Source organism: Heloderma suspectum, chromosome 15 (genome assembly GCF_057233095.1).
Source record: "Heloderma suspectum isolate Gila_16-S chromosome 15, 16-S_ref, whole genome shotgun sequence".
In the NCBI taxonomy this organism is placed as follows: Eukaryota; Metazoa; Chordata; class Lepidosauria; order Squamata; family Helodermatidae; genus Heloderma; species Heloderma suspectum.
In genome coordinates this window covers 9,420,953-9,668,930 of record NC_139472.1, presented here as the reverse complement: position 1 = coordinate 9,668,930, position 247,978 = coordinate 9,420,953, and the positions used below count along the sequence as shown (strand labels likewise).

At 47.6% G+C, this 247,978-nt stretch overlaps 13 protein-coding genes across 35 annotated transcripts; 6 read left to right on the top strand and 7 right to left on the bottom strand.

Moving 5' to 3' along the window:
• Nucleotides 1-26,222: 26,222 nt before the first annotated feature.
• On the top strand, nt 26,223-85,930 carry MTHFR (methylenetetrahydrofolate reductase). Of its 5 annotated transcripts, XM_084821877.1 has the most exons (13): nt 28,367-28,449; nt 35,983-36,252; nt 38,366-38,604; nt 40,894-41,004; nt 41,750-41,943; nt 44,164-44,414; nt 45,705-45,839; nt 47,141-47,321; nt 49,305-49,487; nt 53,783-53,884; nt 55,484-55,603; nt 56,724-57,519; nt 83,995-85,930. In XM_084821877.1, the coding sequence occupies exons 2-12, from the start codon at nt 35,993-35,995 to the stop codon at nt 56,919-56,921; spliced, it is 1,974 nt and encodes a 657-aa protein (XP_084678003.1). In that variant the 5' UTR covers nt 28,367-28,449; nt 35,983-35,992; the 3' UTR covers nt 56,922-57,519; nt 83,995-85,930. The 5 variants fall into 5 exon arrangements, with proteins under 5 accessions (XP_084678002.1, XP_084678001.1, XP_084677999.1 ...); XM_084821876.1 differs by lacking the exons at nt 28,367-28,449; nt 83,995-85,930 and adding an exon at nt 26,223-26,277 and having other exon boundaries at nt 56,724-58,548; XM_084821875.1 differs by lacking the exons at nt 28,367-28,449; nt 83,995-85,930 and adding an exon at nt 26,230-26,282 and having other exon boundaries at nt 56,724-58,548.
• C15H1orf167 (chromosome 15 C1orf167 homolog) lies at nt 59,631-92,531 on the bottom strand. 3 transcript variants are annotated; one of them, XM_084821870.1, is made up of 21 exons: nt 92,466-92,531; nt 91,492-91,583; nt 90,465-90,631; nt 83,952-85,735; nt 82,435-82,478; nt 81,267-81,486; nt 80,518-80,687; nt 79,809-79,906; nt 79,073-79,256; nt 75,135-75,316; nt 74,255-74,423; nt 73,058-73,271; nt 72,616-72,806; nt 71,852-71,960; nt 69,609-69,709; nt 64,979-65,231; nt 63,264-63,372; nt 61,992-62,214; nt 61,697-61,832; nt 61,439-61,549; nt 59,631-60,068 (listed from the first exon to the last, which is right to left on the bottom strand). In XM_084821870.1, the coding sequence occupies exons 3-21, from the start codon at nt 90,547-90,549 to the stop codon at nt 60,006-60,008; spliced, it is 4,446 nt and encodes a 1,481-aa protein (XP_084677996.1). In that variant the 5' UTR covers nt 90,550-90,631; nt 91,492-91,583; nt 92,466-92,531; the 3' UTR covers nt 59,631-60,005. The 3 variants fall into 3 exon arrangements, with proteins under 3 accessions (XP_084677996.1, XP_084677995.1, XP_084677997.1); XM_084821869.1 differs by lacking the exon at nt 91,492-91,583 and having other exon boundaries at nt 74,255-74,426; XM_084821871.1 differs by lacking the exon at nt 91,492-91,583.
• Nucleotides 92,532-93,391: 860 nt separating this feature from the next.
• AGTRAP (angiotensin II receptor associated protein) lies at nt 93,392-115,271 on the bottom strand. 2 transcript variants are annotated; one of them, XM_084821867.1, is made up of 5 exons: nt 115,182-115,271; nt 106,109-106,143; nt 104,962-105,073; nt 103,464-103,665; nt 93,392-97,888 (listed from the first exon to the last, which is right to left on the bottom strand). In XM_084821867.1, the coding sequence occupies exons 1-5, from the start codon at nt 115,206-115,208 to the stop codon at nt 97,776-97,778; spliced, it is 489 nt and encodes a 162-aa protein (XP_084677993.1). In that variant the 5' UTR covers nt 115,209-115,271; the 3' UTR covers nt 93,392-97,775. The 2 variants fall into 2 exon arrangements, with proteins under 2 accessions (XP_084677993.1, XP_084677994.1); XM_084821868.1 differs by lacking the exon at nt 106,109-106,143 and having other exon boundaries at nt 94,733-97,888.
• A 4,314-nt stretch (nt 115,272-119,585) lies between these two features.
• DRAXIN (dorsal inhibitory axon guidance protein) lies at nt 119,586-141,960 on the bottom strand. 4 transcript variants are annotated; one of them, XM_084821850.1, is made up of 6 exons: nt 141,658-141,960; nt 126,960-127,444; nt 124,158-124,454; nt 122,318-122,401; nt 121,814-121,903; nt 119,586-120,828 (listed from the first exon to the last, which is right to left on the bottom strand). In XM_084821850.1, exons 2-6 carry the CDS (start codon nt 127,420-127,422, stop codon nt 120,716-120,718), a joined length of 1,047 nt encoding a protein of 348 aa, XP_084677976.1. In that variant the 5' UTR covers nt 127,423-127,444; nt 141,658-141,960; the 3' UTR covers nt 119,586-120,715. The 4 variants fall into 4 exon arrangements, with proteins under 4 accessions (XP_084677976.1, XP_084677977.1, XP_084677975.1 ...); XM_084821851.1 differs by lacking the exon at nt 141,658-141,960 and adding an exon at nt 141,008-141,197; XM_084821849.1 differs by lacking the exon at nt 141,658-141,960 and adding an exon at nt 137,067-137,254.
• Nucleotides 141,323-151,519, top strand: MAD2L2 (mitotic arrest deficient 2 like 2). Of its 8 annotated transcripts, none has more exons than XM_084821857.1 (10): nt 141,323-141,425; nt 142,120-142,383; nt 144,447-144,565; nt 145,894-145,965; nt 146,198-146,298; nt 146,770-146,864; nt 148,960-149,033; nt 149,684-149,746; nt 149,907-149,999; nt 150,952-151,519. In XM_084821857.1, the coding sequence occupies exons 2-10, from the start codon at nt 142,344-142,346 to the stop codon at nt 150,991-150,993; spliced, it is 699 nt and encodes a 232-aa protein (XP_084677983.1). In that variant the 5' UTR covers nt 141,323-141,425; nt 142,120-142,343; the 3' UTR covers nt 150,994-151,519. The 8 variants fall into 8 exon arrangements, with proteins under 8 accessions (XP_084677983.1, XP_084677984.1, XP_084677989.1 ...); XM_084821858.1 differs by having other exon boundaries at nt 141,323-141,621; XM_084821860.1 differs by lacking the exon at nt 141,323-141,425 and adding an exon at nt 141,730-142,063 and having other exon boundaries at nt 142,282-142,383.
• Nucleotides 151,520-152,380: 861 nt separating this feature from the next.
• LOC146335307 (F-box only protein 6-like) lies at nt 152,381-161,271 on the bottom strand. Of its 2 annotated transcripts, XM_084821856.1 has the most exons (7): nt 161,131-161,271; nt 157,397-157,533; nt 156,904-157,176; nt 155,677-155,803; nt 154,284-154,379; nt 153,325-153,460; nt 152,381-152,869 (listed from the first exon to the last, which is right to left on the bottom strand). In XM_084821856.1, the coding sequence occupies exons 3-7, from the start codon at nt 157,160-157,162 to the stop codon at nt 152,723-152,725; spliced, it is 765 nt and encodes a 254-aa protein (XP_084677982.1). In that variant the 5' UTR covers nt 157,163-157,176; nt 157,397-157,533; nt 161,131-161,271; the 3' UTR covers nt 152,381-152,722. The 2 variants fall into 2 exon arrangements, with proteins under 2 accessions (XP_084677982.1, XP_084677981.1); XM_084821855.1 differs by lacking the exon at nt 157,397-157,533.
• A 2,688-nt stretch (nt 161,272-163,959) lies between these two features.
• Nucleotides 163,960-173,652, bottom strand: LOC146335306 (F-box only protein 6-like). Its single transcript, XM_084821854.1, has 6 exons — nt 173,489-173,652; nt 171,450-171,706; nt 170,687-170,876; nt 169,744-169,839; nt 168,823-168,946; nt 163,960-165,850 (listed from the first exon to the last, which is right to left on the bottom strand). The coding sequence occupies exons 2-6, from the start codon at nt 171,679-171,681 to the stop codon at nt 165,677-165,679; spliced, it is 816 nt and encodes a 271-aa protein (XP_084677980.1). The 5' UTR covers nt 171,682-171,706; nt 173,489-173,652; the 3' UTR covers nt 163,960-165,676.
• Nucleotides 173,653-179,977: 6,325 nt separating this feature from the next.
• Nucleotides 179,978-185,978, bottom strand: LOC146335305 (F-box only protein 44-like). Its single transcript, XM_084821848.1, has 7 exons — nt 185,808-185,978; nt 184,065-184,333; nt 183,097-183,274; nt 182,317-182,412; nt 181,510-181,639; nt 180,617-180,807; nt 179,978-180,487 (listed from the first exon to the last, which is right to left on the bottom strand). Exons 2-7 carry the CDS (start codon nt 184,306-184,308, stop codon nt 180,421-180,423), a joined length of 906 nt encoding a protein of 301 aa, XP_084677974.1. The 5' UTR covers nt 184,309-184,333; nt 185,808-185,978; the 3' UTR covers nt 179,978-180,420.
• Nucleotides 185,979-190,862: 4,884 nt separating this feature from the next.
• LOC146335304 (F-box only protein 44-like) lies at nt 190,863-201,310 on the bottom strand. Of its 2 annotated transcripts, none has more exons than XM_084822056.1 (7): nt 201,079-201,310; nt 197,258-197,706; nt 194,817-195,097; nt 193,409-193,559; nt 192,695-192,790; nt 192,051-192,165; nt 190,863-191,904 (listed from the first exon to the last, which is right to left on the bottom strand). In XM_084822056.1, exons 2-7 carry the CDS (start codon nt 197,305-197,307, stop codon nt 191,665-191,667), a joined length of 933 nt encoding a protein of 310 aa, XP_084678182.1. In that variant the 5' UTR covers nt 197,308-197,706; nt 201,079-201,310; the 3' UTR covers nt 190,863-191,664. The 2 variants fall into 2 exon arrangements, with proteins under 2 accessions (XP_084678182.1, XP_084678181.1); XM_084822055.1 differs by having other exon boundaries at nt 197,258-197,411.
• LOC146335303 (F-box only protein 44-like) lies at nt 200,707-209,427 on the top strand. 4 transcript variants are annotated; one of them, XM_084822061.1, is made up of 6 exons: nt 200,707-200,725; nt 202,916-203,171; nt 205,987-206,098; nt 206,957-207,052; nt 208,260-208,389; nt 208,554-209,417. In XM_084822061.1, the coding sequence occupies exons 2-6, from the start codon at nt 202,916-202,918 to the stop codon at nt 208,740-208,742; spliced, it is 783 nt and encodes a 260-aa protein (XP_084678187.1). In that variant the 5' UTR covers nt 200,707-200,725; the 3' UTR covers nt 208,743-209,417. The 4 variants fall into 4 exon arrangements, with proteins under 4 accessions (XP_084678187.1, XP_084678186.1, XP_084678184.1 ...); XM_084822060.1 differs by lacking the exon at nt 200,707-200,725 and adding an exon at nt 201,396-201,554 and having other exon boundaries at nt 208,554-209,427; XM_084822058.1 differs by lacking the exon at nt 200,707-200,725 and adding an exon at nt 201,396-201,554 and having other exon boundaries at nt 202,913-203,171; nt 208,554-209,423.
• Nucleotides 209,428-212,918: 3,491 nt separating this feature from the next.
• LOC146335302 (F-box only protein 6-like) lies at nt 212,919-221,334 on the top strand. The gene is made up of 6 exons (XM_084821923.1): nt 212,919-213,092; nt 216,035-216,324; nt 218,568-218,673; nt 218,954-219,049; nt 220,314-220,443; nt 220,582-221,334. The coding sequence occupies exons 2-6, from the start codon at nt 216,060-216,062 to the stop codon at nt 220,717-220,719; spliced, it is 735 nt and encodes a 244-aa protein (XP_084678049.1). The 5' UTR covers nt 212,919-213,092; nt 216,035-216,059; the 3' UTR covers nt 220,720-221,334.
• A 1,712-nt stretch (nt 221,335-223,046) lies between these two features.
• LOC146335301 (F-box only protein 6-like) lies at nt 223,047-231,044 on the top strand. Its single transcript, XM_084821922.1, has 6 exons — nt 223,047-223,179; nt 224,395-224,693; nt 225,718-225,844; nt 227,475-227,570; nt 227,752-227,881; nt 229,430-231,044. The coding sequence occupies exons 2-6, from the start codon at nt 224,435-224,437 to the stop codon at nt 229,559-229,561; spliced, it is 744 nt and encodes a 247-aa protein (XP_084678048.1). The 5' UTR covers nt 223,047-223,179; nt 224,395-224,434; the 3' UTR covers nt 229,562-231,044.
• FBXO2 (F-box protein 2) lies at nt 231,003-240,900 on the top strand. Its single transcript, XM_084821921.1, has 6 exons — nt 231,003-233,345; nt 235,987-236,268; nt 237,080-237,206; nt 238,695-238,790; nt 239,234-239,369; nt 240,551-240,900. The coding sequence occupies exons 2-6, from the start codon at nt 236,016-236,018 to the stop codon at nt 240,683-240,685; spliced, it is 747 nt and encodes a 248-aa protein (XP_084678047.1). The 5' UTR covers nt 231,003-233,345; nt 235,987-236,015; the 3' UTR covers nt 240,686-240,900.
• Nucleotides 240,901-247,978: the final 7,078 nt, after the last annotated feature.

The following is a 247,978-nucleotide window of genomic DNA, read 5'->3' as shown; positions in this document are numbered from 1 at the left end:
CCCATTAAACCCACCATCCTGCTTCCCGCAGTGACCAATCACATGCCTTGAGGAATCCCACCAGCAGGGCACAAAGCCCTCCCTCAGCACTGCCCCCACCCTCAACAAGCTGTATTCAGAGGTAGACTGCCTCTGAAGATGGAGTCTCCATTTGGCTTGTTGTTGAAGCTAATAGATGCTTTTAGGATTTGACACCCCCCCCAAAAAAAAGCACAGATTTCTGGGGTGCCACCATTGTCTTTGAATATTGCTTCTTAGGGCCAAGCTTGTGTGTGTGTGTTTAAACAACTGGTTTCTACCCCACTCCACCCCTTTTAATTGCTTTATTTTTGGAGAATACTGAAAAACTCTTACAAGAGTGTGCCAACTTCATGAACTGGCAGAGACCAAACATATAACCCAAGGTATGCCATTACGGGAGGAACTGGAGTCTATTCTTATAGAATAAAAAAAAGGTAAAGGTGTCCCCATCCAGTCGTGTCCGACTCTAGGGTGTGGTGCTCATCTCCATTTCTAAGCCAAAGAGCCAGCGCTGTCCGAAGACGCTTCTGTGGTGATGTGGCCAGCGTGACTGAACACCGAGGTGCACGGAACGCTGTTACCTTTCCCGCCGAGGCGGCACCTATTTATCTACTTGCAATTTCTTGCTTTCGAACTGCTAGGTTGGCAGGAGCTGGGACTGAAGACGGGAGCTCACTCCGTCAGGCGGTGCTCGGGTCTCGAACTGCTGTCCTGCCGACCTTCCGGTCTGCAGTTCAGCGTCTTAATAATATCTTCTAATTTATGTTGCCCTATATGGATATGTGGGTATTGGGCAAGAGGATTAATTGGTTGGACTTCCAGATAAGGCATTTAATCTGAATTGGGCCCAGACATGGACTGGCAGCCAGTGCAAATGGAAAACTACTAGCATAATATGATCATGCTGGCCACTTCCCATTAACAACCTCCCTGCCCTATTTTGGACCAGCTGAAGTTTACGGACCGTTTTCAAAGGCGGCTCTATGTATAAGTTTACCAGACATTTTTTCTGTGTAAAAACACACTCTGAGTGCCATACAAAGAAGGCAAGAGCTGCTGTCTGTGCCAAGAGTCCCACCAGAATGACAATGATGCTAAGAAGAAAAGACTGTTAGATCTGGCACAGGGTAGGGGAAACAGATGTTACTTCTCCAAATTTTGCCATAAAGTTCCCCAAACAAAAATGCAATAAAAATGTGTATATTACGGGAAAGTGCATGCAGAAAATTATGCTTTAAAGGAACTGTTATTCAAAAATCCATTATATCAAGGGAACCACTTTAAAAAATATGGAGTAGGCAAAATTGTGAACAAATATATGTGTATTAGGAGAAATACAGATTAAAATGCATATGAATTTTCATTCCATTTTTTTTTTTTTAATCTCAAAGTTTGGGATGAACTGAGTTTAAGACTGGAAAAATAAGGAACTGAGAGAAACCAAAGCTGACAGGGTCATCCATCCTACCTACAGCCCTTCCATTGTGTCTTGAAGACCTAGTGACTAAAACGTGTAAACTATAAAATGTTGGAGAACAGGATTAAAATAATAGGGGCAAACAGAAGCCTCATTTGTGCCACCCCAGCAGGAATTCCTGTTGTGCTTCTTTCTGAATCTTCCTCATTTCTGAAGTGTCTCCTCCCCATTCTAAAAATGGAACCTGTTCTCCTAGTTCATCTGTCCTCAGTTTGCAGGTTACAGACCCTCAGACAGAACACTTTGGGAGCAATCCTGTCCATGCTTAGACAGAAAAAGTCCCACAACTCCCAGCATTCCCACTCAGCTATGCTATGCACAAAGGCCCCCGCCTTGCTGATGTTAGCTCTGTATATATAGATTGCAGGGGTAGAGGGAGATGAGAGGGGAAAGCAGCCCCGCTAAGAAAGCCCCACTTGCTTTTCTTTTTTTAGCGCTCTGCCTAAAATGTCTTCCACATTTTTTCCGACCATTCCTATTCAGTTTGATAGAAAAGAAATTATGTTCAGAAAGAAATTCAAAGGAGAAGAACATTTCTGAGAAATTCTCATGGGTTGGATTTGGGGTTCTTGTGCTTACCTTACTTGAGATGTGGCTGAGGAGTGTGCAGGAGTGTCCTGTACAAGCATCCGTCTGGCAGCCTGTAGCCTGCCCAGCTTCCCACACTTCAATCAAGGCCCAGGGGAAGACATCATGAAGAATTTCCTCCTGCAGGGCTTTTTCCGCTCAGGAGTGCAGGCAGCCTGGGAGGCTGCAGAGCAATGGAGAGATGTGTAATAGCAAAGGGGTAAAACCGCACACAGCACCCTCAGTCACCTCATAGTGATTAGGTAAGCTGAAAAAAAAGAAAAGAAAGAAAGCTGCACTACAACCCCTGCCAATGGTGAACCCTACTGGTGAGAAATAGTGGGAGATTTTCTCTTCCCCCTGGAGAAATTCATTGAAATTGTCTCCCCAGTTTCTCTGCCCACAAATAGGATGGAGAATTTCAAGAGGCTATTTGGACATAGCACTAGTTTCAAGCAGTACTTGAACTGAATTTCATATTGCCGACAGCAGTACATGAATGAAAATGTGACTTTGCTTAGAAGGCACATTCCTGTTTTTAAATGTCCTTATGGCTTTCTGTGTCCTACCACCACCATTCAGTTATGACAGAATTTAAAAGCATTTGTTGTTGATATTTCTTATTTATTTATTTTTTACTTAAATCACTTTTCATCCTGCTCGTCATCCAAAAGGGCTCGCAGAGCAGCTTGTGTACAATCAGTAGAAACAAGACAGTCCCTGCCTGCAGGCTTACAATATAAAACACTGACACAAAAGGAATGAGGGATGGGGAGGGAAGAGGAAAAACACAAGCCGTCTTTCAGCAGGGCTGGTGGAATGGCCCTGTTCCTCCTCCCATCCCCAGTCTCCATCTGTTTCACCAATGAATGGCTGTTGGTGGTGAAAGACATTAAGGTTTCTCTGTGTCAGTTGTGAAAGTACATTTGATTTTACATACAAGAAGGTGGCTGAAGAATGGAAGCAGGGTAGATTCCCTTGTGTTCTTTGAATCCATGCATGAGTGGGAGGTGGGGATTTAAACTGGGCATTCAAAGGCAGGAGGAGTTTGTTCAGATTCACCTGAAATAAAGTGGGCATTTCCCCAAGTACCCTGAAGAATGGGCCAGACCATGGTGATAAATGCAAAATATTGAACATAAAGCAGAGAGAAGGTGTAGAAACCCATTTGCCCAAAACAGTTTGCTTGCCATTCAGGTCTCCGAGGCAGAAGGGAAGGTGTTCAATTGACTGTTGTAAGGTTAGTGCTTTTTTGATGGCACCGGTTAGATTACAATGGCTTCCATCTCACAGCTCCATTTAAATTCATCTGTGCACATTTCAGAGCGGATCTGGCAGACCTGAACCACCCCACAGCTATTTCCATCTGGGGAGAGGAAGGCTGGGAACCTACGGAGATAAAGAAAAGGGGCTGGTGAGCTGCTATGTTCATCAAAGGCCAGCAGTTGCTGCATGTTTTCGACCAGTAATGGGGAACTAAGGGTGCTCCAGTTGCTGTTGGACTGCAATTCCCATCTTCCACAACTATTGGCTATGCTGCCTAGGAATTACAGTCCAACATCTGGAGGGCCATGCACTCCCCACCTCTGGTTTGGACTCTGAATTGTGCTCTCTGTGCGTATTCTCCCAAGACAGAGAAATGAAGATAGCTCTGATTTTAAGAGTGGCGTACAGCAGCGGTCCCCAACCTTTTTGGCACCAGAGACCGGTTTCGTGGAAGACAATGTTTCCACGGGCTGGGGGGGATGGTTAAATGTAAGCGCATTACATTTATTATGTACTTTATTTCTATTATTATTACTACCTCCCTGCCACCCCTCGAAATCCCCCCAGGACGGAACCTACCTGGCGGTGGCTGGTCCAGGTCCGTCCACGGCTGTCTACCCACTGCACCCGGATTGTGGACGCAAATGGCATCCGGCATAGCTACTCAACACAGCAGGAGCGAAGGGCAAAGCCACACGGGCACAGATGCCCACCATGAAGGCAACACAAAGCCCAGCTCTACACACATGGGGGTCGACCCATTCTCTGAGCCCCAAATAGGGGAGCACATCCATAAGTCCACCCTGCTGTATTCTGTGTCGCTAATCCAGCAAATCTGCCCATAAACATGATTTAACCACACTTGCGAGGTACGACTGAACAACGAACCATCTACCCAGGCCCACTTCTTCGATGGGGATGTAAGCCTCAGTCCAATCCAGAAGCGACACTCTCCTCGGATGTTTCTCTGTATGAACTCCTGCCAGGAACATGAGGAAGCCATCAAAGCTGTACAGTTCTGTTGGGTGTGTTGGTGGTTTTCATAGAATCCTAGAATAGTGGGGTTGGAAGGGGCCTACAAGGCCATCCAGTCCACCCCCGCTCAATGCAGGAATCCAAGTCAGAGCATCCCCGACAGGTGGCTGTCCAGCTTCGTCTTGAATACCTCCAGCACGGGAGAGCCCACCGCCTCCCTAGGTCATTGGTTCCATTGTTGTATTGCTCTAACAGTCAGGAAGTTTTTCCTGATGTTCAGCCGGAATCTGGCTTCCTGTCACTTGAGCCCATGATTCCGTGTCCTGCACTCTGGGATGATGGAGAAGAGATCCTGGCCTTCCCCTCTGTGACAATCTTTCAAGGACTTGAAGAGCGCTATTATATCTCCCCTCAGTCTTCTCTTCTCAAGGCTAAACATGCCCAGTTCTTTCAGTCTCTCTTCATAGGGCTTTGTTTTGAAGGCAGGTGACCAGCAGGTGGGTGGGAGTGCAGGTGGGTGGCTTCAGCAGGTGATCAGGCAGACAGGCATGTGTGGGAGGGGCCCTTTGGGGGCAGACAGAGTGGGCAGGCAGAGGGCTTTGGTGGCAGAGGGTTTCGATGGCAAGGGGTGTTGCCGGGGCCAATTTGCAGCACTATGCCAACAGCCTGCTATAGTCTGGTGCCAGCCCTGCCCACAAACAGGACATGAGTATCAGCAGCCCACTCATGTTCCCCAGCAACTGGTGTACACAGACATACTGCCTCCAATACTGGAAGAAGCATATAGCCATGAGGACTAGCAGCTATTGATAACCTTCTCCTCCATGAATTGGTCCAATCCCCCTTTTAAAGCCTTCCAAATTGGTGGCCATTACTACATCTTGTGGATATGAATTCCACAGTTTAACCACATGCTGCGTGAAGGAGGCCTTCTTTTTATCTGTCCAGAATCTCCCACCAATCAGCTTCATGGGACGACCCCCTTGGGTTCTAGTACGATGGGAGAGGGAGAAAAATATCTCCCTATCAACTTTCTCCACACCATGCATACTTGTGTACACCTCTATCATGTCTCCCCCTCACCCACCTTTTCACTAAGCTAAACTGTCCCAGATGTTGTAACCTTCCCTTGTGGGGGAGTTGCTCCAGCCCCTTGATCCTTTTAGCTGCCCCTTTCTGCACTTTTTCCAACTCTACAATATCCTTTTTTTTTTAGGTGTGGTCACCAAAACTGTACCCAGTATTCCAAGTGTGGTCTCCCTATCTACTTTCTCCACACCATGCGTAATTTTGTACACCTCTATCATGTCCCCTCCACAAAGTGCCTTTTTTCCCTTAAGCTAAAAAGCCCTGAATGTTATCACCTTGGATGTCCAGGTCGGCGTTTTGCAATAAGCAAAAGCACCTGCTGCCCTCTCAGGCCGTACCGCATCTCTTACCTTCTCTTCTGAGTCCTTTATCACAAGCAAACGGCTCCCCAGACGGGAGCAGTGGTCCTGGGCCTGTGGCCACTTGTTTGTCTCTAGGGAGAGCCAGTAGCACTTCCCGCTTTGCGACACCCATTTGGCTGGGCAGAGTTTACACTTGGAGCTCTCTGCAAGGAGAAAGGGAAATGAGAGTTTCCTCTACCACCTAAATCTCAACATCTCAGTGGGTTTAGAAGGGGCAGGGATTTGTGTAAGTGAGAGAGCGTGCCTGTGTTTGTGTGTGTATGAATGTGACCCCTGGCCCTGCACCCGCCAACATCACACATGGCCCTTGGAGCCCAAAAGATTATGGGGTATTCCATTGGAGGTAGCAACCAGGATTACAAAGTCGCTGTCTTTCTGATGGAGCCCTCTCTTGTCTCTTCTCACTGTCCCTGCTCTGCATGAGTTCAGCCATGTCGGCTCCTTTAGTTCCATTCCCAAATGCCTCCCTCTGCTGTGCGTAGGGGTGTCAGAGAAATCCGCAAAGGAATCAAATGAGGTTCGATGTCTATGATCCAACCTGCGATTTCACAGCTTTTCCCGAGTCACATGGCTTCCGTAGACTCGCGGACCTTTTTTTTTTTTTTTTTTTTAACTTTCTGTAATTTTACAGAAATTCAGTCGTAGAAAATACATAACATAAAAAAACCAGTTGAAAATGTGCATTTCCCTCATGGGCCAAAGCATGAAAACATACATTTGGGGTGGCTGCACATTTTGGGGGGAAATTAATGCATTTTTGCAAGTAAATTTGTGCAAAGACTAATCTGTGCAAATTTGCAAAATGGGAGAAAATCCGATTCCATCAATGAGCTGACGATGGAATGAAAGGCACCTGACAATCCGGGGAAATGCAGAAAGAACGGGTTTTACAAAATCTATACATCTTTAGTTGTAGGGTCAGTGAAGCCTGGACTCAATCTGTCCCACCATCCTCAGTTCACTTCACTTTGCTCTTTCAGGTCTGAGTTGTAGCTGCAGTTGTGTGTTGTAGGTTTTGTTTCATGCTAGTGTTTGTTGCTGTTTTTAGAATTTCGCTGCTGTTGCTGTTTTTACTGTTTTTATTATGTGAGTTTTATTATTGTATGTCACCTTGGGAGGGCTCCTGCCCTGAAAGGCAGCCAATAAATAAATAAATGGGTTTTTTGAGTGGGTGGGGAGCACACCTTTAAACTATGCTTTCAGTTCAAGCTCTCCCTAAACTTTTCCCAAGCCACCTTTGCTTAATTCTCTCTCTCCTGCCATCTGAATAGCCAGTGAAACTCTTCCACAAATAAAAAAAAAAATCTGTGGTTTTGCTTCTCTTTCACCACAAGAAGGCAGGCTCCAAAAGACAGAGACGTTTAAAAAAAGTATGTAGAACGTTTTAAAGACCGCAAAAGAGTCCAAGGCTGCTTTTAATGGATATTTTATTGCCTCTTACTTTACTGCTGCTATTTTTTAAACTTCTCATTAGTAGCTGTCCTGGTTTCCCTTTTATAACATTTTGAACTGTTTATATCTCACTTTAACTGCAGTCTCTTTCATATCAGTAGATGTTTCATTTTATGGATTGGGGTTGTATAGATGGTAATGATGACTTCGTTTGCATTTTAAGGATGGCTTTATTTGGATCTTCATATGTTGTGAGTGAGCCACCTTGGGAGGGATGGCCCAAAGTAAATAATATCAAGAATAAATAAAGTACTGGCAATGAGTTCCCGGCATTGGTCATACTGTATGTGGTGTCGTAAGAACACAACAGCCATGCTGGATCAGACCAAGGGTCCATCTAGTCCAGCATTCTGTTCACACAGCAGCCAACCAGCTGCCCATAGAATCGTAGGGTTGGAAGGGGCCTACAAGGCCATCGAGTCCACCCCCGCTCAATGCAGGAATCCAAGTCAGAGCATCCCTGACAGGCGGCTGTCCAGCCTCGTCTTGAATGCCTGCAGTGTGGGAGAGCCCACCGCCTCCCTAGGGAATTGGTTCCATCAAATCAATTGATGGAACCAATTCCCACAAGAAGCCCAGAAGTAGGATGTGAGTGCAACAGCATCCTCCCACCCATGTTCCCCAGCAACTGTTGTACATAGGCTCACTGCCTCTGGTACTGGAGGTAGCATATAGCCAGCATGCAGTGGAGGCTGGTGCCTCCTATTTCAGTGGGGTGGTGATTCCATTCTGGATTTTAGTTAGAAGCAGCTAGAACTCTACAGAGCTATCCAAAGTGCTGAATCCATTTCGCTATTTGCGTTGCCCTTATTTTCGCCGTAGTCTACGTAAATGTTTACGTAGACTACACGTGCCAAAATAAGGAATGCAAATGGCGGCGCCCATGGGCGCCGCCATTTGCGTACGCGCTTTTTTTTTTTTTCAAAGTCAGCCGTGATAGGCTGCGTAAACATTTACGTAGCCTATCATGGCTGACTGCAGGGACGCAAACGGCGGCGGCTATGGCCACTGCCATTTGCGTCCCGGCAGACGACAAGGTTTCATGGCCGGAAGGACGGGGCGCCTCCCCCCGGCCAGAATTTCAGCAGGGAGGGACGGGGCACCTCCCCCCCCAGCCAGAATTTCGGCGGGGAGGGACGGGGTGCCTCCCCCCCACCGCGAAGCAAGCGTCGGGATCAGGTAAGGGACTTTCGTCCATCCCTACGTACAGCATCCAACATGCATCATTATGTAACATACATACTTAGTAGGTCCTGCTAGGGCTTAACTCTAGAACAGGGGTTCCTCAGGCCTGGGGGCCACAGCTGACCTTCATGGGGTCCCAATCCATCCCTCTGGGGTTCCTCAGATAGCCAAGCTCCCTTCTCCTTGCCCCATCCCTTTCCCCTGACCACCAATCACTCAATAGTTTTCCAGCTTTTGTGCAATTTTTACCCCGTTCTAAAAGGTTGAAATGCTTCTCCAAGGCTTAGTTACTGGCAGTAACAGCTTTACCCTAAAATATGCTGGTATTTTTTGTATTTTAGCGCTGCCCCTTTGCCTTCAGCTCCGCCCACCACTGGAATGCATCCCCTGATTGCTTCTCAAGACATCAACACCCCTGCTCTAGAACTTATGAAGTTAGAATAAAGGAAGAGTCCCCCTGAGCAGAATGCAACTGCCTTGCCATCGAGAGGCCCTGTGCATCACAAACTTGGAGAAGTGCTTTCGTATCAAAGGGTGATGTTTCACGGCATGCTTGATTCACAGGAAGCCTGGTAACCCACATTCTCAATGACAAAGGAAAGTAGCGATCAGGAGATAAAAATATTCGCCTATTCTTCTGCCAATGGTGAGATAATGGACCATGGGAGGCGTCTTTTTAAGTCCATGGTGGGGAAAAACGAAAATATATGGCATCTAAGTTACTAATAAAGCAGGAAGCCCACTTGGGGTTTCCACAAACACTAGTGTGTGGGGGGAGATTTTCCATTGTTGTTCTCAGATGAGAGTAGTTTTGTAGAACCCAGGGAATTCTGGAGGAATGCAAGCTAAGTAGGTAGGAAACTTCACCCCCTTTTTATGGATCAGAACTCATTGAGATGCATTTGCCCAAGTGAATGGCAAGAGGTCAAAAAATTGTGTATTGTCTCTCTCTTGAACAGCTGTGTTCTTTCTGGCCTACAAAAATGGCAATATACCAGCAGTGGGGAACATGTGGACCTCCAGATGTTGTTGGACTACAACTCCCATAATTCCTAATATTGGTCATGCTGGCTGGGGCTGCTGGGAGTTGGAGTCCGGCAACATCTGGAGGTTCTCCACCCCTGCAGTAGACCAACACTCTCCTACAGGTGTTTGGGAGTCATTGCAGAAACTAAATTTAAATCCCATTTTTAAAAATCTGTGTTTGGTTTAAGAAACATTATACAGCTACTTTAATATAGATTCTATATAACTACTGAGGCGGGGGGAGCTACTAGCTTACAGAAATTAAGTCGAAATATTTGTAATGGCATTCAGCACATGGCCTTCCCAATTCAGCCTTGTGTCAATTTCCTCCTCTATCAGAATTTATATTGTAAGCTCCTTGCAGGTGGGGGCCTGTCTTTTTTTTGCTTACCTTGCTCTGCAAAGCACCACAGAGATCATCAATGCCATATAAATAATCTATAATAATAAAGGAGGATATGTATTTGCCTGTCTGTCTGTGCTATAGCTCCAAGACCACAATACCTAGGTATCTGCTTCTTTCTTTTTTCCCTGAAGTTTTTTTTTGGGGGGGGGGATTTGTGCAGCCACTGCAAGTGGCAACAGCAACAGCCGTGTTGGCAACCTGGCTTCCATTCCGTATCCCCCAGAATGCCGGTGTGAGGGGGAAATGTTGTGTTCAGCTCCAGGGAAGAGATGGAGCTACTGCCGTGTCAAAATCTGTCCTCCAATTTCCTCAAAGTTGTATTCACCCATGAAAGAGGGTGTTTTATCATTTTTGTGGGTTTTTTGAGCATACAGCAGAGGATGAGATGGCTAGATAGCATCACCGATGCAATGAATATGAACTTGAGCACACTCCGGGAGAGAGCGCAGGACAGGAAGGCCTGGCGTGCTATGGTCCATGGGGTCACGAAGAGTCAGACACGACTGAATGACTGAACAACAAAAATCATTGCGAGGTAGTCAAGGGTGCTGTGTGTGTCTGTGTGTGTGTGTTTTCTTTCTATACATCTCTGCATTGCTCTGCAGCCTCTTAGGCTGCCAGCACTTCCTGAGCTGAAAAATCCCTGTGAGAGGAATTACCTTGTGATGTCTTTCCCTGGGCTCTAACTGAAATGCAGGAACCAGAGAAGGCTACAGGCTGACAGAGAGATGATTGTACAACAAAAGACAGGACCCTTGTACACACTCCTCAGCCGCCTCCTAAGTAAGGTAAGCACAAGAAACGCAAACCCAACCCATGAGAATTTCTCCCAAATTTTCTTCAACATTTAATTTCTTCTTGAAAGCAATTTCATTTCTACCAAATTGAATGAGAACAGTTGAAAAAAATGTGGGAGAAATTTTTGGCACAACACTAATTCCAACCCATGTGAAGCCAGGTGTGTTTGCTAGTAATAAAATAATAAAGGCACTTACGAAAGACACTCAGCACAATTGTGGCCAATCCCGTGATGGCAAAGCCAGCCCCTAAAATCCAGAGTGCGATTTTGTATTTGCTGGACCTTGTGGCAATATCTGGAAGAATGCAGAATTGGGCAAAATAGGTTGAGCCTTCCCACGACTGATGGGCTGGAAGGTCAGTGTAGGAACATTTAAAATAAATACACAATCCTTGGCATTTAGTAATTGCATTGTGTGGGCCAATTAAGAAAACAAAACCATTTTTAAAAACAGAGCTTATTCATTAAAATGTTGAGATTCTGCCTTTCATTCAGAGTGACCCCGGAGTGGTCAGTTTCATGAAATGAATGGAATGGAATGAAAGCAGTAACAATTTAAAAATCAAATTACATGAGTCATCCTTCTCCTTCTCCAACCTGGTGCACCCTCCAAAAGGACTGGACTACAATCTCCAGCAAAGCCAGCAAAGCTGGCTGGGGGCTGCTGGGAGTTGTAGTTCAAGACATCTGGAAGGTACACCATGCTGGAGAAGGCCAACACACATTATATTTTATTGAGCTAGAAAAGACACACAGCAATGAGCCAACACAGCAAAGATGCAAAACACACAACATGACAGTGGCCCCAAACAGTTAACTTCTGCTTATCCTGAAAGCCGCCTAGACTGGGCAGTTTTTAAATAATAGCCCAAAGTTCAAGAGCAATGGTGCCAGTTCCCCTCTCCTACTCTAAACTAAAAGCTGTCAAGGATAAAGATATCTTGCTTAGGGATATCAGCCTCAACAGTCATAGGTAGGGATTCTTAGGAGAGCCTCACCCAGTGATGGAGAACCTGTGGTCCTCTAGATGTTGCTGGACTACATCTCCCATCAGCCCCGAACAGTGGCCATGCTGGCTGGGGCTGATGGGAGTTGGAGTCAAGCAACATCTCGAAGGCCAGAGGTTCCCTGTTCCTGCCCTAGCCTATAAACCTTAAAAGAGCATGGACATCACATCATTTGCCCAATGCAAAGGCTGGCTGGTCAGTGGAGGCTGGTGGCTCCAATGTCAGTGGAGCACGGCATCCACTCTAGTGCGGGGCTAGGGTTCAGCACCTTGGAGAGCTCCTTTAGAGTTCTGGCTGGTTCTGACTGAAACCCAGAGCGGATTTACAGCCCCACCAACATTGGAGCCACCAGCCCCACTGACCAGCCTGCATTTTGATGAGCCATGGCAGCCGCAGGAAGAAAGCGCTCTCCCACACCCTGAAACAGTTTCCACACCTGAAATTGTGAAAACTAACATAAATAAGGCTGCAACCTAAGGCACCCTCACCTCACTTGGAAGCCAGATCTGTTCCACTCTGTAGGACTCACTTCCACGTGAACATACATGGGATAAGGCTACTTGCTGTTCAGATCACACACTATGGCTGTCCATGGGGGACACGTCACGGAACAGAAAAGGGAACAAGATAGACACTCTGGACCACAGATGATGCAAACAGAGAGTGATTTATGGGGAAAGTGATATACAGTTCTGACTGAGCACAATTCATAGAACAGCATAGTAGGGTTGGAAGGGGCCTATAAGACCATCGAGTCCAACCCCAATTCAGAGTGCTGGTTTCAACCATAAAGCCTTCTATGGCTTGAGACCCACATACATGCACCTGAATGTTATGATGATCTTTGGAGGCCCTTCCCTGGTGGGAGGTGATCAAAGAAAGGGCCTTTTCACTTGTGGCCCCCTGATTGTGGAACACTTTTATGGCACCAAATCTTATTATCTTTCTATCAGGATGAAGACCTTTCACAACATATGTCAATACCTTTTAGAGCTCTTCTAATGCTGTTGATTTCATTGCTTTCCTCCCACTGTGTTGCTTTTTTTTTTTTTAGTGGCACTGCACTTAGGTTTATAGTTCCTTATCGTTTTAATTGTAAGCTGCTCTGGAAACAGTGAAACTGAAAGGTGGGTTATCAAATGTTTTAAACACAGGGAAAATACCCTCCCCATTTCTCTCCATTCCTGAGCAATTACATTGTGTTTGAAGCTACCACCTCAATTTGCCACAGTCCCTGTGGATGTTACCTCCTCCAGCTGTGCTCGTAACCACCCTTTCTGAACAAACGCACCTGAATTAAGAACCAGCTGTCCTACATAAAATGGAATTAGGTGGTTCCCAGACTTTCAAATGCAAGGGAAAGTTAGTATAATCCTATACTCCCTTACCTCTGAGTAGACAGTATATGATTGCACTGCTATACTCACTTACCTGGAGTAAGTCCCACTGAATTAAATGGGACTTACCTCCAAGTCAAGATAGATAGATAGATAGATAGATAGATAGATAGAATAGGTAGGACTGTTGTTCCCTGTGCTTTGCAATTGAGGCACAATTGTCCTGATCCAACAGGAGGTCATGTTCAAAGCAACTGGCAACACTGCTTGTTCATCACCATCAAAATTTATCATCAGCTGACCACGGTACAAAAAAATAGAACAGAAAAAGCCATGCTCAGAGTTCAACTTAGTTTTTATTTAGTTTTTATTTATTTATTTATTTATTACATTTATATCCCGCCTTTTTTTCCTCCTCAAGGAGCCCAAGGCGGCTTACACAATCCTCCAGTTTATCCTCACAACAACAACCCTGTGAGGTGGGTTGGGCTGAGAGTCTGTGACTGGCCCAAAGTCACCCAGTGAGCTTCCATGTCTGAGTGGGGACTAGAACCCGGATCTCCCAACTCCTAGTCCAACACTCTAGCCACTACACCACACTAGTTTGCCACCATTAGAGATCTAGTTTTAATGGCAACGTTCAAAAACTTAGCTGCTGTTCACGATTTCCAGAGGGTGGCCATGCCTATTGCAGCAAGAACTACAAAGTGTCTTGTGGGACTTTACAGGCAAAGAAATTTATTCTGGCATAACCTTTCGTGGACTACAGTCCACTTCATCAGATGCACAGTGTATTATGGAGAATTTTTAGTTTTTGATTGAATTAATCCTGTTGACGAACTCTGACTTGGCAGTCTTTCACTCTAATCTTCCTTGGAAGTTCCTTTGCTCCAAAGTGGCTTCTTTTAAGATCTGCGATACAGTGTCCTGGGAGGCTAAGTATCCTCCCACTGGTTTCTGCATATTGCCATTTCTGATGTCAGAGTTGTGTCCATGTATTCTTTTCCATAGAGACAGGCCTGTTTGCTCTATGTAGAGTGCAGAAGAGCACTGCTGACAGAAGATGGCAAATATCCCATTGAAAGATGAGCAAGTGAACGAGCCCCTAATATTGTGGCTGACATTATTAGGTCCTCTAATACCTTCACATTAGAGCCATCAAAACAGAAAGCAAGCAGACATCCAGAGCATCAAGGCAATCGCATTAAAACAGAATACAGTTCCTTCATAGAAACTACAGTAAAAACAACCTGTGAGAAATTGCTTCAGCTTCACTGGAGTTGCAAGGCTATTTTCACTGATTGATTTGATTTGTACCCCACCTTCCTAGCAAAAAAATGACACTCAAGGCAGCTAGATTGCTTGTTGATCGCTGAAAGACGGCTATGAAAGAGATCCTTTCATTCAACTTCACTCTAAAACAGGCTTCCATCATGCTGGCTGGGGATGATGGGACTTGTACTCCATGGGCACCAGGTTGGGGAAGGTTGCTCTAAAAGAAAATACAGCACACACACTCAAGCAGTGAGTCTGGGGGCGGGGGGAGGTCTTACCTCGCCTCTCGCAGTTTCGTGAGGAGCACATGGCGTTTCCTGCTTTTGCCCTGCGTTCTAATGCCATATAACCATCTTCATCTAGCATAGCTGCAAACAGTTAATGTTTCAAGCAATAACACAGCCTGAAGAATACAGACCAGACCCAGACCAGTGCCTTGTGCTAAATAAACTAAGAGCAAGAGCGGAAACTGTGAAACCACAGCCTGAAGCCACCGAAGTGACCTGCTACATGTTAAAAGTTGGCATTATAGACCTGTTTTGGGAGCAAAACACCTGAATACACTTTTTGGCCATCTTTTTCAGGGGCAAGATTCAGCAGTGATAGATAGATAGATAGATAGATAGATAGGATAGGTAGGACTGTTGTTCCCTGTGCTTTGCAATTGAGGCACAATTGTCCTGATCCAACAGGAGGTCAGGTCAGGATTTGGGGGCAGGGACCCGCTCAGCAGAATGGGCAAGAACCTAGAAAGCAGCCTGATACTGAGTTAGATGACTGGTCCATGTACCTCAGGATTGTCTACACCAGGGATGGGCAGAAAGTAGATCTCCAGATGTTTTGGACTTCAACTCCCAGTATTCTTGACCATTGACCATGTTGGCAGGGGCTTCTGGGAGTTGAAGTGCAAAACTTCTGCAGATCTATCCTCTGCCCACCCCGATTTACACCAGCTTTCTCCACTCTGGTGGACTCCAGATGTTTTGGACCTCATACTATTATAGAATTGGAAGGACCTCAGAGATCATCTAGTCTAACCCCCTTCTCAATGCAGGCTGTGCACCGCACGGTGCAGCTCCAGCATTGCTGAGGGATGGCCATCCAGCCCTCTGCTTAAATACCTCCAGTGAAAGAAGACCCCCCTCCCTCTAAGGCAGTCTGTTCCACTGTCAAACAGCTCTTGCCATTAGGACATTTCTCCTAAGATAGCCTTTCCTAACCTTGGATTCCATCGTCCCCAGCTAGCCTGGGCAGTGGTCAGGTATGATAGGTGTCATCCAATTACATCTGGGACCCCACAGTTGAGACAGGATATTCAGCCGCAATCTGCTTCCTTGTAATTTCCACCCATGGGTTGAGTCCTTCCCCCTGGAGCAAGAGAGAATGCACCCTAGATATTTATAGCCTGCTATTGACCCTCTGAATAGCTGCAGCAATGCACACCACGGAATTAAGATTCCATTTCTCCAACGTTCTCCAAATATAACTATTGAAATCTGATTCCGGGTCAGACCTTCTGCCTTTTAATAAACTATTTTATCTTGTCACCTTGGATTTGCACTGAGAGCTTTGCCATCATCTCCCCACCCTGGCCCCGGTTTCCTCCCATTTCCACTAAAACAAGGACAATCTGCAGTCTGCTACCAAGGCAGGATGAGTGAAAGCTCTGAGTGTCAAAGGGAAACCACGACTGGCAATGCAGGCTGAAAGCAGCCTTCAGTGGACAAGAGAGAAGTGAGAAAATGGAGGCTGCATTTCCTCTCTCTCTCTCTCTCTCTCTCTCTCTCTCTCTCTCTCTCTCTGTATGTGTGAGAGAGCTGCATTCCAAGAATGCTTCTAATGCAGAGCTGAATTTGATGATCCGGAAAGAGTTCTAAATTGTTCAGGACCAAGCAGCATTTTGCATCACGCGTCCAGGAGAAGACAGGGAGCGAGCTGGCAGAGACACCGAGCACTGACATTACGCCATCTTTTATAGTCCATTTTCAGGATTACTTTTATTCCTTTGCATTTACATCAAATATGAAAGAAATCCACTTTGCATCTCCAACAGATAGAATAAGTGTGAGCTGCAACAAAATAATAATAATTATTATATTTATACATTTATATACTGCAAATGTTGCAGCATGGAATGCTCTTGTTCAGGGTTCCAGCCGTGCTGTCTTCCAGGGTATTCCAGCCGTGCTGTCTTCCAGGGTATTCCATTCAGTTCTCCCACTACTTCAGTTTTCCCTTTTTCTTCCCAATAGTCAGCATTTCCTGCCACTGAGTATACTCACCCTTCATCAGACCATTTTTGGGGTTCTCCCCCCTTGGGGCTCTCCCCAAGCCCCCAAATCAGGGTGTCTCCTTGGTTTTTTGTTGGATTTTTATAGAGGGAGAGGTATCCTTAGCAGTGTGTGGGACAACCTACCCCAAACTTACTGCCCTTCAGATGTTTTGGACTACAACTCCCAGAATTCCTAACTGGGGCTGATGGGAGTTGAAATCCAAAGCATCTAGAGCGCAGCAAGTTAGGGCAAGGATGTCCTACACGCTGATAACATATCTCATTTTTTTTTTTGGTTGGATTTTTATAGAGGAAACCTCAATAAAAATCCAACAAAAAAACAAGATACCTCAATTTTTAAAAATAACACACTACTGCTGAGTTAGGACTACCCTATTACTGCTTGACCCTGGCTTTACAAAGCCAGACCAAACAAAATCTTACAACACACTTGGAAACTGACAGTGGAAATAGGTGGCCTCATTTCTGTCCTACTACCACTGAGAGTAGTCACTGCTTATGCATATACCGTTAACATGTGAAGTGCTGTATGACCCAACCCCTGACACAGCAGCCTTGGAAGGTAGGTCACTGCGACTCCAGCCCTCCCTTTAAAGAGTCAGAGATGGCCAGCCAGCTGAAAGCCATCCTGGCAGAACTGATACATTTTCGGTGTGGAACTGGAACAAGGGCCTTCCAAAACCGAGATGGCAATTTCTAGGCCCCTATGCCTACGTGCGCAATGGGTTCATCCCCTTACGTGTACACATGTACAATCAGGATCTCGACAGCAGCTTTGTAAATAAGTCTAACAACGTTACTAGGTCACATATTTGTTTTAGCACGTACGATCATAGGTCCATCTAGCCCAGGGGTGTTGAACCTCTTTCAGCCCACCGGCCACATTCCATTTGGAGAAGCTCTCAGGGGCCACATTCCAGTGGTGGGCGGGGCCAAAGGCCAAAGGGAAGGGGCCAAAATGCCAGCATCTTTTAGCTTCAAGCTCTACTGCCAGTCACTTAGGCTTCAGAGATACATTTTGACCTTTATGAATGGAGGAGAAACAGCACAAGAGCTGGGAAACACCGCACAATAGGTGGTTGGGGGAAAGGGGCTGTTGCTTTCTGGGGAACTTCGGAAAGCTAGATTTGGCCCCAAGGTTTGAGGTTCTGCACTCCTGTTATAACTCAATGGCCAACCAGGCTCCTCCAGGAAGACCAAGAGAAGGGCATGTAGGAAATAGCCCTCTTCTTCTTTTTGTACCAGTGGCCAGTATTCATAGGTAGAATGAATCTGACCAGCGAGGTTCCATTTAACTATCATGGCTAGTTGACAAGACCTACCCCACCACTGGTTTTTTCTTTTGCCACTGCTGCCAAATTTTGGCAGCAAACTCAGCAGTGCGGTGGGAGTCCCAGAAAAGGCCCGGATGCGGCCTGCGGGTTGCCCACCCTTGCCCTAGTCACTTTCAAACTCAGCTTGAAGCCTCCCTTTCCAAAACAACCATAACCAAGGCAGCCACACTGTCTTGGCCGAACCCACAGTAACAAAAGCCAGGCCTCTGGCCTACTCAGCAGTTACAACCTCATTCAGAGGACACAAAACATAAACAAGCAGCCGACCAACCTGCCCGGTCACTGAGGTCATCAGAGGGCATGTCCCTGGTAGTTTCACACGGACCTATGGTCTGGCTGGAGTCCCAGGAAAAGAGACTTCAGCGTGGTGGCCCCCTTCCTGTGGAACTCCCTGCCTTTGGAGGTCAGGCCGGCATCAACGTTCTGTCGCTTTCGGCGCCTCCTGAAGACATTGTTATTTCGAGAGGCCTTCCTTGAGTGACCAGTCGCGGTTTATTAAATTCAGAATGTGTTTCTTTTAAAATGTTTTAATTGTTTTAATATCATGTTTTATTCTTTTATCTGTCATTCACCACTCTGAAATCTTTGATGTGGAGCGGTATATAAATATTGTAAATAAATAAAATAAATAAAAATAACATACAATGTTTCTTCACAGGCTCATTTCACAATATGTCAATTATATGCAGACTGGTTATAGCCCATATGATCCCTGCATGGGAAACAATAGGAAAATAGGCAAAAGGTCTGAGTGGGGTTTTTATTTGCCCCCCCACGGATGATGCAAGGACTGGAGTTTGGCTGCTCAGATCAATGAGCAGCATTGTTAATAAGTGATGTCTGTGTATTTAACCAGTTTGCAGTGACCTGCAGTTCAAAGACTGGCTGTATTTAACCAGAGACAGAGGCAGCCATTATTTTTAGCCCTCTTGGACAGTGTTGTCAGCCGTGGAGATGCAACTCTTTCTATTTTCCGCAGGCCAGTTGAGCTGTCATCTCTGAGGTTATCGGAAAACAGCTGCCAGCGTTGCTCTGGAACCGTAGCGTTTATTTTATTATTTTTATCTGATGGATTTATTTATTTGATTTTTCTACCCAAAAATGGCTCTCAGGGCTGCTGCTAACCGATTTAAAATAGATTAAAACAATCTCTGCCAGCAAGACGGAGAGTTTGCAGAGAAAATCCTTCACTCAGAACTGCTTGCTGCCACCCTCTGCTGTCTGTCCTTGCACGTTTCCTCCAGCAGAAAGACTGCGGAAGGCAAGGAATCCTTTCTGCAGTAATTGCAGAGCCAGATCCCTTTGGAACAGGCCCCCCATAGGGGTTGTAGGACACCCTGGAGCTTGTACACGGAGGCCCTTTTACCAATTGGGGGCAAAGGAAAGGAAAACATCAGAGTCTTGTGGCACTTAAAGACAAATGCATGTATTTATTCTGGCATAAACTTCTGTGGACACTGTCCACTTCATCGGGTGCATGCGTGTCACCCTCCAATTGGCCGATCTATATACACATGTGTGTGGGGGGGTGAAAATGTAAACAGTGATGCCCGAGAACACTGAAATGCAAAACAGTAGAAAGAGGAATAAATAATTAGCTTAACAGTTGTCATTCAAAAAAAGTGTTGGGCAATAACACAGAGACCATTGCAAGAGTGAGCTGATTAGCCTAAGGAGTGTGATTAAAACACATGCACAACCCTTTGCCCTTATTCAAACCACAGGAAATAGAGTTGAATGTCTTGATGAACTGTGCTTCCCAGAGGGGTGGGCTGCTTGGTATTATCTTGATCTGAACACCTTCTGCTACAACCACTTCCTGGCCACAAAAGGAGCAGCTCTCCAGCTGCAATCCTACACACGCTTACCTAGGATTAACCCCAACTGAACCCCCTGGGACTGACTTCTGAGTAGACATTAATAGGATTGCACTCTCACACTCTCCCTTGTGCCTCAGGACTTTCCTGTTTCAAAATTAAGAATTGCTCTGTGATCAGCTAGGCTAAAACAGCCTTCTCCCACTTTGGTGCCCTCTGGATATTTTGGACTACAATTCCCAGCATTCCTGACGGTTGGTTATGCTGGATGGGGCTGAGGACAGTTGACGTCCAAAACATCTGGAGGGCACCAGGTTGGGTAAGGCTGGGGTATAGGCATGCTGCAACACACACACGCACCAGCTGTGTCCCCATAGGCATACACCCCCACAATGTCCTTTCAGTCAGTGCTGGCTGAATGTCAAAGTACAAATCTGAATTGTCCGATATCCCTCCCAGACAACCCTCCACTCAAAAGAAAAGCAAACTGCAAGGGATTGTTGCCATGACCTCACCTCTTCTAAACCCGTCAAATAGAGGTCAGCGACAAGTTCTCTCTTGTTGTCCAGACCTTCCAGGACTTCCAAGCAGGCCAGGTTCGTACGGCAGCCAAAGTCCAACCTCTGAAAGATCAAGGCAAATCATGTAAGTACATGTGGCGAGAGATTCTGATGGGGGGAAGACAGAGGTGCTAAATTTACACCAATATGTTCAAACAGAAATAGCTTAACTTTGCCTCCTCACCCCAGCTCAGGAGGTAAGTGTTTCTCCTCTCCCAAGAGAAAAAAAAAGTTTGAGCTTGGGCAGGAAGAGCCCAGTAGCAGAGGCTATTCAGCAGGTTTGTAAACAGCTACTCGCCTGGGGCGAAGGGAAAAACTTCCTGTTTCCCGCCTCCCAGCTGAGCAGAGCAGAGCAGAGCAAGCTGCTCCAGCTGGTCCAGGGACTATAGAAGCAGGCAAGCTCCCAGAGAGCGAGCGAACAGGGGGAGCAAACAGGAGTTGGCCAGGGGAGTTGCAGTGGTTGAAGAGACAAAGGAGACAAAGGAGACAGAGGCTAAGAGGTAAGTGGGTTGCAGGAAGCCCAGGGGGCTGCCCTTTATCCTTCTGATTGGCTGTGAGCTCACCAGGTGCTTCTGAGAGCTCCAACTGAATTGGAGGGGTGTGGCCTGAGTACTCCCAGCAGCTGACTGGTCGACCCTCCGGGGAATAAGAGAACACGAAGAGTTCTTGGACAGAATGGGGGAACTACAGCAGCAAAGGGCAGACCAGAAGCTTGAAGAGCAACAGCAAGATGAGGCAGTGGGAAATGCTGAGGTGAAGAAAAATGGAGTAGAGGATACTCCTTGGAAAAGGGTGACAGTTAGGAGAAGAAGAACTAGACGCCACTCTGCACCAGTGGAAGCAGTGGAGCTGTGGAACCGATTCCAGGTACTTGCGGATGAGACTGGAGGACAGCCTGCAGAGGAAGAATCACAGGGGAACCTGCATGAGAGTGAGCAAGAGGCTGAAGGTCAGTCAAACAGAGGCGATGACTCCCAAGCCTACGACAAGAAGAAGAGAAGAGTGGTAGTAGTGGGAGACTCCTTGCTGCGTGGGATCGAGACCCAAGCATGTCGCGAAGACCCGTGGACACGCCAGGTATGTTGTCTCCCGGGAGGACGGATTAGAGACGTGACTGAAAGGTTGCCTGCACTCATAAAGCCCACTGACAGGTATCCCTTTCTTCTCACCCATGTGGGAACAAATGATACCGCCAAGCGGAGCTATGAAGAGATCACGTCAGACTTTGAAGCTTTGGGAAGGAAACTCAAGAACTTTGGGGCCCAGATAGTTTTCTCATCCATCCTTCCAGTAGTTAGAAGAGGGATAGAAAGGGAACGAAAAATACTCCGGGTGAATGACTGGCTACGAAGGTGGTGCCGACGAGAGAGATTTGGATTCTGGGACCACGGGCTATACTTCCTGGAAGATGGGCTGTTGGCTAGGGATGGGTTGCACCTCACAAAGGATGGGAAGACTGTGTTTGGCCACAGCATGAAGAACTTCATCAGGAGGGCTTTAAACTGAATCCTATGGGGAAGGGAGATGTAATGTTGGGGGTAACAATGGACATAGGCGCATGCACTGCAATGGAGAGAACAGCTCTGATAGCGCCCAATAAGTCTTCAGACACATGTAGGAAGAAAGCCAGACTATGAAGCACATGGTCTTCGATGTCTATATAGTAATGCCCAGAGTATGGGAAACAAACAGAACGAACTTGAACTCTTAATACAAGAGGGAAACTATGACCTGATAGGTATAACTGAGACTTGGTGGGATGACTCTCATGACTGGAATACAGCAATTGAAGGATATAACTTGTTCAAAAAGAACAGGAGGAACAGAAAGGGAGGTGGGGTTGCACTGTATGTGAAAAATACATATCTCTGCACAGAAAGACAGGAGGAGGAGCTTGGTAGCCCCATCGAGAGCATCTGGGTTGAAATAAATGGAGCAAAGAATAAAAGGAACCTGGTGGTCGGAGTCTACTACCGGCCACCCAATCAAGGAGAAGACAAGGATGAAACTTTTGAAAAGCAAATAGCCAATGTTTTAAGGAAGCATGATGTAGTAGTAATGGGGGACTTCAATTTCCCCGATATTTGTTGGGAGACAAATTCTGCAAAACATGGCCCCTCCAGGAAATTCCTGACTTGTGTGGCGGATAACTTCCTCCTACAGAAAGTAGAGGAAGGAACTAGAGGATCGGCTATCCTTGACTTGATCCTAACCAACAGAGATGACTTAGTGGATAAAGTAGCAGTTACAGGAACTCTGGGGGAAAGCGACCATGTTGCACTTGAGTTCTTGGTTCTAAGGGAAGCAAAAGCCGAGTGTAGTCAAACGCGTACCCTGGATTTTAGGAAAGCTGATTTTCATAAACTCAGAACAATGATCAGTAAGGTCCCATGGCAAGCAATGCTAGCGAGACAAGGAGTCCAAGATGGGTGGGAGCTTTTAAAAAAGGAAATTCTCAAGGCACAATCACAAGCAATTCCAACAAGAAGAAAAGGTGGAAGACAACAGAAGAAGCCAATGTGGCTTCACAGTAAGCTTAGGGATGACCTGAAAACAAAAAAGGACACATATAGGAAGTGGAAAGAAGGCCAAGTAACAAAGGAAGAGTACAGGCAGATAGCACAGAATTGCAGGGATGGCGTCAGGAAGGCTAAAGCTGAGAATGAGCTGAGGTTAGCGAGGGATGCTAAAAGCAACAAAAAGGCTTTCTTCAGCTACGTGCATAGTAAAAGGCAGAGGAAAGAAATGGTGGTTCAGTTATTAAATAAGGATGGCAAAACGATAACAGATGACAAAGAAAAGGCAGAGGTGCTCAATTCCTACTTTGGCTCAGTCTTCTCCCAAAAGAGGGTCTATGACCCCCCTGGCAAAGGCGAAGTACAGGCTGAAGGGGCAGGATTGCAGCTTGAGATCGACAGGCATATGGTCAAGGAATACCTCATTACTTTGAATGAGTTCAAATCTCCAGGGCCAGATGAACTGCATCCTAGAGTCATAAAGGAACTGGCAGAAGAACTCTCAGAACCGCCGTCTATTCTCTTTGAGAAATCATGGAGGACGGGGGAAGTGCCAGATGACTGGAGGAGGGCTAATGTTGTCCCTATCTTCAAAAAGGGTAAAAAGAAGGAACCTGGGAACTACAGACCAGTGTCTGACATCAATCCCTGGGAAAATTCTGGAGCAGATCATAAAGCAATCCATCTGGAAGCACCTTGACAACAATGCTGTGATTACTCGAAGCCAACATGGATTTGTCAAAAACAAGTCCTGCCAGACAAATCTGATCTCATTTTTTGATCAAGTCACCTCCCTTGTAGACCGTGGGAATGCTGTAGACATCATACACCTCGACTTCAGCAAAGCTTTCGACAAAGTGCCCCATGATATCCTGATGAGCAAACTAGCTCAAAGTGGGCTAGATGAAACAACGATCCGGTGGATCCACAGTTGGCTACAGAATCGGACTCAAAGAGTGCTTATCAATGGGACCTTCTCAAACTGGGGAGAGGTAACGAGTGGGGTGCCGCAGGGCTCAGTCCTGGGCCCAGTGCTCTTCAACATTTTTATTAATGACTTGGAGGAGGAGGTGCAGGGAATGCTGATCAAATTTGCAGATGACACAAAATTGGGAGGGATAGCTAATACTTTGGAAGACAGAAACAAAATTCAAAGTGATCTGGATAGACTGGAGCGCTGGGCAGAAAACAACAGAATGACATTTAATAGGGACAAATGCCAAGTTCTGCACCTAGGAAAAAGAAACCAAATGCACAGTTACAAGATGGGGGATACGTGGCTCAACCACACTACAAGCGAGACCGATCTTGGAATTGTTGTCGATCACAAGCTGAATATGAGCCAACAATGTGATGTGGCTGCAAAAAAGGCAAATGCTATTTTGGGCTGCATTCATAGAAGCATTGCTTCCAAATCCCGGGAAGTACTAGTTCCCCTCTACTCAGCACTGGTTAGGCCTCATCTGGAGTACGGTGTCCAGTTCTGGGCACCACACTTTAAGAAGGATGCAGACAAACTGGAGAGGGTTCAGAGGAGGGCAACAAAGATGATCAGGGGACTGGAAACAAAGCCCTATGAAGAGAGACTGAAAGAACTGGGCATGTTTAGCCTTGAGAAGAGAAGACTGAGGGGAGATATGATAGCACTCTTCAAGTACTTGAAAGGTTGTCACAGAGAGGAAGGCCAGGATCTCTTCTTGATCATGCCAGAGTGCAGGACACGGAATAATGGGCTCAAGTTACAGGAAGCCAGATTCCGGCTGAACGTCAGGAAAAACTTCCTGACTGTAAGAGCAATACGACAATGGAACCAATTACCTGGGGAGGCGGTGGGCTCTCCCACACTGGAGGCCTTCAAGACGAGGCTGGACAGCCACCTGTCAGGGATGCTCTGACTTGGATTCCTGCATTGAGCAGGGGGTTGGACTCGATGGCCTTGTAGGCCCCTTCCAACCCTACTATTCTACGATTCTATGATTCCACAGGTGACCAGGGAAGGAATGTTTTGAACCAGGGGTCGAAGTGGGGAGATGAAACAGTTAGGTTGTTTCATTCTTATTGTTCCTCTAGGTCGCCAGCATGACACAAATGACTAAACCTAGATATCCATGGGCAAATAAGTCAGGAACATAATTTCTTAGTGCTGAAGTTGAAAACATCTGGAGATCTACCTTCTGGCTTAGGGTGTACACCCCATTAAACTTACTATGCTTATGACTGTGCTCTTGCAGTGCAATCCTAAACATTTTTACTGAGAGGTAAGTCCCATTGTGCTCAATGGGGCTTGCTGCCTGGAAAGGGTGCTTAGGATTGGACTGTTTGGCTGCAATCCTATGCACAGTTACAAACATACATAGGATCATACTATTGGAGCGGTAAAAGTGTGCAAGGGAGAAGAACACAAATCAGGTCCCCATTCAGCCGACCTTCAGTTTTGGCTTTACTTATTTCTTTATTTACCCCCATGACAGGTCCTCTTCTCTCAGCTCTCACCAGCAGCAGCCATTCCAGCACACTGTACAGATGGAGATGACAGGGGGAACTGGGGCCATTCCACCAGCCCTGCTGAAAGACTACTTAATATTTTCTTCTTCCCTCCCTGTCCCTTTTTCCTTGTGTATCATGTCTTTTTAGATTGTCTTGTTTTACTGATTGCATGTAAGCCGCTCCAGGAAGCCTTTTGGGTGAGGAGCAGGATAAAACATTATTTAAATGAATGAATGAATGAATGAATGAAATATTTGCAAACCTCCCTTCTATGGTAAAGGCATATTCAAGGTGGCATATAGAATGAAGTATGAATTTAAAAATTGTTTTTAGCTATTCATATTGTGTGGTAAAAAAAAATTTAGACCGTTTTTATCATGTTGCATTTTTGTACTTTGATGTATTTTTTAAGAATTGTTGTAAACCGCCCAGAGAGCTCTGGCTATGGGGCAGTATAGAAATGAAATAAATTATGTGTGTGTGTGTGTGTGTGTGTGTGTATATATATATATGAAAGATAAACTAACATATTATTTATATATATATATTAGCAGAAACAAGCTCAGGATACAATCCTATGCATGTTTTTAAAAAGGACAAAGTCATGTGGGTGTTGTAGGACTTTTTTTTCTGTTTCAGCATGCATAGGGCTGCATCCTAAAAGACAATACTAAAAGAAAAAGAAAAACCAGAGCCTCAGGAAAAACACAGCAGTCATCAAACTGCGCAAAACACACCCCAGAAGGAGCAGATTAAAAAAGATTTGAAGTATGTTGTGGGTGCAGTTGAACTAGATTGACCTTTGGCAGTGGTGTGTTGCAGAATGTGTTATCTTTCCACCACAGCTTTTGTTTTGGCAGTGCAAAGATTTCAACACGAAATTAGCTCACTCTAAGTAAATCCGGCTACCCGATTTCATAATTCTTTTACCGCCCGTCTGCATTTCGATAAATGCGTGTACATACTGCGGAGTACTGCGGTGGCGGCGGCGGCCCGGATCTGCAGCCGTGTGTTTTGTCCGCGAAGGTAGTGTAAGTTACAGTTCTTTGTTTTTGTTTGTTCATATTCTTCTATAAACTGCTTCAGGATTTGTTTCAAATGAGAAGTATATAAATATTGCCAATAAAGAAATAACACCGGCTTCATGTTGCATCGCCTCAAATTTGGGATTTACTACTAGTCTTTAAAGTCACCTTAAAAACAACCGAAGTCCCAAATCTAAAGGACTTCCTAAAACAATTATTTCCGCAATTTAGGGATCCACAAACATACGAGTTGCTGGATTATTATTATTATTATTTGTATTAGTATTGTATTATATCATTATGGTATATTATTATTCACGCTCCGGGAGAGAGCGCAGGACAGGAAGTCCTGACGTGCTATGGTCCATGTGGTCACGAGGAGTCGGACACGACTGAACTACTAAACAACAATATTATTATTACAACATTATTGATACATTTATTATTATTGTTGTTGTTATTATTAAATGCCTGGCATATATTAACATTGCTGTTGTTTATGTGATTATGCAGCAGTGTGTGTGTGTGTGGAGAGTATTATATACATCACTGGTACACTTATTATTATTGAATGTCTGCCATATATTAACATTGCTGTTGTTTATGTGGTTATGCAGTAGTGTGTGTGTGTGTGGAGAGTATTATATACATCATTGGTACACTTATTATTATTGAATGTCTGCCATATATTAACATTGCTGTTGTTTATGTGGTTATGCAGCAGTGTGTGTGTATGTGGAGAGTATTATATACATCACTGGTACACTTATTATTATTGAATTTCTGCCATATATTAACATTGCTGTTGTTTATGTGGTTATGCAGCAGTGTGTGTGTATGTGGAGAGTATTATATACATCACTGGTACACTTATTATTATTGAATGTCTGCCATATATTAACATTGCTGTTGTTTATGTGGTTATGCAGCAGTGTGTGTGTATGTGGAGAGTATTATATACATCATTGGTACACTTATTATTATTGAATGTCTGCCATATATTAACATTGCTGTTGTTTATGTGGTTATGCAGCAGTGTGTGTGTATGTGGAGAGTATTATATACATCATTGGTACACTTATTATTATTGAATGTCTGCCATATATTAACATTGCTGTTGTTTATGTGGTTATGCAGCAGTGTGTGTGTGTGTGGAGAGTATTATATACATCATTGGTACACTTATTATTATTGAATGTCTGCCATATATTAACATTGCTGTTGTTTATGTGGTTATGCAGCAGTGTGTGTGTATGTGGAGAGTATTATATACATCATTGGTACACTTATTATTATTGAATGTCTGCCATATATTAACATTGCTGTTGTTTATGTGGTTATGCAGCAGTGTGTGTGTGTGTGGAGAGTATTATATACATCATTGGTACACTTATTATTATTGAATGTCTGCCATATATTAACATTGCTGTTGTTTATGTGGTTATGCAGCAGTGTGTGTGTATGTGGAGAGTATTATATACATCATTGGTACACTTATTATTATTGAATGTCTGCCATATATTAACATTGCTGTTGTTTATGTGGTTATGCAGCAGTGTGTGTGTGTGGAGAGTATTATATACATCATTGGTACACTTATTATTACTGAATGTCTGCCATATATTAACATTGCTGTTGTTTATGTGGTTATGCAGCAGTGTGTGTGTATGTGGAGAGTATTATATACATCATTGGTACACTTATTATTATTGAATGTCTGCCATATATTAACATTGCTGTTGTTTATGTGATCATGAGGAAGTGTGGGGGGGGGGAGTAAGAAAAAGCTACGTGTAATGATGGTATCCAGGCAACGACATAAACGGAACAGGAAGTGCGGGGACTTCCATATTTGGGAAGGGCAAATAAAACACCACATCCCGCCGCCGCCATCTTAGAAGCGGGCACAAAGACGAACCAGCGCCAGCGGGGCTTGTTTATGTCTATTTAAAAAGGGCGTGGCGAAGCGAGCGCGTCAGGTTTTTCTACCCTGGAGTTAAAAAAAAAAAAAAAAAGGGGGGGGTGCGGTGGGCGGAGGGATTGAATAGTGTGCGCGTGCGCGCGCGCGCAGGTGCGCACTCTCTTCCCCATTTTGTCCTTCCTCGCGGCTGGGTGGAGCTCGCGCCGCCGCGAAAAAAGGAATCCCCCCGGGTGGGGACGTGCCCGAGAGCAGGTGAGTGAAGGAGCGCGCGTGCGCGTGGAAGGGTCCAACTGTCATTGAGGCGGGGGGGGGAGAGACGAAGAAGCCCCGTTTTCCAAAGGAGGATTTTATTAAAGGGCGGAAGAGACCATTTGGGGGAAATGATAGGGGAGCGGGGGAAAGAAAGTAGGGAAAGAAAATTCTCATTTTTATTTTCTTCTCCTTTCTTTTATTATGGCTCAGGAAGAGGGCAGAACATACTTTTCTTCTACTGGACGGAGGAATAAATAATTTTAACAAGAAATAATGGCTCCTCAGTCATTGCCCTCCTCATGGGCGCCCAAAGAGCTTCAGCTATTAGGCAGTATAATAATGTGATTAATGAATTAAATAATTAAATAAATAAATAACTATGACGTTTAACGCAGCTACAAACAAAATAAAAGGGGGGGAAAAATAAGAGGAAAAAATAATAATAATTTCCTCATACACAATAAAAATAAATAAATAAAAATCTTCACCGCATGCGTTTCCCACCCTTCGTTCCGGAATTCTCCCCCAGCAAATGAAAACTATAGTAAAATCACCTTTTCCTCTCACACAAACAAAAGCTAATCTCTCCACATACACATCTCCTACCTTTTTTGGGTGGTATTTTCTCCTCAATAAAATAAAACAATAAAATTACTTTTTTCGCCACACAAAAGTTAAATCTCTCCACAAAATCACGCTTCCTACCCTTTGTTGTTGTTGTTGTTGTATTTCCCCCCTCAGTAAATAACACAATAATAAAAACACTTTTGGCCACAAAAGATCTCTCCCCACTCATGCACACATTTGCCAGCTTTGTTAAGTCTTGTTATTTCCCCGTAGTAAATATTTCCCTATTGTAAGTATTTCCCCGCATGATGCTCCCCCTTTGCCATATTTCTTTCCCCATGCCCCTGCTCATAATTTGCCCCCCCGGGGGTATTTTCCCCCTTAGTTCCCCCATCTCCCCATTTTTTTTTGTCTTTTCCCTCTTAGATACATCATTTTATACGGGCACCATCTCTCTTATCATATCTTAATTCAATTATTGCCAAGTCCACATGTTTATACCATTTGTCATTAAATAATTTGTTCATTTAGGATGCAATCCTATGCATGTTTAGACAGAAAAAAACCCTACAATCCCCTGCATGCCCCAGCCAACCATTCAGGAATGGACAGGGTCTTCTTAGTAGTGTCCCCTATCCTGTGAAAATCCCTCCCAAGGCATGTTTGTTTGGGACTCTTCAAACTTACTGTTCAAAAAGGGCTTAAAAGCACAATCCTATGCATTTTTAGACAGAAAAAAGTCCTACAACTCCTTTAATCCCCCAGCCATGGGTTTGTCCCCTAAATGTACTTTTATTTAGAAGAGAAGAAATATTTAATCAGCCATATCCTGAAAAAATGCTTGTAACAAATCCAAATAACCAGAGTCTGTAATACTCTCTCCGTAATATTATTGGCCTCATAGTTTTCCTCTCCATAAATATCTTAACATTTTCTCCCCCTACCCAAGAAATTTTCATTTGCTATTCTTTGCCTCCAATATTTCCTCCCTGTAATTCTCACCTTCTCTAAATGTTTTCTCTCGCCTACCACCTTTTGTAAGCCTTTCTCCCCCACCCTTCATGGATATTCCCTGCCCAATCCTGCAAAGTATATTTCGCGCCATAAATATTCTCCTCACATAACCCCATAAACATGTAGTCTTCTCCAGTCCGTACATATTTCATCCCTTATATGGGTCGGCTGAGATAAGTAGGTCAGAGAGACCGATTTGGGGGTGACCCTTCACCCCTTGGTGTTATGTTGCAACACCAGTCTCTTCCTTTTTGCTATACTTGGAATTAATGGGGTGCATGTGAAGGAGACCCCGAAATCCTAGTTTGAGGACTGGTGGGGTTATTCTCTCGGCATGATGCAAAGCACCGTTAGAGCTTGCTAAAGCAGTCTTCCCCAACCTACTGCCCTACAGAAGTTTTGGACTACAAAGCACTCCTGAGCATCGGCCATGCTGGAGTTGAAGTCCAAAACATCTGATTTGTACCAGCTTGGGGAAGGCTGCTCTATGGGAAGGAGGAGACTCTTGCTGCAGTTTTCCAGTTTGGTAGATGATCCATGTACAGAGCATAACAGAGAAACTATTTTTCGCTTTTTACAGCATGGGAACATCAGCTTTCCTAATGCAATTAAAGGAAATCCCCTCAATGCCTTTGTTGGTGTGTCTGTGTGAGTCACCCTCTCAGTGTGGTCCATCCAAAGAAAAATGCTGGTCACATGAATCATATGCCAGTTTAAAGAGGGAGCCCCTTCATTTTCCAATGGAGCATCTTTTTATGGGGTGGGCATTCTATATCCCTATTTTGTTCCCTTTTATATAGGAATGCGACAGCTAGGCTACTAACTGGTGCACAGTATTGCAGCCATATTACACCTGTCCCAAACGACCTGCACTGGTTGCCAGTTACTTTATGAGCACAATTCAAGGTGTTGGTTTAAACCTTTAAAGCCCTAAGGGTGCAATCCTATGCATGTTTAGACAGAAAAAAAAGGCCTATGACTCCCAGCGTTCCCCAACCAGCCAGGGGCATGCTGGGAGTCATAGGCTTTTTTTCTGTCTAAATATGCATAGGAATGCACCTTAAATGGCTTAGGATATGAGTATCTAAGGGACCACCTGTTTTGCTATGAACCTGCCCGGGTATTAAGATCTGCAGGAGAAACCCCTTTCAGGGCACAGAGGCCTGTCTGTTAAGCGTGTGTTAAAGGGCTTTCTCCTGTGTTGCCCCGCAAATATGGAATGAACTCCCTCAAGAACTATGATTGGCTTTAGAAAGGAGATGAAAACACATCTTTTTAATTTAGCCTTTTACAATATGCAGTTTTGATGCTTTGATTCCCCCCCTCCCAGTTTTTAATGTCCTTGCTTGATCTCACCATCCCCAAGTTACATTGATTAACTTTCACCCTAGTTCTGTCTCTGGTTGCCATATATGTCAGGTTCAATGCAAAGGAAGGCTCCAGAAGATGACTGAGCTCAGGCCAAGCTTGTAGGGAAAGAGCTTTTCAAATCCCGGGGCAGACAAAAAGGAAACAGCAGGATGCACAAGTCACTTGTGGGATTTGTTGCTGTAGGATGTGGTAACATCCACTAACTTAGGGCAGAAGCAGACATCTTTAATCAGCTCTCCCAACGTGGCTGTATGTCTGTCCAACTTTTTCCTCTAACAGAGCTGCATATTGCATTACAGTGTCAGAGTTGAGCTTCTGCTCCAGTTGTAATAATTCCTGCCTCCATTAGCAGGAAAGGTCTTAAGGCGCCCTGCTGTCCTTGGACCAGGAAGTACTAGTTTTCCCCAACTCCTGCCAGCTGGAAAGAGCCCCAGTCGAGGGGCCAAGATAAGCCTCTCTCCTTTGCAAACTTAATCCTCTCGCCCATAGTGAGGAGTGAAATCTGACTGCCAGGAGTTATATTCTCGGGTGGAAGCATGTGGTTCTTCCCCCTCCCCCTCGCTACTCTGTACAATATTCATGCAGCATGAGAATATCAGAAGAGCCCTGCTAGATCAGACCAAGGTCCATCTCGTCCAGCATTCTGTTCACATAGTGGCCAACCAGCTGCCTACGGGAAACTCACAAGCAGGACATGAGTGCAACAGCACCTTCCCGCCCATGTTCCCCAATAACTGGTGTACATTGGCATACTGCCTCTCATCCTGGAGGCAGCATATAGACATCAGGACTAGTAGCCACTAGTATATAGCCATCTTGCACCCCTAAATATTAATGTTTTGACTGTGCAAGAGTGTAATCTTTGCCCACTCACTGTTTTGTGCAAGCTACGGCCTCTCCTGGACAGGGGTAGCTTGGCCACGGTGTGACAGGCATTAGTAACCTCAAGACTGGATTACTGCAATGCGCTATATGTGAGGCTGCCCTTGGGGCTGCTCTGGAAGCTGGAGCTAATGCATAATGCAGCAGCTCGGCTGTTGTCAGGAGCTGCCCCTTTCCAGCATGTAACTCCTTTGCTGAGGGAACTGCACTGGCTGCCTATTCGCTACTGGGCCAGGTTTAAGGTATTAGTACTAGTGTACAAAGCCCTAGACAACTTGGGACCAGGATACCTGAGAGAGTGCCTTCTCCTTTACTAACCTGCCCCGTCACTGAGGTCATCAGAGGGCATGTCCCGGTGGTTCCACATGGACCCATGGCCTGGCTGGAGTCCACCAGGAAAAGAGCCTTCGGCATGGTGGCCCCCTTCCTGTGGAACTCCCTGCCTTTGGAGGTCTGGCAGGGGGCAACGTTGCGTAGCTTTCGGCGCCTCCTGAAGACATTGTTATTTCAAGAGGCCTTCCTTGAGTGACCAGCCGCGGTTTATTATGTTCAGGATGTATTTCTTTTTAAATGTTTTTATTGTTTTAAAATGGTGTTTTATTCTTTATCTTGTTTCCTGCTCCGAAATCTTTGATGTGGAGCAGTGTATAAATATTGTAAATAAATAAAATAAAAATAAGTAAATAAAGTCCCTGTTCTGAGCATGCCTCCTGGTTAGATGGAGGCAAGCCAGGAACAGGAGCCTGTGAGCAGCCTTTTCTGCAAGAAATCTCAAAAGCTTGCACATTATTTTGTGATCTTTGATTTGGCCATGTATTGCGCTACATGGATTTTGTGCTACATGGATTACATTACATGGATGTATATGGATTTTGGAGTTTTTCTCATGGCCAACATCATTGCCTTGGTGCGTGTTTTTCTGCAAGTGGATAATTCTGCCACATCTCTGCAAGCAGTTGCTGCTGTTTGGAAAGGGCGGCGGTGGAATATCAGTCACTCCCAATAGACAGGTCAGAATTACCCACTCTAATTCTAGGCTTGCCTCCTTCCAATCAGAACAGTGACTCATGCAGAAGCCCTGGGCATGAGCTCCTTCCAGGGCATGTAACTTACTTCTTTATGCATGCTGGCTTGGATCCAGAGTAAGTCATACTTAAAGCAGCCCAACTGAAATCAGTGGGACTTAGGTTAGTCATGGCTAACTTCAGTCCCATTTGTTTTAATGGGTGACTAAGTCGATTGAACTGACTGTATAGGTAAGCTTTTTGCTGTAAGAGTGCGGAGTGCCTCTAATCTTTTTATGGAAAAAACAACTGCTATCAGAAGTTGGAGGGCGGGGAGAGACCTACTGTAAAGAGAATACTGGGTGTTTCCTTTTCTCTGTGTGTCTTTTCTTTTTAACAGCATGCTTGTGGGGCAAGGGAGGAGATTTTCTGATTGCCTCGGCTGATTGATAATCTGGCCTGCCAAAATCACACAAAATCACACAATCTCTGCAAAGACAATGGGACATTCAGACAATCTCATCAAATGGAGCTTTTGTGGCTGGCTGCTAAGCAAACAGAATGGGGGCTGGATTTCAGGATGCGTGCTGCCCATTGGTGAAGCGGGCGGAGAGCCCTGCCTTGATTGGAGGAGATGCCAGGGCCAGCTTCCAGTTAGCAGACAGCTGCAGGTGAAGGCTGGGCTCTGATTGGAGGGGGTCACCTTAGTGCACACCTAGATGGGTAGGCTTTGTGTACAAGGTGATCCCACCTGGGAATCTGGGACAGTGCTATTTGCCTACTGTGGTGTGTGGAGATCTGCTGGCTAGGGTCCATTTTGGAGAGAGGCTGTGCAAAGGTCGGAGCCTGTTGGCTGGGTCTTGCTTGGTGTACACGTAGATAACAACTGGTGTAAATAAACTGGAGGGCACTAGAAAGTCCACCGTGTGGGAGAGGAATCCCAGATGCCAGTGGACAATTGAGAAAAAGGATCACAACACCAGGCAAGTGAGCGCATGATTGTGCACATGATTGGGCGCATGATTGTGCTGTTATCTCTTCTCCCCCTGCCACATCTCCTCTTTCGAAGTAACCTTTTGTTAATTACTTTTTCCCTCCCTTGTCTTCACTGGGGAGCATGAAAAGCATCCTTGGAAAAGGCGAGCGATCTCCCCGCTTTTGGGGAACCCCTGCTTTCACAATAAGCAGCCAGCGGCAGATTTTTATCAGGTGGAGGTGTAACTTGTGTCTAGCTGACTGCTGAACAGCATCCCTTGATGAAGACACCTGAATCGTGGCTGGACTTATTAAATAATGATTGCGTTTAATTGGCCTTACATCTTATTAAATACGGATTGCACTTAACCCACCTTGCATCTTTCCTTTCTCTCTTTTTTGCACATAGGACAGCTAAAGCAATTAATCCCGTTAATTACACACGTGTTCGCATAGCTTCAGTCTTGGAGGTGGATTCTCATCTCGGCTGAGCAACCAACTCTTGCTGGCTAGTTTGGGGGCAAAGCTCAGTTCCTCTGATCTGTAAAATGGGAACGTTAAATGCCAGGCTTCACAGGGTGTTGGTGAGGTTGAACAATATAGAGTAGCCATCCCCCAAACACTCTCCAGGTATATTGGACTTCAACTCCCTTTAGCCCTAGCCAGCATGGCTAAGGGTAGGGGAAGATGGGAGTTGTAGTCCAAAACGTTTGGAGGGCATACCAGGTTGGGAGAGGCTGATAGGGAGGTTAGCCTGGGTTAGAGGGCATAAATGCAGACCCACAGAAACTCCTAGGGTTTGCAATAATTTTTTGTTCCATTTCAGTTATTCATTATAAGAGTCGTGCTAGATCCAAAGTGCTCAGGGCATTGTATATAATAAAAAGCAAGAATGAAAGCAGTGATAAAGGCACATAATAAAACACATTTAAAAGTATTCTTTGTAAAAGTGGCCACAAAAATTCAGCATTTAAAAGAGATGAATAACCGAGCAGCTAAAGACATGGAAGAGATTATTTTAAAATGCAGCATGAAACATATTAAGAATAAAGCAAGCAGCACTTAAAATACTTTTGAATACTTTTACGTTTTTGTAGTGATTTGTCGAGACTCTTGCACAAGGGCAATCTTGTTAGCTGATGTGAGCATGCCGTTAGAAAGATGGAATAGAAACATGGAGAGCCAGTGTGGTGTATTGGTTAGAGTGTTGGGCTCAGATTTGGGAGACTGGGGTTCTAGTCCCCACGTGGCCATCAAGCTCATTGGGTGACTTTGGGCCAGTCACTGACTCTCACCCTAACCTACCTTATAGGGCTGTTGTGAGGATAACATGGAGAGGAGGAAGAGGACCATATAAGCCGCCTTGGATTCCTTGCAAGAGGGAAAAAGGCAGGATATAAATGTAGTAATAAATAATTTTTATTGTTATTTATTTTTAACTTTTGTATAAAAAAAGAGAAATTTATATTTCTCTTTATACGTTTTAATTGTATAAGTTTTAACGTTGTAAAGCTGCCTTGAGTCCCAGTATTGGGAAAAAGGAGGGATATAATAATAATAATAATAATAATAAAAATATATCAGACAAATTAATTAGGCCAACAGAAAGGCACTACACTAAGAAACGCTAAAGATAAAAGCGCAAAGCACAATAGTTATCACGTGGTTTGTGGCAAGCTGTGCCTGCTCGCTTAATTTCCCCCCTCTTTTTTCCCTCCAGGTCTCTCACCATGGTCAATGAGTCCTACGGCACCAGTAATGGGGTCACCACTGTTGGCAACGGGGCTGCCAGGGTCAACGGGGGTGGCAGCAGCAGCGGCAGTGAGAGCTCCAAGGACAGCTCACGCTGCTCCACTCCGGTCCTTGACGCCGAGCGGCATGACCGCCTGTGGGAGAAGATGCGCCGCCGGCAGGACTCCGGGGACAAATGGTTTTCCTTGGAGTTCTTCCCTCCGCGGACAGCCAACGGGGCCGTCAACCTCATCTCCAGGTGATGGAGCTGTTTGCAGGGGCAGGTGGCAAAAGAGGGCAATGAGAAGCTGAGTGTGGTATTTTGTTTTCATTTCATTTATCCCATTTATATACCACCCACCAGCCAAAGCTCTCTGGACACTTCACAGAGTGATAAAGCATAATATAAAACCTTTAACATTCAAGAGGGCAATGAAAGGCTGAGTGTGATATTTCATTTTCATTTTGTGAACCCTGATCTTGGGCATTTTCCAACCCAGGAAGCAGAGGCCCCATTACGCTTCTATACCACCCACCAGCCAAAACTCTTTGGGCAGTGCACAGCATGATAAAACATAGTATAAAACCGTTATCATTCAATAATACAAAACAAGTGGAAAACAATTGGCAATTAACCTACCAGAGCCTGATTTTATTTATTTATTTATTTATTTATTTATTTATTTCATTTCTATACCGCCCAATAGCCGAAGCTCTCTGGGCGGTTCACAAAAACTAAAACCAAACAACACACAATAAAATAATTTAAAATATATAGAACATTAAAACCACAATATAACAATACAACCACAATAAAACCTAGCAGCAGTACAGGAGTTTAAAATACAGATTTAAAACAGCAAAGATAAAAATTTAGAAAGCTAAAATGCCTGGGAAAATAAAAAGGTCTTCACCTGGCGCCGAAAGGAGTATAATGTAGGCGCCAGGCGAACCTCACTAGGGAGCTCATTCCAGAGGCGGGGTGCCACAACAGAAAAAGCCCTCCTCCTAGTAGCCACCCGCCTCACTTCCTTTGGCAGGGGCTCACGGAGAAGGGCCGCTGATGATGATCTTAAGGTCCGGGCAGGCACATATGGGAGGAGGCGATCCTTCAGGTAACCTGGCCCCAAGCCGTTAAGGGCTTTGAATGTTAACACCAGCACTTTGAATCGGGCCCGGAAATGGACCGGCAGCCAGTGCAGCTGGAAAAGTACTGGCGTAATATGAGCTCGCAGGCCAGTCCCTGTTAACAATCTTGCTGCCCTATTTTGGACCAGCTGAAGTTTCCGGACCGTTTTCAAAGGCAGCCCCACGTATAACGCATTGCAGTAATCCAGACGAGAAGTTATCAGAGCATGGATAACTGTAGCTAGGCTATCTCTGTCCAGATAAGGGCGTAGTTGGTATACCAGCCTAAGCTGATAAAAAGTGCTCCGTGCCACTGAGTTCACCTGTGCCTCAAGTGACAATTCTGGATCCAAGAGCACCCCCAAACTACGAACCTGATCCTTTAGGGGGAGTGCAACCCCCTCCAGAACAGGTTGAATATCACCTAGCCGGGCAGACGAACCACCCACTAACAGTACCTCCGTCTTGTCTGGATTGAGTTTCAGTTTATTGGCCCTCATCCAGTCCATTACCGTGCCCAGGCACTGGTTCAGAACAGCCACTGCCTCACCTGGTTTTGATGAGAAAGAGAGGTAGAGCTGGGTGTCATCCGCATATTGATGGCACCTCAGCCCACACCTCCGGATAACCTCCCCCAGCGGTTTCATGTAGATGTTAAACAGCATGGGGGATAGAATAGAGCCCTGTGGAACCCCATGGCACAATTGCCATGGCACAGAGCAATAATCCCCCAGCACCACCTTCTGGAATCGGCCATCCAAGTAGGAGCGGAACCACTGTAGTGCAGTGCCTCCAACTCCCAACCCAGACAACCTATCCAGAAGGATACCATGGTCGATGGTATCGAAAGCCGCTGAGAGGTCCAGGAGAATCAACAGGGTCGCACTCCCCCTGTCCCTCTCCCGGCAGAGGTCATCCCACAGGGCGACCAAGGCAGTTAAAAAACTGATAAAAAAACTAAAACGCCCCATCATATGCTGTTAAATGCCTGAGGCAGAAGAAGGTCTTAACCTGGTGTTGAAAAGCTGGCAGTGTTGGCACCAGGCAGACTTCACTGGGGAGAGTGTTCCATAATTCGGGGGGCCACCACTGAGAAGGCCCTCTTCCTTGTTGCCAGTCCCTTGTTTTTGGAGCTGTTGCGCACTGCCAGTCAAAGCAGGGGTGGGGAGGGTAGAATTTGGGACAGCAGCTCCCACCGTCCGGTAACTTCTTGTTTGTTCATTACATTTGGGTAAATGCTGCAGGTTTGACCGCATGGGTGTGGGCGGCCCGCTCTTCATCGATGTCACCTGGCACCCTGCCGGAGACCCGGGCTCCGACAAGGAAACATCCTCCATGATGATGGCCAGCACGGCGCTCAATTACTGCGGCCTGGACACCGTCCTCCACATGACCTGCTGCAACCAGACCCAGGAGACGATCACAGCGCATCTGCAAAAGGCCAAGCAGCTGGGACTGAAGAACATCATGGCATTACGGGGAGGTGAGTTGCTTCTTTGCCTGCCTGTAAGGAATCGAGGAAGATAGCAGCCAGATTGCGGCAGGGCCAGGCCAGGGCCTTTAGCGGCCGTGTTTGAACCCTGATCTCAGATGGGTGTTTTCCAACCCAGGAAGCTGAGGCCCTGATGCAGTAAGCAGAAGCTCCTGCTTTTATTAACTTTACAAGGGCAGAAGGCTTAATTCAGCCTTCCACAACCTGGTGCCCTTAAGATATTTTGGACTTCAACTCCCATCATCCCCAGCCAGCATGGCCAGTGGACAGGAATGCTGGGAGTTGTAAGTCTACAACATCTCGGATGCCAGAAGTGGCAGGCCAAAAACACCCGGGATGTGGGGGAGCCGTGGACATCTGGAATGCTGGGAGTAGCTGGCTAAAACATCTGGAATGCCGGGAGTCACTGGCCAAAACATCCAGGATGCTGGGGAGTCACAGGCCAAAAACATCTGGATGTCAGAGTTGCTGGGGCAAAACATCTGGAGTGTTGGGAAGTGCAGAGCAAAACGTCTGGAGGGGCACCAGGGTGGGGAAGGCTATTCTTTTTAATACCAGGATTTCAGCCTTCCATGACATGGTGTCTTCTCCAAGGAGTAAAGAACAAGGATGGAATGCATGAAGTAAAATCTACTGTCTCTCCCTGCCACCCCACCCTCTCTGGAAAGATCCTTGAACAAAGAACAGGTCAGGCCTGGCAAGGCTTCAGTAGGCATCAAAATTTGCATCTCTGTACATCCCAGTCCAACTCTCAACAACCCCCCATAATTCAGCTTATGGAAAAGCAGTACAGGAGAAACCCCCTGGAGGATCCATAATCAGGTCCGCCCAGGGTGTGGATTGGTCAATTTGAATTTCCCTCCTGGGAAGCTGCCCAGCCCCCCAGGAATATATGTGTTTTTGAAGAAAACTCCTTTGTATTTGTCCTGTGAAGAACAAATAAACAACAACAGCCTAGCTAGGCCAGGAAGTCTCAGGTGTTGAGTGTCAGGGTGGACACTGAGCCCATAGAATCCCAGAGTAGTTCTGATTCTGAGGAAGAGGAGCCGCTCCTGGGAGAGGAGCGCGCTCATCCTTCCCAGGGCCAACAGCTGACAGAGATTCCTCCCACCGGCATTCCTAGCATAGATAGCAGTCCCGGGAGTGAGAGAGCGCGGGAAGCAGACTTGCTGGACACGCGACACCGACGCAGGGAGCGGCGCCAAATGGAGGGCGCGGAAAGGAGGCATAGTGCCCGGTTGGCACGCAAACAACGGTTGCGCCCAGAGGATCCAAGGGAAAAGGGGAGGGACTCTCCCTAGCCCATAAGTTCAGGGTCTGCCAGTGATTCTCCTTCAAACGGGGACCAACTGTTCCAACTTAGGGCATAGGTACTCTGCTGCTCATAGCTAGTTGCTAACAGTAGAGTTGTTAAGTTGTAAAAGAGGAATAAAGCTTTGAAAAGAATCCCTTTGTCTGTGTCTGGACTTGGCTACTGGATTAGACTGAGAGAGGCCTCCAAGGAGCCCTTGACATTGGGTCTCATCCCTTTTTAAAAGCAACAGGCTATTTCTCAACTTCTCTCTGCTTGGTTCTTTAATAAATACGTTGGATTGGAGATGGGAGTTGATGTGATTCTCGCACCTAGCTTGGAAATTTATTTTGATTTATTGATCAAATCACTTCTATACTGCCCAATAGCCGAAGCTCTCTGGGCAGTTCACAACAATTAAAATCATAAAATACAGCATGGTAAAACATAATATGAAACTTTAAAAAAGTTAAAATGACAGTATAAAACCAAAGTGAAAACCAGCAGCAGTGTAAAGATTTAAAAATACAATAATGGATTTAAAAACAACAGAAACTGAAAGACTAAAATGCCTGGGAAAACAAGAAGGTCTTTATCTGGTGCTGAAAAGACCACAACGTAGGTGCCAGGCAAGCTTCTCTGGGGAGGACATTCTAAACCTGGCGGTGCCACCACAGACCTTAGCCGGGCGCTGGACGGCTTGGCGAACGCGCTGACCAAGTTGTTCAGAAGTTTAAACGAGGCTCTGAGACATGGGACGGTTGTTCTCCATATTTAAAAACCTAAAAGCCTGTCTTCTCCTGTGGGCTGCAGGATATTAAAAAGACACGGGAGTGGTACTGGCGCTACCTCTGAGGAATGTAGACAAAAGGGTGCTTTGCCGCCTGTCCTACCTTGCAGGGTAGAGGTGCGGACATACTGGTTTGTCACAGCTGTGCCATGCAGGAGTCAGTTTTACTAAAGGGGGCGCTCTCTCCCTCCTTATGCAGATCCTGCTGGTGAAGAGTGGCAAGAGGAAGTTGAGGGCTTCAACTATGCCGTCGACTTGGTGAAGCACATCCGTCACGAGTTCGAAGATTACTTTGACATCTGTGTGGCAGGTGAGAAATGCTGGGCTGTACACTTGCCTCAATTTTGCAGGACTTGCTTAAAAGAAAAAGAGCGCGGTTCTAACCTTTATGGCAGCCTTCCCCAACCCTGTGCCCTTTTAGATGGGTCGGACAACAATTCCCATCATTGCCTTGGTGCCTAGGGGTGATGGGAGTTGTAGTCAAACCCATTTTGAGGCCGCAAAGTCGAGGAAGGCTAGTTTAGAGCTTCAGAGAAAATATGCTCCATGTACTAGCTTAACACTGGTGTCAGTTTAAATGGGAATTATAAGTAGATCACAGTTAGATAGAAACCTTTTCTATGGCTGGGTTCACACAAGGCGACAAGCCAGAGTATGATTGAGTATGGGTTGAGTTTGGGTTGTCATTGAATTGTGGGCTGTCATGTTGTGTAAACTCAGACATGTTAACAAACCATGGGTTGCTAATCATGAACAACCCACGAAGAGAACCCATGTTGAGTTGCGAACTGTGTGTTGTTCGCGGTTAACAAACCAAGGTTTGTTAACGTGTCTGAGTTCACACAACACAACAGCCCATGATTCAACAACAGTCTTCCAAAAGAGAGTTCTTATTCATTCATTCATTTTAAATGTGGGTTTTAGGACCGTTGGCTGTCAACCTGGCTAAAATTAAATAAGCCCTGGCATTTTGTGCAAATGATAGGTGCGTCATAACCTTTGGTCAGAGGTGAGGAAATCCCCAAGTTCATTTCTGTCTCTTTTCGACCCTGAAGGCTACCCCAAGGGTCACCCGGAGGCAGAGAGCTATGCAGACGACCTGAAACACCTGAAGGACAAAGTGGAGGCCGGAGCTGACTTTGTCATTACACAGCTGTTCTTCAGGTCAGCGACCTTCCTCAAGTTCTTGAGAGACTGCCAAGCCATTGGCATCACCTGCCCCATCATTCCGGGGATATTCCCCATACAGGTGAGGCATTCCAGTGGAGGGTGGGACCAAAGGGAAAAGGAACAGGGTCAAAGGCAGAAGGGGGCAGGCCAAAAACACCAGATTTCAACTTAAACCTTTTTATTGCCAGTAACTAAGTCTTGGGAGAGGTATTTTTAAATGCTTAGAGATATTTTAAAATATGGACAGCGGTATATAAATCTATTAAATAAATAAAATAAATGATTTCAACCTTCTCATGTCCCAGCCCCATTGCTAAGGTCATTTTTGGAGACTATTCTCTGGGTGTCGTTGCCTACAACGGTGTGATGGGTGGCCACCAGAGAAAGAGCCTGTAGTGGCCCCCAGTCCGAGAAATGCCCTTCCCATGGAGATCTGCCTGGCATCTTCACATTTAGATGCCAAGTTAAGACCTTCCTCTTTAAGCAGGCATTTAACCTTGAATGTGTTCCTTTGAGTCTTAATTTTACTGCTGGCTCCTGTGTTTTTAACATTTTTTAAAATTTTAATGTCTAATAGTGTATTATTTTGATACTTTTGTTGCTTTGGGGTGATTTTGTTGGTGTGATTTGGTTTCATGATGGTAAACCACTCCGAGGTTAAATAAAGAAAACTTTTAGAATGGAGTGGGGAAAAAACTGCACAAAAGCTGGGAAACCTGCCAGTGATTGGTTGTCAGGGAAAATGGGTGGAGGTAGGAGTAGAGGATGTCACCTTCTGGGGATCCCCAGGAGGGCTGGATTTGGGCTCCAGGCCTGAGTTTCTGTACCCCTGCAATGGAGCATTCACAGAACCTCCTGGCCTTTCTGTTCCCAGTAGCCTGAAATGGGGCAGTCCATTCTAAGAACATAAGAAGAGCCTTGCTGGATTGGACCACGGGTCCGTCTAGTCCAGCATTCTCATAGAATAGAACCATAGAATAGTAGGGTTGGAAAGGGCCTACAAGGCCATCAAGTCCAACCCTATGTGTGTTCTGTTCACACAGTGGCCAACCAGCTGCCCACGGGAGACCCACAAACAGGAAGTGAGTGCAACAGCACTCCCCCGCCCATGGGTGCAACAGCACGCCCCCTCCCATGTTCCCCATCAACTGGTGTACATAGGCATTTGTTGTTATTGTTCAGTCGTTCAGTTGTGTCCGACTCTTCGTGACCCCATGGACCGTAGCACACCAGGCCTTCCTGTCCTGCGCTCGCTCCCGGAGAGTGCTCAAGTCCATATTCATTGCATCAGTGATGCTATCTAGCCATCTCATCCTCTGCCGTCCCCTTCTCCTTTTGCCTTCAGTCTTTCCCAGCATCAGGGGCTTTTCCAGAGAGTTTTCTCTTCGCATGAGGTGGCCAAAATATTTGAGCTTCACCTTCAGTATCTCTCCTTCCAATGAGCAGTCAGGGTTGATTTCCTTTAGGATGGACTGATTTGACCTCCTTGCAGTCCAGGGGACTCGTAAGAGTCTTCTCCAGCACCACAGTTCGAAAGCATCAATTCTTCGGCGCTCAGCCTTCCTTATAGTCCAGCTCTCACAGCCATACATTACTACTGGGAAAACCATAGCTTTGATTAGACGGACCTTTGTCGGCAAGGTGATGTCTCTGTTTCTTACTATGCTGTCTAGGTTTGCCATAGCTTTCCTCCCAAGGAGAAAGCGTCTTTTAATTTCATGGCTACAGTCACCGTCTGCGGTGATCTTGGAGCCCAAGAAAATAAAATCTGTCACTGCTTCCATTTCTTCCCCTTCCATATGCCAGGAAGTGATGGGGCCAGATGCCATGATCTTAATTTTTTTAATGTTGAGTTTCAAACCAGCTTTTGCACTCTCCTCTTTCACCCTCAACAAGCGGCTCTTTAGATCTTCTTCACTTTCTGCCATTAGTCCATAGGCATACTCCCTCTGATACTGGAGGTAGTATAGAGCTACCAGGACTAGTAGCCATTGATAGCCTCCTCATCCGGTAATTTGTATAACCCCTTTTTAAAGCCCTCTAAATTGGTGGCCATCACCACATCTTGCGGTAGTGAATTCTGTAGTTTATGTGCTGTGTGAAGAAGTCCTTTTATCTTTCCTGAATCTTCCCCCATTTAGCTTCACAGGATGACCCTGGTTTCTAGTATTATGAGAGACTCTACCATGACACGTAAGCTACATGTCGGGGTGCAGCCATTTTGATCATGATGCAAGCAGCCCCTTGGCTGAGAAAAAAAATAGCTAAACTTGGGATTTCACCCCTCCCTGCTTTTTAGGGCTATCATTCTCTGCGGCAGCTTGTGAAGCTCTCTAAGCTGGAGGTGCCTCAGGAAATCAAAGACATCATCGAGCCCATCAAGGACAACGATGCAGCCATCCGGAACTACGGCATTGAGCTGGCGGTCAGCATGTGCCGGGAGCTACTGGACAGCGGCCTGGTTCACGGTCTGCATTTCTACACCCTGAACCGGGAAGTGGCTACCATAGAGGTGCTCAAACGTTTGGGCATCTGGAAAGAGGACCCGAGGTGAGCACCGGGCAAACTTCCCCTTTCCTTCTGTGCCTCAGCTTTCTAGATTTGGTCCAGTTTCTATATTTCTTTAGTAGTGAGCGGACCCAGCTTTGCATGGGTTGGAATAGCCTGTAGTTCAGGCGTCCCCAACCTTTTTGGGGTCCATGGGTACATCTGGGATTCTGACTGTGTTGTGGGTGCTCTCACAAAATGGCTGCCATGGGGATGGGGCTTGCGCCTTCCTAAAATGGCTGCCATGGTGGGCATGTCTGGTCACAAAACATTCGTTTCCCAGGAGGCAAGTGGGTGAGGTTAAAAGAAAAGTAACTTGGCCAAGAACCTAGGTACAAGGCAGAGGTGTGGAAGACTGAGTGCCAGAACACAAAACCACTCTTTGGAACCCAACTAAAGATGGCGCTGGAAGGCAGCACTTCGCTTTTCAGCATGCCAGCCTCCCAGTTAAATGCTGCTACTAATAAATTTTTTAGAAAGTCGTAAGAAATAAAATAAAAGCCAGGAGGGACAGGGAGCCTGGTGGGTGCCAAAAGATGTGTCTGTGGGCACATTGGTGACCATGGACACCACGTTGGAGACCCCAGCCCTGGTTTGATACAGCAAAGCCTTCAAGCAAACTTACGTAGCTGTCCGAATTGGACACATGGTGCCTGTCCTGTCTGAGTGAAGCCACACTTGCTGTCACCCCTAGGCACGGCGCCTGCCGTGGTGCGCCCCATAGCCCCCTGAGGTGTGTGGGTGGGTGGTCTGCCCACTCTGTTTCCTTGAGGGGGTCTGTCCAATAGGGAGGGAGAAGCCATGTAACTGTTTCTCAGCCTGATAATCTGCTCCTGGGTTCAAACCGTTATCGAATGCAAAGCGCCGCACTGGTTAGGGAAGTCTGCTTCTAGTGACTGAAAATGTACTGCAGGCCTCAGCCACGTGGACGTATTAAAATTAATGTGTTGTAAAAACCAAATCACCCCAAGGTACAGCGCTACAGAGACCAGCATGATTTGGCTGTTTCAGGCTGTCTTCGTAGTTTGCTGCCGAAAATTGGCGGCAGAAGCAACCTTTCTGGTGCCACCACCAAACTCAACAGGGGCGTGGCAGGAATGCAGTTTGTAGGAGGGGTTCATGGGGGTTGAAAATGTGCCCTCCCATCCCACGAAGTTGCCCACCCCTGGTTTAGCGTGGTGTCTCAACACAGCCATTGGGAAACCTGTGAAACTCTGAAATAGATGTAGTAAACAGATAAATGTGCAAGTGTTTTAATCTTCTCTCCCTCCTCCTCCTCCTCCTCCCTGCAAGGCGTCTCTTGCCCTGGGCAGTCAGTGCTCACCCCAAGCGGCGAGTTGAAGACGTTCGGCCCATTTTCTGGGCCTCTCGGCCAAAGAGTTACATCTACCGAACTCAGGAATGGGACGAGTTTCCCAACGGCCGCTGGTGAGTGTGGGGCCTTGCGAGTTGGGTGTGTTGCTGTGTGTTGCTCTCGCTGTATCAGGGGTGTTGAACCTCTTTTAGCCCGCGGGCCGAATTCAGTTTTGGAGAAGCTTTCAGGGGGCACGTTCCAGTGGTGGGTGGTGCTGAAGGCAAAAGGGTCAGGACCTAAAAAATACCCCAAATCTAACATGTTGTAGCTTCAAGCTCTTCCTGCCAGAAACTAAGTTGTAGGAGAGACATTTCAACCTTTTAGAATGGGGAAAACTGCACAAAAGCCAGGAACCCACCCAAGTGGAGAGGGGCCAGCAAACCACCAAACAATTGGTGGTTGGGGAAAAGGGGCGTAGCCATCTGGTGAACCTCCCTTGAGCATCCCTGCTGTGGAAGAATCTGGTTGGACAGGGGAGTAGTGAGCCCATCTGAAAAATTAAAAAGATGGCACCACCTGATCGTATTTCTGTTTATTACGACATACTTTTTTTTAAAAAAACACCCCAGCGTTCCACTAATTATGGCCTTCAAGGCAGCTTACAAGGTCCATTAAAAGAAAAACATGCACAACATCAATTAACAGTTTTTCAAATACTGCTGTTAAAAGTAATTCAAAAGCAGTTCCGCGCTAATTAACCAAAGGGGTTGGACAGCCTAATGTAAGCCAGCCAAGTGAACAGCTGCAGAAACAGCAATAAATTCTGCTACTTTCAAACATAAGAAATTGCCTTAGTCATAGTCAGACCCTTGGTCCATCTAGCCCAGTATTGTTGACACTGACTGGCAGCAACGGCTCTCCAGGAGTTTCAGGCACACTTCTTTCTTAGCACTACCCGGAGATGCTGGGGATCGAACCTGGGACCTTGCGCATGCAAAGCAGGGGCTCTTCCTCTAAGAAAGGGCCGCTCCCTGACTGACCAGCCAAAGCTCTGGCAAAACGGACTTGCGCAACCACTTGAAAGACAACACATGGCACACCTAGCTTGGGAGTGACCACAGAAAAAGTCCTAGCTCTTGCTTGTCTTGTATAATCCAAACCACTTGTATATTCCAAACCACTGAACAATACGAGAAAAAAGCCCAGATCAAATCAATATTAAAGCAATGAAATAAATTTTTGTACTGAAATAGCGGTCCCCTGTTACTCTTGTTTGCTGCTACCAAGCGGCATCCGTGGAGAAGCAACGGTACATTGAGACAACCATGCCAAATATTCCTATTGTTTTCTTTCGTGATCGGCTTTCTCCGTCCTCTGTGTGGATTCCCTGCCACTGTCTCCGCTGATATGCTGTCTCTCTTCCCCAAACCTCCAGGGGTAACTCATCCTCTCCAGCCTTTGGGGAGCTTAAGGACTATTACCTATTCTACCTGAAGAGCAAATCTCCCCGAGACGAGCTCCTGAAGATGTGGGGGGAAGAGCTAACCAGCGAGGAAAGCGTCTTCGAGGTGTTCAGGTGTTACATCGCTGGGGAGCCCAACAAAAGCGGCCACAAGGTGAGAGCGTGGGAGACGGTGAATGTCATGAATAGATCAGGTTTATGTGTCAAGGGTGTGGAATGTGACACCGCAACCTGACAAGAATGAGCTGATGGAGCAGTCTGAACCAACAGAGGATAGTTTTGGTCTCTGAGCAGAGCAGCTGTTAGGAAGCCCGCAATGCCTGGTGGTGTTACTTCTGAAGGCTGGATAGAGCCATTGGGAAAGGGGGAAAATCTCAAGCTTGCTCTGAAGAGGTGGGCCGGTTTCCTCCCCCTCCTCCCAAGTCTTTTCTTCCCTGAATTTCTGACCTAGGTGCATCTGGCCGGGGCAGGGATACAGAACCGCTTTGAGCCCGAAGGCAGAATTCCATTTTGGAGAAGCTCTTGGGGCTGAATTCCAGTGGTGGATGGGGAGAAAGGCAAAAGGGATGAGGTGAAAAACACCAGCTTAGTTTAGCTGAAAGCTGTTTCTGCCAATAACTCAGTACTAGGGGAGGCATTTCAACCTTTTAGAATGGTGGAAAGAACTGCACAAAAGCAGGGAAACCACCAAATGATTGGTGGTTCGGGGAAAAGGGGCATGGCCAGGGGAAGGGGGCATGGCAGGATTGCGACCTTGCCTCCCGACCCAGCATCCCTCTGCACTTGCTGTTGTATGAACATAGGAAGCTGCTATATATTGCGTCAGACTGTTGCCGTCTATTCCCAACGGTGGGTTTCAAGCAGCAGTCTTTTTGCAATCCTTGCTCTCTGAGAGCCAGGAGACACCGGGCATTGAACTGGGACATTCTGTGTGCAATGCACTTGCTACGCTGCCTGTTCCCCTTGCCACCGCCATTTCATCTGCCTCCAGTGAGAAGGCTGTAGGGAAGAGCTGACAAAGAGGATTTCCAGCGGAGACCATAAATGTTAATTCTGGTAAAGTTTCTTATGCTCTACCACAGGAGCAATTACTCTGCAATGCAAGGAGGTATTCTGTCTGTCTGTCTGTCTATCTGCCAGCATGAACCTACCCATACACTCCACTCCACATCTAAGGCCCTCCTCCAGGTGTCTCCTCCGAGAGAGGCTTGGGAGATGGTAGCAAGAGAGAGGGGCCTTCATGGTGGCAGCTGCCCAGTTATAGAATGAACTTCCTGATGAGGCCCACCTGGTGCCAACACTGTTATATTTTCAGTGCCAGGTTTAGACCTTCCTCTTCTCTCAGGCATTTGGCAGCCTATGATGAGGCTTTAATCAGGTCCTGGATTTTTCTTACTGTTGATGGTTTCAAATTGTTTCAGACAGATGTTTGTCTTTGTGCGAGCTGTCTCTTTATATGTTTGTATGTAAACGGTTTTCATAATGTATTTTTAGTTTTAATGTTTGTAAACCACCCAGAGAACTTCAGCTGTTGGGCAGAATAGAAATGTAATGAATGAAATGAACGTATCTATCATCACCAGCAGCCATTCCTGCAGGTAGAACAGGGAGATGAGAGGATGAAACAAGGCCATTCCATCAGCTCTGCTGGAAGGCTACTGATGTTTCTCCTGTTGTTGAACCCACATGTGTAGAGCCCTGACTGTAAGCCTAGAGCATAGGGTCCAAATGTTTTTTGCCTCTTAGCTGTTTAGCACATAGAGCAAGATGTGTTTATTTTATTTTATTTTACTTACTATTCAAATGTGTATAGCACTTTCCACAAAGGTATCAAAGTGGAGAACATAAAATACAATGACATCAAAACAACGATAACAATAAAAACAACACAATACAAATGAATCAGCCACCAAACCACACACTCTGCTGTGTACTGCAAGCCATTGCTGACTGGTTCACGTTTCAGGCAAAGTGTGTGTACAAGAGGCTTTTGCATGAAACAGGGGGACAAACTCAGGGGATTTGGAACATGGGGGGAGGGGTGTGTCTGCATACAGTGTGCAGCCTGCCCACCCCTCCCCCCCCGACACATCACCTTTCCAGAATCTTGATCTGCTCCGTCTTCTTCTCCTTGCAGGTGACCTGCCTACCTTGGAACGATGACCCCCTGGCTGCAGAGACCAACCTCATGCAAGAACAGCTGGCCAAGGTGAACCAGAGAGGTATCCTGACCATCAACTCCCAGCCCAACATCAACGGCAAGCCGTCAACCGATTCCATTGTGGGCTGGGGGCCGGAAGGAGGTTATGTCTTCCAGAAGGTGATATCCGTGTGCATGAGTCTCTCTACCCTCCGCCCCGAAAGATTTTGCTTTCTCTATTTACCAAACATTTCTGTGTTTAAGCCTGATTTTCTTTGTAAAACGAAGAGCCACCTTTCTGCCTTTGGAGGTGCAGCCATACAAACATGGCATAAGTGTTATGCATTTTGCTCAGTGTGTATGGGCCCTTGCTTCAGGAGAGCATTTAGGCACATCATCAGGCAAAGAGTTAAATCTCTGGAGGGTCCTATGTTGCCTAGTCCTGGTGTAAACCCAAGGCTGTGTTTTATTTATGGCTGTTTTATCGATTCTTGTGCTGTTTATTCTTTTGCATTATATTGTATTTTATTCTTTTAAAAATTTGTATTCTATTTTATATTTTTAACTGTGTTTTAAAATAGCATTTTGAGTTTTTAATGGGTTCTAATCCGCCCAGAGAACATTAGTTATTAGGCAGATTAGAAACGTACTGAATAAATTAATACATTTTAGGTGTTTTTACCCTGCACTTAAAAAAAAATAAAAACACGCAATAAAAATTTAAAATAAATACAAAAACAGCAAGGCACAGAAATGACACAGCTAATTTGTCTTAGCACAATACTGCACATCTTGTTATAGCAACCAATTAGAATGTTTTAATATAAATCCTGATTTAAAACAATCCATACTGGTGCAGGAAATCCCATTTTTAATCAACATTGGCCTTGGGAGAGGGCAGGATGGGTTATTCCCATTTCACAGATGGTTGTGTAGAGGCATAAAAGCAGAATTCCAGCCGCCTGCCCTTGGCAATGAACCAGCATTGTGTGGTTTGTGCCCAGAGTAGCTTGCTTGCTTGCAACCTCAGAGGACATTTGTGAAAGGGGTGTGGCAGAGTCTCCCTTGCCAGCGGGCCCAACTGCAGTCAAGTGGCACAACGGGGCTGAATCAAAGCATTCTGTCTGCTCAACGCCAGCAGGTGTCAGGAACAGTTGAAGGAAATCGAGATTCCCACCTGGAAATGTGTGTCCGTTTGTGTGCGTGTTGGGGGGATGACACAAGCCTAATACAATGAGCAAGGAATAGGGTAGGGGGCTAACGGGACTGTGATCCTCGAGACCAGCCAGTTACAAAAGCAAGCAGAGGAGAGATTAAGCGCGATTAGTGGGTCTATTTGTGTCTGAGACAAAAGGAGCCAGGCTGTGAATTTCATAACCCCCATTATGAGCCCATCACCGCTGCTGGCTACCCCATTAAGCTGTGCCCCCCCCCATGGTGAAATCCCCCCTCAGAGAGAGTTCAGCCCAGCACAGAAGCCCCACATTAGCCCCATTTTTTCAAAGTAGCCTCTTAATCTTTCCCGCCTCCTTTTCTTAAATGGTTAAATACAAGCTGATTGCAACAAAAAATTGCAGCATATGGGGAGTTACATTACCGTAATTCTCTCCGCCGCCCTTCCCGTCCCGGATCTCATAAGCCGTCAGCGAGAACCCGTTTTGGATAACCTTCTTATCCCACTGGCTGTCTTCTCTTAACCGAATGAGATTAAGGTCAAGTGAGACTAGTGTGTAAATGGCCCAGGCGTTCTCATACCAGTCCAGTGAGCCTGTGTGTGAGACACAGTCTGTGTGCGAGAGTCTCTGTGTGCGTGTGTGAGAGTCTGTGTGTGTGTGTGTGTGAGAGTCTGTGTGTGTGTGTGAGGGGGAGAGGGGGGGCAGGGTTTAATATAATCTGCTAACCGAGGAGAAAAACCTTTTGCCATAGCAAAACTCATAGAACTATTGGAAGCACATTAAATGTTTGTGTATTCTACTGCAACAGACCAATACAGTTACCCATCTTCGATGCTGCATAAGTGTTGTGTCCCATCCCCCCCCCCCGCCCCCGCACCTCAAGGCCTGTCCTTGGTCCTTCTGACCCCAACTTACACTCAGTGCTGTTCTGTCCTGGGTTTTCCTCTTTCTCGTACCAACTGATCAGGCCCAACAGCAGTCGTATCAGGCCATTCTTTCCCCCTTACGATTCTTCAGTGATAAATTCGGGTCACATCCTGCTCTCACCTGTCTTTTCCTCACTCACTGAACCAGTGTTTCAACCCTCCAAAAGTTCTGGTGCCAGTTCTGAGCACAACCCCCCGCCCCCCGCGGACCCAGAAACCCGGCTGACCTGCTCGTGTTTTTCAGCCTCTGTAAGACCGAAACAGAAACCCACACAAAGCGACGGTAAAACTGCTGATTTTGGACACGATAAAGGAAAGGCCTGGGCTCTTTTGAATTCTAACTTAACATGCAACAGAAATCTGACCTGGGCTGGGAAGACTGTGTTTAAGGAGGCAAGGGGGGTGGACCTGTATTTCAGCATTCAGCTGACTCTGCAGACTAACCGGCTGCAATTAGCATTCTTATTTAACCATGAAATGTGTTGTTGTCGTTCAGCCGTTCAGCCGTGTCCGACTCTTCGTGACCCCGTGGACCACAGCACGCCAGGCCTTCCTGTCCTGAGCTCTCTCCCGGAGCGTGCTCAAGTCCATGTTCATTGCATCCGTGATGCTATCTAGCCATCTCATCCTCTGCTGTCCCCTCCTCCTTTTGCCTTCAGTCTTTCCCAGCATCAGGGTCTTTTCCAGGGAGTTTTCTCTTCGCGTTACGTGGCCAAAATATTGGAGCTTCAGCTTCAGTCTCTGCCCTTCCAGTGAGCACTCAGGGTTGATTTCATTTAGGATGGACTGATTTGACCTCCTCGCAGTCCAGGGGACTCGTAAGAGTCTTCTCCAGCACCACAGTTCGAAAGCATCGATTCTTCGGCGCTCAGCCTTCCTTATAGTCCAGCTCTCACAGCCATACGTTGCCACTGGGAAAACCATAGCTTTGATTATGCGGACCTTTGTCGGCAAGGTGATGTCTCTGCTTCTTACTATGCTGTCTAGGTTGGCCATAGCTTTCCTCCCAAGGAGCAAGCGTCTTTTAATCTCACGGCTGCAGTCACCATCTGTGGTGATCTTGGAGCCCAAGAAAGTAAAATCTGTCACTGCTTCCATTTCTTCCCCTTCTATATGCCTGAAAGTGATGGGGCCAGATGCCATGATCTTAGTTTTCTTAATGTTGAGTTTCAAACCAGCTTTTGCACTCTCCTCTTTCACCCTCAACAAGAGGCTCTTTAGGTCCTCTTCACTTTCTGCCATTAGGGTGGTATCGTCTGCGTATCTGAGGTTGTTGATAATTCTCCCAGCAATCTTAATTCTGACCTGTGATTCATCCAACCCGGCGTTTCTCATGATGTACTCTGCATATAAGTTAAATAAGCAGGGCGACAATATGCAGCCTTGTCGTACTCCTTTCCCAATTTTGAACCAATCGGTTGTTCCATGTCTGGTTCTTACTGTTGCTTCTTGGCCCTCGTACAGGTTTCTCAGGAGACAGGTAAGGTGGTCTGGTACTCCCATCTCTTTCAGAATTTGCCAGAGTTTGTTGTGATTCACACAATCAAAGGCTTTAGCATAGTCAATGTTGCAGAAATAGACGTTTTTCTGGAATTCTCTTGCTTTCTTCATGATCCAGCGAATGTTGGCGATTTGATCTCTAGTTCCTCTGCCTCTTTGGAACCCAGCTTGTACTTCCGGTAGTTCTCGGTTCACATGCTGCTGAAGCCTAGCTTGTAGGATTTTGAGCATAACCTTGCTGGCATGTGAAATGAGCGCAATTGTACGGTAGTTTGCACACTCTTTGGTGTTGCCCTTCTTTGGAATTGTAATGCATTGTTGTTGTTGTTCAGTCGTTCAGTCATGTCCGACTCTTCGTGACCCCATGGACCATAGCACGCCAGGCCTTCCTGTCCTGCGCTCTCTCCCGGGGTGTGCTCAAGTTCATATTCATTGCATTGGTGATGCTATCTAGCCATCTCATCCTCTGCCGTCCCCTTCTCCGTTTGCCTTCAGTCTTTCCCAGCATCAGGGTCTTTTCCAGAGAGTTTTCTCTTTGCATTAGGTGGCCAAAATATTTGAGCTTCAGCTTCAGTATCTGTCCTTCCAATGAGCACTCAGGGTTTATTTCCATGTGTTAAATCTGGATGCCAATAGGATAAATCCCCTGGTACTGTGGGGTGTTTTTTAACCATATTACAATTTCTAATTGGTTTTTAATTGTTGACTGTATTATTTCTTGTGGGTACTTTGAGTAGAAAGGCAGGATTTGTTTTTGTTTAAAAAAAAAACTTGTGCAAATACATTCCTGGGGAACGAACTCCAGAGCAAAGGGCCATCCTTGTAGTCTGCAAAGGAATCTTTGACTGAACATCTCCTCTTGAACTTCTCACAGGCTTACCTGGAGTTCTTCACCTCCAGTGAGAACGTCAAAGCCCTCCAGACGGTTCTGAAGAAATACGGTCAGCGAGTGAATTACCACATTGTCAACGTCAAGGTACAAACCTTCCCTGACTGGTTGCTGCAGAAGGTTTCTACACACCAGAAATGTTGAACCTCTTTCAACCTGAGGGCTGAATTCCATTTTGGAGAAGCTCGGGGGCCATATTCCTGGGGCCGAAGTACTAAAAATACCAGCATATTTGACTTTGAGTTTCTTACTGCCAGTCACTAAGCCGTAGGAGAAGCATTTGAGCCTTTTTAGGGTGCGATCCTACGCATATTTAGACAGAAAAAAATCCTACAACTCCCAGCATTCCCCAGCCAGCAGGGCTGGCTGGGGAATGCTGGGAGTTGTAGGACATTATCTGTCTAAACATTCGTAGGTTTGCACCTTTAGGGAAAACAAAACAAAACCCTGCACAAAAGCCAAGAGACCACCAAACATTTGGGGGAAAGGGGGTGGGGCCAGGGAAAGAGGCATGGCCATTTGGGGAACCCAGGAGGGCCAAATTTGGCCTGCAGGCCCTCAGCTACACACCCCTGCTATAGAAGCTTGACAAAAACAAGGTGTGCAGCGTCCCAAAAGCAGAAGGACGAGCAGGGAATGGTGTTGGAGAAGGTGTTGGTGGTGGTTTGTGGGCAGCTCAGAAGTGCTCAAGCGTGAGCCCTGAGAAGACTGGAACCATGCTTGGATGAGGTGTTGGGGGCAGGTCAGCCCAGCCCACATGGGAAGCCAACTATAAGCCAAGGTCTGAGCTGAGAAGTCCAGTGGATGGTTAGAATGAAGGTACCAGCAGGCAGACAAGTATCAGCTGTGCTGGTTACCACTGTTTCTGAGCCCAATTTACAGTGCTGCTTTTTACCTTTGAAGTCTTGAAACAGTTTGGGATCCTTCCAGTTTGAGCCGTTCCTGGTCTCTGACAGAGGAGGGCCTCTTCGCGCAATGCTTTTGCATAACCTAATGTGAGAATCTGCCCAGATACAATGGTCTGTTTTCCTTCCTACCCTTCTTCAGCTGAGCGCTGTTGTATTCCTGTCTGGTTCTGTCTTTGTTCAGTCTGCTGGATGAAGACATAGAATTGATGGGGCTCTGTAGTCCACGCAGACCAACTCTGTGCTTGGTTCCCTCATTTGCTTTAAGAAAAATCTTCCCATTTTGTTAAGTCCCTTCAAAGAAAATTGGGTTTATTTATTACTACGTTGATATCCTGCCTTTTTCCCTCTTAGAAGGGCCCTAGGTGGCTGACATAATCCTCCTCTCCATTTTATCCTCACACAGCCCTGTGAGGTAGGTGAGGCTGAGAGTCAGCGACTGGCCCCAAGTTGCCCAGTGAGCTGAGTGAGGACTTGAACCTGGCTCTCCCAAGTCCCAGCCCAACTTTCTAACCACTGCACCACGCTGGCAGCTCCTCCCACAGCCCAGCTCCAGTTGGAACTCCGGCTCCTGTTGGCCAAAGAAGGAGACCATCCTGCCTGCTGGACTTACCCCACCCAGCTAGAAGCAGCGGGAAAAAGGCGTAAAATCTTTAGGGATTCGTGGCATGGGGCTGTGGGAGCCAACGACAGATGAAACCGTAACCCGAGTGCGTCTCTTTCCTGATCGCGCCTCCCTCTTTTCTCTCCTTTCTAATGCCCTCCCTGTTCCCCACGGTAGGGTGAAAACATCACCAATGCCCATGAGATGCAGCCAAATGCCGTGACCTGGGGCATCTTCCCCGGCAGGGAGATCATTCAGCCGACGGTTGTGGATCCGGTTAGCTTCATGTACTGGAAGGTAAGAGGGTTTGGAAGGTGCTTGGTGCCAAACTGGTGCTCCAGCATTTTTCATGTTTGTGAACAGAGGTGAAAGGAGCCAAGCACCTTCCCCTTCGGCCTTTTAAGAACAAGCGTGTCGTTACCATTCCACCAGCCCTTCCGAAAGGCCTCATTTTTTCCTCTTCACTCTCCGTGCCCTTCTCCTTGCATGTCCTGCCTTTTTAAGACCATACGCCTGCGGGCAGGACCGGTCTTGTTTTACTGGTTGCATGTAAGCCTTTTCGGCAAAGAGCAGGATAAAAAAACACTGTAAGGACGCAATCCTATGCGTGTTTAGACAGAAAAATGTCCTGCAGCTCCCGGCATTCCACCGGCAACGGATCGCACCACAAAGTTGTTTTTAGATATACATTGTCTCTGTGTGTGTTTTTATGTAAATAGTTTTTAAACTTGGTATACTTTATTTGTAACGGTTTTTAATCTTCGTACACTACCCAGAGAGCTTCAGCTATGGGGTGGTATAGAAATGTGAACAATAATAATGTTATATAAAGTGCTGGTTCTTACCTTTAAGGCCTTACGTAGTCTCGGTCCAAGGTACCATAGGGAGCTCCTCCTTCCCTCCTTCCCAGTCTGCCAGCTAAGGTCCTCTGTGGGTTATCTGCTGTGGCTGCCTCATGTGAGTTTAGCAGCCATATGCAAGAGGACCTTTTCCTTTGCTGCCCCACAGCTGGGGAATGACCTGCCAGTTGAAATGCACCTGCTGACCTCTTTGAATGTTTTTAAGCAGGAACGGAAGACCGTTCCTCCGGCAGGCCTTGCCTTTTTAGAACCCTCGTTCCTCTTTGCTGATTGTTGTACACTGTTTTTATGCTGTATTATTTTTATTGTTGGGTTTCTTGTTAAATGGTTTTTAACTTTGCACGCTACCTAGAATTTTTTTGTATCTAGGCAGGTTATAAATTGAATAAATAAATAATAAATCATTAATCATCATCATCATCATAAATAATAATAATAAATTGTTTTTAACTCTACATGCTGCCTAGAGTATTTTGCATATAGGCAGGATATAAATTGAATAAATAATGAATAAATAATGCTAATTAATAATAAACGTGCTCTCTCCCCTTGGCCAGGACGAGGCCTTTGCCCTGTGGATTGAGCAATGGGCCAAGCTGTACGAAGAGGAGTCCCCGTCCCGCATGATCGTCCAGTACATCCACGACAACTACTACTTGGTCAACCTGGTGGACAACGATTTCCCCCTGGACAGCTGCCTCTGGCAGGTGTTGGAGGATATGTATGAGCTGCTGAACTGTGCGGTCGGGCCGTGAAGGCGGCACGCGCCCTCCCAGATTGCGGTTGGAGGCACATTCAGCCTTGGGATCTGAGGCGGAACGGCAGCATCCCAGACACTCCTCTGGAGGGCTCCTCTTTCTTCTCTTCTGGTTGGGTGGCCGTTTGCTTTTCGCAGGGGTGCTCTCCCTTCTGAGCCAGCAGACTCCGGAAACGATATCGAGCCCTTTTTCGATTGTTTCGAGCCCTACCCCTTTGCTTGGATCAGGGGCGTGGGCAGCCCGTAGCCCTCCAGATGCTTTGACCTACGGCTTCCGTCAGCCCTAGCAAGCATAGCCAGTGATAAGGGATTATGAAAATTGTAGGCCAAAACATCTGAAGGGCCACAAGTTGCCCAGTTCTAACTTAAATGGCAGCTAGAAATCCTAACGGCCTACCTCTGGATCCCTCCCTTTCCCTTCCCGGGTTGCACTTACCAGCTGCTGCTTCAGTGCAAAACCTTCTGATCGGTGATCACTGTGACGGATGGCTCTGTAGTTTCTCGCTAAGAACAGCTGTGGCACCAGGGCATTCCAAGTCAAAGACACCACCTCCCGGATCACCATGTTCGGCTGCAACAGAAATCTCCTCCTTGCGGTTTGCTATTTATTTTATATTCTTATTTTATTTTTAAGATGTGGGATCTGTGCCTCTCCTTTCCTCTTTGCGGGGGGGAAAAGAGTTCGGATATTTAAACACTGGCAAAGAACAGAAGAAATTAAATTAAAATACTTGTGCCTGTTCAAGTTTCCTTCTGGAATGGGAGGACAAGAAGGGAGAATCGCATCTTGGGGCTCCATGGGGCAGGGTACTCAGGCCCATGCGGAGGCTGTGAGTAATGGGACCCCAGCCATGGGAAGCTGCCTTCTGTGGTGCACTCCTTCACACAGCACATAGTTAAACTACGGAATTTGCTACCACAAGACGTGGTGATGGCCACCAACCTGGATGGCCTTAAAAGGGGGTTGGACAAATTCATGGAGGAGGTGGCTATCAACAGCTACTAGTCCCGATGGCTGTATGCTACCTCCAGCATCAGAGGCAGTATGCCTATGTGCACCAGTTGCTGGGGAACATGGGCAGGAGGGCGCTGTTGCACTCCTGCCCTGCTTGTGGGTTTCCCGTGGGCAGCTGTTTGGCCACTGTGTGAACAGAATGCTGGCCTGGATGGACCCTTGGTCTGATCCAGCACGGCTCTTCTTACATTCTTAAGGAGAGAAAACCTGGAGGTAAACTGGAATTGCCTGACAAAGGAGTACTTGGAGAGTAGTGTGTGTTGTGTTACAGTGCCCCCAAGGAAGATGGTATTGAGAGCACAGTGGGTCTTGCGAATATTCACACCTAAAGCAAACCTTCCCCAACCTGCTGCCCTCCAGATATTTTGGACTACACCTCCCAGCATTCCTGACGGTTGGCCATGCTGGCTAAGGCTGATGACAGCTCAGGTCCAAAACATTTGAAAGGCAATCCAGTTAGGGAAGGCTAACCATGAGATTTCTTCTCTTTGGTCCTGCGGCAGTGCCTTCTGTCCTTTTCTTCCTTGCCAAATTATGGAAGCACTGAAAAATTCCAATTAAAAACAAACCATTGCAACACAAAGAACCTCAGCTGAAGCCCTGTTCCTTGGCAACCTTTTTCAGCCACCTCTCTGGCTTGTAAGACTGCAGCCAGAGAGGTGGCTGAATTTTTTTTTCTGGTCAGTTCCCCCCGCCCCCCTGAATTAGTGTCTCAGTTGCTCCTGCACCATATTTTATCTGCTGTTTTTAGTTTCTAGTGCCGTAGCCTTCAGCTGTTTTTTCAGGTTGTTCACTGCCTTGCTTCAGCAAAGAGGTGAGATATACATCTTGGTATAATGAGGGCTAGAAACTCCCCCCCCCCCCGCTTTTAAATGAACGCAGAGCTTCTCATCAAGCCGATGTGCCCTGTAACACATTGATTGCTCCCCCCCCCCCCTCCACGTTTTGGCAGAATCCCCACATACACTGAACCTGTTACTCAAGGTGGGCTTTTTTATGCAGGGCTGATAATCTTGCCTGAATTCATCAGGCGCCTGCAACCTTTCCAGCCCTGGTTTACAGCAGGACAAGAGCGTTTGTTGTTTAGCTTTTGCTCCATTGTACCCTCTAAAGCACAGGAGGAAATGGCTGATGAGAGGTTAATCCCGGCTGATCGATTATAGCAGAGAGCTAATGAGAATGGGGGGACATGGATAAGACATCTCTGGGGAGGGAGGGGAACTCTTGTGTGGGGCAGGGGGTGGGGGGCTCAGCTGTTCCCAGCAGGCTACTTCATCATCGGCCTAATCAGCAGAAAAAAGAAACCTGGGGGGAAGAGAGAGGTTGCCTGCTTAGCTGAGCCTTGGACGAAGAGCTGATAGGCTTCATCAGCATGGGCAGGGGGTAGGCGGGTGAGAATTTCCAGCTGCGAGAGACCTCCATCTAAAAAATAACACCCTGGCGGTCGAGGAAGATGGAGATGGCCTCGACAGAGGAACAAAGGAGGGGCTGAATAAAGAAAAGCCGCAAGCTATCCTCCGTGTGTGTGTGTGTGTGTGTGTGCGCGCGCGCGCGCGCGTGTATTTTGGGGGGCCACAGGGAAAGTCTGCTTCAAGCAGAGTGATGTTCCTGGGTTCTCAGTTCCACTTTGCCAAGCACAGCTAGGCCCGTGAGGCCAAATGGCGTAGATGCTGCATGACAGATACAGACAATGAGGCTGCTAGTGTTTTAATGTGGACGAAAACTTTGACCCAGCCACGGTTCCACCGGAGGGAGGGAGCCAGCTCCCATTTGTGCCTGGGCACCCCCCTCAACTCCTGCTGTTTCCCCACCATTCCAAAATGCTGAGGGGGAGCACGTGTCCCGTACAGGCGCCTGAGGCTTCTTGGGCTGGTGACGTGTTAGCCTGTGGCTTTGGAGGGCCGTTGCAAAGGGCTTCCAAGAAGTTGGACAAACGTCAGTTTCTGGGGGTTACCAGTGAGAACTGACAGGGCAGCTGCTGTTGCTCTCATATGCAGGATCCCACCCGCTCCTGAAAAAAAGCATTAAAAGTGTTCCGGTGTTGTTGTTTTTAAGCGTCCCAGGCTGCTAGACGTCTGTTTCCCCACTGGCGTAAGACGCTGCTGCAAGCTGCCGCCACCTTGCAAAAGCCTGAGGAGAGAGGACGGAAATGGTCAGAGATCGTAGGTGGACCAGCACGTCTTTCCCATTCTAAAAGTTGAAATGCCTCTCCTAAGTCTTAGACACTGGCCGTAAAAGCAGTACACTAAAATATGCTGATATGCTTTGGAATTTTGACCCATCCCTTTGCCTTTTGCTCCGCCCCCTTTTGCTTTTGGTCTCACCCAACACTGGAATGAGACCTCCGAGGTCTTCTCTGAAACCAATTTTGGGCCTCGAGCTAAAAGAGGGTCAACACCCTAACTCCAGGGCAGGTGTGGCTGTTTTGGCCCCCAAACACTTTCCATCGGGACCCTCACCATAGTCCCCAACCACAAGCCCTACCCTCCACCTCTACATGCCTCAGACACTTTCTTCCGAGCTATGACGGAAGCAAAAAGCTCTCGGTTTTAACCCTGTCCAACAACTAAAGGAAGAAGTTGGGGAGCGGACGGATTATGCCAATTATTCTGTGCTCCTGTGGAAGCACAGGAGGCAGTGGACAGTGTCAAGGTGGTCACCCCTGCTGCCTTCTGAAATCCTCAGGTAGCCAGAATCAACACACAGACAATAGGGCTCATTTCCAAGGCTTTATTCCCATTCAACCTAATGATGCTTACAGATGCTAATTGCTTGATCCTATGAGTGAGACTTAAGAGAGCTGCCTACTCGGGGGTTCTAGCCTTAGGAATCAGTTGATCTCCGTTTGGAGGGGAAGGTGGGAAACCTCTGTGCTTATGGGCTGGGAGGAGAGAATCCACCCTTTTCCCATGGGGCATCGGGGCGCCACTGTTGCCGTCGTGCCAAGCGGGCTGAGCACCTCCTCTCAGCTCCCGCCATCTCCCGCTTGACGCTGCGCCAGCGCCTAGTGTCCAGAAACTGCTGTTGCGCCTCCCTCTCCCTGCCAGGGTCACTATCACTTTCAGGAATGTGTACCGGGAGGGGCTCTCCCCCTGGCTGCTCCTCTGAAACGCACAGGTTCCTCTCCTGTGGTTTCTCTCTCTTCCTCAGAATCAGAACTGCTTTGGGACTCTCTGGGCTCCAATCCAACCCTGACAGACACATTCTAGAAACGTTTTGGGCGATTACAACTGTCTTCAGTTTTCTCCATCCCCAGAGAAGGTTGGGAGTCCCGCGTTCTAGTCCCCACTTGGTCGTGAAGCTCACCATGTGACTTTGGGGCCAGTCACCAGCTCTTGACCTAAGCTACCTCGTAGGGTTGTTGTGAGGATAAAATGGAGAGGAGGATCACGTACATCACCGTGGGCTCCTTGGAGCAATGGCGGGATATAAATATCACAAAGAAAAAAGTAAATAGACACCCTGGTACACCCAGATCGCGCCGCTTTGCGAACGCTTACCCCCTTGAGCAGGTGCTTTTCTTCCGCCTCACGGAAATGCTCCCCCACCCAGCTCTGCAGCCGCCGCCGCCGCCATGTCTTCCAGCTCCACTCAACCAGCCTCTGCCTCACCTATCGGGGGGAAACCGGGTTTAAGCTTCTCGCCACAGCCCACGTGGACTAGAAGCCGTGAGGCCGGTTTCGAAAGCAAGGCTCCGAATCTCTGCGGCTCACTTCCGAGGAACGGGCTGGCCTTCCCCGAGTCTTGTGGCCACTCACCAAAGCTCGCACTGCCACCTCTGTCCTGCACGCGTCCTTCCAGGACAGCCACGCCCTCGCCAGGTTCCGCATGTCTCCGGCGTGCTGGAAACGTCGCGCTAGGATGTTGTGTCTCCACACGCTCAAATATTTCCTCCTGGAACCGGGACAGAGGGGCGTTACAGCGTTACGCTTGAAGCTTGCACCTTCTTGCAGCAGAATTTCTCCATGAATGCATAGGAGGGGAGCCTCTGGCCACATACAGCTTTCCTGGCCCTGTCTCCTGATGTCATCCAGCCCACAGACCTGACCTTACCCAAGCCACTGCCTGCAGCTCATGGCTGGAGCCACGTCGGCATTATTTTTCTTGGTCCAGCCACTTTCAGCTCTCCATCCTGCTACATCCGTACCCTCAGGAGGCCTCGGAGCCCTGCTCTGGCATCTGTAGGTTGTCACCCAGATGTGAAAATTGCTGCAAGTCAGCCTGGAATGTGTTCCCAAGCCCAAGTCGAACCTCTTCTCTCCGTTCTGTCTCTGCCCTTGAAGAAGAGACCCCCCGGTTAATGCACAACAGCTGAGCTGGATCCAGCTTTTTGCTCGGCACCCTTCCTACAGAGTGGCTGTTCTTTGATTCTGGTGGTCCAGAATGGCGGTCCCTGCTGACGACCGCACAGGAGCATGCTAATTTGTGCAAAGTATCTATCTTTAAAAAAAAAAAAAAGGCCTGTGCTATTTTTACACATTATCAAAGTTCATTTTTCTTGATTCCACCAGGTGGTTCTCACTTTTCCCCTGGACTGCTGTGCATTAGGTGGTTTCCTGGCTTTTTGTGCATGGTTTTTTCCCTCTTCTAAAAGGTTGAAATGCCTCTCCTAAGGCTTACTCGCTGGCAGGAAGAGCTTTAAGCAAAAATATGCTGGTATTTTTGTCCCCACCCCTTTGCCTGTGGCCATGCCCACCACTGGAATGCAGCCCTCCAGAGCTTCTCCAAACTGAATTCAGCCCTCGGGCTAAAAGAGGTTTGACATCCCTAGGGTAAAGTTTGGAGTCTTTCTGCAATGAGCCTCAATTTGTTGCGATAGGAATGAGCATAGCTGCTCCCCACCTTCCTGGCTCAGTATTCCCCCGCGTCCTCCACCGAGGCCATGAGAAGGTGTTCAGAAGCATCTGCTTCCGTTTGTGATTAACCACAGCTTGTTGTGTCGTCTGAACCCTACAAACTGTGGTTTGTCTGAAATAAGCCAACATCCTTAACTGTGGTTTGTCTGAAATAAGCCAACATCCTTAACTGTGGTTTGTCTGAAATAAGCCAACATCCTTAACTGTGGTTTGTCTGAAATAAGCCAATATCAAACCATGGTTTATGAAGCTGGCTTGTTTCAAACAAGCACAGTTGAGAATAACCACAGCTTTGGGTTCGGGCGCAACACTAAACTGTGCTTAACAGAAAGCGGAAGGGAAGCGGGAGTGTGCGAGCCGTATTCCGGTTGTGAGAAACCAGTCTCAATCATATTGTCAAATGCATCGCCTTAACCACAGGCCATAACGAATCCCCCAGAGAAAGCGACATGACAGCTGGGTTTCTTACCACTCGGCCAAGAGAGGGGCATTTTCGTGAGCTTCCGGGCTCCAATGAGGCTGCTCCGCTGCTGGACGCACCGGCGAAAGGTGGCTGCTTTCGTCCAATAGTTGCAGGCCTGAAAATTAGGGAGGGGTCAATTCGTACTATAACTCTGAGCGACTAGTCCACTGTACTGAGCTCTGTTGCAAACAGGGAGGGATGCTGTGGCTCTAAAGCAGGGGTGGGCTCACACCCTTGGCTATTCTGACTAGGGCTGATGGATGTTATAGGCCAAAACATCTGGAGGGCCACAAGTTGCCCATCCCTGCTCCAAAGGGTCCTCATTTCTACCCTGGTTACCAACGTTCCTGACCTTCTATCCTCCATTCTATTCCTATGCTGGATTTTTCCTTTCTTTCTTTTAAAATAAGTTTTTAATTTATTTAATTTGTATATTGTTTTTCCAGCAAAACAATGGTGCTCAAGGTAGCTAACCGTAAAATCCAGATTAAAAACAAAATCTTAGTTCAAACGTAACATAAAAACCCAATTTAAAACACAACAATAAAAGAAAGCAAGAGCACTAACCAATTAAAAAGCTCTTCAGCAACAGACCAGCTTACAAGCCAAAGGCCTGCATGAATAAAAATGTATTTGCCTGCCAGGGGAAGGACAACAGAGAGGAAGCTAATCTAGCTCCCCTCGGCAGGGAGTTCCAGAGTTGGGAGTAGCCACCCAAAAGGCCCTCTCTTTCGTCCCGACCAAACGTGGTTCTGATGGTGGCGGGACTGAGATAAGGGCCTCCTCTGAAGATCTTAAAACCCAGGCAGGCCTGCATGGGAGAAGGCGGTCTTATTAAGATCTAAAAAACCTTCAAAAAACAGAGCAGATGCATGTAAACAAAACCATTAGAAACAGAAAACCAATTGCATTATGATTTATTGTGCTATTGAAGAACAACCAGAAACCCCCACCCCAAATGGAACAACATTCAAAAAAACAACAGCAGCAAAATCGTAACGTTTCGAAAGATTGGGAACCGGTAAAAACTGGATAGCTTTATCTGCTGGGACTGAGCTGGGACCATCAGCGGCTGTACCTAAATCCAGACTTGGGGTTGTGTGTTTAAAGATCTGTACGTCCAGCCAAATCATGGGACCTGGCATTGCATTCTGTTACTGCCTTTTATGTCTGAATTGGGTGCACACACAGGCTACACCTGGGACTTAATCTGGGATGATGTTCCAGCTCAAGCTCTGGAATCCAGATACCAGAGTATTTAAAGGAACGTCTCCTTGCATTTGGACTTGCTCGGATGCATGAGTAATCTTCAGTGGCCCTCCTCTGGGTGTCCCCGCTAAAGGAAGCTAGGAGAGGCAGCCTTTTCAGTGGTGGCACCGCACTTACAGAATAAACTCCCCAAAGAGGTTTGCTTGACGCCTACAGTGTCATCTTTCCGGCACTTGACAAAGAACTTTCTTTTCTCCCAGGCATTTTGGATATCTAGATCTACAGTGGATTTTTAGGGCTGTTTTACCGATTCCTGTGCTGTTTTCTTGTTTTGTGTTGTCTTCTTTCAAATATTTGGATGGTGTTTTACATTTTTAATGGTTTGTCTTGCAATTTTTGCAGTTTGTAATCCGCCAAGAGAATGTTGGTTATTGAGCGGATCAAAGTACATAAGTATACAAATAAATCCAACATCACCAGCCGCCAGCATGAATGACCCCACCTTCACTCACCTGGTGAACAGAGTTCAAGCACAGGGCTTGATAGCCCCTGGTTGCTTTCCTCCAGCGCTGTATGCCTCTGAACCCCGTGGGCCTCTGTTGACAGCTCTCCTCTTTTCGTTGCTGGTTGGCTTTCAGGAGCTCCGTTTTCCATCTCCTGAAGCAGGACGCCAGGAGATCCTGCAGCCCAGCACGCTCGTGCTCAGCCAGGGCCTCACGCCGTGCAGAATTACAGGCTGCTGCCCCAGACCAGGAAACAAAAGTCCTGGAATATGGAATAATGAAAAAAGGGGGACTTGTCATGAAATTCCCAGGTGGAGAAATTTCCATTCCAGCTATTTTGATGCTTTTGAATCAGTTTGGCTAGCAGCCCATGGTAGCGATGTAGGGATTTTATTAAATCTGGTCTGTCTATGTTTTGCAGATTATCTGGTATCTTTCGTTCTGGCGTCTGCCCATTGATAGAATTTGATTTTTTTTAGGGATGTACAGGAATTTCATTCCGCTTGCGTAAGTGCTAGTGTGCACTTGTGCTAATGCCCATTAGTACAAGTGCACAATAGCGTCAATGCGCATTAGTGCAGTGTGCACTAGTGTTAATGCGCTAGTGCTAGTCTGCACTTGCACTAATGCATTGATGGAATCTATTTCTTCACGGATCACTGCCTTGTTGTGGTGAAAGGGCTTGCGTAACTCAGTGAAGCCATAAGCTATGCCGTGCAGGGCCACCCAAGACGGACAGGTCATGGCAGAGAGTTCTGACAAAATGTGGTCCACTGGAGAAGGAAATGGCAACCCACTCCACTATTCCTGCCAAGAAAACCCCATGGAACGTATCGCAAGGCTAAAAGAGATGACACTGGAAGATAAGCCCCTCAGGTCGGAAGGTGTCCAATATACTACTAAGGAAGAGCAGAGGGAATTTCCAAGTAGCGCCAGAAAGAATGAGGTGGCTGGGCCAAAGCCGAAAGGACACTCAGCTGTGGATGTGTCTGGTGGTGAAAAGAAAGTCCGATGCTGTAAAGAACAATATTGTTTAGGAACCTGGAATGTAAGGTCAATGAATCAAGGTAAGCTGGAGGTGGTCGAACATGAGATGGCAAGATTGAACATCGACATATTGGGAATCAGCGAACTAAAATGGACAGGCATGGGCGAATTTAATTCAGGTGACCATCATATCTACTACTGTGGGCAAGAATCCCTTAGAAGAAATGGAGTAGCACTCATAGTCAACAAAAGGGTGGGAAAAGCAGTACAATCTCAAAAACTACAGAATGATCTCAGTACGAATCCAAGGCAAACCATTCAACATCACAGTAATTCAAGTCTATGCCCCAACCACTGAGGCCGAAGAAGCTGAGGTTGATCGGTTCTATGAAGACCTACAACACCTTCTAGAACTAACACCCAAAAAAGATGTCCTCTTCATCATAGGGGATTGGAATGCTAAAGTAGGAAGTCAAGAAATCACCGGGAAAACAGGCAAGCATGGCCTTGGTGTACAGAATGAAGCAGGACAAAGGCTAATAGAGTTTTGCCAAGAGAACACGCTGATCATTGCAAACACTCTTTTCCAACAGCACAAGAGGCGACTCTACACATGGACATCACCAGATGGTCAATATCGAAATCAGATTGATTATGTCCTTTGCAGCCAAAGATGGAGAAGCTCTATGCAGTCAGTAAAAACAAGACCTGGAGCTGACTGTGGCTCAGATCATGAGCTGCTTCTTGCAAAATTTCGGCTTAAATTGAAGAACGTAGGGAAAACCACTAAACCGTTCAGGTATGACCTAAATCATATCCCTTATGAATATACAGTGGAGGTGAGGAATAGATTGAAGGGATTAGACCTGATAGACAGAATGCCTGAGGAACTATGGACGGAGGTCCATAACATTGTTCAGGAGGCAGCAACTCAATCCATCCCAAAGAAAAAGACACGCAAGAAAGCCAAGTGGCTGTCTGATGAGGCTTTACAAGTAGCTGAGGAAAGAAGGGAAGCGAAAAGGAAGGGAGAAAGGGGAAGATATATCCAATTGAATGCAGAGTTCCAGAGAACAGCAAGGAGAGGCAAGAAGGCCTTCTTAAATGAACAATAGAAAGAAATTGAGGAAAACAATAGAACGGGAAAGACTAGAGATCTCTTCAAGAAAATCGGAGATCTCAAGGGAACGTTTTGTGCAGAGACGGGCATGATAAAGGACAAAGAAGGCAGGGACCGAACAGAAGCAGATGAGATTAAGAAGAGGTGGAAAGAATACACAGAAGAACTATACAGGAAAGATCTGAATGTCCCTGATAGCCATGATAGTGCAGTCACTGAACTTGAGCCGGACATCCTCGAGAGTGAAGTCAAGTGGGCCTTAGGAAGCATTACTAACAACAAAGCTAGCGGAGATGACAGTATTCCGTTGTGCATTAAAAACGTGGTTGTTCAGGCAGGCATTTGGGGTGGGTTAGGGTATTTTTTTTAAAAATATATTATGGTAAAATTTTATTGTTTTAAATTGTTTATGGTGGGTTGTACATCGCCCAGAGTGGCTGGGTGACCAGTCAGATGGGCGATTAATAAATTAAATAAATAAATAAATAAATAAGTATTCCAGCTGAGCTATTTAAAATCCTAAAAGATGATGCTGTTAAAGTGCTGCACTCAATAGGCCAACAAATTTGGAACACTCAACAGTGGCCACAAGACCGGAAAAGGTCAGTTTACATTCCAACTCCAAAGAACGGCAATGCCAAAGAGTGTTCAAACTACCGTACAATTGTACTCATTTCACATGCCAGCAAGGTTATGCTCAAAATCCTACAAGCTAGGCTTCAGCAGTATGTGAACTGAGAACTACCGGAAGTACAAGCGGGATTTCGAAGAGGCAGAGGATCAAATCAGCAACATTTGCTGGATCATGGAGAAAGCAAGAGAATTCCAGAAAAACGTCTATTTCTGCTTCATTGACTACGCTAAAGCCTTTGATTGTGTAGATCACAACAAACTGCGGCAAATTCTTAAAGAGATGGGAGTACCAGACCACCTTACCTGTCTCCTGAGAAACCTGTATGAGGGTCAAGAAGCAACAGTAAGAACCGGACATGGAACAACCGATTGGTTCAAAATTGGGAAAGGGTGCATTTTGTCGCCCTGCTTATTTAATTTATATGCAGAGTACATAATGAGAAATACTGGGATGGATGAATCACAGGTCGGAATTAAGATTGCTGGGAGAATTATCAACAACCTCAGATACGCAGACGATACCACCCTAATGGCAGAAAGTGAAGAGGATCTAAAGAGCCTCTTGTTGAGGGTGAAAGTGGAGAGTGCAAAAGCTGGTTTGAAACTCAGCATTAAAAAAACTAAGATCATGGCATCTGGCCCCATCACTTCCTGGCATATAGAAGGGGAAGAAATGGAAGCAGTGACAGATTTTACTTTCTTGGGCTCCAAGATCACCGCAAACGGTGACTGTAGCCATGAAATTAAAAGACGCTTGCTCCTTGGGAGGAAAGCTATGGCACACCTAGACAGCATAGTAAGAAGCAGAGACATCACCTTGCTGACAAAGGTCCGTCTAATCAAAGCTATGGTTTTCCCAGTAGTAATGTATGGCTGTGAGAGCTGGACTATAAGGAAGGCTGTGCACTGAAGAATTGACGCTTTCGAACTGTGGTGCTGGAGAAGACTCTTACAAGTCCCCTGGACTGCAAGGAGGTCAAATCAGTCAATCCTAAAGGAAATCAACTCTGACTGCTCATTGGAAAGACAGATACTGAAGCTGAAGCTCAAATATTTTGGCCACCTAATGCGAAGAGAAAATTCCCTGGAAAAGACCCTGATGCTGGGAAAGATTGAAGGCAAAAGGAGAAGGGGACAGCAGAGGACGAGATGGCTAGATAGCATCACCGATGCAATGAATATGAACTTGAGCACACTCCGGGAGAGAGCGCAGGACAGGAGGGCCTGGCATGCTATCGTCCATGGGGTCACAAAGAGTCGGACATGATTGAACAACAACAACAACAGGAATTTAATTTCTCTTATGCAAATGTGCACTAGCGTTAATACCCATTAGCGCAAGAGCCCTCTATCATTAATACCCATTAGTGCAAGCAACCACTAGCGTTAATGCCCACTCGTGTTAATGCACATTAGTGCAAGTGTGAATTTCTGCAAATCCCCCCCACCCAAAGTTAAAAATATGTTCCGCATATCCGCGGAACTCAGAAAAAGCTAGTATGCTGCAGAATCCGCAGGTCGGATTTGTAGTAAACTGAACTCAGTTTACTGTACTACATGCATTATAATGGGTGGGGACTTTCCACTGGGACAGCCTGTATATTATAAGAAACCCTCAGCTCTGCATATCGTGAACAAATCTAGGCAATCCCCCCTTTTCCCAACTGTTTGCGGGGAAGGGCGAATGGACTCTAAGGATGGTGTGTGGCATAATAGTGCAGGTAGAAAATCATCATCATCACCCTCATCATCATCTCCCTGCAAGTAGTAAAGTAGCTTATTTGGCAGGCCGCATCAAGACCAGAGATTCGGTGATCCAGATCCAGAGAACATGCCACTACAAAACAGCATGCCAGGACAGCACGCAGAAGCAGAGAAATTGGTTTTTGGTACCCTTACCAGGACAGTAGAGAATGCCTGTGATGCTGTTTAGCCTGCAGAGTTTGACGAGTCCAAGTGGACCACAGGGCAAAACATCTCTCAAGAAGCTGCCTCTGATTCTGAAGCCAAAAAAGAGAGAGACGAGCAAGTTTGAAACAACACATTGTTCAATTACTGTACATTAGACAACCGAGGCTGGATTTTGCCATGCAGCAGCAGGAGGCCGCAGAGTCCCAAGAGGGCAGATTGGATTGGATCACTTAAGCCAGTAGGTGGGGCAGACCAAACAAACACCCATCCCCACAAGGAGAAAAGTAGCAGTTCACAGAGAATGGCTTTAACCTAGTTCTCAGCCTGCTCTGCTGATTTTCTACCCGCACGTAAAAAAGCAAAACGAAACTCACCTCCCTGGAAGCAGACAACCAGCACAGCAAGAAGAGAGATGGGCTAGAATGTTTCTCCCTGACATGCTATTTTTCTACTCATAAGGGGGATTAAAAAAAACCACAAATTACACATAGGAAAGGATTCCAGCGTATGATATTCCATCCCCTCCCCTTCCTGCAATCTAAAGTGATACTGCATATGCTAACCCCTCACTCTGTTACATTGGTAGATTCAGCCTGAAGGTGAGAACTGAATCCAACAACAAATATTAAGTATGAGGCAACAGAACCTGTTGGTGTTGAATGGGGTACAGCTACCCTTGAAAGACCAGGTCCGCAGCCTGGGGGTCATTTTGGACTCCCAGCTCTCCATGGAGGCTCAGGTGTCAGCTGTGAGCCGGACAGCGCTGTATCAACTCCATCTGATACGGCGGCTGCGCCCCTACCTTCCCGACCATCTGCTCCCATCGGTAGTACATGCCCTGGTCTCCTCTCGTTTAGACTACTGTAATGCGCTCTACGTGGGGTTACCCTTGAAGACGGTTCGGAAACTGCAGCTGGTACAGAACGCGGCGGCTCGCCTGATTAAAGGCAGCTGCCGGAGAGATCACATCACTCCAGTGCTGAAGGAGTTGCACTGGTTACCAGTTGTTTTCCGGGCCAAATTCAAGGTGTTGGGTTTGACCTTTAAAACCCTATATGGTTCCGGCCCAGCCTATCTTAAGGAGCGCCTCCAGCAACACCAGACAGGCCGCTTAACAAGATCAGCCTCGGATGGCCTTCTCTCTGTCCCATCAGCCAGGACAGCTAGACTGGTGGGGACGAGGGAGAGGGCCTTCTCTGTGGTGGCCCCCACTCTGTGGAACTCCCTCCCTAGGGAACTCCGTCATGCCCCCTCTTTAATGAGCTTCCGTCGTGCATTAAAAACGTGGTTGTTCAGGCAGGCATTTGGGGTGGGTTAGGGTATTTTTTTTAAAAAAAATTTATGGTAAAGTTTTATTGTTTAAAATTGTTTATGGTGGGTTGTACATCGCCCAGAGTGGCTGGGTGACCAGTCAGATGGGCGATTAATAAATAAATAAATAAATAAATAAGAAAGAACGAACCCTACACAAGTCAAGTGACAAAGATGGACTTGTGAAACAGTGCAGGGACATTGCGAACTGGGATGGACAAATTGGTCAATTTCTGTTTCTGTCTGCTTTTCATTTCTCCAGTCTTTAGTTCAGTTTCTCCTGAACTCTGTGAGAATTTCTCCATTCTTAAGTTCAGTTTGAGCTGAACCTTGAGAATGGTTTTTTTTAAGTGGGCATAAAAATTTAGACACATTTTGTGTGCATTTCTCCAAATATGTCAGCAGCAGCAATTTCTTTGTATGCTGCTTTTCCATGGTAAAACCATACTCAAAGCAGCTTATAATATCACGTAAATTTACACAATAGAAGATAACATTTCCAAATAATTAACAATTACAAATCATAACAAGGCTTAAATAATCATACACATCAAAACATCTCATATTAATAAATAATGTTTTGCATGCAATTTTCCTAACATAATGCATGCCTGAATCTTATTTTCAGTAATATAAACATTTCTGAGTGTATTTTCTCCTAATATATTTATATACACTTCAGATTGGATCCAGGATCTGCCTTCTGCAAGATGGCTCGATCCAGCGTAAATCTGGATTGAACTCTTCATTTTTACTGGAGAACTCCATTGCAAAAATTCAGAGAAGTGTGCATTTCGAAAGATAACTGAGTTTCGGTTTGCATATTGGTTCGAAAGTGCGAAATTAGGTTTTCTCCCCCGTCTCTTGTTGCAGGCTCAATTAAAGGCAAACCTGCAGTGCTTTTTCCATCTCTAGTTTACCTCTGTTGTGTCTGCTCTGGAATTTGTGCCTTCCAACGATGAAGAAGCAATGACCGATTGGCCCTCATTGTCTGAGCTAAGGAATCCCAGCACTTGGAAATGATCCTCACTGAGGGACAGAAATTTGGCCTGTTAACATTGTTTTTGTACTGGGATAGTCAGTCACTGTACTGGTTTGGGGGCAGGGCTTTTGAAATTTGAAACAGGACTGTGCACATTGCCATAATTCCACAGAAGCCCAGAGATGTGGTCATCGGACCCAGGTCATAATCATCTCTGCTTTCAGTTGTAAAACACTCACTCTAGCCCTTAAGGCAGGGGTGAGGAGCATCTTTCAACTCAAGGGCTGAATTCTGTTTCAGAGAAGATCTCAGGGGCTACATTCCAGTGGTGGGTGGGGCCAAAGCAAAAGGGGTGGAAGTAAAAACACCACCATATTGTAGCTTAAAGCTTCTACTTCCAGTAGCAAAGCCTTCGGAGAGGCATTTTGACCTCAGACTGGGGTGGGGGGGGGCTGCATAAAATCCAAGAAAGCACCCAACGATTTCTGGTTGGCGAAAAGGGGGTGGGGCCAAGGGAAGAGGGTGTGGCCCTCTGGGGATCCCCTGGGGGAAGCTGGATTGAGAGCTTCTCTGAAATGCAATTTGGCCCTCGGGGTAAAAGAGGTCCTGGACCCCTTTTCTAAACCAAAACCAGCAACCCCTTTGCTATGAGACCAAAAAACCCCAAAGGGATCCAACAGACCGAAACAAGACTCAACTTACCCCACGGGGCAATGACGCAGAGGAGAGGATGTTTGAACGCGGAACCCTATGGCTACATCAGCAAGAGCTTCTGAGCCGGAAGAGTGTCTTGGAGACGGAGAGTCATGATGGCGAAGGAGCCGGGAATCTTCAGTTGCCACCAAGGAGGAGATGCTGGCATGGCTGTTATTTTCCAGGCTGCTCTCCTGGCACTGAGCAATGAAAGGGCGCACATTTCTATCTATTACTTTATTTATTTAAGACAACTGGTTTTTCCAAAGCGTTCAAAGCAGCTCATGATGATCGTGTTGACAATAAAGCTACAAATCAGTGCTAGTTAGCATCCTCTACACTCCCCAAGATCCCTCCTGAAGCCGAGCCCGTGCCATGTCAAAGGCTAGAAAGGCAGTCCTCTGTGTGGGTCCTTGGGCCGCAGAGGGGCCTATTGATGAGATTTCCTCACCTTTTCCAATGAGACCCTGGAGATGGGCGGGGCAGGCACATCACTGTGGAAGCCGGAAGACAGGGAAGAGTCTTCATAATCGAGCGAGGCAAGGAGACGGCCCTCAGTGAGGTCCCTGGAGCTGAGCCCGAGAGGATTAAGACAGCGGGCCTTCCAGCGCCACTGCCCTAGGGCCTCTCTCAGCTGCCGTTGTTCCAAGGCTTGCTGAAAAGCACTGAAAAGAGTTTATGAGCATCCAGATTCTGTAGTCAGAAAAAACACACAGCCCTGAAATCTATTGAAACCCCAAGTTCCCAGCACAGAGTTCGTGCTGAAACACACCATCAGGAGAATCACGTGATCTTGCTGGGCGGTACCATTTCACATGGCTGGAATGGGGAGCGCAAGCTGAAATATTCCCCATTATGGAAAAAAAAAACTCCCTGCATGTAGAAAACTAGTATGGAAGGGAGGAGGGGCTTCAGTCAGGCCATGCTTACCCCAAAAAGGTAAAATAGAACAAAAAAATCTGCACCCAGGCAATCAAAATCCTGCATCCTGTATAAACTGAGCAAATGTGCATCATTTCCAGTGGGTTTTTTTTTTCTTCCTAATTTCATTCTGCAACTTCTCCTGCTTTGCATCACTTACTCTGCATCGCCTGTCGTCTTGTACTCTGTAAAGCACTGTGGCCGTTGGAGGGAGGACCGCAGCTCAGCGGTAGGGCACCTGCTTTGTATGCAGAAGGTCCCAGATTTGATCCCCTGAAAAAACTCCTGCCTGAAACCCTGGAGAGCCGCTGCTGCCAGCCAGTGTTGACAATACTGGGCGAGATGGACCCAGGGTCTGACTCGGTATTAAGTTTTTGTTGCGAACCACCCAGACAGCTTCGGCTATTGGACAGTATAGAAATGTAATAAAGAAATAAAAGTGTTATTGTTGTTATCATTACTATGGTGTCGCTAGTCATGTGTGAGGCAACAGAGCTGAAAATGCCCCCCCCCCCTCATATTCACTGTTCTCTCTGGCTTGTGCAATTTCATACTCTCAAGGTTATCTTTCCATCCATAAGGACAAGAAGCTTGCTTTAAAAAAAACAAAACATCATACACTGAAGTTTATCTTTCCATCATCTTTTAAATGAAAACTTGGATTTGGAGGCTAAAACCCCGGCTCACTACCACGCTCGTCGCCTTGTGTCAGTGGTCAAGCACTTACTTAGCCAGCTGGGATTCCTGCCATCTCGCTTTCCAGGCCCGGAATGCCTCTTGCAAGGTCAAGGCACGGAAGAGGCCTTCCAAGCTGTCGACTCCATTCTTTTGGGACCACCTCGCTATTTTCAAGCACGGTCGTGCCAGGGGAACATCTGGAGCGAAGCCTAACCTTGCTACTTTTATAGGGTCATCAATGATAAAGAGAAAGGGAGAGAAAGAGAGAGAGAGAGAGAGACTTTTTGGCTGAGGAGCAAGATAAAAATACTCTAAATCAATAAATTTAAATCAATAAACTACATATGCTAATTGGCTCACAGTCACAGAGCTCCACCAAATCTTTCCGTTGCACAAGCGATTGCACATTACACTTGTACAACTGGTTGCACAACATGGTTGCACAACAGGAATGCACAACCAGTTGCATAATGAATTGCACAAGCATAATGCACAACCAATCGCAGAACTGAACCTGCGCAAATGTAATTTTAGTTGAATTCTTCTCTTGCGTCTAGTTCGGATCCTAGTTTCCACTAGTGCAACGTCATTTGTGTTAGTGGAATGACACAGTTGGATACTGCCCAATGTTTTGTGAATGGCAACTGTTAAAGTAATTATCACTGTCTGTACTTTCTGAATTTAAGTTCCCTCAGACAACAGAGTTTGCAACTCTTCACACACACCCCAGCATGCATATAAAGACCTGCCAATTGGAGATCAACATTTTATGCATCTGATTAAGTGAACAGCATCCATGGAAGCTCATGCTAAAATAAATTCATTAGCCTTTCAGGTGCCACAAGACTCTTGTTTTTGCTGCAATAGGCTAACGAGGCTCCCACTCTGGAGACAATTACAGTCTTCCAGGGGAATTGTCCCCTCCTTACCGTCAGACTTCCTCCGCTTCAAGGTCAACAGCTCCAGTAGCGTCTGCCTGGCCTTCTCCCGGACCCGGACCATCAGGGCCCACTGCCGGAAGCACAGCCTCAGAGATCTGGCCCGCTGGCGTTCCAGGCTACGCTGGCTCAGCACCTCCCGTTCGGCAACCCTCTTCCACGCGTCAAAGCACCTGGGAAGGAGGGGGGTGGCAAAGGAGAGGAGGACATCATAGAATCATCAACCCTGGACAGAAAGGACTGGGGGTGGACGGGTGTTGGGTCAAGTCATCTGTTATTCCGGAAGCCCCTTTTCCTGAAGGCAAGAATGTTAAGTGCACCCGATGACAGCGTGGTGTGTTTTTGTACAGCTCACACACTCTCTCGGCACCCACCGGTATGTACAATTCTTCCACCTCTCCCCAAGCTGCAACGTGAAGTTATAGTGGGCATAGCCAGGGCTGGCGCCAAGGGCCCACACCCCAGCAGGGCCCACTGACGAGAGCCCCCTGGAGTCGCTCCTCCTCTTCTCCATTGCACCCTGCTTGTTCCTCTGCCTCTCGCTCTGGCACAGACAGCAATGCTGGTGAGAAAGAGGAGCAGGAGACGACACGGCCTGCGTGCTCCCTGGCTCGCTGCCTGTCCAGCAAGTAAGTGGAAGCAATGATGAGAGATCGGGGAGGAGGAGCAAAAGCGACTGGTGACAATGGCGGTGAGAAGGCAGACTCACGGAGGGAGGGGGCCCATGGAGGGCATCTTGCCAGGGGGCCTTCCAAAACCTGGAGCCTGCACTGGTCATACCTCAGCAAGCAGAGCATCTGTTTTGCACACAGCTGGTCCCGGATTCAAATCCCAGTATCACTGGCTTCAAACAGCCTCAAGGTAGATTATTTATTTATTTATTTATTAAATTCATTAATCGCCCATCTGGCTGGTCACCCAGCCACTCTGGGCGATGTACAAAGTGTATAATAAAACAGTTTAAAACAATAACATTCTACAGTAAAAACCTTTTCTAAAACTACACTAACCCACTCCAAATGCCTGCATGAACAACCACGTTTTTAATGCGCGGCGGAAGCTCATTAAAGAGGGGGCATGGCAGAGTTCCCTAGGGAGGGAGCTCCACAGAGTGGGGGTCACCACAGAAAAGGCCCTCTCCCTCGTCCCCACCAGTCTAGCTGTCCTGGCTGATGGGACAGAGAGAAGGCCATCCGAGGCTGATCTTGTTAAGCGGCCTGTCTGGTGCTGCTGGAGGCGCTCCTTAAGATAGGCTGGGCTGGAACCATATAGGGTTTTAAAGGTCAAACCCAACACCTTGAATTTGGCCCGGAAAACAACTGGTAACCAGTGCAACTCCTTCAGCACTGGAGTGATGTGATCTCGCCGGCGGCTGCCTTTAATCAGGCAAGCCGCTGCGTTCTGTACCAGCTGCAGCTTCCGAACCGTCTTCAAGGGTAACCCCACGTAGAGCGCATTACAGTAGTCTAAACAAGAGGAGACCAGGGCATGTACTACCGATGGGAGCAGATGGTCGGGAAGGAAGGGGCGCAGCCGCCATATCAGATGGAGTTGGTACAGCGCTGTCCGGCTCACAGCTGACACCTGAGCCGCCATGGACAGCTGGGAGTCCAAAATGACCCTCAGGCTGCGGACCTGGTCTTTCAAGGGTAGCCGTACCCCATTCAACACCAGGTCAACATCCCCCAGCCTCCTCTTGTCTCCCACCAAGTACCTCGGTCTCGTCAAGGTTCAGCTTCAGCTTATTCCTCCCCACCAGCCACTCACCGTCTCCAGACATTTAGACAGGGATTCCACGGCCAACCCTGGTGAAGATTTGAATGAGAGGTAGAGCTGCGTGTCATCCGTGTATTGATGACACCGCACCCCAAACCTCCTGATGATAGCCCCCAGCGGCTTCACATAGATGTTAAATAACATCGGGGAGAGGATGGAACCCTGTGGCACCCAACAAGTGAGCGGCCACGGGTCCGAAACCTCCTCTCCCAGTGCTACCCTCTGGTACCTGCTGGAGAGGGAGGACTGGGACCACCGCAATACAGTGTCTCCAATGCCCAGCCCCTCCAGGTGGTCCAGGAGGATACCGTGGTCAACGGTATCAAAAGCCGCTGAGAGTTCGAGGAGAACAAAGAAGGAGCATTCACCCCTGTCCAGGGCCCTCCTCATATCATCAACCAAGACGACCAAGGCCGTTTCTGTCCCATGCCCAGGCATGAAGCCCGACTGAAATGGGTCTAGATAATCAGCTTCAGATTAACTGAGGCAGCTGGGCTGGGGGGGCGGGGGAGGAAACCAGTCTGGAAGTGTGCCACCGCTTGTCAGAGTAGCACACTGTAGCAGGCTAGAAGGAGCAATAATCCAAGAGCAGCAGCCTATGACACGTATGCTGACCCGCCTTACATGGTTTTTGTGAAAACTGCTGTCAGGAGTGCCTTGGCGGCCTCTCTCAGTAGATTCCAATAGCCAACTCAAGACACAGACGAAAGGATTTCTTTTCAAAGCTTTAATCCTTTTACAACTTAATGACTCTTTCAGCTGCTAATCACCAGTGACTAAAGCAAGGAACAGCAGAGTGGCCTAAGCTTCAAGTAGGCAGTTGATCCCCGTTTGAAAGAGAGTCACTTGAAGACCCAGAACTTATGGGCTAGGGAGAGATCCTCCCTCTTTCCCTTGGGTCCATGGGAGGCGGCCGTTGCTTGCGCGCCAAATGGGTGCTACGCCTCCTTTCCGCGCCCTCCATCGCTCGTCGCTCTTTGCGTCTGTGTCGAGCATCTAAGAAGCCCCCCTCCCGCACATCTTCACTGCCAGGGTCACTATCTATCTTAGGAATGCCGGCAGGAGGAATCTCTGCCAGGTGCTGAGCCTGGGAGGGATGAGCTGGTTCCTCTCCCACGCATTGCTGTTCCTCCTCAGAATCCGAACTGCTCTGAGGCTCTCTGGGCTCAGTTTCCACCCTGACAAATGCAGAGTGAGAGCATGTGAAGTTATTGTGAATGATCAAGAAGCACTACATCAAGAAGCACCGTCAAGAAGCACCATCATCATTATCATCATTATTATTAATCACCTGCCCATTAATCTTTTTATTTACACCACCATTGGGCTATTGACTTGTTGGTTTCTTTCTTCTTCTTCTTTTTGAATCTATATTTGTTTTATTTTTATAAGTGAAATAAACAATACCAACAACATAGTCAAAATCGCTTCAATGAAAGCAAACCAAACATCCAAATATAAGTCCAGTTGCAAATTATACCTATACAGCATATACACACTCTTCCGGACATTGCAGGTATTATTAATTCTTCAATCCACTGCTCCATAAACGATGAGCCTTGTCTTTCAATGTTATAACTTCGGTCTTATAGCAAATAAATGGGAGCAAACAATCCATTTCCATTAACCATATATTACCATTCCATTGACACATCTTAGTAAACATTCAAAGTTTAACCAACAGGAAATAATAATAATCATAGTCCCATAATAATGATAGTAATAATAATATTAATGATAATTTAAAAAGAAAAGAAGAAGAAGAAAAAGAAAAAGAAATTTAAGGGAAGGATACAAAGTAAAAAGTAAAAACAAACATTTATTTATTTTAAGTAATTTGTTGTTTCTATGCTTGTTGGTTTCTATGCTTAGAACATAAGAACATCAGCAGAGCCCTGCTGGATCAGACCAAGGGAAACCCACAAGCAGGACATGAGTGCAACAGCGCCCTCCCACCCATGTTCCCCAGCAACTGGCGTACAGGTTCTCCGATAGATTATTATTGTTTTAACAATTATTATTGTTTTGCTGCCATAGGATTCCATCGGTATTTGTATTATCAATCCTTGCAAGCTGCCCCGAGTGCCCTGTTTTGGAGGAAGGGCAGGGCATGAGCCCTGCAAATAAATAAACTGTTATTATGCCTTGCTCACCGGCTGATCAGCCCTCTCTGGATCCGAGCCGCCAAGGGCAAAATCCTCCTGCTGGCCCAGTAGCGGGAACGCCACATCCTGAAAGCAGCCGCCAGATTCTTTTTCTCCAGGATGGTGCAAGCGTCCTGGGCACAGGCCTCCTCTCGGTCCAGGTGCTCTGTCTGAAGGCGCCACAATCTGAAAGCTGCTGTGCAGCAGGGGGAAGGAAGTTGGAGCCACAAGGCTGTAAAGGGATGTTTTTTCCTAAGCTTGTCGGACACACAAATGCTCTTGTCGGGTTATGCTGTCTCCTTATATCCTGTATCAGCTTTCACTAAGCAGGTGCCCTCCAGACATGCCGAACTACAACTCCCATCAACCCCAAGCAGCACAGCTGGCTGGGGCTGATGGGAGTTGTCATCCAACACGTTTGGTGGGTGCCCACTGAGCGGGAGCACGGCGTATATACTAAAAGTGAAATTCTCTGAGTATGGAGCCTTACGGAGCCAAAACAGCATCCCCATGCCTGGGAGGGGAGGGATCAACAGGTTTGGGGGCATTCAGAGCCTTGCTGAACTTGACAGTCGGGAGGCCAACACCCCAAAATGACCAATGGGAGCCCTGCACGCTGCAACGCTTTGTCACAGCAGCAAATGAGCAACAGCAAACAAATGGCTTCCTTGCAAGAGGAAAAAAGGTGGGATATAAATGCAATAAATAAATAAATAAACAAACAAACAGCTGCTCCAAGACCTACCAGCCAGCCGCCTCATGTCTCGGACAGCCTCCGCCTTTCTGCATAGCTCCTCCGCTCCCTGCATGCGACGAAGCTGCAACCACAGGATTCCTTCTGCCCTAAACAAAAGCCAGGAAGACGAGCTTCATTTGCTGATTAACCATATACCTTTATTTGGTGACAGCCTTAACACAGACGCACACATATATATCCTGAAACCTGCATACGTTTTGCAAATTTGGGCCAGTCACTATCTCTTAGCTTAACCTACCTTGCAGGGTTGTTGCAAGGTAAGTTAAACTTTGCAGTTGTGGGCCAGTCACAATCTCTTGGCTAAACTACCTTGCAGGGTTGTTGCAAGGATAACATTCTGGGGAGACAGACCGTGTATTCTATCTTGAGCTCCTTGGAGGAAAGGCGAGGTATAAATGTAGTAATTTACTTATTATATTCTACTGCTGCTAGTCATGGGCGAGGCAAGGACTACTCAAGACACAAAGCCCTGGCCAGCCTCCTAAGGTGCTCCCTAAACTTTGCCCACATACTTCAAGCATATCTTTGCCTCCATAAGGGACAGAAACTTGCTTTCTTCCCCCTTAATGATACATTCTGAAATAGCTCAATTCCGCACAAGGCTTACGAAGAGCTACGAAATCCAATTGCCGAAGCCGGCAGAGAAATTATTCCACCTGTAGATGAAGAATGGAACCCCTGCCTCATCTTTGCACACCTGCTGTACCGGGTGACATCTTCCAGCTGCTCTGTAGAAAGCTGGCCCACGACAGGGGTTTTTGTTATTCTCTCTCTTTCTGGGGGTGCCGGCAAACCTTTTGCGCTACTCGCTGTCTCCTGCTGCTGCGAAGCTCGGGCCTCCTGCTGCTTTACCACGGCGTCCTGCCACTGACAAAGAACCAGACGTCACCCTACATTTCACATCCACCTCTCAAAACCTTTCATTGCCAAATGATAACCCTTTTATAAGGTATCGTGAAAATGGTTTTTCCTCTTCCCTCCCCATCCCCTTTTCCTTGTGTGTCGTGGTTTTTGAGACTGGAAACCTGCAGGCAGGGACCGTCTCGTTTTTACTGACTGCATGTAAGCCGCTCCGAGAGACCTTTTTTTAATCTGCTGAGAAGTGGGATAAAAATCCTTTAAATGAATAAATAATAAATAAACCCTTCATCAAGGTAGAAGTCAAGGACAGTTCTTTTTAGATCATGTCCTTTGGCTCCTTCCATAAGAACCTGCCCTATATTGGCCGGACCCGTGCCATTGGCCCAGTATTGCTTGTTCTGATTAGCAGAAGCTCTCTAAGATTTGTTGGTGGGGGGGAGTTCAAACTGGAGATGTCAGGAATCAAACCCAGGACCTTCTGCATTCAAAGCATGGGCTATATCCCTGGGCAGTGGCTAAACCCATAGGCTGACACCATCCTGACCCTGCCCACCTTTCCTACCCAATCTCCCCAGGCTCTCTTACCCTGCGGAAGCTGACGGACAGAACTGTCAAGGCGTGGCTTCTTTGGGCAACGCCCACCTGGACGTTCCTCAGCTGCACTGCCCACTGCAGGGCGGAGAGCCCCTTGCACAAGAGTTGGCGCTCATACAGGGCCTGGGCTGCGGCCCGCTTCCCAGAGACGTGGTTGCGCCAGGCCACAAAACATTTTGCCAGCAACGGGTCACACCTCTGGGGCAAAGGCCTGCAAATAAATCAACAAATCAAGGGCCAGGACTCGGTTTGAGAACGCCTAAATCGACTCGTCACCACCTCCGTCGGCCAGAGAGGCTGCACCCTCTGCCTCCTGGGACGAACGTCACAGCGCAGGGAGACCAACCCGGCCCCCTATGCCAGCCAGAGCAGGAACAGCTGCAGGGAGCTTGTTTCATCCTTCCCTTCCAAAAGAGCGCCTTTAAGAACTTTGAAACGATGAAGGTTGTCACAGAGAGGATCTCTTCTCGATCATCCCAGAGTGCAGGACATGGAATAATGGGCTCAAGCTACAGGAAGCCAGATTCTGGCTGAACATCCGGAGAAACTTCCTGACTGTTGGAGCAAGAGGACAATGGAACCAATGACCCAGGGAGGTGGTGGGCTCTCCCACGCTGGAGGCATTCGAGACGAGGCTGGACAGCCAGCTGTCGGGGATGCTCTGACTTGGACTCTTGCACTGAGCAGGGGGTTGGACTCGATGGCCTTGTAGGCCTCTTCCAACCCTACTACTCTCTGATTCTATGAACTGGTGCCTGAGTTTTGCCTCTCTCTTTTTTTCCTCCTCCCTCCCAATCCCTTTTCCTTTTGTGTCACGTTTTTCCAGTTGTGAGCCTGAGGGCAGGGACTGTGCTTAGTCTTTGTACACCGTTCTGAGAGACTTGGGGGGGGGGGGGGCTGAAGAGAGAGAAGAAAATGCTGTCAATAAATAAATCATGCAAGCATTAATTAATGCAATCCAATCTGTGTATGAGAACAAAAATGTGTCCTGAAAGGAAAGGCTCGCTTCATAGATGATGGGCATGGCCGTCACAGCAAGGGACATCTCAAGAAGAGGCATGCCCATTTCTCCATCCCATGGGACAGAATGCCTCTTCTGGGGTGGCCATTTCCTCTAAGGCAGTCCCATTTCACGGTTCTCCTCAAATCATCCGATTACCTGTCTCTCTCCCTCTCCATCGATGCGTCATCTCTTTCCAGGTTCTACAAGTAAAGAGAAAGCCAAGACAGTTCTGGCCACTTCTTAGACAATCCCACTGTTCCTATTTGGAATGTCTGGCACCAACCCAGGGCTTTGAACATTCTGCATTAAGGGGTTCCAAATTCCGCACCACAGTAACCTGAACTGGCTATATAGCTTGCAGAAAAGCCTGATTCTGCAACCAGAATAAATGGCGCAGAATTTCTTTTTAAGGTATATTACTAGATTTATATCCTGCATTTTTTCCTTTTGCAAGGAACACGAAGTGGCTTACATGGTCCCCCATGGGGTCCCCCCCGCAAAGTTTAATGATGCTGCTTTGCCCAGAGCAAAATTTGTCCTTCTAGCCTTCCACTGTCGGTTCTGGTAGATCCCCCTCTGCCTACAAGGCAGTACTACCCGCATTGGCTTTACATTAGAAGTGTAAAGATCTAAAAACACAATCATGTATTTATTTATTACATTTATATCCCTCCTTTTTTCATCTTGCAAGGTACCCAGAGCAGCTTACATTACCCTCCTCCTCTCCATTTTATCTGCACAACAGCCGTGTGAGGTAGGCTAGGCTGAGAGTCAGTAACTGGCCCAAAGTCACCCAGTGAGCTTCATGGCCGAGTGGGGACCAGAACCCAGATCTCCTGCATTCCAGTCCAACTTTCTAACCACTACAACACACAGTCAGCTTATTTCACACAATTTGCTTTGTTTCTAATTAACTGACGGAACTCACTGCCACAACATGAGATTTGAACTACAAACCGCAGCTCAATGAGGTGGTAGAAAGCCGAAGTGGCCGAGCGGATGATTGCATTAGTTTGAACTGCGGGTTCATGTTTTAATGCTTGCTCATGTAAAAATGTCCTGCAAACACACTCCAAGTAGCACATCAGAGAGAGAGAGAGAGAGAGGGGGAGGGAGGGAGGGAGAGAGAGAGAGAGAGACTAACCCAGCCTTTCCCCTGCTGTGTTAGTTTTCTACTTGGAGTGAAGTTTTATTTATACAGGGTAGCATTAAGAAATGTGAGTCGAGTTGGAAGGGACCTTAGAGATCATTGAGTCCAACCCTCTCTGCTCAGTGCAGGCTCCACACTGCAGGGTGCAGCTACAGCATCCCTGACAGGTGTCCATCCAACCTCTGCTTAAACACCTCCAGGAAAGGAGAACCCACCACCTCCCAAGGCTGCCTTTTCCACTACCGAACAGCTCTCACCATTAGGAAGTTTCTCCTAATGTTTAGCCAAAACCTGATGCTATAGATTGTAAGATCCTTCGGGTAGAGATCTATCCTCAAGCATCGTGGACATAGATGGCGCTGTAATAGCTTTGGCTAATGGGCAGTATAGCAATGTAATAAATAAATGACAACCAAAAAAAGTAGGGTATCTTCAGCCCCGTGGTCTCCAGAATTTACCATTCCTTCTGCGGGGCACGCTCCCAAATTCAGACTTTGGTAACAAGCAAACAGACTCGGCTTACCTCCTTTCGCACGTTATCTATCTCACCATCTTTCTCTTCACAGCATGGCAGTTCTCTGTGACCTCTTTCCACACCAGGCCAGCAGTCATCGCAGATGGGATTTAGGGAGCCATCGGCACACTCCCCAGCGAGGGTTGTTGGGATGGAGATATTTGTGCCGCCAGCAGGCTGTGAATGTTCACCAAGACCTGCTCTGGCTGCTGCTGCCCCAAAGGGGTCGAACTTCTGATGGGGCGAAAATGGGCTGAATTCATCCACGCAGTTTGTGATGAATGGGGCCCCGCCAGCTTCTCCTGGTTCGCAGCCTTCGGCGCCGTTACCAAACTGGCGGGCCAGAAAGACCTCTGGGCCTCCCGGAGGAGGAATGGTCAGGTCCACTTCTCGTTGGGGGTCGTACTCGGACACCCCCATATTCATCAGAGTCTTGGCACTCAATGTCTCCGGGGAGACCTGCAAACCATCAATGGAGAGAAGACCCAGTGGAAGGTCCCTGTGATCCAACTCAGAGCAATGGAATACTCTGGAAGAAGGTTCTTCTGGATGGTGGCAGTAGGTTTTTAGACAGCCACAGATACCCTTTCCTTCCAGAGCTTGCTGAACACCCGAGCAACATTTGAGGTAGCAAAAGGAAGTGCTGGAATAACTTCCTTCTCCTTGAAGCGCCAACGTGGTGGAACCAACGCCACCGTAGAACCCCATTGGCCAACCTCGGTCCAAGACCTCTGTTGGGGGTGCATGCCGTCCAGCGCTTTTGTACCTGTAGGCAATGGGGAGGGGTTCCCCATCTCCCAGAGTGCCCACTATGGAACCAGGACCCCAATCCCTAGCCAAGGGGGTTCGCCATTTCACGCTGGCTTGCTTGGCGTAGCCCTCTTCTGCAACGAGCTGCTCCATCATGCTTAGTGCAGCCGAGGTCGAGACCCGGGAACTGGAACGCGAGTGGTAAGGCAGAGAAGAAGACTTCGATTCCCAGGGGAAGGAACCCAAGGCTCCCATCACAGCGGCTTCTTCCTTGAGCCTTTGGATGGAACTGTACAGGTCACCAGAGGTTTGGGAAGACTGTAAGAGGGTTTGGAGTGTAGCGGAGGAAGGATGTCTATCTGCCAAAGGGGAAGAGTTCAGATGATCCAAGGTGAGGGCTGGCCCTGGAGGCAAGGAGTAGGCACTTCTGTTGGGACTCGTAGCAGGACGACGACAGTTGTGGTGAAGGCGACCCGGAGTCAGTACCTCCAACACTTTGGTTGGAGAGAAGGACTCTCCATTGGCCTCAAGATTCCCACTGCTTCTTTCCGACACAGAGAAACGACCTCTCGGCTGTTTTAATGCCTGCTGGGCTTTGTTCCCCATTCTGTCCTTGGAAGTAGCATTGTAGGGCTGGGGAACATCACAGCTTCCGCCTGAGAGGTTGTTTTGGGGGTTCCTCTTCGAACCAACTGGGCACGAGCAGCGTACAGCAGGAAGAGGGCAAGAGTCACCGATGGCTACCGCCTTTTCCAATCTGCACCTCTTAGATCCGAGGTTGCTTTGCTGCTGAGATGAAGGGTCAACGGCCATGTCCCGGAGTGGCCAATACGGACAAGACAGATTGGTTTGAACCAGACCGTGTTGCAGTGGTTCAGCGGCTTTGTTTCTTATAGATGCAGCTCGTAGCCTCCCCTGGGCAGTCGCTCCAGTATGGTGTGACCCAGGGACGGCAGAGCCAGCTTGGTGATGGGACACCGTAACGTGGCTTCTGGAGGACAAGTACAGATTAATGTTGACATTTTTCTGGACGTCTCTTTGCTCTGCAGAGAAGGGGGGAGGGAATGCAAAGCTGTTAAATTTTGGAGCATATGTCTCAAATAGATTTCCATTTCCTCCAGCAACTAATATTTCACAGTGGTCTTACGGCAGAACCGTCTCTTTCGCCAGTTGGGAGGTCTATGAATATTCCATGACATCACAGCAGCAGAGTCAATGGGAAAATAAACTATATAGATATACAGCGATGTCTCAATTAGCTAATTATACACGAGTAGCAGAGGGGAGACAGCCATGTACAATGATCAAGAATTCATCTGCATTCTTGAATACCAGGAAAGTAAAGCACACTCATACTCTGATTTAACACATATGTTTTAATTAACTGTAAATAGGGATGTCAGCGAAACCTGCAATGGATCCAAATGAGTTCAGGTTTCTGTGAATCCAACCTGCAGATTCTGCAGCAGACAGCTTTTCCCGAGTCACACGGATTCTGTGGACCAGTTTTTCACTTTTCAGGGAGGGGGGTGGGGTTGTGCTAATGCATATTAACTAATGTGAATTAGCAAAGGTAGAAAAAAAATATTGTAAAAAACCCTTGATAGGAGTTGTAGGCCCAAACATCTGGCACTGGGCTGGAGAAGTCTGAGATAGATCTGTACACACATACACACACACAATCTCCTCCCATAGGTTCTTTCCACATCTCGAGGCAGTGGCATGCTCACAGATTGTTCCACGTGGGACTGGCATGTCCTGAATGGCCCCCACTCCCAATCCACCGCCTACGCAGATGCCTGGTTTAGAATCTCGACGATCGGACTATTATGGGCTGCAATTCAAGAGCAGGATCCTGCATTTAAACTACTGGCTGTTTGGGGGGGGGGTACCCCCCCAGCAAAAATCATGCGTTTTTTTTTGCTGCCACCACAGCAAATTCAGTGGTAGCGGGGTATAAGCCAGGGTTCTGGGGGTGGGGGAAATCCTAACCCCCAGAATTTGCCTACCCCTGATTTAAACAAAGAAAACATCACATAAAGCAAACGCCTGGATGCGCTATGCAAAGCAAAACTGTATACTTCCATTCCCTTTGCATGCCTGTCCTTTCATCTGATAGCCTGTGTGAAAGAAGTAACCGAAACCCAAACCTTATCTGTTCAGCCCATCTCTTGGGCTTTTGAGATTTCACCAAGCACCTATGGTCAAAACCTATTTGGTTAAAACTATACTGATGTCAGACACCTTCATATTTTCATAGCTACAATCATAAGGGCTAGAGACTTGGCCCTATGTTTTCAAAATACTCAAGGCATTGCCTGGGATATTTCCCAGGATTTAAGACTAGTGGGGGATATACAACCAATCCTTAAAGGATCTGCGACACCCACCCTTTGTTACAAGCCCTCAAGCTCTTTACAAGTTGCTAAAGTTAAAAATGTTCAAGTACCATCTATCACTTCCTTCTAATAGCAAACTCGGGTGGTGAGTGCCAACAGAAATGGAGCCAGAGCAGGGCCACTGAGAAAGAAGAGGTAAGTATGAGCATGACTGGGGGCTCCCCAAAGTTTGCAGAAGTTCAATTAAAAAAAACACACCTAGAGAGGGAACCCCAAAAATCGCCCAATGAGAACTGAGCATACACAATAGCTACAGAATACTGAATGGCAGTTGAAAAACAAAAGTGGAAAACTCTGTGTGTGTGTATGGGAGGGGGGCAGTGAGCATAAAACGCTGTTTGTTAGCTCCTTAAAGCTTGTTGGATCCTGGGGGAGGACAGGGCTGTCTGGTGGGAACCTTGAACTCCTGCTAGGAGGCGAGAAGGCTACGCGGCAACATTCTGTTGCAGGTCTCAATGGTCTCGCCTTGTTTGCAAGAAAACAAAGCAACTCTAGGGTGCCCATCTCCCAAGCCAAAGGAGCTACGTCTAGCTGAGACAGTGCCTGTGCTAAGTTCTGATCCGCCAAAGCCGCATTTCTAGCACGCTGCAAATGCGTGTTCGGGGACGCACCTCCCGCTTCAACCGCCTTCTCTTCCAAAAGAGGCCTTACTCACTCTGATCGCCACTGTGGGACATCCTGCCTGCTCCGTCCAGGAACCTCGGGGGCAAGAACAGACACCTCTTTGTGTTCGCTCCTCTGACCTTGATGGATAAAAAAAAAAAAGCCCTGCTGCTTGGTGCTCCCCACCCCACCCCTCGGCAGCCAACCACATGCCTAATGCGCAAAATCCGAAGTGGCAGAGTGCGCAAGCCAGCTGAGGCACTCTAAGCAGCTTAAAGGCCACGATGAAAGATGCCAGCTAGTCATTACGTCTCCAGATGTCCGGGGTTCAGGGAGGGAGAGAGGAGAGAAGGCTTTGATCGCCCTCTAATTACAGCGCCATCCTCGAGATGGGCTGGATAAATTAGCTCAGAAACAAACCAGTCCATCACCCTGACTAGCAAACACACAGCACCCCCACACACACAGCCCGAGGTGATGTTTTACCGACATTTTAACCCCCTTCCATACAGCTAGGAAGGAAAAAAAACTAATTCATTTCATGTTTTCATTTATCATATTTTTATACCGCCCCATCGCCGAGGCGCTCTCCGGGTGGGTTGCAAAATGTAACCCCCCCATAAAATTCAATGGCGGAATAAAACATATGTTTTAAAAGTTAAAAAGTGTAAAACAAGAGAATCAAACCAAAATTTTTTTTTAAAAAAGCAAAAGCCTGCAGCGTCAAGATCTAAAGATGCAATCATTTCTTTTTCCTTTTTTAACTGCAGGATTAAAATGCCTGGGAGAATAAAAAGACCACAATGTAGGCACTGGGAAAACAGTGGTGTAACGCAGCTGGGGCTCGCAAGGACGCAGCCCCGGGACTTTTTTAATTAGCAGGGACACCGATTTCATCACTTCATCTGCCGCCCTCCTCAGACATCCCTGTTCCCTCTGAGCTTCACTGCAATCCTCACAGTAGCTGAGGGGAAACGGATTTTCCTGGTGCCGTGCCGAAAATTTCTCCCACATTTTTTCAACCGTTCTCATTCAATTTGATAAGAGAAGAAATTGCTTTTGAAAAGAAATTCAAAGGCAGAGAAACTCAGGAGAAATTCTCATGGGTTGGGTTTCCTGTGCTTGCTTTACGTATGAGGTGGCTGAGAAATGTGCGTGAGTGTCCGATCTGTCATGGTGCAATGATCTCTGTGGCAGCCTGCAGCCTCCTCGGCTTCCCACACTTCAGTTAAAGCCATCAGGAGGAAGACGTCATGAGGCCATTCCTCCCGTGGGGCTTTTTCAGTTCAGGCAGTGCAGCTGGCCTGGGACTGGGAGGCTGCAGAGCAGTGGAAAGATGTGAATAGAGAGAGAAAGCACACACAGCACCCTCGGCCACCTCGCAGTGATCAGGTAAGCTGAAAAATACCAGGGAAAGAAATTCAAAATCCTGCCTCAGAAGAGTGGAAGCTCATCAACACAGTTGATGCTGTTGCCACTTACAGAAGCAATAAACCCAAAACCCTGTGGAAAAAAGGAAGAAGCTGTGCTACAAACCCTGCCAGTAGTGAGCCCTGTGAGAAATGGTGGGAGAATTTCTCCTCCCCTGGGAGAAATTCGGTGAAATTGCCCCCCCCCCTTCTCTGCCCACAAATAGGCTGGAGAATTTTGAAAGGCCGTTTGTGCACAGCTCTAGCATATTCAAAGGCAGTATGGAAGCTGCCCTGGCTGACCACTCAGTCTGTCTGCCCAAGCTGGGCTCTATCGCGGGCCCTGTTCCTGCACAGGCACACAGGTCTTCCTAACCCTAACCCGAGGCTTAACCCGAACCCGCACATGAAAGCGCAACAGCTCCCCCTCCACACGGCAAACTCAGAGACAGCATGGAAGCTGTCTGAGTTGCCCACGCAGTTTGTCTGCCCAAGCTGGGCTCTATTGTGGCCCCGGTTCCTGCACAGGGACCCAAGTTTTCCCGGCCCCAACCCTAACCTGAGGCTTAACCCGAACCCGCACATGACAATGAAACAGCTCCCCATCCACATCGGATACTCGAAGACAGTACGTAAACTGCCCTGGTTGACCACTCGGTCTGTCTGCCAAAGCTTGGCCCTGTTCTGGCCCCTGTTCCTGAGGACCCAGGGCCCACATTTACCAATCTTTTGCAGACCCCAGATCGTCACCTATAATCACGCCTCCATCACGCCTGGATACAGCTCCATTTGAGAGCCCCCCTGCTACCAACTGATGCTGCTGAGACGTCAGAGGGAGAGGAAGCAGCAGCCTTTCTGCTGCACCCATCACTTCCTGAACTTTGCAACTCAGAACCTAGTGCCTGAATTTGGCTTTTTTCCCTCCTCCCTCCCAATCCCCTTTCCTTTTGTGTCATGTATTCTATATTGTAAGCCTGTGGGGAAGGGACTGTCTGATTTCTTATTTTTCTAAACCACCTTTTTGGCTAATGGGCAGGATTAAAAAAGGCAATAAATAGACAGATAAATAAATAAATAAAATCTCTTAGCAGCAGCAAATATGGAAGCTCACATTCTTGAACTATTGGCCCCTCAATAAAGATTTAAAAAAATACTGGGTCCAAAGGAATGCCAGTATCACGTTTCTTATGTCATTACAGCTCAACTGAGCCTCCAGCTTCAGAAGCAGCCTACCTGACTTCCAGATGCATGCTCTGCTTATGTGTTTCTTGGAAGCATCTGCTCGGGAAACATACACTGCACAAGGAAGGACAGGGGCAGGGTATACTAGACTCCAAAGAAACCTTGAACAAACAGCTTACCTGATATCACATAGGTACCTAAAGGAGGTGGTATATTTTCTTTCTTCCTGCCTCTCGGGGGCATTTTCAGGTTCTCCATGTCCATGTAACGGCAATGTTACCCCTTCCAAATAGAATCAGAGAAATGGCAATCCTATGATGGCAAACCTGGGACACAGAACGACTACCTGGAAGGTCAAAGAGATGGGAGATAAACAAAAAATAAAATAGGGGTGAAGGTATGCAACAAAGGGTTTGAAAGCCAGTACAGGCAGCTCTTGTTGGGGGAAACTGAAAGATGCACCCGTTTTACAGGTAGCAAAACTGAGGCTGAGATGCCTGCCGCTGCCGCCTGCTTTTCCAGGCCACTGAATCCACATTCAACGGCCTGACAAAGTAGGAACACAATAGGCAGCGGCAGGCATCTGGACTCAGTTTTACTACCTATAAAACGGGTACAACGGTGACCTGTGTCACAGAGCTATCAAAGGCATTAAAATGCTGCAATTCAGGGCACAGATCACACACACATACATCCCGGTCCCACCGCGTGGTCATGGGAATTCATATATACCCCTCACTCGCTCACCACTTTCCGAAGCACTGGAAATTTCCCTGGCCATTGCTCACATACATTCAAGCCTGAACGGGCAGCCATAAGGACTAGAATCCTTAGCACTTTGGGTTTGTTTTGTTTTTTTATATACGAAGGCTGAGATTTGTCATCAGCAGCTGTTGAGGCCTTGCTAGTCCCAACTTTGACTGGGACATATTTATTTATTTATTTATTTATTTATATCCCGCCATTTTTCCTCTTTAAGAAACCTAAGGCGGCGTACATTATCCTCCTCCCCTCCATTTTATCCTCACAACAACAACCCTGTGAGGTAGGTTGGGCTGAGAGTCTGTGACTGGTCCAAAGTCACCCAGTGATATGACAAGGAGAGCCGGTACTCTCATTCATTTATATTTCATTTTCTAATTTAAAATTCTTTTTAGGCTTTTAAGGGTAAAAACTCTCTCAAGGCTGCATACTGGGATACATTACTGGTGTTTGTTGTTTTCACGAAGCTTTCTTTCACCCCTGGATGGGTTTTCCTGTATGGGACATTATTGCTGTTGAAGAAGCCCCCTGCCAGCCTAGAAATATTTTAAACAGATAAAAATAAATACATATACTTTTCTTTTAAAAGAAAAAAGAAAGAAAAAGGGGCGAAGTCAGCAAAAGATGGCTCCGCCTTTGAAATTTCCCCCATGTCCAGGATCTCTTTCCTCCTTCAGTTTTTGCAGGACCAGAGGAGATAAGTAAAATCCAAGGTAAGTCCTACTTAGACATGAGTGGGAGTTAAGTTAGCCATGTGTCTACTCTAAGTAGGGCTTACGTTGGATTTTGCCCGATGCACATTCCTGTCATGTGTCTACTCTTAGTAGGGCTTATGTTGGATTTTGCCTGATGCACATTCATGCCATTGTGTCTACTCTAAGTAGGGCTTACGTTGGATTTTGCCCGATGCACATTCCTGTCATGTGTCTACTCTTAGTAGGGTTTATGTTGGATTTTGCCTGATGCACATTCATGCCATTGTGTCTACTCTAAGTAGGGCTTACGTTGGATTTTGCCCGATGCACATTCCTGTCGTGTCTACTCTAAGTAGGGCTTACGTTGGATTTTGCCCGACGTACATTCATGCCATTGTGTCTACTCTAAGTAGGGCTTACGTTGGATTTTGCCCGATGCACATTCATGCCATGTGTCTACTCTAAGTAGGGCTGGCGTTGGATTTTGCCCGATGCACATTCATGTTATGTGTCTACTCTAAGTAGGGCTGGCGTTGGATTTGCCCGATGTACCGTACTGCGGGTCGGGGGAGAGACAGAATCTTGCAAGCAGGGGGTCTTACTTCTGCTTGTCTGCCTCTGCTGAAAAGCTACTGGGGGAAATCAGCCGCATTTGTCCCAGAGGAGGAGGAGATTGCCCTAAGGGGGGGGGGGGTGCTGTGGGAGGGGGGGGGCACTGGGTACCTGCTGTGCAGAGCCGCTCTGTTTTCCGTTGCAATCTCCGCTCTTGGCTGCCCCGCGCCTTCCTTCAAACCGACGGAAATGCAACGGGGGGAAACCAAGGGGGATTCGCACGGCCGCCGCTGGAGTCTCTCAGGGGCCCCGCCAGGGAACCCGTGAAGAACGAACAGCGAACAGACGCACCAGTGGAACCAGTGAAGGCTGGAGTCTCCGATTTCAGCGGGGCTTTAAATCCGCTCCAGGTTTCAGCCAGAACCAGTCAGGACTCTAAAGGAGCTATCGAAGGTGCTGGACCCATTTTGGGGATGGGGTTCAGCCCCTTGGATAGCTCCTGTAGAGCTCTGACTGAAACCCAGAGTGGATTTAAAGCCCCACAGAAATGGGAGACACCAGCCTCCATTGATAAGAACATCGGAAGAGCCCTGCTGGATCAGGCCAAGGGTCCATCTCGTCCAGCATTCTGTTCACACAGTGGCCAACCAGATGCCCACGGGAAAACCCACAAGCAGGACACGAGTGCAACAGCACCCTCATGCCCATGTTCCCCAGCAACTGGCAAACACAGGCAGACTGCCTCTGACACTGGAGGGAGCGAATAGCCATCAGGACTAGTAGCCATTGATAGCCTTCTCCTCCAGGAATTTGTCCAACCCCCTTTTAAAACCACCCAATTGGGTGGCCATCACTACGTCTTGTGGAAGTGAATTCCATAGTTTAACTCCGCACTGTATGAAAAGGTCCTTCCTTTGTGGCAAGACATCCTTTCGGGAAAAAAAATAATAATCCACAGTTGAGCGATATCTTCCTTAGGACCAACCGCAAATGCCACCCAAATGTGCACGTTTTTGCGTCCTCAAGAACTCTTCATCAGCCGAGGGGGTGGTACAAAAAGCAGGGGATAGGGGAAGAAACAGAAAAGCCCCCCAAATGTTGGCCAGGAGTTATTTATTTTCATTCATTTCATTTCACATGTTACATTTCTGTGCCTCCCAACAGCAAAAGCTCTCTGGGTGGTTTCCAGAGATTAAAAACCTTAAAAATACAGTATTATGGCTATGAGGTCTGCCGTTTAGATAGTCTCAAAAGGGAGATGTGCAGCCTGAAGGAATCAGTGGTATGTGTTGCAAAGTATCAGGTTGCACCGAGCAATGCATTTTTGGGATTTTATTTTATGTTTTTGGACCACCTAGTCTGCTAAAGAGTTCAAGACAACTCAAAAGCTTGCACATTCGTTTGTGGAATTCTGGCCAGTCCTAATAATTGTTGTTGTTGTTCAGTCGTTCAGTCGTGTCCGACTCTTCGTGACCCCATGGACCATAGCATGCCAGGCCTTCCCGTCCTGCGCTCTCTCCCGGAGTGTGCTCAAGTCCATATTCATTGCATCAGTGATGCTATCTAGCCATACATTCCAGGTTCCTAAACAATATTGTTCTTTACAGCATCGGATTTTCTTTTCACCACCAGACACATCCACAGCTGAGTGTCCTTTCGGGTTTGGCCCAGCCGCTTCACTCTTTCTGGCGCTACTTGGAAATACCCTCTGCTCTTCCCCAGTAGCATATTGGACACCTTCCGACCTGAGGGGCTCATCTTCTGGCGTCATATCTTTTAGCCTTGTGATACGTTCCATGGGGTTTTCTTGGCAAGAATACTGGAGTGGGTTGCCATTTCCTTCTCCAGTGGACCACATTTTTTCAGAACTCTCCGCCATGGCCTGTCTGTCTTAGGTGGCCCTGCACGGCATAGCTTATGGCTTCACCGAGTTACGCAAGCCCCTTCGTCACAACAAGGCAGTGATCCATGAAGGGGTCCTAATAATGCTATTGCCCAGCTGTCGATTTGGGTTTTTTTTTTCCTCATGGACCAGCACACCTATCCTGGTTTTTCTTTAAAAAGCAAAAAATAACATTTTGTTTTACCGATGTTAACCGATAATACAGAAAAAAAAACACTCAACTCCCTGGCTACAAATAATAAAAAGATTGATAAGGAGTGATGACCTTTTCCTTCCCTGGTTACTCCCTGTTATTCTACGTTTGGGCTGCAATCCTGTAGTATATACACACTGAGGAACATAGGAAGCTGCCAGTGGAGGCTGTTGGCTCCGATTTCGGTGGGGCTGTGCATCCATTCTGGGTTTCAGCCAGAACCAGCCTGACCTCTAAAGCAGCTATTCAAGGTGCTGAACCTATTTTGGGGATAGGGTTCATGTTTTGCCAAAAGGCAAAGGTTCACGTTAGGTTTCAGAAGCAATAAGCACACAGGTGGATAGAAGTTTAAGGATTTTATAAAACAGCAGGCAAAATGATGCAGAATAATATACCAGTACTGAGCAAGGTAGCTTACTTCCTCTTTCAGTTGTCGGGAGCGCCAGGTGAACGACGACAACAACGGAGAGACCCCAGTCAAACGGCTGGCATGCAGCACCTCCATGGTCCAGGTCTGCGTCGAAGCTCCGGCTGAGTGATGCTCGGGAGGGACTTAGATACCCGAATTCTCCTGTGGCTACGTGCTGCGTTTCACACCGATCACACCAGTTGCGATGGTCTCATGATGTTTAGGCATTTTTTCATCTCACCAAAAGATAAGCTAAACTAGCAGGTAGACCACAGCCAAAGAGACTCTCCCTGACTTCCAAGGCCGTCCTACCTTGTTTGAAGAACAAGGAGTCAGGCCAAGAAGCTAGATGGTTCTAAAAGAGGCCTAAGAGACCTGGTTTTTACGGTCTCACGGGAGGTTCAGGCATAAGAGAAGCAGTCGAAGCATGTCACACTATCTCCTCAATATACAAAGGTCTTCCGGGGCAGTTGAGTTCCTCCGGAGTTCAGCACCATGGAAAGCTCCTTTGGCGTTCAGGCTGGTTCTGACTAAAATTGGAGTCACCAGCCTCCACTGGAAGCTGCCTTGTATTGAGTCAGACCCTGGGTCCATCTAGGCCAGTATTGTCGACACTGACCAGCAGCAGAGGCTCTCCGGGGTTTCAGGCCGGATTCTTTCCTCGCCCTACCTGGAGAAGCTGGGGATCGAACCCGGGGCCTTCTGCATGCAAAGCAAGGGCTCCACCACTGAGTCTAGGGAGAAGACTTCCTGAATGAAGTGGGATTTATTTCCGAGTAGGATTGGGCTTTAGGACCAGGCCAGAGGTCCAAGTGGTTCAGCGTCTTGCTGTCCACCCACAGTGGCCAACCGGAGCAGGGCACAAAGGCAGCTGCCTCCTTCGCTGTTGTTCTCCAGTAAATGGAATCCAGAAAGAGGCTGCCTCCGACTTTGAGGCTAACAGCCACCGATGGATCTGTCTTCCACTGCGGATTTGACACCTTCCCTTTGAAAGCTGTCTCAGCTCATGTCTGCTCCTCTTCCGCCCTCAACCCCGGACAGGGCGACAGGTGCTAACTTTGCATGTGGGGAGGCCCTTGACCTATATGCTCTCAACAGACCCCTCCTTATCTTCGCTGCCAGTGCTGCTGCTTGATATGTGCCACTTTCCGGAGAGAGAGGAAGTGGCCGCATGCTACCAGCTGCTACTCTTTCCCCTTGCTGCTCGCTCGGGAAAGATGGTCGAGCTGGCAGTAAGAGGAGAAGCAGGGTTAGGGAAATTTCGGCAAATGCTGGGCCAAGGACCTTGGCAAACCGCAACTGACCATGCTGACCATCACTGGCCAAGTGATAAGCGTAGAACAGGATGCATGCAAATCCAGGGCCAAGGAAGAGGAGCAAAGAAAGCGCCAGCACAAAAGCCGGATGCACAACTTGAAACTTGCCTAGAGAGCTCAGCCAAGGAAACTTTACAAAGCTGGTCTGTTCTCTCTCTTTTATTTTGAAGACCATAAATCAGCAGACAGAACCTACGGGTGTTTACCTGGCAGGATGTCCTGCTGAGTTCAGTGGAACTTACTCTCCTGGAAGTGTGCAGGCCACCGCAGCAAAAACAAATAAATTGTGGACTTATTTGCTATGCCGGGCAAGGGAGTCAGTGCCTCTTTTGGACTCCAACCTCCAGCAACCCCACCACTGGCCAATGGGAGTTGGGATTCCAGAAAACACCTAACGTGCTACGGACCCCCTACTCCCGATTTATCTTTTTTCCCTCCTCCCTCTCGTTTCAAAGTGGCCTGCTTCCACAAACCGGTTCACAACCAAATGAACGCAGGAGCAGCGGTGTAGTGGTCAATTTTGAAGTGCAAGCACTCATCATGACAGTCACGGCCCCCAAGGAGAGTCCCCAAATGCAGGCAGCTGTGTGCCTCTATATCAACAAACAGGTTCTAGCTGTTTTCATCTCCACTAGGGGCAGGTCTTTTGTAAAGCCAAGGGGTCTGAATTGCCCATTCAGGACCAAGCCACCCCAAAATACTTCGCATTACAACGGGGAACAAGACATTGTGAAAATTCATTTCCCCCCAGCTGACATCAGCCTTGTCCCTGCTAATAAAAAGTGCCAGAGTCTAGTCAAAGCCTGAATGATTCTAAGCTCTGCATGAAACATTTCATTAAATATGTTCTTTAATTTCCTTTAAAGAAAAAAAAGTGTGCAAAAACAAAACAAACTGGAGGAAAGGAAGGCTGTGTATTTTAAGGCACAAAGTACGGCTAACAGATAAATCCATCAGCACCCTTACAGCCATCGGAAGGTGCCTAATGGCAATTCACCAGCAGAAAACAGCACAGATTTCAGCGATTTGGGGGGATGGGTGGGAGATGTGTTGGCCCTTCAACTCTGAAAAGTTAGTCAACTCCAGTAGCGGACAGTCCTTCATCAAACAACTCTTGCCAAAGCATGCTGGTGCAATGCTGACGCGCAAAGGCACTCCGTTAAAAAGACACTTTCACAGTCTACGTTTGAATAACCCCAAGAATAACCCCTTTCTGAGGGCAGTCTTTGAAGCCGATGCATTTACAGGCTTGATCAACCAACAACAGGCTCAGCGTGGTTGAAATGACCAGAGAAAAGAACCGGGCCGGGCCGGGAAATACAGAAATGATAAGGGGAGAGCTCGGAGCTGCACATCTGACGTTCTGGAAGGAAGAGTTTAAAAGCGACGCCATTCTCCCAAAAGGCGCATGACAGTTCCGGATTCGTGGAGGGGGTAGGGGAAAGTTCTGAGCCCCTGAGTCGTTCACGAGGAGAGGGGCGGCCAGTGCGTGTCTCCATTTCCGCCCAGATCTTTCTCAAGACGTTTTTAAAAGCCGTTCTTCCTCAACTGGACGGAGAGTACAGGGAGGAGGTGGAAAGTTTTTTTTTCCTCCCCAGCCCTGAACGCAGGAAGGAAAGGGGCTGACGTTCTTTGGCTATTTCACCAGCAGGAGCACCTCTCAGTAAGGGCGAGGTTGCCCAGCCTTGTTAGCCACATCTGGGTATGGCCGCGGTGGCTCGGGCGTGTCGATGGGCTGGTAGGAACTACGATCCTGACCGACGTGGAGAACGCCTGCAAAGGAAAAGGGATAAAGCAAAAGCTTTTAGCATCGGAGAGGTGGCAAAATAGGTTCAAGCCATTCCCAGAACAGAAGTGACAGCCCTCATATCCGTCCAATGGCTTTCTAGGTTGGGGTGGGCAGAAGGGAAGTCTCCAAATGTTTTGGACTTCAGGTCCCACCATTGGCCATGCTAGCTGGGGTTTATGGGAGTTGAAGTCCAAAACGTAAGAACAGAGGAAAAGCCATTTACTTCAACATTCTCTTCACACAGCGGCCAACCAGCTGTGGGATCTACCTTCTGCCCGCCCCTGTTCTAGGTAACTCAAGGCACTTTCTAGGTAACTCAAGGCATCCTGCTCAATGTCCATTGCCTGTGACAGTTTAATTCCTCAAACAAAAAAAGGGCTGACAGGAAGTGGTGCCCTACGACAGGAAGCCTTGCCTCCAAACTGAGGGTGGTCAAGTCGCGGCCCTCCCGATGTTTTGGCCTACAAGTCCCATCACTGGCTCTACTGGCTAGGGCTGTGAGTCATAAGCCAAAAAATACAGAGTGCTGCAAGTTGCCCACCCCTAATGAGGGAGGTGTATTTGGCCACAAGGAGTGGCGAGGGGCAACGCACGAAGCCTGTGTAAGCAGGGCCAGTCCAAGATACTGTGCTGCCTGAGGCAAAGAACAAGATGGCACCCCCTCCCATTCCACGTACAAAAGCCAACCGCACTGGCAGATGAATCTGTCTTCGATGCTCACGCTGGTACAGCATCCTGCCCTGCACCTGGAGACCTCAAGCTAATGAACTTGGGAGACGCAGAGTAAACCTCATGTCACACAGGTCATTCTTATAACACACCCTGCGGCACCTCCCAGCATCTGCCGCCTGAGGCGACTGCTTCACTCTGCCTAACGGTAGGGCCAGCCCTGCATGTAAGCTTAGGCCATAACGTATGTGATCATCTTTCAGGTGTCGTAAGATTCTCTGTTTTTGCTGCAGCAGGCTAACACAGTTGCTATCCCTCTGGAAATTCTTTATCTGTGCATTCTGAGGTCAACTGGCCCAATCTTAGATGGTCAACAGTTCGACAAACGTACAGAGCACAGGTCTATCGACAACTGTATAGCCACAACAGCGAAATGGGACTCCAGAACCAGAGCCAGTCTTCCTCAGAACTTAAGAGGAGCCATACTGGATCAGACCAAAGGCCCCTCTAGGCCAGTGTTCTGTTTACACAGTGGCCAGCCAGATGTCCCAGTGGGAAGCCCAGAAGCAGGACATGAATGCAACAGCACCCCCCTGCTTGTGTTCCCCAGCAACTGGTTTTGAGAGGCGCGCTGCCCTTAAACCTGATGGCAATATATAGCCTTCTTGACCAGTAGTCACTGACAGTCTTACTCTCTGAATGCCAAATGCCAGAGGCAAATAGAGCCCACTGTTGGCATACGCCTTGTTTATGGGCTCCCTAGGAGCATATAGCGAGTCACTGTTGGTAACACAATGCTAGACTAGAGCAGGGGTTGGCAACATGTAGGCCAAAACATCTGGAAGCCTGTAACTCCCATAATTCCTCACCATTTGCTATGCTGCAAAAGGGCTGCTGGGAGTTGTAGAGCAAAACATGTGGAGGGCTACAAGTTGCCCACCCCTGGGCTAGAGGAGCCCTTAATGCAACGGTGGGGAAACTTGGACTCCAACTCCCGTCAGGCATTGCCAAAAGTCTGGGACAATGGGCGCTGTAGTCCAAGAACATCTGGAGGACCACAATTCCTCACCCCTGCCTAAAAGGGCGTGAGGCTGTTTTTGTCTGTGATTTTATTTAAACTTTGTAAACTGCCAGGATGCATTTTATGAACAGCGGTATATTAACCATTGCAAAGAAAATAAAGTTCTTCAGTTAGATGGTTCATGTTCAGAGGCAGTATAGCTCTGTATATCAGATGCTGGGGGCAGAATAAAAGCTTGCTTGCAGTTCTTGCCGAAATGTATGGCCGGCCAATTCAGAAACAGGATGCAATGCTTAACTGATCCTTTATCTGATCCATCGGGGCTCCTCTTAGGTTGAATTAAACCCTGCCAATCATCCTTTCAGTAGTACACTTTGGTAATTAAAAAAAAACCCTCAAACAGCAGCTTGCGAGACACCGAAAAGAGCAAACTCAATGTCTTAGACATTTCCCTTGCACCTAAAGTTTTGCAGTAGCTGCTCCCTGGTTCAAAAGATTCCTTCTTAAGCTTCTCAAGAATCGATGCCCTACGTGTTTTTTCTTCTGTGTTTCATTACAAGCTCTTTTGGAAAGTATACTTTAATGCAGTGTGTGTATATGTATGTATTTCACTCACACTCACATTCCTGCTCATAATTTCTCTGTTATATTTTTAATAGATTTCCAAAAAGTAATGTATATTGTAGTAATACTGTGTATATACAGTAGGGAAGAACAGCTACTAAATCAAGGGTGCCCCCACCTCCAGCTTTAAGTACAGCCCCCACCACATCCAAATTTGGCTTTGTGGCAGCAGCAGGGGCAAAAAAACCTGGCATTTTGTCTCTGAATTTCAGCAGCGAACCACAACGGTGGCTTTAAAAGGCCCAATGTAGTGTTAAAGCTTGGGTTTAAAATGAATTTTGGCCTTTTTAGGCCGCTCCTGACCACCAGAATCTGGTGACATACCAGACTGTTTTGCTGCGGCTGCAGTTGAAATTTGGTGGCGGGGTGCAGTCTCCGGGAGGCTCAGTTTGGCCCCAGGGCTCCTTTGTAAACCGCACAGAGAGTCTTGGATATTGGGCAGTACAGAAATGTAATAAATGAATGCATGAAAATGAAAGCCGCACACCCCTAAAGTAAATGCGCCCCCTTCCACAACGGGAGCTGCCTTTTACTCTCTCCATTTTGTGAAACTGCTCAGGAGGTGGAGAGGAGAAAGGGCACAAATATCGCTCAGACAGGACAGAGAGACTGAGAATGCAAAGAGGCCCTGCCTTGAAGAGACAGCTTGAATGCAAAGGGACTCTGCTGTGAAGAGACAGTCTGATACACATGGAAGCCGATACAAAGAGCAGGAAGCACGTTTGGTCAAGATCTGCAAGGAGATAAGGGCGTTTGGCTCAGTTTTCCAATCATGCTTCCTCTTGCACAACTAACTAGCTCACTGCCATCGCCACCCCTACTCACTTTCACGACCCCACCCCCTTTCCCCCAACTTTGGTGATTTCCCAACTTTGTGCTGAAAGGGGTCCTACACCCCTGTTTTGCGAGGGAGCATCACAACCACTGCAGCATCAAGCCCATGTTTGCTCAGATAACCATCGTAGTCGGGGCAGCGCGTAGAGTGCCTTTTCTGCCACGCCGTCTTAAAATCATAGTCTTGTTGGTCGTAGAACCGTGTTTTTAAAAACGGACAGGACGACTCCAAAAAAGGATGCCAGGGGCTGAAGCAGAGCCAAGAAACGTTCAGGGAACACTTTGGACCAGAACGAAAAATGGGAGGAAGAGAAAGTAGAGGGCGAGAGAGAAATAACGAGGGAAAGCAAGGGTCAGGTGCAGCAGAATGGCTACATCATGAAAGCAGGGCATGAAAAATTAACTTGCGCAAAACCCAGTTTCTTCCAAAGGGAAGCGTTCTTGACTGAAGACAACAACAGATCCTTTCAGGGGAAGTCGCATCTGAGGCGCAGTGCTCTGCAATGCTAGAAAGAAGGTGGGTAGTAGATATGACATAGCAGTTAGCACTGGAATGGGGTTGGAGCATTGAACACGGAGAAGTCTTGGCATATGGTACACAGCACCGTTCGGCTTGGGCGTGCAAGTCATACTGGCTACTTATTAGCACCACAACCAGGGCTGGCTCCAGGTTTTGGAGGGCCCCTGGGCGAGATGCCTTCAACAGGCCCCCTCCCTCAATGGGTCTGCCTTCTCACCACCATGGTCGCCAGCTGCTCTTGCTCCTCGTCCTCCTCCTCACGGCTCCCGCTTGGTGGCTTGGCTCCTGCGCCTCACCACCGTCGTCTGGGCCAGAGCGAGAGACAGGCTGCGAGGGTGAAGCGGAGGAGCGACTCCAGGGGACTCATTCCAGTGGGTCCCTGCTGGGGCGTGGGCCCTTGGCAGGTGCATGACTATGCCCACCCTTGACTATGCCAGCCCTAACTATAACTGAAGCTGAATTCTGGAAATTGTTACAGAACAGCCGGGAAACCTCACCATAAGGTGAAACAATCGTCATCATTCTCCAACTCTTATGAATGAGTGCGCCTGCTGGAAAGAGAGATCACAGCCACAGAATGACGATGTCATGAGTTTGTGTTACTATTTTACAGCACTGGGGCGGGGGGGGGGGCATATTAATAAGCTTGCAAAGGTGGCAGGGTTTGATTGCCCTCTCTCCTTTACATACAAATGTGATCATCAAAGCTTGACTTAATTCTCACATCATCGCCCTGAGGTAGGCTTCTGTCCAACTGAAAAAGCAGACAGCCATCTAAGTAAGGAAAGCCCAAAGCCTTAACTTTAGAGCAGGGGCTGGCAACTTGTGGCCTTCCAGTCGTTTTGACCTACAACTCCCATGATCCTTCACCATTGTCTATGCCAGCTAGGGCTGATGGGACCTGTAGATCAACACATCTGGACGGCCAAAAGCTGCTCACCACCGTGTAGGCCGTGTTTACATTTCAAGCTTAAACCAACTTTTAAAAGAGATACTAGTTTCCCTCTTGGAACGAGCATTAAGTTTGTATAATAACGAATGTTTATTTCCTTCATAAAAATCTACAGTTCTCAAGAGGCCTTAGGCCCTTGGAGATGCCACGAGGGTGAAGGTGCCTGCAGCTGTCGCCAAGGCATTGTCACCCCTCACATCCATATGGCCCGCATTGCCTTAAGGGCAGCCACCTTGTCCTTGGATACATGCTCTCCTCTAGCTCGCTGCACATCTAAAAAGGGAGGAAGGTGGAGGGCGACAAATGCTTCCAAAATCGCCCAACGCACAAGCAGGAAAAGAAGTGTGAGTGGGATAGGAAGTTGGCTCAATGGCGGCGAGCGAGGGGCACAGCAATGGAGTGAATACTGTCACAGGTAAAACGGCTCTCTGGTGAAGACTCCAGGTCTAGAAGGGAAGAGAAAAATCAAAAATAGGGAGAATGTGAACGCAAGAAATGGGAAATGGAGGGAGAAAGGACAAAAGGAAGGAAGGAGAAAGGACAGCGAGGGAAAGGACATTGTTGTGAATCACCCACAGAGTTTTGGCTGTTGGGCGATATAGAAATGTAATAAAAAAAAATAATGACGGAAAGAAGGAGAAAGGAAGAGGGGAAAGGAAGGAAGGGCAGAAGAGGAAAGGACGAAAGGAGGGAAGGGGAAAGGATGAGGGTAGGGGAAACAATGAAAGGAGAAAGGATGGAAGGAGGTGAAAAGAGGAGAAAGGAGGAGGAAAGATGGAGAAAATGAGAGTAAGCGTAGCTAAGAAAAGCCAGACGAAAGACTGCCCCAGGCTGCGTGAAGAAACATGGAGGGAATCCATTTCAGACAAGGAGGCCCAACACCAGACATGATGTCCATGGAGGGATGAACCTGGGCCCCGTCGGGCAACGGCAGCCTACCTATGTTGAAGGCGTACTCTCCTCCCCTCTCCCGGTACATCTGGTAGGCGAAGAAGCAGGACAAGGGTTTCAGGAGGAGGTTGAAAATGGCCATGCCGGTGCTGAAGCGAACAGCGTCGGTCAGTTCCGAGGCCACGACGGGGTATCTCAGGCTGAAATTAATGATATCTGTGAGGATTGTCAGCTGCAGGCCGGTAAGGAACTGGAAAGGAGAAACACAGGCAAGGAGAGCACAAGGGGTTGGTCCTTGGGATTTTCCGATTTTGTCATTTTCTGCAATCTACTGTTCCCTCTTATTATTATGTGCCATCTCTCATTGAGAGGTTTGCTGATTTATTTAAAGTATCTTTATCCTACTCCTCAGCCAAAGGCTTCTGGTGCAGTTAACAATCAATCCGTGAAATAAGACAGTCCCTGTGCCACAGGCTTGCAATGTAAAAAAAGAAAAGAAAAACAGACATGACACACAAGGAAAAAGGGATGCGGAGGGAAGAGGAAAAAAAAAAGTGGAGTGCTGGTAGTGCCAGTGGAATGGCCCTGCTTCTCCTCTCATCTCCAGGAGCGGGTGGCAGTCCAACTGGAGCAGGCCCTGATGTTCGCTTTGCCTGCTCCTGTCACCCGCGCTCCGTCTTTCCCACAGGCCAGTTGATGTTGGCCATTGTTATTATTAAATTTATATATCGCCCAATTGGCAGACACCTTCGGGGCAGTTTATAAAAATAAAAAAACCCAAACCAACTATAAAACATTCACCAAAATAATAAATACAATAAATATTTATATAATAAATATAATAAATAATAAATAGTTTCATTGTATAAAGTGAAACTATTGAAATATTAACACATTTAAAAATATTAAATAACCAGCAGTAAAGTTAATAATCAAAGCAGCAGACTAAAGATTAGAGGGCTAATGTAATCTTTAACTTTTATTAATTGGGGCCTCAATCCTGAATCGATTCATCTATTAAAAGCATTCTAAATCGGGGGTCCAGATGTTTTGGCCTGCCAGATGTTTTGGCCTGCCAGATGTTGTTGGACTGCAATGCCAGTTAGCCCTCACCATTGCCTAGGGCTGCTAGGAGCTGCCTGCCTCTGCAATAATTGATTAGGGATAAATTTGGAATTGACACACCAAAATGCATATAAGATTGACACACGGCCTTTTGGTGTTGCATTTCTTTCAGTTTGGTTGCTCCCTCCTAAACTGCATGCGTGCAACAGAATGTTCACAAACACTGCAGCTTCTGTGAGAGAAGAAAGGTCAGCTTCGGCTTGGAGGAAAAACCTCACATAGGGGCTTGGGATGGGATATATACTATTGGCAGAGAAGGACCTTTTGAAGATGGAGAAACAGACTGAAGAAAGATGGTGGAGAATTCTTACAGTGATATGAGCCAGCAAGCCAATACTTGGCGGTTGCATTTTGCATTGCATATGTGTTTCACTTCCAACATTAACCCACACACGCAGCAGAAAAAACTTTAGAAACCAACCATGAGAATAGCATCGATGGAATCCCTTTGGGCAACTGCCCAGACACCCAGAGCGAGAGTGGTAAAATTGCCCCATGCGTAGGAACTGGGTAACCAATCCACCATACAGCCCCTGTCGGGGAGAGGAAGGAAGAGAAAAAAAAATTGGAACAGAAGCAATTCAGTACACACCTGGCATAAGCCAATTTGAAAACACCTGCGGGAAAAATTACATAAAAATGGCTTTTCCCAGATCAAATTCGATTAATTCTGGAGTTGCCAACATGGCACGAGTTGCCACCAAAGTGCCCACCAACACATCTCTCGGTGTCCAAATTGCTCCCTGCCCCTCCTGACTTTTATTTCTTAAGATTATTTTAATTATTTTTAGAACTGGGGTGCTGGCATGCTACAAATGGAAGTGCTGCTCTCCGGCGCCATCTTTACTGGGGTTCCAGAGAGTGGTTTTGGAACTCAGCCCCCCCATTTCTGCCTTGGACTTAGGTTCTTGGACAAGTGACTTTTCTTGAAGTCTCAGCAGTTTGCCTTCCGGGAAATGCGTATTTTGTGACTGGTCGTGCCCACCACGGTAGTCCTTTTATGAACGGGCAAACCTCTCACTATGGCAGCCATTTTGTGGGACTGCCCATCACACTCTCCCAAAATTCCAAAACATGCTCACCAAACCAAAAACGCTGGGTACCGCTGGATCTATTAAAAACCCTTTAAAAATCAATCAAAGCAATGCTTCCACCCACAAGACGACGACAAAAAAATGGGATACTGGAAGGGCTTCCGTAACAATCACTGTTGTCAGCAAGATGGGGAGGTGAGGGCTTTGGCCCACTTCCCGACTCCGCCTCGGCCTTGTTGCCGACCAGGCACTGACCTTACTGCACTGTGGCATCCTGTGCTGTTCCCATGTGGAAACCCATTTTATCAGTCATCTGGAGATGAGTCCGTTTAATGTCAATTCTCTTGTAGCTTCTCATTCCCCCTCACTCCGCTCCCATAGATGCCCCCACATCAATGAGGAAGAGAGTAATCACATCACGTTTTATTGAAAACAACAAAGCAGACTGCATTCTGTGCTATCCTGGCATGATTCACGAGCGACAGACCCAGAAAACACAAGAGTAAAAAAAAAAAAGCATGCAAGTTAACTCACCATAATGTAAGCAGCCAATGTACCATAATGATGGCCTGTAAGCAAAAGTGAAAAAACAATGCATGGGGTACTTTTCAGCACAACAGGAGAGACAGGTACCTGCCTCAAGTACCTTACAGTGTAAATTTGCAAAGCCTTCCACCAGTGCAAGAAATACTTGCGCCCGAGAGGTTTCATCTGTGCTACATTCCTATGTGTTTTCACCACATCAGCACAAACTCCGTGACTCGCGGAATTGCTTCTAAGGAACCCCCCACCCCGCAAATGTGCTTTTATGCTAGATTTTTATGGCCTGCTGTAATTTGTTAAGCACGGCTTCTAAAATTATATTCTGTGCTTGATCTCTAAGGAGCCATAGCCACAGAGCAGCGAAGAAATATTTGAATGATCAAGGGCCTGGAGCATCTCTCCCCTATGAGGGAAGGTTACAACAGCTGGGATTATTTAGCTTGGAGAAAAGGTGAGTCAGGGGAGACATGGCAGAGGTGTACAAAATTATGCATGGTGTGGAGGAAGTGGACAGGAAGACATTTTCCTCCCTCTCTTAGTATAGAACCCAATAGAGTCATCCCAGGAAGCTGATGGGTGAGAGATTCAGGACAGATCAAAGGAAGGACTTCTTCACACAGCGCAGAGTTAAACTATGGAACTCCCTACCACAGGATGTAGTGATGGCTACCAATTTGGATGGCTTTAAAATGAGGTTAGACCAATTCCTGGAGGAGACGGCTATCCATGGTTACTAGTCCTGATGGCTATTCGCTCCCTCCAGTGTCAGAGGCAGTCTGCCTGTGTTCGCCAGTTGCTGGGGAACATGGGCGGGAGGGTGCTGTTGCACTCGTGTCCTCCTTGTGAGTTCCTGGTCGACAGCTGGTTGGCCACTGTGAGAACAGAATGCTGGACTAGATGGACCCTTGGTCTGATCCAGCAGGGCTCTTCTTATGTTCTTATGACACACACACACACACATACATTTCGGGCCAACATCCACATTCCACACAAAACAGCAATTTTGCAATGTTTAGAGCAGCCCCAAAATGCAGTCGTAATCCGATCGTCCCTCTTCCTCATATGGTGCAACCTTAAAAATTAAAAAGTGACTAAATGCATTGAAAAGCAGGAAGTACACAAAAACCAGGATGTTTGCATTTTAAGGGCAATGTGTTATTTTTGACTTGCAATGACCTAGAGAGACAGAATCCAGATCTGGTAATTTCAGCTGGCTCTACAGAAGCGAAGTGAGAAGGGAATCAGGGCTATCCCATCAGCCCTGCTGAAAGACAACTTAATTCTTCCTCTGCCCTCCCCGTTCCTTCTTCCTTGCATGTTATGTCTTTTTAGATTGTAAGTCTGAGGTTCAACATCCTTGCCCCAAGCTTTCTTCATGTCAGCAGTCTAACTGAGCTGGGGGGGAAAGGAATTTTGTTGCAGCTATTATTAACCGGGAGTCAGAAACCCTCGAAGGTGTACTGCAAATCACCTTGAGAATTACAATAGATCCCAACCTACCTTCTGCACACCCCCGGACTAGATCCCGAAAAAAAATGATCGTATTCTTAAAAGTACCTCTCAGCATATGGAGAGTGCGCTTCCCACCCCCCACTACCAAGACGTTTCACCCGCACGCTTAAGGTATTGTTTCAGCGCATCCAAATACCGCAGATGAACATAACTAAAATTTTGGAAGAGTATTGTCCAGCACAGTTGAACTATAAGCTGCTTTGAAGAGCCAATTTTTGGCTAAAATGTTGGGTATAAATATAAGATACACCCTAGAATGGCAGATCTCCAGAGGCATCTGGCTCGCCTGTTTTCTATGCCAGTCACATGGAAGGCCATCTTATTAATCCTTTTTTACAAGCCCCAAGTATAAAAGGAAAATATTTTAATATATTTATCATTCTGACAGCTTAGAAAAACAAAAGCCTGGTTATATTAACCAGCAAAGGTTTTTTGGGGGGGAGGGGAGCTAATAAGCAACATTCATTATAATAAAACCCTCAACTAATTAAAAATCAGGAGGTGGGGCACAGTGCTGCGTGCATCTCTGGAGGTGAGCGCAATTAACACTGAGACCTCCGTGCAAACACAGCCCGCATTTCACAAATTTAATTGCCCCCTTGTGGCTTCCAGAATTAAAATCGGAAGAGGGGGCAGCCCACGCATGTGGGGAACACAATGTTTCATAACCGTATGTGTATTTTTTTCAAGTGCCCAGGAAAATCCACAATTCATTTTTCTTTTTTTAAAAGGTGAAAGGACATATGAGTAGCTGGGAGTTTTAGCATTCCTCAAGGCCTTCTTAAATTTCCCCTGTCTCGGAGAAGAGCGCAAAATGCTTCTTTGTCAGGTTGCGACTATGTTCCATCAGCAAACATATTGGTGGTTGTTGTTGTTCAGTCGTGTCTGACTCTTCGTGACCCCATGGACCATAGCACGCCAGGCCTTCCCATCCTCCGCTCTCTCCCAGAGTGTGCTCAGGTTCATATTCATTGCAGCGGTGATGCTATCCAGCCATCTCGTCCTCTGCCGTCCCCTTCTCCTTTTGCCTTCAGTCTTTCCCAGCATCAGGGTCTTTTCCAGGGAGTTTTCTCTTCGCATTAGGTGGCCAAAATATTTGAGCTTCAGTATCTGTCCTTCCAATGAGCAGTCAGGGTTGATTTCCTTTAGGATGGACTGATTTGACCTCCTTGCCATCCAGGGGACTCGTAAGAGTCTTCTCCAGCACCACAGTTCGAAAGCATCGATTCTTCAGCTGGCTCCAAAAAGCTGTCACTGGGGTCCCAAGGCAAACATACGCCAAATCTTTGAAGGGGGCCCTTCTCCAAATACCATCTGTGGGACATACACACTATGCATTTACAAAGGACATGGCCTTCTCTGTGGTGGCGCCCTGACTTCGGAACGCCCTCTCAAAAGAGATACAATGGGCGCCAACTTCTGATCTCGTTTCGGCGCCAAGTTAACACGTTCCTTTTTGCCCAGGCATATTAACATTTTAATGTTAATATTTTAGGCCACAATCCTATACATGTTTAGACAGAATAAAGTCCCACAATTCCCAGCGTGCCCTAGCCAGCCATGCTGGCTGAGGAATTCTGGGAGCTGTAGGGCTTTCCCCCCTTCTAAACATGCATAGGATTGCACCCTTAACATTTTAAATTTAAGTTATTTTTTTTAAACTGAACTGATTGTGTTTTTGTTTGGCTTCTTGGGTAAAGACTCATTGAATTTGCTTTTTAATGTGTAAATGTATGGGGTGTGTATTTTTAATACTGGATTTGTTGTTTGTAATATTGTGTACACCACCCTGGAATCCTGTGGACGAAGAGTGGTTTATAAACGTCAACAACAAGTAAATGTGTTTTGGGTGGAAGGTAAGACAGAAAATAAATAAATAATAAACAAACAAACATGGACACTCACAGAGGAGATACAACCTTGAATGAAAACACACAACCTTTGTTCTCTCTTTCATCTTATCTAGGCTTGGAACTGCCCTCAATTGAAAAAAAAACAACATATGCCAGATTGACATATATAAGCCCCCAGAGCAAGACCCTTGAGATCTCCCCACCGGCCACTTGCCGCACACCTGGCTTGCCCCTCTCTGACATCACAGCAGTTGAGCCAATGGCAGGACACCTGCCTCCCACCTCCCACCTGGCTGATCAGAACAAGCTGGTCACTTGCCGCTGGAACTGACACAGCCCACCAACAGTGAAGATGCTAATCTACTAGTATGTAAAGCCAGCCAAGGCCTGTGCAAGCTTTCTAAGTGTCACTGAACTCTGCAGCCCAGGGAACCCAGTGCAACCTCAGACCTCTCCCGTTACTGCACCAATCCTAAAGTTGCTCCAACAAAAGTGACCATTTGGCTCCATCTCTGATATCCCTTTGGGCCGGAAGTGATGGAGAGAATGCAGAAGAAATCTGGCTTTAACTAAGAAATAAAAGACACCAAAAAAGAAAAGAAAAGCTCCCAAAGTTTCTAGGTCTCATGCTTAGTTGTGGAGGCAATGCCAGTCAGAACTAAACTCGCATATGCACTACTATAGCCTAGAACAGTTCTCAAATCTGGAGGGGTTGCGGTCTGCATGAGAATTCTAGAATGGTTATAATGTTTGCCCTTAGGACAGGAGTGTTGAACCTCTCTCAGCCTGAGTGCCAAATTCAATTAGGAGAAGCTCTTGGAAGCCACACCCCAGTGGTACGCAGGCCCAAAGGCAAACAGGGTGGGCCAAAACAGCCAAAATACTGGTGTATTTTAGCTTAAAGCTCTTACTGCCTGAAACTTAGGTGAGGCATTTCAACCTTTTAGAACGGGGAAAACCTGCACAAAAGCCAGGAAACCGCCAAACTATCACTATTGGTGATTGAGGAAAAGGGGCATAGCCAGGGGAAGGGCGGGGGGGAGTCCATTTGGGGAAACCAGTGGGCCTGATGTTCAAGCCTGCTTCCTTAGGCCCCAGGAAAGCAAGGAAAACCCCCCAAAAGGTAGCAAAGCCAACAGAAGAAAAGGACTTAAGGCACAATCCTATGCATGTTTAGGCAGAAAACAGTCCTACAACTCCCAGCATTCCCCAGCCAGCCATACATAGCATTGCACTCTAAGTAAAGCCACTTTTGACCCTGCACGGAAGGAATAGAAAATTCAGCATTTGGGGGGCAGGAAGTGACACGTAACTTTCCATCAGCCGATTCTGCACCGTTTAATAGAGTTCTGAGAAGGCTGGTTTTCAAAACAATTTGTATTAAGCAAAAATAATAATCACGGTTGGTAAAAATAATAATCAAGGGTGACAAACCATGAACACAGAGAGATCCCTGGAATGTAAAGACATTTCCTAGAAGACAGATGAGTGAATCACTTGTTTCTTTTCCCTGGAAATCGTGATGTTGCCCAGTCAGGTAAAAGGAATTCAGCCAAGGATGGATTTTTTTTCCCACCCTACCTTTCGGTTTATGCAAACTACTGCAGTTTCCTTGTTCTCTGGTGAAATGCTTTAGCTTAGTTATATTTGCAAAATTCAATTGAACACACACCCCCAAAACTCTGTGGGGACTGTGACATGCCAAAGAAACATTTCGTACCTATATCCTCCCTACATTCTTGATGATTTAATGCCAGGTATTTTGCGTGCCCGCACATACAAACACACAAAATTACGCGCCCCCCCCCCCCCGCAAAAAGGAGACAGAACTCATGTTTGTCTAGCCTTGAAAAATCCAGTGACTCCATTCCCCGTAGCACGTAAAGAGTTCATCGGCGGCAGTGCTGGGAGAATGCGCGGGGGGTGGGGGGAAGAGGCTGCATTTATATATATGTTAAGAACACAAGAATGTCCTTGACAGACCAAGATAAGAAGCCATAAACTCTGGCTGCCAGTTTCTAACAGAGATCAGCTAGAGTGCCCAAGCAGGAACAGAGCAGAGGTAGCATTTCCTTGGCATTTGCCCAAAGCACCTGCTAATTCACAGGTATACTGCCTCTGAAAGGGGGGCTCTATTAATTCACCTTTGTTTCATGGGGAGAGACCCGTCGGTGCCTTGCCTTGACTATAAATCCCAACAATGAGTCAAGGGCATACATTTTAATCTGCAAAGCTTAAGGCTGCCATCGTATACCTCAGGGATGCGGAAGCTCAACCCCAGGTTCTAAATCTGGTCTCTTTGGGTTCTTTCAGGGGAGGAAGAAGACATGGACAGAGCTGGATGAAGTCATCAGAGGATGTGGCCACATCCACTGATGTCACCAAGGGCCTGGTGAGGGGCAATTTTGTCCTATACCTAGATTGAGTTCTCCCCCCCCCCCGGGTGATACCCATTTACCTGGGATTAAGCCCTATTGAATTCAAGGGGCTTTACATCTGAGCAGATGTCACATCTCTGCTCCAGCTTCTGGAATTGCAGCAGCCATCGCCCACCCGTTAGAAACATGTCTTTTTCATTTGTGAGCTTTCATAGAGAAACAAAGGCCCTTCCCTGCATCTAGAAAGCTAGCGCGTCAGGCAGGAAGAGACCAGCTCAAATAAAACAAAAAAGCCTGATGTGCTAGATTTCTACAAACAGGGAGCTCTAGGGGGAAAAAACATTTTAAAAAGGACACCTCCCACTTGAAATGCTCAATTACATAGTTTTGCTAAATATGCAGTTCAGCTCAGCATGCTCACTAGTAGGACTAAGGATCCCTCTCCACAGTGGTGCTATTTTTTAAAAAATGTATTTGCCCTCAACATAACCCTGCAAGGTAGGCTACTAGCATCCACATTTGACAGAAGGGAGAAACCAGGCTCAGAAAGAGCTTTCTCAGTGCCATATGAGTCCATGGCAACGTGCTCCTCATATTCCACACTGTCCTCTGCACCACTGGTCGATTCAGACATCACACCAAACCACTTTTAAGGAATGATGATATTGCACAGGGGTGTTGAACTTCTTTCAGATGGGGGGCCGCATTCCATTTCAGAGAAGCTCTCGGGGGCCGCATTCCAGCGGGTGGAAAAGGGGCAGGGCCAAAAATACCAGCATATTTGTGCTTCAAGGTCTTCCTGCCGGCAGGCATGTCGACCTTTTACAACGGGGAAAAGACAGCACCCTGGATACAGTGACATGTCAGAATCAACTGACCGTGCCTTGCGATGGGTCCACAAAAGAGAATTGGGAACCGCAGTTTGAAGCGGCCTTGCGAACCATGATTCGGGCTAGCTACGGTTCACTGCAACGCCCAATTTGACAGGCCATTTTTGCATCTGTATCTCTGCCTCCGGAAAGCATGGAGACAGCAGTGCTGAGCAGATGAAAAATGAAAGGAGACAAGCAGCTAGAAACTGTGGCTTGCCTCTTCATTTGGAAGGCCAAACCTTGGTTTGGGCTCTCCTACTAGCATTCTAAAGTGTGGTTGGAGCAAACCATGGTTTGGTTTGGTGTGATGCGATGGATGAATGGAACCGTTAATGAGAATGTTACCATTCTTTAATTCAATTAGCTTTGAACACACAGCCTTTCTTTAAAAAAAAAAAAAATGTCCAGCACTAACAATCCAGATAAGATGCAAGTAGGGAACAGCCATAATGTAGCAGCGACTGGGGAGTGGAGAGCTTAATTTGTGGGCCATTTTTGATAGTGGATTTCACAGTCTTGGGAGTAGGGATTCTGCAAGATCAGGGGGAGGGAATATTCTCATGCTAGCCCCCCACCCCCATCTCATTAAACACGTCAGCCAGGAAGTGGGGATGGAAAACTGAAAAAGGGGAACATGGCCGCAGGATTAGGAAACATAGACGCTGGGACACAGCTGCATTTAGCCAATGGAGTGGAAAAGGGGGCAAAGTCGTTATACTGGCAATTTGGTGAGCACACCCGGCGTGGCAGGAACTTCCTGCACAAAGGTCGCAGTGGGCGTCTGAGAGCTGGTGCACGAGGGGCATCGATCTCAAAAATCCAGACACAACAAGCAGCCACTTGTTTTAGAAGCGCATGGGAGAAACTAGAAGTGAAACTGGACAGAGATGCCCAGGCCCCTTGTCCTTCCACAAGTGTGTGGCGTAGTGGTGAGAGTATTGGACTGGGACTCGGGAGATGTGGGTTCAAGTCCCCACTCAGCAACGAAGCTCACTGGGGGACTTTGGGCCAGTCACAGACTCTCAGCCTATCCTACCTCACAGGGTTGTTGCAAGGATAAAGTGGAGAGAAGCAGGACCAAGTAAAAAAAAGGCAGGATATTACTGCTACTTATTATTATTACATTAATAACAATACTAGACACAGATTTCTCCACAAACTTTGTCTCCCTCACTCTCGGGCACTTACTTCCGGCACACCTTTCAGCACACGCCTGCTCTCCTCCAAGATCCGGTGCAGAATGTGTGCTGAGAAACCCACAGCTCGGATCTTACCTGCCTCAGGTAGGCAACCTGACGCCCTCCAGGTGTTTTGGACTCCCACAACCCCTAACCACTGGGCATGCTGGCTGAGGCTGATGGGAGTTGTAGTCCAAACCATCCGGAGGGCATCTGGTTGCCCAGCCCAGCACTCAAAGGGCAGTGGCAAGTTCACCCCTTTCAAACTCACGCCGTTTGCACAAACACAACGAAGGGTGGGACTTGCGCTAGCCTGCTTTATGGAGCTGTAAGGATGGACTGAAATACCTCTTCAAACCCCACCCCCTCACCCAAATTCACAGGGCACGCCTTCCTTCATCCTTGCCCACTGACTCATTCATGGGCAAGGGCACAGGTCCCATCCTAGGAACGTTTAGGCGGAACAAAAAGCATGTTTTTCATCCCGTTCCTCAGCCACCCCCCAAACCCTGGAGCTGCTTACACTCAGTCAGCGAAACAAGGCAGTCCCCAACCCACTGGCTTACAATCTAAAAGACGACACAGCACACAAGGAAAAGGGGATGGGGAGGGAAGAGGGAAAAAACGCCCGCCCCAAGCACCCACACTGTTGCACACCCGGCCGCCTTGCAGGCCAGGCCAGCCTTTCACCTCCCGCTTCTTCGCACAAGCCTTTTTCACACACCACCCGCCTACCACCCCAGCGGCTGCCCCCGATCTCTTCCCCTCAGGCACCCCCTTGCACCACAGACTTGCACCCAGTTACACAACCCTCCCCACAAACACACACACACACCTGCTCTCCTCTTGGCTGCCCCCTCCACACCCACATCTATGTGGGTTAAAAACACAAACACCTTCACTCACTCACTCTCACACTCACAACGTTCGGGCCCCCCCAACAACATCCCCCCCACCCCCAGTACTCTCGCCTTCCGCGGCGCGCCCTTGCTTCACCCTACGGCAGACCCCCACCTCACCCCGCCCCCCAGCCACCGTTTGGGACTCCAGCTCCCCTAATCCCCAGCCACTGCCTGGGGCTAACGCGCAGCGAAGTCCGACACATCTGGAAGGCAACAAGCCGGAGGACGGCTCCCCTACAACAGACACACGCCCCGGGGAAGGCAGGATCCCTTCCCCGAGCCTTGCACACCCTTTGCACGCGCCGTGCACCGCCAGCGTCCCGCGCTGCTCTCCATCGCCTCCCCGCCCCGCCGTGCACGCGCGCGCACCTTCAGGTTGACCGCGGGCACCTCCATCCTCGCGGGCAGGAGCGGGCGCCCGAGCTGAGCGTTCACACGCGTGCCCACCCGCGCCTCTCTGGAGGCGACCCCGCTCCGTCCCTCCTTCTTCTGCCTCTTTTCCGGCCGGCCCCGCCCCGCCCGAGCCCTGCCCTGCCCGGACCGGACCCGTGACTCCCTCCCCGGGGGGAGAAGGCAGGCCCCTCCTCCGGGAAAGGGTCAGCAGCGAAGCCCGGGCGGCTCCAGCAGGAAGCGGCGCCGCTCCGGAGCGTCGCCGCGTGGGGGAAACCCGGCGCCGAGGCGAGCGGATCCGGCTGGGCGGGGCCTCTGAGCATGTGCAGAGGGCGGCCCCGCAGCAGCTGGAGTTCGGAATGCAGGGCACAAACGCTCTGAAGAGGGCGGAGGAACCTTCTCTTTTTCTTGACTTTTTTTTTTTTTTTTTACATTTTATTCGTCTTGTCTTGTCTTTTTTTTTTTACTTTTTAAACATGACTTTATCTATTTTGTTTATCCTCACATTTACGCCCCACCCTTTTTCCTCTTGCAAGGAGGCCAAGGCGGCTTCCGTGGCCCTCCTCCTTTCCATGTTTATCCTCACAACAACCCTGCGAGGTTGGGTAGGCTGAGCGTCAGCGAGTCACCCAGCGAGCTTCATGGCGTAGTTAAGGCTGCCGTCCTGAACACGCTGACACCAGACTAAGCCCCCCTGAACTCTGCTCCCTCCCTAGGGAGCTCCGCCATGCCCCCTCTTTAATGAGCTTCTGCCACGCATTAAAAAACATGGTTGTTCAGGCAGGCACTTGGGGCGGGTTAGGGTATTTTTTAGAAATATGATGTTTTTTGTAGAATTTTATTGATTTAAAATGTAGAATTTTATTGTTTTAAACTGTTCTTTTGTTTATTCTTTTGTTGTACATCGCCCAGAGTGGCTGGGTGACCAGCCAGGTGGGCGGTTAATAAATTTAATAAATACATAAATAAATAAATAAATAAATAAAGTGGGGCTTACTTGTGAGCAGGCGTGTGAGAGATTGCACCGTCAGTTATTTTAATTCAATTATTTTAAATTACTTATTTTTGATCAATTAAATTCTGCATCAGTGCAGGCGAAGTGCACGGCTAGAGTCATTTATCCAAGGAGGCAACGTTTTCACCTTCTGCTGCCCTCCCCCCCCCCTGAAAATGCTGGTGCTGTGTTTCTCTGAGCATGTGCAGAATGCCTCTTCTCCCCATATTGAATAAAAGGATTTAAGGTCAGCATTTCTCCGAGCATATGCAGAGGGGCCTCCCCTCCCATCATTGGAAGCCAGTGGCGTTTTAAAGGTTCTGAGCCATGGAAGTCTGAGCATGTACAGAGTGTTCCCCCCCTTTTTTTTTCTTTTTAAGGAGCTAGGGGGAATCTTATGTGTCAGTTTGCTTTCACCTTTGCTCTTCCTTGGCTCGCTTTAACTGATGTGCAGGGCAACCCCAGGTACGTTTACCCAAAAGTAACTCCCGCTGTGTTTAGTGCGGTTTAAAACAATTCAAGGAGAAATCCTATGCATGTTTAGACAGAAGACGGTCCCACAACTCCCAGCATTCTTTGGGAGCTGTAGGACTTTTGTCTGTCTAAACATGCATAGGATTGGACCCTTAATTGTTTTAAGCCAATTCAGAAGCGTTACAGAAATATTTTAACTAAAGAAATGTGTGTGTGATTTTTAATTAGCAATGTCAAACTGCCTCTCAGCATGTGCAAAGCACCTTTCCCTTGTGACAGGAAGCAGCTTTTTAAAAACAGACACACACCTACCCACAAGGTACTGTTGAGCAACGCTGAATGTCTAGGACTCAAGAACTAGCATGATGGTTACAACAGAGTTCCCCATCGTGGTGGCTTCCAGATGTTTTGGACTTCAAGTCCCAGCAGCCCCAGCCATCATGGCCAATGCGGAGGGATAATGGGAGTTGTAGTCCAAAACCTTTGAAGGACAACAGGTTGGGGAAGACCTGGTTAGAACATCGAGCGAGGAGTGGGGAAACCCACGTTCAGATCCTCTCTCCAGCTCAGCCACAAAGTTTGCCGAGTGCCACTGTCAGGTTGGCCTACCTCGCAGGAGTGTTGTGAAGGTTTTAAAAAAAATCCGTGCATGCTGCCCTGAGCACCTTGGGGGAAAAGTGGAGTACAAATGCAGTGAACTAAAAATATATCTACGAAAGCTGGGTAGCGGGCCATTTTCGGAAGGCAGGCCAGGAGCAAAGAGGTTGCATCTTGACATCCCCTTTGCCCTCAACATGCCACTTTCCCAGGGTAGCGAACCAGCACGCCACCGTCTGCCAGCCCCAGCTCAATTTGCTACATAATCTGCTTGTGTTCTGTACATCGCCTCCCTGCCCACGGTTGCAGGCGGCCTTGTGGCATCTTCCCACGCAGTTTATTCCAATAAGGCAGGACACAGGGAGCCCTGCGGAGGAGATAACCGGCCCAAATTATGAACAGGGCAGGAGCGTTCGTTTTGCATGGAGATAAGGAGCCTTTTGGAATGGGAGGAGACAGAGGTCAACAGCCACAAAGCGGCTTTGCATGCGGAAATTCCCAGGTTTAATTCCTCGTGTCTCCGGGCAGCCCTGGGAAAGACTTTAGACTGAAACCCTTGGAGGGCAGGGCCAATGCGAGCCAGCGTAAACAAAACTGAACCACAGCGTCTGATGGTGCAGGGCAGGAGTGGGGAACCTCTCTCATCCCCAGGGCCACATTCTGCATGGGAGAAGTACTTGGGGGCTGCATTCCAGTAGTGGGCGGGGCCAGAGGCAAAAGAAGCGTGGACGAAAGACCCCAAACATCCACCTAGTTTAGCTTCACACTCTTACTGTCAATAACTGTGCCTCAGGAGAGGCATTTCACACTTTTAGAATGGGGAGAAAACACACCAAAGCTGAAAACCACCCAATGGTTAGCAGTCAGGTGAAAAGGGGCACGGCCAGGAAAAGGGCGTGGCCATCTGGGGAAACCTGGAGAGATCGATTCGGATGCCAGGTGGGCCGGATTTGGCCCTCCACCCTCTTATAATACAGGGTCCTAACTCCAATGCTGCTGCCATATAACTCAGCCGCTGCACAATCTTGAGCCCAGGGACGTGGAATAGGAAAGACGTCCCGCGCTTAGGAGCATAGGAAGTTGCCATATAACGGGTCCATCTTTGATCCATCTAGCTCAGTATCATCTGCGGTGTTCAAGGTGTCAGGCAGCAGTTTTACCTGCCCTGCTTGGAGATGTCGGGGATCAAACCCGAGACATCCTGCATGCAGTGGCTATACCGCTGAGCTACGGCCTCCTCCTCCAGAGACTGACACTCAGATTTAGTTCCAGCGTAATCTTATTTACAAACCGCACCCATTCGAACCGCCAACATTTCGTTTGTTCGTTTGCTTACAAGTTCCGGAACTCGGGAACGCCATCTTTGAAAAACGTTGCTTTCATCCGAATTATTACTGGCATCCAAATTGCTGCCACGAGAATTCTGCCCAAGCTCATGCTGCTGACCCCCCCGCCCCGCCCCGGACTGTGGGAGCTCTCTAGCGCGATTTGCATTGGATATTTTGTTGCTGGCTCTGTAGCTTCACTGTTTTTAAAGAATTTGGAGGCTGTTTTTAAAGAATGAGTCGCAATAAAGACACAAGTAATAAGTATTTACGAAATCAGCCGCATCTTGTGGGGCCTTAAGGACAAACAAATTTATTCTGGCACAAGCTCTCATGGACACGATCCACGTAAGTTTAGGCCACAAGGAATGTGTTCATCTTTCCAGAACCACCAGCCTGTGTTTTTGCTGTAACAGAAACTAACTCTGGAAAGTATTTACAAGTGTGCTCACATACACAAAAAGGTTAAAAACTGGGGATAGTCACTCGCCTGTGGACTGCCTCCATTCATACAGTGATCATGGAATGATCACAGTCTATTGGCCAAGAGGGGGACAGACTCGGTCACGGGATGTTGAAAGGCAACACAGGATGTTGTGCAAGAAATGCAAGGTCAGTTTTGGCTGGTGGAGGTGGGGTGAAGTTGGGCAATATTGGCTTGGAGTGCAGAGCGGCTGAGATGAACAAGGAAGCAGATGGGGCAAAGCTCAGGTGAGCTTTTAAAATAATAATTAAAAAACCCAAGTTTGCTTAATGGCTCTCAGGAAAAGAAGTTGAGAGGCAGATGTGCGAAGGATAACTATCTCTTTATTTACATCTCATCAAAATAGAAACATGCAAGCACATCACGGCATTGTCACTAAGGAGTCACAGGAGCTGTCCCATTCCCTCATTACCAGGAATATTTTTCCCCTCTTCATTAGGAAAATAACCCTCCTCCCCATTCCCCCCACCTAAAATAATGATAAATAACTGAGAATCAAAGAAGCTAACCAAAGGGATGAGCTGCTGCAAACTGGCGGCAAACAATTCCTTGATCCCAACGCAGATGATTCCCTGAAGGAGAAGAAGCAGATGCTGACAAGCAAACCTGTATGCATTTGGCTCCTGTGCTGGGACTCAAATTTCTAGACCTCATGGAGATATCCTTGACAATGAGAAAGCAGGCAGTGCCTGATGAAGGGATTGGGCAGGGTATGCAGAGTGCTCTGCAAAGCTCTTTGTCCCTTCCTGTGGGAAGCACAAGCAAATTAATATATGCAAATGACTGCATAATATGGAAAGAAAGCAAAAAATAAGGGAGAACTAGCTTAATATTTGCCCACCGCACCCCTGGATGATTCACTGCTCAGGCCTTATCTCCTTGCAAATCAGGCTTCTCCAAGAGCAGACGCCTGCCCCGTTTCTGGGTGCCTTTGAGCATTCAATCACACACAACACAAACCCTCCTCAAGAAGGCTGCCGTAAGTATAACAGCATGCCGAAACAGTGATTCACAAAGAGAGGCAGAAGGCACCCTCCTTGGGCTGTGGATAAATCTTAATTCTTTTACACCAGGGGGTTGAAACTCTTTCAGCCCAAGGGCCAAATTCAATTTTGGAGAAGCTCTTGGGGGCCACATTCCAGGGGTGGGCAGGTTCAATAGCCAAATGGGCGGGGCCAAAGGTGAAAGGGGTGTGGCCAAAATACCAGCCTATTTCGGCGTAAAGCTCTTCCTGCCAGTAGCTAAGCCTCAGGAGAGGCATTTCAACCTTTTAGAATGGGGGGAAAATGGCACAAAAGCCAGGAAACCAACAAACAATTGGTGGTTGGGGGGAAAGGGGTGGAGCCAAGGGAAGGAGGCGTGGCCCTTTGGGGAACACCAGAGAGCCAGATCTGGCCCACGGGCCTGAGGTTGAACACCCTAGTTTGACAAACTATAAAAATAAACCCTTTTAAAGCATAAGGCTGAATTTATGCCTCCAGTTTTAAATTCAAAACATTTGCTCCAGATTCACGTCAACTCAATCCCAGCTCAACCTACATCATCCGAGTCATGTGGTCGCTCTTCCCACACCACTAGTCATAAATTAACGCCTTGCGCTTCTGGAGCCAGGAAAAAAGCATCCCCGGCAAGCACCCTGCTAGACATTAATAAACGAGCCTTGATCTCCGTCGGCGGACTCGGGTTCGACACAGCGGCCTTTCCGTCGGATCACTCTCCGGTTGCGGTGGAATTTGGCGTAGCAGCGTAAGCCTAAAGCGGGAGAGCAAAATCTTGAGTGATGACAGAGGCCCCAAGAGAAAAGCAAATTTCAACGAAAAGAGCATGTGCCGTAGATATTTCAGGCAAATTGTATTTCCACCCCCCACATTTTTTTTTAAAAAAGGTCAGATATTTATATTGGATACTGAATCTCCAAAATGTCCAACTCAGCTTTCCGCAACATGGCACCCTTCAGATGTGTGGGACTACAACTCCCACCATCCCCTGTGGTGTGATGGGAGTTGTAGTCCCAATATATGGGGGGTCTCTCCTTTTCCAAATCAATAAACACACAAAGAGAAACTGAAATAAAAGCCAAAAATGTCAAAGTGATTCCCCCCACCCCAGAGGAGACAAACACAAAAATATGTATATAAACGTGGCCAATTCTTTATTTCCTATTTATTCATTGTGGTGGCGTTCTATCCTTTCCCCAGGATGCTCAGAGTTGGCACATGGCTCTCCCCCTCCTCATTTGATCGTCACAACAACTCTTTGAGGTAGGTTAGTCTGAGAGCAACTGGTGCAGAACCTCAAATCTGGCCCTTTGGGGTTCCCCAGAAGGCCATGCCCCCTTTTCCCCAACTACTGATGGTTTGGTGGTCTCCCGGCTGTTGTGCAGTTCTTTCTCCCATTTGAAAAGGTTGAACTGCCTCTCCGAAGGCTTATATATTGGCAGGATGAGCATTAACTTAAAATCTGCTGGTAGTTTTGGCCCAGGCCCCTTTTGCCTTCAGCCCCACCCACCACTGGAATGTGGCCCTGAAAGTGTCTCCGAACTGGAATGTGGCCCTCAGGTTGAAAGAGGTTCTGTTCCCCTGCCCTAAACAGTTGCCTACTTTGCCCCCATGGTTGGGCTGGCCCTGGCTTACTCTGGCTTGGCTGCTTTGAACAGCAAGCAGAGACTCCCTCCTTGTGCCGCTCAGAAGTCCGCAGCCTCGACTTCCCCTCCCACCAGAGAGGCATCAGCTCTCACCTTCTGCGCACATGCAGTCGTCATAACATTTGTTGTTGAGGCCGCGGTTGTGGGGTTTGCAGAGGTGCTCGCGCAAGTCACAGCAACATCCTGCCAACGCAAGAAAGGAGCTGTTAATGAATACCCAGGAATGCTGTTGATGAACAGCCTCCTTGTCTCCCACCTCAAAGGCTGGTTGGGTGGGGGAAGATTCCCGCAGGCTGTACGGAGGGGAAGCGGGGCGATTCCACCAGCCCTGAAAGACTACTTGATTTTTTCCTTTTCCCTCCCCATCTGTTTCTCCTCGTGTGTCGTGTCTTTTCCGATTGTAAGGAACAGGGAATGGTCTTGTTTCACCGACTGGATGTAAGCCGTTCTGGCAGCCTTTTTGGCTGAGGAGGAGCAGGGTATAGATCCTTGAAATAAATAAAATATAGATCTGCTCTCTGTCCAAGGCAGCTCCCGCAAATGTGCTCTCATCCACCTCCACCTCTGATGCTAGTCCTCATGAAAACCAGGGCCCACCTGGGAAGCAATCGAGGTGATGGTCGCACGGCTCTCCTTCATCGGGCGTGGTTTCGTTGCCGCTGCTCTTACTGCGCCGTTTCTCTGGGGAGAAGGAGGAAGAGAAAGAGAGAAGGGGAGAAAGTGAGTGGGAGGAAGAGAGAATGAAACCCCCAGTGCTAAATGAACGAGGGAGGGGGGAAGTCTCCATATCCACGTTCTCTGCAATGTGTACAAGCTCATCTGTGCCTTCTGTAAGAACATTGGAAGCTACCTTATACCAGGACTACAATGCCCACCACCCCCAGCCAGCAATGGCTGTGCATGATGGGCATTGTCATCCAACATGTTTGGACAGCACAGGTTGGGGGAGGCGGATCTATTTATTATTTATTATGACCATTTATAGACCATTTCATTTGCTAAAAAGCCATCTAGGCGGAGCCCAGTGTTGTCTTCTCCAGGGGCGTCAAATATCAGGCCCAACGGCCACCCCCAGCCTGCTTGGAGTGCCAATGTGTCCCCTTCCCATGGCCTTGCCCCCTTTCCCCCAACCAATGATGGCCGTTTCCCGGCTTTTGTGTCATTTCCCCCTCTATTCTAGGAGGGTGAAATGCCTCTCCAAAGGCTGAGTCACTGGGCAGTAAGAGCTTTAAGCCAAAATATGCTGGTGTTTTTAGCTCCGCCCCTTTGGCCTTTCGCCCCGCCCATCCCTGGGATGTGGTCCCTGAGACCTCTGAAATGGAATTTGGCCCTTGGGCTGAAAGAGGTTCCACACCCCTGGACTTCTCTGACTGACAATAGCTCTCTGGGGTCTTAAGTAAAGGCTTCTCCACCATCTGCTACTTGATCCTTTTAATGGGAGATGCCAAGAATTGAACCTGGGACATTTGGTGTCCGAGAGGAAAAGGAGATTATTTATTTACTTATTACATTTATATCCCACCTTGTTTCCTCCTTAAGGAACCCAAGGCGGCGTACATAACCTTCCTCCTCTCCATTTTAGCCTCACAACATCAACCCTGTGAGGTAGGTTGGGCTGAGAGTCTGCGACTGGCCCAAAGTCACCCAGTGAGCTTCCATGGCTAAGTGGGGACTAGAACCCGGATCTCCCAACTCCCAGTCCAACACTCTCGCCACTACACCACGCTGGCTCTCCATTATGGGGGAAGTGGGGCCATCCCACCAGCCCTAGCGAAAGTCCTCTCTCAGCTTAGTGGTTAAGACGCTGAACTGCAGACCGGAAGGTCGGCAGGACAGCAGTTCGAGACCCGAGCGCCGCGTGACGGAGTGAGCTCCCGTCTTCAGTCCCAGCTCCTGCCAACCTAGCAGTTCGAAAGCAAGAAATTGCAAGTAGATAAATAGGTGCCACTTCGGCGGGAAAGGTAACAGCGTTCCGTGCACCTTGGTGTTCAGTCATGCCGGCCGCATGGCCACGGAAGCGTCTTCGGACAGCGCTGGCTCTTCGGCTTAGAAACGGGGATGAGCACCGCACCCTAGAGTCGGACACGACTGGTTGGGGACACCTTTACCTCTTCCCTCAACTGTGATCACCAGCAGCCATTCCAGCAAGTTGAGATGAGAGAGATAAGAAGGGGAAGCGGGCCCATTCCACTAGCCCTGCTATAAGGCTACTTCATCTTCTTCCCCTTCCCTCCCCACCCCTTGTGTGTCGTGTCTCTTTATTTTATTTGTTATATATATATATATATATATATATATATGTATGTATGTATGTATGTATGCATGCATGCATGCCGCTTTGGGAACATTTTGGCCGAGGAGTGGGCTACAGATATTTAAATCTATAGTAAATAAAGAAATAAAAATTGTGGAGATCACCCGAGGAAACAACAGATACCTTTTTTCCTGGATGATGGCCACATGTCAGGACGGAGGTCTTCGTAATCTGTCCAGTCGAAGAGGGTCATATCGAGAGTGGGCATCACATCGCCTTCTTGCCGGAGGCGGAGCCGAGGGAGAGGAGACGTCACCTGGAGAGCTGGGGGCTCTTCGCTCAACATCTTGGGCATGGAGTCAAGGAGGGAGGGAGGATCTGAGCCAGCAGAAGAACCTTCGGCACGGAGAGGCTGGAGCTGCTCCTCAAAGTTGCTGGGCTTCTTGTACAGTGCGCTCGGCCCCAGGTCGGAACCTTTTCCTACAAGGGGAAAAGACATGAGTCCCATTGGATCAGACCAGAGGCGTTGCTAGGCACAAAGAATATTCGGGTCCCAGATCCATCGGACCAAATCCGCATAAAATGTCTGTATGTTGTCTTATATCTACATATGCAAGTGAAGAAAAATTACTAGGATTTCTTTGAATTTCACAGGAAGCAAAGGCGGCTAATTAATTTCTCATCCAAACCATCTCAAAGAACATAAATTCTTCAATTAATTTGCACCGTGTCTTAGATTATCCCAAACCAATGGAAAACATTATTTCTAGGCTGAATTGCCATGCATACAAATGAGATTTGTGAGTGTGTTAGGTTCTCTCCCCAGCTACAACCCCCCTTGAAAATTGCCCCCTGCACAGCAATTAAGATAAGCAAAGAAACTTCCATTGGCACCAATGGACACTCAGGGATCTGGGGAATAAATCCAGGGCCCTAGGAAATAGGTTCGGGGCCATGGGAAATAGATTCAGGGCCCTAGGAAATTGATTCGGGGACAGTGCCCCATGGGACTGAGGCCTAGCGACAGCCGTGGATTGAACCAAAGGCTGATTTAGTTCAGCATCCTGTTCCCACAGTGGCCAACCAGATGCCATTTGGGAAGCCAAGAAACAGGACATGAGCACAACAGCACCCTGATCATCACGTTCCCCAGCAAATGGTGTACACAGGCATGCTGCCCCTGATTTTGGAGACAGCATATCGCTGTCATTCTTTCAGCCATCAATAGCCTTAACCTCCCTGAATTTTCCTGGTCCAGGGGCGCGGAAGCCCAGCCTGTCAGCCAAATCCGGTCCACGGAAGTTCTATATCTGGCCCATGGAGCCTCCTTGGGTTCCGCCGGGGGCGGGGGGGGGGGATTTGGAGACCAAGCTCTGCTCCCTGGAGGACTTCCCTGCTCAGATTGGAGATAACAGAGGAGATTCCCTTGTGTGCAAACACACAGTCATTGAAACATACATTGAAGCAACAACATCGAAACCAACACATTGAAACAAACAACACATAAATACACATTGAAACACACACTGAAACACAAACACACTTTAAAGGAGCAACGTTATGCATATTTAGACAGAAAAAAAGTCCTACAATTCCCAAAATGGCTGGGGAATGCTGGGAGTTGTAGGACACCTTTCTGTCTCAACATGCAAACGATTGTGCCCTACACACACAGCCATTTAAACATCCTTTAAACCATTTAAACACACAACTATTTAAACATAGACACAGGCAGGCAGGCACACCCATACACCCAGTGATATATAAACAGGCACACACCCACGTTTAGCCAAAATCTGCTTCCTTTCCATTTCCACCCATGGCCGTTTGTTCTGGTTGTGCCCTCTGGAGCAATAGAGAATGAGTCCATCTTCTGCATGGCAGCCTTCCAGATGTTTGAAGACTGCTGTGCTGTCATTCCCCCCACCCTCCTTCTTCTCTCAAGCCCAGTGGTGTAGTGGAACCAGGGCTTGCAGGGGTGACGCACCTGTACTTTTTTATGAGCGAAGACTCTGAGGCCATCTGCCACCCCTTCTGACCTCCCTGCTCCCTCTGAGCTGAGCTGCAATCCTCACCGCAGCTGGGCAAGAAATGGATTTTCCTAGCTACGAAGTACATTTCTCTGTTGTTATGCAAAGTATTACTAGTTCCCCTCTACTCAGCACTGGTTAGGCCTCATCTGGAGTACTGTGTCCAGTTCTGGGCACCACACTTTAAGAAGGATGCAGACAAGCTGGAGAGGGTTCAGAGGAGGGCAACAAAGATGATCAGGGGACTGGAAACAAAGCCCTATGAAGAGAGACTGAAAGAACTGGGCTTGTTTACCCCTGAGAAGAGGAGACTGAGGGGAGATACAGTAGCGCTCTTCAAGTACTTGAAAGGCTGTCGCAGAGAGGAAGGCCAGGATCTCTTCTCAATCACGCCAGAGTGCAGGACACGGAATAATGGGCTCAAGTGACAGGAAGCCAGATTCCGGCTGAACATCAGGAGAAACGTCCTTACTGTTAGAGCAATACGACGATGGAACCAGTTACCTAGGGAGGCGGTGGGCTCTCCCACACTGGAGGCATTCAAGACGAGGCTGGACAGCCACCTGTCGGGGATGCTCTGACTTGGATTCCTGCACTGAGCAGGGGGTTGGACTCGATGGCCTTGTAGGCCCCTTCCAACCCTACTATTCTAGGATTCTATTTTGAGGGCGGCTTGGTCTTGAGTGGGCAAGTAAGACCCATTAGCATTATCAACCTGCCCCACCCCCGCTGCTCCTGGTGGAGATAAAGCCGTTAGAGCAAGTTTGCTGAAATACATCAACAGAGCTGCCTGCATCTGGGGGCTCTCCTTGGGGGCGTGGCCACAGGGACAGTCACGAGGAGCGCCTGCACATCCAAGTTCACTGCTACATCCCTGCTCAAGGCGACACACGTCCAAATAGCCTAGCGAACGCTGGCCCTGTGACCGTGGGCACCAACCCCCCGCGGCAGATACCTCGGTGCTGTTTCAGCCTCTCCCTGCGACTCTGCCGCCGAAGCTCCCGGTCCGCCTTCTTTCCTCTCTCCGATCCAGGGGCGTGGTTCTCCGGTTCGGGATACGGGAACTCGAACCCCAGGAAGACATCTTTCTGCCGGAGGCTGGCGGGCCGCTCCATTGACCCAGGCTCTTCCCCCAAGGCAGACCACCTCAGGCGCCGTGGAGCACCCCTTTCCCCAGAGCCTCGGGCCCTGGATGGCATCCCGTGGAGGGCCCGCTCATGCTCGTTGAGGCCATGCCTGCGGTGGTGGGTCGTGGCCCGGGGCTGATGCGCCCAGAGATCCCCGCTCGGAAAGCTGTTGCCGACCTCGGGGAGGCTGGAGGCCTTGATGGGACCCGGGTCGAGGGAGTCCATAGGGCTGGCAGTCAGGAGGCAGAAGAGAAAGATGGTGGAGAAAGAGACCGGGATGCAGCAGGCCATGTTCCCAGCTGACCTGCCTCACCTGTGATGGAAGAACCATGAACATCCAGGGTCAGAAAGTAGTTTTCTTAGAGAGACCCTTTGGGCAGCAAATGGAGGTTGGCGGATATACCAAGCCTTATTCAGAGTCAGACCATCGCTTGATCCAGCCCAAGGATTATTCTAACAGAAGGAGGTCCTTCCCAGTAGAGATAAACAAACCCGTTAATTTTGGTTTCTCTCGGTTTCTCATTCTTCCAATCTTAAATTTGGTTTGTCGTGAACTTTGAGAATTTCCCCAATCTCAAGTTTGGTTCATGCCAAACCTTGATGGTGATGGTGATGATGACAACAATAACATGATAATAAAATAAAAATAATAAAATAATAAAGTAAGTAATAGAAGCAAACACATAGACACACACAGACAAACACTTTCTATGCTCAGTGTGGTTTCCCACATCCAAGAAATATGTGCAAAGCTTGTCACAGAGGAGGGTTTCATATGCAAACGAAGGTCATTAATCAATGGCAGCATCTTCCTGTGATAGGTGGCCAGCCCTGCCCGAGTTCCCCTGTAACACATTGCCGCACACCAGCTGTTGCGCAAAGCGGTTTTATGCCAGGCCTGGCTGGTATTTTGGGCCTGTCTGCGCCTCACAGCTGGTTTGCCTTGGATGAAAAACTTCAGGAAGCAGGAAGAGCTGGGGACAGATGGCCAGCTTTCAAAACCGGCAGGTGTCTGTTGAATCTACTCCCCCTTCTCACTCTCAAGCAAAACCTCTTGGGAGAACCTCGTGCCTCCCTGGAAGTCAGACGCCTGGACTGGACTGCTTCAGACTTAAAGGAGGGGCTCCCATGATGGAATGCTCCCTCAAGCAACACATGCAAAAATCCTTGCAGCTAGAAAGTAGCATTTCTCCTGAAATGCTAGATTTCCAGGTGTAGGGCCTTGACTGAAATTATAATTTTAATAGCATTCCATCATGTGAGCCTCACCCTGCAGTCTGAAGAGGTACAACCCAGACACACTAGATCATACTCTCTTCTCTAGAAGCCCTAGTAATTACCTCCTTCACACAAACCATGATTTAGCTCTAGAATTGCAAATGGGATCTGGAGCTAATCCCTGTCACAAACAGAGATCTGCCTCTCCTCCATTTTTGGGAGAATCCTTTTTTAGGAGGGAAAGCTCACTACAATTTCCACTTAATTTTGCTGCAATAAAGTGGTTTTGGGAAGAAATACTCCCCATACCTGGCACGTGTCATTACATCTTGAAGGGGTCGTGATTGCTCAGACCATCTTGCAAATTGACCCACCAAAGCTACTAGACCACAAAAGTTTTTTTTTCCCCCCTAGAGCACCTTTCTCGCTATAACTATGCTATTCCTTTGAGAGATGTTGACAGCTTGAGAGAAAGAGAGAATAATCACATTCTTCCAATACAGAAGTGAAACACTCCTGCCTGGTCACCTACCAGCGATTCTAACCCTCCATAGGTGACCAGCCAAATTGCAATTTACAAGCTTAGGCTAGGCCTCTATTTTTTCAAGTGAAACTTCAAGGGAGAAAGCTGCCTGGTGAAAATGGAAGCATTCCCCACCCTAAAAGCTGTTCTAGAAAAGAACCTAGAATCTCCTTGCCCGATGGGGAGTTGAAGCCAGCCAAATAAATGTTCCCTAATTGCTTCTCCACTCGAAGCAACATGCAAAAATCAAAAGCAATGCTGCCCAGCAGAAATCAGATTGGTGGCTGTTCCTTCTCCAAGGCCAAGAAAACAGAAGGATGTCGTCAAGGCAAGAAACAATTTGTCTCTATCAAGAACGGAGCTTTTCCCTTGCAATGCCACAAAGCTCCTATTCTGCAAAGATATATCAGAATGAAGAAGACATTCTGTTGTGACCAGCTCAGGGCTGGCACCAACAGAGGGTGAGGTGGGGCATTTGCCAGGGCCCAGAGCATATTGTGAGGGGGGCATCAGTGATTCACACACCCCCTCTTGTGTCCTAGCAGTGGGGCACTTTGATACAAATATACAATTGCCAGTTGTCAGGGCCGGACCTGTAGTTTTAAGGCAGAGGTGGGGAACCTCAGTGCCGGGGGTAAAATCCAGCTTACCTAGGCTCCTGAGATGGCTGCGCCGCCTTTCCTCCAACTGCCAATCATTTGGTGGTTTCCCAGCTTTTGCAGTTTTTCCCCCATTCTAAAAGGCTGAAACGCCTTTCCGAAGGCTTGATTACTGACAGCAGGAGCATCCAGCTACAATAGGCTAGTATTTTTTGCACTGTTTTGATTGATTGATTGATTGCATTTATACCCCGTCTTTTTTCCTCTCGCAAGGAACCCAAGGCAGCTTACATTATCCTCCTCCTCTCCATTTTATCCTCACAACAACAACCCTGTGAGGTGGGTTGGGCTGAGAGTCTGTGACTGGCCCAAAGTCGCCCAGTGAGCTTTCACGGCCGAGTGGGGACTTTTTTGCCCCCACCGCTGGACGGCAGCACCTGAGAACTTCTCTGAAATGGAATTCGGTGCTCAGGCTAAAAGTTTCCCCACCCATTTTACGGTTTCTGCTTCCTTCTCTTATGGGGAAAGGAGTAGCATTCAGGAGGGGGGGGCAGAATTAAGAGCACAGGCTAGTTTCTGTTTGGCTCCAGAGCTTTGGCTACTTGCTCCGCCCCATCCCCCTCAGGCTCCGCCCCAAGGTACCGCCTCTGCTCTCACTAGGAACCACCAAGCACACCCCATTCTACTAGGCACTTTCCCAACCTCCCACGAACTGCCCCTTCGCGTCACCCGCAGGAGATCTGACAACACTCTGCAGTCTCCAGACGTCGATTTCACAAGTGTGCCTCATGTAGAACGACATCATCCTGAAACAGCTCTGCATGTGTACACACACACACACACAATTTGCACCAGAGTTCGTTGCATGAACGATCAGTGAATGCACTTGAATGCACATTATATACAGGATGGTGATAATGAGTGTGATCCAGAGACACACACTGCACATCAGAATCAGGTTCTGCAGAAGCCCATGAGCATGTGCAAAGTACTTCTTCATGCACATGAGAAGATAGCAGATTTTTCAGCAGCGGCCGAAAATTCTACCCTGGTTGTAGAATGCCCTCCCCAGAGAGGCTCACCTGGAGCCTTCATTATGGTCTTTTCAGTGTCAGGTGAAGGCCTTTTTATTTTCCTAGGATTTTTAAGCCACCTGTTTTAAAAATCGCATGAGTGAATTTTTAGATCTTTGCACTGCTGCTTGCTTTTATCCTGATCACTATTTCATTTTATTCGGTTTTAAACTTGTGGCTAATCGGAGATGCGTTATGGGAAAGCAGAACCCTTTGTACATACTCAAGGGTATTGTCCTCGTCCACCCCCCCCACCCCCACCCCACAGATCTGAAGCAAAAGATCTGGGACTAGACAAGTGTATGTATTTATTTAATTTATAATCCAAACCTTCAACATGGAATGCATGTTCCAGGATGTGGGGGGCGGGGAGCTAATGAAGCAGTTAGCAAGCATTTTTGAAAATCAGGCAAATAGTAAAAATAACACCATTATGAACGCAACAAACTAAGACAGCAGACTGAAAGAGCAAACTGAAAGTAAATTCAGACAGACAGGAAAATCAAAACTGCTGTAAGCGAAATAAAATGCCAACATTAGCAGTTACTGAAAGTCTGGGAAAAGAGAAACATTTTTGCTTGGCACTGCCTAACTGATGGTCACTAGTAACCTCTTAGCCCATCTGTCCTTTCCTCAGTTCGGATCAAAAAGTAAGAACCACCTTGGTAGACGGGATCTGTTACAGTATCTGGGCAACATCTAACTGTGTCGTTTGGCAATGACGTTGTGTCATCGGAAACTGGGGTCTGAAATTTGGGCATGTGGAGAATCCAGCTAAAGTTACGTTTGCGCAGCTGCGCGTTATCCTCGCACAACTGGCGTGTGCAACCAGTTGCGCATCACGCTTGGGCATCACAGTTTAGCATCACGCTTGTGCAAGCGTAACACACAACAGCTTGAGCAACGGAAAGATCTGCCAGAACTCCGCCAGCGCCACTGGATTTTGTGGGATGACCCCGCTAGAGACCGCCCCGTTCCCTGAAACAAAGCCGTTCCCATTTGAGAGAATGTTTGTGTGATGCGTCTATATTCTAGCAAAGCTGCTCCCTTGCGGGCAATCCATCAAGCAACCGGCATTTGTGCCAGCCGAGGAAACAGGTGTGTGCCCCTTCTGCCGTTGCACGCTTCTCCTTGTTCATTGCCACGACACCCGTGCACAGGAGCAACATCCCCCAGGTGGTGGAACGGGGGGGCGGATTGTGCTGAAGAGTTTTTTTTTAAAAAATCCTCCACACATTTTTTTTAAACATTTCTCAGACTGAAAAGAGGCCCTCATTGTTATCGTGTGCGAGCCGCCCCCTGCCCCACGCAGCCTGCGTGTCAGAGGTGATGTGCGACGAAGCAGTGGCCCGTCTGGGCCAAAGAGACCCCTGAATGGGACTTGGCAGGGGTGCCCGGATGATGTATGAGGCTCTCGGAAGCACACAGCACCGGCCGCGCCACGCACGCCAGCCGCCATGCGGCGAGCGGGCCTCGGAAGCAGGAAGGCGGCATTGTGCCGATCAATGACGTTCCTCCGTCCTGCGACCTGGCCTCCATCTGCTTTCTCCGGTCCTGAAGGGCAAACGCTTGCGCCAGGGCCTGGGAGAGAGAAACGGACATGCTTCGAAGCCTGTCTGTAACCCATGGCGCAGGGTTTCCCCACTGTATTCCCCCCACACCCCAGCTGTGGGCCGCATACATGCACAAACTTCACAAGGAGAGAGCCCCCCCCACCTCCAATCCCACCCCCTAGGTCCTCATTTTGAAGCCTCTCTTTTTTCTATCAGACCCCTCTATTATCCCCAGTCTGCTTCCTGCACATTCAGCTGGTTTTGTATAACAGGTTTCTTCTTTGCCCGGCCCGCTTTCGGTGCCAACTCCGTCCTCGTTCTTTAGAAGTGGCCCGCCGAGAACTCACAATCCCGGCTCCTTTCTGGCGTGGCCCCTTCCCCACCGAAACGTGCCCTCTTTTCTCTCTCGACCTATGAGTTATTGTCCTGCCGATTTCCCAGCTCCACCCGCCCTGTGGCTTTGTCAGTGGACCCCGTCTCTCTTTTATGGCAGCCGCTTAAGATTTATGGACGGTGTGTCATGTAGACCTTAACCAGAAGTCAGCTCAGTCCCCGAACCCACGCCGATGTCACGCTCAGCCCTGAGTCGTACAAAGGAATGGCAAAGAAAGGAATGCCTCTGAGCATGTGCAAAGTTCCCAGATCCATTCCCTTTTTGGTTAGGACTTTACACGACCCCACAGTTGAGCTGTGGTATCAAAACAGGTTGGTGGTCATGGAGATAATCCCCGATGAGAGGCCACGCTACAATTAGAAATTGTCCAGAAATTTCAGCTAGTCCAAAATAGGGCAGCGTGATTGTTAACAGGGACTGGCCAACGAGATCACATTACGCCAGTACTTTTCCAGCTGCGCTGGCTGCCAGTCCATTTCCAGCCCGATTCAAAGTGCCGGTATTAACATTCAAAGCCCTAAACAGCCTGGGGCCAGGTTATCTGAAGGATTGCCTCCTCCCATATATGCCTGCCCAGACCCTAAGAAGGGGCCCTACTCCATGAGCCCCTGCCAAAGAAAGTAAAGCAGGTGGCTACCAGGAAGAGGATCTTTTCTGCTCTGTCCCCTTGCCCCCCCCCCCCGGCTGTGGAATGAGCCCCCTAGAGAGGTTCGCCTGGTGCCTACATTATACTCCTTCTGGCGCCAGGTGAAGACCTTTTTATTCTCCCAGCATCTTAGCCTTTTAGCTTCCCAGTCTTTCAGCTCTGGTGTTTTAAATCTGTATTTTAAATCTCCGCATCGCTGCTAGGTTTTATTCTGGTTGTACTGTTACTTTGTTGTTTTAAGCTTTCATCTTCTATATTGTTTTATGCTGCACTGTGTGGCTTTAATTTTTGTGAACCACCCAGAGAGCTCCGGCTATTGGACAGTACAGAAATGAATTAAATAAAAATTAAATTAAATTAAATTAAGGTCTAGATGAGGAGTGGAGAAACTCAAGCCCAGGAGCCAAAACCAGCCCTCCTTGACACCTAATCCGGCCTCTTCCGCAACCACCGTTCGTTTGGTGGTTTCCTGGCTTTTTCGCAGTCCCCCCTGCCCCCTTCTAAAAGGCTGAAAGGCCTCTCCGAAGGCTTCATTACGGGCAGGAATTGCTTTAAGCTACAATATGCTCGCATTTGTATTGTTGGCTCCACCTCTTTTGCCTTCAGCCTTGCCCACTTTGCCTTTGGCCCCTCCCACCACTGGAATGCGGCCCCTGAGATCCTCTCCTAAATGCAGCCCTCGGGCGGAAAGAGGTTCAACACCCCTGTTCTATATAATACACTGGGATGGGCTTGCAGGATCTACTTTCTTTTTTTAAAGGAACCCCGGAGATCCACCTGCCGGAGCCAAGTGCAAAACAGAGACTCAGGCAGGTGGGCATACTCTAAGAATTAAGGAACAGGGCACCTCTGAGCACATGTTCAGCACAGGAATGTGGGATCTGAACCAGGCCTTTCACTCCTGGTTTTCCTCCGAGCGTTCTTTTTCAGCAACGTAATTTAGGGGAGAAAGCTTTCGAGCTGTTGCTCTTGTTGGACAACTGGTTAGACCAGTGGCCAGGCTTACTGGGGGTTGATGGGAGATGTAGTCCAACACATCTGGACAGCATCAGGTTGGGGAAGGCTGTTCTCTTAAAGTCCTTCCAGGACAACTTTGCCATGATGGCGGTGAGGTTTTAATGGGCTCCCCTTGTGATGAAAACTAGCCTTTGCTGGTCCCAGAATAAACTCTGGTCTCCCATAGTTCCCTCCTACATTGTAAATACCAGCCATCGCCACTTGAGGGTGACCTTTAAACGACATAGTCACTGCTCGGAACTGGCTTGGCCAAATGATTACCTTGTGGTGGGTTTGCCATGTCAAAACATAAAGATGAGAGCTGGATCAAAATGAAGAAAGCTAGAGACAAGTTCCTCCTCCCCTCCTCTGCCATGGGAGAAGGCAAGCACCTAAGAGTACAAAGACCCAGCTACTGGGGCTCCCCAATCAGAGAGGCTCAGCTGCCCACTACTTCCTCTTTGCCAAGGGGAGGAGACAGGATGGGCGAAGGAGGAAGTTTGAATGGTGCCAAGCATAATCTAGCACAGAGGTGTGAAATCTCTTTCAGCCCAAGGGCTGAATTCAATTTCAGAGAAGCTGGGGGGGGGGGCATTCCAGGGGTGGGCGGAACTGAAAGCAGAAGGGGCGGGGCCAAAAACATAAGGGCAGGCCCAAAGGACCAAAATACCAGCACAGTGTAGATGAAAGCTATTACTGTCAGTCACTAAGGTTTAGGAGAGGCGACCTTTGAAATGGGGGAAAAGTGTGAAAAACCTGGGAAACCATTAAGGAATCACTGGTTGGGGGAAAAGGTGTGGGCCTGGGAGAAAGGGCATGGCTGTCTAAAGGGGCCCCCAGGTATGTCAGATTTGACTCCTGGACCCAAGTTTCCTTACTCTTGCACTACATGGTCCAGCGCGCTACCTAGCCACACCTGCTGGTTGCGGGCCTAAGTGGCCCGTGGCCCGATCCAGCAAGCCACTGTTATGTTGTTAAGCAAGAGTGAGGCCTCAGGATCCTTGGCACCAGGTCATTAGTCCCTCACCATTAAGAGATTCAGAGCCTATGTGCGCTCTTGCTTTCCCAATCTAATCCACGTTGGAAGGCCAGGGGAATTCTAGCCAAAAAACCCGTGAAATCAATGCCACCACCTAAGAATGACATCTGCTCGCCCCTACTCTAAAGCAACCCTGTTGACGCCCCCAACTGTCTGAATTTCACACGTCTCTTGGGAAAACGGTGCAAAAACCAGGGACATTTTAATTGTGAAGTGTTTCAGCCGTCGAAATGTGCAAAAAAATCCACGCTTGGGCTTAAAGCACAGGTTTTGTTGGCGCATGTTGTGAGGGAAAGTGGGAGTTTTTAAGACACTGCACCCCCTACACACAAATATTTTCTTTTTCACATTAAACAATCCAAATTGTACAGGGTTCGAGAGCTTCTTGCTCTTAGCAGTTTTGAATTGGGGGGGGGGAGATGTCCTGCAGGATTTTGAAACGGATGTGACTTTCAATGGAAATTTACTCCCCAATGGAAAGCTTCCTCCCTTCTCTCCACCCCTGCCCCAAGCCCCCAACAAGCCTTTTTAAGCAGGACAGTCTGATCACAAAGGCACGATAAAATTGCTACTCCGGCTGTCTCAGCAGGGAGAGAGATGCTGTGATTTGTGGAATCTTGTGCGTGCAAGAGGCGAGGACAACATGAACACATTCTGTGCAACAGAGAATATAAAAGGGGAACACTTCTGGATAGATGGGTCTCCTGTAGTTCCCTCCTGCATGTGGGACTTTGTCCACAACTGACCTATTGACACTTTCCCAGGTTCCAGTGTGTAACATGAAACATTTTACACACGCACACACACACTCTGAACTGCCTTCCATCACAGCCAGTCTGGGAGAGCTTTTGAACAAGGTGCAGAAATCTGAACATCCTATCCAAATTTAACCCTGGTCAGGTGAGGAGGAAAAGAGCTCTACCCCTCCTCCCTGCCCCAAAGCTCTGAACTGTGGCTTTGTCTCAATTCTCTGGAGGGGGGGAGGTCCCTGATGGAAAGGCTGGGACAGATGTTTCCCAAGATAAAGAGGTGACCATGGTTATTTTAGTTTTATTTATTTTTTAGTTTGAAATGGTCAGTTAGGGATTTGTAGATTCCTGTGTTTTGCCCCAATCCAGGGGGAAGTCCTCCCAGGGGCTCATAGAGGAGAACTTCCAGCTGGCATTAGGGCCTTTTAACTTCACCTTTTATGATTTTTTTCATAGATTGATTGTGACTACGAACAAGATCAGCAGCATACAAATGTCAAATTCTCATTACTAATATACTGTGGTTTCTGATTCCCACCCCCTGGAATGTCTCCTGCTCTTTGGACTTCTAAGCTTTAATTTATTTTAGTTGTGTGTGTGTGTGTTTATTTACACAATCTTTTATTATATTTCTACATTTTATTGTCTTTATGGACCACCCAGAGGGCTTCAGCTGTCAGGCGGTCCAGAAAGGGAGCTAATAAACAAACAACATAGAAACCTCAGCAAGTTGGAATATCCTTCAAACCAGACTCCAGCGCTCAAACCTTGCTAGACATCCTAACATAGATGGACAGATGATGGTATGAAACAGAACAGAGATGGATAAAGGAAAGCTAGGTATTTCTATCCATCCACTCACCCACACTTTAAGGCAGTTTCTGGGCTCTCTTAACCCCCTGCCCCAGCCATTCTAACCTGTCTAGTTTATTTGACACGGGGAGTTCATTTGAACAGTCTTTTCAGTGTTATTTTGGAATATTCACCCTCAGTCCAAGGGATAAGGCAGGTTAGAACTGTAGTCCTATCAATACATCCACACACCCACTCAGCAACTCTTCCTCCCCCCGACCCTGCAAGTTGAGTTCAGCCAGTTCATACTTAGGCGCCCGGATGCGAGGTTAGAGGGGCACATTTGGGCTTACCTGCGTCCTGCTAAGTCACTGGGATGCAGCCTGGCTGGTCCACCACGCACCAGAGGAGGGGGCGTCTCTGCCTCCTCCACCAAAAGCCTAGGAGAAAAAGGGGGGTGGGCTCTGAATCCCCCCCAAGGCAGCCGAAGTAGTGGAGGCAGGCAAGATGGGGTGGTCAGAGAAGCTACGCTTCCAGGCTCAGAGGGAAACAGTGCAAGAGCATGCTTGTCTTGGTGGAGGGGTGTGGTTTTGTCATTTTTTTTTTTTTTAGGGTGGGGGGAGCAATAGATTATGAATTGTAAAGAGCGAAGGCGCGCCCCTGTCGCCAGGCACGCCCCCGAGCGGGCTGATGCTTCATAAACAAAGGAGACAAAGGCAGCTGGTACCCTGAACTTCAGAGTATGTAAAAAGGCATATCTATCTATCCATCCACCCATCCATCCATCTACCCTTGTATACATACATACATATATGTGTGGTTGTGTATCTGTCTGTCTGTCTGTCTGTCTATCTATCCTTGTATACATATATACATGTGTGCGTAGTGTATCTATCTATCCATCCATCCATCCTTGAATACATATATACATATATACATATATGTGTGCGTAGTGTATCTATCTATCTATCTATCTATCTATCTATCTATCTATCTGTCTGTGTACAGTCTATCTATCTATCTATCTATCTATCTATCTACCTATCTACCTATCTATCTATCATCTATCTATCTATCATCAAAAAAAGATAGATAGACTAATACGGAGTTTGTTAGTCTGTCTATGCTTCTTACACATTTTTACTTAAAAATGTACCCATAGCCTTTATATTGAGAGTGTTGGGAGAGAGACAGAGAGGGAGGTGCAAATGGTAAAAGCAACACCTCTCTTTCTCTGTATGTATGGATGTATACATTATTAAAATGTATACATATACATATATTAAAAGCTTACAGTTAGAAATTCTATATCTATTTTCTTCCTGGCCAGGGAGATGAGTGATTGTGGGGAGAACTGGTCTGGAGCAGGGTGGGTAGCTCCTATCCATCCCCTCCTACCTCAGGGTGGGGGTCAGCTTCTTCCTCCCCTGCCTCCATCCTCTTCCTCCTCCTCACCTCTTCTTCCTGGTGGATTGTGGGAAACTCCCAAAGGTACTGCTGATGGTGAGAAGCGGGGTGTGAAAATGGAAGGTTATAATACGATCAAGGGACCTACAGAGCGGGTCCAAGCGACCCCCTCCTCTTCCCCACCCCCACCCCCCGGAGAATAAGTCGCGGAGGAGGGGAACTCCCATCTGGGTCCTTAGACTCTATTATTAATGGTTAAAACCTGTGATGATTTCGTTTGCTGCTAGTTCTTGTCAGTTCTTGTTTTTTTCAAATCCTCTTCAACTGGCTGTTTTGTACTTTTAAAATGCTGTTGCTAGATTTGTCCACTTCTTGTGTGTTTTATTGTATAAGCCGCCCTGAGGCTATTTATAATCTATAATTTATTTATATTAAAATTATATAAATATATCATATTTCATAGGTATTTATATTATATAACTTTTAATTATATATTATTAAATGTATTTACTTATTTGATTTATAACCCGCATTTCTACCACAAAATGGCACTTGAGACGGCTTATAAAAACAATTTAAAATAGATCAAAATCAAACACATTACGGGAGCAATCCTACTGGGGTAGGCGGCCGCCTCCGAACTTGAAGGAGACCGCCTATCCAATGCAGGGCAGGAGAAGCGCAGAGTGGACCGTTCCCTCCACGCTTCGGCCACCCTGCATTTGCGGCTAGACAGCCAATTTCGGCTGTCTAGCCACGGGAAGGCGGAGCAGGGGAAGTGGCTGCCGGACGACACGTTGGATGTGTCGTACCGGCATTTCCGCCTTCCCCGCCCTGGAACACCCCCAGGAACACCCTGTTTTCGCCACTCTGCCCTCCTATTCGGAGTGCGGGGCTGTTCCACGCTGCCTACAAGGTAGTGTGGGAGGGGGGGATGGTCGGTTCCCGGAAACCGATGTATCCTATGTCCGTCTAGATGCTGACTAGCGGCCATAGGATTGCTCCGTCCAAGACAATAAAAACATAACAGTTACAGAATAAAAACAGTACCCACTTACAGGCTGAAGGACTTTTTGAATAAAGTGGTCTTTAAATATTTTTAAAAGATATACAATGGCAGTATAGATTTTTAAATGAACAAACATACATATATACATATAATCAAGGCCAAAATCCACATTATTGTAATATCTTTATTAGCTGAACTGAAAGATCACAAAAATCCTGCAAGCTTTTGAGATCTCCAGATGTCTTCATTAGGCAAGGCGTTACAGAACTGGGGGTGGGGGTGGCACAGCAGCAAAGACAGAGGGAAAAAGTTGGCTTTAAAAAATGAAGACATAACATTTAGGAGATGAAGGGTCCCCCCCCCCCCCGCTTCTTGCTACCATAAGAAAGAGTGATGGCCACAGTTTGGATGGCTTTAAAAGGGGATTGAACAAATTCATGGAGGAGAAGGCTATCAATGGCTCCTAGTCCTGACGGCTCTATGCTACCCGCAGTATCAGAAGGAGTATGCCTGTGTACACCAGTTGCTGGGGAACATGGGCAGGAGGGTGCTGATGCACTCACGTCCTGCTTGTGGGTTTCCCATGGGCAGCTGGTTGGCCACTGTGTGAACCAAATGTTGGACTAGATGGACCCTTGGTCTGATCCAGCAGGGCTCTTTTTATATTTTTAAAGATGATCTAGAAATATTTTATATAAATTAATAACAATCACAACGATAATCGCAATAACGACATCAATATTCAGTAACAACGAATAATCACAACAATAATCGCAATAACCACGTTCGGCAACAACGAACAATCACAACAAGAATCGCAATAACCACGTTCGGCTACAACGAACAATCCCAACAACAATCGCAACAACCCCGTTCGGCAACAACGGACAATCCCAACAACAATCGCAACAACCCCGTTCGGCAACAACGAACAATCCCAACAACAATCGCAACAACCCCGTTCGGCAACAACGAACAATCGCGACAACAACCGCAACAACCCCGTTCGGCAACAACGAACAATCGCGACAACAACCGCAACAACCCCGTTCGGCAACAACGAACAATCGCGACAACAACCGCAACAACCACGTTCGGCAACAACGAACAATCGCGACAACAACCGCAACAACCACGTTCGGCAACAACGAACAATCGCGACAACAACCGCAACAACCACGTTCGGCAACAACGAGCAATCGCGACGACAACCGCAACAACCACGTTCGGCAACAACGAACAATCCCGACGACAACCGCAACAACCACGTTCGGCAACAACGAACAATCGCGACGACAACCGCAACAACCACGTTAGGCAACAACGAACAATCGCGACGACAACCGCAACAACCACGTTCGGCAACAACGAACAATCCCGACGACAACCGCAACAACCACGTTCGGCAACAACGAACAATCCCGACGACAACCGCAACAACCACGTTCGGCATCAACGAACAATCCCGACGACAACCGCAACAACCACGTTCGGCATCAACGAACAATCCCGACGACAACCGCAACAACCACGTTCGGCATCAACGAACAATCGCGACGACAATCGCAACGACCACGTTCAGCAACAACGAACAATCGCGACGACAATCGCAACGACCACGTTCGGCTACAACGAACAATCGCAACGACAATCGCAACAAACACGTTCGGCAACAACTAATAACAATAATCACAATAACAGTATTCAATAACAATAAATACTAATAACACCAATAAATAAAAACAGTAAGGGAGCCAGTGCGGTGTAGGGGTCAGAGTGTTGGACTGGGAGCCTGGAGATCCGGGTTCGAGTCCTCACTCGGCCCTGAAGCTCGCCGGGTGACCTTGGGGCCAGTCACCGACTCTCGGCCTGACCTACCTCGCAGGGTTGTCGCGAGGATAAAACAGAGAGGAGGCGGGCTTTGGAAGCTGCCTTGGGCTCCTGGCAGGCAAGAGGGGCAAAGGCGGGATGTGAGTTTAACAGGTAATAATGAGGGTGACAGTAATCAAGCACATGAAATTAACCCAGCCCCACGTAGCGCTGGGGAGGGGCGCAATGCCCGCGCCGCGGAGGGGCGCGGCGGAGCGCTCCGGGCGCGGCGCCACGGCGATGGGGGCGCGCCGGACGGCGCGGGCGCTAAGACCCGGGGCGAGGCGGGCACGTCAGAGCGCCGCTCCGCCTCCGCCATCAGCCGGCCCGGCCCGGCCCGGCCCGGCGAGACGGGGCTGCCGGGACTGCCGCCTCCCGCCGCGGCGCGCGCTGGACGGGCCAGGACGCAGCGGCGCGCCCCGGAGAGGTAACCGCAGCCGGCGGAGAGGCGGCCCCCTGGAGGCGGCCCCGATCCCACGCCTGTTTACTCGGGAGCCGGCGCCACCCCTTCCCAAGGGAAGGCAGGCAGCGCGCTGCGCTCTAGGGATAATGACCGGCGGCGAGCCGGTGTCGGCTGTCGGCTGCGCCAGCATCCAAGCGTCGCCCGCCCAGGCGCCTTTCAGGCAGGTTTACGCGCAAGCAAGCCCCGGCGAGTTTACCGGGCTTCGCCCCGCCGCGAGGAGGTGCGCGCAGCGGCGCAGCGGCGTCTGCGGGTGCTTGCTCGGAAGGAAGAATTCAGCGGCGGCTTGCTGGCGAGCAAGGGCGCGCAGGGGAGCGCCGCGCGCCCGTGCGCAGGGCTACGTGGACGACAGCCCCGCTGAGGCCGGGGGGGCGTCCTCCCGCCTCGCCCCGCTCGCAGGGTGGCAGCATGGCGGCTCCTGCGTCCGCTTACTCGGAAGAAAGGCCCGCTGACTTCAGCGGCGCTTGCTCCCACGTAACTCCATGCACGGGGTTGCAGCATCGGGGACACGCAGCCGGGTCCTGCGTACGTTCGCTCAGAAGAATGTCCCGTGAAGTCAATGGGACCTAATCCCAACTGACCGGTTCCGCGCCGTTTCCTTTAAGGTTGTGTGTTTGTGTTTTTATCTTACGTTTTGTTTTCACTTTATGTTTTAATTTAGATTTCGTCATTCGCCACCTCGAGCGCCATTTTTTTGGCGGAAGGGCTGCATAGGGTCTAAATAATAAAGAAACATACCTAGGATCACGGACTAAAAATCGGAAGGACCATTTCTGCTGGAGGCCCCTGTTCCTGGCAGTGATACCTGTGTTCGACGTTTCAGGTGCCGAGACTTTTTGTAAAGGAGAATTAATTTTGGTGCCTTTCAAGGCTGCAGCTGCAAGGATGACCACCTTAACCCGGCAGGATCTCAACTTTGGACAAGGTACCTGTGCAGCATTCTTTACATTTCGTCAGATCTGGGGCTGGGCTCCAAAATAAAAATAAGCAAGAGCTCTTAATTTTGGAGTGTTTCCTTTCCAAACACAGGGCTGGTGATTTTATTAAGAGCAACTTAGCACGCAGATTCTGCACCATTAAAATTCCCTCTTCTACATAACGTTTATTTATTTATTTGTAATACTTCTATACCGCTTAATATAATAAAATCCCGAAGCGGTTTAGGGATTATACAGCCAAAGGAGCTTCATCGTGTTTCGCGTCTAACTTCCCCTGCACACTTCTCTTTATCCAAAACGAAAAAGGTGTCTTTTTAATTTATTTAAGAGCACACGCGTATGCACATTTAGAGAGAAAAAAAGTTCTACAACTCCCAGCATCCCCCAGCTTATATGGCTGGCTGGGGGCATGCTGGGAGTTGTGGGAGTTTTTTTTCCTGGCTAAACACCCATAGGACTGAACCCTAAAGGATGTTTTTGATCTGCCTCTCAAGGCACACTGCCCTCACAAGGCAGCTTACCATATTACAAAAACATGCCTACGCAATTCTGTATGGTTATTTATTTTAAAGTCTGTACCAGCCTTATATATCCTTTGATAAATATAAATTTTAGATGGGGGGAGGCGGAGGGGAGGTAGGTAGGTAAATGTAAAGCGGCACAGCAGCAAAGCAACAAGGATGCTTTGGATCCGCTATGGATGCCGTTCGTCTTAAGTTAAACTATATAAGAAAGATAGAAAGACTAGCAACGGCGTATTTGAAAATATGTATGGCGAGCTAAACACCAGTAGCTGTGCTGTTAAACACAGCAAAATATATATATTTAAAATACTCTGTCAGTCTTCCTGTCTTTCTTATATATATATCAAAGATGAGCTAGCAACAGAGTAATTTCAAAACAGACATGGCGCTAAACGTTTCAACGTCCGCTCTCATCACTAGCTGTGATGTAAACTAGGTATCAAGAGTGGCAGTTTGGAACACTGGGAGATGAAAATTCCTAAGGAAGACATATATATATATATAAATACAAATTACACAAATGCAAAGCAGTCGCAGGAGCGGCAGCTGATGACTTTTAAGCATCAAATGCAGACCGGAATAAACGAGTATTTGGGGTTTTGTTTTTTTAAGCCAGGAGTACTATGACCCAAGACGCCTAGCTCCCACACACATTCTGCGTTGCTGTGTTGTGCGCGAGTTGCAGCTTCCGAACTGTTTTCAAGGGCAGCCCCACGTACAGTACAGTGCAGTAGTCTAACCTGGATGTAACCAAGGCATGTGTCACTGTGGCTAGCCCAGGTTTCTCTAGACGGGGGCCGCCACTGCCAAGCCTCCCTAAGCTGGTAAGAAGTACTCCTGGCAGGTGCCGCCACCCTGCTGAATCGAAAGCACTTCTGAACTGCATACCTGTTACTTCATGGGGAGTGTGACCCCATCTAGAAAGTAAACGGTCCCAGGATAGATGGGCCAGTCTTCTAACCCGTTGTAAGGCACTTTCCTGCATTCATAAGTACGCCTTCAAGTCTCTGTTTAGCAGATTAAGATGTGCCTTTCCTGATTAAAATTGCCTCCATCTATTAATCAACTCAGCTTCAGCTGATTAATCTACCAAACCAGAGCTGTTGTGCATTTGCTTGGAAGTCAGTTCCATTGGGTTTACTCCCAAATAAGTGGGCGTGGTATTGAAGCTTAAAGTTGACAGCTGATGTTCCAGCCTTCGCCTGCATTTTAGGTGTTGTTTTCTTATTACATCTGTACACCCTTTCTTTGATTTTCCCCCTCTGCCCTTATCTGCTTTGCACCCTTTGCACCCCCCTTTGCACCCTTTGCACCCTTTGCACCCCCTCTGCCCTTATCTGCTTTGCACCCTTTCTTTGATTTTCCCCCTCTGCCCTTATCTGCTTTGCACCCTTTGCACCCCCCTTTGCACCCTTTGCACCCCCTCTGCCCTTATCTGCTTTGCACCCTTTCTTTGATTTTCCCCCTCTGCCCTTATCTGCTTTGCTCCTTCCCTCAATTCATCACCCCCCCTCCAACTTTTCTAGTTGTTGCCGATGTGCTTTCTGAATTTTTGGAAGTGGCCGTTCACCTCATCCTCTATGTCCGAGAAGTTTACCCCACCGGGATCTTTCAGAAGAGGAAGAAATACAATGTACCTGTCCAGGTGAGAATCTTCACTGTCTTTAGGCTGGCTGACATATCCATGTTCACCTCTCTCACTGCTGCAGCATCAAAGAAAGTATCCCTGCGTGCAAATAAGTGAACATAGAACTTCCATTTGGCCTGGCTGTCGCTGCATTTGCAGTTCTATTCAATGTCTGTTTGCACATTCAGGTGTGGTCCACACATCTGGCAGGATGAGGTGGTAGGTCTTGATATGATAGACTGTACCGCTTCCAACTGCAGGTGCTGAATGCCTTTTCTGAATATTCCTGCACTTAAAAGGGAAAAAAGCCCCTGCAAGTAAAAATCTAATGCACCAGGAAAAAGGCTGTAGATCAACCCTCTTCTTGCTATGCTAGTTTTCTGCTTGAAGTATTTTTTTTTTAAATGCCTTATTTAAAACAATAGTTTACCAATTAACATTATTCATCTTGCATTATTTTGTGAACCACCCAGAGAGCTTCGGCTATAGCGCAGTATAGAAATGTAATAAATAAGTAAATGTGTGGGTGTTTTTTGGTTTGTTTTTTGCTGTTATGGAAAGGAGCATTCAGAAGCAGTGTGGTATAGTTTATTCTGCTAAGTCAAGACTTTACCACTTCATTCTTGCCTCACGTAGGCCACCAGTTAGGAAAGGTTGAGTAAATCAAATAATCTACTTGCATGTGTGAACAGACTCCTAGGATTATGATTTTGTGGAGCGGGAGGGCGGAAAAATCTTGTCCATACTGAACATTCAGTGATGTTTGAATGAGCTTTAAAATTAGGATTTTAAGAAAGCTAAATGCTTTGTGAATCAAGATAGACTGTGTCCACAGCACTCCCCTAGTCTACTAAGGCTGTGACCCTTTAAAAAAACAGAGAGAGAGAGAAGATTAGTCTGGCAGGATTTATTATTATTATTATTGCATTTATATCCCGCCTTTATTACTCTTGCAAGGAACCCAAGGCGGCTTACATTATCCTCCTCCTCTGCATTTTATCCTCACAACAACAACCCTGTGAGGTAGGTTGGGCTGAGAGTGTGTGACTGGCCCAAAGTCACCCAGTGAGCTTCCATGGCCAAGTGGGGACTAGAAGCCGGATCTCCCAGCTCTTGAACTAAATCCATGCATTTATGTATTATTATCATTTATATACCATCTTATCTGTTAATAAGCCATTAAGGCAGTGTACAACAATTTAAAACAATAAAACTTTGCAACAATAAAAACAAGAACATTAAAACAGTTAAAAAATTAAAAACTACACCTTTCAAAAGGCTAAATTGAAAAGATGCATCTTTATACCCTTTCTAAAGGTAATAAAACAAGATTTTTGTTTGAACAGATGTCTTGCCATCCGGAGTTGAACCAGTACATCCAAGACACCCTCCACTGCATCAAACCTCTGCTAGAGAAGGTGAGTTTGAGAAGGCCAGAAACAGATCGGGGTAATTGCAGGATGCTTAATGCTACGTTTTATCCATCCTGAGAAGCCTTTGTGACGGTAGGCATAACAAGTTAGTGTTGGACTAACTTAATTTGGCATAAAGGGATGCAAGCTTTTGGGCTTCACAGAGCTCTTCTTCAAACTGAGCTTTTACAAAAAGGAGGAGAAGAAAAGAGCTCTTGTATGTTCTGCTGCTTTTCAGAATGACGTGGAAAAGGTCGTGGTGGTCATCCTGGACAAAGATCATCACCCAGTGGAGAGGTTTGTTTTTGAAATCACGCAGCCGCCTCTGCTATCTATCAGGTAAGGTGTTCTCTTCCGAGAGGCCATCCCAAACTTTGCAAACTCTGCATGGGCCGACATTCATAAGGTTGCCGACAGCAGTGATTGGAGCGGCTTGCTCCGAGTCGTGGAATGTTACGTCCAGCGATTGGCTCTGCTCTTGTCAGCATTGGCTAATGGCTTTGCACATTGCTGCAGGGGTGTGCATTACTTCTAGGCTGCTCAGTTCATGAAGACTGGACTGAGACTGGATTCAGTCCCCAGGCCTGACATTTCTCCCCCCCCCTCTGTGCTGGGAAGTAAGGTCTGTTTTGGCCCTATGTCACCAAAAGTTGGACTTTTCAGTGTGCGTGTAAACTATTGATAGCTAGAGGAGAAAGAGAGGGACCCCTCTCAGGACTTCACTAACTCTCTAAGAGAATTGCCATTTTGTTAACCAATAAATGTTTCTGGTTCTGATCCCAATCCACCTCTTCCTTTTCCCCACCCCAGCTCAGATTCTCTTCTCAGCCATGTGGAACAGCTCCTGCGGGCCTTTATTTTGAAGATCAGTGTGTGTGACGCCGTTTTAGACAACAACCCTCCAGGTAGGCCAGCAAACTGTGCTTGTGTTTGAGCTGGCTCGTCTTAGATTTTTAGCCTATTGTCTCTGTCTCCCCCCCAAAATAAGACCCCCACCAAAAGATGGCAGTGTAACTGTGATTTATTTACAGCATTTATATATTGTTCCACATCTAAACAGATTCCAGAGCTGTGATTTAAATCCAATCTGATATAAAAGAAAGCTTAACAGCAGGTTCCCCCCCCCCCTTTTGTCACCTTCCTACATACAGCCCCGTAACCATTGGCTGGGCTGCTGTGATGTCATGACCAAGCAGGCTTGGGAAGGCAGTGTCTGAAAAAGATTGCATATGGATTTGAACTGATCACCCACATTTTTGGCTGCAAATTCGAGAGAGAGAGAGAGAGAGAGAGAGAGAGAGAGGCATGCATACAACCTTCACGAACCTTTTTCTTTTTTAAGGAGAAATCACCTCCTTGCCCCAGTATCCATACTTGTATCAACCCCAAAACAACCCCAAATAAAGAGATGTGTGCTTTTAAAAAATTGAAACTATAACCTTTTGCACCAGGAATATTGGAATTTAAATAGCAAGTAAACACATCATCTTCCCTTCCATACCTAGTATATTCCTTAAGGACTAGAGAGCCGGTGTGGTGTAGTGGCTAGAGTGCTGGACTGGGAGTCGGGAGATCCGGGTTCTAGTCCCCACTCGGCCATGGAAGCTCACTGGGTGACTTTGGGCCAGTCACAGACTCTCAGCCCAACCAACCTCACAGGGTTGTTGTTGTGAGGATAAAATGGAGGAAGGAGGAGGATCATGTATGCTGCCTTGAGTTCCTTGGAGGAAAAAAGGCGGGATATAAATGCAATCAATAAAAAAAATTAAATAAATAAATAAAAGCTTTATATTTTTCCTCCAGTGTGTGCTGTAATGGACAACATAGTGAACACTGCATCCACTATTGAGTTCTGTGATTTATTTCATTTTATTTTTAATGCTGGTCATAGATAGATGGATATATACTTTCTGTACTACTCCCTCTTTTCTTGGGGGTTATATCCTCTCCCTCTTTTACATCTTACACCACGATGCCCCCATGCCCTCCAGTACACAAATTGCTTAGGACTGGAACTTCTAGGAGGGGTGGAGAAGAGAGAGGGTATTTCTAGGCTTCCTAACAACCACACACCCCTTTTCCCAGATGGATTGCTCTGTCATGACAGGGCTGTTTCCCTTGTGCTGCCCTTCTTTTCCCCCATCTTTTCTTGCTTCCTCTATCAAACTGGCAAAGTACCTATTTAGCAGTGGCCTAGCGGTGAGGCAGCTGCGTTGATCCAGTCCAGATCAACAAACCGGGTGTAGCGGTTTCCACCAGGAGCAGGTCTTTTGTGGAGTGAATGGGTCTGAATTGCCCATTCAGGACCAAGCCGCCCCCAAAAGACTTTGCATCACAACAAGGAACAAGGTTTTCCACCCAACTACTGTGTGAATTGCAGCTAAGCTCAGAAGGAAAAGGGAATTCCAAGGGGGGTGTTTGATGACGAGAGCGTCCCTGCGATTAAAAAAGCGCCGGGGCTGCATTCCTGCGAGCCCCGGGTACACTACGCCACTGCTTGGCGCGGACAGAAGTACCCTGACCAACTGCTTCACCCGGTGCTCGAAGCTTTCTAGAAATCCATCCGCATCTATGAAGCCCTATGAAGAGAGACTGAAAGAACTGGGCATGTTTAGCCTTGAGAAGAGAAGACTGAGGGGAGATAGGATAGCACTCTTCAAGTCCTTGAAAGGTTGTCACAGAGAGGAAGGCCAGGATCTCTTCTCGATCATGCCAGAGTGCAGGACACGGAATAACGGGCTCAAGTTACAGGAAGCCAGATTCCAGCTGAACATCAGGAAAAACTTCCTGACTGTAAGAGCAATACGACAATGGAGCCAATTACCTGGGGAGGTGGTGGGCTCTCCCACACTGGAGGCCTTCAAGACGAGGCTGGGCAGCCATTTGTCAGGGATGCTCTGACTTGGATTCCTGCATTGAGCAGGGGGTTGGACTCGATGGCCTTGTAGGCCCCTTCCAACCCTACTATTCTATGATTCTATGATCTCCCTTTTCTTGCAGGCTGTACGTTTACCGTGCTGGTCCACACCCGGGAAGCCGCCACCCGCAACATGGAGAAGATCCAAGTGATCAAGGTGAGGGGATGCTAGAATCACAAAAATCTTCAGAGGAGCTACTATGACTCATGCACTTTTATATCTTTAAAACTTGAGTTGACGGGAGCAGCTTCTTGAAATCCTGAACTGCTCAGGGCCCCCAGCCTTTCTGGGTCATCAGGCACAGTTGGAATTTGGAGAGAGTGTTGTGGGCATTCTCACAAAATGGCTGCCATGGGGGGAGCTTGCCCATTCATAAAATGGCTGCCATGGTGGGCGTGGCTGGTCACAGTACATGCATTTCCCAGAAGGCAAATGGGTGAGGCTCAAAGAAAAGTAGCTTGCCCAAGAACCGAAGTACAGGGCAGAGGTGGGGGCTGAGCTCCAAAACACAAACCCCTCTTGTGAACCCAAATAAAGATGGTGCCATAGGGCAGAATTTGCCTGTATAGCATGTTGGCCTCCCAATTAAAAAAAAAAATTGGTGCCAGGTTTATTTTATTGTTATTTTTTCGCCCAAGCATTTTCACATTTTAGAATTTTACAGATTAAAACTTCATGTATTTTTAGGCTGAACTGTGTTTTGTCTGACTTGGTGGATGAAGATCTGTTGTTTTAGTTTGTCCTTTACTGTGTCATCATATGGTTTTTATAGTGGATTTGTTTTCTTTGTTTTTAATGTTTTAAAGAGGAAGAGGATTACGTACACCACCTTGGGTTCCTTAAAAGACAGAAAATGGCAGGATAAAAATGTAATGAATGAATGAATGAATAAATGAAAGAAAGTTGTGTACCCCACCCTGGGATCCCTTGTGGATGAAGGACAGTTTATAAATTCCAGAAATACATAAATAAAACTATTATGTAAACTGGCATCAGCTGAAGAAGTCTGTTTTGCGTCTTACCCTGAAGGATTTCCCCTGGATCCTCGCCGACGAACAGGATGTCCACATGCATGACCCGCGGCTTATCCCGCTAAAGACCATGACGTCGGATCTTTTAAAGGTAACCGGGTCGCTCTTTCATACGATGACATTGTCTTGAAGAACATCCTCTCGGGGTTGCCCAGACTGAAGAGGGTTGGCGGATTTTGCAGCTTTTATAGCAGCCAGAAGCTTAGGATTGGCTCTCTGCTCTCAGCTGTTCTTAAGACCAGGAGGATTCTGGGTAGCAGGTGATTTAATATCCTGCCCGCAGTTCTCTTTTGACCAGTAGGGGCTTCTGGTTCAAGTCCTGCAGCGCCCATCACTGTGACTCCCGTCTGCGGGCTGGGCTTGGAGAGGTGTCCCCGCCCATTTTGCTGTATTTGATTGTACTACAGAATGGGCGGGGCTTTGGACAGGGCTTGCCAGGAAACATCCCCCACCTTGATTCTTACAGGGACTGGAAGGAACCAAAAGATATTGGATATTTTTTCAGGCTAGGGGTGTTGAACCTCTTTCAGCCTTAGGGCTGAATTCCATTTTGGAGAACCTCTCCGTGGGGGTGCATTCCAGTGGTGGGTGGGGCTGAATGCAAAACGGGACAGGGCCAACCCCCCTCCCCTCAAATACCAGCATAGTTCGGCTTAAAGCTCTTGACTGCCAGTCAGTAAGCCTTAGGAGTGGCATTTCAACCCTGCTTGCACAGTTACATCTAAAATGAAATGACACAAAAGGAAAAAGGGGTGGGAAGAGGACAGCTGCAAGTGGTCTTTCAAGTTAAATAAATGGATCTCATCTCTGAGCAGCCACACAGTTCTCCCTATGAATTTTCCTATTATTATTATTATTATTATTATTAATAATAATAATAATTAAAAGCTTGTTTTGATTTTTCTTCTTTAAATTCCCCCTTTTTCTTCTATAGATTATCTTAAACTGTATCAGGCTGCTGTTGCATAGGACCAGTTATTTCGATGGGTAATAAAGGAAGCAGTTACAGTTCTGAAGTTTTGTCCCTCTTCCTCCTCCTGCAGATGCAGCTGTATGTAGAAGAGCGAGCTCAGAAAGGCACATGATTCTGACCCCTTCCTGATGTGTCTTGGAACCTCGAACGCTCTCTAAGGGCGAGGTGTCGCCAGGCTGTGCTCTCCCTGCTGTGGTGCTCAAAGAATTGCCATTCTCGGTGGCTTGACACACCCTGCCAATCACTTTCCTGGCGACAGTGTGCATTACATGTTCTTCAAAAGTGCTCTTACCCCTGTATATAGAAGAGAATCCTGTAGGAGCAAACTCAAGCTTTCTTCAGCGAGTTCGTGTCTTGCATATTTAACAAGCTTCTAGACCTGAGTGAGGATCAATTTTAAATTTGTGCATAGAAAGAGGTGCTATTGTTCTTTATTAGGTTTTGAGCCTTAAGAGGACTTTTATGTGTCACTTTTTTTTTTTAGTTCAAGAGCTCATCTGTGTGATTTAAGGGATCTTGAGTGTGTTGTCTGTCCCGTGACTTACCAAGGTGGTCAGGATAGGACCTCGTATGGCCCTTGTGTACTGATTGTGATACTTTTGGCTATCAATAAATAGGAAATAATCCATTGTAGAAAAGCTTCATGTGTATCATTACAACCAGCCTATGCTGGGTCTGGAAGAGAGAAGGAACAGGTTTTGTGCTGTTTTTTGCACCAAATGCACGAGACGCCTGACCCTATGCATGTTTTACATGGAGGTAAGATCCATATTGTTCAGTGGGGCTTACGATTTGCAGCTCGAGATGCAATCCGAAGGCCGCCAACTTGGGGGAGTAAGTCCCTCCTGGAAGTCAATGGGACCTACTTCCGGGTGAACACGAGTACAACCTGCCCAGAAGACAGATGTGCATGATGAAATTGGGTCAGCGAGCCGCCTCGCCTCTGATCCTGCCACCGTATTGCTAGCTTCTCCCCCCTCCACCCCCAAGCTGCAAGGGAAGACCTTTCTTCAGTAGCAAGGCTGAGAAATTATGGGAATTGTCGTCAACATATCTGGAGGGCACGAGATTGGGGAAGGCTCCTGTGCTTTGTTTCCTCTCCTGGCTCCTCTGTGCCCCCACATTTACCTCTGCTCCTTCTATTGATTGATTGATTGCATTTCTATCCCGCCTTTTTTCCTCCAAGGACCCAAGGTGGCGTACATAATCCTCCTCCTCTCCATTTTATCCTCACAAAAACAAGCCTGTGAGGTAGGTTGGGCTGAGAGTCTGTGACTGGCCCAAAGTTACCCAGTGAGCTTCCATGGCCGAGTGGGGAGTAGAACCCGGATCTCCCAGCTCCCAGTTTAACACCTGAACTACTACACCATGCTGGCTTCGGGCATCTATCTCTATTCTCTCCCTCACCTTTATCACCTCCTGCCCTACCTCCCCAAACACTTTAACCTGCCCTCTGCTTCTGTCGCCACCAGTTTACTCGCACTGCTTTTCTTTTTTTTGCCTTCACGTACACTTACTTGTATCCCTCTGGTTAATCCCCCCCCCTTGCAAACGCACACACCATTCCCACCTTCCCTGCTTTCTCTGCATCTCCTTCCTCCTGGGTCCCTCTGGTCTCACATTTCCTTTCGGTCATACATGCCGCCTGAGCAGGAGGTTTCTGAATTCATGCAAACAGGTGTTTGAATACTTTTATTTATCTTTGCGGAATCTCCGCGGAGTGGAGCTGGCTGGACAGAATTTCGGGGGGAGGGACAGAGCGCCTCCCCCCCACCGCGAATGTCACTCTTCGAAAAGGTGAGTGACTCGTACATCCCTAGCCGCTGGTGCCATCTTCCCTGTCAGTCCGCCACCTCGGGGCCAAGGGTGATGCTGCTGTTGGTTACTCGGATGCCATACCAGCCTGCCCAGAACTGCGTGTCTTGGCCTCCGTGACGAAACAAGATGTGTCGGACGCCGGGACAGTAGTTGTGAAACGTGTATGAAGCCTGAAGCCGAGAGAGAGTGGAAATAGTTTGGATTCTGCAAGCTGCTTTCTGGTCCCTATCGTGTCCTGCATGAAATCAGGTGTCAATTTAGTCCACCTTTCCCCAACACCCTCTAAATGTGCTGGACTACAGCTCCCATCAGCTCCCCCACTGGCCGAGGATCATGGGAACTCTAGAGAACACCAGGCTGGGGAAAGCTGCGTTCGGCACATGTGAGCTATGACGGTCTTGCAGCACGAAGATTTTAAATTTTTCAACTTGGCCAAAGACGCCCAGTGTTTAATGGTTGTGAATTGCCCAGGGAACCTCGGCTATTGGCCACTATAGAAATTTATTTAATTACTTGGTACGTAAGCAAGCAAGCGGCTGTTTCTGGAGCTGCGCTGAGGGCGTGGAAATTTGAGCCGAATCCGTGCACACACCCCCCCCCCGGCACACGCACACAGGTACTTTACCTCATGCCACTCCGCGTCGTTCCATTGCTCAATGATCACGTCTTCAGGGGCAAATTCACGGAGGACGATGTAGTCAGCTGACAGAAGCTTCACGCAGAGTTGGTAACGGCAGCCGCAGTCATAACGGGCTGCGTACCTGGGGTTATTTTGAGAGGATGATACGAGGACATCAAGCATTAGATCAGGGGTAGGGAACATGCAAGCCAAAATAGCTAGAGGGCCACAAGTTCCATCAGCCCCAGCCAGCACAGCAGGGTGTCTCTCAATCCCAGGCACTGGGGAACACGAGGAGAAGGATGCTCTTGCTTTCATGTCCTGATTGTGGGCTTCCCATTGGGGAATCTGGCTGGCTGCCAGGGGGAGTTGATAGGCACTTAAAAGATTCGGGGGCTCAGGCCCATAGGACGCAAAACTCCCGGAAACACACATATGCTAATATATGTCGACGTATGCAAATCTAGAAATAATTACTAGGATTTGTTTACATTCACAGTAGGCAACACCAGCCAATTAATTTATCATCCAAATCACTGCATGTACAATTTTTTTTTCCAATTAATTTGCACCTTGGCCCACATCATCCCAAACCAATGGAGAAAGTCAAGCTTTTTCTAAACTTAATTGCCACGCAGGGGAAGATTTTTTTTTTTGGGGGGGGGTGTTAATCCCAGCTGCAAATCCCCCTTGAAAAATCATGCCCCGCAGGGCAATTAAGCTGAGAGAAAAAACCTTCCATTGCCAACAACTGACGCTCGGGGCCCTGGGAAACAGATTTGGGGTCCTGGGAAATAGAACTGGGGCCCTGGCCCCATGAGCCCAGGCCTAGCAATCTCCCTGTTGGACGCTGTGGGAACAGAACCTTGGATGAGAGACAGACCAGCCTTTGGTCTGACTCTTCATTTTCCATGCTCTCCTTCACTGATTTTCTCTCCCACCCCTCTCCCCAAATCTACACTTACCAGTCCTTCACCACAATATCAGGCCTGACTTCGTCCATCAGCTGGTCCCAGTAGCCATGATCCTTTAAGGTGATGATCTGGTTTTTGATGCAGGCCCTGAGGAGGACACAACCAAGCCGTTAAGTGCGCTGCCTGGTGCATTACAATTTCCGGCCTGCTTCCCCGACATATGCTCACAACTTCTCGTTCTTACCTCTATTCCATATCTTCATGAGCTGAGCTAGAGCTCTCAAAGAGCTGTGCCCTGGAAAGACTATGTCTCAGATTAAGAAAGGGTGTAAGGACTAGGAATGGGCCAACATGCCATGTGTGAACTTTTGAGAGTCTACAAAGCTAGCCAGCCAGCCAGCCGCTCCACTAGGAAACTCTATTCCATACTGTTCCTAGGTTTCCCAATTCCTCCCAATGCCAAAAAGCTGGTGTTCTGCACCCACTAAGCATATTCTAAGCACCTGATTCCTCCCACCTTGTGCATGGAAGGTGCTGTTTTGTCCAGACAAGGACCAGCACGTAGAGAAGGGCAATTGTTGGATTGACTCTGGGTTGTTTGAACCCCAAACAACCCAGAGTTCTTGGTTTGGATGTCACGCAACAACCCCAGAATGGGGCATTCCTGGGTTGTTAACTGAAAGCAGAAGCAGGCGACAACCACCATGGTTACTCACATGCAGGTGCTCACAGATAACCTGTAGTTTGTTAACCATGGTTTGTTAACTGTGGGTAGTTTCATCATCTGAACTGGGTCGCGGCCTCCCACAGGCCAGATACCAAGTGCGTATTTTAATTCTATGCAAGTCTCTGGAATGTTGACTCCATTGACTGACTTTTGGGGTGGGCGGGGGAAGCTCCAAAAATGACTGGTGGGAGGGGGACAGCCCCCTTCATAGGACCCTTAGGGCACCAGGGTCCTTGGTAGGGAATGGGAATTTTTCCCACCCCTGAGCCATTTTTCTGGGGAGGGGAGTTGCTGGTTTCCCTCCCGCTCTGCAAGTCAGTGGCAATATCACTCCATTTTGTGATTAGCCACTCCCCCATGGCAGCCATTTTGTGGTCATGCCCACATGGATATTGCTCCATTGACCTGCATGAAACAACAGGCTGGATTAGCTCTGTCTGCGTGTGTTTTCTGTGCGTGTGTTTTCGGTGCATGCACTCCCCCTCCCTCCCTCTCTCTGTGAGGAAAAATATAGATAGAAAACACACAGACACGTGCAAAGAGAGTGTGACTGTGGCGCTAACATTTTGTGACTAGCCACTCCCTCACAGCAGCCATTTTGTGGTCCCGCCTACGACACTTAAAAACAAACAAGCAAAAACAACTCCAAGTGTGCCTGCGGGGCCCAAGCAGCTGGGAACTGCTGAATTTTAGCTCGGGCACAGACACAATCCTCACCCGAAAGATGTGACAAAGTATTTCTGAACGTCTGGATGAGGAAAATCCCGCCCGAGATCTCCAGGAAGTGCCTCGATCTTCCACTCATCCCCTCCATTGAATTCTTTTTCCCAGAAGTCAAAGCCCGCTGTGGGAAAAGGCAACCAAAAAAATAAAAATAAAAAAGACAATTAAACGGGAGCGTTGAACCTTTTTCAGCCCAAGGGCCGAATTCCATTATGGAGAAGCTCTCGGGGGCCGCATTCTGGTGGTGGGCAGGGCCAAAGGAAAAGGGGGCAGGGCCAAAATACCAGCATATTGCAGCTTCAAGCTCTTACGGCCAGCAACTAAGCCTTAGGAGAGGCATTTCGACCTTTCAAAATAGGGAAAAACCTGCACAAAAGCTGGGAAACCACCAAAGGATTGGTGGTTGGGGGAAAGGGATTGGGGTCCCTATGAAAGCCAGATTTGGCTCCCATGCCTGAGGTCCTGCACCTTGCCATAAAAGGAGAGGCGATGAGGGGGAAGTGGCAGCAGAAACTTCAGTCTCTTGTGGTGGAAGGAGAAGACATCCTGGAGCGATGCAGGCCTTAGAACAGAGGTAAGGAGATTCCAGTTCCCATCAGCCCCAGCCACCAGGGTCGATGGTCAGGCTTGATGGGAGTTGGAGTCCAAAACACTATTCCCCCTTGCTGACAGTAGAAATACAAGAACAACAAAATTTAATGACCAGCAATTTGCTGCCCTTTCACAACACCCTGGATCAGCTGCCTCAACGCTACCTAATGGTAGGACCGGCCCTGTAATAGGCAGCTTTGGATTCTGCAAAGTGTCATGTCCTATATACACACACACACGTATATACATACATACTTATTTGATTTATTACCTTTCTATACTGCCTAATAGCCGAAGCTCTCTCCATTTGCTCTACACACAAACTTACTTTGGTATTCTCTCTGTGTGTAAAGCAGGACTAATCAATCTGGTACCCTCCAAATGGTTTGGACTACATCTCCCATAATGCAACCACTGGCCATGCTGGCTGGGAATTATAGGAGCTGTAGTCCAAAAGACGCAGAGGGATTTCTATGTAGAACACACAGTGTTTAACAGTCATTCTCTCAGCCGGAGAGGAACAGTAGATCTGTGAGTGGGGATCGGAGATTACTAACAAAGAATTAGACCTTTAGCTAAACTACAATTCCCAGGATACTTTGGGGGGTACTACAGGGGCCCGGAACATACCTTCTGCACAAGGATTCTTGATTAAGTTCTTCTTCAGGGTGCAGAGAAAGTAGAAGTTCCTCCAGTCTGGGACGCTCCTGTCCAGTGTCTTGGGATAGTATCCTTCTTCTTGGCACTTGCGTTTCCACAGGCTGGGAAGGTCCACCAAGTCCCGCCACAGGAAGCAAACCAGACGGCAGCTGCGAACCAGGTCCCTGGCAGGGACTAGAATCAACACATCCATCAGGACGTCTTCGGGCAAGTCTCTGATATTCACCATTCTTATTTGGCCGACTGCAAAAGAAGAACCGAGGGAGAGAAAGAAACCGAGAAAGAGTCAGACCGAGCAGCATAAACAGGAAGGTACCCTACGCATGTACAGAAACACCCCTTTTCTCAACAACTGCCGCACGCATCTACACATTGGCCACATCGATGGGGTGGGGAGATGTCTATCGGGGACATATTAGTGCTTGACAGTTGGGTAAAACCTCCACGGTTAGGAGCAATATACCTGATAGTGGAAACAATCACCAGAGGGCAGGCCATTGTCTCCATGCCTTGCTCACGAACTTCCCGGAGGCATCTGGGTTGGCCCTTTGTGGGTAGGGGCATACTGGAGTCGATCAGCCTTTCCCAGCCGGTTGCTGTCTAGAATCATAGAATCATAGAATAGTAGGGTTGGAAGGGGCCTACAAGGCCATCAAGTCCAACCCCCCGCTCAGTGCAGGAATCCAAATCAGAGCATCCCTGACAGGTGGCTGTCCAGCCTCGTCTTGAACGCCTCCAGTGTGGGAGAGCCCACCACCTCCCTGGGTAATTGCTTCCATTGTCGTATTGCTCTAACAGTCAGGAAGTTTTTCCTGATGTTCAGCCGGAATCTGGCTTCCTGTAACTTGAGCCCATTATTTATTTATTTTATTTTACTTTACTGCATTTATATCCCACCTTTTTTCCTCTCGCAAGGAACCCAAGGCGGCTTACATTACCCTCCTCCTCTCCATTTTATCCTCACAACAACAACCCTGTGAGGTGGGCTGGGCTGAGAGTCTGTGACTGGCCCAAAGTCACCCAGTGAGCTTCCATGGCTGAGTGGGGACTAGAACCTGGATCTCCCAGCTCCCAGTCCAGCCCTCTAGCCACTACACCACGCTGGCTCTATTCCGTGATTATTATTCCATGTCCTGCACTCTGGGATGATCAAGAAGAGATCTAGACGGCTTGGACTACAACTCCCAGCATGCTGGCTGGGGCAAGGGTAGACTAGATGGTGCTTTGGGCTTATCCAGCAAAGCCAGTTCGTTCGTTCGTTCGTTCTTTCTTTCTTTCTAACATCTATATCCCATCTTTTTCCCTCTTGCAAGGAACCCAAGGTGGCTCCTCCTCCTCTCCATTGTATCCTCACACCAACCCTGTGAGGTAGCTTAGGCTCAGAGCCCATGACTGGCCCAAAGTCGCCCAGTGAGCTTCATGGCCAAGCGGGGACTAGAACCTGGGTCTCCCAACTCCCCGTCCAACACTACACCATACTCGCTCTCAAGGCAGTTATAACTAATGTGGTTCTCCCCAATCAGGACCAGACGCTGGGGACAAACAACAGAGGAGGAGACATGCATTTTTTATTGAAGAGCTTTTTAACCCATCTTTTAATACACTCCCTTCACAAGGTGGCTTACACTATTACAAAAACATGAACGTACAACTACATGAACAGACCCGTACACTGTGATCTGCATTTAAGGCCCTCCTCTGGGAAGCCTCCTCTGAGGGAAGCTTGGAGGGTGGCATCAAGGGAGAGGGCCTTTTTGGTGGTGGCTCCCCATTTGTGGAATAGTCTCCCTCAAGGGGCTGCCTGGCGCTAACATGGTCATCTTTTCGGCACCAGGCTAAAACTGCCCTCTTCTCTCAGGCAATTGGCAGCATAGAATGAGTCTCTTGATTGTCTCTGGCTGATTTTTTTAAATTGTTTCAGATATATGTTGTTGTTATTTGTTTTACGTCAGTATGTGAAGAGTTTTTCTATTTTACATAAATGTATTTTAACGGTTTTTCATTTTTGTGAACCGCCCAGAGAGCTTCGGCTATGGGGCAGTATAGAAATATAATACATTAAATTAAACACATACACGTTGGTCTACAGTCTTCCTTTTTTTGAAGTCAGCTGTGATGAGGCCGTACCTGTCTCTTTGGGGACAGAGATCCAAAAGTGTGGGGCCACCACTGAAAAAGCGCCATCCCTGGAGACCACCAGCCTGATGGCTCTTACTGGTGGGCCAGGGAGTAGGTCCTCTGATGCCGACTGTAAGACTAGGGAAGGCTCATAGAAACATAGACCACACCGATGTCTTGCTTATTTTATTACATTTCGGTATTTCTAATGGAAATTGTTTTTAGCCATTTTAAATTTTGCATGTTTTACTAATGCAGTTGTAAGTCTGCTTGGGTCTTTTTAAAGAGAATGGCAACTTATTATTATTATTGTCCTTCAGATCATGTAGTCCCAAACCATTTAGGGCCTTAAAAGCCAAAACCACTTGAATTGAATTTTTTGCCCTGCTGGTGGCTTCCTGCTTGCTGTCGGATGGACCTCTGGAACCTCCCTGAGCAGGGGCAGTACACCCAGGATTGCCAACATCTCGGGACGATCGGGAGAAGTGCACACTTATTGCCCCATTTCTGGGCTGTCTGGCAGATACTGGAACTCCATTGACAAGAGTGTGGAACCTGTGCCCTCTGGATGTGGTTGGACAACAACTCTCATCATCTTTTCCCACTGGCTGGAGCTGATTGGAACTGGAGTCCAACAACATGTGGCAGACCACAAGTTTGCCACCCCTGCTGTAAATGGAACTTCCTACTTATTTCTGGCACCATCCCACCCACCCCTTTTGCGGGATAAAGCTAACAGCTGTTTATGGAGAAATCCAGAACTTAGCAATTATTTCTCTCGTCCTTCCTTCCTCCCTTCCTTCCTTTCCTTTCCCTTTTCTTTTCATTGTAGCACAACTGTGACTGGGTTCAACATCTTTCTGCCACCCTTCTCCCCGAAATCCTAGGAGCAAAGATGAGAGAGTCCAACCTCTTGCTCTGCCTAATGCTAACATGTCTTTCTCTGTGGGAAAACGTGATTTTTTTTTAAAGGGTTTTCTTTTCAAAATGCTCTGCCAAAGCAAAAACATTTCAGCATACTTATCACCATATGGCAGGTGTGTGTGTGTGGCAGAGAGGGGTGTGTGTGTCTGTTTGTGATTTTACAACAGCGCTACAATACGGTCCAGTGTTATGATCCAACACCTCAGAGGCTTTCCGTGTGTGTGTGTAAGTAAGAAAGGAGGGGCTGAAACTACTGAAGACGGCTGACGCACTACAGGCTTGCAGTGTACTCCAGAGTTATTATCTCCATATCACGGGATTTTGTCAGCTGTGTGTGTGTCTGCGTGCATGAGAGAAAGACTGCTCACACCAACCCTGCAGTGTTGTCCACTCTTAATACTGCAGGCTGGCGCTGAAGCTGAGAAACAGCGCGACTCACGTAGGCCTTGCACTATTGTCTGGCATCGTTATGTACTCGGGGCCCGAACAATATATATTTAGTGCAACCATCAGAGCTGTTCCAAAGCTCTTCAAAACGCTGCGGCCCCCCACTCGAACCGCTGTCCCGCCTTTCACTGGGCCGCTTTTTCCGGCTGTCTGGCCCCTTGGGCTTCTAGCAGGGGCGTATGCCCAAAGGGCCTCCCGCCAACGACACTCCTCAGACAGCAGCCAAGACCCGAGCAGACGGCTGGGTTGCAAGCAGGAGCTCCCTGCTAATTTCACTTTCCCTTCCTGGAAAAGACGAGCGTGGGGCACCCTCGTGGCCAGCCCAGCCCAGCCCAGCCTCCCAGTCCCCCTCCCCATAAAAGAAATCCCAGCGCCCTCCACCCGTGTCGACTGCAACCCCCATGCCGTCAGGGGATGATGGGGATTGTAGTCCAAGGCGTCCGGAGGGAGAGCCTGATGTAGCCTTTTCCCTATCTCTCTGTTTTCTTTCTTTCTTTCTTTCTTTCTCTCTCTTTCTCTCTCTCTCTGGGCTCTGCCCCTGCCAGACTTTCGGCATTCTCACGTGCACAGCTGTCACGCTGCGCCAGCTCAGCCCTGGTGCAAAGCAGTCCCGCTGCCCGCGTTGCTGCTTGGCTGCCCCCCTTGCCCCATGCAAGCCCTCCTAGGGGTGCGTGTGTGCGGCGGCGGCGGCGGCGGCGGCGGCGTTACCTGCGCTAGGAGCGGGAGGGGAGCGCCAGGCGCGTGAGCCTCCGCCCCGAGGAGCCTCCAGCAGCAAACATGAAGGAGGAAACGCCGCGGATCCGGCAGCGCGCAATACGACACGGCGACGGAAGTTCCGCCTGGCGCCTCGTCCGGGCAGGCTCTCGACCAACCAAGCGGCCGATCCCCTCCCTTCCTTGCACGACTCAGAAGAGGACTGCCAAGACCGCAGAGATAAGAAACAAGTAGAGGTGGGGATCTGGTTCATTGGCTACGGGGTCTCTGAGGACCCCGTATTAATACGGTATAAAGGTATTAGGACACCTTTAAAAAACAACAACTCTAAAATCGTTTGAAAACCCCAAGGAGCAGAAAGATGGGGTGGGAACGGGGAAACGCAGCATTTTAATGTAGCTAGGTGGTTGCTGTTGTTGTTCAGTCGTTCACTCGTGTCCGACTCTTCGTGACCCCATGGACCATGGCACGCCAGGCCCTCCTGCCCTCCGCTCTCTCCCGGAGCGTGCTCAAGTCCATGTTCATTGCATCGGTGATGCTATCCAGCCATCTCGTCCTCTGCCGTCCCCTTCTCCTTTTGCCTTCAGTCTTTCCCAGCATCAGGGTCTTTTCCAGGGAGTTTTCTCTTCGCATTAGGTGGCCAAAATATTGGAGCTTCAGTATCTGTATTCAATATTCAGTATCCCCTGCGTGTTGTTCAGTCATTCACTCGTGTCCGACCCTTCGTGACCCCATGGACCATGGCACGCCAGGCCTTCCTGTCCTCCGCTCTCTCCCGGAGTGTGCTCAAGTTCATATTCATTGCATCGCTGATGCTATTGGCTCAACAATAGTACAAGCAAGAAGTATTGGAATTGTCATAGATCATAAGCTGAATATAAGCCAACAATGTGATGTTCCTGCAAAAAAGGCAAACACTATTTTGGGGTATTTTTGCAAACATTAATAGAAGCATAGCTTCCAAATCCTAGGAAGTACTAGTTCCCCTCTACTCAGCACTGGTTAGGCCTCATCTGGAGTACTGTGTCCAGTTCTGGGCACCGCACTTTAAGAAGGATGCAGACAAGCTGGAGAGGGTTCAGAGGAGGGCAACGAAGATGATCAGGGGACTGGAAACAAAGCCCTGTGAAGAGACACTGAAAGAACTGGGCATGTTTAGCCTTGAGAAGACTGAGGGGAGATAGGATAGCGCTCTTCAAGTCCTTGAAAGGTTGTCACAGAGAGGAAGGCCAGGATCTCTTCTCCGTCATCCCAGAGTGCAGAACATGGAATAATGGGCTCAAACGACAGGAAGCCAGATTCCGGCTGAACATAAGGAAAAACTTCCTGACTGTAAGAGCAATACAACAATGGAACCAATTACCTGGGGAGCTGGTGGGCTCTCCCACTCTGGAGGCATTCAAGACGAGGCTGGACAGCCACCTGTCAGGGATGCTCTGACCTGGATTCCTGCATTGAGCAGGGGGCTGGACTCGATGGCCTTGTAGGCCCCTTCCAACCCTACTATTCTATGATTCTATTATTATCTATCTGAACATCCTATGCATGTTTAGATAGAAAAAAGTCCTACAACTCCCAGCATTCCCCATGCTGGGAGCTGTAGGGTTTTTCTTCCCCATGCTGGCTGGGGCATGACGGGAGTTGTAGAACTTTTTTCTGTCTACACATGCATGATTGTGCCCTTAATATGGAGTTGTCACACAGGTTGAGCACAGAAAGAAAATGGGAGTTCTTGACAACTGGGAAGCACCAAATGCTTTAGTTTGGGGGTGCAAAACCTCAGGTGACATCCAGCCCTCTGGGGTTCCCAGATGGCCATGCCCCCTTCCTAGCCTCACCCCTATCCCTGACCAATTGTTTGCATCCTCCCCTCCCATAATTCTAAAAGGTTGAATGCCTCGCCAAAGGCTTAGTTACTGGCAGTAGGAGGTTTATGCTAATATATATATATATATATATATATATATATATGTATATGTGTATGTATGCATGTGTGTGTGTGTATATATATATATATATATATATATATATATATAAATAGGCCTTTGGCACCACTGGAATGTGCCCCAAGCTGAGAGCATCTGCAAAACAATTTGGCCCTTGGGCCGAAAGAGGTTCCCCACCCCTGCTTTAAAGGGGTGCCAGGCCTGCCTGCTTTCAGAGCCTGAAGTTTTATTTTGTTGTGTTTGACAGCCAGCGACGCTCATGGGACAAATAGCAAGGGGGCAGATCTATAAAGAAAGTATTTCGGGGGAGCGGAAAACATCTGAATTTGTCTGCATTTGAATTTGAGAGGGTGTGCAACCAGTGCGCGAATTCAGAGGGCAAGAAGAACATCCTGCCTGGAATTGTGAGGCAGGTTAGCGGCTGAGGGACTAGCCTAAAGCGAACCTCAGTGAGGATTTGAACCCAAGTCTGCCCGATCCTAGTTGGACACATTAATCACTAGGCCACAATGGCTCTCAATCTTGGAACACAGCCCGTTTTTTTTTGGCTGCAACGACATCTCGATCCCACCACGTCAAAAGCTGCCCCCTCCCATTATGTCCCATTCCTAACTACCCAATCTGGTTTCCCTTGGTCCCTGTTTCCTCTATGCCTCCCTTGTAGATGCTTGACTTCTACAATGCCTTGTCCTGTGTCCCCTGCTGCCAATCCCCTTTCTTACCTCTTGTGATCACCCACTTTCTTAGACACCCCCTGACTAGTCTTACCCCTTCCTTCCATCGTGCCCTTTTGGCTCCTTGTCCCTCGCATCCTATATGTTTCTGGAAATAGAGCGAGGGTGTTTTGGAATCATGCAAATAGACACTGGAGTCTGTTGGTACCTTAAAGACATTTATTCTGGCAGAAGCTTTTCATGCACCATCAGCAGCCTACTTTGTCACATGTATGAAGCAGTCACTGAAGTAGGTAGGGATACCTCTTGAACACAGAGAGAAGTAAGGAAAGTGTGTGTGGGGGTTGTTTTGTTATTTTTTGCCAAGGTGAAATCCAAAGGCTAAACAAGGTGAGAGGCAGCTGTTGGCATCATATTACTCTTCTGAGCACAAAGGAATGATTATTTTATTTACTCAGAAGTAGAGAAAACCCCTTTGCTAGTCTTCTGCTGGCTGAAAATATCTCGGGTTAATACAGTGGTACAGCTAGGTAACTTCAGACCCTAGACGTAAAGGTCTGACGCTCCTCTCCTCCTTTAGATGGCCATATGTAGAAATGTACGGATTTTGTTTAATCCATTGCATCTGTGTTTCACAGATTGTCAGGCATCTTAAATTTTGTCAGCCTCTCATTGACAGAAACGGGCTTTTGTAGGGATGTACAAGAATTTAATTCCGCTTGCGCAAAGTTACTGCAAGTGCACGTTAGCGCAAGTACAAATTTGTGTAAATCCCCTGCAAAAATAAACAAGCCTGCAAGCCTGCAGAAACCACATGTCTTGGGAAAAGCCTGTCTGCTGCAGAGTGTGCAGGTCGGATTCATAGAAATCTGAACTTGTTTGAATCCATTGTGGATTTCTCTGATTTCCCAGGCCACGTGTATTACTTCCGTAGTGAAGCACACAACTCATATTTCTCTCCCCACACTCCCACTGCCATTCCATGCTTTTAAACTGCTTCTACATTTCTGATATGTCAGAAGAAGAACAAAACTGTTCACCAACCCTGATTTAAAAAAACAGACAAACCTCTGAGCATGTGCAGGTTTGCCTCTTAAATCCACAAAAATCAAAGCACCATCATGATTACAGGAATCAAATGGAGTTTGCTCCTGTTGTTCTCTGAGTGGCCATTTGGGGGGGGGGGCAGACCCCTGGACTTGGGCCCAGGGGTCCAGCCCTAACTGCACCATGGGGTCAAGGAACAACTTCCATCTCCCTCCAAATTGGCCCTTCTATAAAGATCCCTGAAGTCCTGCTGGCTTAGTAGGCAGAAATGTTGTGGGCTCATCTACAGAGAACAGCTGGAAACATACAACTTGAGAGAAGCAGACGAACATCTGAAATTGGGACTGAAACTGGAGTGCAAATTTAGAGGAGCGGGGGAGCTCTTTCCTGGATTTGCAGAAGAGAATGAAAATACTACAAGGGCCCTTTTTATTTTGGGAGGGAGCAATCCTATGGCCGCTAGACAGCCATAGGATATGTTGTTTTCCAGGAACCGACCTCGTCCCACTTCTGCACTGCCTCAGAGGCAGCACGGAACAGCCCCGTCCTCCGCGCTCGCAAGAGGAGTGCAGAGTGGCCAAAAAGGGGCATGTCTGGGGGTGTTCCAGGGCAGGGAGGGTGGAAATGCCTGTACAACACATCCAACGTGTCATACAGCAGCCTCCTCCCCTGCTTGGTCCCCCCATGGCTAGACAGCAAAAATCGGCTACCTAGCAGAAAATGCAGGGTGGCTGAAGCATGGAGGGAACGATCCCCTCCCATGCTTCTCCTGCCTTGCATTGGATAGGTGGTCACCTCCGAGTTTGTATAGGCGGTCGCCTATCTGAATAGGATTGTGCCCTAAATCAATTTTCATGATCGTCAATGAAGTTACTAATCACGACAACATGAGGGTACTGGATATGAAGGAAAATAAAATGGGCTAAGGGTGATACTAGTGTTAGTTATTCTCATCTTGCTGGACGGCTGCCCGCTCGAATTTTGGCCTTGGTGTTGGAACAGGATGTGGCGGATTCCAGGGGGGCAGGCATAAAAAATTTTCGTAACCTGAAGACGAGAGAGAGAGGGAGGGAGGGAGGGAGGAGGGATAGTTGGGTTTGGGAGGGTTTAATTAATTAATTAATTTTAATGCATTAATTAATTAATTTTAATGCATTTGTATCTCATCATTTCCCTCTTACAAGGGACCCAAGGTGGTTTACATGGTTGCCTTCCTCCATGTTTTCACCCCATGAAATGTTATTTTATTTTGACATAAAGTTAACAAAATAAAGGCCACAAAAAGAAGAACATACATAATAATAAATCAAGATCACTAAAGAAACAAAGGCATTCACTAATTATACAATCAGGGCCAGAAATATTGGAACAAGAATAACTGTTTTGACAGTTGGCCTCTGTACACCACCACATTGAAGTTGAAAGGAAACACACCCAGTGGGAGCGAAGTCAGGACTTTCAGATGTAATTCAAGGGGTGTGACAAAAGTGGGGCACTAACCATTCAGGAAGGACAGCCAGTGGCATACACACACACCCATCATTGGTGGCTCATAAGTAATGGAACAAACCAACATCATTTCAAACTGAAGGATCGCCTTTAATACCTGGATGAAAATCCTTTGCAGCCAATGACTGCCTGAAGTCTGGAACCCATGGACATGACCAAATGCTGAGTTTCCTCCCTCGAGATTCTTTGCCAGGCCTTTCCTGCAGCTGCCTTCAGCTGCTGCTTGTTTGTGGGTCTTTCTGCCTTCAGTCTTGTCTTCAGTAAGTGAGAAGCATGCTCTATTGGGCTGAGATCAGGTGACTGACTTGGCCATTGAAGAACATCCTACTTCTTTGCCTTGAGAAACTCTTGGGTAGCTTTTGCTGTATGTTTTGGGTCATTATCCGTCTGCAGTATGAAGCAGTGTCCTATCAGTTTGGCAGCATTCGGCTGAATCTGAGCAGAAAGTATAGTCCTATGCACTTCAGAATTCATCCTGCCGCTTTTATCAGCAGTCAGGTCATCAATAGACACCAGTGACCCGGTTCCATTGGCAGTCATACATGCCCATGCCATAACATTGCCTCCGCCATGTTTGACAGATGATGTGGCATGCTTTGGATCATGAGCTGTTCCTTTCCTTCTCCATACTTTTCTCTTCCCATCATTCTGGCACAAGGTAATCTTGGCTTCATCGGTCCAAAGAATCTTATTCCAGGACTGGGCAGGCTTTTTTAGGTGTTTGCTGGCAAAGGCTAATCTGGCCTTTCGGTTCTTGAACATTACCAGTGGTTTGCAGCTTGTTGTGAAGCTTCTCTATTTACATTCATAAAGCCGTCTCTTGACTGTAGATGTTGACAATGACATGCCTACCTCCTCAAGAGCATTCTTGACCTGGCTAGATGTTGTGAAAGGGTTCCTCTTCACCATGAGCAGAATTCTGTGGTCATCCCCTTTAGTTGTCTTCCGTGGTCTGCCGCCAGGCCTTTTGCTGTTGCTGAGCTTGCCAGTTAAGTCCTTCTTTTTCAGGATGTTCCAAACTGTTGTGTTGGCCACTCCCAATGTTTTTGCTCTCTCTCTGATGGGTTTATTTTGTTTCCTCAGCCTAATGATGGCCTCCTTCACTCGCATGGATGCCTCTTTGGACCTCATGTTGGGAGTTCCAGTGAACAGCTACCAAATGCACTCAGAACCACCTCCAGGCCTTTTATCTGCTTGATTGGTCATGGGGTACCCAGGGAACAGGCCACACCTGGCCATGCAGCTGCTTGTCAGCCATTCGTTCCATTACTTCTGAGCCACCAACGATGGGTGTGTGTGTGTATGCCACTGGCTGTCCTTCCTGAATGGTTAGTGCCCCACTTTTGTCAAACCCCTTGAATTACAGCTGAAAGTCCTGACTTCGCTCCCATCTGGGTGTGTTTCCTTTCAACTTCAATGTGATGGTGTACAGAGGCCAACTGCCAAAACAGTTATCCTTGTTCCAATATTTCTGGCCCTGACTGTCATTCTAAGTCTATAACCGACATGCTTATGGAACATCGACAGTAAAAAGGCCTATGTAGGAGCTCGGTACCTAATGAAAGAGCAAAAAGACAATTACACAGCATACAAAAGAGTGCGTGCGAGTGTGTATGATTTTGAGTGCATGTACGTATTAGTCAGAAAAAGTAGCACCAACTGTGCCTGGCTGGAATTTGATCAAAAGGTTGAAGAGGTTCAACACAGGAAATAAATGGAAACCATGGTGCCGTAATATCTTTCTTAAAGTTAGGAGTTTGAGCTGGTATAAAGCGACTTCCTATGTACCATGTGGTCAACTGCACAACAATTATGGCGAAGGGCGGAGGGGGAATTGGGTTTAAAGATAAGCATCAAAGCAGTAGCTCATCAAATCCCACCTCCAATAACTGTTTTAGGGATGAACAGAGGGCTCAGCAAGCATATACTGTAGCTACAAGCAGATCTAGCTCTGAGGAACTTCCTTGGAGGAAGGCCACAGGTAACAGGGTCCCTTGAGATGAATACCCAGGCAGACATTGGGAGGAACAAGGTTAGGATCCCTTGCTTGCTGCACTTGCAGAGTAGGTTTATACATCGTCATAGTCTCCCAAATTTTATCACCCCACTGCCCTTTGGTTGGTTGCTTTGGAGATTTCCAGTAACACGCTGTACATGACTTTGCTTATCCATGCTTAATTGCTTAAGGCAGTCTCTATGCAGGAATCTAGGATCACTAGGTTCAAAAAGATGAAGAAGCTTAGCTTCAGGCATCCTCCAATATTTTATCCATGCAACAACCCTGTGAGGTAGGCTAGGCTGAGAGTCAGTGACTGAATCAAAGTCACCCAATGAGCTTCATGGCTAAGTGGGGACTAGAACCCAGATCTTTTGAGTCTCAGTCCAACACTTTAACCACTACACCACACTGTTGCAGCCTTTGGTGATGGAAGGGATGGACCCAACACCCTCAAGAACCATTTGCTCCAGCCCAATGCACACTTTCCACCAGGGGAGGGGTTTTATTTTACCTTAACCCATTCTTCTTGTTCCCAATCTCGTTTGTGTTCCCAGTCGCTTTCTCTGATGACTTTGAAGTCTGCCGACAACAGCTTCACACACACTTGGTGGCTACAGCCGTGGTCACCGTGAAAACTATTTGGGAGGCAGGATGGGGGACAAGGGACAATCAGAGAAGCATGCATTTGGCACATGAAGCATCCCCGTTTTTAGTGCTTTTAGCTGGCAGTAGAAAGAGAAGAATTTCATGGTGGCATGGTTGCTTCTCAGCATTTCCTGGCAGGGCAATGGGTTTTTTTTTATTTATGTATTTATTTATAGTATTTTTAGCTGCTCCTCAGCCAAAAAAGTCTCCCTGAGCAGCTTACCATCAATCAGTAAAACAAGATGCTCCCTGTCCACAGGCTGACCATCTAAAACAGACACAACACACAAGGAAAAAGGGAGGAGGAGGGAGGAGGAAAATATTAAGCAGACTTTTGGCAGGGCTGGTGGAATGGGTTTTGTGCAGTTTTTTCCCCATCTTAAAAGGCTGAAATGCCTCTCCTAAGGCTCAGCTACTGTCAGCGAGAGTTTTAAGCTAAAATAGGCTCTCTTTTTTGTAGTTTGACCCCACCCCTTTTATCTTCAGCTCCGCGCACACCGGAATGAGGCCTCTGAGAGCTTCTTCGAATTGGTATTTGGCCCCCTGGCTGAAAGAGGTTCAACACCCCTGACTTAAGGTCCCGGGATGGGTTGGTTCACTGTAGAAGCAACTCAACAGCTTTGGCGCTCTCCAAGGACCTGCAGCCCAGGGCCAGTTAGACGGAATCCTCCATCTAACCAGCTGATTGCTTCTGCCCATTGGATTTCAAGGGTCCCTTGGGAATTTTGTCTCAGCAAAAAGGGCCCTCACCCATGTGTAGCCAAAACAGGATTCTGTCTTCACTCACAAATCATTCACCACAATCGTGGGCCTGGCCTCATCCATCAGCTGATCCCAGTAGCCGTAATCCTTCAAGGTGATGCGCTGAGACTTGATGCAGATCCTGAGGCAAAACCAAAAGCCCTTAAGAACCCCCCTTGCTAACCCAGCATTTGGGACTGTGTGTTTAAGGGGGTCAGCAACTGGCGACCCTGGGCCAAATCTGTCCGTTCCTGGTTTTTCCCATTCTAAAAAATTGAAATGGCTCTCTTAAGGCTGTGTTCCTGGCAGCCAGAGATTTAAGCTACAATATGCTGGTATTTTGTATGTCCCCCGCCACTGGAATGTGGCCCCCAAGGGTTTCTTGGAAATGGAATTTGGCCCCGAGGCTGAAAGAGATTCCACACCCCTCTTGTAAGCTGAAGTAACATAGAGTACAACCAAATGCATGAAGATCTGATCAAGCGGTGGTTACAATGTCTCAAGCAATCTGTTTGTCTCTTTGTAATATTTAATTATTTGTTTCTATAATTGTGTATTTAATAAAGCATTTAAAAAATAAAAAGCTAGAATAATGTATTGGTCAAACTTTACAAATGTTATCCAGAACAGCAAAGCCTGCTCTTAAATTATTATACTTCTGTTTTTCTCAGGTACTAATTTAAGCCAATCTAAACATTATTTCCTCTCCTCTGGAGAATTCTGGGAAGTGGAGTTCCACAAGACAGGCTCAGGATCACTATGTCATGACACTCAGAACTTCTCCAAAATTAAATTCAGTGCTCAGGCTGAATGAGGTACCACATCCCTGATATCTACCCTTTTATGATTGCTGCATTTTTTTAATTTCGGGTGGGTGGGGGAGAGACAGGCACAGAATGTCACTTCTGCCATAAGGCTTCCCATGGGAGAGAAATGGGGAACCCCCTCCCCTGAATGAATTTCACGTCAATTGCGGGTATGATCCTCACCCCTCATGTACTGCAAAGCATTTTCCAATCAGCTGATGGCATCTATCTTTCACTTTGTATTCGGTGTCCCCTTTAGCATCCCTCTGAAGGAAGTCATACGTTTGGATTTTCAACGACTGATCTTCGGGCATTTCCTTGATTTCCCACCGGCCTCCTGCAGCTGTCTTGATTTCCCAGAAGTCAAAGCCTTCTGTGTGGGGTTGCAGGGTGGGGAGTGGGGGAGGGAGGAACAGTGAAGGGAGAGGTGTTGAGAGGGTGGCTGTAGCAGATGGGATAGTCCCTCCCAGGAGGAGAAAGACCTCAGATACTGGAGCAATGCAGGCTGTTTGATCAGATTTTTTGCAAAGTCTGCTTTGGTAAGCAGGATGGACAGGTTAGTGTAGTGGTTAGAGCCAGTCATGTAGCAGTCAGTTTGGAGGCGCAGGCGGTCATCATGACAGTTTCCATAGCCACCTCCCCAACCCCCCTAAGGTGCTGGCAGCTGTGTTGATCCAGATCAACAAACCAGTTGGAGCAGTTTACATCTCCGGCAGGGTCTTTAGTAAAGCTAATGGTTCTGAATTGCCCATTAAGCCACCCCAAAATACTTTACATTACAATAAAGAATATATTGTTGCTGGGGAAACTCATTTTAATTAATTAATTAATTCTGAAGTGGGACAGCCCCAATCCCAGCAGGACTATACCAGACCATTTCATAAAATCTCTTGTGAATCAGCTTTCTGTCCCGGAATTTCCCCCCTCTCAACAAACAGGGACACACCTTCGCCACAAGGGTTCTTGATCAAGTTCTTCTCTAGGTGGAAGAAAATATAGATGTCCATGTCTGGGTCATAGCGCTTCTCTTCGCACTTGCGCTTCCACAGAAGTGGCAAGTCCACCAGGTCTCGCCACTGCAAGCAAACCAACCTGCAGTTGCAAACCAGGTCCCTCGAGGGGATCAGAGACAGCACATCCAACAGGATGCCTTCAGGCAAATCTCCAATGCTGGCCATCTTCCTTCAAAGAGGTCTCAACCATCTGCAAAGATGAACCAGGAGAGAAAGAGAGACAGACAGACAGAGACAGAGACAAACACAGGAAAGGGAGATTGCCACACTAAGGCGATGAGCGGGAAATAGACAATGATTAGATGTGGTATCCTTGACATGAAAACTGTCTCCAGATGGCAGGGAACCCCAAAAAGAGAGTGACGAACCCGTTCAGATCTTGTCTCTGCCACGTAGATAGTCTTAGGTAAACCGCTCCCTCCAAGCCTCATTTCTGAAATTGCGGGAGTGGGGGGTGGAGGGAAGGAAAGGAACACAAGAACTCAAGAAGAGCCCTGGTGGGTCAAATCACAAAGCGCTGTTTAGTATGGGATTGTTCTTACATGTTTTGCTTGGACTTACTAGCCACTGTAACAGGGGCGAGAAACTGGTGGCCCTCCAGATGTTTTGGCCTAGAACTCCCACAATCCCTCACCTCTGGCTATGTGGCTAGTGCTGACATCAACCACCCTGTGGGAAAGAAGGAATGAGGGGGACAGGTGGAAGCAGAGGGAACATCAGGGCTTTCTCCGCTTGGACTCCCCCCCACCACATCCTACCCCCATGACATGAGAAGCAAAGCAGAGCCATTCCGCCAGTCCCACTGACCATCTACTTGATGTTTTCCTTCTCCCTCCACATCACCTTTTCCTTGTGTGCCATGTCTTTTTAGGCCTTAAGCCTGCAGACAGGGACTTTCATATCGTACTGATTGATTGTAAGCTGAAACTCTTTTTGGCTAAGGAGTGACATAAATATTCTTGACATAAACAGATAAACGTCTGGTTATAGGTCTAACTGGGAGGCCCTGGATAGGATAAGATTTTTTTTAAGTCCCGAGGATCTCAGCAGTCCCAAACAAGTAGGCAACCTAGTGTCCCCACACCCCTCAATGTGTTGGACTACGAGTCCCATAAACCTCAGCCAGCATGGCTAATGGCCAGAGATGATAGCAGCTATAGTCCCAAACATCTGGAGGATGCTAAGTTGTCTGTCCCCTAAACCAGCTTTCTCCTCACCTGGTGCCCTCCAGAAGTTTTGGCCTTCAATTCCCAGCATTCCAGACCATTGGCCATGCTGGCTGGGGCTGATGGAAGTTGAAGTCCAAAACATTGGGAAGGCTCCTGGGTGTGGGAGATGACCTTAGACCAGGGGTGGGCAGAAAATAGATCTCCAGATGTTTTGGCCTTCAGCTCCCAGCATTTCTGCCCATTGGGCCATGCTGGCAGGGGCTGATGGGAGCTGAAGTCCAAAAATCTAGAGATCTGCCTTCTGCCCACTGCTGCCTTAGACAATGCTCCATGCCCATGGCAAAACTTCTAAGGGTGCGATCCTATGCATGTTTAGACAAACAAAAGTCCTACAACTCCCAGCATCCCCCAGCCATCCATGCTGGTTTTGGGATGCTGGGAGTTGTAGGACATTTGTCTATTTAAACATGCATAGGGTTGCGCCCTAAGTCCATTTTTAAGCTGTTGGTGCCCCCGAGAACTTGGAGAACTCTCCAAGTCCGCCGATTCCCCTTCCCACAGACTCCATAAGGATGCGGACAGTTGGCAGTTAAGTGGGGGGGAACAAGAAAGGGGCACTCTGTACACGTTCAGAAGCACCATCTTTCTCTGTCACTGCCCTTGCAACGCCTTTTGGATGTACGGGTCTGCGAGGCTGCCAGCTGGCCAATCCTAACCAAAGACCGCCCCTCGCCCCGAGGCCCCCCCCCCCCAACACGGCTGCCTTGGGAGCACCTCCTCCCCAGATCTCTTTGGGGCTTTACCTGGGCGAGGGCAGGGCAGGACACTGAGGCCTGTGGTACGTCCGAAAGGGCAAGAGGTCCAGTCTCTGCACGGCTCAGGAGCCGGAAGAAGACACCCGAAGTGGTCCGATTCGAGATGAGGCAGCAAGATGCTGAGAACCGGAGATGCTCCGCCTGTTCGCTGCATCTCGCCTCCTCGGGGCTGGATTGGCCAGGATGCATTGCAAGGGCGGGGAAGCGGAGAAGGGAATCCCGGGAAAGACTCCTTTGTACGTGATGGCGCAGGTCTCTAGTCCTCATGATGGACCCTTTCAAGGGGTTCCTGCACAGCCAGATGATGTGAATTTGCTCCGAAGTAAGTGTGCTCCGAAGTAAGTGGTCTCCTAGGGGGGATTACTCTTAGGTAAGACCCCAGCTTCTGAAATGATGCATCTGGCCGGAGATTTATTCGTACCTAACCAAGTTTAAATCGTAAGGAAATTCATTCATTCATTCATTCATTCATTCATTTTAAAATCCGTATTGTATTTTTTATTGGTATTTTACCATCGGCTAAGGCAAGATATACAGCGGAGGCTTCAATTTCGGTGGGGCTTTGAATCCATTCTGGATTTCAGTCAGAACCAGCCAGAACTTTAAAGGAGCTATCCAAGGTGCTGAACCCACTTTGGGGATAGGGTTCAGTGCGTTGGACAGCTCCTTTAGAGTTCTGGCTGGTTCTGATTGAAACCCAGAATGGATTTATAGCCCCAGCCGAAATCGGAGCCCCAGCCTCCACTGACACCTCTTATGTTCCGAATCATACCGAGTGGTGTAGTTCAGTATGTTCAGACTCTGGGTTCTTTAGATGGCCACTTTCAAAGCAAAAGTAGCAGTCATTTATTTATGTACTTATTTATTTCATTTCTATACTGCCCAATAGCTGACACTCTCTGGGTGGTTCACAAAAATTAAAACCAAAAAGCGCAGGATAAAACAATATAAAATATATTAAAACCACAATATAAAATGCATTAAAACCACAATATAACCATACAACCAGAATAAAACTAGAATAAAACCTAGCAACAATGCAGAAATTTAAAATACAGATTTAAAACACCAAAGCTAAAAGACCAGAAAGCTAAAATGCTAAAATGCCTGGGAGAATAAAAAGGTCTTCACCTGGCACCAGAAGGAATACAACGTAGGTGCCAGGCGAACCTCACTAGGGAGCTCATTCCACAGCCGGGGTGCCACAGCAGAAAAGGCCCTCTTCCTAGTAGCCACCCGCCTCACCTCAGAAGGTAGGTATTGTGTTGATTCCTATTGTTTGGGTATATATATATATAATCCCAAATAATAGGAATCAACACAATGCACTCCTTTGCATTTCTTACATAAGAGCAGCCATACATAAGCTGGATTTTTGTACTGTGCTGCTTCTCACTGTTACTTCTGAGGAGATATGGAGGGGGAGTGGCTGTGGGGATGCTGATGTAAAGAGGTGGATTTTGGTTGCTCAGAATTTACTGCCTGTGCTTACTCCTGAGTAATCCGGGCCTTCTTACTTGTGAGCATAAATGTGAGGATAGATTTCTGTACTGTACTGCTTCTCACTTCTTAGTAGGTATGGAGAGAAAGGGGTATTTGTGGGGATGCACATGGAAAAAGGAGGATTTTGGATGCTTTTCTGTGTGGCTCTGGGGATTATATTATTATTATTATTACTCTTATTGCTATTATTACACTGACTGCTTTTCTTTGTTGTTGCACTGAGGATATTATTCTTATTCTTATTCTTATTCTTATTCTTATTCTTATTCTTATTCTTATTCTTATTCTTATTCTTTGCAAAGAGGTGGATTTGGGATGCTCTCAAAACTGGCTGCTGGGTTCCAAAGACTGCTTTTTGTGTGGCTCTGAGGATACAGTCATCATTATCATCACCTATTATTTTGTGTTACTGTGTGGATGTCCCTCCTTCCCATTTCAAACCCATGATCTTAAAGAAGTGCTTTTGTGCGGCTGTGTGACACCCCTCCCACTTCTGCCACATCCCCCTGACTTTGCATATGTGAACTTGAAGTCACTTGATTCAGTTTCCTGCTCTGTGCAATGCGGGTTGTTGCATCAGAGTTCTTTTATTGTATTAAACATCCCCCTTTTTTCTACCTCTATGCTCTTGGCTTTTCTGGCATTCCTGCTATATTGCCCTGAGTTTCGCACAGACATTGTTAAAAGTACATCCACCCTCCCAGGCCAAACCCAGTTGGCTCCACAATGAATTTCACTCACTTTCCCCTTGTACCAGAATTGTGTGGTTTGGTCTCCAAGGAAAAGGAAAGGAAAGGATCCTCCTGTGCAAGCACCGAGTCATTGCTGACTCTTAGAGGGATGCCGCTTTCACTGGCGTTTTCATGGCAGACTGTAGCAGGGTGGTTTGCCATTGCCTTCCCCAGTCATGACCACCTTTTCCCCAGCAAGCTGGGTCCTCATTTTACTGACCTCGGAAGGATGGAAGGCTGAGTCGACCTGAGCCGGCTACCTGAGACCCGGCTTCTGCTGGGATCGAACTCAGGTCGTGGGGAGAGTTTCAGCTGCAATACTGCCGCCTACCACTCTGCGCCACACGAGGCTCTTTTTGGTCTCCAAGGGAGCCTAGAATTTGGGAGAGCCTGTTTTGCAGAATGGGCAAGAAGAGGGGTTGGTCTGGATGGCCTTTGGGGTTCCCTTACAATTTTGTAGTTCCAGGCAATGCCTGAGGTTGTATTCACAGGATTCGTATGCAATCTGTTAAAGGCTGAGAGTTGCTTTTGCGTGCATGCTCCTTCTTAGAACATAAGAATATCAGAAGAGCCCTGCTGGATCAGACCAAGGGCCCATCTAGTCCAGCATTCTGTTCTCACAGTGGCCAAGCAGCTGCCCACAGGAAACCCACAAGCAGGACACAAGTGCAACAGCATCCTACTGCCCATGTTCTCCAGAAACTGGTGTACATAGGCATCCTGCCTCTGATAACGGAGGTAGCACTTAGTCATCAGGACTAATAGCCATTTATAGCCTTCTCCTCCAGGAATTTGTCCAATCCCCTTTTTAAGCTGTCCAAATGGGTGGCCATCACTACATCTTGAAGAAGTGAATTCCAGTTTAACTATGTGTTGTGTGAAGAAATGCTTCCTTTTCTCTGTCCTGAAACTCTTCTCTTCCCTCTCTCTTTCCCAACATTTAAGTTACTTGCCTGCTCGACCCTTCTGCTCACCCTAGATGACTGTACTTGCTTCTGGCCCTTCTGCTCTTCAGCTGCGACTTTTACAACAGGACTGCCTGTTATCTGCTTCAGCCCCTTCTGCCTTTTACCTGCAGCATTTGGACTGGACCTCAAGAATGTGCTAAGGGTCATCCCAATCTCTACTGGCCCCATTGGAAGGACGTCCAGCTCTGCCCAGAGCTCAAAACCTGATCCCTGAAAGCAAGAAACCCAGCCTTCAGAGGGGCAACTGAATGAGTCTTTTGCAGCAAACTCAATCACGAGTATGTTGGTAACCTTAAATATCAACCCACTTTATTTCAGCAGAAGCTTTCATGGGCCAAGATCCACTTCTGCATTAACAGAAACAGAGTGTCCAAATCATGTGAAGTAATAGTTCTGCTCTGTGCTGTGTTATTCAGGTCACATTTGGAGTCCTGTGCCTAGTTCTGGGTGCCCCGTTTTAAGAAGGACACTGACAAGTGGGAGTTTGCCCAGTGAAGAGCAACCAGGATGGCGAAGTCTCTGGAAACCAAGTCCTATGAGGAATGGTTGAAGGATCCAGGTATGTTTAGACTGGAGAAGAGAAATTCTAGGGGAGACATAATAGAGGTCTTCAAGTATTTGAGAGGCTGCTATGCAGAAGATGGAGCAGACTCATCCTCTGTTGCTCCCGAGGGCAGGACTAGAAGCACTGGGTGGAAATGGCAGGGAAGCAGATTTTGGCTAAACATTAGGAGAAACTTCCGAACAGAGAGAGTTGTTCAGCAGTGGAACAGAAGGCGGCAGATTCTTCTTTGCTGGAGGAATTTAAACCAAGGCTGGACAGGCACCTCTCAAGGATGCTGGAGCAACACCCTGCAATGCAGAGCCTGCACTGAACAGGGGGTTGAATTAGATGATCTTTGAGGTCCCTTCCAACTATGATTCTATGAAGTGTTCACCAAAGTAGGTAGGGATAACTAATGCAACCTGAGTACGGAGAGCCTTATGTGATCGTGGATTGTGAGCAATTGCTCACCCCCCTTTTCCCGCCCTCTGTGCTCCACCCACTTTCGGCGGCCTGCCAGCTGTGCAACAGTTGTTTACATCTGCCAGGGGGACTGAAGCTCTCTTCCTGCCTGGCTGATTTCTCGACGCACGATGTCTGGAGAGGATCAGACGTTGCTGCCAGCCCTCAGTTCCCAGGGAGCCTGCTGTGCTCGGGATCCCGGCAGACCCAAACACAGCCAGCCCTAACTGAATTGGTGCACGGTGCCGGTGGCAAATGAAGATGGTTCTGGTCAGGGATGTTGCTAGGCACTGAAAAGATTTGGGGCCCAGACCCACATGGCACAAATCTGCATAAAATCTGCACATGTCATTTGTGCAAATTTAGAAATAATTACTAGGATTTAAATTTCACAGGAGGCAAAGCCGGCCAACTCATGTCTCGCCCCCATCACCTTCAATTCTTCAATTGATTTGTCCCCTGACCCACATCATCCTAAACCAATTATTTTTTTCTCCCTCAGCTGCATTGCCATGCAGGGGAATATGGAGGGGTTTTGCAGCATGTAGGAAGGAGTGAATTAACCCTTCCCTTCGCTCTGGAAACATGTCCCCCTGCATGGCAATTAAGCGGAGGAAGAAACCTATTCGCACCAGTGGACAATCAGGGCTGTGTGGAATAGGTCCGGGGCTCTGGAAAATAGATTTGGGGGTTGGGCCTCATGGGCCCAGCAGCACCCTTAGTTCTTGGGTTCAGGTTCTGTCTAAAAGACCACAAGGTTGAATTATGTTCATCTCTGGTAACTCCAGGAGGTTAGGAACAGATGGCAGGACGTTGAGAGATTTTATTCTCAATGTCAGTTTTTAATGAACTTGCTTTAACATTTGCGTGGTTATTCTGTTTAACTGTGGCACGATCTTAGCATTTTAAAAACTTTCTTATTTTCCATTTTTATTTTTTGTATAGCCCCCTGGATTTTGCTTTTAGGTCTTCATTATTTGATGCTTTCACTTTGGGCTTATGTTATATATAACTGTATTGTATCTTATATTTGTAAAGGCCTTTGTGCTATGGACAAGTAATAAACATTGCGAGATAGTCAGAGAAGGAGCACCCTGCACATGCTCAGAGGCACCATCTTTCACCACTTCTACTGTTGCAAACAGGTGCTGGGGTTGAGCCCTATTGGCTCCTGTTCCATGGATTGTGCCCACAAAACCCTCAGGAGACCTGACTGGGCTTTACCTGGGCTAGGAAGGGGGCAGGAACTCCCTGGAGCCTCCAGCCGGGAAAGCGATCAGTTTCTGCCCACAAGCAAAGCAGAGGAGGAGGAGAAGAGAATCAAAAGCGCCCCAGTTCCAGATGAAGTTGTTAGAGGCAGAGAAGGGGATCCCGGGTAATCCTGCATTGTGGTGGATGCAATGTGGAAGCCAGGCTGCCAATGCAGTTGCTGCTGTTGCCACTTGCAGTGACTGCAACCCCCCACCCCCAAAAAACCTTTAGGAAAAAAGAAAGGAGCTGTGTTACAACTCCTGCTGCCAATGGTGAGCCCTACCTGTGAGGAACAGTTGAGAATTTCTCTGCCTACTGGGGAAATTTGGTGAAATTGTCCCCCAATTTCTGTTTCCACAAACAGAGTGCAGAATTTTGAGAGGCCAAATGCGCACCGCTCTAGTTAAAGCCACATCAGCCTTGCTGGAAATTCTTTTAAATTTGAAAATTGTTTTAAGGGGAGACAGGAGCCGGAATAGGTACCACAATGCATTTCACTTGGTCTTTACTCCTGCCAGGATCTCTGTGTGCCTTGCTCTCCAAGAGGATCTGGAAGGTGGACGTGTCAGCTCTCGCAGAACGGGGTGTGAAGGGTGCGTGTTCCCTGCTGCTGTTTTACAATGTTACCCACTTCTGCTCTTTGATTGCAGCATTTGGCTGGACCTCAAGAACCTGCCCGGGTCTGTATCTCCCTCCAATGACCACACTGGACTTATAGCTGGCTCCCCTTGGACCCTGAAACGTGACCCCAACGGACCCCAACATCAAGAGACCCAAACTCAAAATGGGCAACTGCAAAAGTCATTGGCAGGAAACACAACCAAGAATCTGTTAGTTCCTTAAACGTCTTAACAGCTTAATTTTGGCAGGCTGTTTCAGGGGCCAGAGTCCACTCATCACAAATATTTAAATAGGCAGGTATCAATACAGACTGAGTGCAGAGAGCACTATGGGATTGTTTTGCCCCAAAGTGAAGCCCAAAGGCTAAGCAATGCAAGAATCACAGCCAGAGTCACATTACTAGGCTGAATTATTATTTTATTCACTCAGGAGGAGAAAAACCCCTATACAGAAGAGAATGCTAGGTTATGTGTTTCTCCAGGCCAGGCTGAGAAAACCGAGCAGCCTTTGCTATCCAAAATGGTCTCAATTCAAGCTTCCATCATCATCCAAATGCCCCCCCTATAAAGATCCAGTTTTGCTTTATCCTGTTTAAATTTCCAGAAATGTTCACAGCTCATATATAGTCAGCAGCTGCAGACGGATGTCATGAGAGAAGCAGGGAACATCGGAAACAGGGACTGTGGGAAGGAGCTCCAAGAGGGTTTTTATTTTTTTTACCAGACATAGTAATTTTTGTCATGGCAAGTACATTCACCAAAGCCTCAGCAGGCTGGATTTCCAAAATAGAAGGAAAAGGATTTGTCCAAAGATAACGGGCCAATGGTGATGCCGCCATTCTCACTCTGCCTCTAGTTGGCATTCTGTTATAATTTTGGGCCCCGTGTTGGAAGAGGATGTTTGAAACCTGAAGATGAGGGAGACAAAATTGAGAGAGAGAGAGAGAGAGAGAGAGAGAGAGAGAGAGATGGTTTGAGGTGAGGTTGGAGTATGTGGGTGTGTTCAGAGGAATGAGCCCCTCTCAGGAATAATTTACCGTAGGCTGGAGACGTTAGACCTCCGGGTGTCAAGGCGTAAGAACTGATAGCAAGAAAATAGGCCAAGGGTGATGCTACTTTTGGTCATTCTCATTCTTCCCCCAGATAGCTTTCGGTTAATGTGTTGGCCCTGGTGTTGGAAGAGAATGTGGCGGACGCCGGGAGGGCAGCTGTTAAAAGTGTATGAAACCTGCACACAAAAGAGACAGAGAGAAAGATGGGTTTGGGCTGAAGTTGCAGCATGAGAAGCGGGAAAAGCAGCCCCTCTCAGGAACAGAAGAGAATAAGAACATCAGAACAGCCTTGATGGATCAGACCAAGGGTCTATCTAGTCCAGCATTCTGTTCGCACAGTGGCCAGTCAGATGCCCCAATGAGAAACCTATAACTAGGACATGAGTGCAATAGCACCTTCCCGCCCATGTTCCCCAGCAACTGGTGTACACAGGCATGCTACCTTTGATATGGGAGGTAGCATATAGCCATCAGGACTAGTAGCCATTGATAGCATTATCCTCCATGAATTTGTCCAATCCCCTTTTGAAGCCGTCCAAGTTGGTGGCCATCAATAGTTCTTGTGGTAGCAAATTCCATATTTTAATTCGGCGCTGCGTGAAGAAGTCCTTCCTTTGATCTGTCCTGATTCTCCCACCATTCAACTTCATGAGATGACCCCCACTGGGTTCTAGTGTTAGGAGAGAGGGAGAAAAATGTCTCCCTGTCCACTTTCTCCACACCAGGCATCATTTCGTACACCTCTTTCAGGTCTGCCCTCACCCACCTTTTCTCTAGGTGAAGGAGTCCGAGATGTTGTAACCTTTCTTCGTAAAGGAGAACAATTTATCCCAGGGGCTGCCAGCCTAAGGCAAACTTTCAGCCAGGGTTTACTTTACCTCACGCCACTCATTATCTTTCAGATTGCATTTGTAGTCATCTCCAGAACAATATTCTTGGAGGACTTCGAGGTCTGCCGACAATAGCTTCACGCACAGACGGTAACGGCAACAACGGGTGTAGTAATACCTATTTAGCAGATGCGGGAGACAGAAGGAGAAGACATGGACCACGATTCAAGCCCATCGAGACTCGATGTTGGCTCCTAGTTTGGGGTGTAAAGAGAAGACCTCGGTGCTGGCATGCGCTGTTACTCTGGGCAGTTTTTGGCAGGGAAGCAGCTCATGAATATTAAAAAAAATAATAATAAAGAGATCCGGGTGCCATCCTGACTAGCAGTGCTGGTATCAAATTTGAACTGGTTGACACTCTAAACTGACAAGGCAAGTTGTTTACCATAGAGATGCAGAGAGAGAGCGACACATCCTCTCTGCCTCCATGAAGAGCTCTGACCAATGGCAGCTTGCACGCATCTCCTTGCAGCCAATAAGGAGACCCAGAAATGTTGTGCGAATTCAGCCTTTAAGGAGGCACTTTTTGTCCTGAGAAGGCAGGGCCTGGCTGAGAGCTCAAGGCCAAAGTAAGTACATGGTGGATTTGTCTGGGTTGGACAGCTTTGGAGCAACATGGTGACCTGGGAGCTGTCCAAGGTCCTGCAGCCCAGGTCCAACAGATCTTCTCCTCTGTCCTACTGACTGACTGCCAACCATCTTTTGGATCTCATGTAGCTCTGTTTATCTCTCAGACTTTAGCTTGGCCCATGGACACCCGCCCTCTGTGGCCAAGACAGGATGCTCTCCACTCACCAGTCCTTCACCACAATACTGGGGTTGATCTCATCTATCAGCTCATCCCAGTAACCATGATCCTTCAAGGTGATGCGCTGACTCTTGATGCAGAGCCTAAGGCACAAATTAAAATAATTAGGAACCACCACCATTATTTTGGCATTTGGACTACACTGTCCAACTCTGCTCATGGGCTTCCTGGACTTATCTGGTTGGCCATTCTGGGAAGGAGGACAGTGGATTTGATGAAGCTTTGGCATAATCCAGCAAAGCTCTTCGTACATCCTTAAGCTTTAAACTCTTATTTGGGAAGCTATATTTCCAGCAGCTGAAAAAAGAGGTTGAAGACACCAACACCTGGAGAAGGTGACCAACAGAAGCAGCTGAGAAAGATGGGAGCAGAGAAGGCATTTTTATTGGGAAGAGTTTTTATTGTAGACATCAGCTCCCTCCAATAAAACATCCTTCCAATAATGGTTGAATTTGGGGCTGGATGAATTTGGGGCTGTTGGATCTGAAAACTATCGATTTAGATCTTGGTTAGGGATGGGACTCTTGTACTGTAGCCAAGTTCTTTTCTTTCATTTTCTTTGGCTTGAAATGTCTGTTTCTACATGGATTTATATTAAGAACACCTGATTAGAGGGACTTAATTCAATCTTCCCCTTTTCTGATTATTGCCTTCATGGGGAGATTTATTAATATTCAGGTCTGCATGAGAATTCCCACAGGAAAACATGGAAAACGGCTTCTGCATCTCCAAATCTATTTCAGCACAAACGTGGCCACGATCCTCACCCATTCCATGCAGCAAAGCATTTCTTAATGTGCTGATAGGGTATATCTTCATCTTTCATGTAAATATTTCTCAGAAGGACATTAGTTGTTTCGAGTTCTAATGAATCTTCTCCCGAAACTTCCTCAATTTTCCACTGGCCTTCTGGAGGTGACTTGATTTCCCAGAAGCTCAAGCCCTCTAGGGAAAAAAAGAAGGAAAGACAGAGAGCAATGGGAGAGTGGGGGTGAGCGAAACAGCATGAATCTTTTAAATAACAACAACTAAACTTATTTGTACAAATGAATCTAGACGTTGCTACCATAGACTTCTCTGCCCAAACAACAATTCCTAGATTTCCTTGTTATTAGCAATTGCCGTTAAATCGGTTTAAGCTGCAAAACATTTGAAGTATGGGTTCAGTCCCTCACTTAGGGCACAATCCTACACGTTTAGACAGAAAAAAGTCCCGCAGCTCCCAGGAATGCTGGGAGTTGTAAGACTTTTTTTTCTGTCTAAACATGCATAGGATTGCGCCCCTAATCACATTCATTCTCTTGTAACTTTGGGAAATCCCTTTAAGTTTCCACTGAAATATAATGTTCATTTTTGCTGTCATTAAAAATAGATCGAGCAGCTCTCCTTGGACTGCACCATTTTGGAGCATAGGTGAAGGAACTGTGTATTTGAAAGCTGTTCCACGTACGCAAAAATAATCCCTGCACTCCAGATACCCACGCGTCAGGGAAAACATGCCTTGCCGAGTCTTTCATAGGAGGTTCCTTTCTACAAACAGGGATGTGTTTTGTGTGTGTTTTTAATGTGAGGGAGAATTCGAACATGCAGGTTGGAGGAGAATTGCCACCAACCTGCATTCTGAATCGGGTTAGTCCCCGCAAGGCTATACCAGGCACTTTCAGAAAAGCACGTGTGAATCAGCATTTCATCAGATTGAGGTTTCCTGCCCTCCCAGATAAATAGAGTCACACACCTTCACCACAAGGGTTCCTGATTAAGTTCTTTTCCAGGTGGCAGAAAATGTAGAAGGGTATGGACTCTTTCCAGTCAGAGTGGCTGCCCTTCCGTTGGAACTTGCGCCTCCACAGAAGCGGCAAGTCTACCAAGTCCCGCCACTGCGAGCAAACCAGCCGGCAGTTGCAAATCAGGTCCTTCGAGGGGACCAGAGACAACACGTCCAGCAGGATGTGTTCAGGTAAATCTCCAATGTTTGCCATCTTCCTTCCGAGAGTCCTCAGCTGCCTGCAAAGAAGAACCAGAAGAAACACACATTGTTACCACCAGTGGGCAACAGACAATGACCTGACAGGGCATCCTTGACAAAGAAGCTGCATCCAGAAGCCCAGAAAGCCAACTGTTATGTTGTTTTCTGCATTGGTTTTTACAGTGTATTATATGTTTGTTTTTACGTAAATTGCGAAGATATTGTGAAAGTAGGCCTGACTAGGGCTTGTAAGTAGTTTGGTTCAGGCGAGGTGCCTGATGGGATTGTGTGTGTGTGCGTCCGTGTGTGACCATGAGAAGGTAGTTATAATTTGCTCATAAGCAAGAAATTCCTTTCCACCTAAGTAACTCATCCCTAAAGATAAGAAGGCCGCTGTGCTGGTAAGACTGTGCTGAGTACTAATTGGTTTCTGAGCACGCATAGTGTGTTTTTCTTTGTTCTCCAACTTTCAGTCTGTATAAATGCATCCTGTTTTCTTTTGCGGGGAGAGACAGTTTTCATCTGTCTCTCCCACGCTGTGATGTGCTTTAATAAATTTCTGACTGTTCAACCTAAGCTGCCTTGGATATTTCCTTAACAATATCTTAGGATATCAAGCTGTAAAGAAGTCATTAAAAAAACCCCAATGTAGGCAGACTCTGAGATTCGGAGGTTGGAGACAGCCATCTTGCACTGGGCTACCTTGCAGGGCTGTTGTAAGGCAAATGAGCAAAGGGCTGGATGCGCCTGATCTCGTCTGATCTTGGAAGCTAAGCAGGGTCAGCCCTGGTTAGTGCTTGGATGGAAGACTGCCTGGGGATCAGGCTTCCTGCATGGAGCAGGGGGTTGGACTCGATGGCCTTGCAGGCCCCTTCCAACCCTATGATTCTATGAAGGCTTTCACCAAGTGCTGTGCTCCAATATGCCTGATGTAAGCATTGCTAGATTTCAGTTCATGTTGTCTTGTGCTGACTTATTAGCCCCTCTAAAGAACCTACTGCCCCCTTTCCTGGCTATGGGAGTAACTGGGCACCGCTGGACAGGACAAGAAAGGTAATCCTGAGTCAGAGACTTTTAGGTCCTTCGTTGTCATGCCCCCTGGGGAGGACTCCTGTTTGGGTTCAAGTCTCCAAATCTGGTTGATTCTCCTCTCCCCTAATTCCAGAAGGACATGAACAGATGGCAGTGAGTGTGGAGAAAGAGAGGGGGCACTCTGCACATGGTGAGACTGAGGCACCATATTTTTACACCATATTTTACATTACGTTTTTACACTGGTTTTTACGTTATACGTATTTTTTTTTTTTTACATAAGCTGTTTAGAAATCTTAGGATATCAGCATGTATACAAGGGGGGCACTCCGCACATGCTCAGAGGCACCATCTTTCACCACTTCTGCTGTTGCAAACCGGACCCAGGGATGACCCCCGATTAGATCCCGTTCCCTGGATCCTGACCACAAAACCGCACTGAGCCTCTCAGAAGACAGTCCTCGCCGGCATGGGTCTTACCTGGGCTAGGAAGGGGTCAGGAGCCCACCGGCGCTTCCAGCCGGGTGAGCGATCAGTTCTCTGCCCCGCAGGCAAACCGGAGGTAGGAGGAAGGGAATCGAAAGCGGTCCCATTCGAGATGATATCGCAAGAGGCGGAGATCCGCGAAATGGTTCCTAGCCTTCCCTCCGGGGGACTGGATCGGCCCCGCGGCTCCTCCCTGCTGGGCGGGGCGGAGAAGAGGGGTCTCGGGCAAGGCTCATTTGCATACAGTGACGCGTGGCTCCTGCCCCCCCCCCGGCCCCTGCCAAGGGTATCCCAGGGCTGCGTAAGTTGGCCCTGACTTCTGCGGAGGGATTACTGCTATTGGTGCTGTTACTGCTGTTATCATTATTGCTGCTCTTATCGCTGGCTTTTATTGTTGTTTTTATCACTTTTAATAGTTTGTTTTTATGTATTTTAGTGCTGTAAGCCGCCTTGGGAGGGCTTCTGCCCCGAGAGGCGGCCAAGAAATATTTCAAATAAATAAAAACACGACATAAAATCAGTCTCCGGTCAGGGCGCAGGAGATCGCAGGCTTGTACATTACGGAGAACAGTGGCATCTGGGGGGGCTGTGAATCCACTCTGGGTTGCGGCCAGAACCAGCCAGAGTTCTAAAGGAGCTATCCGAAGTGCTGAACCCTATCCTCAAAATCGGTTCAGCACCTTCGATCGCTCCTGTAGAGTTCTGACTGGTTCTGATGGACACCCAGAGCGGACACTCCGCCCCACTGAAATGGGAGTCACCAGCCTCCACTGATGGAGAGGCAGAGCGCAGTCAAACCCTTCGTACTCGCGAAGTTTGCGTCGTAGGAATAGCTGCACTTACGCCTTCCACTCCAATGTGAAGCTTCATACGTTCAGTTTAGAACCTGTGCTTTTAGAATCTACGCTTCCGAGCCGGATCCTCCTCCTTCTGTTTGGTTTATTCAGAAGCACGTTTCACGGCCTTCAATGGTTTTATTTCCTAGAAAGGGTGGAGTGGATTGCAGCCCCGTGCAAAGATAGGGAGCATTAGTATTCATTATCATCATCATCAATCATCATCATTAATTATTACCATTTGTTATCATTTAAAAGGGCTCTATCCAATTTTATTCCTACTTCGAGGAGACTCGTTGAAATGAATGGGGCTTCAGTTATTGCTATTATTATAATTCCTACATTTTCATCCTGCCCTTTTCCTCTTGCAAGGAACCCAAGGCGGTTTATTCTCCAATATTATTCCTACTTAGAGGAGACTCGTTGAAATGAATGGGGCTTCAGTTATTGCTATTATTATAATTCCTACATTTTCATCCTGCCCTTTTCCTCTTGCAAGGAACCCAAGGCGGTTTATTCTCCAATATTATTCCTACTTAGAGGAGACTCGTTGAAATGAATGGGGCCTCAGTTATTGCTATTATTATAATTCCTACATTTTCATCCTGCCCTTTTCCTCTTGCAAGGAACCCAAGGCGGTTTATTCTCCAATATTATTCCTACTTAGAGGAGACTCGTTGAAATGAATGGGGCTTCAGTTATTGCTATTATTATAATTCCTACATTTTCATCCTGCCCTTTTCCTCTTGCAAGGAACCCAAGGTGGTTTATTCTCCAATATTATTCCTACTCAGAGGAGACTCGTTGAAATGAATGGGGCTTCAGTTATTGCTATTATTATAATTCCTACATTTTCATCCTGCCCTTTTCCTCTTGCAAGGAACCCAAGGCGGTTTATTCTCCAATATTATTCCTACTTAGAGGAGACTCGTTGAAATGAATGGGGCTTCAGTTATTGCTATTATTATAATTCCTACATTTTCATCCTGCCCTTTTCCTCTTGCAAGGAACCCAAGGTGGTTTATTCTCCAATATTATTCCTACTTAGAAGAGACTCGTTGAAATGAATGGGGCTTCAGTTATTGCTATTATTATAATTCCTACATTTTCATCCTGCCCTTTTTCCTCTTGCAAGGAACCCAAGGCGGTTTACATGTTGGCCCTCCTCCTCCTCTTCCTCATTTTATTCTCACAACAATCCTGTGAAGTAGGTTAGGCTCAGAGTTAGTGACTGGCCCAAAGTCACCCAGTGAGTTTCATGGTCGAGTGGGGATTTGAACCCAGGTTTCCCCAGTCATGGGCCAACACCCTAACCACTATGCCATGCTGGTTCTTCTTAATGCTCTTGTTTTTATTGTTTTGCAGGTTTTGTTTTAAATTATTGTGCGCCACTGGGATAGCTTTTTAGCAGATAAAGTGGTTGTTGTTGTTCAGTCACTCAGTCGTGTCCGACTCTTCGTGACCCCATGGACCATAGCACGCCAGGCCTTCCTGTCCTTCACCCTCTCCCGGAGCGTGCTCAGGTTCATGTTCATTGCAAAGTTCATGTTCATTGCATCAGTGATGCTATCTAGCCATCTCATCCTCTGCCGTCCCCTTCTCCTGTTGCCTTCAGTCTTTCCCAGCATCAGGGTCTTTTCCAGAGAGTTTTCTCTTCGCATTAGGTAGCCAAAATATTTGAGCTTCAGCTTCAGTCTCTGTCCTTCCAATGAGCACTCAGGGTTGATTTCCTTTAGGATGGACTGATTTGACCTCCTTGCAGTCCAGGGGACTCATAAGAGTCTTCTCCAGCACCACAGTTCGAAAGATAAAGTGGTATTTAAATGCTAATTTTAATATTGTCTCTCATTTATTATTATTATTATTATTTTAGTACATTTGTATCCCATTTTTTTTCCTCTTGCAAGGAACCAAAGGTGGCTTACATGCTTCTCCTTGTCTCCGTTTTATCCTCACAACAACCCTGTGAGGTAGGTGAGGCTGAGAGTCCGTGACTGGCCCAAAGTCACCCAGTGAGCTACATGACTGAGTGGGGAATAGAACCCGGAGTCCCAGTCCAACACCCTAATCACTGCAGCATACTGGCTTCCAGCATTTGTATACCACTCACTGGATACAACCCAATATCCATTATTAATAATTTGTAGATTTTCCATTTCATGTCCAACATTTAACAAATCAGTTTCTTGACATTCATTACAGCAGGACAAGAGTGGGAAAAATATGAATGGGGAGGATTCTTGAAGGTAACATTTGACACAGGAATTGCAATACTCCCCATCTCTCTCAGAACCTTCCCATTTCGGGATTTGGGTGCCAAAAATGGAGGGGTGGGGGGTTAAAAAGAAAGGGGGAGCATAGGAGAAAGAAGTCCCCCCCAATGACTGCGTATTTCTTCAGACTTGAATTTGAGGCTTGCTCAGCAGGTCCAAGCCCCCAAACCTGTTTTCAGTACAGGACAACTGTACAGTGCAGGACATCTTGAAACCTGCAAAGTTACAATGATGAAGAAAGTTCCTCTGAGAACATGCAGAGTGCAGGGCTGCTACCTAATTTGGCTTTTACTGATCTTTTTTAAAACCTAGGGTGCTTCCAAATGAGGATTTTATTATGCAATCGTCCTGCCACATACATAAAATTTTACGTGATGGTGAGGTGTTTCTGTGTCCCGTCACATCTGAGACAAGTCACACAAATGATACTCAGTGCAACACACCGGTAATCTCTAGATGCCTGCAGGCTGCCTAACTCCATATCTTTTCTTTGTCTTTATTGTGCTATTAAAAATTACCACTTTTGAATCGAAGTCCCGTGTTATGGTATTTTTTTTTTCAGCTTCCTGTGTTGAGAAGGAGTGTTAGTTCACTCATCTTCTCACCATGATGCCGAACTTAAACAGGTGCCTAACTGACCTAGTTCCCTACCTTTGTTGACTTAGTAGTTAGCACAAATCCCCAAATAGGTGCCTACATTTCTAGATTCACTGTATATCCTAGCACAAACCTGGTGCCTAACTCGCTTTCCTTTGTTGGCTTAGTACAAAGCCCCAAATAAGTGCCTACATTTCTAGATTCACTGTATATTCTAGCACTTAAATCTGGTGCCTAACTCACTTTCCTTTGTTGGCTTAGTACAAAGCCCCAAATAAGTGCCTACATTTCTAGATTCACTGTATATTCTAGCACTTAAATCTGGTGCCTAACTCACTTTCCTTTGTTGGCTTAGTACAAAGCCCCAAATAGGTGCCTACATTTCTAGATTCACTGTATATTCTAGCACTTAAATCTGGTGCCTAACTCACTTTCCTTTGTTGGCTTAGTACAAAGCCCCAAATAGGTGCCTACATTTCTAGATTCACTGTATATTCTAGCACTTAAATCTGGTGCCTAACTCACTTTCCTTTGTTGGCTTAGTACAAAGCCCCAAATAGGTGCCTACATTTCTAGATTCACTGTATATTCTAGCACTTAAATCTGGTGACTAACTCGCTTTCCTTTGTTGGCTTAGTACAAAGCCCCAAATAGGTGCCTACATTTCTAGATTCACTGTATATTCTAGCACTTAAATCTGGTGACTAACTCGCTTTCCTTTGTTGGCTTAGTACAAAGCCCCAAATAGGTGCCTACATTTCTAGATTCACTGTATATTCTAGCACTTAAATCTGGTGCCTAACTCACTTTCCTTTGTTGGCTTAGTACAAAGCCCCAAATAGGTGCCTACATTTCTAGATTCACTGTATATCCTAGCACAAACCTGGTGACTAACTCGCTTTCCTTTGTTGGCTTAGTACAAAGCCCCAAATAGGTGCCTACATTTCTAGATTCACTGTATATTCTAGCACTTAAATCTGGTGCCTAACTCACTTTCCTTTGTTGGCTTAGTACAAAGCCCCAAATAGGTGCCTACTTTTCTAGATTCACTGCATGTCCTAACTCCTAGTCAGTTTGCTTCTGGCATGAAGCACCAGGTAAAAACAAAGAGACTAATATAAAAATGTGTGTTTTTAAAAGGCTTGGTAATAATTAGAAAAACAGCCAAGATAACAAGCAGCATGCAAAGTCTCACAGAACTGAGAGGTGAATTTGAAATTGCATCAGGAACCATAGACTTGAATCAACGACCATAGTTTTTCCCCTGATTTCTTTATTAATATATTTTATTAATATATTTATAATGTTAATTTCTGTTTCATTTCTTTTTTTAATTTTTATTTGTAAATATAACAGAAACAAAAAGGAAAAGGGGAACAATGAAAGACGGAAAGGAAAGAAAGGATGTGGCATAAAAGTAATTCTTCACAACTCCATTAATAATAATAAAAAGGACTGTATCGTATTGTATTCTTTTAAATATTTCTTTGCATTTTATATTTTCAACTTTTCTGTGGCATTTTAGACTTTTAACTGTTTGCAATTTGCCCAGAAGACATTAGTTATTGGATGGATTAAAAATGTAATAATAAAAATAATATTTATTTCTGAAACGCAACATCAACATTCTGCTTTTCCCATAATGGCAAACAGTTGACAAGACAAATAGCAATTCTGAATTAATAATAATAATAATGGAACAAGTCGAACCAGCCTTTATAGGTCAACCACAATGCAGAATTGCATGGGGAATCCACTCTGGGGTGTTCGTTAACAGAGAACATCTTTTAATAATTAGGCAGCTGTATTCCAAATATGTAACACACAAATCAAAACACTGGATACCCCCTCCCCCAATCTCCTAAGTTGTTTCTTATCTAAGTCCTGTGTTGTGAGGTTTGTTTCTCAGCTTACAGGTGTGAGGAGAAGGGGGATGATTTCTCAGGCTTTCTCCCCCTGTCACTGAACTTTTACAGGTGCTTAACTCACCTGCCTCAAAGAGTTACCTTCATTGTCCTACCTGCTCCCCTGCCTGCATCAAGATCCCAAAAGTCCTCTCTTGGACTTGTTTAATAATAACCAGTGATGCTCACAGCTCGTATAGAAAGAGGAAATGAAAACATACAGCTACAGAGAAAATCAACTTCATCTGAGCACAAGTGGCAGGCAAATGATTGAAGACTCCACCCCAGAATAGCGCAGATCTTTCTTTTTGTTTTTAAGTTGCCCAAGCGTACTAGGGATAGGGTGTTCTCTTTGTCCCACATCCTCTGGGTCAATGGTAACGCTGCTGCTGGTTATTTTCACTTCGTATCGGCAGCTGGCTTCTTGTTCCAAATCAATGTAACGGACTCCGGGAGGATAGTCATCAAAAGTGAATGAAAACTGAAGATGAGAGAGAGAAGGTGGGGATTGGGTCCAGGGGAGATGGTAGCAGTGGAGAAGGGAGCTATCTAGCTCAGAAAACAATTATCCCCAGCTAGGCTAGTAGGCTGAAACCAGGTCTACACCTTGCACCCAGGTGAACTGACCTCATGCCATCCGCTGCAGTTGGGCTCGCTGCTTAGACAACATTCTTGGAGGACTTTGAAGTCTGCAGACAAAAGCTTCACACACAATTTATGGCTGCCGAACTCAGCAAAATACCTATTTTAGGGTCGGGAGGGATGGGGAGAAAAAACAGGAAGACATTAAGCCAAAGTTCAGTGGTCGGGCAGGCAGAAGGTCTCAGGTTTATTCCCCTGCATCTCCAAGCAGGCCAAGAAAGACCCCTGCCTGAAGCCCTGGAGAGCCGCTGCTGCCAGTCAGCGTCGACAATACTGGGCTAGATGGACCCAGGGTATGACTCGGTATAAGGCAGCTTCCTATCTTCCTAAGCACATTGAGCGTGATCCTCGGCAGGGCATGCAGGGATGCAATGCCGGCACTCCCCCACTAGCAACTGTGAAGACATTAAGCTAAGCTCCGAGGACACAGGGAAGTCTGAGCGGGGTGGCAGATGATGTCGGCATCCCTGCCAATGAAAAAGTGTCGGGGCTGCGTCTGTGAGAGCCCTGACTCCACTGCACCACCGGTCCTGCTTTCAATAAAACATTCTGTGTTCCTTAACAACCTGATAGAGGGGACACTTTTCTGAATGCCCTGCCACCCCGGTTGAACTGTCTCTGGCACTCACCAATCCTTTACCACAATATTGGGTCTGGTCTTATCCATCAGCTCATCCCAGTAGCCTTCGTCCCTTAAAGTGATGCGCTGTCTCTTGATGCCAAACCTGAGGCACAGGTAAAAAGGTGTCAAGGACCACCATCAACCCCCCCCCCCACTGCCCCGCCAACAGTTCCCCTCTCCAAATACGCCGCAAGCTGCCAATGCAGAAATAATGTGAGATTGTTGAGAACTTGGAATTCTCTAGCAACACACTTGCTACATGGATCTGTTGCCTTCCTGATAATGCGCGTGGTTTAGCTAATTTAAAAATAATGGCACAATCTAACGCAGGGGTGCAGAAACTCAGGTCCGGGGGCCAAATCCAACCACCGCTGTTTGTTGGGTGGTTTTCCAGCATTTGTGCAGTCTTTTTCTCCCTGTTTTTAAAAGGTTCAGATGGCTTGTTAAGGACTTTAAGCTAAAATGTGCTGGTATTTTGGCCCCACCCTTTTACCCTTTGGCCATGCCCACCACCGGAATGCGGCCCCTGAGAGCTTCTATGAAATGGAATGCAGCCTGTGGGATGAAACAGGTTCAACACCCCTAATTCCAGCTAAAGCACACATGGTAGAGTCCTCACCCAAACCCTGGCTCTTAATTCCAGCTCAAGCACACATGGTAGAGTCCTTGCCCAAACCCTGGCTCTCAATTCCAGCTCAAGCACATATGGTAGAGTCCTCACCCAAACCCTGGGAGAGTAAAACATTTCCGGACATCCTGAGGGGGACGAGGCAAGTTTTTAAAATACTCATAGAATCGGATACTGGAAGGTCTCAGGACTTCCTCAGTGGTGCTCCATAGAGTTCTCCGAACTTCCCAGAAATCCAAGCCCTCTGTGGAAAAGCCAAAAAGAAGGACATGGGATAGATTCTGAAGAGAAACAATAATGTCTAATGCCACAATCAAAACCAATGAGGCTGCAATCCCAGGGCTCCCAGGGCCGAAGCACCAGAACTTCTTAGACATAATTTTTATTGTATTTTATTTATTTATTTCTATGGCACCCAATAGCTGAAGCTCTCTGGGCAGTTCACAGAAATTAAAACCACACAGCGCAGCATAAAACGATATAAAATATGAAAGCTTAAAACTACAATATAACAGTACAACCAGAATAAAAACTAGATTTAAAACACCAGAGCTAAAAGACGAGGAAGCTAAAGTGCTACACTACTGGGAGAATAAACAAGGTCTTCACCTGGTGCCGGAAGAACGTAAGTGCCCGGCGGACCTCTCTAGGGAGCTCATTCCACATTCCATCAGCTGCTACTCTCATCAGAATTCCCATTTCCCTCACAGTACCTGGGGTGGGGTGGGGGATGTTTCCCCCCCCCACCAACAATATATTGTTGTGAACTATCCTGAATTTAAAGTAGTTTGGGGTGGCTTACATAAGAACATCAGAAGAGTCGTACTGGATCAGACCAAGGGTCCATCTAGTCCAGCATTCTGGTCACACAGTGGCCAACCAGCTGCCCACAGGAGACCCACAAGCAGGACATGAGTGCAACAGCACCCTCCCGCCCATGCTCCCCAGCAACTGGTGTGCGTAGGCATCCTGCCTCTGATCCTGGCGGCAGCACACAGCCATCAGGACTAGTAGCCATCGATACCCTTCTCTTCCAGGAATTGGTCGAACCCCCTTTTGAAGCCATTCAAATTGATGGCCATCACCACACCTTGTTGCAGCGAATTCCATAGTTTGACTCTGCTGCGTGAAGTCCTTCCTTCCAGCTGTCCCCATTGGGTTCTAGTCTTAGGGGAGAGGGAGAAAAATGTCTCCCTGCCCACTGTCAGCACACCAGGCATCATTTCGTACTGCTCTACCAAGTCTCCCTTCACTCAGCTTGTCTCCAAGCTGAACTATCCTTAGCTTGGTCGTGAATAGGCCATTCAGACCCATCCGCTTCACTAAGGCCCTGCTACGGCTGGAGATGAAAACCACTAGAACTATTTTTGTTGATCTGGATCAGCCCCGCCGCCTGCGGTTTTTGGACTCTCCTTGGGAGCTGTGGCCGTGGCAGCCGTCCCAATGAGCCCCCGCCCTTGCGAATTCACTCCCCCGCCACTGCACGCAAACAGGGACAAACCTTCTCCGCAAGGGTTCTTGACCAAGTTCCTTGTGCTGCAGCGGAAGTAGCCAGCCCGCCAGTCTCGAGTGCCGCTCGCCTGCGTCTCAGGGTGGTAGCCGTACCGGCGGCATTTGCGCTTCCATAGAACAGGCAGGTCCACCAGGTCTCGCCACTGTGAGCAAACCAGCCGGCAGTTGAACACGAGGTCTCTCCGGGGGACCAGCGACAGTACATCCAGCAGGATGTCTTCAGGCAAGTCTCCGATGGTCACCTTCTTCCTCCGACGAAATTTTAGCAAGCTGAGAGTGAGACCCAGCAGCAGCAGCAGCAAGAAGCAGACACAACAGAGAGAAACGTGAGAACGGGAGAGACTGGGTCAAGTCCTTCAACAGGAAGCGGACGAAGATCTGATGGGTTTGGGCTCCACTTCCTTTCACCCTCCAGCCAACATCGCCAATGGCCGTGCTGGCAGAGGATAATGGAAGCAGATCTGGAGGGTGCGAGGGTGGGTTTGTGGCTAGGAGAGGAGCTCATAAGTCACTCCACAACCACGAAACCTTACTATATATCAAACAACAGCCAAGCTTTACATCGGGATAATATTTCCGATTGTTCCAAAGCACTTCACGTAACCCTCACAACACCCCTGCAAGGCTGGGCTGTCATCAAGAGAGTGAGGATATTGCTGATACAAGTCATACTGCAGAAGATTAAAGTTAATTTGTTCAATAACTGTAATACATTTTAAATATTTATTATTATTATTAATAATAATAATAATAATAATAATAAATACCAGCCTAATTGTGTACACTGCTAGGCACAGCTACGTCTTCACAGGATCAGGTTGGGGAAGTCTGGGGTAGACAGTACTGAACTAGGCGGATCAGTTGTCTAGTCCAGGGGTCTCTGATGTTTTTGGGTCATCAAACTGTGGGCCCATTTGGAATGTTGAGGGAGTGTCCTAGGCACTCTCCAAAATGGCTGGAGGCTTGCCCTTTCATATGGTGGGCATGGCTGGCCACAGAAGACTCATTTCCCAGAAGCCAAACTGCTGAGACTAAAAGAAAAGACATTTGCCCAAGAATCAAAGGACAAGGCAGAAGTGAGGACTGAGCTCCAAAATACCAAAACTCTCTTTTGAACCCAAATAAAGATGGCACTGGAGGGCAGCACTTTGCTTTGAAGTATGCCAGCCTCCCAGTCATTTCTTTTTTTTTAATTACAAAAAGATCTTGAGAAATACAATTAGAATCAGGAGCAGCAGAAAGCCTGGCGGGTGCCGAGAGAGGTGTCCATGGACACATTGGCGCCCAACTCACCACGTTGGAGACCCCAGGTCCAGTCTGACTCTAGATTTGTGGGTATTGCGGAGGCCTCTGGCTGATCCAGTACTGCCCTTAGCAGTGGAGGCCAGTGGCTCCGATTCTGGTGGGAATGTGAAACCATTTTGGGTTTCAGTCAGAACCAACCCAGTGTGCGGCCACTTTAAAAAAGGCAAACTCCATGTTGGACATAATTACAAAAGGAATTGAGAATAAAACTGCCAATATCATACTGCCTCTATACAGATCTATGGTGTGGCCACGCTTGGAATGCTGTGTGCAGTTCTGGTCACCGCACCTAAAAAGAGATATTGCAGAGCTGGAAAAAGTGCAGAAAAGGGCAAATGAAATGATCAGGGGGCTGGAGCATCTCCCCTATGAGAGAAGGTTACAACAGAAAAAGAAAGGAAGATGATGTTAGAACAACAACATTGCCAACTCTAACATATATATATGGGGGGGGGTGATGTAAAGCGGCACAACAGCAAAGCAACAAGGCGCTCTGGATCCACTGTGGATGCCATCAGTCTTAAGGTAAAATGTATAAGAAAAATAGAAAGGCTGACAGAATATTTTAAAAATATATATATATTGAGCTAAACATTTTGGCTTTTGCCTTCAGCTCTAAATATATATTTTTAATTACTCTGTTATTAGTCTGTCTGTCTATCTATCTATCGTGTGTGTGTGTGTGTCTATCTATCTATTCCTTGCTTATTACTCTTTTTTATACTGTAGTTTTAAACTTTTAAATTTTTATAGTGTAGTTTATTGTCTTGTATTTTACAGTTTTAGCAGCTCTGAACCACCCAGAGAGCTTTGGCTGTTGGGTGCTACACAAATGCAATAAATAAATAAAAACAACCCTCTGAGCACGTGCAGTTTGCATTTTAAACTCACTTCAAGCACAGCCCCAGCATGAATAAAGTGCTTCTGAGGCCTCTCAACAGCTGCCACTCTCGGGGTGCTAATTCTGCCCCCCCCCCCCGCAATACTTTGATCCCAAGATCCAACCCTAGCGGTGCCGCTGGATGCAATGTAAAATCCGGTCCTATCTGGGGGGCCAGAGGATGCCTAACCCCAAAGATTCTTAATGCACACACTCTCTGGGCTGCCCCCTCCCCGATGTTTTACCTGGGCTGGGAAGAGGAGAGACAACACCAGGTGCCTCCAGTGTGGAACATGGGACTCGGCAGCGGAGCAGCTGAAAAACAAAAGGCTGGAAAATCCTGTGGGGCGTCTGAGACGAACGGCCAGCTGCACCCGCTCACAGCCTGTCGTCCTCCTCCTAGGCGGGGCAGAGGAGAGAAATATGATGAGGCATCTCTTAGGTCATGCAACTGGAAGAAGGCAGGAGCCCATTCGTCAAGCACGGCCCCGGGTTCGATCCCAGGAATCTCCAGTTAAAAGGATCATCTGGGACAGAGAAGCCCAGTGACGTAGATCTCTGGAGGATTTGCAAGGATTTCTGACTCCCAGTTGTTGAACCGCAAGGCCTTGTGCGGCGGGGCCATGACGTCCTGGTATGCAAAAGAAATTCCTGCGCTTGCCTTTGGGGCACTCAGCCTGACCTACTCACAGAGCTGTTGTGAGGAGAAAGAGAAGAAGCGGTGGGATACAAATGTAATACATAAAAAATAATAAAAAGACAATATTTATTTAAAATGAGCATTTATGTACCACCTGATCTATTAAAAAGGTATCCAGGCGGTGTACAACGGTTTAAAACAATACAAACCACAAAACAATAAAAAAAAACAGGAACATTAAGAAGAGTCAATGTGGCGCAGCGGTTAGAGTGTTGGACCAGGACTCGGCAGACCTGGGTTCAAGTACCCACTCATCCATGAAACTGACAGGGCGACTTTGGGCCAGCCACAGACTCTCAGCCTAGGTTACCTTGCGGGCTTGTTGTAAGGAGAGAAAGTTGGGGGAAAAGAGCAGGGGCGCTCTGCACATGGTCAGAGGCACGATCACCACTCCTCCAGCCGCAAAGATGTCCCAGGTGCAAATTAAGTGCCCGTTTTGCTCATTCTGACTATGATACCCCTTGGTTGCCCTGAGGTCACCCCCCCTCCCCCAAAGCTCTCCTGGGGTTCACCTGCCCTGGGAAGGGCCCAGGAGACATGCTCCCAAGGAGAAGCAAGAGGAGGAAGTGGGAAGTGGCCCGGAGCGAAGAGGAAAGTCTCCTGCCAAGCACTGTCTTTGTGTGTGTGTGTGGAGGGGAGAGTCCCAGCCAAGGCTCATTTGCGAAAGATGATGGGCAGCCTGGTCGCCACGCCCCTTTCAGCCTCAGCTGCCCTAGAGATCCTCCTTGGCTCTCTGTTGTTGCTTGTGAGCAGGAGAAATGGGCGACGGCCAAAGTCAGCCCGGAAGGTGAGCGTACGTGCGTCAGTCTTGCAGTGCAGAGTCTACGGTTTCAAGCCGGATCCTTCTCCTCCTGTTTGGTTTCCTCAGGGTAAGTTTTGCAGAGTTCAAGGGTTTTATTCCCTAGGAAGGGTGGAGTGGACTGCAGCCCCATGAAAAGACGGGGAGCATTAGTATTGATTACTGTTATTAATAACAATTATTATGAATTACTAATAATTATTATTAAGTAATAATTATTATTATTTTAAAGGGCTCTCTCCAGTGTTTTTCCTACTTAGAGTGGACCCACTGAAATGAATGGAACTTACGTTTTACTTATTACATTTTTGAAATGTAAATGTAATAAATAAATATAAAAATTTCTATAATGCCCTAGCCAAAGTTCCCTCCTCCTTAGACTATTGCAATGTGCTCTCTGTGGGGAGAGCACATATTATTATTATTAGTATTAACATTTCTATGCTACCCAATAGCTGAAGCTGTCTATGTAGTTCATAACAATTAAAACCAGAAAATACCAGCCAATAAAATACAGATAATAAAATACAATATTAAAGTTTAAAAGTTATTGCCATTATTATTCATACATTTATATCCTGCCTTTTTTTGCTCTTGCAAGGTGGCTTACGTGGTCCCCCTCCTCTCCTTTTTCATCCTCACAACAACCCTGCGAGGTAGGTCAGGCTGAGAGTCAGTGAGTGACCCCAAAGTCACCCAGTGAACTTCAGGGCTGAGTGGGAATTTGAACCCCCCACTTGGCCATGAGTTCCAGGCCAATACTTCTGAGTCCCAGGCCAACACTCTTAACTACTAAAATCCTCAGTTTCAAATATTACAATATTCTAGGAAGAAAAATAAATAAATAAAGAATAGGTTATATGTAAACTTCAGTAAAAGCGGGCCAGATATCCACACATAAGTCCATTTGCAAGTTATACCTATATACCACTCTTGCAAATGTTGCTAGCATTGTTAAGTCTTCAATCCATTGCATTATAAGCGGTGAGCTCTTATCCTTCCAGTATAGTAGTATCAGTCTTTTCGCAACCAAAAGGTGCGCTGACCACGTGTTCCATTCCAGAAAGCAGGTATGGAATTTAAGAGAACATTTACATCAGTAAATATTAAAGAGTAAATAAATCAGTAAATATTAAAGAAATTAAATATTAAAATATTAAAATAATTAAATATTAAAGGATACAAAATTTATCCATATAATAATGGATAAATAGAATATGTTGTTATATTTGTAACTTGGGGGGTATGCTTTTTTTTATTTGTTTTGTTTTGTTAAAACTCACAATAAAAAAATTGGGGGGAAACACTCTAACCACTACACCATGCTGGCCCTTCCTAACATTCTTGTTTTTATTGGTTTGTGGTTTTTATTGTTTTAAATTGTTGTACACCACCTGGATAACTTTTTTTTTTTTTTAGCAGATAACGATGTATATAAATGTGAATATTCAATAAGGCAACTGACTGGGCAACTTTAGGCCAGTCACTGACTCTCAGCCTAAGCTACCCCTTACAGGGTTGTTGTGAGGATAAAATGGAGAGAAGAGGACCACGGAAGCTGCCTTGGGTTCCTTGCATGGAAAAAAAAGGCGGAATATAAATATAATGTGAAGTGGGTTTTTTTTTTTAATGCTTTCGAACTGTGGTGCTGAAGAAGACTCTTACTAGTCCCCTGGATTGCAAGGAGGCCAGATCAGTCCATCCTAAAGGAAATCAACCCTGAGTGCTCCTTGGAAGGACAGATACTGAAGCTGAAGCTCAAATATCTTGGCCACCTAATGCGAAGAGAAAACTCCCTGGAAAAGACCCTGATGCTGGGAAAGACTGAAGGCAAAAGGAGAAGGGGATGGCAAGGATGAGATGGCTAGATAGCATCACCGATGCAATGAATATGGACTTGAGCACGCTCCGGGAGAGAGCGCAGGACAGGAAGGCCTGGCGTGCTATGGTCCATGGGGTCACGAAGAGTCAGACACGACTGAACGACCGAACAACAATGCGAAGAGAAAACTCCCTGGAAAAGACCCTGATGCTGGGAAAGACTGAAGGCAAAAGGAGAAGGGGACGGCAGAGGATGAGATGGCTGGATAGCATCACCGATGCAGTGAATATGGACTTGAGCACGCTCCGGGAGACAGCGCAGGACAGGAAGGCCTGGTGTGCCATGGTCCATGGGGTCACGAAGAGTCGGACACGACTAAACAACAACAACCGGTTGGTGGATTGGGTGTGTGTGTGAGGGTGTGTTTCTCGGTGTGGGGAAGTGTGACATCTTTCCAGTCCTGGACCATATTTTGGCTTTGGATCAGCCCCAGAGGCCTGGGGCAGCATTTGGGAGCAGGAGGAGACATTCCCTCTTCCCGTCCGGATTTCCTGTACTCCAACTCCAGTTGCCCTGTTATCAACGTATTGTGCTGGCTCGGAATGATGGAGCCTGTAGTCCAGCACATGAGGAAAGCGGGGAAGTCTGAGGTAGACAAGGCTGAACTAGGTGGACCGATAGTCTCTAATGCAATGGTTAAATGTTGTGCAATAGAGCTCAGTTTTATTTAAAAAGGAAGACAGACCTCGTCTCGTTCCTTGCGTTTTAAGCCGCTAGTCCGCATGAAGGTCAGCCCCACCGAACGCAGCGGGGCTTCTGGTCGGGCTGCACGGCTGCGATCCTGACCAGCCTCACCCGAGAGTAAGCAGCCCTGAATGCCGGGTGCGTGAGCGTGTTCCTTTCTTCGGAAGGAGAAACCCTGCGGAGTCGTGACTCGCAAAGGAGCTTCAGCCGGGATCCACACCGCCGCCCCGCCTAAGAAGGGCGGGGGCGACCGCTTGGTTGGCCGATCGCCCCCGGAGGAGGCGAGGCGAGGCAGCGGGAGGGACTTCCCTCGGCTCCCTTCCTCTTGCCGCTAGCGAGAGAGCCGGATGCCGAATCTCTCTTCCTGGGGCGGCGGCTGCTGCTGCTGCTGCTGCTGCTGCTTGCGGAGCGGGGCAGAGACCTAGTTTCCCTCCGCGGGAGGAGCCGGATGTTCGCCGCCGCCCTTTTCCAGCCCAGGTGACTTTCGGGGCGTTCGCAGAGGGCTGCTGGGCAAGGAACAGCCCGAGGAGCGTTTCTAGGCACGACCGGAGCCCCGGGACCGGCTGGCGGCAGAGGCGGAGAACTCATCGCCTCCTGCCGCCTGTAAAGCGACCCGCTGGGACGTCCGGACAGCCACGCGGCTTGGAACCCGTTTGTTTATCTGAAGTATTTTCTTGTTTTTTTTAAATCCCTCTCCTCAAAACAAACTTGCATACGTAGTCGGTCAGACAAGGCAGCCCTTGCCCGCAGGCTCACGATTTAGAAAAGACACGACACTCGAGGAAAAGTAGAGGAGGAGAGAAGAGGAACAAGGGCCCCTCCTTGTCTGTCTGTCTGTCTGTCTGTCTCCTGCTGCTTGTTGCTGGCTTATCGTCTCCGCTGCAGTCGCCAGTCCGACCCTGTTCCCCCCCACTCCCCGCCCGTTTTCCAGCCTCGGTATACTCTAGCGGGTCTGGAAAGCGAGGGGCGGGGGGCTCTCTGGCAGCAAGGAAGGGGTGGGAGCCCGCAGGGTTTAATCAAGCCCCACCAGCGAAGAGCAAGTGAATTGGACAGGGATGCACCCCCCCCCCCACTGCTGTTGTTATTATTCTATTAACAATATTAAATTATTATTTCAGACTAACAAATGCTGCCTCTCGCCTTTCCTTCAGGAAAAACCTGCAACTGTGTGCCCACTTTCCGGGGGAGTAAGGCCGTGCATGGCATCCATGCAGCCATCCATCCGTGCATGGGCTTAGGGGAAGGGGGTGCAACGGTGTGGCAAAGTGGTTCGAGGGTTGGACTGGGCCTCGGGAGACCCGGGTTCTAGTCCCCACTCGGCCATGGAGCTCACTGGGTAACTTTAGGCCAGTCACTGACTCTCAGCCTAAGCTACCTCACAGGGCTGTTGTGAGGAGAAAATGAATTTGGGCAAGTTACTTGTCAAACTCCCCACCCCCCGATTTCTCCAACATCTCTAGTGTAGGAATGTACAGGTTTTGGCCAAGCCTTTCTGCCTGTGTTTAGCGGACTGTCGGACGTCTTCGTTCAGTCATCGGCCTGTCAACAGAATCGGATTATTTTTACGAGGATTTTCTTCCACTTGCGCAAATGTGCATCCGTGCTAATGTGTGCCGACGCATTCTTGCAAGTGCACAGTAGCGCTAATGCGCATTGACGCAACTCCCTTCCAAGAGTGAAAAAAAATGCCTTGCATGTCTGCAGAATCTTTGCGACTTGGAAAAAGCCGGTCCGGTGCAGAATCCGCAAGTGGGATTCATAGAAATCTGAACTCATTCCAATCTGTTGCAGATTTCTCAGACATCCTAATATGTGTGTCTTCCCCTCCTTCTTAGAAGATGGTGACTATCAGTGACCTGCCTGAGGAGATCATTATGGATGTGCTGTCTCGGGTCCCTTCCTGGGACCTGGTTCGCAGCTGCCGTTTCGTCTGCTCGCGGTGGCGGGATGTGGCCGATTCCTGGAACGCAGAGTGGAAGCAGAAGTGCCAACAGGAGGGTTTCGCGACGCTGCACTGCGCTGTCCAGGATTGGAGGACTTTCTTCTTCCTCTGTAGCTCGAGGAGGAACTTAATCAAGAACCCTTGCGGTGAAGGTGCGTGTCTCTCTTTGTTTCCTGCTTTGACTGAGCAGACTCTGTGGGCAGGGCTGACACAGAAGCAATGCAGTGAAGCCAGTAAACGTTCAAGCATGCTGGTTTCTATCCAATGGGGTTCAGCTAAGACAGGACTAGTCCAAATAACAGGCAGAGGTCAACATATTGTGATACTTTGAGCCGCTGAGAGATCTTATTATTATCTTCACACTATTATTATTTAATATTGTGAATCCCTGAGAGATTTTATTATTTGTTGTTGTTCAGTCGTTCAGTCATGTCTGACTCTTTGTGACCCCATGGACCATAGCACGCCAGGCCTTCCTGTCTTGCGCTGTCTCCCGGAGTGTGCTCAAGTCCATATTCATTGCATCAGTGATGCTATCTAGCCATCTCATCCTCTGCCGTCCCCTTCTCCTTTTGCCTTCAGTCTTTCCCAGCATCAGGGTCTTTTCCAAAGAGTTTTCTCTTCGCATTAGGTGGCCAAAATATTTGAGCTTCAGCTTCAGTATCTGTCCTTCCAATGAGCACTCAGGGTTGATTTCCTTTAGGATTGACTGATTTGACCTCCTTGCAGTCCAGGGGACTCGTAAGAGTCTTCTCCAGCACCACAGTTCGAAAGCATCAATTCTTCGGCGCTCAGCCTTCCTCATAGTCCAGCTCTCACAGCCATACATTACCACTGGGAAAACCATAGCTTTGATTATGTGGACCTTTGTCAGCAAGGTGATGTCTCTGCTTCTCACTATGCTGTCTAGGTTTGCCATAGCTTTCCTCCCAAGGAGCAAGCATCTTTTAATTTCATGGCTACAGTCACCGTCTGCGGTAATCTTGGAAGAAAATAAAATCTGTCACTGCTTCCATTTCTTCCCCTTCCATATGCCAGGAAGTGATGGGGCCAGATGCCATGATCTTAGTTTTTTTAATGTTGAGTTTCAAACCAGCTTTTGCACTCTCCACTTTCACCCTCAACAAGAGGCTCTTGAGATCCTCTTCGCTTTCTGCCATTAGGGTGGTATCATCTGCGTATCTGAGGTTGTTGATAATTCTCCCAGCAATCTTAATTCCAAGTTGTGATTCATCCAACCCGGCGTTTCTCATGATGTACTCTGCATATAAGTTAAATAAGCAGGGCGACAATATGCAGCCTTGTCGTACTCCTTTCCCAATTTTGAACCAATCGGTTGTTCCATGTGTGGTTCTTACTGTTGCTTCTTGACCCTCGTACAGGTTTCTCAGGAGACAGGTAAGGTGGTCTGTTACCCCCATCTCTTTCAGAATTTGCCACAGTTTGTTGTGATCCACACAATCAAAGGCTTTCGCGTAGTCAATGAAGCAGAAATAGACGTTTTTCTGGAATTCTCTTGCTTTCTCCATGATCCAGCAAAAGTTGGCGATTTGATCTGCCTCTTCGAAACCCAGCTTCTTTCTTCCGGTAGTTCTCGGGTCGCATACTGCTGAAGCCTAGCTTGTAGGATTTTGAGCATCACCTTGCTGGCATGTGAAATGAGCGCAATTGTGCGGTAGTTTGAACACTCTTTGGTATTGCCCTTCTTTGGAACTGGAATGTAAACTGACCTTTTCCAGTCTTGTGGCCACTGCTGAGTGTTCCAAATTTGTTGGCATATTGAGTGCAACACTTTAACAGCATCATCTTTTAGGATTTTAAATAGCTGAGCTGGAATACTGTCATCTCCACTAGCTTTGTTGTTAGTAATGCTTCCTAAGGCCCACTTGACTTCACTCTCAATTTTTTTTAAATTATATTCAGCGGTAAATAAATGCCATAAATAAATAAATAGAACACAGGCTACCAGTCAGATCAGTGGATCAGGCTATGGCAGGACTGGTCCAGATTACAGGCCAGTGTCAAAACACAGTCGGTCAGATATGTTATGCAGTCCAGAGGCAGAGCCAATAAGGAGTTCAGAGGTAACACGGAGCGTCAGTCACAGGGTAAGGTCCAGGAGCAAAGTGTATGGCATAGGAGCTGGATGTGACACTTTGGCAGAAAGAAAGTCTTTCACGGTTCAAGCTGATCCACGCAGGGTTTTTTTTTTAAGTGTCAGATACTTTAGAGTAAGGATGGGCCACTAGTGACCCCCCACATGTTTTGGCTTACAACTCCCATGGACCCTCACCATTGGCTTTGCTATCTAGGGGCTAATGGGAGTTGTAGGCTGTGAGTCCCCCCCCCACTTTTGAGCCAAAGTACACCTAAAAGAAATATCATGTGATATAGCCCTCACATCTTGTACGTGTCTACTCAGAAGTCCCACTGATTTCAGTGGGGCTTACTCCTAGGTATCACAGCCTTTCACAACCTGGTACCCTCCAGATGTTTTGGCCTACAGCTCTCTGATGGGAGCTGAAGTCCACAATGTCCAGAGGACATCAGGATGGGGAAGGGTGATGTATAGGACTGCAACTTGCATCTGTTCCAGTTGTGCTGTAACCGCTGCACCAAGTTGCCTCCTGTGGAGGCTGGTGGCTCCTATTTCAGTTGGGCAGTGAATCCGCTCTGGGTTTCAGTCAGAACCAGCCAGAACTCTGAAGGAGCTATGCAAGATGCTGAAGCCATTTTGGGATAGGGTTCAGCACTTTGGATAGCTTCTTTAGAGTTCTGGCTGGAACCCAGAGCAGATTCACATTTCCACTGACACCAGTTGCCTCACGCTTCTCTTTAAAGTGGGAAAAAAGGCTTGGTGACAATCAGATTCGACAGCTTGCGTTGCTCCGGAATTGGCTGCTTTTGCTCCTTCCCCGGGCAGGGACTGCAACCGAAGCCTCTCCTTTCTTCTTGGTTTTTCCACAGAGGGCTTGAACTTCTGGGACATTCAGCCGCTTCAAGAGGACGCATGGGAGACTGGGAAGCTGAATAGATTTCCCCTGGACCACGTTGTGTCGGGCTTTGGGGCGTTTAGTGGGTAAGGGACCACGTTCCCATCTGAGCGAAGATGAACTTGCTGACAGGGATGCCGCCTTCTCCTCCTTCCCGTGGGATGCGTCAGCCAGAGTTGAAGGGCAGTGGGAAAAAAGGAGAAGAGCGTATTTGAATTTTGACTCTAAATGTCTAAGGTAGACAACCCAGATCGACGCCTTCCAAATATGCTGGACTACAACTCCCATCATCCCCAGCTAGCATGGCCAATGGCAATTAGCAGTTAGTACAAGAACAGCCATGGCAGAGGTTTTTAATTCCCCCTCCCCCGCTTTTGTCTCTGCTGTTGTTGAAACAATTGGGAGTTGGAAATTCTTGCGGATCTACAGCAGATCAACCAGATATTTGGCATGTGGCTACTCATGAGCAGGGCCTTTTCTGTGGTAGCCCCCAAATTGTGGAATGCCTTCACTAGAGAGGTCCATCTGGCATCTACTTGGTTGACTTTTTGGCACCAGGCAAAGGTGCCAGGCCTTTAAAAAAGTGTTCTTTAACCCTTGCTTGCTTTATTTTTAATATGGATCGGCTGCATTTTAAAATCATCTTCCGTGTTATTTGCTGCTCAGTTATTTATCCATTTTAAATGCTTAATTTTTGTTGCTGCTTTTAAAATGATACTTTTTAACTCGTTTTATTATTGGTTTTATTGTTTTTGCTTTTGTTCTGTATGTCAGCCTGTGAGCTTTGGCTATAGGGAGACTCATAACTTGAATTATTATTATTATTATTGATGATGATAATAATAGATTCCAATCTACCTTCTACCCACTCCCTACCCTAGAACACAAACTTAACATACTGGGTTGGTAATGGTGGTACTTAATGGCTTTGCTGTGTGCCTCAGGCCTGACCCCAAAAGTCAACTCATCACCTTAAAGGATCACGGCTACTGGGACGAGCTGATGGACCACATCAAACCAGATATTGTGGTGAAGGACTGGTAAGTGCCAGAGTCAATGGAGGCAGCAGTGTGGGTTTTGGTCAGTCTCCTAGACAGCGGAATGAACTGATATCTCCAGGCCTGTGTGTCTGCCACGATTTCAAGGGAGCAGCGAATGTAACTGCAGACTGCAGCTTCCATTTAAAGGTGCCAAGTTTCTAGTCCTCAGGACTGTGGAGCTACGGTTGGACGTGTGTGAGCGATCACTGCTGACATCTCAGAAGCCAGAAGGAAGGCTGAACAAGATGCCCAATGGTTGCATTTTTATTTGGCATAGCTCCTTGGAATTTTGAATTCTGTGCCCAATATGAAATTCTGTGGTCGATGGTTCAAAACATGAAATAAATACCAATACCTACAATATTCTTGTAGGATTCATTTCTTAGCCACTTGGAGATGAGGACATTAAAAATGTTACTATCTCCTGTTGGGGCAGAGCCTGGTGATGACCTACAGAGAAAAGGAGGCCTTTTATGTATAGCCAGGGTGTGCCAGCTCTGTTCCCCATGCCTCCCCCATAATAGGTTGCTGGCAGCCCCTCCCTTTAACAGGGAAGGGGGGGGGGGCTTGCCTTCTGCTATACAAGACAGCCAGGTAGAAAATGCCAGGGGAGCTTGACTCTGGTTCTGGAGACCCAGTGGAACTCCACATACCTAGTCTGGGAGTTGGTGTCGACAGCAGCCTTCCACTGAATACGAAGCACTGGGTCCAGGTATCTTACAGTTAGTTCCGGCTCTCAAGCTGTTCTTGGATGCTCAGAGTCACAAAATGCAGTGCGGATGCTGGAAAGTCTTCTGATAATGTTCCTTCAACATCCCTCCCACAAGCACTGTGATTGGAACCCGAAAGGAGAGCCCTTAAAGTCATTCCATGATTGGAAGCTGGAGCTCACAAGACAGCCCCCCCCCCCCCACACACACATTTTCCATTTAAAGAGAGTTTAAGGGAGGTTCGGAAACTGTAAAAATTCTTCTGAAGTTTCTTCATTCTTTCTTCGGTAGAAGCCTGTTTTCTTTGGAGGAGCTCAAATACCTCCAAAGCAACCTGCTTTGGTTCAGTATTTGGGCTTCATCCGAGGGGGATACACACCCCAGCTGGTAATGTGATCGTTGGTGTTCAGCCGGCTTCCGAGCAACGGGGATGTTTGGTTCACCCAACTCATGCTTGTTGTCTTCTTCCCACCCAACCCCGCCACTGTCCAAACCAGGACCGATGTTTTTGACCCTTCTATATACACGTTGAACGTGAAGCTCTTGTCTGCAGACCGTCAAGTCCTCTCTCAGTGTCACACCAAAAACGTGGGCATCATCGCGGATGAGGACGAACTCTGGAGCGAGGTAACGGACGCCCAGACAAAGGGGGAGAATTGGCTTGGGGCTGCTAATGCAGTTTGGGGTGAATGGTTGCCAGGAGGCGTAGCTTTTCTCCACCCTGCGTCTAAGCCTTCCATCCGTGTGGACCCAACTAGCCTTCTCTCTTTTTCTTCCCCTCTCATTTCTAGGTGTCGTACACTTTTTGGAACTACCCGCCCGGGGTTCGCCACATCCTTTTCACACATGGAGTCGGCGGTGTGGACTCGGGCACCGTGACCAACAGCAGCATCACTGTTGGGCCAAACTTTCCAACGTTAGGTTCTAGGTGCAAAGGAGCATTTGAAAGGAAAACTGATACCGGCATAGGAGGAAGATAGTGCTCTAGAGGTGACCTTGATTATTCTCCCTTGAGCCATGTTTATATCCCCCCCTCCTCTATAAGATCTGATGTAATCTTACTGTTGGCGGCTTTCAGCACTGCCATCATTAACTCCCTCATGCGTGGGGTTAAGAGGCAATAATTGGTAGAGAGACAGTGACCCGGTTCACACAACAAGCCAGAGTACAGGTTGAGTATGGGTTGGACTGCGGGTGATCGTTGACCCGCGGCTTGTCATCGAATCATGTGCTGTTGTGTTGTGCGAACCCAGTGGCGCTAACAAACCATGGTTTGTTCACCACGAACAGCCCACGAAGAGAACCCGTGGCTTGTGAGTTTGGAAATCAGCCTCTGCATCCATTTCCTGTACATCAGGGCCAAAATCCATTTTGGAGAAGCTCTTGGGGGCTGCATTGCAATGGTGGGTGAGGCCAAAGGCATCGGGCAAGGCCAAAAAATTTCACAAATACCAGCATCTTTTAGCGTCAAGCTCTTACCAGTCGCTCAGCCTTGACAGAGGCATTCCAACCTTCCAGAATGGGGGAACAAATGCACAAAAGCTGGAAACCACCAATTGGCGGTCGAGGGGAAGGTGGTGGGGCCACCTGGGTACCTGATTTGGCCCACGGGCCTGAGTTCAACACCCCTGCTGTACATTAAATTACGGTCCAGTGTAAACAATGGTTGTGGTGTCTTCTGTGCTCAGAACCTGCATTAGGAAATTCTAGTGTTAGCCATGAATGTGGAGTACTTAAACTGTGCCATCGTGTGCAACAGGGATAGGTGGACTTTAGAGTTGCAGGGTCTGATTTGCTTTTTACCAGAACCATGAGGTCTGCTGACTTAACCCAGGTGCAAAATCCAGGATCAGCAGAGCTCGATGTAAGCTGTCCAGAGGCATAGCTGGGTTAGTCTGTTGGAGCACAAGCAACATAAAGAGTTTCATGGCACAAATTTATGATGGCATCAGCTTTCGTGGACTACTGCCCACCATAATAAATTTGTTACTCTTTAAGTCAGGAGGAATGGGTGGTGGCCTTCTGGATGTCCCATCAGCCCCAGCCAGCATCTTGGGTCCAGCAGCATCTGAAGGGTCACAGGTTCCTTGCTGCTCCTTTAAGGTGTCACAAGGTTCTCTTGTTTTTTAGATGCGAAGTGGTTCTCAAGGGGAAGAACCAGTTAACAACACCCCAGAAGCCATACACTAGGATGACTTTTGGGAGTGGGCAACCTTGCAGGGCCCCCTGGATCCTCCCTGTGGACGGTTTGCTGCTAAAATTCGGTGGCAAACTGCTATGGTGCACTGAAAGGGTCAAATTTAGCTAAAAGTCAAAGTTAATTTGAGAACAAATTTACCTGGAGAACAATTTAGCTTTGACCTATAAAGACCATAGCTAAATTTCACCTTTTTGTACTCTGTAGGACTAAAACTGCCTTCTGTGCTCCATAGCACGAAAACCAGATGTTTTGGGCTACAGCTCCCAGAATTCCTGCCATTTGGCCATGCTGACTGATGGCGCCTGTTTCGGTGGGGCTGTTAATCCATTCCGAGATTCAGGCAGAACCAGCCAGAACTGTAAAGGAGCTATCCAAGGTACTGAACCTAGTTTGAGGATTGGGTTTGGCACCTGGGATAGCTCCTTTAGAGTTCTGGCTGGTTCTGCCTGAATCGTGGAATGGATTCACAGCCCCACCGAAACAGGAGCCACCAGTCTCTGCTGAGGCTGGTATATAGAATTGCAATCCATAATCTCTTTTCACTACACTGGCAAACCGCATGGGCAGCTTAGCATAGTGGTCACAGGATGGCTGAAGGGCTGTACCAGATGCTCTCAGAAGGGCCCTTATGAATCAGCTTTGCATCGTGGCATTTTTATTCTGCCAAAAGGATTCGTTACTAAGTTCTCTAGGTGGAGGAAAATGCAGAAGGCCTTTGACTCTTGTGTCTCAAGGCCATCGTCTCTCTGTTGGTCCTGGTGCTTCCACAGAATCTGCAAGTCCACCAGGTCTCACCACTGCAAACAAACCAGATGGCAGTTGTAACTCAGGTCCACCGTAGGGATCAGAGACAGGACCTCCAGCAGCACTTCTTCTGGCAATTTATTTATTTAGTTAAAATATTTCTTGGCCATCTTTCAAGGCAGAAGCCCTCCCAAGGCGGCTTACAACAATAAAATACATAAAAATGGTTAAAATATTAAAAGTGATTAAAACAAAACAACAATAAAAACAACAATAAAACCAACAATGATGTTAACAGCAGCAATCATATAAATAGAAGGCCAGTAAAATAGTATGTTCTCAAGGCCTTCTTAAAAGCCTGCAACGATGGAGCATGGCGGACCTCCAATGGCAACTTGTTTCATAGATGTGGGGCTACTACAGAGAAAGCCCTCTCACATGTGTTCACCCACCTGACTGCTCTCACAGGTGGGCAAATGCAAAGGGCCTCTCTTTCTGATCTTAAAGTGCGGGCAGGCTGATATGGGTGAAGGCGGTCCTCCAAGGCAAATCTTTGATGCTCCCTATCACCTTTCAAAAAGGTGTCAGCCGCCTGTGAAGAAGACCAGGAGAGAGAGAAACATGAGAAAGGGAAGCGGCTGCATGAAGTCGATTAGCAAGATGCCTCTAAGCGGGGGTGAAGGCATTAAACCCTTTCACTTTGTTGTACCCCAGTGACTGGGCTGCCCACAGCCATCTTGAGCCATACTAGGCTACCTTACAGGGCTGTTGCAAGGCCTGCTGGAACGCCGTTTGCAAAATGCTTTGAACGCTCAACTGCCATGCCAATTTTAAGCACGGTTGTTCTTACGTTCCCATTCATGCCATTTTGCATTGACTTCATAACCCTCAGAATGACACCACACCCCTCTTTTAGCGCTATGGGTCTAACTGACCCCTCCTGCATAGGACAATTTATCCGGGATATCCAGCAGACCCAAATGATCCACAAGCATGCCGTAGAAGGGAGATGAGAGCAGGGAAGCAGGGCCCTTCCAGCAACTCTCCTGAAAGACTTCATTTTTCCTCTTCCCACCCCATGCCCCTTTCCTTGCGTGCTGTGTCTTTTTAGATTGTCAGTCTGGGCAGGGACCACCTTGTTTAATTGATTATATATATGCAGCTCCGGGAGCCTTTCTGGCGCTCCTGCTGCAAAGAGGTGCCGGGGCTGAGTCCACTGATGCAGGTCAAGCCTCGCCAGCTCCCATTTTTCGGATCCTGCCTAAAACTAAAAGCTCCCAGACTGTCCTGAGGAATCAACCTCCCTCCCCACCTTAAAAAAATAAAATAAAAATCCCCTTCTGGGGTTTACCTAGGCTAGGCTGGGAAGGATGCAAGGGACCCGTGGAGCCTCCCAGAGGAGAAAATCTGTCTTATCCCCGCCTGGCAACCAGGAGGAGGATATCGAAAGTGGTTCGATGAGACCATGAGAACCAAGCCTTGTCCCACCCACACTCTTCTGGGGGCGGAGGAGGGAATCCTCGCCAAGGCTATTTGCATACGATGACGCAACTCTCGGATCGCCACGCCCCTTCCAAGCACAGCCTCGCTAAGAAAGAAAGAAAGAAAGAAAGAAGATGGAAAGAACCCCGTTTTGTTATTTCCATTGATTTCTCTGGGCCGCCTGCAGCAGCCTTTTCCGCCCAGGGATAAACCCCTCCTGCGCGTCCATCTTCCAATTCCAAGTCTATTCTCTCAAGCCGGATTCCTTCCCTTCTCGTTGACTCCGAAGCAAGTCTCGCGGAATTCGCCGCTTTTGCTCCCTTCACAGCAAGGATGGAGAACTCTTGATATTTTTTGAAAGCAGGGCTGGGCAACTGGGGACCTCTTGGAATATTTTGGCCTACAAGTCCCATTATCCCTCACTATGCTGGCTAGGGCTGATGGGAGTTGTAGTCCAAAAGCCCAGGAGGGCACCAGGATGGCGAAGGGCGCTTTTCAGCAATGGGTGGGCGACGTGAGACCCTCCGGAATATTTTGGACTACAACTCCCATCATCCCTCACCGTTGGCTGTGCTGGCAAGTCTGATGGGAGTTGTAGGCCACGAGTCCCCCCCCCCCCCATAGCTTTTCGCTAAAGCGCTCGACCTCGTAGCCGGAACGAGCCACGAGAGGGGTTGTTCGGAACGTTCGGAGACGCGTCATCGGATGCAAATGAGCCGGGATTCCCCTCCTCTTAGGAGGGAGGGGTCGTCAAATAACCGCGATGGGCGGAGCATCTCCCGGCCTCACCTTCCACGGGAGCGCTCTAGATTCCTTCCGCTGCTGGGTGCTGAGCGGGGCAGAGACGCTTCTTTTCGCCTTCTGCTTCCAGAGGACAGCGAAAGTCCTCAACTACTCAGCCGAGGTAAACCCCACCAGAGACGGGGAGGGGGGCTTAATTAGCATAGCTTAATTAGCAGCCAGGTTCATCCTTTCATAAGTCAGACTTCCTCAACCTGGTGTCCTCCAGATGCTCTGGACTGCAATTCCTATCAGCCCCAGCCAACATAGCCAATGGGTAGGAATGCTGGTAGTTGTAACGTGCCACCGTGGGAGGGCTCCTGCCCTGAAAGGCAGCCAGGAAATGTTTTAAATAAATAGTCCAAAACATCTGGAGCTCATCAGGTTGGGGAGCTGTCAGTGTGTGTGTGTGAGGGGGGGGGGGCTGTCAGTGAAACACTTACAAAGCTGATATTAGCTTCTATGTATTGTAAATAGCGTCTTCTAGGCTATATAATTCGAAAGGCTTTATAATTGAGCTTCTTGGGATTCTTCGCATCTCTTAGCCTGGTTTGGTTTCTTTGTAATCTACACTAGTTGATTGGATACATTCTTTTAGAACAACAATAATCCGGTTGTTGTGGCTGTTTCACACCCCAACTCTCTGTTTATATTTTCGTATTTGACCAGGAACTTTCCAAATGGTAAACAATTTGTCCTGTTCCTTGCGTTTTGCCAATGAGCGTGTGATAAAAGTTTGGCTATCGAAGTTTTTGTTTGATTAAACATGCACATTGTAGTTTTATATTGTGGATATCATTGAAGAAGGATTGATTCTGAAACATACCGGGCTTAAACAAACCTTTCTTCTGTGCACCTGGTGGGTTTTTTGTCCCTCTCTTCCTGCACCTATTTGGAGCCAGGTGTACCAGGAAATGTCCTACCCAGGCATAGGGAAGAATGGAGGAAACTTTGAACCAGTGCAGTTAATAAGCAACTCTAACAGTTTTCTGCTTTGGGCAGAAAAACAGAGTCTTTTCCTGGTACAAGAATGGGTGTGAGATGGGTAAATAGACCTCATTCAGTCATAAAAGCCATCTGGGAGCATCGAAGAGCAAATGAGGTCGGTCCTCTGAAATGCTGGCAAAATAGTTTAATTTTTTTTTAAAATTAAGACTCCTCAATTAAAATTGCTGAAGGTGAAACAATAGGGAGGGAAGTTATCTCTGAGCATTGTGGGGTTGGTGTTACATAGCAATATTTGCCCATTCGGGATTGGACACATTCATGGAGAAGAAGGCTATCGGTGGCTACTTGTCCTGATGGCTATATGCTGCCTCCAGTGTCTGAGGCACTCTGCCTACGTGCACCAGTTGCTGGGGAACATGGGCGGGAGGGTGCTGTTGCCCTCATGTCCTGCTTGTGGGTTTCCCACAGGGAGCTGGTTTGCCACTGTGTGAACAGAATGGTGGACTAGATGGACCCTTGCTCTGATCCAGCAGGGCTCTTCTTATGTCCTTATGTCAGTATTCTGCTTTGGACACTGATCAATAGAGTTGATTTCTCCTTTGGGACAGAGATGCCCAAGAGGAGGATAAGGAAAAATAAGTTGGAACACGCTGAGCATTATGTGTCAATAAACCATGGATAAGTTTCCATTTCACTCAGATCAACCTGTGTAAGCCTTACTGTCGGCTTCCAAGGCCCTGCTTTCTGGTCCTTCAGCAGAAGCCATTGGGTTACTGAGTACTGGCAACAGGGGCTTTTCTGCGGTGGCCCATCATTTGGAGCTCTCTTTGCAGGGAGATATGTGCGGTTCCTTCTCTACTGGTATTTAGGAGAACCTAAATACCAGTAGAGGTTTTACCCTTTTTATTCCACCCAGCTTTTGAGCAATCTTAGGAGTGTTTATTCTGCTGTCGCTGTTTTCTGCTGCTCCTATTTCTGTTTTTTTGATGTGTTCTGTATTATATCATGGTGCTCTGTTTTTAATAGGTTATGTTCAGTCTGCTGAAATCCTCCTTGGCATGAGGTAGCCCTGAAAGTTGGCCTATAAATAATGAAACAGAGAAACAGCTTGTCAGGTGGAAATTCAAACCCAGATCAAATGGGGCCTGGCTCTCTGCCCCATTATTAAGGTGGACCTGGGTGGGATTTCAGACCTCAGTTGCTGCCACACTGGCTTGACTACTACTATCTGCAGGCTTTCCCCTCTGCAGATCTCCATAAGGGAAAGGGTTGAACATTCAGGGAAAGACTTATCTTAGAATGCCTCAGGTCCTGGAAGCCTGACCACTCCCCCTTCTCATGGTCACAGCCCTGTCTCCTGAGGGCCTTTTTTCTTTTCATTTTTGATGGCTGCTTGTCAAGATAATGGAGATCTGTCACAATCAGCACCAGGCTTCTACAGTGGTTGATATCTCCCTTTTACAATCAGGTTGATCTGTCGCCCAGATGCGCCCTCCAGCGAAAGGATTCCACATCCAGGCTTTGATTCTGTCCTGCTAAAAAAGCTGAGGCTGGAATCCTATGCAACCTTACTTGGGAGGAAGTCTGATTGAATCCATTGGGATTTACCTCTGACTAAACATGTGTGGGATAGCTCTTGGTGCCCTGATGGCCTATGATGTGGTGATCAGATTTGAAGGGTGGGCGCTCAACATGACAGTTCCTATAGCCATGCCCCCAAGGAGAGTCCAAAAATTCAGGCAGTTGCATTGATCCATATCAACAAAATGTGTCTAGCAGTTTCCATCTGCCCCAGGGGCAGGGCTTTTATAAAGCGAACGGGTCTTAACTGCCCCTTCAAGGCCAAGCCACCCCAAAATACTTTGCATTACAACAGGGAATACTAGATTGTTACTGGGAGCATTCACCTCTCCTTCAGCTACACCCAGGATTGCAGCTAAGCTCAGAGGAAGCTGAGAAACCTCAGGGAGTGAGGGCAGATGATGTCAGAGTACCTACTAAAAAAAAAGTGCCGGTGCTTTGTCCCTGTGAGCCCCGACTTCACTACATCACTGCTGATGGTTCTTCTTCTGTTTGTCTCCATCTCCGTCTTCCGTTTGTCTTGGTCCATTTTCCCAGCCAGATAACCCTGCTCTGACAGAAGATGATCACTATTGGTGACCTGCCCGAGGAGATCATGGTGGATGTGCTGTCTCGGGTCCCTTCCTGGGATCTGGTTCGCAGCTGCCGTTTCGTCTGCTCGCGGTGGCGGGATGTGGCCGATTCCTTGAACGCGGAGTGGAAGCAGAAGTGGAAACAGGATGGTTACCACTACCTCATGCCGCTGGACTGCTCAGTCCAGGACTGGAGGACGTTCTACTTCCTCTGTGGCACAAAGAGAAACTTAATCAAGAACCCTTGCGGAGAAGGTGGGTGTCCCTCTTTGGGAGAAAGGCTGACTTCCAGCTGTTCCACAAGATTTTTTGTTGTTTTTATTAAAGTGTCAGATACTTTGGAGCGAAATTAAGCATAAAAAGAAACGTCATGTGGTATAGTCTAGCCAGGGCTGTTTTACTTCAAAATGTAGCTTCTGTTTCAGTCATGGGAAGCTGCTGTATAGGAGGTTAGGCTATTGGTCTGTCTTGCCCAGGTGTGGGGGACCTCTTTCAGCCCAAGGGGTGAATTCAATTTCATAGGAGCTGTCGGGGAGCTGCATTCCACTGATGGGCGGGGCAAGAGGCAAAGGGGTGGGGCAAGAGGCAAAGGGGGCAGGGCAAGAGGCAAAGGGGCGGAGCCAGCCCCCCAGTACCTGCCTATTGTAACCTAAAGCTCTTACAGCCAGTTCCTAAGCCTGAAGTCCGTCATCTTTTCGGCACCGGGTTAAGACTGCCCTCTGCTCCCAGGCACTTGATGGCATTTAATGGGGCCTTTGTGTCAATTGTTTTATCAGGTCTGGTATCTTAGCATAACCGTTTTAGCTGTTTAAATTGTTTTAACTTTTGTACGTCAAAAATTTTATATTATACATCAAAGATTTTATATTATGTTTTGATTATCTGTACTGTGGTGTGTATTTTTGTGAACTGCCCAAAGATCTTGGGTGGCTGTTGGGGCACTGGAATGAGCTCCTTAGTGAGGTTCGCCTGGCGCCTACATTGTATTCCTTTCGGCGCCAGGTGAAGACCTTTTTATTTTCCCAGGCATTTTAGCTTTCTAAATTTTTATCTTTGCTGTTTTAAATCTGTATTTTAAACTCCTGCACTGCTGCTAGATTTTATTGTGGTTGCATTGTTATATTGTGGTTTTAATGTTCTATATATTTTAAATTGTTTTATTGTGTGTTTGGTTTTAATTTTTGTGAACCACCTAGAGAGCTTCGGCTATTGGGCGGTATAGAAATGAAATAAATAAATAAATAAATAATACAGAAGTGGAAATAACAACAACAATTATTATTTCCAGCCTTTTAGAATGGGCAAAAAACTGCACAAAAAGTGATTGGGGGAAAGGGGGTGCAGCCAGGGGAAAGGTGGAGCCAGGGGAAAGGTCTCCAGGGTAGGGATGGACGAAAGTCCCTTACCTGGTCCCGCAGCTTGCTTCGCGGTGGGGGGGAGGCGCTTTGTTCCTCCCCCTGAAATTCTTGGCGGGGGGAGGCGCCCCATCCCTCCCCGCCGAAATTTTGGCTGGGGGCGAGGCGCCCTGTCCCTCTGGCCGCGAATCCTCCTTGCCGGCTGGGACGCAAATGGCGGCGGCCATAGCCGCCGCCGTTTGTGTCCCTGCAGTCAGCCGTGATAGGCTACGTAAATCCTTACGTAGCCTATCATGGCTGACTTTGGGGGGGAAAAAAAAAGCGCGTATGCAAATGGTGGCGCCCATGGGCGCCGCCATTTGCATTCCTTATTTGGGCATGTGTAGTCTACATAAACATTTACGTAGACTATGGCGAAAATAAGGGCAACGCTATTACGTTTGCTTGAGTTTTTTCTTTTTTTAACTGGGAAATGGTGGCGGTGGCAGCCGGTCGGAAGACCGGCTGCCACACCGCCGCTGCACCACCACTGGGAGCTGCCAGTGCCAGGGACAGTCGGGAAAGGTAAGTCCCATCCCGGGGGGGGGGGAGCGGACCATTTCTCCACTAATTTCGGGGAAGCGTTGGCATTCGGCCTCCCGGAGATTCGTGGAGAAATTCTCCGCCATCCCTACTCCAGGGTCAAGAAGACTGATGATGGAGGCAGGCAGAGCTGGCATCCTAGTCCCTGTTTTCTCCTCCTCACTTGTAGTAGAACCTACACTTTCTTGAATGACCGAACGGGGTTTTACTCTTCTCTGAACATGCAGAATATAGCAATGAGATTGTAAATTGTCTGAAACCTTTAACATTCTAATCTGTACATGTTTACTTGGAAACAAGCCTCATTGAGTCCAATTGGGATTTACTCCTAGTTACTTATGTATGTAAGGTTGTGGCCTCGATCTGTTCCAGTTGTGCTGTGACCACTGCACCAAGTTACCTTCTGCTTTTCTTTTAAGTGGGGGCAGGGGAAAGGCTTTGCTACAAGCCTGATGCAAAAGCTTGCATCGCTGCAGGATTGGAGGTGTTTGCTCCTTCCCTTGGCAGGGACTAAAATGGAAGCCTCTCCCTTCCCTGTCCATCTTCTTGGCTTTTCCACAGAGGACTTAGACTTCTGGGAAGTCAGGCCAGAGTATGGCTGGAGCACGGATCGCCTGGATGGATTCCCCCTGGAGCATATTACATCCTGCTTTCGTTCATTTATGGGGTAAGCAGCATGTTTTTGCTTGAGCTGAGCTGAATTGCTTGAGCTAAGATGAATTTGGAGAGAGGGATGCATTCCTGTCATTCTCGTGGGAATTGTTGCCCAGAGCGGGTGTTTTCCATGTGGACAGTGGGGGGAAAAGACAAAACAAAAGAAGTTGCAAAGTCTGAGATCAACCAGTCCATCCCAATCGACCTTCTGCCCAACCCTTATTCTGGAACACAAAAAGAAGAAGCTCCATTGGTGATGAAGGTACTTTGGATGACCTTGATTTGTGCCTCAGGCCCAGCCCTAAAAGTCAGCTCATCACCTTAAAGGATCACGGCTACTGGGACGAGTTGATGGATCACATCAAGCCAGATATTGTGGTGAAGGAGTGGTAAGTGCTGGAGCCAACTTACGCAGTGGTGTGGGTTTGGTTGCTCTCCTAGCAGCAGCTCAATGAATCCGTGGGCAGCATCCAACCGTGTCATTCTGTTAACGCAAATGACGTTGCGCTAGTGGAAGCTAGGTTCTGACCTGCGCACAAGAGAAGGATCCGACTGAAGTTGTTTGTGCAAGTGTGGTTGTGCAAGCAGCTGGGCATTCTGCTTGTGCGGCCGGTTGCACAAGTGTAACAGGCAAGCAGTTGTGCAACAGAAAGATTCAGCGGAGCTCCGCTACCGCTATTTGAGTTTGCGGAATGACAGCGTTGGATACTGCCCCGTATCACCACCAATGTCCTGAAGCGATGGGGTGGGAGCGGTCCCATCACTGCAGTGCTTCACAACCCCTTTGGGTGGGGCATTGCTCCCAGTGGGGGTCTCCAAAGAGATGTCTGCACCCTCCAACTTCCCCTGACCAACCTTCCCCTGAATTGCTCGGACCAGTGGCAGGATTTGCCTCCTCTTCTAAGTTCTCAGGTTCCAGGCTTGTCCTGGCTGATACGTGGCGGAGTTGCACATGACCCCCTGCTATAAATTGCCAGCGGTGCCCTCCCCCTTTAGCAGGAAGGTGACAGATGCTCTGTTTTCAGCTGTAAGGGGGCAGCCAGGGGGAAAGTGCTTGATCTGGGTTGCAGGGGCTTGGTGGAAGCCCACACAATTGTTCAGGGAGCTGGGTCAGCAGCAGCTCCCAGGGAACAGGCAGCCCTGAGTCCACTTAGTGCCGGCTCTTCAACTGTTCTTGGAAGCCCTGAGTGTCTCTGCCGCCACAGGCTCACAATCGCAAAATCGGTGCAAACACTGGAATGGCTTCTGACACATTCCTTCTACAAACCTTCTGATGGGCAGCACAGAAGGACGCCTGACAGCAGTCATTCCCTTGTTGGATGCTCGAGCTGCCAGTCCCAGGGCCACATCCTCTTTCCCCATGCCTGGCATTTAAGGAAAGCTTGAGGGAGGTTAGGAAACTGTAAACATCCTTCCAACCAACCGAAGCGGATCCAAAGCTTTGGGAGAAGCCCACTTCACTTCAGGGCTGCTCCAAATACCTCCAAAGCAACCCGCTTTGGTTCAGTATCTGAGCTTTGTCCAAGACAGATGAACCCCCCGGCTGGTAACGTGATCTTCTCTGCGTGGTTCAGCCAACTCCCGAGCAACGGGGATGCTTTGTATGCCCAGCTCACGAGTGCCGCCATTTTCTTCCCCCGCTGTCCAAACTAGGACTGACAGTTTCGCCGCTGATTTTTACACACTGTCCGTGAAGCTGCTGTCTGCAGATTTTCAAGTCCTCTGTCAATGTGAAGCCAAAGACTTGGACATCGTTGAGGACGAGGAGGAAAAGTGGAGCGAGGTAACAGATGCCCAGGCAGAAGGGGTAGAATTGGCTTGGGGTGAATGGTTCCGGTGAGGTGCAGTCCCCGTCCCCACATCTAAATCTGCCATCCCTGTGGACCCAACCACTCTCCCCCCCCTTCCCTTTCATTTCCAGATTTCGTACACTTTTCACAACTACCTTCCTGGAGTCCGCCATGTCCTTGTCATGCATGGAATTGGTGGGGTGGACCTTGGCTTCATAACCAACACCAGTGTCACTGTGGGCCCGAACTTTCCACAGAAGGAGATCTAGGCTGAGATCTTGCGGAGGAGTCCAGAAACGGATCTGTGTGCTGTACTGGTTAGCGTGTTGGACTGGAGACCCAGGTTCTAGTCCCCACTTGGCCGTGATGATATCAGGAAGGTGCACACCTTGAATCTTAGAATAGCAGGGGTGGAAGGGTCCCACAAGGCCATCCAGTCTGCCCCCTGCTCAGTGCAGGAATCCGAGTCAGAGCATCCCTGACAGGTGGCTGTCCAGCCTTATCTTGAATGCCTCCAGGGTGGGAGAGCCCACCACCTCCCTAGGGAATGGGTTCCATTGTCGTATCACTCTTAACAGTCAGGAAGCTTTTCCTGAGGTGCAGCCGGAATCTGGCTTCCTGTCACTTGAGCCCATGATTCCATGTCCTGCACTCTGGGATGATCGAGAAGAGATCCTGGCCTTCCTCTCTGCGACAACCTTTCAAGGACTTGAAGAGCCCTATCGTATCTCTCCATAATCTTTGGAGCAAAGTCTCACTGAGTAGTGTGATGGTGAGTATGATTGGATAGGGACCAAATTCTACCTATTTTATATCTGTGATTTGAAGTGCAAATTCTATATATGCTGTTGTTGTAATCAATAAAGCAATGTAAGATTAGAAGCACTCTTGTGTGCAGCTTCGTTAGCCCAAATCTTTTGAGATTCCCAGGTCTGATGGGGGCTGATTGATAGCAGACAGATTTAGTCACACTTATCTTACTTGGGAGGTGGCTAAGAAGTGTATGCAAGTGTCCTGTCTTTCACTGTACAGTAGTTTCTCCAGCAGCCTGCAGCCTCCTTGGCTTCCCACACTTCAAGCAAAGTCCCCGGGAAGTCATGAAGAAGTAATTCATCCCATAGGGTTTTCTTCATCTCAGGAGTGCAGGCGGCCTGGGAGGCTGCAGAGCAATGGAGAGATGTGTAATAGAAAGAAAAATCCACAGCACCCTTGGCTATCTCATGGTAATTAGTTAAGTCCCCCAACACCATTAAAATAAATTATAGAACACCCTGATAATGAGCCAGAACAATAGAAGCCTCTCTCACAGGGGAAGAAACATCCCTGGAAGTTGAAGGACAGATCTTCGCTCTGCCTTAGCTTCAGCTCTTCCCTGCTGGACACAACACTGCCCGCCTCACACCTGCATTACGGTGGATGCGAAATGGGGGCCAGGTTGCCAACACAGTTGATGCAGTTGCCACTTATTTATTTATTTATTTATTTATTTATGTATTTATTGCATTTATATCCCGCCTTTTTTCCCTCTCGCAAGAAACCCAAGGTGGCTTACATTACCCTCCTCCTCTTCTCCGTTTTATCCTCACAACAACAACCCTGTGAGGTAGGCTGGGCTGAGAGTCTGTGACTGGCCCAAAGTCACCCAGGAAGCTTCCATGACCGAGTGGGGACTCGAACCCGGATCTCCCGGCTCCCAGTCCGTCACTCTCACCACTATACCACAAAGAAGTGGCAGCACACTTGAAGTGGCAGCACACACACACAGAGACCCCACAAACCCTTAGGAGAAAAGAAAAAAGCTGTGCTGCAAGCCCTGCCAGTGGTGAGCTCTACTTGCGAGAGAAACCGTTAAGAATTTCTCCTCCCCCTGGAGAAATTCGGTGACACATTCCCCCTACCCCCCCCCCCGCCAATTTTTCTGCCCACAAATAGGGTGGAGAATTTTGAGAAGCACAGCTCTAAAAATAAGGGGCTCACAATCCTGCAGGATTACAATTCCATCAGTCCCACTCACCCTGCCCATTCGGCATTGTAGTCCAAACAACTAGATGATGCTGGGTTGGAGAAGGGTGCATTATTGGATATAATGAAAAATAGGAATGTAAATAACAACCCTGATGCGGGGAAAGACTGAAGGCAAAAGGAGAAGGGGACGGCAGAGGATGAGATGGCTGGATAGCATCACCGATGCAATGAACATGGACTTGAGCACGCTCCGGGGGAGAGCGCAGGACAGGAAGGCCCGGCGTGCTGTGGTCCACGGGGTCACGGAGAGTCGGACACGACTGAATGACAACAAATAACAACAATAAAAATCATCAGTCATCATCGCTGGATATCCGCCCATAAAGGCTGCAGCCTAGTGCAGACTTCCCTGCGAGTAAGAGCCCCACTGAGCTCAGTGGGGCTTACTTCGGAGTAAACGTACGCACGATCGGCCCCCACGGTGGGCTCGCTTGTGATCGGCGGCGGCTTGAAGACCTCAGAGACGCGCGTCATGGTATGCAAATCACCCTTGGCAGGGATTTCCCTCCGCCGCCGCGCCAAGGAGGGAGGGACAGAGGGAGGATCGGTGCCCGCGAAGATCCTCCCCGAAGGAGGCGAGGCGGCGGGCGGGGCCTCGCTCACTTCTCGGGCGCCCCTTGTGCCGCCTCCGGCGTGAATCGCGCCTTCCGCTGATGCGGGCTGAGCGGGGCAGAGACAGAGACAGAGCCTCGACCCGCGCTCAGGTAAGACCCGGGCGGGCGGGCGGGCGCGCGCGCGCATCAGTCCTCTGAGCAGAAAAGCGGGGTGACGGGCAGGAACGGGGAGAGGGGATCCGGCCACTTCTGCTAGGAAGAAGAGTCAGCGAGGGAGGCGAGGACGCGCCTCCGAACATGGTGTGGGGGGGGGCGTTCATCGCTCCTGGCAGCCGCAAGCCGTTCAGGCGCCACGAGCCAAGCCCTGGCCTCGAAAGCTCTGCTGGAAGTTTGCCGCTGGGACGGGGCCATCCCCTAAGAGCTCGCCTCTCCTCTGGAGGGAGGCGGCAATCCGGACCGCTTGGACTACAACTCCCATCATCCCCAGCCAGCATGGCGCCCGTGGTCTGGGGTTGTGGGTGCTGTAGTCCAAAACATCTGAGGGAGCCCCCCCCCTTTTCCTGGAAAAGTTTATACCCACCTTCCCCTACCTGCGGCCCTCCAGATGGGCCAGACTACAACTCCCATCATTCCCAGCCAGCATCGCCCCCACGGTCTGGGGTTATGGGCACCGTAGTCCAAAACATCTACGGGAGGGGCCCCCTTTTTCCGGAAAAGTTTATGCTCACTTGTCCCTACCTGGGTCCCTTCAGATGGGCTGGACTACAACTTCCATCAACCCCAGCCAGCATGATTGAAAAATAAATACATTTATTATAACGGTTGCATCCCAACTTTTTTCCCTCTTGCGAGGAACCCAAGGAGACTTACGTGGTCCTCCTCCTCTCTATTTTTTATCCTCACAACAACCCTGTGAGGAGGGTGAGGCTGAGAGTCAGTGACCGGCCGTAAGTCACCCAGTGTCCTTCACGGCTGGGGGTGGACTCGAACCCAGATCTCCTGAGTCCCAGTCCAGCACTTTAACCACTACACCACATGTTGTTCCTCATCTTTCTTATCCTTGCTGCAACTTGCTTGCTGGACGGCAGAGAGCCAGTGAGCAAGGAGGCCAAGGCATCTCCTGCGCCTCCTACTCCTCACCACCACCGTGGCCTGGGCCAGGGCGAGAGGCAGGGGAACAAGCAGGCTGCAAGGGGGAAGAGGAGGAGGGACTCCAGGGGGCTCTTGTCAGTGGGCCCCTGCTGGGTGTGGAGGCATTATGCAAAGCTTTCCTTGGTGCAGAAGTTAGATGTATTTAAATGCACACGCGGTAATCACACTTCCTTGCGTAATCACACTTCCTTGCCACTTTGTTTTTGTCTGGAGAGTTGTTGCTGTTGTCGTCTGCTGAAGCTTCCTGGGGAAGATGGCGCACATCATGGATCTGCCCGAAGACATCCTCTTGGACGTGTTGTCCCTGGTCCCCGCACGGGAGTTAGTTTGCAGTTGCCGGCTGGTTTGCATGCTCTGGCGAAACCTGGCGGACCTGGGCACTCTGTGGAAACGCAAGTGCCAACGGGAGCACTATGGCCTCGATGCGCCAGAGAGGAGCATCCGGGACTGGAAGACGTTCTACTTCCTCTGTAGCATGCAGAGGAACTTAATCAAGAACCCCTGTGGTGAAGGTGGGTCCCTGTTCTTTGAAGAGAGGGGCCTCCAGCCTCTCCCAGACGTAACCGTGTGATTGGGACGAGGCTCTGAAAATGTGTCGGCTATCGGTATGTTAGCCAAACAGCATGTTCGGATCTGTCATATGGCATAGTCAAGGGATGGGGGACCGATTTCAGCCCAGGAGCCGAATTCCGTTTCAGAGAAGCTCTCAGGGCCATTCCAGTGGTGGGCGGGGCTGGAGGCAAAAGCAGCAGGGCCAGAAACATGGGAAAATGCCAGCCTATTGTAGCTTAAAGCTGTTACTGCCAGTCGCTGAGCCTTAGGAGAGGCATTTCAGCATTTAGAAATGGGGGAAAACGTGGAAATGCTGCGAAACCACAAAATGATAAGTGCGTGGGGAAAGAGGGTGGGGCTTTCTGGGGAACACCAAAGGGTTGGTTTAGTCCTCAGGCTCTCGTTTCCCCACCCCTGGTATAGCCTTTCTGGGGCTGTACCACATCAGTAAGCAGGTGGAGGAAGATTGCAGGTTTGAATTCTACCCACAGTGTCCCGCAGCCCCTAAGACACGTGTGTTCTCAATATTCTGTAAGTCCTGGAAGCTCATGGGTTGCTTTTGGGATTTTTTTAATTTTAGTTTCCAAACTTATATACGTCCACAGATGTGGAAAGTCCCCTGAGTATGTAGAAACCACAACCTTATTTTGAGGTCAGCCCCATTTGGCTTCCAAAATGATTGGCACTCGTCCACCTGAGTTTGGTATTAGAGGCAACAATGCTTTTCAAAGTTTGAATTATATCTCCTTATCTTCTTTGAACATATTATTATGCATTGTTCTCTGTTGCTCTTCTGTGAAGGTGTTAAGATTTAAAAGATGTATTTATGTGAGAACAAACTTTGCTGCCAGTCTGATCATGAGGCCTGCATTGCTTCAGGATCAGAGGTCTTTTTCCTCCTCCTAGCAGAGACTGACCCCATCTACTGCTGCCACCCGTTCAAAGCCTCTCCTTTCACTGTCCCTCTTTCTGGCTTTTCCACAGAGGGCTTCAAATTTTGGGATCCTGTGCAGAATGAAAGGAATGAGTGGCGAATTGAGGAGCTACCTGGAGCCCACAGAAACCATTTCCCGCATCAGCATGTCCGGAAATACTTTGTCACGTCTCAAAAGTGAGGATTGTGGTCTTGCTTGCTCGTGCCAAAATTGATTTTGTTCACAATTGTTGAACGCAGAAACTGGGTTGGTGGGTAACGGTCATAAATACCATGATCCAAGCACCTGGTCGGCAGTGGCAACTAAAAAATTGGACATGGCAATTAGCCAAGTTTGCTAAAAAGGGCATGAAATGAGATAGAGTCATAGAATCATAGAATAGTAGGGTTGGAAGGGGCCTATGAGACCATCAAGTCCAACCCCCTGCTCAATGCAGGAATCTAAGTCAAAGAATCCTTGACTGATGGCTGTCCAGCCTCGTCTTGAAAGCCTCCAGTGTGGGAGAGCGCACCTCCTCCCTAGGTCATTGGTTCCATTGTCATATTGCTGTAACAGTCGGGAAGCTTTTGCTAATGTTCAGCCAGAACCTGGCTTCCTGCCATTTGAGCCCATTATTCCGTGTCCTGCACTCTGGGATGATCAAGAAGAGATCCTGGCCTTCCTCTCTGTGACAACCGTTCAAGGACTTGAAGAGCGCCATCCTATCTCCCCTCCCCTCCGTCTCCCTGCTATGTCAAAGATCTGGGCAGTGCCGCCCTTTGCTCCATCAGCCCCAAATTCCTTCCTTAATTTGAGCCATGGCTTCTCAGGACATGCTCAAGACACTGTGGCTCGGCCCTGGAAGGTGCAAAGCTGAGAGCAGCGTGGTTATGATCATACGCAGAGGAATCACGGAATCATAGGATAGTAGGGTTGGAGGCAGGAGATCAGAATGCGCCAGGGGGAATGGGAAGGATCCTCCCCTCACTAGCCGAGCTGGCTCTTTTACGCTTGGTAAACGTGTCTGCAACCCTGGCGGTGCTACCTAATGCAGGGGTGGGGAAGCCTCAGCCCCCAAGGCCTCCCCACCCAGCCCGCAGAAGCCTCTTGTGAAGTCTCTCCCCCTCCCAGAAGAGGCCCCCGCACACTCGTGCTTTTTTTCTGAGGGGAAAGGATCCTGCTTCCCTGGGAGTTGCTGCTTCGAGGCGCCAGAGCAGTGGCGGCAAAGAAGGAGCTGCTCTGGCTGTGCGTGCGTGCAAGTGAACGTTGGTGTGTTTGATCTTGTGTCTGTGTATGGGGAATCCCAGCTCCAAGGTTCTTGGAGCCCGTTATTCTGTGTCCTGCACTCTGGGATGATGGAGAAGAGATCCTGGCCTTCCTCTCTGTGACAGCCTTTCAAGTACTCGAAGAGCGCTATCCTATCTCCCCTCGGTCTTCTCCAGGCTAAACATGCCCAGTTCTTTCAGTCTCTCCTCATAGGGCTTTGTTTCCAGTCCCCTGATCATCTTTGTTGCCCTCCTCTGAACCCTCTCCAGCTTGTCTCCATCCTTCTTAAAATGTGGTGCCCAGAACTGGACACAGTACTCCAGATGAGGCCCAACCAGTGCTGAGTAGAGGGGAACTAGTAACTTCCTGGGATTTGGAAGCTATGCTTCTATTAATGCAGCCCAAGATAGAATTGGCCTTTTTTGCAGCCAGATCACATTGTTGGCTCATATTCAGCTTGTGATCGACAACAATTCCAAGATCCTTCTCGCTTGCAGTGTTGTTGAGCCACATATCCCCCATGCATCTCCTTGACCGAATGACTTTAATTTGTGACACCAGGCCCAGCATCAAGTCTCAGTTCATCACCTTAAAGGATGAAGGCTATTGGGATCAACTGATGGATGAGTTCAAGCCCAGTATTGTAGTCAGAGACTGGTAAGTTGGTGGGGCAGTGAGAAGGGAGGGCAGCATGAAAAAGGAGACCCCTCCCCAAAACAAACACCCTGGAGAGGAGGCAACCTCGACAGGTGCTAGAAAACGGGCCTATGGCGATGCTTCGGGTACTGACTCCTTGCCTGGTATCTTCTTGTGCTCCCACTGTCCTCCCACAAACTAGGTTTCATTGCGGTTGTCCTTGCCGCTACCAACTGTGTGTTATGCTGCTCTCTGCAAACCACCGAGTCGTCCAAGAATTTCGGCCCAAGGACGTGATCGTAGAGCAGTGGACAGATGGGGAATGGCGTGAGGTAAAACCAGCAGGCAAGGGGGAACCTGGTGTGAGTGTTGTTACAAGTGAGGGGCAAACGTGCCCCAAATGAATTGGTTATTTCTTCGGAAAGTAACAAATTTATCTGTGTAATCTCAGACAAGAGTTCTCCTTTAATTTGAGTAGGATATTGGACCAATCCGCAATGGATTCAAATGAATTCGGATTTCTATGAATCCGATCTGCAAATTCTTCTGTGGACTGGCTTTTTCGAGTTCCACAGATTCCGTGGACTTGCAGATCTTTTTTAACGGGGGGGGGGGGCTTTGCAGAAATGCACACTTGCGCTAGTCACTAATACGCATTAGCACAGGTGCGCATTAGCATGGATGCAAACAGGAATGAAATTTGCCCTAAAAAAATAAATAAATGTGATTCCGTCAAAGAGCAGACAAGGGAATGAAAGACGCTTGAAAAGCTGTGAAACACAGATGGAACTGATTTAACAAAATCTGCACATCCCTACATTCGAGATCTCTTTTGGTGTGTATGAGTTTTTGTGCATGGGCAGTATCAAGCTGCATCTTGGGAGCTGTCAGGGTGGACACTGAGCCCATAGAATCCCAGAGTAGTTCTGATTCTGAGGAAGAGCAGTCGCTCCTGGGAGAGGAGCGCGCTCCTCTTTCCCAGGACCAACAGCTGATGGAGATTCCTCCCACCAGCATTCCTAGTTTAGTTAGCAGTCCAGGGAGTGACCAAGCACAGATAGCAGACTTGGTGGATGCACGACGCAGACGCAGAGAGCGGCGCCAGATGGAGGGCGCGGAAAGGAGGCGAAGTGCCAGGTTGACGCTCAAACAACGGCTGCGCCCAGAGGCTCCAAGGGAAAAGGGGAGGGACTCTCCCTAGTCCTTACGTTCAGGGGTCTGCCAGTGATTCCCTTTCAAACGGGGACCAACTGTTCCAACTTAGGGCATAGGTAAGTACTGTGCTGCTCAGATCTAGTTGCAATCGGTATAGTTGTTAAGTTGTAAAAGAAGAATAAAGCTTTGAAAGGAATTCCTTTGTCTGTGTCTGGACTTGGCTACTGGTTTAGACAGAGAGACCTCCAAGGAGCCCTTGACAGGAGCTGTAGTCTGGAATCGCATCCTGCATCATAATGTCGTATGCCACCACGTTATGGCACAACCCTTCCCGATGGGTTGCTTTCACATGGGCCTCTCTATGTCATGTTTACTCACTGTTACTGACTGGTTCGGTATGGAGGAGAGGTGAATGGTGGCAAAGACCGAGGATTAATCTGGGTTGATCCAAAGCACTCAGCATGTGTGCAGAAATGTTGTAATTTAAATGCAGACTGTGCATGGCCCGAAGCTTGCAATCTATTCTGAAATGTAATCACGAATGCGTAAGAAAGAGATCCAAGCTTGCTATGAAGGTAAGCATTACACGTGCACAGGTTTGGACCATCGAGCTGACAAATTATGAAATGGGCAGCATCACTAGTTGTTATGCCTCTCCTAGTTGTTAATGCTGCTCTCTGTCTTGGCATCATGCCTCTCTCTCTCTCTCTCTTTCATATCTTTAGGTTTCCTACACTTTTCGCCAATATCCCCCTGGTGTTCGCCACATCCACCTTAAACATGGAGGCCAAGGCTGGTACGGGCTGAGAATAACCAACAGCAGTATTGCCATTGTCCCAGATGTGGCCAGGCAATGAAGAGACCCCCGTGGCGACTTCCCTAGAAAAGCCTCTCTCTCTTTCTTTTATTCCCCCCATCCTCAACATAGGAGCCTAGGAAGCTGCCTTTTGCTGAGTCTGACCCTGGGTCCATCTAGCCCGGTATTGTTGACACTGACTGGCAGCATCAGCTCTCCGGGGTTTTCAGGCAGGAGATTTTCCAACCCTGCCTGGAGACGCGGGGGATTGAACCTTGTACCTTCTGCATGCAAAGCAGGGGCTCTGCCCCTGACGACAGCACCTCCCCTCACTTTCGTTCTCTCGCACAATTCCTGGGCGCAGTCCTCCCTCCCCCCCACATCAAAATTTGCACAGGGAATTGAATTGTGGATATTCTCCCCTTGTCTGAAACTGTATATTTGCAGCTGCCCTGCCCTGCATATAAGCCACAGGAATTGCCATTAAGGAAGACAAAGGTGGGGGTTCAGGATATTTAGGGGGGGGGACAGGGAGGAGGCCCATCCAGGCTCATCCACCAGCCAAGGAAGATGCTGCTGTTGCTCCAAGGCTGGTTTCCTCCTCCCTCCCCATCCCTTTTTCCTTTTGTATCATGTCCCTAAAATAGTTGGGTCGCACAAAAAGCTCAGGTAGCCCAGCTGGCCGTAAGGAAAGTGCCAGAAATCGGATTAGGGTAATATTTTTCTTAGACCAACTCGAATGTCATAAACATGTGCAAGCTGGCTGGCTTTAAAAGGGGATTAGACAAATTCATGGAGGATTCGGCTAGCAAGGCTTACTAGTCCTGATGGCTATGTGCTTTCTCCGGGATCAGAGGCAGTGAGCCTACATGCACCAGTTGCTGGGGAACATGGGCGGGAGGGTGTAGTTGCACTCATGTCCTGCTTGTGGACTTCCCAGAGTCATCTGGTTGGCCACTGTGGAAACAAAATCCTAAAATACATGGACCTTTGGTCTGATCTGGTACAGTCTGTCTTACGTTCTTATGTTTTGAGTTCCCTTCATCAGGTCAGATGCTAGAAAAAGCAGGTTGCGTGGAGGAGAGCAGAAGAGAAAAAACAACATAATAACTTCACTTGATGTTGCAGACTTCATGACTTCAACATACAGTCAGCCTTCCCCCCCACTTCCTTTCTCCCCATCACTTCAACCTGCTCTTTGTCACATCTGGCCAGACAAAGAGATCTGGAGATTCTGAAAGCTTGCACATTATTTTGGGACCTTGACCAAATGAAAATTTCCCCCCAAGATGGGTTTTACAATTAGATTGTAAGCCTGGGGACAGGAATGATCTTTCAGTATCTGTACAATGCTTAGAAAAGTTATGGTGCTTAATAACAATAACAACAACAGCAACACCTCATGAATTGAGCTAGTTTTGAGGAGTGAGGAATTCTCCATTTTCTCAGTGCAATGGGGATGAACATATACATAAGTGTCATTTATTATGGGGAGTATTTTCAACTACTGAGTGAATTTAAAAAAATGCTCTGCATAGTAACATAATGCTTCTACTGTATTTATTTATTATTATTTATTTATTAATTAAATTTCTTAATTGCCCATCTGGCCAGCCACCCGGCCACTCTGGGCAATGTACAACAAGAAAACAATCAAACCCAGTAAAATTAAACATTAAAGCATCCTGTTCTAAAAATACGCTAACCGTATGTCTCTCTGATATTACCGGGCCCTTTTTGTTACAACTGTAAGAAAACTAGAGCTGTGCACAAAGGGCCTCTCGAAATTCTCCATCCTGTTTGTGGGCAGAGAAATTGGGGGCACAATTTCATCAAATTTCTCCAGGGAGAAGAGAAATTCTCAACAGTTTCTCATAGGTAGGACTCACTATTAGCAAGGGTTATAGAGCAGCTTCTTTCTTTTTTTCACTAAGTGTTTCGGGGTTTTTTGCTGGCTCCCGTTTGCATCCTGTAGACTGCTGCACCTCCTGATCTGAAAAAGCCCTATGGAAGGAATTACCTCTTGATGTCTTCCTTTGGGCTTTGATTGAAGTGTGGGAAGCCAAGGAGGCTACAGGATGCCAGAGAAATGAGCATAGAATGAAAGACAGGACACTCACACATGCTCCTCAGCCATCTGATCAGTAAAGAAAGTACAAGAAACCCTAAACCCAACCCATGAGAATTTCCCTGAAATTTCTTCTCCTTAGAATTTATTTTCTAAAGCAATTTCTTTTCAGTCAAATTGAATGAGAAGGGTTGAAAAAAATGTGGAAGCAATTTTTGGTACAGCACTAAACAAAAGCCCATTTTCTCCCCCTCTCTTCCTTCTTCCCTCTTAATTTAAGGTATTGTGATAGGAGCTTTTATTTATTGACTGATTGATTGTGTTTTTATCGCACTCCTCAGCCAAAAAAGGCTCCCGGAGCAGCTTACAATCAATGAACAAAGAAGACAGTCTTTTGGAAACAGAAAGGACTGGAAATAATATATGAGGGAGAATAATTGAATATAAGGACTTAGAACAAAGAAGTAGTCAAGTTCCAGTACTCCAGTACTTAGAAATAAGTACTTTAAAAAATGTTTAGGAGCAGTAATATACTCAGACACTTAACCAAGTTTGAAAAATCAGTAATTACTTGTGAGTCCCAAATGGAATTGGTATCAAAACTATATAATATGCTTTCAGAAGTACAAGACCAGGAGACAGGAATAAAGGCAAGAAAAAATTTTAATATCAGTATATCAAATAAACAAAGGACAGGTGTGTGTGTGTGTGTGTGTGTGTGAGAGAGAGAGAGAGAGAGTGAGAGAGAGAGAGAGTGTTCCAAAGCACTTTATGGATGTGGTGGCAAGGGAGAACACCTATAACATCATATATATTTGTGGTATTTAACACTTCATGGACTGCAGGAAATATATACATTGCCTGATTCATTTTGTTGGAGGGTTGTTTTGATGATAAAATGGAGAGGAGGAGATCATGTAAGCCACCTTGGATTCCTTGCAAGAGGAAAAAAGACGGGATATAAATGTAATAATAAATAAAAATACTTTAAAAAATAGCCCCCTCATCCATTATCCAGGTGAAGGGAACTCCATGCCATGACCAGGACTCAGGAGACACAGGTTCAAGTTCCCGCCTGGCCAAGAAGCTCACTGGGTGACTTTGGGCCAGTCACTGACTCTCAGCCTAGCCTTCCTTACAGGGTTGATTTGAGGACAAAATGAAGAGGAAATAGATCATGTACACCGGCTTAGCCTCCTTGGAAGAAAGGCTGGATACGAAAGAAACAAACGAATGAATAAAGACGTGATTCTGCTCCCAGATCCACAAGTCTCAAAAGGGAAGACAAGTAAATTCCTATTGACGTCTTACATAAATCCCATTACACGCATGACTTCGAACTATATATATGCACACCAGGGCTTGAAGAACACACCTATTATCTTTTACACGCATTCTTCTCCTCTGGAATGCACAAACTCCCTAGGACGTGGCAACGCTTGTTCTCACAGGACTACGGTTCTGTTTGCGGCTTGGCCTTCCTGCTCACTTCTGTCTCTCCCTGGCAGAAAACAAGCAGCACCGTCTTGGAAGTTACTTGCCTGCGACAGACAAGATCAGACCGGTCCAGTTACAGAGGCGGGGTCTGGCTATGGCAGGAAGTGCTTTGCTTCTCCTTTGCCACTAAGGTGCTGACAGGGGCTGGAGCATCACCCAGAGGCTGCTGTATCACCAGAGTGCCTGCGGATGCTGCGATAGAGGCACCAGGTCCGTTTTCCCGGAGCAGAACGCGAGCTTTGCTGCTGACTTTGCTGCAGGACGTTCGGACATCTTCAAGGTCAGTGCTCTTGAAAAGCAACGACAACAACGCCTTCCTCCCCGCTACCTCTTTTAAATCCATTTTTCTTTTTTTCCTTAAAAGAAAAGAAAAGAAATAAACGCCAGTGTGTTTGTATAAACCGATGGTTTGCAGCAGCAGCAGCATGTGGGTGAGATGAGCAGTGATGCATATAGGTAATTTTAGACTCCGGACTTCATGGAGTCTAAAATTCAGCCCCCCAACCCCTTCAGTCTTTCGATGCCAATGTTGCTTTCTTCAAATGTGGAAAGCCAGCCCTGCTGTATTTGGGGCGGGAGGCATCTTGCACATTCCGCTGACTGGCCTCCAGACCTCTGCCCCGAAGTCTTACTTTTCTGGCGCTGCCAGAGATGACACAGAGATATAGACCTATATTTTGGCCTACAACATATACACGGAGATATAGACCTATGCCATTGATTTAAATGGGGTGACATCATTTGTCCAGTATTATCTCATAAAGGAGGCAGTAATTCTTCCAAGAAGTTTAGGGCTTTGGTGCTTCTTAGCTGTTTCCCCCCAAGGCCCTTGTTTTAATTGGAGATGCAGAAAATGTAACTTGCAAGCTTTTTTATGCAGCAGATGCGAGGTGGGGGGGGGAGGTGTGGCTTAGGATTTTTTGCTCAGAGCATATATAAATGGATAGTGCAATCTTACGCATGTCTCCTCAGAAGTAATTCCCGTTTAATGCAATGGGGTTTACTTCCAGGTAAATGGGTATAGGATTGCAGTCTTTGCACAGCCCGATACTTCAGAGAATTCTACAACAGTGTAACAGTGTGATCCTCGGTGTGTTTACTCAGAAGTAAGTACCACTGAGGTCAAAGGGGGCTTGCTCCTGAGTAAACGTGTTTAGAGCAGCACAGCGTCTGTGGATGTCGCTGCCATTGTATTGATTTGGTGACGCAGGAGGCTGGCTGGATAATCTTTGCATATCTGGCCCTTTTTTCCTTCAGTAGAGGTCAGTTTTAGTCTTCCCATAGTGTGGAGCCATGTGCAAAGTGCCTGCCTGTGAATTAATTAATTAATTACATTTCTATACCGCCCAATAGCCAAAGCTCTCTGGGCCATTCACAACCATTAAAACCATAAAATACAACACGGTAAGATACAGTATCAGTGTTTAAAAGTTTAAAGCTACGGTGTAAAATAAAAATAAAAACCCAAATAAAACCTAGCAGCAATGCAAAGATTTCACATACAGTAACAGATTTAAAAAAGATGGAAACTGAAAGACCAAAACACCCAGGGAAAATAAGAAGGACTTCACCTGGCGGCGAAAAGAGCACAATGTTAGTGCCAGGTGAGCCTCTCTGGGAAGCTTGTTCCACAACCAGGGTGCCACAGCAGAAAAGGCCTTCTTTTTGGTAGCCACCCACCTCATTTCCTTTGGCATGGGCTCCCAGGGAAGGCCTGCTAAGGACAATCTTAGAATTTGGGCAGATATATATGGGAGGAGACGATCAAAGGATAATTTGATCCTCTGAATCTGTTTTGGTAGGTTGGAATGAGAAGGAAAATAGGTAAAGGTTTGAGAGTTTGTTTGTTTTTACAGTGAGCATTTCTTTATTTAGTTGTCCATTTTTGTTTATTGAATTGTAAATTATCTCAAGCATCTAATCCCTGTGCATATTGACTCGATTCTGTCTATGATCCAGATATTTAGACCATCACACTCCAGAGGGCTTTGTGGTTTGCTTACTTTATGATCACAACAAACTTGCGAGGTGGGCAGTGGTGCAGCAGAGCTGGGACTCACAAGATCGCAGCAAGAGCACTTTTTGCTTAGCACCAGCACTTTTTGCTTAGCACCAGCACTTTTTGATTAGCAGAGATGCTGATGTCATCTGTACCGCCTCCCCTCGCCCCCCCTGATGACTTCCTTACTCCCTCTGCGCTTAGCTGCAATCCCCACAGTAGCTGGGGGAGAAATGGATTTTCCCAGCAACAATCTATTGCTCCCAGTTGTAATGCAAAGTATTTTGCGGGTGGCTTGTTCTTGAATGGGCAGTTAAGATCCATTCGCTTGACAGGAGACCTGCTCCTGGTGGAGACGAGAACTGCTAGAACTGGTTTGTTGATCTGGATCAACACAGCTGCCTGCAGTTTTGGGACTCTCCTTGGGGGCCATGGCTCTGGAGACTGTCATGATGGGTGCCTGCGGTTCCACATTTCCCACCGTACCGCTGGAAGTAGGTTGGCTGAAAGACCGTAATCATCGACTTGGTCGACAGCCCTGCCACACATTCTCCCAGAGTGCCAGCTTCGGAGTATAAAGCACTGCTTGGCAACTAGTCTGGCTGGAGGGCTGCTTTGAGAACAGTGCAAATAGGTTTGGGCTAAGCCGAGGCTTCATCAGCACCCACTCCTAATTGGGAGCATCCTATTAGCACAGTTGCTGGTTCTTACATGCTCCGTTTTGCCTCTGTGTTGGCAATTGGAGACGGCAAGCCACAGCCCTCAAGGGCCTGGATTTGGCCCAGGGCATTCCAGTGGCTGACTCCTTCTTCAAAGGGTGGCTCAGAAAGGCTTGTTCCCTCTTAGAGATTGGACCCCAGTAGCTTTATACTGTGTGCAGACTCTCCACCTCCTCCCTTAAAGGGTATTGATTGTATTTTAGCAAGTGCTGTCTTCCTGCTGTGTCCAAGGATGGAGACCCTTCCCGAGTCTCTGCTGGTCCAGATCCTGGCCTCCCTCCCTGCGGTTGAGTTGGTGTTGGTGTGTCGGCTGGTTTGCTCCCAGTGGAAGAACCTGATCGATGGAGCAGCCCTCTGGTTGCTCAAATGCCAGCAGGATGGATTTGCTGGGGAAGACGCAGAAGAGGAAGGGGCGGAGAGCTGGCAAACGCTTTACTTCCTGAATAAGAGGAAGCGGAACTTAATCAAGAACGCGAGTGGAGAAGGCAAGTGGCTGGTGAATGTTCTGGAAAATAGGGGTTGGCGGAAATGACCTTGGCAGTAGTGCGGCCATCTTGTTTTCCCCAGCGGGAGCTGTTTAGCAGTTGTGTTACAGGCAGAAATCCAACTTGTGGAGTTTACCCCATCGCTGTGCTTTCTTGGTGCTCCTGCTGAATTTCTGCCTGACCTGTCAAGGGCACAGGAGGTGTGCCAAGAAAAATGGCAGCAACCCTAGTGGGCCAGAATATAAATAATACTTAGCATGTATATCAGGAGTGGGTAACTTTGGTCCTCCAGATGTTTTGGCCTACAACTCCCATCATGCCTCACCATTGGCTATGCTGGCTAGGGCTGATGAGAGTTGTAGGCCAAAACATCTGGAGAGCAACACGTTGCTCACCCCTGATGTATATAATGTTTCCAGCTGTTTAAAGAGGTTTGTATACATTGGGGGGGTTGTCTTCAATTTGGCAGTCATTTAGTGAGAGCACCCACAGCACTTTCAAAATTCCAAAGGTACCCATTGACTGAAAAAGTTTGGGGACCCCTGGTATACGTGATTTCAGCAACCCTTACAATAATAACCTTGCAAGGTAGTCAATATTATATTCTCCAATCTGAATGCTGTCCTAAAACTGCACTTCCTTTGCAAGGATGCTGCAAAAGTGAAACTGGTTTTAACTCTGTAGTGCAGATGTGAGCAAATTGAACTGGTTGAGTGCCCTTTTTCTGATAATACTTTATAAGTAAAGTGGTGTTGCCTTCCATTCTGTGCAAAATTCAAGGATTTTAAAAAATCATTCTACCATCTTACAGAGAGCCTTGAACACTGGGTGGATGTGGAGAATGGGGGTGATGGCTGGAAAATTGAGGAGCTGCCTGGAGATTTTGGGAAAGAATTCCCCAGCGACGAGGTCCACAAATACTTTGTCTCGTCTTTTGAGTAAGTCCAGTTTCCCTCTGCGTTAAGTGGGGAGCCTGTGGACAGGGCCAGATGCATGCCACTGTTTTGCAAGAGTGTCAAGAACCCGCGGTAGCGAGTGTGCAATTTGGCTTCCTGAGGAACTCACTTCTCATTAAAACAACAAGTTGCTAGTCCATAATGGTCACAAAGATATGCGAACGTTACTAGCATGCCTGCACACAGCATGCTAATCTAAGACATGCGTCACACATCGGCAGCCTGAAAACAGCAACAACAATAAATACAAGAGGTATCTGCAACAAAGTAAGCAGTGTGGAGTTCACCCTGTTCAGGATTTTAGCCTCTCTATTCCCCCTTCTATGAACTCGAGCACGCTCCGGGAGAGAGCGCAGGACAGGAAGGCCTGGCGTGCCGTGGTCCATGGGGTCACGGAGAGTCGGACACGACTGAACGACTGAACAACAAATTCCCCCTTCTCCTGGTTTTCTAGTTCTTCCCCCTCCATCCAAATAGCAGTCCATGTCCACTGAACATGTCAATCCTCACTGGGAAGTTTTTGGTCTCCCCCGCCCTCCCCACCCACCCACTTTGGCTTCTTTTGTTAACATTTTTTTTCTTGAACTTCTCCAAACCTCAGGGTTCCTCTGAGCCTGCAGATATGGCATGGGCAGTGCTGTTTTGGCTTCAGAAACAACTGTACGCACAGCCTGAACATTGAAAATTGGGGGAATGATAAACCTTTCAGTTTGCAAACAGTTCCCAGAGATTGATCTATCTATTTGTCTATCTTCCTTCCTTCCTTCCTTCCTTCCTTCCTTCCTTCCTTCCTTGTTATGGACTGTTTTCAAGTTTGTATTGACCATTGATCACAGATCATTTGAGACAGTTCTATTACACACCAGTGAGCAGACATGGCTTTACGTGGGTTGGGATACCTCCTAGTTTGATACAGCAAAGCCCTCAAGTAAACCTACGTAGCTGTCTGAGTTGGAGACATTCTGCCTGCCTCCATCTGAGTGAAGCCATACCCACTGGTACCCCTACTCATGGCCCCTGCAATGTGTACCCCTATAATCCCTGGAGGGAGGGGCCTGTCGACTCCATTCCCTGGGCGGGGGGGGGGCTGCCCCACAGTAGGGGGCACACATAAAACTGTGCCCCTTGGCCAGCAAATCTCCCCTGTCTTCAAACTGTATTGACTGTAAAGCTATGTGCTGGCTAAGGAAATCTGCCACTTTATGTCTGACAATGGTTTTGCAGGCTTCGAACAAAGAGACACGTAATTAAATTTAATTAATGCATTTTAATTATGCATTAAATTATGCATCCCCCCCACCCTGCCCCAGGATGCACACCCCTAGGGTCCCCTTAGTATGCCTGCCATGTTTCAGGTGTCTAGGTTTCATGGCCTTGATGCTATGGTGCTGATAGATGGATAGACAGACAGACACACAACCCCTTCTATTATTATAGAGTCACGTTCATATTTTAATTTTTGTGTTCCAGCTGGTGCAACAAGTCTCAAGTGATTGATCTCAGGGCTGAGGGTTACTGGGAAGAGCTGATGGACACTGTCCAGCCCAAAATTGTGGTCAGAGACTGGTAAGTGGAGAGAGGCAGAGACCCTGCCAATCTGTTGTGAGTCACCCATCGCTTTCTGCCATACTCATGCTGGGCTCATTGGTTTTTTGTATTTGTTTTTGTGAAACATGGTGCTTGAACCCAAACTTTGTTTCTTGTTTATTAAAAACAAAACAAGTATTTTATTTTAGGACTACAAGGTAGCAATGATATTACAACAAAAATATCAATGCACACAGCCTGTTTTACGTTATTCATCACAGGTTCTATACGTATTTTCGGATCGCTGTCTCTGAACATATACTTGTAGCCATTTTAAGCTCTATTACAGCCACAAAGTCATCGCTTTTCAATTATTAGCCATGCTAGTTGTTACACCATTCCGAAAAATGGGACTGCGCACTCAGCGGATGCTGGTACGATGCCCCTGTGCATTCACCTGGGCGCCGCTTCTCCTTCCACAGGTATGCAGCCCGCTGTGATGCTGGCTGCCTCTACAACCTCAAAGTGAGTCTGCTCTCGGAGAGCGAGGAGGTGCTGGCTGAGTTTGCAAGTGACACCATTGCCGTCCCGCAAGACAACGAAGGCGAATGGGTCGAGGTGGGTGCATTGGTGCCAGATAAGGAAGAAACAGCAGGATGCCATTGGTCAGCCGTGGCTACAGTAGGCAACATCTCCGTGTCACACCTATCAGAGCCAAACAAATGTTATGCCAGGGTGGGGAAACTCAGGCCCGTGAACCACATTTGGCCCTCCTGGGGTCTCAGTCTGGCCCTCGGGATGAAAGAGGTTTCCCACCCCGCATTACGCTAATCACAAAGTGCGTAGTGGAAGGTTAGCTTTCATTTACTCTAGTGTAAGTGCGGGCCCACCATGCACCTGGACGGAGGATTAAATCTCTCCCACCCCACTCTCTGTTAATTCAGTCTCGTAAGAAGTATTATAATGCCATAACATCAATTAGCATAGAATCAATACTTCAAGGCCTTTTTGCCCATGTGCCAAGAGTCTAGAATATAAGTACAGAGTCTTCTTAAATATGAGTCTGGGGTCATAGAATCATAGAATAGTAGGGTTGGAAGGGGCCTACAAGGGTCGTTTAGGAAGTCTTCTTGTGGGTCTCCCCTAAACCCTCATTTAGATCATCCAATCATTCCAGATCAAATTAGCCATCTTCAGTTTGAAGTAGAATCTTTAGTCTTTCATTAGCAAAAATTATTTAACCTTTAAGTGCCAGGTTAGCTCCCTCTTTTTCTTAAAATCCCCCCAGTTGGAAAGCAAGGTTTAAAAAATGAAAAAAATCTCAGTTGCCATCCATGGAGGTCTTTTCTCTTTTTAAAACTGGTCCCTCCTCCATGTTAAGGGAATTTTGAGAAAAAGGGAGTTGGGGGAGATTTAATCTGCCTCTCCCAGTGCGTAGTGGTCCCAATCTGAAAAGCTCCTGGAATGAGGCTGTATCCACAAAACTCCTTGGCTGCCATTTTCTTTCTCTACCCCCAGAATTTCCCAGATGTGATGTTGTTCCTGGGCATCCTGGGTAAAAAAAAGGGCATCCACTTAAAAACGACATCAGCGGCCCAGATGGACAGCCTCCATTTCTCCCACCTTTGTGGCACTCTGGGAAAAATCAAAATGGCGTCCCCTTTTGGTAACCATCCAGAGGAATCCACAGCCGCCGATGTTATCCACAGCAGCCGCAAATGGATTTGGGACAGAAGTATACTTTCACAGTGGCTTTTTCCCTTCATGCCCCCTCTCACTTTTTCTCTCCCTCACCCTAGATCACTCACACCTTCACTGACTACGGCCCCGGAGTCCGCTTTGTCCGCTTTGAGCACGGTGGTCAGGACACAGTGTTTTGGAAAGGCTGGTATGGAGCTCGGGTGACACACAGCAGCGTGACCGTGGAACTCTAACCTTGGGCTGGATGCTGCCTAGGGCCTGGGCATCATAAGTTCACCATCACCAAGGCCAGAGGAACCTTTGCATGGTTGCGCTCAGGGCCAGATGAAACACTATGCTAACTACACCATAGGATATGTTGAATGCAGAGCTCCTGCTTGTGATCTAGTTTTCCAGACTTCCCCAGTGATTTTTTTTTTTTTACATTAAAAAAAAGTCTTCCCCGGCTTCCACAGTGATTTTTTTTTTTACATAAAAAAAGTCTTCCCCGGGACCCCGGATCTTGGCGATCCCGGCAACATAGACTCCTACGGCAGTGTACATAAGAAGGTGTAACAGCAGAGGCTGTCTGCCTGAGGGTATGAAATGTTAAAAAAATACTGGGGTTCCAGGTTGGGAGGAGGTGGTGATCGTGGATGCTCTTCCTGTGTGGCAGGAGAGTTTAAGGGTCAGGGCTTGAGAAGGAGGTTGAATCCTAGAATCGGAACGGTGTTCCAACGATACAGCTGCAGGATCCCTGCCTGGTGGCTGTCCGGCTGTAAATACCTCCAGAGAAGGAGAACCCACCACCTCCCGTGGCAGTCCCTCCTGCTGCTGAACAGCTCTCGCCGTGATGCTGTTTCTCCCCATGTTTAGCCCAAATCTGCTTTCCTGCCATTTCGACCCGTTATTTCTGGCCCTGCCCTCTGGAGCAACTGAAAGCCACTCTGCCCTTCATAGATATCGGAAGACCACGACTGGATCTCCCCTTGAAATTCATAAGAACATAAGAAGAGCCATGCTGGATCAGGCCAAGGGTCCATCTCATCCAGCATTCTGTTCACACAGAGGCCAGCCAGCCGTCGACTGGGAACCCACAAGCAGGACAAGAGTGCAATAGCACCCTCCCGCCCATGTTCCCCAGCAACTGGTGTACATAGGCTCACTGTCTCTGGTACTGGAGGTAATGCAGAGCCATCAGGACTAACAGTCATTGATAGCCTTCTCCTCCAGGAGTTTGTCTATTCCACTTTTAGAGCCATCCAAACTGGTGGCCATCACCACATCTTGGGAGGTGAATTCCATAGTTTAACTCTGTGCTGTGTGAAGAAGGACTTTCTTTTATCAGTCTTGACTCTCCCACCATTCAGCTTAATGGGATGACCCCTTTGGGTTCCAGTATTATGGGAGAGGGAGAAAAATGTCTCCCTGTCCACCTTCTCTACACCATGAGTAATTCTGTAGACCTCTATCATGTCTCCCCTTAACCTCCTTTTTTTCCAAGCTAAACCCAGCTGTTGTGACCTTCTCTCACAGGGGAGATGCTCCAGGCCCTTGATCATTTCAGTTGCTCTTTTCTGCACTTTTTCCAACTCTACAATTTCTTTTTTTAGGTGTGGTGACCAGAACTGCACACAGCATTCCCAGTGTGGCCACGCCATAGAATTGTATAGGGGCAGTATGATGTTGGCAGTTTTATTCTCAATTCCCTTCCTAATTATGCCTAACATGGAGTTTGCCTTTTTTTACAGCGGCCGTTCCTCCTAGGACTGGGTTTCTGGAGTTGGGAGGGAGGCCAGCTGGGTGTAGGTAATGAGTATAATACATTTGTCTGCTATCAGCAGCCCTGGTTGGGTTTAAATATATATATCAATATTCTGCATGTGTGAAGGAACCACAAGCCTATCTTCAACATGGTGGCTGTAAGTCTCGGTGTGCCCACAGACCCCCTTGGTACTGCCCAGGCCTCCTACCCCCCCTGGTTTTTATTTTATTTCTTAAGATCTTTTAAAATATATTTTTTAAACTGGGAGGCCGGCTTACTGCAAAGCAAAGTGCTGCCCTCCAGCACCATCTTTAGTTGGGTTCCTAAGAGTGGTTTTGTGTTTTGGAGCTCAGACCCTCACCTCTGCCTTGTGCTTCAGTTCTTGGGCAAGTGACTTTTCGTTTAGCCTCACCCATTCGCCTTTTGGGAAAGGAGTGTTCTGTGACTGGCCACGCCTGTCATGGCAGTCACTGTATGAGTCGGCAAGCCCCACCCCCATGGCAGCCATTTTGTGAGAGCACCCATGGCACACTCTCAAAATTCTGAACGTGCCTACTAACTGAAAAAGTTCGGGGACCCCTTGAGAGGAAGAGGAACCTTTTGCTTAAAGTCTAGCGGGGCTCGGTCAGGCTTGGTAGCCATGCTAGCCAAATGATGGAACTTCCAGGTTCAGAGGCAGTATACCTTTGAATACGAAAGAACATGCATAGTAGTGCAACGGTGTTGCCTTTCGTGCCCTGCTCGTAGGCTTCCCAGAGCCAGCTGGATGTCCACTATCGGAAACAGGATACTGGGGTAAGATGGACCTTTGTTCTGATCCAGCAAGGCAGCCTTTATGCTTTTTTAGCTCAATGGAACATTCAGGTTCAATACTAGCTTACCTCCATATGCCAGTTGCGGAGAGGAGGGCTGTTGTCTTCATGTGCTTCCCAGTGGCAATTGGCTGACCGCTCTTGGAAACAGGACACTGGGCTAATAGGATGCTGAATGACACTGACCTTTGGTTCAGTACAGCAAGGCCTCCCCCAACATCAATTTTAGAAGAGAAGCTATGCGTATACCTGGAGAAGGCAGAGCTGAAAATAATTCTTTGGGTGGGTGGCGGGGGAGGAAGTTGGCAAGCAAATATCTCTTCACTCTGAACTCAGATTTGCTTGCAAGCTGTGGACCGGTCTGTCCTCTCGATTTTTTTATTCTAAAACAACTTTATAGCCGCTTCCAAACTTAGGGAGAGGTTGGATGAAGGGGAAAGAAGTACGGCCGATAAGAGTTTGGGAACAGATTTTGAATGCCGCTCAGTTTAAAACACACACCAATAAAACAACATTTTGCCCTTGAGCTCAGATTCGGCACAGAACAATCAAGGAGATCCAAACAAACGAAGGAACAGGGCTCAGCGAAAACGATTGTGCAGCTGCAATGCGCCAAATCCCTTGCATTTAAAACTAGTGCGTAGTTTTAGGTGCAGGGCCTCTCCCGCGATCACAGCCAAACGCTGCCTTCTCCTCTGGTTATCGACTGCCTTGCATCTGCTGCCAATACCTCACCTGGAAGAAGGTGCGCTTGTATGCACCACCCTGTGCTGGGCGAAACCAGTCGAAGGGCACAAAATAAAGAGCCATAGAATTTTGTTTCTCACTTACTGGTATGGGGGCGCCAACCCTTTCTCTGTGTCTCTTTCCTGCCTTAAATTCAGGCTTCGAGGGATGGTTCCCCCCTCCCCCCCTCATACACGACACACACATGTATGTATGTATGTATGTATGTAAATAAATGTTGACTTGCAGCAAGAGCACCCCCCATGTGTCTGTGTTCCTAAAGAGATTTTATTCATGTGTTCCTCTCGCTAATAGCAAACTCGAGTGGCGCGTGCCGATGGGATTGCCGCTGAAACAGGGCCACTGAAAAACAAGATGCTTGGGATGTGGGGAAGAACAAGGTTATTTCTTTGATTGGTGTGTGTGCGTGTGTGTTCTGAGTGGTTTTTAAAATCTATTTGTTTTTATGATGGTCTTGGGCATCCCAATAGGATTGCAGCCTATCAGCCTCCAAAGTTAGAGGGTGATGTGTATCCTATGCAGAGGTGGAGGAGTGCAGCGGCAATCTTTGTTTCTGCACTCCTCTCAGTCTGCGTTTTTGCTAGCTGGGCTTTTTCACCCATCTAGCTGGGGCTCTGTGGAGCAGAAGGGAAGGAGGCTTCTTCATGAGCCAGCTGCCCTGGTCTCCTCCCCTCCTTGCCCACAGAACCGCGCGCCTTTCCCTCCTCTCTGAGGTTGCCTTTATGACCTCGGAGAGGCGGCTGGCGCGGTTCTCCCCACACCAGCTGCACAAGGGAGGGGGTGGGGAGCCTGGGTCTGAGGCCGGAGCACTGTCTCTGACCTCGGATCCAGGAATCTGAACTATTCCATGGCCTCCCAGATGCTGCCTAGAGGCCACAGGATCGCTCTCTTAACAAAGTTTATTTTAATCTTTGCTTTACTAATGCTAGTCACCTTGGGTGCCATTTTGGGGGGGGTGGTGGAAAGGAGGGCATAAATAAAATAAGACAGATAGTTAAGGGGCACCCCTGCAGGGCCGGCCTAAGACATTTTGCTGCTTGAGGCAAAGAACAAGATGCCTCCCCCCCATCCCAGGGACAACAGCTGACTGGACTGGCAGGTGAATCTGTCTTCAGCACTGGGGAACGGCCGGGCAAAGTCCTCCACTGGACGCGAAGACAGCAGGCTAATTTAGGAGGTGCAGAGCAGGCCCTCTTGCAGCACTTCGCTGCTGCCCGCTTAATGTTAGGGCCGGCCCTCCCCCCCCCCCGATAAACAACTCAATGATGACGGAGCATGCCCAGTAGCCACAGAACGTTGAGTGCCAGTTGGAAAAGAAACCCTCCTGTTAGGAGGTGAGAATAGAGTGCAACATTTTGTTGCAGGACTGACTTGTTAGATAAAATAAGGACGATCCCTGATAAAGGTGAAAGGATGTGAGGCCCCAAAGGAGCTTGTTAATGAAAACGGGCTCTGTTGTGTCAAGAGAGCAAACGCAGATGTGTAAACAAATGCTTAAGCATTGTCCACCATCTGCCTTGTTTGGGGGCAAGTCACTTTTCTTTCAGTCTCACCAGTTTGGTTTCTGGGAAAGGCATGTTCTGTGACCAGCCATGCCCACCACGGCAGCCATTTTATGGATGGGCAAGGCACTCCTCCGGCAACCATTTTGTGGGAGCACCCAGAACGCTCTCTTAAACTTCCAAAGGTGACCGCTGACACCTAAAAGGTTGGGGACCCCTTTTCTAGATCCGTTAAAAAGACCATCTGTATACCTACCTTGCACTAAAGCCTTCAACTAAACAAGCGAAAAGGATGGAGAAAGCAGGCCACAATCTTATGCACGCTTACCTGGGAGGAAGCCCCATTGAAAACAATGGGATATATGTCTTGAGTAGTAAAGGCTCAGGCTGCTAATTCCAGAACCAGCCACCAGGCGTCACCATTGACCCAGCTAATAGCTGGAACGGGACGATTTTTACAAGTTTTAAAAACCTGAGGATTAAAAGAGGAAGTCCAGACTGGCTGCTGCAGCAGAGTATTTTTTTTAAAAGTGTGGAAATAGCCATACCAATGTATTTAAACAGAGGGTTCTTTTTTGTTCTGATAAGAGGAAATAGCCCTCTCTCCACAATGTGCTTTTAACTTACTGAATTCCTTGCAACAGGATGTGGTGGTGGACATCATCTTAGATGACCCTAAGGAGTATTCCTGGAGGGCAGGCTGATCAACAGTCATTAGGTATGACAACAAAATTGGAATCTCCATCCTCAGAGGCAGCATACCTCCGTCCTCATCATTGGTGCGCATGCAGATATCTCATTCCCTCTAAAATCAAACTCAGGTGACTGAGTGCTGATCATTTTGGAAGCAAAATGGGGCCACTCCGGCAAATATAGTCTGCATTTGCAACAAGACCTGCATGGGGAATGACATGGCCTGGCTGCCAGTGCCACTGTGCCATGAACTTCAATATACCTACCTATGTACGTAGATACGGCGGTAGTTGTTTTCTACATACTCAGGACTCCCTAGGTTTTCAGAAGTATAAATGTTTGTAAATTAAATGAAAAAGATTTTTTAAAATATCAACACCAAAATAGCCTGGCAAGGACCTGTGATCTTCCAGGATATATGGAATGTTGGGTTATCAGCTGAGAAAAATGGGGAAAAAAGGGGGGAAATGGAGTGAGGGGGAATTGGCCTGCTCAAGCCCGTAACAACTTATAATACAGTTATGGGGAACAATGGCCCTCTACCATTGTTGAACTGCAATTCCCAGCATTAGCTATGCTGACTTGAGCTGCAGTCCGACAGTATTTTGATGGCCACAGGCTCCCTACTCTTGTTATAGTGAGTATCCTAAAAAGGGAAGGATTAAAGTTAGGGAGATCTGTACCATGAGGTTAAAAATCTCCTCTCCTTGCGCTATACTGGTATGTTTCTGGAGGAAGGAAAGGTGAATGGACACCTTTTTCCTTTCCCACTCCACAGAGCTCCTCACCACAAATATAGCTCAGGTTCAGGCTGGCAGGCACACAGCAGGGGGAAGGGTTCCTGGGAAAGAAAAATTGTGTCTTTCTCCCCTTCCTGAACGCCCCCCACCTCCAATATTTGAGATGCCCAAACATGACTACATCCAGTGGAGGCTGGTGGCCGCTATTTCAGTGGAGCAGTGAATCCACATTGGGTTTCAGTCAGAACCAGCCAGAACTCTAAAGGAGCTCTCCAAAAGTGCTGAACTTATTTTGGAGCTAGGGATCAGCACTTTGGATAGCTCATGGTGGGACATGGGAGAGGTCCTTCTCTGCTGTGGCACCCAAGTTGTGGAATACCCTCCCCTTGGAGGCCCGATTGGCACAGACACTAGTTTCATTTCAGCACCAAGTTAAAACATGGCTTTTTACCAAAGTCTTTGTGGGCTAATTGGATTCCCTGAGTTTGCACACTGTTTTCACTGTTTTCTTGTTTTAGATTTTAAATTGGTATTAGCTAGTTTAATGATTTCATATGTTTTTAGCTATTTAAATTATTTATTGTTTTACACTGTTTAAATTGATTTTATCTGTACACTGCCCTGAGTTCCGATTGATATAGGGTGGGATACAAATGATTTAAATCAATCAATCAATCAATCAATCAATCAATAAACTACCTGGACTGGAACACTTCTTTTAGGGAAGCTTTCCCCAATGTGGTCCCCTCCAGATATTTTGGTGTACAACTCCTGGCATTCCTGACCATTGGCCATGCAGACTGGGGCAGCTGGGAGTTGTAGTCCAAAATATCTGGAAGGCACCAGGCTGGAGAAATCTTCTCCTCATCTGCTTTCTTGATGGGGTGGGGGGAGATACTCTTGCATAACTATTGCAAAATTAAGAAAACATTGTCACCCATTACGTACTAGGACGGATCTGGAGGGACCGAAATCAGAGATATATAACTTGACAGGTTGAGCTCGTCTTCTACCTTAGTGTCCAGAACATCATGGTTCCACGTGGCCAGCAGATGGAGCTGTAGTATTGCTAGTATTGAGTCTTCTTTCTTGGTAGGGGTGTACGAAACACCGCTTACCTGGCTCCGCCGGGTTCCGCAGGTGGGGGGAGGCGATCTGTTCCTCCCCCCCAGAATCCTGCCCGGCTGTCTCCACTCTGCGGCCAGGCTGTGGAGCCACTGGCCGGGCCAACCTGCAGCGGGGCCTCCAGCCGCTGCCGGACTGGTGCAGACGCAACTGGCGTCCTGTG

Excerpts from the sequence above, each read along its gene's own strand:
- MTHFR (XM_084821877.1), top strand. The coding sequence starts at position 35,993 with ATGGTCAATGAGTCCTACGGCACCAGTAATGGGGTCACCACTGTTGGC. Across the intron at positions 36,253-38,365 it reads GCCGTCAACCTCATCTCCAG|GTTTGACCGCATGGGTGTGG; the intron begins GTGATGGAGCTG and ends TAAATGCTGCAG. Across the intron at positions 55,604-56,723 it reads TTAGCTTCATGTACTGGAAG|GACGAGGCCTTTGCCCTGTG; the intron begins GTAAGAGGGTTT and ends CCCCTTGGCCAG.
- C15H1orf167 (XM_084821869.1), bottom strand. The coding sequence starts at position 90,549 with ATGGACATGGAGAACCTGAAAATGCCCCCGAGAGGCAGGAAGAAAGAA. Across the intron at positions 82,479-83,951 it reads TAGATAACGTGCGAAAGGAG|AACCTGGAAAGAGATGACGC; the intron begins GTAAGCCGAGTC and ends CTTTACTTGTAG. Across the intron at positions 74,427-75,134 it reads GAAGCGGAGGAAGTCTGACG|TAGCAAGGTTAGGCTTCGCT; the intron begins GTAAGGAGGGGA and ends ACCCTATAAAAG.
- AGTRAP (XM_084821867.1), bottom strand. The coding sequence starts at position 115,208 with ATGGAGGTGCCCGCGGTCAACCTGAAG. Across the intron at positions 106,144-115,181 it reads TGCCCGCGGTCAACCTGAAG|GCCATCATTATGGTACATTG; the intron begins GTGCGCGCGCGT and ends TTTTGCTTACAG. Across the intron at positions 103,666-104,961 it reads CCATCGATGCTATTCTCATG|TTCCTTACCGGCCTGCAGCT; the intron begins GTTGGTTTCTAA and ends TCTCCTTTCCAG.
- DRAXIN (XM_084821850.1), bottom strand. The coding sequence starts at position 127,422 with ATGGCCTGCTGCATCCCGGTCTCTTTCTCCACCATCTTTCTCTTCTGC. Across the intron at positions 124,455-126,959 it reads GAGGCTGAAACAGCACCGAG|GAAAAGGTTCCGACCTGGGG; the intron begins GTATCTGCCGCG and ends TTCCCCTTGTAG. Across the intron at positions 122,402-124,157 it reads GCCATCATCCAGGAAAAAAG|AGAAACGGCGCAGTAAGAGC; the intron begins GTATCTGTTGTT and ends CCTTCTCCCCAG.
- MAD2L2 (XM_084821857.1), top strand. The coding sequence starts at position 142,344 with ATGACCACCTTAACCCGGCAGGATCTCAACTTTGGACAAG. Across the intron at positions 144,566-145,893 it reads AATACAATGTACCTGTCCAG|ATGTCTTGCCATCCGGAGTT; the intron begins GTGAGAATCTTC and ends TTGTTTGAACAG. Across the intron at positions 146,299-146,769 it reads CCGCCTCTGCTATCTATCAG|CTCAGATTCTCTTCTCAGCC; the intron begins GTAAGGTGTTCT and ends TCCCCACCCCAG.
- LOC146335307 (XM_084821856.1), bottom strand. The coding sequence starts at position 157,162 with ATGGTGAATATCAGAGACTTGCCCGAAGACGTCCTGATGGATGTGTTG. Across the intron at positions 153,461-154,283 it reads GATATTGTGGTGAAGGACTG|GTACGCAGCCCGTTATGACT; the intron begins GTAAGTGTAGAT and ends AAATAACCCCAG. Across the intron at positions 152,870-153,324 it reads ACGACGCGGAGTGGCATGAG|GCTTCATACACGTTTCACAA; the intron begins GTAAAGTACCTG and ends TCTCGGCTTCAG.
- LOC146335306 (XM_084821854.1), bottom strand. The coding sequence starts at position 171,681 with ATGGCCAGCATTGGAGATTTGCCTGAAGGCATCCTGTTGGATGTGCTG. Across the intron at positions 169,840-170,686 it reads TGCTTTGCAGTACATGAGGG|GATCTGCATCAAGTCTCAGC; the intron begins GTGAGGATCATA and ends GTTTTGCCTCAG. Across the intron at positions 165,851-168,822 it reads AACAAGAAGAATGGGTTAAG|GTTACGAAAATTTTTTATGC; the intron begins GTAAAATAAAAC and ends TCTCGTCTTCAG.
- LOC146335305 (XM_084821848.1), bottom strand. The coding sequence starts at position 184,308 with ATGGCAAACATTGGAGATTTACCTGAACACATCCTGCTGGACGTGTTG. Across the intron at positions 182,413-183,096 it reads TGCTTTGCTGCATGGAATGG|GCTCTGCATCAAGAGTCAGC; the intron begins GTGAGGATCGTG and ends TTTGTGCCTTAG. Across the intron at positions 180,488-180,616 it reads TCTAACGTCTCCAGCCTACG|GTTTCAAACATCCTCTTCCA; the intron begins GTAAATTATTCC and ends CCTCATCTTCAG.
- LOC146335304 (XM_084822056.1), bottom strand. The coding sequence starts at position 197,307 with ATGTTCCACACTGGAGGCACCTGGTGTTGTCTCTCCTCTTCCCAGCCC. Across the intron at positions 195,098-197,257 it reads CTCTCCTCTTCCCAGCCCAG|CTTGCTAAAATTTCGTCGGA; the intron begins GTAAAACATCGG and ends TCTCACTCTCAG. Across the intron at positions 192,791-193,408 it reads TTTACTCTCCCAGGGTTTGG|GTTTGGCATCAAGAGACAGC; the intron begins GTGAGGACTCTA and ends CCTGTGCCTCAG.
- LOC146335303 (XM_084822060.1), top strand. The coding sequence starts at position 202,916 with ATGGTGACTATCAGTGACCTGCCTGAGGAGATCATTATGGATGTGCTG. Across the intron at positions 203,172-205,986 it reads CAAGAACCCTTGCGGTGAAG|AGGGCTTGAACTTCTGGGAC; the intron begins GTGCGTGTCTCT and ends GTTTTTCCACAG. Across the intron at positions 207,053-208,259 it reads GATATTGTGGTGAAGGACTG|GACCGATGTTTTTGACCCTT; the intron begins GTAAGTGCCAGA and ends TGTCCAAACCAG.
- LOC146335302 (XM_084821923.1), top strand. The coding sequence starts at position 216,060 with ATGATCACTATTGGTGACCTGCCCGAGGAGATCATGGTGGATGTGCTG. Across the intron at positions 216,325-218,567 it reads CAAGAACCCTTGCGGAGAAG|AGGACTTAGACTTCTGGGAA; the intron begins GTGGGTGTCCCT and ends GCTTTTCCACAG. Across the intron at positions 218,674-218,953 it reads TGCTTTCGTTCATTTATGGG|GCCCAGCCCTAAAAGTCAGC; the intron begins GTAAGCAGCATG and ends TTTGTGCCTCAG.
- LOC146335301 (XM_084821922.1), top strand. The coding sequence starts at position 224,435 with ATGGCGCACATCATGGATCTGCCCGAAGACATCCTCTTGGACGTGTTG. Across the intron at positions 224,694-225,717 it reads CAAGAACCCCTGTGGTGAAG|AGGGCTTCAAATTTTGGGAT; the intron begins GTGGGTCCCTGT and ends GCTTTTCCACAG. Across the intron at positions 227,882-229,429 it reads CAGATGGGGAATGGCGTGAG|GTTTCCTACACTTTTCGCCA; the intron begins GTAAAACCAGCA and ends TCATATCTTTAG.
- FBXO2 (XM_084821921.1), top strand. The coding sequence starts at position 236,016 with ATGGAGACCCTTCCCGAGTCTCTGCTGGTCCAGATCCTGGCCTCCCTC. Across the intron at positions 236,269-237,079 it reads CAAGAACGCGAGTGGAGAAG|AGAGCCTTGAACACTGGGTG; the intron begins GCAAGTGGCTGG and ends ACCATCTTACAG. Across the intron at positions 239,370-240,550 it reads ACGAAGGCGAATGGGTCGAG|ATCACTCACACCTTCACTGA; the intron begins GTGGGTGCATTG and ends CCCTCACCCTAG.